Source organism: Brienomyrus brachyistius, chromosome 12 (genome assembly GCF_023856365.1).
Source record: "Brienomyrus brachyistius isolate T26 chromosome 12, BBRACH_0.4, whole genome shotgun sequence".
NCBI classification, from domain to species: Eukaryota; Metazoa; Chordata; class Actinopteri; order Osteoglossiformes; family Mormyridae; genus Brienomyrus; species Brienomyrus brachyistius.
In genome coordinates this window covers 13,065,413-13,291,225 of record NC_064544.1, presented here as the reverse complement: position 1 = coordinate 13,291,225, position 225,813 = coordinate 13,065,413, and the positions used below count along the sequence as shown (strand labels likewise).

Sequence of the window (225,813 nt, the reverse complement as noted above, 5' to 3'; positions counted from 1 at the left end):
GCTGGCCTGCTCTCTTCCTCTGTTAATGTATCATTCATAGCTTGATGGGCCTGCACATCTATATCCATATATTACCGTGCATTTTAACCTCTATACCACAAATGAAGTAGAAATTAGCATATAAAGGTTATAATGCATGATATTTTTTTGTCATATCGGCGCAAATGCACATACAATACATACGCATTTTTGCCGTTACAACAATTGATTACTGCACGTATCACTTTTAAAGGTTAATGTGTACTTGCGTACCAGTTATGTCTATATCTAGGGTTTGTGTTCATCATCATTTACCTCGGCGTCAAACATACCCCGTGCAGGGACAGATTACGGACCGGGCCAGCTTGGCCGCTGCCCAGGGGCCCTTGGGGTGCAGGGGGCCCGTGGGGCCCCTAGCCCAAAACAATTTGCAACGCTTATCAACAATGTATTTTCGTTTGTCTATTTTAGAGGGCCTACATTCTTTGATCCCCTGCCTACAAGGGCCCCTGACCCTATAGGGAGGACGTTTGGCTGCCAAGGGCCCTTGAATTGTGGTGGTGGTGGTGGTGGTGGTGGTGGGGGGGGGGGGGGGTGCCCTCGCGAACGTTTTGCCCAGGGGCCACACAACCCATAATCCGTCCCTGACCCCATGTACTTGTATGGCTGTGGCAGATCCTATCCGGATGTGCTGTCAGTCAGAGTCAAGGCAGATACACATGGAGGTGCAATAAGGGTTTGGCGTGTTTTGCCTCTGAGTTAGACGCTGTTAAGGAAAGGCTGTTAATACTGAGAAGGGGGTAAAAGTTATTAGACGGCCTTTTGCTAAGGAAGGAGGGAACAGCAGCCCTGCAGGCCTGTCTAAGCAGATGGGGGGTCAGCTTAGTGTGATGAATGACTGGAAACTCTCTGCATGCCTCAGCACTGGGCTGGTAGTTCCAAGAGAAATAGCTGTAAGTAATTTGCGAACTGATATAGTTTGTGGTCAGAAGTGAAGCGTATAGTTTATTTTATAGAATTAACAGTGAGATGGGAAGGATCAATAGGTCAATAGAGAAAGCATATGAGGGGAAAAATCCAGATCTGCAGCCTTGGCAGGTGAGGTCACTCAGAGAGAGTGTTCAGCTTCTGCGCTAATCAGGTAAAACAGGTGATGAAAATGCTGGTTAATGGTGCGGAGGAAGCGAGTCGGTGGATGTGGTTCAGGCGACAGGACAGGCAGTGGGGGAGAGACGGTGAGGTGAGCGTTTGCTGGGCTTTTCTCCTCTTTCCTCCCTTCGCTGTTTTATATGTTTCATGGAGATCAGTTGCCGGCTTGAGTCAGTGTGTTTAGCGTGGTTTGGTGGGTTATTGGTGTATAATTATCAGTCTCTTTTAGCAATGTAACTTATCTTACTTATAAAATTATTATCATTATTTAGTTATTTAAAGAAGACTTTGCGTTGGGTTTTGGCCCCTTCTTCTTTCGGCTTGAGTTAGAATTATGGGTAAATTAAAGCAGCTGGTTAACATGCTGGTTAATGCCGAGCGGTAACCAGTCTTTGGATGTGGCGGGTTTATGGGGGTCAGTGTGGCTTAAGCGGCGGGATCGGCTGTGAGGAAAGGACGGGTAGGTGAGCATTTCCCGCCGTTTCTCTCCTTCTCACTGCTGGCCGCGTGTTTTATGGAGGGAAGGATCTGAAAGTGTGAGGCTCAGGCTGGTGCCTGTCAGTGTGGTTTAGTCGGGTTTGGGTAGGCAGGCGTCGGTCCGCTTTGTTATATTTTAGAGTCATTATTACAGTGATTTTACTCTTTTACAGGGATGAGTCAGGGGGGGGGGGGCACCTGATGACCTTGGTGATTTTCCTGCCCTCAGACACTTACCCAGAGCGGCAGCTTTGCTGTAGTACATCTTAGCAGCCTGTCAAAGCGGGACTTTATAGGTAGTGAATACTGGGTATTTAGGGTGTGTTGTGTAGCTAGAGGCTCAGTCTGTGTGACCTGCTGCTGTGTGGGTGTATGACAGCTGAGCCTCATGGTTTATACACGGTTTTTAAACTGGATACGTTTTTCCTTTAAGCTTTCGACAAACTTCCTATTATGCACTGTGTGTTTAAAACACTGGACTCATCCTTGTGATAATGTGCCTGAAGAGGCTGGACTGGCCATCTGCAGTGACCCCCCAGGTCACGTTTCAGCAGGTCCAGTTAATCGCACTGCCCAAACCGGCTCTTCAGCTCCCCCACTAGTGCAGCACAGCTGTGTCTGTCCCCAGGGCTGAGCAGCGGGAGGCAGGACAGCGTCGTCTGTGAGGCACTCAGCCAGCTGCAGGGCCTTTACCTCCAGTACCCACCCCCCCCCTATACAGTAACAGTTCACACTGAGCATGGGACGCTTCCCAGTCCAACCTACCCGAGCACTCAGGGGTTTTGAGTGGTGCTGTGACCTCGCCGATGCAGGAGGTCAACAAGCGGGGATGAATCGGGTGGGGGGGCAGCAAGTGGAGTGTAAGTGGCTCTTCTCCCCCCTCCTCTGCGTCTCGTGAACGTACTCCATACTCCCGAAAGGCTGCACTCTGCCACTGTCATGCAGAATCTCTTCTGTCCTCCAAATTCCTTCCCACTGTGACGTATCACTCAGCTGTCTGGCTGATGATGCAGTTTCATGTTACTCTGTACTGTACGTTTCAAGCATCAGCACCATTCACCATTACCACTGCAGCTGCAGAGTTCACATCAGTAAAACATGTTTACTAGAGATGCACCAATTGTAATTTTCTTGGCAGATTCTGATTTCCCGTTTTTTGCAAGTGTGACCGGCCGATACCAATTTTTGCCAGTTATGATTTCCTTCCTAAAAATTGTAATTGACAGCTTTTCAAAAATCAAACAAACAAAAATCAGCTTTTCTTCGATGCAAAATTTTATTTTCATATAAAAAAAAATTTGTTAAACTTTACAATGTCCCAAAACTGCACTAAGTTACAGGATCTTTAAACAAGTCTCAAAATAAAGTGTGCCTCTGTGACTGGAAAGAGGTACAAATAATTAACTGAAAATGAGTTTATTTTAACTTTATCTGACATGTTTACTTTACCAAACAAGAGCAGGTGCAACAGATTTAAATAAGAAAACAAATGTCAGTTACTTACATCATTTTCCAGCATGTTTAAATTCACTAGATAACACGACATTGACCTTTTTATCTTTTTTTTTACTAGTCTTAAAAAACTCCATAGGTTACAAACCTCCAAATAACACTGAAGTATACTATACTCTTCTGAATAATAATAGGTGCAGGGTAATATTATTAATACCAACATTGCATGTTTTGCACATGCAATTCTTACATTGCTAGTAAGCTAGATTAAGATCAGTTTTTCTCATGCCTTCATACTTCACATAATAGCACAGGGGGGTTAATGTTTTGCTAAAACATTTTTACTCTGTCATAGGAAAAAAATTCATCTTCACTCACAGTGAAGAACTTCCACACTAACGACATATTAGCGTGTGGCTGTGAGTGTACATGCTGTCTATTGCCTGTGCCTCTGTGCGGATGACGGACATTGTGCATGGAGGAATGTTGTGAATATATTACAAGTTTAAGTGTTTGATAAGTACTTATGCATGTAGATTGCTGGTTGTTCTTCAGTTTATCTAGCTGCATTAAAACTAGCCATAAATTGAAAGGTAAATACCTCTTTGTGGTCACTACATTACTTGTTTAACTAAACCTGTCAATGTGGAATGTTCTGGTCACTTAACAACTGCTCACTTAACACCCACTTCTGCAGGGATCACTGGCCAATGAGGAGACTGTTGCATCGTCCCCCCCTGAGCCCAACGGCCGAAACACAGAGGAGGTAAAGAGAGGAACAAGAGCTCTGTGATTCTCAGGGTTCCTGTCATTTACTCCACTTTGGATCCAAGTTCACTGTTACCTGTCAGTTTTTACAGTGTCCTTCACAGGAATGAGGCAGTTAGCATCTTCCCACACTCTCCATGCAGTATAAGTATTTAACTTGGTGTTATACCTGTTGGGATGTAAGCAGTTCTTTAATGTTTGGTTACTTTAACCAAGTCCTGTAAACTGAAAGGTAAATATAACTTCACAGTCACTACATGACTTGTCTGACAAAACCTGTTAATATGAAATGAATCAGCTGACAGTCGCCCTTTTACAGGGATCACATGACAATCTGGAGATGAAGCTATTATCATCTGCTGATCACAATGAACCAAGCACTGAGGTAAATATGCACTAGGGGGCAGTGCTGCCAGATAAAGAATTACTTATAAATATTACATATTTAATCAGCTATATTGTTATTTAACCCTGCTCTGACTGGGTAAGGAAATATTATGAATGGCGATTTATATATGAAGTTCTTATCTGAACAAAGTACTGCTTGATTTTGTGCCACATGACCATAAATTGTGTCCTGGGTTTTATGAAAGATGGTCTGATGATGTCTAGTCCTTACATTTATTTATATAGCAGAGTCTGCAATGGTATGGAACATTCATGGTATTATAACCATACACCCCTCCCTGCCACTCTATAAATAACACAAACATACATGAGAAATGTATTGTATGAACTTAGTTAAGTTAATTCTTATCAATTTGAATAGTTGTATGAACTGCATTTTGTCTTTTTTTTACTTGTCAGTGACATGGTTCATGTGAATATGAGCCTGTGCATTGTTTTAGCTCAAAATATCGGGACCCATGTCAGCTGTTTATCAGATAATCCGCTTATCGTTTAAAAAAACAATCCTGACCAATGGCTTACAGGTAGTTTGAGTGTGAGAGCCCAGTTTTAGCAGGTTACCAGCCTACAGACGGCTCACATTTTTCTCTGCGGCGTAACGTGATGGACGGTGTTCTCTCAGACGATATATAAAGTTTGATGTGTTGCCTGTTTCAGCCATTACACTTTTTCACCCTCTACAGCTCGGCAGGTCGTTCTCCACAATAACTTTGTCTTTTTTCCTGAATCCAAAATGTGTCCACAGATCTGAAGGGGATCTTACTTTGGACGATGCATTTCACTGTTAATGTTACTTACAGCCTCCGTGTCCTCAGAACACGCCAACATACTTAGGACTGTCTTAGCCAGTTACCCAGCTAAACGAGGGGTGTCGTCCACAGTGGGGGGGAAGTGCCACACCTGCCTTATGAAAATTACTGCAGATTGTCACAGTTTTAGGAATGAATTCTGAATTAATGTGAATTGGGAACACTGAACGTAACAGACATTTAATGTTATAATAGCATACAGTGCATTCGTAAGGTATTCACAGCACATCACTTTTTCCATATTTTGTTATGTTACAGCCTTATTCCAAAATGGATTAAAAGTTCTACACACAACACCCCATAATGACAACGTGAAGAAAGTTTGAGATTTTTGCTGATTTATTAAAAATAAAAAAAAACTGAGAAATCACATGTACATACGCGTCAGTATTCACAGCCTTTGCCATGAAGCTCAAAATTGAGCTCAGGTGCATCCTGTTTCCACTGATCATCCTTGAGATGTTTCTGCAGCTGAATTGGAGTCCATCTGTGGTAAATTCAGTTGATTGGACATGATTTGGAAAGGCACACATCTGTCTATATAAGGGCCCACAGTTGACAGTGCATGTCAGAGCACAAACAAAGCATGAAGTCAAAGGAATTGTCTGTAGACCTCTGAGACAGGATTGTCTTGAGGCACGGATCTGGGGAAGGTTACAGAAAAATTTCTGCTGCTTTGATGGTCCCAATGAGCACAGTGGCCTCCATCATCCGTAAGTGGAAGAAGTTCGACACCACCAGGACTCTTCCTAGAGCTGGCCGGCCATTTAAACTGTGTGATCGAGGGACCGAGAACCCGATGTTCACTCTCTGTGGAAAGAGGAGAATCTTCCAGAAGGACAACCATCTCCGCAGAAATCCACCAATCAGGCCTGTATGGTAGAGTGGTCAGACGGAAGCCACTGCTTAGTAAAAGGCACATGGCAGCCTGCCTGGAGTTTGGCAGAAGGCACCTGAAGGATTGTCAGACCACGAGAAACAAAATTCTCTGGTCTGATAGGACAAAGATTGACCTCTGGTGTGAATGCCAGGCATCACATTTGGAGGAAACCAGGCACTGCTCATCACCAGGCCGGTACCATCCGTACAGTGAAGCATGGTGGTGGCAGCATCATGCTGTGGGGATGTTTTTCACTGGAACTGGGAGACTAGTCAAGATAAAGGGAAATATGACTGCAGCAATGCACAGAGACATCCTGGATGAAAACCTGCTCTTGACCTCAGACTGGGGCGACGGTTGATCTTTTAACAGGACAGCGAACCTAAGCACACAGCCAACATGTCAAAGGAGTGGCTTCAGGACAACAATGTGAATGTACTTGAGTGGCCCAGCCAGAGCCCAGACTCGAATCCGATTGGACATCTCTGGAGAGATCTTCAAATGGCTGTGCACCGACGCTTCCCATCCAACCTGATGGAGCTTGAGAGGTGCTGCAAAGAGGAATGGGCGAAACTGGCCAAGGATGGGTGGCCAAGGTTGTGGCATCTTATTCAAAAAGACTCAAGGCTGTAATTGCTGTCAAAGGTGCATCAACAAAGTACCGAGCAAAGGCTGTGAATACTTATGTACATGATGTGATTTCTGTTTTTTTTATTTTTAATAAATTTGAAAAAATCTCAGACTTTTTTCACGTTGTCATTATGGGGTGTTTGTGTGTAGAACTTTGAGGAGACAAATGAATTTAATCCATTTTGGAATAAGGCTGTAACATAACAAAATGTGGAAAAAGTGATGTGCTGTGAGAACTTTCCGGATTCACTGTATATATGCCTGAGAGATATTAACATAAAGTGATGTCATAATTTACACCGCAGTAGAGAATGGCACTAATGATGTAACTTTATATATATATATATACACATTTTTTATCATGGTATACAGCAATACCATCGCACCCCTCACTTTGGATCCATGGATACTGTTACTTGTCAGTTTTTAACAGTATATTTCAGTTGAATAATTGAATAAATGAAATGAATCAGCTGACAGTCGCCCTTTTACAGGGATCACATGACGATCAGGAGATGGAGCTATTATCACCTGCTGATCACAATGAGTCAAACACAGAGGTAAATATACACTAGGGGCAGTCATGCATGTTTAATTATAACAACATATGCTGATTTAATACAGCTATACTGTTAATTAACCAGTTTTGGACTGAGCTTAGGTAGGGATATTGTAGTGTTTTTGTATAAGGAAGGTCATTGACTGTGTCAATGCATCACAAACATTTCCTTGTTGTAATACAGCTTCACCTTCTGCTGTTCACAGGTTACAGAGGAGAGCAGGACTGGAATCTGAAGGATCCTAACCACACTTTGTTGTTGTCAGATTGCCTACAGACTTAAGTTTCCAAGTCCTGTTGTATAACCAAGCTGTTCAGATGAACAGTCACCAGATTATCAATGATCTGCTACAGTTCATTTTATTTGACTTGAAAGACTTTTCTGGGTAGCAGATGGACATTTGCTTGTACAGACTGGCATGGAAAAGTGTATCTGCAAAGACACATACTGGGAAGGACCAGTAACTCAGAACAACCTGCCAGTCTTTTGTAAATATGTGTATGTGATTTTTATACCTTTGTTGTGTTCTTTACAATATTAAAATGTACATTATAATTATCTGTAATTATTCTGAATAAATCCTCACTGTTTTTTATTTGTCTGCGGCTCCGTTATGCTCATTCTGACACTTGATGATTCCTGTAATGACTCTGTTCTCCTCTTTGATTATCGATGGTGTCTTTGCTCAGAACATGGAGAAAACAAGCAAACGGCATGACTTTGTGGTTCCTGCATCATGACTTTGGGTCTTATGAACTGTATATGATTTCATGTAAAGCGTGAAAGTGATAAATCCACAGATTTTCAGAGCACTTGCTGTTAGAGTTTAAAAGTTTAAAAGCATCTTAAGATATTTGGTGCTGCTGTAGCAGATGTGAAATGGCGGAGACAGGAACCAGGCATGAAGGGATCAATTCTTCACTTTATTTTATTCTACCTGCACCATAAATGCAGAATGAGAATTGCACACATGCACAGTCAACTGCAGTTTCTCCCACTGCATGCACAAGTAAAAAGTTACAGACAGGAAAATTACATCCATCCATCCATTTTCCAAACCGCTTATCCTACTGGGTCGCGGGGGGTCCGGAGCCTATCCCGGAAGCAATGGGCACGAGGCAGGGAACAACTCAGGATGGGGGGCCAGCTCATCGCAGGGCAGGAAAATTACATACTGTACAATTTTCCCCCAAAACTAGCGTATAATTAGTGAACGACTGCACACTATCACGTACTCATATTACTTAAAGTAGTACTCATAGTACTCATATGTGGGAGAGCTGACCACACCCTGTTTACTGTAACAGCGCCCACCGTGCCTCTGAAGAGCTGAAGAGTATACTTCTCCTTCATCCTCCCATCACACGCACTAGTGTCGCGCGGGTCGGCTTTTTTTTAACACCCGCCCCAAACCGACACGCCCAACCCGCAAAAATACGCGTGGATAATGACCCAGAACCCGACCCGACCCGAGGAAAAACAAAAAAACACCAGTGAGCCTGTATTGCCATGGAACCTACCAACGAAGTGTCATTTGTGACACTGTAACCCATAGATGACATAGATTTGTGCTAGATTCGCATTGAAGATGATGACACAATTTTATGCAAGAATAACTGTGTACCAAACAACAGCAAAGAAACCGAAAGATTGATTTTTACGTCATTTATTGAAAGGTTGCCGAAAATTGCACGAAAGACATCGCTCTTGCACACACACAAACACACACAAAGGCAAACACACTGGTTGTCAAAACTGTAACATCTGATGTAACATCAGATCTGAGAACTCTATCAGATTTGAATGAGCTTAGTAGAACTTAGGTCTTCTTTTAACTTAATTTTGTCTAAAATGAAGTAGAGCAGAGCACACTTAACCGTGATATTTCATCAAACTAATAGCTTATCCTACAAATTGGAAACTCCAAAACTGAAAAATATATGCAGACTGCATTTATTATAGCTGTTTGGAAGCACTGTGGAGAAAGAGGATGGAATCCACCATGCTGGGGTTTAGCCTATTTCGACGCGCTTCCAGCATGCGACCTGCTGAACTGAACGCGCTCGCTCGATGCGCTGGTTGCAGGAACGCAAAGCACCGCTCTTGCCAGCATCAAGAGGAGAGGGAAATCGTGACTGTGAGCCCTCCAAAGGCCAAGGACGTCTTCACTGCATTCACTGCACATAGCGCTGTACTTCATCTGGCTCTATAAGGTCAGGCGCGTCTTCCCATTCCGGGAACATTCTGCGCCTTTTCAGTAAATGTTCTGTCAAAAAGAACAAGGCTTGTCACCATTTAACTAGAGTTAAGTATAAACATACATTAGATCTGTCAAGGTTTGAAATAAGCTGTGTGAACCGGTTCACATTATGTGGCTGTTCCTTTGCATGTTACTAAACCTTCTGCCTCTTCTCTCTGTGTTGCACTTGTCCCGCTGCTAAAAGGTGAAAGGGATCCCATATTAATAATAATAATAATAATTGTAAGAGCTATATGGAAAGCATAGGTTTTTATTGTTTGTTTAAATTGTGTTATTTATTAGAATATGTGGAACATTATTGTTTGGTTCATTGTTGTGGAGTGCATTTGTTAGTTTAACCACTAGGTGGAAAGCACTTGCGTAAAGGCAGGTAATATGTCACGTTGTCATGACCCGGCTCGTCGGCTCCTCATGTGTGCCACGCCCCCTCATTACCCACGTGTGCTTCCCTGATCGTCTCCAGCTTTGTCCATTTACTTTGATTGGTCCTGTCTTATTTAAGTCCTGGTCTCCCCTGTTGCTGGTGTCTGTCTTTGATGTTACGTGATGTTCGTCTACGTCCGATGTTTCCTGTCCGTAGATCCCCTAATAAATCCCCGTTCACCCTGCTCTTGCCTGCTCGCCTGCTTCTCTGCCCGTCGCCCTGTCCGTGCGCCTCACCCGCTATCGTCGATCGTGACAGAATGACAGACCAAAACAAAGCAGCTTCCGTAACTGTGGAGGACTACAGCAGTTACGTCGACCAGCTGCTATTTTGGATAGCCCAGCCCGGCATTCGGGAGGATTCCCCAGCATGGAGACTGGTGAGCCGGAACTGGGATATCCTGGACCAGCTGTCCCTCGAGGAGGGTGCGCACCTCGCGAAAGAGGTGTACGAAAATTTTCGACAGCTGGCCGAGCTCCGGGAGGAGCGCAATGTTGCGCCCAGCGTCTTTGCGGACGTTACACCGCCTCCCGCCACCACCGTGCGCCAGAGGAGGAGGAAGAGACCGACGATCACCCTGGGGGCGTGCACCCTCGTCCCTGCGTCTCTCCCTGAAAGTGATCGGGAGCGCTTCCTGATCACCGCAAGGGTCCCCAGCGCTGCTAAGCTGCCTCCCCGGGCAGCTTCCCCGGTCCGGAGAACACGCCGGGCCGCTGCGCAGCCTGAGCAGCCGCCTCAGCTGCTTGCTGCGATCGCCTGGTCGGAGGAGCTCCCTCCGCTACTGACTGCGTACCCCGCTCCCGAGCGGCCGCCGCCGCCCGCGGCTCCAGCTCCTGTACAGCCGCCCCTGCCTGCGGCTCCAGAGCCTGAGCAGCCGCCCCCGCTGCCTGCGCAGCCGCTTCCTCTGCCTGCTGCAGCTCCCGAGCAGGCGCTCCCCCTGCCTACGGCTACAGCTTCCGCGCTCACGCCTGAGGCGTGCCCTGGGTCTCCAGTGACTGTGGCCCTTGAGACTCTGAGTCCTGACCCCTCTCCGATCCCTTTGGCCCCAGTTCCCGAGGTGGTCCCCTCCGGCTCCAGCCTCCTGGCCGGCTGCGGCCCCTCCGGCCGCCTCCCGTCGCCCACTGGGGCTCCCTCGGGCTTCCCCCTGTTCCCCCGCCTTCTCTCCCTTCCTCCCTGCCTCTGTCCCTCCTTCCTTTGCTCCCCCTTTCTCGGTTCCTGGTCCTTTTTGTTCTGCCCCGCTCCGCTCCTGGTTTCCCGATGTTCCCTCCACCTGTATGCACCCGTGCGCTACGCAGGCTATCCAAGAATAATTTTTGAGTGCAGCCTTAACGTTGGGGCCCTGGTCACTGACAAAGACAACCTTTGACAGGTTGTCAGGGGATATGCCAATTTCTAGAAGTTCTTTGGTAATATGTTCGTATATGTTTGGTGCCGTTTTTCTGAGTGTATGGTTAAATTCTAACGTAGCAATTACTTGACTCAACAGTTTCCAATCGTCAATAACGAAATGACATGTTAGTACTGTATACGACCTCATATTAAAGCTGTTGGTCCACATGTCTGTTGTGATGCCTATTCCATGTTCCACGGCATTTTTAATCTGCTGGATTAGGCTCTCCTTTTCTTTCTTGGCCTGTTCTTTGGCCCTGTCTCAAATGGTTTGTCTGTGTGGGAGGATTGAGTTTATGTCCACTGGTCCAAAACGTGCACCTATATTTATAAGCCCTTGTGCCACACGAGTAAACCCATTTTAAGAGACAACATCAAACGGACATGGTCCGAGCAACAGACTGCTACAAAGTCATCCACAAGTTTAGATTTTGCTGCGAGTGGCACCTTGCAATTCATGAATGCTGAAAGCGCGTTAGGCCTGCAGCTTCCAGAAGGAGCCTCCATGCAGCTGCAGGATTGCTTCGAAAGGACCAGCTGGGACATCTCTGACTCGTATAATCGATGAGGATTTCAAGGTATACACTACCACATTACTATCCTATTTAAATAACTATACAGCACAGCCAGAGCCAACCTGAAGAGGGGCATTAGAGAGGCCAAAGCAGCTCATAAGAGGAGAATTGAAGAACACTTTAATAACAACGACCAAAGGTCTGCTTGCCGAGGCATCCAGCAGATCACAAACTACATAAGTAACAACAGAATGGTCAACCGTGACTATTCTCTGGCAGAGAGATTAAACTATTTTTTTGCCCGCTTTGAGGCAAGCAGCGTGGTCACGGAGGCAGCCATTGAACCCTCACCTACCTCCATCAATGGGCTAACACTCACTGTGCAGGACTTTGAAGTGAGGCGGGTACTTAGCAAAGTCAACCCAAGGAAGCTGCAGGTCTGGGTGGAGGCACAGGAAGGGTTCTAGGAGACTGTGCTGAACAACTCCCCTCCCTCGCCTGCGCTGTGGCTCGCTCGGCGCCTGCGGGTGCTTGCCCGCTGGGTTGGCAGTCACCTGCGCGTCCCCCTCCGAAGGGGTTTTCACAAGAATCTTTAATCAGTCACTCTGCAAATCTACTCTCACCATGTCTCAAATCTGCTATAATCATTTCCCTACCCAAGAAAACATTCACAAGAAGTCTTAAGGACTATCGCCTTGTGGCACTCACCCCTGGAATAACCAAGTGCTTTGAAAGGTTGGTCCGAAGGCACATTATAGCCAGTCTCCCACCTACCCTTGACTCGCACCAGTTTGCGAACACATCCTGAACACATCAAAAACAAAAGAACTCATCATTGACTTCCATTGAAAGAAGGCAGATATTGATCCATTCCACATTAATGCGGAGTGCGTGGAAAGGGTCCCAGCCTTCAAGTGTCTGGGCACACACATTGAGGAGAATCTCACTTGGACCACCAATATCACCACTATGGTCAAGAAGGCCCAGCAATGACTCCACTGGAATAGGTGCACAGCGGGACAAAAAAACCACCTGGAAGAGAAGCTGTTGGTGTCCTCCTACGCTGCTCCTTTGAGAGTGTGCTGACCTACTGCATATCCACTTGGTACACCAGCTGCTCAATGGCAGATAGGAAGGGCCTCCAGAGGGTCATCAGCACTGCTCAAAAGATCACTGACTGTGCACTATCTTCCCTGGAGGTCCCACTGCAGCACCAGAGCTGCCACATTCTACAACATTCTAAGACACATGTGTCAAACTCAAGGCCCGCGGGCCACATCCGGCGTACAATTATGCCCGGACCGCAAGATCATTTTATATATCTTTCTTTTAGTAGTCCAGCGATATGAAGCGCCGATAACACACAAACTACAAATCCCATAATGCAGCGCAACAGCTACCTGCGATCATTCCCTCGTCAATTACGTCAGATCAATCAAGCGTCTGTTGATGTATACTAGCCCCTAGTCACCTGTCCTTTTCCTTTCCCGCTCATGTCAACTTCGTATGTCCTGTCACTGTGCCGCATTTACGGCTGACTATCTGAAAATTGTTGCATTACTAACATATAAATCATAGTACTGTATTCTGTTATGTACTGTTGTTGCTTTTATTTACAGAAATTGCATTTTTCTAATGTTCAAATCTATGTAATAAAGGTGTTTATGTTTAAGTATGTGGGATAATCCTTTTTTTTTTTACTGAGAATCATGTAATTCTAGTGTTATCAGTACTGACTACTAAATTTGGGGTATCATGACATCCCTACTGTGATGGAGGTTTCCTTAGGACCCGCCTGCATGTGAAAGTACTGTGGGGGTTAAAGGGGGATGCAGTTTCCGCTGCATGGAAAATGATTGCTTGGCGCATGTTAGCTTGGAGCAATTGTTCACTCGCTATATATTGTATATTTAAGCTGAATTACGGAGCATCCAGCTAAGGCGTGTAAGTTTGTTGTTTTGCACATGCAACCTTGTTAGCGATTGTGCTCTGAGAACATTGTAGCCCATCACTCACCTGTAAATACATCAGTGATTTGGTGTTTGCACCCTAAGGTATGTCGTTGGCATACCTTGCTATAACTTGCTAAACCATGCCAGCACTCTGGTTACTCCTGTCTGACTGCAAGTCTATCTGTCCAGTCAGTGTTGCCTAAGCAAAAGCTATGTACTGTATGAAGCTGTAAACTCCTAGTAGAGACCCTGAAAATATGTAACAGTTAAAGGAGCAAATTCACGGTACATGAATCATCTATAGAGTTACAGTGAAGCCCGACGTCAATGGACTGTATTTATCCTGGTTTTAAACCTTGCTTTCCATGTTATCTTGTAGCATTCCGTAGTAGCAGTCGCTTATGATATATATTGTAGCAGTAATGCTAGCCATGTTGGTCGCAACCAGAGCGGTACCAAAAACAGAGTGGTCCATCGTAAAACATGCGGAGAAGTTTCCATTCAACTTCCGGGTCATGTGGACGGTGAATAGTTCCAAAGGTTGACATTCATGGAATAGAATCACATTCAATTGCATTGTTTACCAAGCACTTGTAAGTCTAATGTTGATAAAATAGATTTTTTTTAAACATTTAAAGCATTACCTGTCATTAAACTTAAACGAGCTGTCTTCATAATGAAATTAAATCTTCATAATTAAAGCTTAACATTTCACTAATTTATGATTTATGAAGATAGCTTAAGTGTCTAGGTTTATTAAGATTTATTTGAATCAACTTGTTAACTTTAGTATCTGAACAATTTAAATTTTGTGAATCTTAATATGATGTTAAATTATTAATATTAATTGTATTTATACAATTTGGTTTGATGGAAATTTATTTCTTATAATTTAATTGTACATGTTGAAAAAATGACCCAAATATTTTTTTCTGTGTATAGGGAGTGAATATAATGAATTAGAACTACTCATATTACTGGAATTAAGCAGTGTTTCAGATACTTGCATTTTAAGTATATTTTTAAGTCGTAATTTAACCTGTTTGAGTAATGTAAGTAATCTGCTTCAAAGTTTAGTTAACTTCACTGTTTTAAATAGTAATCTTATAAAAAAATATATATAGTACAATTGAATACTCAAATAAAATCTGGAAACCTGGCTTCTCATTCACACCTTTGTGCACTATAGTATGACATACCTTGTTTACATCTCATTGTTAAAGCAGTAAATCAGTCTGGGCCAGGACAATGCCACCTTTTCTATATAGTGGGGTACATGATCTGTACTGCGAAGTTTATATTTGATTGGGACAGAGAGGTTTATGGTATTAAAATGGTCCCCCCACAAGCACAATCGCATCATTACATTAGACTGCGAAGCATTTAAGGTGGACAGGAAAAAAAAGGACCTGCAATTAGTACCCAACTTCAGCTTCGTGTTCATGCCTGGCCGCATGGTGGCCGTGGGTCACTAACTCCTGACTGCAGCAATGGACATGTCGGGGATCCTGATCCCAGAGGTTGGAGGCAACAATGCTAGCCACTGCGCCACCATGCCCTTCTTTTATATCTAAAACGTTCAAAACGTATGTGATTGCTTTTCTTATCAACTTGACTGGAAATTACCAAAATTTTAATAAAGAGATTTTAATAAACAGTTTCAATAAAAGTAACAGAACAAAGTGCAGCAGCTTGTAGTGCCCTCTTCCCCGCAAGCGACTCTTTGAATCGAACGTTAAATTAACTTAAACGAAGCGTATTGGAAAGCTGACAAACTAATAATACCATGATGCTTAAAAATGAAATATTTCCCAATGTGTCAAACCAAGAAAGAAATAAAAGCGGATTAAACTACACAGATCGTGTATCATGGAAACGTTCACCGTGGAAATATTCACCGTTTAATAACGCATTCGCTACTATCTGCCCATAGGAGAACTTTATAGCGCGAGGTTTGGGCCTGTCGAAGGTGTAACGAACCACGTGATCGCGTGTCGGCGAGATCAGTGTCGCAATACTGTGTCCCAACAGCTCAGGTAGCGACAATCGCGGCTGGGGCGCGGTTGGAACAAAGGGGATGGAATTCATGCATAAGCCTGACGTTGGTATTTCTCAGGTATTACGTCTCAGCACCTGGTGTAAAGCGAAAGTAAAAGTAGTCAATGTTAAGAAAGACGACATTCTGTATAAAGATTGAGCTGATTTAATCAAAGCGTATATATGTTTATACGTTTAAATATGGGGTGAATTTTGCCTGTCGAGAGAAACATGGTTCTTTAGGTAAGATAAAAATAATAAGCAAGCAAAGGATGAAAATGAAGATCAAAAGTCTCACTATTATATTAATTTTTATCAAGGTCGTTGTTCACTCTAATGGTATGTATCGTTTAAAAATATGACCTACATTTTGTGTTTGGTGACTCGTATAATGTTTAAGAAATTCTGATTGAAATGGGTTTGATTTGGGTATACCAAATAATGTAGAAATATTTCCTTACCAAATACTGAAGTACGTATTGATTTGCAATTGTTGATTTGTGTTTATGATGTAATACTTTGTGGCATAAAGTAATTTTATATCTCTTATCCCTGTGGCAGGTTTCCTGCTACACGGCTCTGCTGGTCCTCTAACAGCCCGGCTGGGAGGAGCTGTACTGCTGCCCTGCTTTGTGGACAGACCCCTGCCTTTGGAGGAGCTGGAGGTGGACTGGAGAAGGACTGATTCAGGCACCATCGTGCACCTATTCCAGGGGGGTCAGAGCAGACCTGAATCACAGGGGGACGCCTACAGGGACAGAGCCCACTTCTTCACTCAGGAAATCCCCAAAGGCAACTTCTCTCTGCTGCTTGAGGGTGTGAGGACTGCAGATGTAGGAAGTTACGAGTGTGTGGTTTATACAGAGCAGGAGAACCATGAAACACGGGTGGAAATACAGGAAGTAGGCAAGTCAGCCTTTCTGTTTATGGATTAAGTATTATCATCACTTATTTTGGAGTTTATTCATTCTATTGGTGTGGAATATATAGTATAATTACTTTTGGAGTTGTTTCTAATCTGTCGTTTTCAAAGAAAAAAATCACAAAAATCTTTCAGGTTCCTAATGGCAAAATTTAAAAAGTTATAAATTAAATGTTAAAATGGAAACAGTCCAAACTATCAGAGTGTCTCTAAACAGGAGGGAAAACACAGAATTGTCAGGTTCCCAGGTTGTATGAATCCTCCTGTTCTTGTTCTTTTTTTTTTCCCTTTGTCCTGTCCGGCAGCTTTAGTAGAATCATGGTCTGAATGCACTGCTGTGCCAAACATGTTTGCTTTAAGTTAGAAAATTATAGCTCTGTATAGGCCCCTCATGTTGATCGATTTCTTTTTATTTTAATGTTATTTATTTCATTTTTCACACATGTAAAAACATTGCAGTGGGTGAGCTGGCCGTAGAGGAGGGACATATCAGGAGAGGGAAAAAAAGACGGAAAAAGAAGGAAAAGCAGAAAAAAAAGAGAAAAAAGGAAGAAAAAAAGGAGTGGATAGATTCAGAAAGGAGTAAACAAAATTAAAGCGTGCTTACAGTAACACAACTATACAAGCATATAAAATCTTAGTGTGTGCTTGGATGGGTGCGTGCAAGTATATGTACATGTGTGCTCAATTGTTCCTGTTCCTGCTCCTGTTCTTGTTCCAGAGCGGCTGGTGGTGACGGGTGCAGATGAGCCTGTCTATGCACATGCTGGAGAGGATGTGACTCTCAGCTGCTCTGTGGACACCCATGTTAATGTGGCAGAGCTTCAGGTGGAATGGATAAAGACAGACGGTGACATCTTGGTGCTTCTGTATGCTGATGGAGGGAACAGACCAGAGTCACAGGATGACAGATACTCTGGAAGAGCTGAATTCTTCACTGAGGAAATTTCCAAAGGAAACTTCTCAATGAAACTGAGGAAAGTCAGGCTGGAAGACATAGGAGAGTTCAGGTGTGAAGTCCACTCAGATACTGATTCTAATAGTACAACAGCCAGGATAGCAGCACTGGGTGAGTCACCAGGTCACCTACACAAGGTGTCACATTGGGCAAAGCAGTCTGACTCTCATGTATTTACTTACAGGTGAAGATCCACCTGTATGTCCTACATGTTAAACTCCTTTCGCTGTAAAACACTTTTATTGTATTGTCCATCTTTTAACTGCTACAGCGCCTTTTTTAAAACAATGTTGAAAGCTAATTATAACATCTCATTTAGACTGTTTTAACTGTTTTTAACATTGCATAATTATTTATGAAGTTTTTCCCTCTTTGATAGTTCATTCTGTTCAATATCCATATACTCTCAGCATGAATACAGCCCTAGTTACTGACATGGTGTTAAAAGTCAGCTTAACGTAACACTGTGTGAGTCACTAGAATGACTGGTTTTAACTTGCATCTCCACATAGTTTTGTGTGATAACATCTCTTGTTCGTTCTGCTGAGGATCATTAATTCTGCTGTAGACTGACCTTCATGCACATCCTATAGTCATACTGGGTTTAGTCATTTTTATATACAACATGAATGAATGTGTATTTGCTTCAGGCTTCCACTTTAGAGCATTTTTCAGCTCTAGATAAGATGTATTTTATTAGAGTATTGCAGTATTATCTATGGTTTTATGTTAATTTAATAATAATGTAAGTCAGTTAATTAGGAATCATGCACATAATACATTTGTGCCCCAGTTTTGTAGCGCAATTATTGGGTCAGACATGCTGATTATAGTCTAGTGTATCAAACCTGTTTGCAAAAATAAATTCTGGAACATATTTCTTATTTTTTTTAGGTTATTCATCCCTGCATTGGCTGATTCTGGGCCTGTGCATCACTGTGACACCTGCAGTCCTACTTACTGGTGCTTTATCTGTCAGGCATTTTATAAAGAAAAGTAAGTAATTTTGAAACATTCAGTATTAGTCTAATTATTGTAAAGCACAGGTCAAATGAAAACTGAATCACTGTGAAGTATCTGCTCTTTCACTTCCCATATTTCTGATGACATCAGTCATTGCATGTTTGAAGCCACTTATCCTGTAGAGGGCATCTCAGCAGACATGGGGCATCAGGCAGGACTGTATCTACATGGGTGTCTGTCCATTGCAGGGCTTAACTGTGATGTAATTAACATGCTTTGATCCTGAGTCTCTGGTAATATACTCATAGATGTGAATTGTCACGCATGGATCGGGGAAGCAGCGCAGAAGCCGTGGGGTCGGGTAAACGAGGGATTAATTTGGAGAATATAATCAGGAACACACAGGACTGACGTCAGTGACCGGACTGGGGAAACACTCTAACGCGGACTTAAATACACAACAGCAATTAACAAGACTAGAAACAGCTGGTAACACGGGGATTCCACACGGGGTAAATGAGGGGGTGTGGCACACGGGAGGATAGGCATGATCGGGGCATGACATGAATAGGAAGTATTTCAGAAAGTTTTATCACTGTAAACCCCAGCAAACCAAAACAATGAACCAAAGCTGATGTCCTCATTAAAATAACACTAAAATAATTCAGGACCCGAGTCTGTTGAGCCTGACAGTCTGTACTGGTCGTCTGTAGGTGAGGATGCAGCAGAATGACCATCTGAGGATGGCTGTAGATCATTAAACTTTGCATGAACCATCATCTAATGCTAAAGAGCAGGTGGTTACATTTGGTCCCACTTTCTGTCTATAGGTGAAGGCAGACAGGCTCTGTTGAGTCACTGGTCACTTGTCGCAGTTCCATCAGTTATGGTTTCCTCAGTCTTCATCCTGTGGGGTGTAATTGAAGGTGAGCCCATTAAATATGGTTTATACATACTTCTATTTAGATTTATTTAAAGAACGATTTAAAGCAGATTGATCTTAATTGTTTCTTTCATGTGAGATTTAAAAATTTTTTATGAACAACAGAGCAGTAGTAGTAAATTACATGGATTAATGATGTTTAGTTGGCTGAAGATCCAGGAGAGATCAGGAATTTCACTAGTAAATGGTTGTATGTCTGAATAACAATGAATTAGCGAAATTAGTTAATAGGGTAACAAAATAAGACCAGATTTACCTGGGGTACACTGATGGAGTTAATATAACTGTGAAGAGTTACTTTCATTGGTTATTTGTTTTGATTTGTCTTTAAGATTGAAAACATCTTTAAATCATTTAACATTTAATGTAACTGCTTAAATTTTGGAATGTATCCACCAAAGCATTATTTAAATTGTCAATGTAAATATTGTGTGGCTCTCTGCAGTTCCTGCTTCTTTTGAATCAGTATCTGCTTTTCTTCATTACCTGAATGAATAAAGAGAGGAACAAAAGACTTGATCAGATAAACATGCTATTTCAACAACAGAGGAAGCTCCACTTAGTGACTAATTCTAGAATTTCACATGGAAGCAGTCAGTCGTGTCACCATTAATGCACTAGGAAGTTCAGCAAAGCAAGACCAAGTTGTGACAGGAAAACTGGGATCTGATTTGCAGAACATCCTCTAAACACTGCCAATGTTCCCCGAGTGTTATTTTGTGTTACTGGTGTTTCTCAGGTTCCACAGAAGAGGCTGTTACCTGTACTGTCATCACTCTGCTGAATATCCTGATGTTGTTTAATATGAATCGAAAACGATTATATCCAGGTATGTTTAGTTATTCTGATATGCTTCATTCTGTTTCTAAAATACGCTGTGAAAAGAAGGTGGCAGTTTGAAAAAAGTATAAAATAATAAATATATTAACTATTATAATAAATATGTAATAGTTATATATATATATATATATAATATATATAACTGTACAGTATGTTTCATGCTAAGATATCCATATGATTGCTGGTTCCCTTGCAGCTTAGTCGCCGTTGGTATCATGGTCTAACAGTGCACTGTACAGTTCTTATAAATGTTTTTAATATAAAGGGTGCATGTTGTGATTTGTCAGACCACTTGAAACACTAATTTCGGATCAAAGTTTATGTAAGACACCGATCAAGAAACAATTGTTTGTGTTTAAAGGAATCTGTCTGGGGGGAGATTTATAGGTTAGGAGAAATGAAACAGAAGTTACAGACACAAAGTGAGAGAGAAGCGCAGGGTGAGCAAATCCTCACTGTGCACAGAGTTACAGGCACAAAGTGAGAGAGAAGCGCAGGGCGAGCAAATCCTCAATGTGCACAGAGTTACAGACACAAAGTGAGAGAGAAGCGCTGGGTGAGCAAATCCTCAATGTGCACAGAGTTACAGACACAAAGTGAGAGAGAAGCGCAGGGTGAGCAAATCCTCAATGTGCACAGAGTTACAGACACAAAGTGTGAGAGAAATGCAGGGTGAGCAAATCCTCAATGTGCACAGAGTTACAGACACAAAGTGAGAGAGAAGCGCAGGGTGTGCACATCCTCAATGTGCACAGAGTTACAGACACAAAGTGAGAGAGAAGCGCAGGGTGAGCAAATCCTCAATGTGCACAGAGTTACAGACACAAAGTGAGAGAGAAGCGCAGGGTGAGAAAATCCTCAATGTGCACAGAGTTACAGACACAAAGTGAGAGAGAAGCGCAGGGTGAGAAAATCCTCAATGTGCACAGAGTTACAAACACAAAGTGAGAGAGAAGCCCAGGGTGAGCAAATCCTCAATGTGCACAGAGTTACAGACACAAAGTGAGAGAGAAGCGCAGGGTGTGCAAATCCTCAATGTGCACAGAGTTACAGACACAATGTGAGAGAGAAGCGCAGGGTGAGCAAATCCTCAATGTGCACAGAGTTACAGACACAAAGTGAGAGAGAAGCCCAGGGTGAGCAAATCCTCAATGTGCACAGAGTTACAGACACAACGTGAGAGAGAAGCACAGGGTGAGCAAATCCTCAATGTGCACAGAGTTACAGACACAAACTGAGAGAGAAACGCAGGGTGAGCAAATCCTCACTGTGCACAGAGTTACAGACACAAAGTGAGAGAGAAGCGCAGGGTGAGCAAATCCTCAATGTGCACAGAGTTACAGACACAATGTGAGAGAGAAGCGCAGGGTGAGCAAATCCTCAATGTGCACAGAGTTACAGACACAAAGTGAGAGAGAAGCGCAGGGCGAGCAAATCCTCAATGTGCACAGAGTTACAGTCACAAAGTGAGAGAGAAGCGCAGGGTGAGAAAATCCTCAATGTGCACAGAGTTACAGACACAATGTGAGAGAGAAGCGCCGGGTGAGCAAATCCTCAATGTGCACAGAGTTACAGACACAAAGTGAGAGAGAAGCCCAGGGTGAGCAAATCCTCAATGTGCGCAGAGTTACAGACACAAAGTGAGACAGAAACGCAGGGTGAGCAAATCCTCAATGTGCACAGAGTTACAGACACAAAGTGAGAGAGAAGCTCAGGGCGAGCAAATCCTCAATGTGCACAGAGTTACACAAAGTGAGAGAGAAGCGCAGGGCGAGCAAATCCTCAATGTGCACAGAGTTACAGACACAATGTGAGAGAGAAGCGCAGGGTGAGCAAATCCTCAATGTACACAGAGTTACAGACACAATGTGAGAGAGAAACGCAGGGTGAGCAAATCCTCAATGTGTACAGTGTTACAGACACAAAGTGAGAGAGAAGCGCAGGGTGTGCAAATCCTCAATGTGCACAGAGTTACAGTCACAAAGCGAGAGAGAAGCGCAGGGTGAGCAAATCCTCAATGTGCACAGAGTTACAGTCACAAAGCGAGAGAGAAGCGCAGGGTGAGCAAATCCTCAATGTGCACAGAGTTACAGACAGAAAGTGAGAGAGAAGCGCAGGGTGAGCAAATCCTCAATGTGCACAGAGTTACAGACACAAAGTGACAGAGAAGCGCAGGGTGAGCAAATCCTCACTGTGCACAGAGTTACAGGCACAAAGTGAGAGAGAAGCGCAGGGTGAGCAAATCCTCAATGTGCACAGAGTTACAGACACAAAGTGAGAGAGAAGCACAGGGCGAGCAAATCCTCAATGTGCACAGAGTTACAGACACAAAGTGAGAGAGAAGCGCAGGGTGTGCACATCCTCAATGTGCACAGAGTTACAGACACAAAGTGAGAGAGAAGCGCAGGGTGAGCAAATCCTCAATTTGCACAGAGTTACAGACACAAAGTGAGAGAGAAGCGCAGGGTGAGCAAATCCTCACTGTGCACAGAGTTACAGACACAAAGTGAGACAGAAACGCAGGGTGAGCAAATCCTCACTGTGCACAGAGTTACAGACACAAAGTGAGAGAGAAGCACAGGGTGAGAAAATCCTCAAGGTGCACAGAGTTACAAACACAAAGTGAGAGAGAAGCCCAGGGTGAGCAAATCCTCAATGTGCACAGAGTTACAGACACAAAGTGAGAGTGAAGCGCAGGGTGTGCAAATCCTCAATGTGCACAGAGTTACAGACACAATGTGAGAGAGAAGCGCAGGGTGAGCAAATCCTCAATGTGCACAGAGTTACAGACACAAAGTGAGAGAGAAGCACAGGGCGAGCAAATCCGCAATGTGCACAGAGGTACAGACACAACGTGAGAGAGAAGCACAGGGTGAGCAAATCCTCAATGTGCACAGACTTACAGTCACAAAGCGAGAGAGAAGTGCAGGGTGAGCAAATCCTCAATGTGCACAGAGTTACAGACACGAAGTGAGAGAGAAGCGCAGGGTGAGAAAATCCTCAATGTGCACAGAGTTACAGACACAATGTGAGAGAGAAGCGCTGGGTGAGCAAATCCTCAATGTGCACAGAGTTACAGACACAAAGTGAGAGAGAAGCGCAGGGAGAGCAAATCCTCAATGTGCACAGAGTTACAGTCACAAAGTGAGAGAGAAGCACAGGGTGAGCAAATCCTCAATGTGTACAGTGTTACAGACACAAAGTGAGAGAGAAGCGCAGGGTGTGCAAATCCTCAATGTGCACAGAGTTACAGTCACAATGCGAGAGTGAAGCGCAGGGTGAGAAAATCCTCAATGAGCACAGAGTTACAGACACAAAGAGAGAGAGAAGCGCAGGGTGAGCAAATCCTCAATGTGCACAGAGTTACAGACAGAAAGTGAGAGAGAAGCCCAGGGTGAGCAAATCCTCAATGTGCGCAGAGTTACAGACACAAAGTGAGACAGAAACGCAGGGTGAGCAAATCCTCAATGTGCACAGAGTTACAGACACAAAGTGAGAGAGAAGCGCAGGGTGTGCACATCCTCAATGTGCACAGAGTTACAGACACAAAGTGAGAGAGAAGCGCAGGGTGAGCAAATCCTCAATGTGCACAGAGTTACAGACACAAAGTGAAAGAGAAGCTCAGGGCGAGCAAATCCTCAATGTGCACAGAGTTACACAAAGTGAGAGAGAAGCGCAGGGCGAGCAAATCCTCAATGTGCACAGAGTTACAGACACAATGTGAGAGAGAAGCGCAGGGTGAGCAAATCCTCAATGTACACAGAGTTACAGACACAATGTGAGAGAGAAACGCAGGGTAAGCAAATCCTCAATGTGTACAGTGTTACAGACACAAAGTGAGAGAGAAGCGCAAGGTGTGCAAATCCTCAATGTGCACAGAGTTACAGTCACAAAGCGAGAGAGAAGCGCAGGGTGAGCAAATCCTCAATGTGCACAGAGTTACAGACAGAAAGTGAGAGAGAAGCGCAGGGTGAGCAAATCCTCAATGTGCACAGAGTTACAGACACAAAGTGAGAGAGAAGCGCAGGGCGAGCAAATCCTCAATGTGCACAGAGTTACAGACACAAAGTGAGAGAGAAGCGCAGGGCGAGTAAATCCTCAATGTGCACAGAGTTACAGACACAAAGTGAGAGAGAAGCGCAGGGCGAGCAAATCCTCAATGTGCACAGAGTTACAGACACAAAGTGAGAGAGAAGCGCAGGGTGAGCAAATCCTCAATGTGCACAGAGTTACAGTCACAAAGTGAGAGAGAAGCACAGGGTGAGCAAATCCTCAATGTGCACAGAGTTACAGGCACAAAGTGAGAGAGAAGCGCAGGGTGAGCAAATCCTCAATGTGCACAGAGTTACAGACACAAAGTGAGAGAGAAGCGCAGGGCGAGCAAATCCTCAATGTGCACAGAGTTACAGACACAACGTGAGAGAGAAGCACAGGGTGAGCAAATCCTCAATGTGCACAGAGTTACAGACACAAACTGAGAGAGAAACGCAGGGTGAGCAAATCCTCAATGTGCACAGAGTTACAGACACAAAGTGAGAGAGAAGCCCAGGGTGAGCAAATCCTCAATGTGCACAGAGTTACACACACAAAGTGAGAGAGAAGCGCAGGGTGTGCAAATCCTCAATGTGCACAGAGTTACAGACACAATGTGAGAGAGAAGCGCAGGGTGAGCAAATCCTCAATGTGCACAGAGTTACAGACACAAAGTGAGAGAGAAGCCCAGGGTGAGCAAATCCTCAATGTGCACAGAGTTACAGACACAACGTGAGAGAGAAGCACAGGGTGAGCAAATCCTCAATGTGCACAGAGTTACAGACACAAACTGAGAGAGAAACGCAGGGTGAGCAAATCCTCACTGTGCACAGAGTTACAGACACAAAGTGAGAGAGAAGCGCAGGGTGAGAAAATCCTCAATGTGCACAGAGTTACAGACACAATGTGAGAGAGAAGCGCAGGGTGAGCAAATCCTCAATGTGCACAGAGTTACAGACACAAAGTGAGAGAGAAGCGCAGGGCGAGCAAATCCTCAATGTGCACAGAGTTACAGTCACAAAGTGAGAGAGAAGCGCAGGGTGAGAAAATCCTCAATGTGCACAGAGTTACAGACACAATGTGAGAGAGAAGCGCCGGGTGAGCAAATCCTCAATGTGCACAGAGTTACAGACACAAAGTGAGAGAGAAGCCCAGGGTGAGCAAATCCTCAATGTGCGCAGAGTTACAGACACAAAGTGAGACAGAAACGCAGGGTGAGCAAATCCTCAATGTGCACAGAGTTACAGACACAAAGTGAGAGAGAAGCTCAGGGCGAGCAAATCCTCAATGTGCACAGAGTTACACAAAGTGAGAGAGAAGCGCAGGGCGAGCAAATCCTCAATGTGCACAGAGTTACAGACACAATGTGAGAGAGAAGCGCAGGGTGAGCAAATCCTCAATGTACACAGAGTTACAGACACAATGTGAGAGAGAAACGCAGGGTGAGCAAATCCTCAATGTGTACAGTGTTACAGACACAAAGTGAGAGAGAAGCGCAGGGTGTGCAAATCCTCAATGTGCACAGAGTTACAGTCACAAAGCGAGAGAGAAGCGCAGGGTGAGCAAATCCTCAATGTGCACAGAGTTACAGTCACAAAGCGAGAGAGAAGCGCAGGGTGAGCAAATCCTCAATGTGCACAGAGTTACAGACAGAAAGTGAGAGAGAAGCGCAGGGTGAGCAAATCCTCAATGTGCACAGAGTTACAGTCACAAAGTGAGAGAGAAGCACAGGGTGAGCAAATCCTCAATGTGCACAGAGTTACAGGCACAAAGTGAGAGAGAAGCGCAGGGTGAGCAAATCCTCAATGTGCACAGAGTTACAGACACAAAGTGAGAGAGAAGCGCAGGGCGAGCAAATCCTCAATGTGCACAGAGTTACAGACACAACGTGAGAGAGAAGCACAGGGTGAGCAAATCCTCAATGTGCACAGAGTTACAGACACAAACTGAGAGAGAAACGCAGGGTGAGCAAATCCTCAATGTGCACAGAGTTACAGACACAAAGTGAGAGAGAAGCTCAGGGCGAGCAAATCCTCAATGTGCACAGAGTTACACAAAGTGAGAGAGAAGCGCAGGGCGAGCAAATCCTCAATGTGCACAGAGTTACAGACACAATGTGAGAGAGAAGCGCAGGGTGAGCAAATCCTCAATGTACACAGAGTTACAGACAGAAAGTGAGAGAGAAGCGCAGGGTGAGCAAATCCTCAATGTGCACAGAGTTACAGACACAAAGTGAGAGAGAAGCGCAGGGTGTGCAAATCCTCAATGTGCACAGAGTTACAGACACAACGTGAGAGAGAAGCGCAGGGTGAGCAAATCCTCAATGTGCACAGAGTTACAGACACAAAGTGAGAGAGAAGCACAGGGCGAGCAAATCCGCAATGTGCACAGAGGTACAGACACAACGTGAGAGAGAAGCACAGGGTGAGCAAATCCTCAATGTGCACAGACTTACAGTCACAAAGCGAGAGAGAAGTGCAGGGTGAGCAAATCCTCAATGTGCACAGAGTTATAGACACAAAGTGAGAGAGAAGCCAAGGGTGAGCAAATCCTCAATGTGCGCAGAGTTACAGACACAAAGTGAGACAGAAACGCAGGGTGAGCAAATCCTCAATGTGCACAGAGTTACAGACACAAAGTGAGAGAGAAGCGCAGGGTGTGCACATCCTCAATGTGCACAGAGTTACAGACACAAAGTGAGAGAGAAGCGCAGGGTGAGCAAATCCTCAATGTGCACAGAGTTACAGACACAAAGTGAAAGAGAAGCTCAGGGCGAGCAAATCCTCAATGTACACAGAGTTACACAAAGTGAGAGAGAAGCGCAGGGCGAGCAAATCCTCAATGTGCACAGAGTTACAGACACAATGTGAGAGAGAAGCGCAGGGCGAGCAAATCCTCAATGTACACAGAGTTACAGACACAATGTGAGAGAGAAACGCAGGGTGAGCAAATCCTCAATGTGTACAGTGTTACAGACACAAAGTGAGAGAGAAGCGCAAGGTGTGCAAATCCTCAATGTGCACAGAGTTACAGTCACAAAGCGAGAGAGAAGCGCAGGGTGAGCAAATCCTCAATGTGCACAGAGTTACAGACAGAAAGTGAGAGAGAAGCGCAGGGTGAGCAAATCCTCAATGTGCACAGAGTTACAGAGAGAAAGTGAGAGAGAAGCGCAGGGCGAGCAAATCCTCAATGTGCACAGAGTTACAGACACAAAGTGAGAGAGAAGCGCAGGGCGAGCAAATCCTCAATGTGCACAGAGTTACAGACACAAAGTGAGAGAGAAGCGCAGGGCGAGTAAATCCTCAATGTGCACAGAGTTACAGACACAAAGTGAGAGAGAAGCGCAGGGCGAGCAAATCCTCAATGTGCACAGAGTTACAGACACAAAGTGAGAGAGAAGCGCAGGGTGAGCAAATCCTCAATGTGCACAGAGTTACAGTCACAAAGTGAGAGAGAAGCACAGGGTGAGCAAATCCTCAATGTACACAGAGTTACAGGCACAAAGTGAGAGAGAAGCGCAGGGTGAGCAAATCCTCAATGTGCACAGAGTTACAGACACAAAGTGAGAGAGAAGCGCAGGGCGAGCAAATCCTCAATGTGCACAGAGTTACAGACACGATGTGAGAGAGAAGCACAGGGCGAGCAAATCCTCAATGTGCACAGAGTTACAGACACAAAGTGAGAGACAAGCACAGGGTGAGAAAATCCTCAATGTGCACAGAGTTACAGACACAATGTGAGAGAGAAACGCCGGGTGAGCAAATCCTCAATGTGCACAGAGTTACAGACACAAAGTGAGAGAGAAGCGCAGGGTGAGCAAATCCTCAATGTGTACAGAGTTACAGACACAAAGCGAGAGAGAAGCGCGGGGTGAGCAAATCCTCAATGTGTACAGAGTTACAGACACAAAGCGAGAGAGAAGCCCAGGGTGAGCAAATCCTCAATGTGCACAGAGTTACAGACAGAAAGTGAGAGAGAAGCCCAGGGTGAGCAAATCCTCAATGTGCGCAGAGTTACAGACACAAAGTGAGACAGAAACGCAGGGTGAGCAAATCCTCAATGTGCGCAGAGTTACAGACACAAAGTGAGAGAGAAGCGCAGGGTGAGCAAATCCTCAAAGTGCACAGAGTTACAGACACAAAGTGAGAGAGAAACGCAGGGCGAGCAAATCCTCAAAGTGCACAGAGTTACAGACACAAAGTGAGAGAGAAATGCAGGGTGAGCAAATCCTCAATGTGCACAGAGTTACAGACACAAAGTGAGAGAGAAGCGCAGGGCGAGCAAATCCTCAATGTGCACAGAGTTACAGACACAAAGTGAGAGAGAAGCGCAGGGTGAGCAAATCCTCAATGTGCACAGAGTTACAGACACAAAGTGAGAGAGAAGCGCTGGGCGAGCAAATCCTCAATGTGCACAGAGTTACAGACACAAAGTGAGAGAGAAGCGCAGAGTGAGCAAATCCTCAATATGCACAGAGTTACAGACACAAAGTGAGAGAGAAGCGCTGGGCGAGCAAATCCTCAATGTGCACAGAGTTACAGACACAACGTGAGAGAGAGGCGCAGGGTGAGCAAATCCGCAATGTGCACAGAGTTACAGACACAAAGTGAGAGAGAAGCACAGGGTGAGCAAATCCTCAATGTGCACAGAGTTACAGTCACAAAGCGAGAGAGAAGTGCAGGGTGAGCAAATCCTCAATGTGCACAGAGTTACAGACACAACGTGAGAGAGAAGCGCAGGGAGAGCAAATCCTCAATGTGCACAGAGTTACAGTCACAAAGTGAGAGAGAAGCACAGGGTGAGCAAATCCTCAATGTGCACAGAGTTACAGACACAAAGTGAGAGAGAAGCGCTGGGCGAGCAAATCCTCAATGTGCACAGAGTTACAGACACAACGTGAGAGAGAAGCGCAGGGTGAGCAAATCCGCAATGTGCACAGAGTTACAGACACAAAGTGAGAGAGAAGCACAGGGTGAGCAAATCCTCAATGTGCACAGAGTTACAGTCACAAAGCGAGAGAGAAGTGCAGGGTGAGCAAATCCTCAATGTGCACAGAGTTACAGACACAACGTGAGAGAGAAGCGCAGGGAGAGCAAATCCTCAATGTGCACAGAGTTACAGTCACAAAGTGAGAGAGAAGCACAGGGTGAGCAAATCCTCAATGTGTACAGTGTTACAGACACAAAGTGAGAGAGAAGCGCAGGGTGTGCAAATCCTCAATGTGCACAGAGTTACAGTCACAATGCGAGAGTGAAGCGCAGGGTGAGCAAATCCTCAATGAGCAGAGAGTTACACACACAAAGTGAGAGAGAAGCACAGGGTGAGCAAATCCTCAATGTGCACAGAGTTACAGACACAAAGTGAGACAGAAACGCAGGGTGAGAAAATCCTCAATGTGCACAGAGTTACAGACACAAAGTGAGAGAGAAGCGCAGGGTGAGAAAATCCTCAATGTGCACAGAGTTACAGACACAATGTGAGAGAGAAGCGCAGGGAGAGCAAATCCTCAATGTGCACAGAGTTACAGTCACAAAGTGAGAGAGAAGCACAGGGTGAGCAAATCCTCAATGTGTACAGTGTTACAGACACAAAGTGAGAGAGAAGCGCAGGGTGTGCAAATCCTCAATGTGCACAGAGTTACAGTCACAATGCGAGAGTGAAGCGCAGGGTGAGCAAATCCTCAATGAGCACAGAGTTACAGACACAAAGAGAGAGAGAAGCGCAGGGTGAGCAAATCCTCAATGTGCACAGAGTTACAGACAGAAAATGAGAGAGAAGCCCAGGATGAGCAAATCCTCAATGTGCGCAGAGTTACAGACACAAAGTGAGACAGAAACGCAGGGTGAGCAAATCCTCAATGTGCACAGAGTTACAGACACAAAGTGAGAGAGAAGCGCAGGGTGTGCACATCCTCAATGTGCACAGAGTTACAGACACAAAGTGAGAGAGAAGCGCAGGGTGAGCAAATCCTCAATGTGCACAGAGTTACAGACACAAAGTGAAAGAGAAGCTCAGGGCGAGCAAATCCTCAATGTGCACAGAGTTACACAAAGTGAGAGAGAAGCGCAGGGCGAGCAAATCCTCAATGTGCACAGAGTTACAGACACAATGTGAGAGAGAAGCGCAGGGTGAGCAAATCCTCAATGTACACAGAGTTACAGACACAATGTGAGAGAGAAACGCAGGGTGAGCAAATCCTCAATGTGTACAGTGTTACAGACACAAAGTGAGAGAGAAGTGCAAGGTGTGCAAATCCTTAATGTGCACAGAGTTACAGTCACAAAGCGAGAGAGAAGCGCAGGGTGAGCAAATCCTCAATGTGCACAGAGTTACAGACAGAAAGTGAGAGAGAAGCGCAGGGTGAGCAAATCCTCAATGTGCACAGAGTTACAGACAAAAAGTGAGAGAGAAGCGCAGGGCGAGCAAATCCTCAATGTGCACAGAGTTACAGACACAAAGTGAGAGAGAAGCGCAGGGCGAGCAAATCCTCAATGTGCACAGAGTTACAGACACAAAGTGAGAGAGAAGCGCAGGGCGAGCAAATCCTCAATGTGCACAGAGTTACAGACACAAAGTGAGAGAGAAGCGCAGGGTGAGCAAATCCTCAATGTGCACAAAGTTACAGTCAGAAAGTGAGAGAGAAGCGCAGGGTGAGCAAATCCTCAATGTGCACAGAGTTACAGACACAAAGTGAGAGAGAAGCGCAGGGTGAGCAAATCCTCAATGTGCACAGAGTTACAGACACAAAGTGAGAGAGAAGCGCTGGGCGAGCAAATCCTCAATGTGCACAGAGTTACAGACACAAAGTGAGAGAGAAGCGCAGAGTGAGCAAATCCTCAATATGCACAGAGTTACAGACACAAAGTGAGAGAGAAGCGCTGGGCGAGCAAATCCTCAATGTGCACAGAGTTACAGACACAACGTGAGAGAGAGGCGCAGGGTGAGCAAATCCGCAATGTGCACAGAGTTACAGACACAAAGTGAGAGAGAAGCACAGGGTGAGCAAATCCTCAATGTGCACAGAGTTACAGTCACAAAGCGAGAGAGAAGTGCAGGGTGAGCAAATCCTCAATGTGCACAGAGTTACAGACACAACGTGAGAGAGAAGCGCAGGGAGAGCAAATCCTCAATGTGCACAGAGTTACAGTCACAAAGTGAGAGAGAAGCACAGGGTGAGCAAATCCTCAATGTGCACAGAGTTACAGACACAAAGTGAGAGAGAAGCGCTGGGCGAGCAAATCCTCAATGTGCACAGAGTTACAGACACAACGTGAGAGAGAAGCGCAGGGTGAGCAAATCCGCAATGTGCACAGAGTTACAGACACAAAGTGAGAGAGAAGCACAGGGTGAGCAAATCCTCAATGTGCACAGAGTTACAGTCACAAAGCGAGAGAGAAGTGCAGGGTGAGCAAATCCTCAATGTGCACAGAGTTACAGACACAACGTGAGAGAGAAGCGCAGGGAGAGCAAATCCTCAATGTGCACAGAGTTACAGTCACAAAGTGAGAGAGAAGCACAGGGTGAGCAAATCCTCAATGTGTACAGTGTTACAGACACAAAGTGAGAGAGAAGCGCAGGGTGTGCAAATCCTCAATGTGCACAGAGTTACAGTCACAATGCGAGAGTGAAGCGCAGGGTGAGCAAATCCTCAATGAGCAGAGAGTTACACACACAAAGTGAGAGAGAAGCACAGGGTGAGCAAATCCTCAATGTGCACAGAGTTACAGACACAAAGTGAGACAGAAACGCAGGGTGAGAAAATCCTCAATGTGCACAGAGTTACAGACACAAAGTGAGAGAGAAGCGCAGGGTGAGAAAATCCTCAATGTGCACAGAGTTACAGACACAATGTGAGAGAGAAGCGCAGGGAGAGCAAATCCTCAATGTGCACAGAGTTACAGTCACAAAGTGAGAGAGAAGCACAGGGTGAGCAAATCCTCAATGTGTACAGTGTTACAGACACAAAGTGAGAGAGAAGCGCAGGGTGTGCAAATCCTCAATGTGCACAGAGTTACAGTCACAATGCGAGAGTGAAGCGCAGGGTGAGCAAATCCTCAATGAGCACAGAGTTACAGACACAAAGAGAGAGAGAAGCGCAGGGTGAGCAAATCCTCAATGTGCACAGAGTTACAGACAGAAAGTGAGAGAGAAGCCCAGGATGAGCAAATCCTCAATGTGCGCAGAGTTACAGACACAAAGTGAGACAGAAACGCAGGGTGAGCAAATCCTCAATATGCACAGAGTTACAGACACAAAGTGAGAGAGAAGCGCAGGGTGTGCACATCCTCAATGTGCACAGAGTTACAGACACAAAGTGAGAGAGAAGCGCAGGGTGAGCAAATCCTCAATGTGCACAGAGTTACAGACACAAAGTGAAAGAGAAGCTCAGGGCGAGCAAATCCTCAATGTGCACAGAGTTACACAAAGTGAGAGAGAAGCGCAGGGCGAGCAAATCCTCAATGTGCACAGAGTTACAGACACAATGTGAGAGAGAAGCGCAGGGTGAGCAAATCCTCAATGTACACAGAGTTACAGACACAATGTGAGAGAGAAACGCAGGGTGAGCAAATCCTCAATGTGTACAGTGTTACAGACACAAAGTGAGAGAGAAGTGCAAGGTGTGCAAATCCTCAATGTGCACAGAGTTACAGACAGAAAGTGAGAGAGAAGCGCAGGGTGAGCAAATCCTCAATGTGCACAGAGTTACAGACAAAAAGTGAGAGAGAAGCGCAGGGCGAGCAAATCCTCAATGTGCACAGAGTTACAGACACAAAGTGAGAGAGAAGCGCAGGGCGAGCAAATCCTCAATGTGCACAGAGTTACAGACACAAAGTGAGAGAGAAGCGCAGGGCGAGCAAATCCTCAATGTGCACAGAGTTACAGACACAAAGTGAGAGAGAAGCGCAGGGTGAGCAAATCCTCAATGTGCACAAAGTTACAGTCAGAAAGTGAGAGAGAAGCGCAGGGTGAGCAAATCCTCAATGTGCACAGAGTTACAGGCACAAAGTGAGAGAGAAGCGCAGGGTGAGCAAATCCTCAATGTGCTCAGAGTTACAGACACAAAGTGAGAGAGAAGCGCAGGGCGAGCAAATCCTCAATGTGCACAGAGTTACAGACACAATGTGAGAGAGAAGCACAGGGCGAGCAAATCCTCAATGTGCACAGAGTTACAGACACAAAGTGAGAGACAAGCGCAGGGTGAGAAAATCCTCAATGTGCACAGAGTTACAGACACAATGTGAGAGAGAAGCGCCGGGTGAGCAAATCCTCAATGTGCACAGAGTTACAGACACAAAGTGAGAGAGAAGCGCAGGGTGAGCAAATCCTCAATGTGTACAGAGTTACAGACACAAAGCGAGAGAGAAGCGCGGGGTGAGCAAATCCTCAATGTGTACAGAGTTACAGACACAAAGCGAGAGAGAAGCGCAGGGTGAGCAAATCCTCAATGTGCACAGAGTTACAGACAGAAAGTGAGAGAGAAGCCCAGGGTGAGCAAATCCTCAATGTGCGCAGAGTTACAGACACAAAGTGAGACAGAAACGCAGGGTGAGCAAATCCTCAATGTGCGCAGAGTTACAGACACAAAGTGAGAGAGAAGCGCAGGGTGAGCAAATCCTCAATGTGCACAGAGATACAGACACAAAGTGAGAGAGAAATGCAGGGTGAGCTAATCCTCAATGTGCACAGAGTTACAGACACAAAGTGAGAGAGAAGCGCAGGGCGAGCAAATCCTCAATGTGCACAGAGTTACAGACACAAAGTGAGAGAGAAGCGCTGGGCGAGCAAATCTTCAATGTGCACAGAGTTACAGACACAAAGTGAGAGAGAAGCGCAGGGTGAGCAAATCCTCAATGTGCACAGAGTTACAGACACAAAGTGAGAGAGAAGCGCTGGGCGAGCAAATCCTCAATGTGCACAGAGTTACAGACACAACGTGAGAGAGAAGCGCAGGGTGAGCAAATCCGCAATGTGCACAGAGTTACAGACACAAAGTGAGAGAGAAGCACAGGGTGAGCAAATCCTCAATGTGCACAGAGTTACAGTCACAAAGCGAGAGAGAAGTGCAGTGTGAGCAAATCCTCAATGTGCACAGAGTTACAGACACAAAGTGAGAGAGAAGCGCAGGGTGAGAAAATCCTCAATGTGCACAGAGTTACAGACACAATGTGAGAGAGAAGCGCCGGGTGAGCAAATCCTCAATGTGCACAGAGTTACAGACACAAAGTGAGAGAGAAGCGCAGGGAGAGCAAATCCTCAATGTGCACAGAGTTACAGTCACAAAGTGAGAGAGAAGCACAGGGTGAGCAAATCCTCAATGTGTACAGTGTTACAGACACAAAGTGAGAGAGAAGCGCAGGGTGTGCAAATCCTCAATGTGCACAGAGTTACAGTCACAATGTGAGAGTGAAGCGCAGGGTGAGCAAATCCTCAATGAGCACAGAGTTACAGACACAAAGAGAGAGAGAAGCGCAGGGTGAGCAAATCCTCAATGTGTACAGAGTTACAGACACAAAGTGAGAGAGAAGCCCAGGGTGAGCAAATCCTCAATGTGCGCAGAGTTACAGACACAAAGTGAGACAGAAACGCAGGGTGAGCAAATCCTCAATGTGCACAGAGTTACAGACACAAAGTGAGAGAGAAGCGCAGGGTGTGCACATCCTCAATGTGTACAGAGTTACAGACACAATGTGAGAGAGAAGCGCTGGGTGAGCAAATCCTCAATGTGCACAGAGTTACAGACACAAAGTGAGAGAGAAGCGCAGGGAGAGCAAATCCTCAATGTGCACAGAGTTACAGTCACAAAGTGAGAGAGAAGCACAGGGTGAGCAAATCCTCAATGTGTACAGTGTTACAGACACAAAGTGAGAGAGAAGCGCAGGGTGTGCAAATCCTCAATGTGCACAGAGTTACAGTCACAATGCGAGAGTGAAGCGCAGGGTGAGCAAATCCTCAATGAGCACAGAGTTACAGACACAAAGAGAGAGAGAAGCGCAGGGTGAGCAAATCCTCAATGTGCACAGAGTTACAGACAGAAAGTGAGAGAGAAGCCAAGGGTGAGCAAATCCTCAATGTGCGCAGAGTTACAGACACAAAGTGAGACAGAAACGCAGGGTGAGCAAATCCTCAATGTGCACAGAGTTACAGACACAAAGTGAGAGAGAAGCGCAGGGTGTGCACATCCTCAATGTGCACAGAGTTACAGACACAAAGTGAGAGAGAAGCGCAGGGTGAGCAAATCCTCAATGTGCACAGAGTTACAGACACAAAGTGAAAGAGAAGCTCAGGGCGAGCAAATCCTCAATGTGCACAGAGTTACACAAAGTGAGAGAGAAGCGCAGGGCGAGCAAATCCTCAATGTGCACAGAGTTACAGACACAATGTGAGAGAGAAGCGCAGGGCGAGCAAATCCTCAATGTACACAGAGTTACAGACACAATGTGAGAGAGAAACGCAGGGTGAGCAAATCCTCAATGTGTACAGTGTTACAGACACAAAGTGAGAGAGAAGCGCAAGGTGTGCAAATCCTCAATGTGCACAGAGTTACAGTCACAAAGCGAGAGAGAAGCGCAGGGTGAGCAAATCCTCAATGTGCACAGAGTTACAGACAGAAAGTGAGAGAGAAGCGCAGGGTGAGCAAATCCTCAATGTGCACAGAGTTACAGAGAGAAAGTGAGAGAGAAGCGCAGGGCGAGCAAATCCTCAATGTGCACAGAGTTACAGACACAAAGTGAGAGAGAAGCGCAGGGCGAGCAAATCCTCAATGTGCACAGAGTTACAGACACAAAGTGAGAGAGAAGCGCAGGGCGAGTAAATCCTCAATGTGCACAGAGTTACAGACACAAAGTGAGAGAGAAGCGCAGGGCGAGCAAATCCTCAATGTGCACAGAGTTACAGACACAAAGTGAGAGAGAAGCGCAGGGTGAGCAAATCCTCAATGTGCACAGAGTTACAGTCACAAAGTGAGAGAGAAGCACAGGGTGAGCAAATCCTCAATGTACACAGAGGTACAGGCACAAAGTGAGAGAGAAGCGCAGGGTGAGCAAATCCTCAATGTGCACAGAGTTACAGACACAAAGTGAGAGAGAAGCGCAGGGCGAGCAAATCCTCAATGTGCACAGAGTTACAGACACAATGTGAGAGAGAAGCACAGGGCGAGCAAATCCTCAATGTGCACAGAGTTACAGACACAAAGTGAGAGACAAGCGCAGGCTGAGAAAATCCTCAATGTGCACAGAGTTACAGACACAATGTGAGAGAGAAACGCCGGGTGAGCAAATCCTCAATGTGCACAGAGTTACAGACACAAAGTGAGAGAGAAGCGCAGGGTGAGCAAATCCTCAATGTGTACAGAGTTACAGACACAAAGCGAGAGAGAAGCGCGGGGTGAGCAAATCCTCAATGTGTACAGAGTTACAGACACAAAGCGAGAGAGAAGCCCAGGGTGAGCAAATCCTCAATGTGCACAGAGTTACAGACAGAAAGTGAGAGAGAAGCCCAGGGTGAGCAAATCCTCAATGTGCGCAGAGTTACAGACACAAAGTGAGACAGAAACGCAGGGTGAGCAAATCCTCAATGTGCGCAGAGTTACAGACACAAAGTGAGAGAGAAGCGCAGGGTGAGCAAATCCTCAAAGTGCACAGAGTTACAGACACAAAGTGAGAGAGAAACGCAGGGCGAGCAAATCCTCAAAGTGCACAGAGTTACAGACACAAAGTGAGAGAGAAATGCAGGGTGAGCAAATCCTCAATGTGCACATAGTTACAGACACAAAGTGAGAGAGAAGCGCAGGGCGAGCAAATCCTCAATGTGCACAGAGTTACAGACACAAAGTGAGAGAGAAGCGCAGGGTGAGCAAATCCTCAATGTGCACAGAGTTACAGACACAAAGTGAGAGAGAAGCGCTGGGCGAGCAAATCCTCAATGTGCACAGAGTTACAGACACAAAGTGAGAGAGAAGCGCAGAGTGAGCAAATCCTCAATATGCACAGAGTTACAGACACAAAGTGAGAGAGAAGCGCTGGGCGAGCAAATCCTCAATGTGCACAGAGTTACAGACACAACGTGAGAGAGAGGCGCAGGGTGAGCAAATCCGCAATGTGCACAGAGTTACAGACACAAAGTGAGAGAGAAGCACAGGGTGAGCAAATCCTCAATGTGCACAGAGTTACAGTCACAAAGCGAGAGAGAAGTGCAGGGTGAGCAAATCCTCAATGTGCACAGAGTTACAGACACAACGTGAGAGAGAAGCGCAGGGAGAGCAAATCCTCAATGTGCACAGAGTTACAGTCACAAAGTGAGAGAGAAGCACAGGGTGAGCAAATCCTCAATGTGCACAGAGTTACAGACACAAAGTGAGAGAGAAGCGCTGGGCGAGCAAATCCTCAATGTGCACAGAGTTACAGACACAACGTGAGAGAGAAGCGCAGGGTGAGCAAATCCGCAATGTGCACAGAGTTACAGACACAAAGTGAGAGAGAAGCACAGGGTGAGCAAATCCTCAATGTGCACAGAGTTACAGTCACAAAGCGAGAGAGAAGTGCAGGGTGAGCAAATCCTCAATGTGCACAGAGTTACAGACACAACGTGAGAGAGAAGCGCAGGGAGAGCAAATCCTCAATGTGCACAGAGTTACAGACAGAAAGTGAGAGAGAAGCCAAGGGTGAGCAAATCCTCAATGTGCACAGAGTTACAGACACAAAGTGAGACAGAAACGCAGGGTGAGCAAATCCTCAATGTGCACAGAGTTACAGACACAAAGTGAGAGAGAAGCGCAGGGTGTGCACATCCTCAATGTGCACAGAGTTACAGACACAAAGTGAGAGAGAAGCGCAGGGTGAGCAAATCCTCAATGTGCACAGAGTTACAGACACAAAGTGAAAGAGAAGCTCAGGGCGAGCAAATCCTCAATGTGCACAGAGTTACACAAAGTGAGAGAGAAGCGCAGGGCGAGCAAATCCTCAATGTGCACAGAGTTACAGACACAATGTGAGAGAGAAGCGCAGGGCGAGCAAATCCTCAATGTACACAGAGTTACAGACACAATGTGAGAGAGAAACGCAGGGTGAGCAAATCCTCAATGTGTACAGTGTTACAGACACAAAGTGAGAGAGAAGCGCAAGGTGTGCAAATCCTCAATGTGCACAGAGTTACAGTCACAAAGCGAGAGAGAAGCGCAGGGTGAGCAAATCCTCAATGTGCACAGAGTTACAGACAGAAAGTGAGAGAGAAGCGCAGGGTGAGCAAATCCTCAATGTGCACAGAGTTACAGAGAGAAAGTGAGAGAGAAGCGCAGGGCGAGCAAATCCTCAATGTGCACAGAGTTACAGACACAAAGTGAGAGAGAAGCGCAGGGCGAGCAAATCCTCAATGTGCACAGAGTTACAGACACAAAGTGAGAGAGAAGCGCAGGGCGAGTAAATCCTCAATGTGCACAGAGTTACAGACACAAAGTGAGAGAGAAGCGCAGGGCGAGCAAATCCTCAATGTGCACAGAGTTACAGACACAAAGTGAGAGAGAAGCGCAGGGTGAGCAAATCCTCAATGTGCACAGAGTTACAGTCACAAAGTGAGAGAGAAGCACAGGGTGAGCAAATCCTCAATGTACACAGAGTTACAGGCACAAAGTGAGAGAGAAGCGCAGGGTGAGCAAATCCTCAATGTGCACAGAGTTACAGACACAAAGTGAGAGAGAAGCGCAGGGCGAGCAAATCCTCAATGTGCACAGAGTTACAGACACAATGTGAGAGAGAAGCACAGGGCGAGCAAATCCTCAATGTGCACAGAGTTACAGACACAAAGTGAGAGACAAGCGCAGGGTGAGAAAATCCTCAATGTGCACAGAGTTACAGACACAATGTGAGAGAGAAACGCCGGGTGAGCAAATCCTCAATGTGCACAGAGTTACAGACACAAAGTGAGAGAGAAGCGCAGGGTGAGCAAATCCTCAATGTGTACAGAGTTACAGACACAAAGCGAGAGAGAAGCGCGGGGTGAGCAAATCCTCAATGTGTACAGAGTTACAGACACAAAGCGAGAGAGAAGCCCAGGGTGAGCAAATCCTCAATGTGCACAGAGTTACAGACAGAAAGTGAGAGAGAAGCCCAGGGTGAGCAAATCCTCAATGTGCGCAGAGTTACAGACACAAAGTGAGACAGAAACGCAGGGTGAGCAAATCCTCAATGTGCGCAGAGTTACAGACACAAAGTGAGAGAGAAGCGCAGGGTGAGCAAATCCTCAAAGTGCACAGAGTTACAGACACAAAGTGAGAGAGAAACGCAGGGCGAGCAAATCCTCAAAGTGCACAGAGTTACAGACACAAAGTGAGAGAGAAATGCAGGGTGAGCAAATCCTCAATGTGCACAGAGTTACAGACACAAAGTGAGAGAGAAGCGCAGGGCGAGCAAATCCTCAATGTGCACAGAGTTACAGACACAAAGTGAGAGAGAAGCGCAGGGTGAGCAAATCCTCAATGTGCACAGAGTTACAGACACAAAGTGAGAGAGAAGCGCTGGGCGAGCAAATCCTCAATGTGCACAGAGTTACAGACACAAAGTGAGAGAGAAGCGCAGAGTGAGCAAATCCTCAATATGCACAGAGTTACAGACACAAAGTGAGAGAGAAGCGCTGGGCGAGCAAATCCTCAATGTGCACAGAGTTACAGACACAACGTGAGAGAGAGGCGCAGGGTGAGCAAATCCGCAATGTGCACAGAGTTACAGACACAAAGTGAGAGAGAAGCACAGGGTGAGCAAATCCTCAATGTGCACAGAGTTACAGTCACAAAGCGAGAGAGAAGTGCAGGGTGAGCAAATCCTCAATGTGCACAGAGTTACAGACACAACGTGAGAGAGAAGCGCAGGGAGAGCAAATCCTCAATGTGCACAGAGTTACAGTCACAAAGTGAGAGAGAAGCACAGGGTGAGCAAATCCTCAATGTGCACAGAGTTACAGACACAAAGTGAGAGAGAAGCGCTGGGCGAGCAAATCCTCAATGTGCACAGAGTTACAGACACAACGTGAGAGAGAAGCGCAGGGTGAGCAAATCCGCAATGTGCACAGAGTTACAGACACAAAGTGAGAGAGAAGCACAGGGTGAGCAAATCCTCAATGTGCACAGAGTTACAGTCACAAAGCGAGAGAGAAGTGCAGGGTGAGCAAATCCTCAATGTGCACAGAGTTACAGACACAACGTGAGAGAGAAGCGCAGGGAGAGCAAATCCTCAATGTGCACAGAGTTACAGACAGAAAGTGAGAGAGAAGCCAAGGGTGAGCAAATCCTCAATGTGCGCAGAGTTACAGTCACAATGCGAGAGTGAAGCGCAGGGTGAGCAAATCCTCAATGAGCAGAGAGTTACACACACAAAGTGAGAGAGAAGCACAGGGTGAGCAAATCCTCAATGTGCACAGAGTTACAGACACAAAGTGAGACAGAAACGCAGGGTGAGAAAATCCTCAATGTGCACAGAGTTACAGACACAAAGTGAGAGAGAAGCGCAGGGTGAGAAAATCCTCAATGTGCACAGAGTTACAGACACAATGTGAGAGAGAAGCGCCGGGTGAGCAAATCCTCAATGTGCACAGAGTTACAGACACAAAGTGAGAGAGAAGCGCAAGGAGAGCAAATCCTCAATGTGCACAGAGTTACAGTCACAAAGTGAGAGAGAAGCACAGGGTGAGCAAATCCTCAATGTGTACAGTGTTACAGACACAAAGTGAGAGAGAAGCGCAGGGTGTGCAAATCCTCAATGTGCACAGAGTTACAGTCACAAAGCGAGAGAGAAGTGCAGGGTGAGCAAATCCTCAATGTGCACAGAGTTACAGACACAACGTGAGAGAGAAGCGCAGGGAGAGCAAATCCTCAATGTGCACAGAGTTACAGACACAAAGTGAGAGAGAAGCGCAGGGTGTGCAAATCCTCAATGTGCACAGAGTTACAGTCACAATGCGAGAGTGAAGCGCAGGGTGAGCAAATCCTCAATGAGCAGAGAGTTACACACACAAAGTGAGAGAGAAGCACAGGGTGAGCAAATCCTCAATGTGCACAGAGTTACAGACACAAAGTGAGACAGAAACGCAGGGTGAGAAAATCCTCAATGTGCACAGAGTTACAGACACAAAGTGAGAGAGAAGCGCAGGGTGAGAAAATCCTCAATGTGCACAGAGTTACAGACACAATGTGAGAGAGAAGCGCCGGGTGAGCAAATCCTCAATGTGCACAGAGTTACAGACACAAAGTGAGAGAGAAGCGCAGGGAGAGCAAATCCTCAATGTGCACAGAGTTACAGTCACAAAGTGAGAGAGAAGCACAGGGTGAGCAAATCCTCAATGTGTACAGTGTTACAGACACAAAGTGAGAGAGAAGCGCAGGGTGTGCAAATCCTCAATGTGCACAGAGTTACAGTCACAATGCGAGAGTGAAGCGCAGGGTGAGCAAATCCTCAATGAGCACAGAGTTACAGACACAAAGAGAGAGAGAAGCGCAGGGTGAGCAAATCCTCAATGTGCACAGAGTTACAGACAGAAAGTGAGAGAGAAGCCCAGGATGAGCAAATCCTCAATGTGCGCAGAGTTACAGACACAAAGTGAGACAGAAACGCAGGGTGAGCAAATCCTCAATGTGCACAGAGTTACAGACACAAAGTGAGAGAGAAGCGCAGGGTGTGCACATCCTCAATGTGCACAGAGTTACAGACACAAAGTGAGAGAGAAGCGCAGGGTGAGCAAATCCTCAATGTGCACAGAGTTACAGACACAAAGTGAAAGAGAAGCTCAGGGCGAGCAAATCCTCAATGTGCACAGAGTTACACAAAGTGAGAGAGAAGCGCAGGGCGAGCAAATCCTCAATGTGCACAGAGTTACAGACACAATGTGAGAGAGAAGCGCAGGGTGAGCAAATCCTCAATGTACACAGAGTTACAGACACAATGTGAGAGAGAAACGCAGGGTGAGCAAATCCTCAATGTGTACAGTGTTACAGACACAAAGTGAGAGAGAAGTGCAAGGTGTGCAAATCCTTAATGTGCACAGAGTTACAGTCACAAAGCGAGAGAGAAGCGCAGGGTGAGCAAATCCTCAATGTGCACAGAGTTACAGACAGAAAGTGAGAGAGAAGCGCAGGGTGAGCAAATCCTCAATGTGCACAGAGTTACAGACAAAAAGTGAGAGAGAAGAGGAGGGCGAGCAAATCCTCAATGTGCACAGAGTTACAGACACAAAGTGAGAGAGAAGCGCAGGGCGAGCAAATCCTCAATGTGCACAGAGTTACAGACACAAAGTGAGAGAGAAGCGCAGGGCGAGCAAATCCTCAATGTGCACAGAGTTACAGACACAAAGTGAGAGAGAAGCGCAGGGTGAGCAAATCCTCAATGTGCACAAAGTTACAGTCAGAAAGTGAGAGAGAAGCGCAGGGTGAGCAAATCCTCAATGTGCACAGAGTTACAGGCACAAAGTGAGAGAGAAGCGCAGGGTGAGCAAATCCTCAATGTGCTCAGAGTTACAGACACAAAGTGAGAGAGAAGCGCAGGGCGAGCAAATCCTCAATGTGCACAGAGTTACAGACACAATGTGAGAGAGAAGCACAGGGCGAGCAAATCCTCAATGTGCACAGAGTTACAGACACAAAGTGAGAGACAAGCGCAGGGTGAGAAAATCCTCAATGTGCACAGAGTTACAGACACAATGTGAGAGAGAAGCGCCGGGTGAGCAAATCCTCAATGTGCACAGAGTTACAGACACAAAGTGAGAGAGAAGCGCAGGGTGAGCAAATCCTCAATGTGTACAGAGTTACAGACACAAAGCGAGAGAGAAGCGCGGGGTGAGCAAATCCTCAATGTGTACAGAGTTACAGACACAAAGCGAGAGAGAAGCGCAGGGTGAGCAAATCCTCAATGTGCACAGAGTTACAGACAGAAAGTGAGAGAGAAGCCCAGGGTGAGCAAATCCTCAATGTGCGCAGAGTTACAGACACAAAGTGAGACAGAAACGCAGGGTGAAGAAATCCTCAATGTGCGCAGAGTTACAGACACAAAGTGAGAGAGAAGCGCAGGGTGAGCAAATCCTCAATGTGCACAGAGATACAGACACAAAGTGAGAGAGAAATGCAGGGTGAGCTAATCCTCAATGTGCACAGAGTTACAGACACAAAGTGAGAGAGAAGCGCAGGGCGAGCAAATCCTCAATGTGCACAGAGTTACAGACACAAAGTGAGAGAGAAGCGCAGGGTGAGCAAATCCTCAATGTGCACAGAGTTACAGACACAAAGTGAGAGAGAAGCGCTGGGCGAGCAAATCCTCAATGTGCACAGAGTTACAGACACAAAGTGAGAGAGAAGCGCAGAGTGAGCAAATCCTCAATGTGCACAGAGTTACAGACACAAAGTGAGAGAGAAGCGCTGGGCGAGCAAATCCTCAATGTGCACAGAGTTACAGACACAACGTGAGAGAGAAGCGCAGGGTGAGCAAATCCGCAATGTGCACAGAGTTACAGACACAAAGTGAGAGAGAAGCACAGGGTGAGCAAATCCTCAATGTGCACAGAGTTACAGTCACAAAGCGAGAGAGAAGTGCAGTGTGAGCAAATCCTCAATGTGCACAGAGTTACAGACACAAAGTGAGAGAGAAGCGCAGGGTGAGAAAATCCTCAATGTGCACCGAGTTACAGACACAATGTGAGAGAGAAGCGCCGGGTGAGCAAATCCTCAATGTGCACAGAGTTACAGACACAAAGTGAGAGAGAAGCGCAGGGAGAGCAAATCCTCAATGTGCACAGAGTTACAGTCACAAAGTGAGAGAGAAGCACAGGGTGAGCAAATCCTCAATGTGTACAGTGTTACAGACACAAAGTGAGAGAGAAGCGCAGGGTGTGCAAATCCTCAATGTGCACAGAGTTACAGTCACAATGTGAGAGTGAAGCGCAGGGTGAGCAAATCCTCAATGAGCACAGAGTTACAGACACAAAGAGAGAGAGAAGCGCAGGGTGAGCAAATCCTCAATGTGTACAGAGTTACAGACAGAAAGTGAGAGAGAAGCCCAGGGTGAGCAAATCCTCAATGTGCGCAGAGTTACAGACACAAAGTGAGACAGAAACGCAGGGTGAGCAAATCCTCAATGTGCACAGAGTTACAGACACAAAGTGAGAGAGAAGCGCAGGGTGTGCACATCCTCAATGTGTACAGAGTTACAGACACAAAGTGAGAGAGAAGCGCAGGGTGAGCAAATCCTCAATGTGCACAGAGTTACAGACACAAAGTGAAAGAGAAGCTCAGGGCGAGCAAATCCTCAATGTGCACAGAGTTACACAAAGTGAGAGAGAAGCGCAGGGCGAGCAAATCCTCAATGTGCACAGAGTTACAGACACAATGTGAGAGAGAAGCGCAGGGTGAGCAAATCCTCAATGTACACAGAGTTACAGACACAATGTGAGAGAGAAACGCAGGGTGAGCAAATCCTCAATGTGTACAGTGTTACAGACACAAAGTGAGAGAGAAGCGCAAGGTGTGCAAATCCTCAATGTGCACAGAGTTACAGTCACAAAGCGAGAGAGAAGCGCAGGGTGAGAAAATCCTCAATGTGCACAGAGTTACAGACAGAAAGTGAGAGAGAAGCGCAGGGTGAGCAAATCCTCAATGTGCACAGAGTTACAGACACAAAGTGAGAGAGAAGCGCAGGGCGAGCAAATCCTCAATGTGCACAGAGTTACAGACACAAAGTGAGAGAGAAGCACAGGGAGAGCAAATCCTCAATGTGCACAGAGTTACAGGCACAAAGTGAGAGAGAAGCGCAGGGTGAGCAAATCCTCAATGTGCACAGAGTTACAGACACAAAGTGATAGAGAAGCGCAGGGCGAGCAAATCCTCAATGTGCACAGAGTTACAGACACAAAGTGAGAGAGAAGCGCAGGGTGTGCAAATCCTCAATGTGCACAGAGATACAGTCACAATGCGAGAGTGAAGCGCAGGGTGAGCAAATCCTCAATGAGCACAGAGTTACAGACACAAAGAGAGAGAGAAGCGCAGGGTGAGCAAATCCTCAATGTGCACAGAGTTACAGACAGAAAGTGAGAGAGAAGCCCAGGATGAGCAAATCCTCAATGTGCGCAGAGTTACAGACACAAAGTGAGACAGAAACGCAGGGTGAGCAAATCCTCAATGTGCACAGAGTTACAGACACAAAGTGAGAGAGAAGCGCAGGGTGTGCACATCCTCAATGTGCACAGAGTTACAGACACAAAGTGAGAGAGAAGCGCAGGGTGAGCAAATCCTCAATGTGCACAGAGTTACAGACACAAAGTGAAAGAGAAGCTCAGGGCGAGCAAATCCTCAATGTGCACAGAGTTACACAAAGTGAGAGAGAAGCGCAGGGCGAGCAAATCCTCAATGTGCACAGAGTTACAGACACAATGTGAGAGAGAAGCGCAGGGTGAGCAAATCCTCAATGTACACAGAGTTACAGACAAAATGTGAGAGAGAAACGCAGGGTGAGCAAATCCTCAATGTGTACAGTGTTACAGTCACAAAGCGAGAGAGAAGCGCAGGGTGAGCAAATCCTCAATGTGCACAGAGTTACAGACAGAAAGTGAGAGAGAAGCGCAGGGTGAGCAAATCCTCAATGTGCACAGAGTTACAGACAAAAAGTGAGAGAGAAGCGCAGGGCGAGCAAATCCTCAATGTGCACAGAGTTACAGACACAAAGTGAGAGAGAAGCGCAGGGCGAGCAAATCCTCAATGTGCACAGAGTTACAGACACAAAGTGAGAGAGAAGCGCAGGGCGAGCAAATCCTCAATGTGCACAGAGTTACAGACACAAAGTGAGAGAGAAGCGCAGGGTGAGCAAATCCTCAATGTGCACAAAGTTACAGTCAGAAAGTGAGAGAGAAGCGCAGGGTGAGCAAATCCTCAATGTGCACAGAGTTACAGGCACAAAGTGAGAGAGAAGCGCAGGGTGAGCAAATCCTCAATGTGCTCAGAGTTACAGACACAAAGTGAGAGAGAAGCGCAGGGAGAGCAAATCCTCAATGTGCACAGAGTTACAGACACAATGTGAGAGAGAAGCACAGGGCGAGCAAATCCTCAATGTGCACAGAGTTACAGACACAAAGTGAGAGACAAGCGCAGGGTGAGAAAATCCTCAATGTGCACAGAGTTACAGACACAATGTGAGAGAGAAGCGCCGGGTGAGCAAATCCTCAATGTGCACAGAGTTACAGACACAAAGTGAGAGAGAAGCGCAGGGTGAGCAAATCCTCAATGTGTACAGAGTTACAGACACAAAGCGAGAGAGAAGCGCGGGGTGAGCAAATCCTCAATGTGTACAGAGTTACAGACACAAAGCGAGAGAGAAGCGCAGGGTGAGCAAATCCTCAATGTGCACAGAGTTACAGACAGAAAGTGAGAGAGAAGCCCAGGGTGAGCAAATCCTCAATGTGCGCAGAGTTACAGACACAAAGTGAGACAGAAACGCAGGGTGAGCAAATCCTCAATGTGCGCAGAGTTACAGACACAAAGTGAGAGAGAAGCGCAGGGTGAGCAAATCCTCAATGTGCACAGAGATACAGACACAAAGTGAGAGAGAAATGCAGGGTGAGCTAATCCTCAATGTGCACAGAGTTACAGACACAAAGTGAGAGAGAAGCGCAGGGCGAGCAAATCCTCAATGTGCACAGAGTTACAGACACAAAGTGAGAGAGAAGCGCAGGGTGAGCAAATCCTCAATGTGCACAGAGTTACAGACACAAAGTGAGAGAGAAGCGCTGGGCGAGCAAATCCTCAATGTGCACAGAGTTACAGACACAAAGTGAGAGAGAAGCACAGAGTGAGCAAATCCTCAATGTGCACAGAGTTACAGACACAAAGTGAGAGAGAAGCGCTGGGCGAGCAAATCCTCAATGTGCACAGAGTTACAGACACAACGTGAGAGAGAAGCGCAGGGTGAGCAAATCCGCAATGTGCACAGAGTTACAGACACAAAGTGAGAGAGAAGCACAGGGTGAGCAAATCCTCAATGTGCACAGAGTTACAGTCACAAAGCGAGAGAGAAGTGCAGTGTGAGCAAATCCTCAATGTGCACAGAGTTACAGACACAAAGTGAGAGAGAAGCGCAGGGTGAGAAAATCCTCAATGTGCACAGAGTTACAGACACAATGTGAGAGAGAAGCGCCGGGTGAGCAAATCCTCAATGTGCACAGAGTTACAGACACAAAGTGAGAGAGAAGCGCAGGGAGAGCAAATCCTCAATGTGCACAGAGTTACAGTCACAAAGTGAGAGAGAAGCACAGGGTGAGCAAATCCTCAATGTGTACAGTGTTACAGACACAAAGTGAGAGAGAAGCGCAGGGTGTGCAAATCCTCAATGTGCACAGAGTTACAGTCACAATGTGAGAGTGAAGCGCAGGGTGAGCAAATCCTCAATGAGCACAGAGTTACAGACACAAAGAGAGAGAGAAGCGCAGGGTGAGCAAATCCTCAATGTGTACAGAGTTACAGACAGAAAGTGAGAGAGAAGCCCAGGGTGAGCAAATCCTCAATGTGCGCAGAGTTACAGACACAAAGTGAGACAGAAACGCAGGGTGAGCAAATCCTCAATGTGCACAGAGTTACAGACACAAAGTGAGAGAGAAGCGCAGGGTGTGCACATCCTCAATGTGCACAGAGTTACAGACACAAAGTGAGAGAGAAGCGCAGGGTGAGCAAATCCTCAATGTGCACAGAGTTACAGACACAAAGTGAAAGAGAAGCTCAGGGCGAGCAAATCCTCAATGTGCACAGAGTTACACAAAGTGAGAGAGAAGCGCAGGGCGAGCAAATCCTCAATGTGCACAGAGTTACAGACACAATGTGAGAGAGAAGCGCAGGGTGAGCAAATCCTCAATGTACACAGAGTTACAGACACAATGTGAGAGAGAAACGCAGGGTGAGCAAATCCTCAATGTGTACAGTGTTACAGACACAAAGTGAGAGAGAAGCGCAAGGTGTGCAAATCCTCAATGTGCACAGAGTTACAGTCACAAAGCGAGAGAGAAGCGCAGGGTGAGAAAATCCTCAATATGCACAGAGTTACAGACAGAAAGTGAGAGAGAAGCGCAGGGTGAGCAAATCCTCAATGTGCACAGAGTTACAGACACAAAGTGAGAGAGAAGCGCAGGGCGAGCAAATCCTCAATGTGCACAGAGTAACAGACACAAAGTGAGAGAGAAGCGCAGGGCGAGCAAATCCTCAATGTGCACAGAGTTACAGACACAAAGTGAGAGAGAAGCGCAAGGTGAGCAAATCCTCAATGTGCACAGAGTTACAGACACAAAGTGAGAGAGAAGCGCAGGGAGAGCAAATCCTCAATGTGCACAGAGTTACAGTCACAAAGTGAGAGAGAAGCACAGGGAGAGCAAATCCTCAATGTGCACAGAGTTACAGGCACAAAGTGAGAGAGAAGCGCAGGGTGAGCAAATCCTCAATGTGCACAGAGTTACAGACACAAAGTGAGAGAGAAGCGCAGGGCGAGCAAATCCTCAATGTGCACAGAGTTACAGACACAATGTGAGAGAGAAGCACAGGGCGAGCAAATCCTCAATGTGCACAGAGTTACAGACACAAAGTGAGAGACAAGCGCAGGGTGAGAAAATCCTCAATGTGCACAGAGTTACAGACACAATGTGAGAGAGAAGCGCCGGGTGAGCAAATCCTCAATGTGCACAGAGTTACAGACACAAAGTGAGAGAGAAGCGCAGGGTGAGCAAATCCTCAATGTGTACAGAGTTACAGACACAAAGCGAGAGAGAAGCGCGGGGTGAGCAAATCCTCAATGTGTACAGAGTTACAGACACAAAGCGAAAGAGAAGCGCAGGGCGAGCAAATCCTCAATGTGCACAGAGTTACAGACACAATGTGAGAGAGAAGCACAGGGCGAGCAAATCCTCAATGTGCACAGAGTTACAGACACAAAGTGAGAGACAAGCGCAGGGTGAGAAAATCCTCAATGTGCACAGAGTTACAGACACAAAGTGAGAGAGAAGCGCAGGGTGAGCAAATCCTCAATGTGCACAGAGTTACAGACACAAAGTGAAAGAGAAGCTCAGAGCGAGCAAATCCTCAATGTGCACAGAGTTACACAAAGTGAGAGAGAAGCGCAGGGCGAGCAAATCCTCAATGTGCACAGAGTTACAGACACAATGTGAGAGAGAAGCGCAGGGTGAGCAAATCCTCAATGTGTACAGAGTTACAGACAGAAAGCGAGAGAGAAGCGCAGGGTGAGCAAATCCTCAATGTGCACAGAGTTACAGACAGAAAGTGAGAGAGAAGCGCAGGGTGAGCAAATCCTCAATGTGCACAGAGTTACAGACACAAAGTGAGAGAGAAGCGCAGGGCGAGCAAATCCTCAATGTGCACAGAGTTACAGACACAAAGTGAGAGAGAAGCGCAGGGTGAGAAAATCCTCAATGTGCACAGAGTTACAGACACAATGTGAGAGAGAAGCGCCGGGTGAGCAAATCCTCAATGTGCACAGAGTTACAGACACAAAGTGAGAGAGAAGCGCAGGGAGAGCAAATCCTCAATGTGCACAGAGTTACAGTCACAAAGTGAGAGAGAAGCACAGGGTGAGCAAATCCTCAATGTGTACAGTGTTACAGACACAAAGTGAGAGAGAAGCGCAGGGTGTGCAAATCCTCAATGTGCACAGAGTTACAGTCACAATGTGAGAGTGAAGCGCAGGGTGAGCAAATCCTCAATGAGCACAGAGTTACAGACACAAAGAGAGAGAGAAGCGCAGGGTGAGCAAATCCTCAATGTGTACAGAGTTACAGACAGAAAGTGAGAGAGAAGCCCAGGGTGAGCAAATCCTCAATGTGCGCAGAGTTACAGACACAAAGTGAGACAGAAACGCAGGGTGAGCAAATCCTCAATGTGCACAGAGTTACAGACACAAAGTGAGAGAGAAGCGCAGGGTGTGCACATCCTCAATGTGCACAGAGTTACAGACACAAAGTGAGAGAGAAGCGCAGGGTGAGCAAATCCTCAATGTGCACAGAGTTACAGACACAAAGTGAAAGAGAAGCTCAGGGCGAGCAAATCCTCAATGTGCACAGAGTTACACAAAGTGAGAGAGAAGCGCAGGGCGAGCAAATCCTCAATGTGCACAGAGTTACAGACACAATGTGAGAGAGAAGCGCAGGGTGAGCAAATCCTCAATGTACACAGAGTTACAGACACAATGTGAGAGAGAAACGCAGGGTGAGCAAATCCTCAATGTGTACAGTGTTACAGACACAAAGTGAGAGAGAAGCGCAAGGTGTGCAAATCCTCAATGTGCACAGAGTTACAGTCACAAAGCGAGAGAGAAGCGCAGGGTGAGAAAATCCTCAATGTGCACAGAGTTACAGACAGAAAGTGAGAGAGAAGCGCAGGGAGAGCAAATCCTCAATGTGCACAGAGTTACAGACACAAAGTGAGAGAGAAGCGCCGGGTGAGCAAATCCTCAATGTGCACAGAGTTACAGACACAAAGTGAGAGAGAAGCGCAGGGAGAGCAAATCCTCAATGTGCACAGAGTTACAGACACAAAGTGAGAGAGAAGCGCAAGGTGAGCAAATCCTCAATGTGCACAGAGTTACAGACACAAAGTGAGAGAGAAGCGCAGGGAGAGCAAATCCTCAATGTGCACAGAGTTACAGTCACAAAGTGAGAGAGAAGCACAGGGAGAGCAAATCCTCAATGTGCACAGAGTTACAGGCACAAAGTGAGAGAGAAGCGCAGGGTGAGCAAATCCTCAATGTGCACAGAGTTACAGACACAAAGTGAGAGAGAAGCGCAGGGCGAGCAAATCCTCAATGTGCACAGAGTTACAGACACAATGTGAGAGAGAAGCACAGGGCGAGCAAATCCTCAATGTGCACAGAGTTACAGACACAAAGTGAGAGACAAGCGCAGGGTGAGAAAATCCTCAATGTGCACAGAGTTACAGACACAATGTGAGAGAGAAGCGCCGGGTGAGCAAATCCTCAATGTGCACAGAGTTACAGACACAAAGTGAGAGAGAAGCGCAGGGTGAGCAAATCCTCAATGTGCACATGGTTACAGACACAATGTGAGAGAGAAGCACAGGGCGAGCAAATCCTCAATGTGCACAGAGTTACAGACACAAAGTGAGAGACAAGCGCAGGGTGAGAAAATCCTCAATGTGCACAGAGTTACAGACACAAAGTGAGAGAGAAGCGCAGGGTGAGCAAATCCTCAATGTGCACAGAGTTACAGACACAAAGTGAAAGAGAAGCTCAGAGCGAGCAAATCCTCAATGTGCACAGAGTTACACAAAGTGAGAGAGAAGCGCAGGGCGAGCAAATCCTCAATGTGCACAGAGTTACAGACACAATGTGAGAGAGAAGCGCAGGGTGAGCAAATCCTCAATGTGTACAGAGTTACAGACAGAAAGCGAGAGAGAAGCGCAGGGTGAGCAAATCCTCAATGTGCACAGAGTTACAGACAGAAAGTGAGAGAGAAGCGCAGGGTGAGCAAATCCTCAATGTGCACAGAGTTACAGACACAAAGTGAGAGAGAAGCGCAGGGCGAGCAAATCCTCAATGTGCACAGAGTTACAGACACAAAGTGAGAGAGAAGCGCAGGGCGAGCAAATCCTCAATGTGCACAGAGTTACAGACACAAAGTGAGAGAGAAGCGCAGGGCGAGCAAATCCTCAATGTGCACAGAGTTACAGACACAAAGTGAGAGAGAAGCGCAGGGTGAGCAAATCCTCAATGTGCACAGAGTTACAGTCACAAAGTGAGAGAGAAGCACAGGGTGAGCAAATCCTCAATGTGCACAGAAGTACAGGCACAAAGTGAGAGAGAAGCGCAGGGTGAGCAAATCCTCAATGTGCACAGAGTTACAGACACAAAGTGAGAGAGAAGCGCAGGGCGAGCAAATCCTCAATGTGCACAGAGTTACAGACACAATGTGAGAGAGAAGCACAGGGCGAGCAAATCCTCAATGTGCACAGAGTTACAGACACAAAGTGAGAGACAAGCGCAGGGTGAGAAAATCCTCAATGTGCACAGAGTTACAGACACAATGTGAGAGAGAAGCGCCGGGTGAGCAAATCCTCAATGTGCACAGAGTTACAGACACAAAGTGAGAGAGAAGCGCAGGGTGAGCAAATCCTCAATGTGTTCAGAGTTACAGACACAAAGCGAGAGAGAAGCGCGGGGTGAGCAAATCCTCAATGTGTACAGAGTTACAGACACAAAGCGAAAGAGAAGCGCAGGGCGAGCAAATCCTCAATGTGCACAGAGTTACAGACACAATGTGAGAGAGAAGCACAGGGCGAGCAAATCCTCAATGTGCACAGAGTTACAGACACAAAGTGCGAGACAAGCGCAGGGTGAGAAAATCCTCAATGTGCACAGAGTTACAGACACAAAGTGAGAGAGAAGCGCAGGGTGAGCAAATCCTCAATGTGCACAGAGTTACAGACACAAAGTGAAAGAGAAGCTCAGAGCGAGCAAATCCTCAATGTGCACAGAGTTACACAAAGTGAGAGAGAAGCGCAGGGCGAGCAAATCCTCAATGTGCACAGAGTTACACAAAGTGAGAGAGAAGCGCAGGGCGAGCAAATCCTCAATGTGCACAGAGTTACAGACACAATGTGAGAGAGAAGCGCAGGGTGAGCAAATCCTCAATGTGTACAGAGTTACAGACAGAAAGCGAGAGAGAAGCGCAGGGTGAGCAAATCCTCAATGTGCACAGAGTTACAGACAGAAAGTGAGAGAGAAGCGCAGGGTGAGCAAATCCTCAATGTGCACAGAGTTACAGACACAAAGTGAGAGAGAAGCGCAGGGCGAGCAAATCCTCAATGTGCACAGAGTTACAGACACAAAGTGAGAGAGAAGCGCAGGGCGAGCAAATCCTCAATGTGCACAGAGTTACAGACACAAAGTGAGAGAGAAGCGCAGGGCGAGCAAATCCTCAATGTGCACAGAGTTACAGACACAAAGTGAGAGAGAAGCGCAGGGTGAGCAAATCCTCAATGTGCACAGAGTTACAGTCACAAAGTGAGAGAGAAGCACAGGGTGAGCAAATCCTCAATGTGCACAGAGGTACAGGCACAAAGTGAGAGAGAAGCGCAGGGTGAGCAAATCCTCAATGTGCACAGAGTTACAGACACAAAGTGAGAGAGAAGCGCAGGGCGAGCAAATCCTCAATGTGCACAGAGTTACAGACACAATGTGAGAGAGAAGCACAGGGCGAGCAAATCCTCAATGTGCACAGAGTTACAGACACAAAGTGAGAGACAAGCGCAGGGTGAGAAAATCCTCAATGTGCACAGAGTTACAGACACAATGTGAGAGAGAAGCGCCGGGTGAGCAAATCCTCAATGTGCACAGAGTTACAGACACAAAGTGAGAGAGAAGCGCAGGGTGAGCAAATCCTCAATGTGTTCAGAGTTACAGACACAAAGCGAGAGAGAAGCGCGGGGTGAGCAAATCCTCAATGTGTACAGAGTTACAGACACAAAGCGAAAGAGAAGCGCAGGGCGAGCAAATCCTCAATGTGCACAGAGTTACAGACACAATGTGAGAGAGAAGCACAGGGCGAGCAAATCCTCAATGTGCACAGAGTTACAGACACAAAGTGCGAGACAAGCGCAGGGTGAGAAAATCCTCAATGTGCACAGAGTTACAGACACAAAGTGAGAGAGAAGCGCAGGGTGAGCAAATCCTCAATGTGCACAGAGTTACAGACACAAAGTGAAAGAGAAGCTCAGAGCGAGCAAATCCTCAATGTGCACAGAGTTACACAAAGTGAGAGAGAAGCGCAGGGCGAGCAAATCCTCAATGTGCACAGAGTTACAGACACAATGTGAGAGAGAAGCGCAGGGTGAGCAAATCCTCAATGTGTACAGAGTTACAGACAGAAAGCGAGAGAGAAGCGCAGGGTGAGCAAATCCTCAATGTGCACAGAGTTACAGACAGAAAGTGAGAGAGAAGCGCAGGGTGAGCAAATCCTCAATGTGCACAGAGTTACAGACACAAAGTGAGAGAGAAGCGCAGGGCGAGCAAATCCTCAATGTGCACAGAGTTACAGACACAAAGTGAGAGAGAAGCGCAGGGCGAGCAAATCCTCAATGTGCACAGAGTTACAGACACAAAGTGAGAGAGAAGCGCAGGGCGAGCAAATCCTCAATGTGCACAGAGTTACAGACACAAAGTGAGAGAGAAGCGCAGGGTGAGCAAATCCTCAATGTGCACAGAGTTACAGTCACAAAGTGAGAGAGAAGCACAGGGTGAGCAAATCCTCAATGTGCACAGAGTTACAGGCACAAAGTGAGAGAGAAGCGCAGGGTGAGCAAATCCTCAATGTGCACAGAGTTACAGACACAAAGTGAGAGAGAAGCGCAGGGCGAGCAAATCCTCAATGTGCACAGAGTTACAGACACAATGTGAGAGAGAAGCACAGGGCGAGCAAATCCTCAATGTGCACAGAGTTACAGACACAAAGTGAGAGACAAGCGCAGGGTGAGAAAATCCTCAATGTGCACAGAGTTACAGACACAATGTGAGAGAGAAGCGCCGGGTGAGCAAATCCTCAATGTGCACAGAGTTACAGACACAAAGTGAGAGAGAAGCGCAGGGTGAGCAAATCCTCAATGTGTACAGAGTTACAGACACAAAGCGAGAGAGAAGCGCGGGGTGAGCAAATCCTCAATGTGTACAGAGTTACAGACACAAAGCGAGACAGAAGCGCAGGGTGAGCAAATCCTCAATGTGCACAGTTACAGACAGAAAGTGAGAGAGAAGCCCAGGGTGAGCAAATCCTCAATGTGCGCAGAGTTACAGACACAAAGTGAGACAGAAACGCAGGGTGAGCAAATCCTCAATGTGCGCAGAGTTACAGACACAAAGTGAGAGAGAAGCGCAGGGTGAGCAAATCCTCAATGTGCACAGAGTTACAGACACAAAGTGAGAGAGAAGCGCAGGGCGAGCAAATCCTCAATTTGCACAGAGTTACAGACACAATGTGAGAGAGAAGCACAGGGCGAGCAAATCCTCAATGTGCACAGAGTTACAGACACAAAGTGAGAGACAAGCGCAGGGTGAGAAAATCCTCAATGTGCACAGAGTTACAGACACAATGTGAGAGAGAAGCGCCGGGTGAGCAAATCCTCAATGTGCACAGAGTTACAGACACAAAGTGAGAGAGAAGCGCAGGGTGAGCAAATCCTCAATGTGTACAGAGTTACAGACACAAAGCGAGAGAGAAGCGCGGGGTGAGCAAATCCTCAATGTGTACAGAGTTACAGACACAAAGCGAGAGAGAAGCGCAGGGTGAGCAAATCCTCAATGTGCACAGAGTTACAGACAGAAAGTGAGAGAGAAGCCCAGGGTGAGCAAATCCTCAATGTGCGCAGAGTTACAGACACAAAGTGAGACAGAAACGCAGGGTGAGCAAATCCTCAATGTGCGCAGAGTTACAGACACAAAGTGAGAGAGAAGCGCAGGGTGAGCAAATCCTCAATGTGCACAGAGTTACAGACACAAAGTGAGAGAGAAATGCAGGGTGAGCAAATCCTCAATGTGCACAGAGTTACAGACACAAAGTGAGAGAGAAGCGCAGGGCGAGCAAATCCTCAATGTGCACAGAGTTACAGACACAAAGTGAGAGAGAAGCGCAGGGTGAGCAAATCCTCAATGTGCACAGAGTTACAGACACAAAGTGAGAGAGAAGCGCTGGGCGAGCAAATCCTCAATGTGCACAGAGTTACAGACACAAAGTGAGAGAGAAGCGCAGAGTGAGCAAATCCTCAATGTGCACAGAGTTACAGACACAAAGTGAGAGAGATGCGCTGGGCGAGCAAATCCTCAATGTGCACAGAGTTACAGACACAACGTGAGAGAGAAGCGCAGGGTGAGCAAATCCGCAATGTGCACAGAGTTACAGACACAAAGTGAGAGAGAAGCACAGGGTGAGCAAATCCTCAATGTGCACAGAGTTACTGTCACAAAGCGAGAGAGAAGTGCAGGGTGAGCAAATCCTCAATGTGCACAGAGTTACAGACACAAAGTGAGAGAGAAGCGCAGGGTGAGAAAATCCTCAATGTGCACAGAGTTACAGACACAATGTGAGAGAGAAGCGCCGGGTGAGCAAATTCTCAATGTGCACAGAGTTACAGACACAAAGTGAGAGAGAAGCGCAGGGAGAGCAAATCCTCAATGTGCACAGAGTTACAGTCACAAAGTGAGAGAAAAGCACAGGGTGAGCAAATCCTCAATGTGTACAGTGTTACAGACACAAAGTGAGAGAGAAGCGCAGGGTGTGCAAATCCTCAATGTGCAGAGAGTTACAGTCACAAAGCGAGAGAGAAGCACAGGGTAAGCAAATCCTCAATGTGCACAGAGTTACAGACACAAAGCGAGAGAGAAGCGCAGGGTGAGCAAATCCTCAATGTGCACAGAGTTAGAGACAGAAAGTGAGAGAGAAGCCCAGGGTGAGCAAATCCTCAATGTGCGCAGAGTTACAGACACAAAGTGAGACAGAAACGCAGGGTGAGTAAATCCTCAATGTGCACAGAGTTACAGACACTAAATGAGAGAGAAGCGCTGGGCGAGCAAATCCTCAATGTGCACAGAGTTACAGACACAACGTGAGACAGAAACGCAGGGTGAGCAAATCCTCTCTGTGCACAGAGTTACAGACACATAATGAGAGAGAAGCGCAGGGCGAGCAAATCCTCAATGTGCACAGAGTTACAGACACAACGTGAGACAGAAACGCAGGGTGAGCAAATCCTCTCTGTGCACAGAGTTACAGACACATAATGAGAGAGAAGCGCAGGGCGAGCAAATCCTCAATGTGCACAGAGTTACAGACACAACGTGAGAGAGAACCGCAGGGCGAGCAAGCCCTCAATGTGCACAGAGTTACAGACACAAAGCGAGAGAGAAGCGCAGGGCGAGCAAATCCTCAATGTGCACAGAGTTACAGACACAAAGTGAGAGAGAAGCGCGGGGTGAGCAAATCCTCAATGTGTACAGAGTTACAGACACAAAGCGAGACAGAAGCGCAGGGTGAGCAAATCCTCAATGTGCACAGTTACAGACAGAAAGTGAGAGAGAAGCCCAGGGTGAGCAAATCCTCAATGTGCGCAGAGTTACAGACACAAAGTGAGACAGAAACGCAGGGTGAGCAAATCCTCAATGTGCGCAGAGTTACAGACACAAAGTGAGAGAGAAGCGCAGGGTGAGCAAATCCTCAATGTGCACAGAGTTACAGACACAAAGTGAGAGAGAAGCGCAGGGCGAGCAAATCCTCAATTTGCACAGAGTTACAGACACAATGTGAGAGAGAAGCACAGGGCGAGCAAATCCTCAATGTGCACAGAGTTACAGACACAAAGTGAGAGACAAGCGCAGGGTGAGAAAATCCTCAATGTGCACAGAGTTACAGACACAATGTGAGAGAGAAGCGCCGGGTGAGCAAATCCTCAATGTGCACAGAGTTACAGACACAAAGTGAGAGAGAAGCGCAGGGTGAGCAAATCCTCAATGTGTACAGAGTTACAGACACAAAGCGAGAGAGAAGCGCGGGGTGAGCAAATCCTCAATGTGTACAGAGTTACAGACACAAAGCGAGAGAGAAGCGCAGGGTGAGCAAATCCTCAATGTGCACAGAGTTACAGACAGAAAGTGAGAGAGAAGCCCAGGGTGAGCAAATCCTCAATGTGCGCAGAGTTACAGACACAAAGTGAGACAGAAACGCAGGGTGAGCAAATCCTCAATGTGCGCAGAGTTACAGACACAAAGTGAGAGAGAAGCGCAGGGTGAGCAAATCCTCAATGTGCACAGAGTTACAGACACAAAGTGAGAGAGAAATGCAGGGTGAGCAAATCCTCAATGTGCACAGAGTTACAGACACAAAGTGAGAGAGAAGCGCAGGGCGAGCAAATCCTCAATGTGCACAGAGTTACAGACACAAAGTGAGAGAGAAGCGCAGGGTGAGCAAATCCTCAATGTGCACAGAGTTACAGACACAAAGTGAGAGAGAAGCGCTGGGCGAGCAAATCCTCAATGTGCACAGAGTTACAGACACAAAGTGAGAGAGAAGCGCAGAGTGAGCAAATCCTCAATGTGCACAGAGTTACAGACACAAAGTGAGAGAGATGCGCTGGGCGAGCAAATCCTCAATGTGCACAGAGTTACAGACACAACGTGAGAGAGAAGCGCAGGGTGAGCAAATCCGCAATGTGCACAGAGTTACAGACACAAAGTGAGAGAGAAGCACAGGGTGAGCAAATCCTCAATGTGCACAGAGTTACTGTCACAAAGCGAGAGAGAAGTGCAGGGTGAGCAAATCCTCAATGTGCACAGAGTTACAGACACAAAGTGAGAGAGAAGCGCAGGGTGAGAAAATCCTCAATGTGCACAGAGTTACAGACACAATGTGAGAGAGAAGCGCCGGGTGAGCAAATTCTCAATGTGCACAGAGTTACAGACACAAAGTGAGAGAGAAGCGCAGGGAGAGCAAATCCTCAATGTGCACAGAGTTACAGTCACAAAGTGAGAGAAAAGCACAGGGTGAGCAAATCCTCAATGTGTACAGTGTTACAGACACAAAGTGAGAGAGAAGCGCAGGGTGTGCAAATCCTCAATGTGCAGAGAGTTACAGTCACAAAGCGAGAGAGAAGCACAGGGTAAGCAAATCCTCAATGTGCACAGAGTTACAGACACAAAGCGAGAGAGAAGCGCAGGGTGAGCAAATCCTCAATGTGCACAGAGTTAGAGACAGAAAGTGAGAGAGAAGCCCAGGGTGAGCAAATCCTCAATGTGCGCAGAGTTACAGACACAAAGTGAGACAGAAACGCAGGGTGAGTAAATCCTCAATGTGCACAGAGTTACAGACACTAAATGAGAGAGAAGCGCTGGGCGAGCAAATCCTCAATGTGCACAGAGTTACAGACACAACGTGAGACAGAAACGCAGGGTGAGCAAATCCTCTCTGTGCACAGAGTTACAGACACATAATGAGAGAGAAGCGCAGGGCGAGCAAATCCTCAATGTGCACAGAGTTACAGACACAACGTGAGACAGAAACGCAGGGTGAGCAAATCCTCTCTGTGCACAGAGTTACAGACACATAATGAGAGAGAAGCGCAGGGCGAGCAAATCCTCAATGTGCACAGAGTTACAGACACAACGTGAGAGAGAACCGCAGGGCGAGCAAGCCCTCAATGTGCACAGAGTTACAGACACAAAGCGAGAGAGAAGCGCAGGGCGAGCAAATCCTCAATGTGCACAGAGTTACAGACACAAAGTGAGAGAGAAGCACAGGGTGAGCAAATCCTCAATGTGCACAGAGTTACAGACACAAAGTGAGACAGAAACGCAGGGTGAGAAAATCCTCAATGTGCACAGAGTTACAGACACAAAGTGCGAGAGAAACGCAGGGTGAGCAAATCCTCAATGTGCACAGAGTTACAGACAGAAAGTGAGAGAGAAGCTCAGGGTGAGCAAATCCTCAATGTTCACAGAGTTACAGACACAAAGTGAGAGATAAGCACAGGGTGAGCAAATCCTTAATGTGCACAGAGTTACAGACACAAAGTGAGAGAGAAGCACAGGGTGAGCAAAACCTCAATGTGCACAGAGTTACAGACACAAAGTGAGAGAGAAGCGCAGGGTGAGCAAATCCTCAATGTGCACATAGTTACAGACACAAAGTGAGAGAGAACAGAGGAGCCACGCAGCTCCTTTTAAACCATGTGCACCTCTTCAGCTGTGATAATTGCTATAATGAAACCTCTTTTGGCCACCACTGTCCTCACACTGCCACTGCAAGGCCGGGGGGGGGGGGGGGGTGGGGGTTACACATGTAAATGTTTCCCAATAATTAGGGGTCACTGACGTGACTTGTGCTGCTGATATTCATACACCATGTGTTTTACGATTAAAATTACTCTTCTTGCAGATATGCAATTAAGAACTATGTATCTGATTCAGACAGTAGGAAGCATCATCATCATCTCAACTGTTTGCACAGGTAAGTTTAAATATTATTAATGTATGAAACATCAGCAGTAAATCAGGGGAAAGCAGCAGTTTCTGGTAAAACATTAAATACACTGTTAGGGCTGCCGGCTTTGAGGAATTTTTTGGAGTGAGATTTGGAGTGAGGTGGAGTTTGGGGGGGCATGAGGTAAAAACATAAAATGGTACGGAGCTACATCTGTATTGTATTTACCAACATTACACATCACTTTGCCTTTGATCGCTGGTCCTTTGTACATTAAGTGTTTGTGTGATGAAGCACATTTCAGTGTATAAGTGTCAGTTAGCGCCCCCCCTTGTTGTGTTTGGTCACTGCACTTTTTGCTGCTGTAATGACCCTCATTGGAGGCTCCCCCTAGTGACCATCAGGATTAATGTCGCCCACTTTGACTGTCATAATGTATGACAAGGTGCCATCTAGGTTCAGACTGTTTCCTGTTTTAGTTTTATTGACACCAGTGAGTGTAAAAATGCACTCAGCACCTGCATCGGCGTGCGGTCGGGTGAGAGCAGGTTTGGCGCTTACTGATGATCTGGGGAAGCTGCTCGTTCCAGTGGCATATAAAAACTGGGCGGGGCATAAGTACAGCTTACCACACCATGGCAAACAGCTTAACAGACCATGGTAAACAACTTACCACACCATGGTAAACAACTTACCACTTCTAACACTGACAGGGGACTAAACACAATGCTGTGTTCTACCATAATGAGAAAAGCATTGCAGCACATCAGAAATAGGCACTGGGTGTCTGTCAGAGCACTGCACAGATCTACTCACTGCAGTGAGCAGTGAGGACGAAATGTTCTCAATCTGTCACTGTCACTCGGCCACAAGCACGCAGTGAGGAAATGGCTGCTATTTTTTCAATAGACTCTTTCTACAGACCCGTCATAGATAGAAAAACATAATACATAATAATGTTAATTAAGAGTAGGCTCTGCGGCCAAGCAGAGTGTAGAATACGTAGATAATTAACATGATCCTTTGAGTTTTCCCATCTTTAACACTCCTATGGAAAGAGCCCATTCATAGCATTAGCTAGCTAGCTCTGCCATAACCACCAGGACTGGAACTATTCCTTTGCTAAACTTAGTTAGCTGCTGTATCTTACTAGCTGACGTTGCTGTGTTAGAGTTTTACTTGTTGCACCACTTTCCTCTTCATCTCTGAACTATATCCTGTGTGTTTGGAGTAACGATGGGTTCCAGAGGTCTGTGCTGAAGATGCCCAGCAACACCAACGTGTGGGCAGCCCTTGTCACATGCTAACACACAGAGCGCTCTAAACCGGCATAACCGGCATTTCAGGGAGGTTAATGTAACTAATGGACAGAATTATGAAATTAGGGGAGAAATTACAAGCTTAGCTTGAGAGCATGAGATTGGACCCAGTTGCGGGAATCTCATGGTCAGTGTACACCTAATCATATATAAAAGGTACAATTATAAACAGTGTAGGAACAACAGCTATTAAAATACATACATCAGCGGAAGAGCAGAAACTAGCATGATCCACAGCTCTGCAGGACTGGAGTTTCCGACCCCTGGACCAGAACCAAATAGAAGTGATGGAGGGAAGGAGGCTGAAGTGAGGGAGGAAATTGTGTGGAAGTATGATTTGGGGCCTGCATTAGGATAGTGTCCCTCCAGCAGCCTTGGTGCCTTTTCATAACCCATTTTAAACAGGAGCACTGAGCCCATCTGTTTATGTTCTGTGTGTCTGACATGAATCCCATAATGACTGATGCTGCTCTTACCTCATTTCAGTTCCTATAGTCAAGTTTTCGACAAAATATTCTGCAACCACAGATGGGAATGTAACAAGAGGAGGCTTTGTAGGTGGATTTGTACTTATGATTATCTTTATGGCTTCTATGCAGGGTAAGTATTACAAGTCCAAAATTGTCTAGTATATTTTTGTAATTAGGATTTCTGGAATATTTGACCATAATTAGCCATAGAAGTATTACTTTTTTATATCAGAGACTGAAAATAACCCCGTAAATTGATTTCATGTGTATTAAATCCTTAACATGTGTATATTATAGGATGTGTAATACATTATAGGATGTTTGAGCCTTGCTATCTGTGATGTTCCTGACATGAACATTATGCTGACTGATGCTGTTCTTACCTCATTTCAGTTTTATTGTATTTCATGTATTTTAAATTTTTTTTATTGGCTGCATTGCGAGAGAGACTAAAGAAAACACTATGGGCCATGTCTGTATTTCTGATAATCATGGTTTTAGTCGCAGGTAAGTATGTTTCCAGGTCTATAAATGTAAAATTTTGTTTTGGAATTCTAGACCAGGATTATATTATTAGAGATATTGCTTTTCTGTATAGTAATGTGTTAAACACAAAACTTGAACCATAACATTTTGCTTTACCTGAATTAAAACACTATCAGTAATTATGTACAGTATATGGACAAAAGTACTGGGACACCTGGCCATTACACCTACAGGAACATTTGTGACCCATCACCACGAAATGAGTCCTATGGGTGCAGTTCTTCCAGTGTGACTTAAGACTCATTTCATGGTGACGGGTCACATTTATCGCATCCCATTCTAAATCTATAGGCATCAGTATGGAGTTGGTCCCCCCTTTGCAGATATAACAGCTGCCACTCTTCTGGGAAGGTTTTCCACAAGAGTTTGGAGTGTGTCTGTGGGAATTTTTGTTCATTTATCCAGAAGAGCATTTGTGAGGTCAGGCACTGATATGAAGGCCTGGCTCATAAACTCCATTCTAGTTCATCCCAAAGATGTCTGATGGAGTTGAGGTCAGGGCTCTGTGAGGGCCACAGACTGTGTCTGTAACTCTGTTCTCCCACAGCAAACTCACCCAAATATGTCTTTATGGACCTTGCTTTGTGCACTGGAGTACAATCAGAACAGAAAATGGCCTTCCCAAACTGTTCCCACAAAGTTGGAAACATAGAATTGTCCAAGGTGTCTCAGTATGCTGAAGCATTAAGAGTTCCCTTCACTGGAACTAAGGGGTTTAGCCTAACCCCTGAAAAACAACCCCATACCATTATCCCTCCTCCACCAAACTGTACAGTTGGCACAATGCAGTCAGGCAGGTAATGTTCTCCTGTCATCTGCCAAACCCAGACTCTTCCATCAGACTGCCAGACAGAGAAGCGTGATTCGTCACTCCTCAGAACACGTTTCCAGTGCTCCATATTCCAATTGTGGCGTGTTTTACACTGTCATATGACACTTACATTGCATTTGGTGATGTAAGGTTTGTATGCAGCCGCTCGGCCATGGAATCTCATTCCATGAAGCTCCTGGTGCAACAGTTTTGTGCTGCGGTTAATGCCAGAGGAAGTTTGGAACTCTGCAGTTAGAGAGTCAACTGAGCGTTGGCAACGTTTACGCACCATGTGCTTCAACAATCTGTGACCCCGCCTTGGTACTTTACACTGGCTGCCACTTCATGGCTGAGTTTCTGTTGTTCTTAGACGCTTCCATTTTTAAATAACACCACTTACAGTTGACTGTGCAATATCTAGTAGAGAAGAAATTCCACAAAAATAAATTCCACTTATTCCAAAGGTGGCATCTTATGACAGTATCATGCTTGAATTCACTGAGTTCTTCAGAACGATCCATTCACTCACAAATGTTTGTAAACCCGACTGCATACCTGGGTGCTTGATTTTCTACACCTGTGGAAATGTGTCTGAATGAAACACCTGAATTCAGTGATTAAAAGGTGTGTCCCAGTAATTTTGTCCATATACTGTATATATTATGGCGTATGCATGGCCCAGTGAAACATCGTTATCTTTGCGTAAATGATATTAGCCTGCTTCTTAACCTGGGATGTAGCTTTAGTGCCTCAGTGTCGAATAGGATTCAATCCCAGAACCCCCAGGTTACAGGGCTGTGCTCTTTTAATCACAGGATCGCTGAGTGTGTCTGTCATGAATTTTATAATGACTCAGTATTCTTACCCATTTCAGTTGGTGTTGGTGTGTTTCTTACCAATTATTTTTTTGGAAGAGCAGAAATATCAGACATTGGACCGTTTTTGACTGTTTTCATAGTTCCGATGATTGCGTTCTTAATCCCATGTAAGAATATTAACATATTTTTTATGTACTTTTTTTGGTTTATTTTAGTTTATTACATTTACTTTTGCCATTGATTTATCATAAATAGTGGATGAGAACTGAGTTCATTTCATACTGTATGTAATTAAATGCCAAATGTTGTGAAGCTTGACCATTTTTAAAGATCAGTTCTTCATTACTAATGTATAAATATTATGGGATGTTTTATATCATGTCCCAGCCAAACACCATTAACAGCACATTTTAATCTGCCTCTTAACCTGGGATGTTCTTTCAGTACCGCAATGGGATTCAAACACAGAACCACCTGGTGACAGTGCTGTGCAGGGTTTTAAAGACAGGGCCACTCAGCACATCTTTGTTCTTACGTCTTTGGCACAAATTTCATGGCTAATGATGTTTGTACTTCATTTCAGTTGTTGGGTTTGGGATTCTTATGATTCGATCCCTAATGGCGGGAGCTGGATTTTATACATTATTTTACTTTTTCCGCAGTAAGTATATTCTCTAGGTGATACTCACATCTGTTTGCTGTTCACATCCCTGTTATTTCAGGAATCCTGCACCAGGATTAGTTATAGAGTTATTTCTTATTTACAATGTACTAATTGTAACAAGCTTGTGAACCCTGATCATTTTCCTAACCACATAATCTTACGGAGAAGCTCGGAGCCCCTTCCAGGAAGCACAGGCAGAGGTATCCCAGTGCATCACAGGGAATTTTCTTTGGAAGGAAATTTTGTCCTAGTGAATCCTGTGGATGATGCCAGTCCTCTTTAAAACACATCATGTATGAAGAGACAAATAATTAAGTCCTTTAATTATATTAGGTAAATAATAATATATTTTGTTTAATGACAGTATAATCATTTTGAATGCTTAGCTGCCACACCCCCCTCCCCAAAAAAAAAAAAAAATTCTGGGATTTGAAATCTAGGTCTTGCTTTCAGTTCTCCCAGGTAGTTTGTTTACTAAGTACTGATTACCGAGCTCAGAGGAAAAGATCAAATTAAAATTAAAATTAACCCATTGAGATGGCAAGATGTTTTTACTGAAGTGATTCAGGTCCTACAGCCAGGTTGTCTTTGGACTTCAGCCATAAAATTCTGATTTGCAATTTCAGGAACAGTGTGCTGTGTTTAATTTGGTCTGTTTTACACTTACAGGTCTAACCGTGATGTTTAATATGCAGATCCTGACTCTTCATATCCAGCTTATTGCCTGGGTACAAGACACCTTTTTACTTCGTAAGTTTTCCTTTAATTAAATGCAGGTTGTGTGATACCTCCAGTAAATGTATTTAATTCGTTCTCTAAATTCTCACTATTATGCAAAACTTTACCACTTGGGCAGTGGAACCACACCAAACATAAATGGGAGGTGGGATATATGTAAACTTTTATTCATAAACCACCAGATCACATAATATACCACATATGGAAAAAAGCATTTAAATGACTGTGTTTTTCCCTTGGAGTTTATGTATGTTTCACTTGCAGAGAACGGGGACTGATCCCTGATTGGTCCAGACCCTTTATATCTGACTTCTCTGTGGGTCCTGGACAGCAGGGGGGTGGATGGATAATAATTACCTGTATTCATAGTAGAATAGGGTGTCTGACAGTGTTTCCTTTATTGTTACTAGTCTATGTAATTGTGATGGTCATGTGACTGGGACTGTGTACATTTCAGGAGTTGCCCAGATTAGCCGACAAGTCGACTTTACTGCTCTGCGAAAACTCTAAGCTTAACATCGACTAGTCACTAAACACGTGATTATATATAACAGTAACTACATTAACGGCACAGAGAACACCAGGTACGCGGAAGTGCGGGGAAAAGAGATGGAAGCAGTGGAGCAAAAGCTGAGCTCCTCAGTATTCAGTTCAGTCATGTGTATGTTAACAGAGGGTCAGCGTTACAATGAAAGGCGTTGGACAAGAAAAATAAGAAAACAAGTCTCTCAGCATTGGAGAAAATGAAGACGTTCCCTAACTTATGAATGTGTATGTTTAGCTGGGGGGTGACCTGTGCTCCCATACCATACTGTAATGCCGAGCTCCCATACCATACTGTAATGCTGTGCTCCCATATCATACCGTAATGCCGAGCTCCCATACAGTACTGTAATGCTGTGCTCCCATACCATACTGTAATGCTGTGCTCCCATACCGTACCGTAATGCTGAGCTCCCATACCATACTGTAATGCTGAGCTCCCATACCGTACTGTAATGCTGAGCTCCCATACCGTACTGTAATGGTGAGCTCCCATATCATACCGTAATGCTGAGCTCCCATACCGTACTGTAATGCTGTGCTCCCATATCATACCGTAATGCTGAGCCCCCATACCATACTGTAATGCTGAGCTCCCATACCGTACTGTAATGCTGTGCTCCCATACCGTACTGTAATGCTGAGCTCCCATACCGTACTGTAATGCCGTGCTCCCATATCATACTGTAATGCCGAGCTCCCATACCGTACTGTAATGCTGAGCTCCCATACCGTACTGTAATGCTGAGCTCCCATACCGTACTGTAATGCTGAGCTCCCATACCGCACCGTAATGCTGTGCTCCCATATCATACCATAATGCCGAGCTCCCATACCGTACTGTAATGCCGAGCTCCCATACCGTACTGTAATGCTGTACTCCCATATCGTACTGTAATGCCGAGCTCCCATACCGTACTGTAATGCCGAGCTCCCATACCGTACTGTAATGCTGAGCTCCCATACCGTACTGTAATGCTGTGCTCCCATATCATACCGTAATGCCGAGCCCCCATACCGTACTGTAATGCTGTGCTCCCATATCATACCGTAATGCCGAGCTCCCATACTGTACTGTAATGCTGTGCTCCCATATCATACCGTAATGCAGAGCTCCCATACTGTACTGTAATGCTGTGCTCCCATATCATACCGTAATGCCAAGCTCCCATACTGTACTGTAATGCTGTGCTCCCATATCATACCGTAATGCCAAGCTCCCATACTGTACTGTAATGCTGTGCTCCCATATTATACCGTAATGCCGAGCTCCCATACCGTACTGTAATGCTGAGCTCCCATACCGTACTGTAATGCTGTGCTCCCATATCATACCGTAATGCCGAGCTCCCATACCGTACTGTAATGCTGTGCTCCCATATCATACCGTAATGCCGAGCTCCCATACCGTACTGTAATGCTGTGCTCCCATATCGTACCGTAATGCCGAGCTCCCATACCGTACTGTAATGCTGAGCCCCCATACCGTACTGTAATGCTGAGCCCCCATACCGTACTGTAATGCTGAGCCCCCATATCGTACTGTAATGCCGAGCTCCCATACCATACCGTAATGCCGAGCTCCCATACCGTACTGTAATGCTGAGCTCCCATACTGTACTGTAATGCTGTGCTCCCATACCATACCGTAATGCTGAGCCCCCATACCGTACTGTAATGCTGTGCTCCCATACCGTACCGTAATGCCGAGCTCCCATACCGTACTGTAATGCTGAGCTCCCATACTGTACTGTAATGCTGTGCTCCCATACCATACCGTAATGCTGAGCCCCCATACCGTACTGTAATGCTGTGCTCCCATATCGTACCGTAATGCTGTGCTCCCATACCGTACCGTAATGCTGTGCTCCCATACCGTACTGTAACGCTGTGCTCCCATACCGTACCGTAATGCTGAGCCCCCATTCCATACTGTAACGCTGTGCTCCCATACCGTACTGTAATGCTGAGCTCCCATGCTGAGCTCCTATATCGTACTATAAATCAGCAAGCTCTCAATTGTGCACCTGTAGAAAATGTACAGGTTACTATTACATTTGATGCGTTAATGGATACCTTTTGTGCTTGTTTCTTTACATTTTGACATAAGCAAACAAAGTAAAAGTAAACAATATACTTTTGTATAATATTACCAGTGAAACTCTCCAGCTTTTATTTGGGGAATATCGTTACATGTTGTATTCTATAGAAATGGAAAGATCGATCTGCTGGCCAGATTTTAAAATGAATTATAAACATGTTGCCAGTCCTATAAATAAAATATAATTGAATTAATTATTTTGATGGGGGCGGCATGGTGGTGCAGTGGTTAGCACTGTTGCCTCACACCTGTAGGACCCGGGTTAGAGTCTCTGCCTGGGTCACATGTGTGTGGAGTTTGCATATTCTCCCCATGTCGTCGTGGGGTTTCCTCCGGGTACTCCCGTTTCCCCCCACAGTACAAAAACATGCTGAGGCTAATTGGAGTTGCTAAATTGCCCGTAGGTGTGCCTGTGTGAGTGAATGGTGTGTGAGTGTGCCCTGCGATGGGCTGGCCCCCCATCCTGGGTTGTTCCTTGCCTCGTGCCCATTGCTTCCGGGATAGGCTACGGACCCCCCGCGACCCAGGTGGATAAGCGGTTTGGAAAACGGACGGATGGATTATAATAATTAGTATCAGTTTATTAATGATTAAGGAACAGCCAATAAAAACCGTTCATTCCGCCCTGCACGGTCAAGTACGCGTCATGCACCGCGGGATTTCGGTTTTGCGATTCATTTTGAAATCGGTAATTACTGCTTAACAGGCTACTGCCAATGGGGGAAAGCCCCCCCCCGCGAGTTACTGTCCAGTTATTGCTGTGCCCCCACTCACTCGTCCCCCCCCTTCCCCACGCTGTTGTAACTGGAGCTGAGGCTGTGCAGCTTGTGCACAGACGCGGGGGGAAAGAGAAAACAAACAGGCATGGCGAGCACCAGCGGAGGAGCTCAGAGACAAAGGTTCGAAGAAGAACCGGCTTCATTCAAATCTCCGGTGTGGGATCATTTCGGTTTCTCTGTTGAATACGACAATGAGGGAGTGAAAACGGTTAACAGAAACGTCACTGTCTGCAAACGCTGCTTGAAACATGTTCCATACTCAAAGGGAAACACAAGCAATATGACCGAGCATCTCCAGTGTAAGCATCCTGATGTAACGCTTCCTGAACACAGGACAGTCGAGCTAACCGAGCTAAAGCTAACCGCAGCAAAACAACAACTGTCTATGGAAAATGCCTTTGAACAGACTTACCGTGCCACTTATAATAGATAAATAGATAAACACAAGAAAACATCCCATGCAGTGGTCTCACCTTGGAGCTGACAGTGTTGACAGGTTTCTCTACTTACAGAAGAATCTCACAATAGCAGAGGAATAAATAGCAATGCCCATAATGGCTAATTGATATCACACTTTAAATCCTGAATGTAGCTTAAACAGAACTATTCTTTTAAATGGGCAAAGCACTAACAATTTCTGAATTTATGTTTCCTCCAGATTGCATATGGCAGCACTTTTCCTTTTGAAATTGTTTACTTCTCTTTTTATACTACTGTATTATGTACCAGTAGTCAAGGCTAAGAGGCACTTTAACATTTTTTAAAGTGTTTTTTGTTTACATTTTGTATGGTTTAATTTTATACATATTTTATAAATTAATAAAAGGCTTTTCACCATTTGAAAATATTGTGTTTAGTAACTTAACTTGAAATAAAGGTGATTTATTATTCAGTACAGTAGTGATACTGGAATTTGTTCACTGTGAAATGCAGTTTTTACTGACAAGCAAAATGAAGACATAATTTTGGGAGAAAAAACATTGTTCTCTTAACGCACAAAACATGTACCTAAACAATGACCCAAAAACCAAGGTGTGGACCGTACTGTGGGATACCTGTACCATTGCACCTCTAGTGCATACCCTTTGTAGTAGGAGGAGTATAAGAACATCAGATAAGAGGGTGACGATAACAAATGCAACCTGCATGCTTGTAAAGCAATCTAACAAACACATCTGCAATATGCAATTATTTTACCAGGGTTGCAAATTCTCACGCATCTGGAGTGATAATCATGCTTTCAGACTCTTACACTCACGCAAAAAAATCTTGCAGCAAATCTATATTATTCCATTATAAACCTAAAATTAGCTACATCAAACGCATTGGGCAGTTTGCAAACCCTACAGACCTTTTACAAGATAATAAAACTCTTACATACCTGTGAATGCAACTTTTCTTGAACTGAAAATCTCACACACAGCTGACCAGAGATGGCAACCGTGATTTTATGCTGGAAACAACTAGCAGCACAATGATTTGCAGTCTTTGTAGAAGCAGGTGGAGGTAGTGTTTAGTGAGCTGTTTTGCACACTCGCTATAGCTGGTGATGCAGGAGGGGCTGCTATCGCAATAAAGTGTAAGTGACACTGTTGCCAGTGGGAGAAAATTTGTGGGGCATTTTAAGCATTCAGGACTTGCATATGAAATTGAACTGCAAATTACGGTGGCCCTCAAAGCTCAGAGCACGTCTACATGTAACACGACGCAAAAACATCAAAACAAAAAAATTAAGCAAATTTTTAAATGTGGTTTAATTTGTGATTGAATATACACAGTATTTCATGCTGAAATTGCAGTTCCTTTATTTTTAGTCTTAGTCTTAGTTTTCGCACCCTTGCAGAAAGTTGCACTTTGAACTTCATTTTGAATCTTTCTTTAGATGCTCAGCTTTTGCATAAAGTTGCAAATAGAATTTTAGGATGGATGTTTCAATGGTGCCGACCGGTGAAATGCTGCTAAATGTCATAAAGTTTAAATTAAAAATGCAGTGTTGCTGAACTGAGTCACGTTTTTTGCAATGTTTTTATTCCTTGTTATGAGTATAATGTTTGTTTCATGATTTTATAATTATATTTTTATAGCTGAGTGTTAAAGTTTGCAAATTGCATCCTGATATTTATTTCCAACGTATAATTTTATGTTTTGTTGTTTAAAAATAGAGACAGAAAGTATATCAGATTTGTATCGGTATCGGCAGATATATCCAAATTTACAATATTGGTATCGAACATAAAAAAGTGGTATCATGCCACCCTGTCATGCCCGGCTCGTCGGCTCCTCATGTGTGCCACGCCCCCTGATTACCCACGTGTGCTACCCTGATTGTCTCCAGCGTTGTCTGATTTCCATGCTTCGTCTTGTCTTACTTAAGTCCTTGTCTGACCTGTTTCCCCTGTCCGTCATTGTGGTTATGGTGTGATTTCGTGTTGTTCTATGGTCCCTATTCCCTAATTAAACCCGTAGTTTGCCCGATTTCGCCTGTCTCGCCTAGTCTTTGCACGCCTGCCCGCACGATCGATGCTTCACACGCCCAGGATCGTGACACACCCCTAGGTTGAAGTACTCATAACTTTATAAGCAAGATAACAAAATACTTTAGTTACGAAGGGATTTGAGAAACACTCGCTAATTAATTATCTTAAGTGCTAGATAATGAACTACTTAGTGTTGTGAGAAACCTACCCAGGCTCACAGGCTGTTATGGGTTGAGGTTAGGGACGCCCAAGTATTATTCACGAATTACCATATTCACTGGGATCTTCTGCCCCTAACCCTCGTGAACGTGAAGGGGCACCTCATCTCACAAAGCACACAGAGAAGAGGAACACGGTTCAAAGCAGTTTAAATCCGGCCATATAAATTTCTTCCTTTGTCTGCCTTGTTGAACTGGCCGCACTGACAGCAGCTGCCACATGCTGCCATCCCACTTTTCAGTCACACTGGCAGATGGAGGCTCACTGCCAGATAAAAAGCTTTGCCGTTGCTCTACTTTGGACCCTAAAAAGTCTGCACTTCGCGTTCTGAGAAATTCGTTTTTTCCCTCTTGTTTTTGGCTCCATTGTCTCTGAAATTGCACTGCAAATGTAAAATGTGCATGTTTACATACACGTGGCTAATTTGCATTGCCAGTGTAGGGTGATTAGTGGGTGGGAATGGGACAGTCTCTTAGGTGTGCAAATGTTTCTATGATATGTGGGATTTATAACCCGTAAAATGCATTGTGGTTTATGCAAGGTTTTATAAATTTAACTTCTACTTTACATACGAAGGGTGAGTTTTCATAGAAAGATTATGTCTCCTGCAAGAATTTAGGAATTTTATTTTTAAATGAGGCCCTAGGTTCCTGGGGGGTATTCCACAAAGCCGGATTTCCCAGTTAACTGGATATCTTAATCCAAATGTGAAAACTGTCCAATAGGAAGGGAGGTGAGTGACATCCCCACTGGACAATCCTTACACTTGCCTTACATTAATCCTTCTTTGTGGAATCTCCCCCCTGAACTTCAATGAGAAAGTGTGACAGCAAGGAGCAGGTCTAATGGCTGGATCTCCTGTGAGTTTTATCGTACTGAAATTTCAATCTTTCTTCTTTCGCACTTTAACGGAAGTTATTGCATATGAGTGTTACTGCTGCATAAATTGGTGCTGCTGAATTGCAGCCTGTTGTCAGCATATGCCACAGGGGTCTAGAGCCAGTCCCAGAAACAATGGCAGGGAATAACCCAAGACGATATGCCAAAGGGACTCATGTTATTGGACTGTGGGGGGGAAACCGGAGGACACAGAAAACACCACAAACACATAACCGAACTCTGGTCTTTGTCAATACAGATTTCAGCTTGTTGCAAAGCCTTCCCTTCTCCTGAGGTTTTACTAATGATGTCATCATGCAGCGATTAGTCAATATGGACTCAACTTTAGTTACATAAATCTCGACTTTAAAAGACCTTAAGTCATGCAACCCCTGGTACATGGTGCTTTGATAAAGAGAGCATAAGGAGAGATAATGTGTTGGGTGTAAAACAGCTTTAAACATGTGAAACTCAGACATTAACCATGTTTAAGTTTATATTCATAGCTATAACTGAATGTGTGAATATGGAACCAAGGTGGGGATTAATGTACAGTAACGTTTGTTTTCTCATTTCAGGATATTTAATCCCGATTATAGTCGCTTGTTTGGGAATATGTGCGTGCTTTATTGCCAAGATATTTCTGCGCTCATTCAGACATTTCTGTAAGTATTTGGTATTGACCTGCAATAATGCGATAATTCTGCACAAACACTAAAAAATATCAGAGTTCAGTGTAACTCATTATATTCCCCTCAGTCTGGTGCTTATCTGCTTGTTTGTCTATAACTGGCTTTCAGTGCAGATGTATTATATCTTATTAATCATATAATTTCATCAGTTTGGTTTCTCACGTGTTTTTATGAATGTTTAGTTGTTCTTTTAGGATGCAGTCTAAGGAAAAGTAACATTAGTGGATCATTTCTTTCGTTATCACTCTGCTAATATGTATTTGTTTCCATAGCAATAGATTTCTATGGTACACAGTCTTACCGAATAAGTCTTAATTTGGGGAATATTAATGAAATACAACTCACAGAGTATTAGTAACTTTAATAAATTTTTTTAACTTGACTCATGTTTCCCAATTTTTACTCAGTAGTTTAGTTAAGACATACATGGGGTGGAGAAAATAACAGGAAAACCGATTTGGGCCCCAGAGGAATCAGTCAGCAGTGGATATTACAGATATTATACTTGATATAGTTTTCTGAGCAAAGTGAGGCAACTAACACTGTCCCTAATGGGCCAAATAGCCGGTGCATCAGTCACAGAAACAGCAAAATTAATCATCAAGGGGGACAGTCTGATAAATCACGACAGCACAGGCCAGACACAGGCAGCCTGCATGGGCAAAGAGGAACAGGGGTCACAGGTCAAAGCTCACAGTCAGGGACAGACAGACAGGGTGGCTGCTAAACGTCACAAAAGTACAGCTAATAGTCTCAATAAGATCTGTAAATCATGAACCTCACAAAGCTGGGATTCATGGCAGGGCTGCAATTCAGAAAGCGCTTCTATCCAAGGCCAGTGAACAGAGACACATAACCTGGTGTAAGGAGCACAGAACATGGAGCCCTGAACAATGGGAAAGAGTAACATGGTCTGATGATCCATCTGCCACCCTTTTCCTACATCTGGATGGGTTACATTTGGATAAAGCCAAAGGACGCCATTGGCCCACAGTGCCTGTTGGTGTGGGCAGCCATCTTGTGGGAGTCATTAGGTGTGATGATGCTCTGCATGAGGAACATGAGGGCTTTTTACAAGAGCAGCTGCTCCTTGTGGCTCAGACACTGATCCCTCATGATGTTCCCTTATTCCACGATGATAATGCCCCCATACACCCTGCTAAACACATTCAGGAGAGGTTTCATGAGCACCAGGATGATGTCAGATACCTTCCTTGGCCTCCCAGCCACCAGATCCAAACACCATTAAAGCTTAATGGGAAGTTCTGGAGCACAGTGTGTGAAGTCGATTCCCACCTCCTTAATGCTCCACAGAATTGGGGGCTTTTCTTTCTGAAGAATGGCCCAGTATCCCACTGCACACAGGTCAGGGGGTGTCCAAGGAAGGTCAGAGCTGTTATGGAGCCAATGGCGGGGTGGGGGGGGGGGCTGCTTATTAGGGCCTTAGTATTAATATACTGATATTTCCATTGTTTTCCCATCTCCTCTGAGATCCCGATTCAAAGATGTTTTAGCAAAAAATGGAGAAGATATTTAATAAAGGCCTGTTTTATGTTATATGTATTTAATCTGTTGTTTTTCACATTTTGATGTTTTTTAGATCTGGCTCAGAAAATCCTTTTGGGGATTTTATTCTCACTGCACCTAATATTAGGTCTCCTGTATCTAATTCCGGTTTTAGACAATGACAAAGGTAAGAAAAACTAGTAACACTGTACTTTATGATCTGCTCCTTAACAATTAATAAGCTGTCACTAATCATTTGGTAATATGTTAGTAAATAAAATGATTCACTTACAATCAAATTTATAAATGTATTACATCTTCCAAGATGCCACCGTCCCATAGCTACACGCTACGAACTGCTCTCCCCCCATTGTCTGTTTTTGTTGTTTTTTTTTAGCATATTTATATCAGTGTAGTTTGACGTTTTATTGTCTATGACCTCCACACTCTGCTGGACATTAAGCATGATGTTCCTGCTAACCTACCATTCCTGATTTACCTGACAAAACTGTTCGAAACACTACGAGCAGACCAAACAACACCGACTGTGGTCAGACCCAGTGGAGGAGGGGGCTGTGGGGCGGCGTGCTCACCAGGCTGTGACAGCGTTCATCCCAGCCTCCCACCCCCACTGTTCTCCTGGAGAACCTCCAGCCTCTGAGAAACGAGCTGGAGGAGCTACACTGCAGCATCAGCTCTCAAAGGGACCTTCAGGACTGCAGTGTGTTCTGCTTCACTGAGACCTGGCAGTAACCAAACCCTCTGCACAGTGCTGTACAGCCCCGGCCTTCACTGTATACCACTCAGACTCCACAGACAGCACTGGCAAGACAAAGGGAGGCGCTTTGTGCTTCTTTATCAACAGCAACTGGTGCCCCGATGTGGAAGCGGTTTGCAAGTCCTGCTCATTCCTGAAGATCAAGTGCCACCATTCTACCTGCCCAGAGAGTTTCCCTCAGTGCTGCTCACTGCAGTTTACACTCTACAACACTCTACAACAACCTCCTTCCCTCAGTGAGAGCACTGGATATGGGTTGTGGCTGGGTCTTCCAGCATGACAATGACCCAAAACACACAACCAGGGCAACTAAGGAGTGGCTCCGTAAGAAACATTTTAAGGTCCTGGGGTGGCCTAGCCAGTCTCCAGACCTGAACCCAATAGAAAATCTATGGATGGAACTTGGGGGTGGCATGGTGGTGCAGTGGTTAGCACTGTCGCCTCACACCTCTGGGACCCGGGTTCAAGTCTCCGCCTGGGTCACATGTGTGTGGAGTTTGCATGTTCTCCCCATGTCGTCGTGGGGTTTCCTCTGGGTACTCCGGTTTCCCCTCACAGTCCAAAAATATGCTGAGGCTAGTTGGAGTTACTAAATTGCCCATAGGTGTGCATGTGTGAGTGAATGGTGCGTGAGTGTGCCCTGCGATGGGCTGGCCCCCTATCCAGGGTTGTTCCCTGCCTCGTGCCCATTGCTTCCGGGATAGGCTCCAGACCCCCCGCTACCCAGTAGGATAAGCGGTTTGGAAAATGGATGGATGGATGGAACTTATTTCAGGCTTGTCGGGTCCCAGCTCCTTAATGTGGATTTTTTCCACCATTGTCCTTCTCGCAAAAGGGTAATTCAATAACGATCTCACCGAACTTGCTGGGAGCTGCTCCTCAACTGTCGTCGATGCCATTATCTCTCTCTGACTGACTGACTGACTGACCTGAGAGCGATCCAAAACTTTCCCGCATTTTCTGTAGCAGGGGCGAAATTTCCAGTGCCAAAACCATTTAATTCGGCGATGCTGATAGGCAAAATCTTTATGATATTTGCCCAGCAACCGTACACGATTGGCTATTTCGCTGCACTTCTGGAGCGCTTTGATGAGCGTCCAAGAAGAGAAATGATTGGCGGAAATCTGTCGGTGGAAATTCACTGTTGAATGAGAGTCAGTTTGTGGAAATTAATGTTGTTTAAATAATTCAGATTGCATGTAGGCACACACTAAAGTAAAACTGACATTGATAAAAAAATATATATATATATATTTTTTATTTTTATAAATTTTATATTCCCCCCCACATCTGCCCGAGCGCCCCCTATGGACCAGCCGCCACTGCTAACAAGCCTGTAACTCACTTGCAGCTAAAAAACAACACAGTCAGTCCAAGACTTTTTAATCTCACCTGAGCCTTAATGGTCTGATCCATAGCTGTTAATAAAGTGTTATGAATCATTTGATAAATTAGTAAATAAAAAGATTAACTTAAAATCAAATTTACAAATGTATTATCTTACTCCTTTCTTATGAAGTATTTACTAAAGAGCTTGCAAATGCTCAACTATATCTCAGTTCAGAGTTACTGTTTACTAACCCATTGTTTTATATTTGCAAGTGATTTACAAGCTGTTTTATAAATACCAGGAGCAAGATATGATTCTGATGCATTTATAAATGTTTCTGAATGAATCTTTCTATTCATTAATATATTCCTTAATAATTATAATAATTAGTAACAATTTATTAATGATTAAGGAACAGCCAATAAAAAAATAATTTTAAGTATAAAGCTCATCTGATTCAAATGTTGTGGTTTTGTTATGAATTTTGTTCTGTTTATACATGTCCATGTATTTACTGATGTTAGAGGAACAGCAGCTTGCTCACATCATTAATAACCTCTGTTGTCACCCCATAGTTCAGACCACAGGACGACCTGTAAAGATCTGCGAGTTTGTGTTCATCTACATTCTGATTGTCACAAACAATGATGACTGGAATCGGGACGAGCACCTTGGTACAAACCAGTTGTTTTTTCACACTTTTTTAAGCTTAAACTTTCAGATGTTTTTATGCGTCAAGTCAAAGATTTTATTTTTTTTTCTTGTATTTGATAAATCAGTTGCACTTATAAAATCAATATCAATGAATAAACTAAATGTTTAAATTATGAAAAACCAAATGATATACGCATGGCTGTTTGAATGTATGTATGTAGCCGTGTGACTAATGCTTTTCTCTCTACCTTTCAGCCAAACCCCGTAAATATGTATATTTCTCAGGGGCTTTTGGTCTCCCTCTCCTGAATTCTGCTGCCCTGGCTGTAGCATTAAAGCTCAAAGCAGGTAAATACACTAAAACTTTAAGATGTTTCTCCTGCATATTTAGTGTTACTATGTAAACTTAAGAGTGCAGCTGAATTCCCTGCCCCACACACAAGTCCCAGCTGTCTTTCAGCTTCTGATTGACTGAACACACCTGATCCAGGTAATCAGCAGTGTGTGGGGCAGGGATAGCTGGAAAACAAGCAGGGCAGTGGATCCCGAGGACCGAGTTTGAGAACCACTGCACTAGGGTGACATTCATTCAGATTTCATCCAGACTGTGCGGTTTTCCAGCCCCCCCTATGCACTGCTGTTGGGTGTCCTCCTTTTAGCCCCCTTATCCTCCTTTTACCCCCCTTATCCTCCTTTTCGGCAGCGTGTGGCTCAGTGGACTAAGCCTGAGTGCCTGTAATCACAAGGTCGCCAGTTCAAACCCACCCTCAGCACATCTGCGGGTCCTTGAGCAAGGCTCTTAACCCCCAGCTCCCTGGGTGCTGCCACAGGTGGCTGGCCTTCGCGGACAGCTTACTCCACAAAGAGCAAGTGGAGGGAAGCGTAAAGACAATTTCTCCACAGGGATCAACAAAGTAGCAATTATTATTATCCTCCTGTTAGCGCTCTTGTTCTCTCCCCCCCCTCACCCATCTCCCCATCAACAACTAGCGCCACTCTCCCCTACCCCAGTCACACATAAAGCTTGAAACAACCCCTCACACATACTATGGAAGCCGATCCAATACCCCCCCCCCACTAAACAGCTTTCCATGAGTCTCCTCGTTTTTGAGCCTCAGTCCCCCTTCTTGCACACAGCTGTCCCCCTTTTCAGGGTCACGCCGGTTGTCACCCTGTGTGTCACTTACTGCTCAGTTACTGACCTCAGTAATTTTTGTGATGATGTCATTTCAGAGACAGGAAAACAGCCACTGGATCTACGGCTGATTGTCCTGATTTCTGGGTCTGTCTTCCTCTTTAGCTGGTTTGTTATACAGATGTCTGCATACTGTAAGTATAACAGAGATATGATGCATAACTTTCCATAAAGGCTGAATATGTTACTGGGAGTTTTCCAGCATGTTGGCACCATGATTTACTTTCAACCAACCAGTTGAATACTCTGTGACTGTTACTCTTTATGCCTCGTGCCCATTGATTCCGGGATAGGCTCCGGACCCCCCCTCACGACCCAGTAGGATAAGCGGTTTGGAAAATGGATGGATGGATGGATGGATGGATGGATGTTACTCTTTATGCTCAACTGGTTGGTTGAGAGTAAATCATGGTCTGTATTTTTACTTTCTGGACCTGAAATTGCCACCTCTGAAAATTTTGCAGTACAAAACAAAGAAAAGAAAATACTTCAAGTGAAATTTTATCTGACCTACATACCCGGGATTTAACCTAGATTAATATTTCATTTATAAACATTGTGTTGTTTGGCACATTGTGTGACTCAGGATATAACATTTCATAACACTGCTGATTTAATCCTTTTGAGGATTTTTGGTCTGTCTCTATGATGCTCTTATGATGCTTTATGATGCTCAAAAGCAATCAATTGAATCACTGTTCTTTTGTATTTGTAGATTTGTCAAAAAAAAGAACGTGAGTAGACCTTTTTAAGTGTAATAACATGTATTATTTATAATAAGAATGTAATAAGAATGAAATCTGTCCGTCTGTCCATCCATGGTGAACCTGGCACCCGTCACAGGAAGCACGGGGCACAAGGCAGGGGGCACCCGGGGCAGGATGCCAGTCCATCACAGAGCAAACACAAATTCACATGTGATGGGACATTTAGAGATGCCAGTTGGTCCAACCTCATAATGTGGGACTGGGAGGAAACTGGATTATCTGGGGGAACATGGAGAGAGCATGTAAACTACACAGAGCCCAAGCCGGGGGGTGTGAGGTGCCAGTGTTACCCACTGAGTCACCATGCAAACTACACAGTGCCCAAGCCGGGGGGTGTGAGGTGCCAGTGTTACCCACTGAGTCACCATGCAAACTACACAGTGCCCAAGCCGGGGGGTGTGAGGTGCCAGTGTTACCCACTGAGTCACCATGCAAACTACACAGTGCCCAAGCCGGGGGGTGTGAGGTGCCAGTGTTACCCACTGAGTCACCATGCAAACTACACAGAGCCCAAGCCGGGGGGTGTGAGGTGCCAGTGTTACCCACTGAGTCACCATGCAAACTACACAGTGCCCAAGCCGGGGGGTGTGAGGTGCCAGTGTTACCCACTGAGTCACCATGCAAACTACACAGAGCCCAAGCGGGGGGGTGTGAGGTACCAGTGTTACCCACTGAGTCACCATGCAAACTACACAGAGCCCAAGCCGGGGGGCGTGAGGTGCCAGTGTTACCCACTGAGTCACCATGCAAACTACACAGTGCCCAAGCCGGGGGGCGTGAGGTGCCAGTGTTACCCACTGAGTCACCATGCAAACTACACAGTGCCCAAGCCGGGGGGCGTGAGGTGCCAGTGTTACCCACTGAGTCACCATGTAAACGACACAGAGCCCAAGCCGGGGGGCGTGAGGTGCCAGTGTCACCCACTGAGTCACCATGCAAACTACACAGTGCCCAAGCCGGGGGGCGTGAGGTGCCAGTGTCACCCACTGAGTCACCATGCAAACTACACAGAGCCCAAGCCGGGAGGCGTGAGGTGCCAGTGTCACCCACTGAGTCACCATGCAAACTACACAGAGCCCAAGCCGGGGGGTGTGAGGTGCCAGTGTCACCCACTGAGTCACCATGTAAACTACACAGAGCCCAAGCCGGGGGGTGTGAGGTGCCAGTGTTACCCACTGAGTCACCATGCAAACTACACAGTGCCCAAGCCGGGGGGCGTGAGGTGCCAGTGTTACCCACTGAGTCACCATGCAAACTACACAGTGCCCAAGCCGGGGGGCGTGAGGTGCCAGTGTTACCCACTGAGTCACCATGTAAACGACACAGAGCCCAAGCCGGGGGGCGTGAGGTGCCAGTGTCACCCACTGAGTCACCATGCAAACTACACAGTGCCCAAGCCGGGGGGTGTGAGGTGCCAGTGTCACCCACTGAGTCACCATGTAAACTACACAGAGCCCAAGCCGGGAGGCGTGAGGTGCCAGTGTCACCCACTGAGTCACCATGCAAACTACACAGAGCCCAAGCCGGGGGGTGTGAGGTGCCAGTGTCACCCACTGAGTCACCATGCAAACTACACAGAGCCCAAGCCGGGGGGTGTGAGGTACCAGTGTTACCCACTGGGTCACCATGTAAACTACACAGAGCCCAAGCCGGGGGGTGTGAGGTGCCAGTGTTACCCACTGGGTCACCATGCAAACTACACAGAGCCCAAGCCGGGAGGCGTGAGGTACCAGTGTTACCCACTGGGTCACCATGTAAACTACACAGACCCCAAGCCAGGAGGCGTGAGGTGCCAGTGTTACCCACTGAGTCACCATGCAAACTACACAGAGCCCAAGCCGGGGGGCGTGAGGTGCCAGTGTTACCCACTGGGTCACCATGTAAACTACACAGAGCCCAAGCCGGGAGGCGTGAGGTGCCAGTGTTACCCACTGGGTCACCATGTAAACTACACAGACCCCAAGCCGGGAGGCGTGAGGTGCCAGTGTTACCCACTGGGTCACCATGCAAACTACACAGAGCCCAAGCCGGGGGGTGTGAGGTGCCAGTGTTACCCACTGAGTCACCATGCAAACTACACAGAGCCCAAGCCGGGGGGTGTGAGGTGCCAGTGTTACCCACTGAGTCACCATGCAAACTACACAGAGCCCAAGCCGGGGGGTGTGAGGTGCCAGTGTTACCCACTGAGTCACCATGCAAACTGCACAGAGCCCAAGCCGGGAGGTGTGAGGTGCCAGTGTTACCCACTGAGTCACCATGTAAACTACACAGAGCCCAAGTCAGGAGGTGTGAGGTGCCAGTGTTACCCACTGATTCACCATGCAAACTACGCAGAGCCCAAGCCGGGTTGTGTGAGGTGCCAGTGTTACCCACTGGGTCACCATGTAAACTACACAGAGCCCAAGCCGGGAGGCGTGAGGTGCCAGTGTTACCCACTGGGTCACCATGTAAACTACACAGACCCCAAGCCGGGAGGCGTGAGGTGCCAGTGTTACCCACTGGGTCACCATGCAAACTACACAGAGCCCAAGCCGGGGGGTGTGAGGTGCCAGTGTTACCCACTGAGTCACCATGCAAACTACACAGAGCCCAAGCCGGGGGGTGTGAGGTGCCAGTGTTACCCACTGAGTCACCATGCAAACTACACAGAGCCCAAGCCGGGGGGTGTGAGGTGCCAGTGTTACCCACTGAGTCACCATGCAAACTGCACAGAGCCCAAGCCGGGAGGTGTGAGGTGCCAGTGTTACCCACTGAGTCACCATGTAAACTACACAGAGCCCAAGTCAGGAGGTGTGAGGTGCCAGTGTTACCCACTGATTCACCATGCAAACTACGCAGAGCCCAAGCCGGGTTGTGTGAGGTGCCAGTGTTACCCACTGAGTCACCATGTAAACTACACAGAGCCCAAGTCAGGAGGTGTGAGGTGCCAGTGTTACCCACTGATTCACCATGCAAACTACGCAGAGCCCAAACCGGGGGGTGTGAGGTGTCAGTCTTACCCACTGAGTCACCATGTAAACTACACAGAGCCCAAACCGGGGGGTGTGAGGTGCCAGTGTCACCCACTGAGTCACCATATAAACTACACAGAGCCCAAGCCGGGGGGTGTGAGGTGCCAGTGTTACCCACTGAGTCACCATGCTGCATATATTATGGGAACAAAAGAGACAAACTATTTGTATTGTAATATTGCCAGATGCAGCACTTCTTCTCGATCCAGAAATGTATTTCTGTGTAATATAATGTAATTTATGGCTTTATAGCTCTTCATAGGCTCTATGCTGTCCTCTCCTGAACTCACCATTCCATATCAACTCACACAGCCATCCATCCATCCATCCATTTTCCAAACCGCTTATCCTATTGGGTCGCGGGGGGTCTGGAGCCTATCCCAGAAGCAATGGGCACGAGGCAGGGAACAACCCAGGATGGGGGGCCAGCCCATCGCAGGGCACACTCACACACCATTCACTCACACATGCACACCTATGGGCAATTTAGCGACGCCAAACAGCCTCAGCATGTTTTTGGACTGTGGGGGGAAACCGGAGTACCCGGAGGAAACCCCACGACAACAGGGGGAGAACATGCAAACTCCACACACATGTGACCCAGGCGGAGACTCGAACCCGGGTCCCAGAGGTGTGAGGCAGCAGTGCTAACCACTGCACCACCATGCCGCCCCCTCACGCAGCCATTATTTGTTAATTTATTATGATTCATTATAACATGATTTTAGTTATAACTTAACACTTTAAACACAAAAGTCTGCTTATTGAGGGACAAATGAAGGCAAATTAAGTATCATCACATAAAATGTGACAAAGCTCTGTTGTAATAACTGTATTAGGGCTGCCACTGTTGATTCTCAATAACCAAGTAATCTACCAAGCAACCTCACACAGACACACACCCATGGGCAATCTGGTAACTCCAATTATCCTCAGCATGTTTTTGGACTGTGGGGGGAAACCTGAGGACAACATGGGGAGAACATGCAAACTCCACACACACACACCGGGTGAACATGCAAACTCCACACACACACACAGGGTGAACATGCAAACTCCACACACACACACAGGGAGAACATGCAAACTCCAGACACACAAAGCTGTGGTGTGCAGTGACAGCACTACCCACTGTGCCCCCCCTCCCCCAGGCATACACAATGTGTTAATATCGACATGGTGTTTCATGCACATGCATTTGTCACACAACAAGGACCTCAATATTCTGCTGAGTTCAAACCATTAGCAAGTTGAGCTAAAATGTTTTTACTCAGTCATAGGAAACAAAACTTAAGCTTTGCGATTTTAATGATGATTCCTTTTTAACATTGGGGGGGAGGGGGGGCAGTGTGTGGCTCAGTGGGCTAAGCCTGTGTGTCTGTGATTAAATGGTCATCAGTTTGAACTCAGTACATCTGCGGGTTCTTTAGCACGGTCCTTAACCCCCAGCTCCCTGGGTGCTGTTAAGGGTGGCTGCCCTTCATGGCCAGCTTGCTCTCACCTTGCTCTCCGGAAACCGGAGTACTCGGAGGAAACCCCACGACGACATGGGGAGAACATGCAAACTCCACACACATGTGACCCAGGCGGAGACTCGAACCCGGGTTCCAGAGGTGTGAGGCAACAGTGCTAACCACTGCACCACCATGCCGCCCCCTGTATAGTTAATATTCAACTCCTAAATATCACAAAAACATCAAACAGTACAATGTTAAGCTGAATGTCTTCTTTTAAGATGTATTCTAATTGCAGTTCTGCTGTAGTGATATTTAAGTTCTGCTTTGCAATACTGACAGACAGCTGCTCTTTTCATTCCCTTTTAATGTGAAGAGCTTCCACACACCTGATGCTCTCACCTCCTTCTTTGTTCCCCCATCTGCTGTGTGCCGCCTTCCTTCAGCTATATTTCTGAGTAATAGGGAAGGAAATTTTGAATTAGTGCTTTTTAATAATTGAGTAATCTAGTTTAATCGAGTAAAGTTAAAAGCTGTAAACTGTGTTGTCTTTTCCTTAGAATAAAAGAAGCGCTCGCCCATCTTCAGAGACCCCAAGATCCTGATCCAGACCAGGTAGGTGTCCAGGATACATCTGCCCCTCTGCTTGGTGTCCTGGGGCCTGTTTCTCTACATCAGTCTGACCGGCTTCCCTCAGATTATTATACATAATTGTGTCTGTAGCAGATCTGTGTCCCTTGTGCTCTTCCTCCTTCCCTGTAAGTGTGCATTATGTTGGTCAGGGTATCAGATGGAGACATAAGTGTTGAGCTGAACTAGAGAAACAGTGAGGTACAGTGTAAATCACTCGAGCTCATATATAGGGCATTGTGTGCATGTATCTCTGCCTGGTTTATCAGTGAGTCATTCACTGAACACAGAGCTGTAGGTATGAGTCTCCACTCATACACATACCTAAGGGCAAAGGATCACGTTTCACCAAAGTGAAACTGCCAGGCTCGCTCATGTCCAATTCGCTCAATCTCGTCACTCGCGATCCCACAGGGGTGTGCCAATTTGCACATCAAATCTTGTGCCAATAAATTTATGGGACAGCATTGCGACAGCAGAAATGAGGATTTGAATTTAGTATCCGGATTCAGAACACATCTCAAAGGTTTCTGAACTTTTGTGTTATAATTTGGCCTGAAGCGTCCACAGTGTTCAGGAACCTTCCGCTGAGTTTGGATGGCCAGTCGTACTCAGCCGTCGTCATTGTACAATTTACTGCTCCTGAACCAACCAGAAACTCTACATCTATTCCTTCTACCTTCAGCAACACAGTGCTAAAGCCGTATGTGCATCTGAGTCATACACAACATATTTGGCTTGTGACATCGGCCCTTTCTGTTCTAGATATGTGGTAGCTTGTGTAACGAGAGTCACGGCGGAATTTTGCTGAGCAAGTGATTCTTCATTGCAGTTAGTGGGTTAGTAAGGATCACAGTGTCGGGATGTTGTGACCCAATAATTTATGCCCTTATCTATATTTCATTAGGAAAGAAAAAGATTTAAGTCCAGTAGGGAATATATTCTAATTTAATTGTATTATTTTTATTTTGGAAGTGTTCTAATTGATGCAGTTGCCAAGAGATAATTTTCCAAAGTGGTGTGTGACGTCATCAGTAGGCGCAAGTGGGGGATATCCTAGTTAACATCAGTTCGAGCGTTCTGTACTTCTTGAAAAGTCTGACACTGAACTGGGGATAATAAAGGAGGATGGAATTGTGTCTCTTTGGGAGGGCAATACGGACAGTGAGCATTTGGACTCATCCCTTCCTGTCCCGCCTCCCACATCGCCTCTGCATTATAAGAACATAAGAACATAAGAACTATACAAACGAGAGGAGGCCATTCGGCCCATCAAGCTCGCTTGGGGAGAACTAAACTAATAGCTCAGAGTCGTTAAAATCTTATCTAGCTCTGATTTAAAGGAACCCAAGGATTCAGCTTGCACTACATTATCAGGAAGGCTATTCCATACTCTGACTACACGCTGTATAAAGAAGTGCTTCCTTAAATCCAGCTTGAAATGTTCTCCCGCTAATTTCCACCTATGGCCACGAGTTCGTGTATTTAAACTAATGCTGAAGTAACTATTTGGTTGAACAGCATCCAAACCTGTTAGAATCTTATATACCTGGATCATGTCCCCCCTCAGTCTCCTTTGCTTGAGACTGAATAGATTTAGCTCAAGTAACCTTTTCTCGTATGACATTCCTCTAAGACCAGGAATCATTTTTGTGGCCCTACGCTGCACCTTTTCTAAGGCCACAATGTCCTTTTTAAGATATGGTGACCAAACCTGCACACAATATTCTAGGTGAGGTCTCACCAAGGAATTGTATAATCTTAGCATTACCTCCCTTGACTTAAACTCCACAGACCTGGAGATATACCCCAACATCCTATTGGCCTTTTTTATTACTTCCCCACACTGGCGAGAATGGGACATGGAAGCATCAACATACACACCAAGGTCTTTCTCATGATCAGCTACCTTTATTTCAGTGAGACCCATGAAATACCTGTACTTTATATTTCTGCTCCCTAGATGGAGTACCTTACATTTATCAACGTTAAATTTCATCTGCCAGGTATCGGCCCAGTCACTAATTAAATCAAGATCCCGCTGTAGCTGCTGAGCCGCTAATTCAGTATCTGCTACACCACCCACCTTGGTGTCATCTGCAAATTTCACCAGTTTACTGTATATATTGGTATCCATATTATTTATGTAAATTAGGAACAATAGTGGTCCTAAAATCGAACCCTGCGGTACCCCACTATGAACGCAGGCCCACTGTGACATTGTGCCTCTTATAACTACTCGCTGTTTCCTATCTGTTAACCAGTTATCAATCCAGGTCGCTACGGTACCTAAAATACCTGTCGCTTTGAGTTTAAGTAGGAGCCTCTTGTGGGGGACAACATCAAAAGCCTTTTGGAAATCTAAGTAGATGACATCATAGGCCTTCTTATCATCAACTTCCCGAGTAGCTTCCTCAAAAAACTCCAACAGATTTGTTAAACAGGATCTACCTCTCCTAAATCCATACTGGCTATCCCGCAAAATGTTATTGGAGCCCAGGTAATCTACCATTTTCTCTTTGATTATAGCCTCCATAACTTTACCAGTTATACAAGTTAGACTGATTGGCCTATAGTTAGACAAATTACTTCTATCCCCTTTTTTGAAAATGGGCATTATGAAGGCGTGCTTCCAATCAGAAGGTACCACACCTTCAGATAAGGATTTTTGAAACAGTAAAGTTAGGGGTCGACAAATAATGTCCCTCATCTCTTTCAACACTATAGGTAAGATGCCATCAGGGCCCTGTGATTTATTTATTTTGAGCTTAGCTAGGCTTTGCAAAACATCTGCTTCAGTTATATATATATTAGCTATAGACGATGCTGGATAGGTAATAACTGGTAGATTACTAAGGTCCTCAACAGTGAATACCCGTGCAAAACTATTATTGAATTCATTTACTATATCAATGTCGTTTACTATTATAAGACCCTTACTATCCTGCAGATTAGTAATTTCAGGTTTTAGAGCTCTTTTAGAGTTAAAATACTGAAAGAAACTTTTAATGTCATCCTTAGCTTCCAATGCAACCATCCTTTCGACATTTCTTTTAGCTCGTCTAATACCATTTTTTAACTCAGTCTGTAGACTTAGATATTCCTGCTTAATTCTGTCATCATCAGTTATTTTCCATTGCTGGAACAAAGCCATTTTCCTTCTTACTTTATGCTTTATTTCCCTAGTAAACCACCTAGGTTGCAATTTCCTAGATTTATTATCGCCTTCGGTCGAACATTCTCTTGCCCAATGTCCCTCTTTTCCGCAGATGTAACAGGCATTCGCGTTTCTTCAGCCCCTGTGTCCTCGTCCTCATCCCCGTTACCACCCTTATCCTCTGCTTGATGCAGTTATATTTCCAGTGGTCTGCCTTGTAGAGCGTGTCGTCCTTCTTGTTATGTTTTTTCTGTGCTCTGTCTCTCAATAAATTCTCTGCATGTATTACATGTTGTTCAATTAACTGTAACTTGCCAGAGTCCCGGGTGATGCAGGTCTGGGTCACCCTTTTCAGCTATGTCAGGTTGCAGTCTGTTTAAGAAACAGTTTCTTAACGCTAGAAGCGTCGTGCTGGTTTGACATACTTATAGGGCGGCTAGGCGGTCATGAGACCGCTAAGTCTTTAGAGAGGGACACTGTTACTGACACATAACGATTGCTAGATGGCGCTTCTTGCACAAAGCAAATAGTTTGGTTATAAGATCAGGGTGAGTTCGGCCAATGAGTCATTCATGATAGTCTCTGACGGAGGAAATTATCTGAAAAAGGCTACTTTCATAGTATCTGTTTGTAATCTGTATCTTATGTCTTGTATAATGTGAAGGTTTGTCACAGTTTGGCTTTATTTTGTATTCAGATTCACCCACTTCAGAGAACTTTGAGGAAATTGGATAAAGAAATGTATTTAGGCATTATACTAAATATATTAAATGATACATTACAGAAGCTCATTAAAATCAGTAAAATTTGCACTCTATTTAACAGTATGAGAAAATTACATAGCACAAATCACAATGCTAACCGTTTTAAGCACCTGCAAAAAAAAGACTATGTGATTATATTCCATATACATCAATTTGTTCATTCTGACAACGTTAAATCATTAACATTAAAACATTAAAAGTGCAGAAAGCAAGAAAGTGATGTGTACGGCTGCCCAAGGAAGACAGGACTACATTGTAACTACATTGTAACTACATTGTAACTACTTTGCTTTTGAAATTTGCGTGGTGAATTTGGTAATAAACAGCTGTTTGTGATTAACAATGTCTGATTGTTTCCCACTGAAGACCATTGAAGACTTGTAAGAATTGTAATTCTTTTTTAGTTTATATTTCCTTAACATTTTAAAATTAGAATTTTAAAACAGTACATAAGGTAACATTTTGGTTTCCCAGTGCATGCGCAGTTGGTGGCCTTGTGGCGTAGAAAATAAAAATTAGATTAAAAATGGAGGCCACGTGCACCTTCTGATGAAGTTTATGTCATGAGGGCACTCATGGTCGGGGAAAGTGCAATCAAGACTCAACACTTAGCTGCCAAATAGCCGATTTGTAACACCTCCCAACCCTCTCAACAGTGACATAGTCTGTTGTTCATTTGAATGACTCAAGAACTCAGAAGTTTCCTCAAACGTCAGCTGATGCTTTACAAGTGGCTGTATTGCCTTTCAAAGGCTTACATTTCACTTGGCTGACATTTCTGGCAGACGTCATAAAGTTTTGCTCCCAGAACATCTGTCGTTTTGACACTGTCTCCTTTTCGCAGACAGGGAAGGACTTTCCGGAAAAGGTCGCTTACATGCTATTGCCACTATTGCCTTGGCCGCTTTCTGATGCGCTCGCAGCTCCTTCACCAGCTGGAGAATAAATTTCCTTCTACTTATGGTGACATTCATGCACTGTTTGTACAGAATATGTGCATTAATTGCGGCCAGGTCTAGGAGATTGTAAAACACAGCTACGGGCCACTGCCGGGTGCCTCCCTTTACCGAATACAGCCGTGCCATTTGATCCATAACAGCAACGCCAACTTTAGTACTGCTGTAGTGGGAAATTGTCTTGGGCAGTTTTTTTGTGCCATTATCAGCTTAAACTGTCAGATGCATTGTGCTCTGATCGCATACATTTGTCTTTGGTCTTGCCTGGTAAATTGTGAGTGTGACTTTTCCAGCCTTCAGCACCTTGGTGGAAAACCTTTCAGACTGTGCCTGTGTACATGGGGGCATTTTATTCATTGAGCCAATGATGGTGGTTTTGTTCACCAGAAGATTGTTTGCCAGTGAGGTGAAGAAACTGTCTGTCGTTACATTTCTTCCTTTTCCCAGGAAAGGCTCCATGAGACGCATGACAATATTGTCTGATAACTGTCATCTTTCCCTAGATAGGGAATTGCATTTTGTTTCAATATCAGCAGCAACCCGGAATTTTATGCCAAATTTGCCCGGTTTATTGGCCATGTACTGTGTGAAACAACAACGAGCTTTAGTAGGGAACAGTTGTTCATCTACAGTTATGTTCTCACCGGGGGTGTAAGAAGCAATACTGTTTTTCACAAATTTCTCAAACATCTCAGATATCATGGCAAATTTATCTGTCACAAATCGGGCAGATTTACTGCTCTTGTCATCAAAGCACAGAAAATGCATAATATCTCGGAATTTCTGTCGAGATGATGTCTCTTTGAAAATAAGATTTCCCAAGTCAGCAGACTAGTAGTCATCCAGCTTCATGCTTTTGCCACCAGTAGTACCTCTCAAATAAATGAGACCCATAAATGCCTTTAGCTCATAAGCTGTCAGCTTGAATTTATTGCCATTTTTTCGGTCAGATTCTTCTTTAGTGTATTTGTGAATCTTTTCCCCGATTTCTGTGTCAATCAAACACAAACTGCTCAATGGACTGTCCTTGGCATAACATGTGGGCCCTGGGGTTTCTCTCATTATACTGCATTCTCATGCTCTCTCCCCTGAGAGTTTCCTGTCGGTTGTTCAACCCATACTGTGCCATCTCTTGCCTCTTGAAATGAGTCTGCAGCATAATCAATTTCAGAGTCTGATTCAGAACCTGAATCAGATTCAAGATTCAGATTGAATTTACTCCCATCCTCTCTCCCATCCTATCCATCTGACATCTCACATTGTTCGCCCTCCGATTCCATCTCATCAATATTCCACAGCAAATCCTGCACTTGTTGTGGGGTATATTGCTCTCTCCGAATCATCGGAAATAGTGCAACCGCCCAAACTGTGTAGCTACTACACAGTGAGGTGTAGGCATACCTATGAACTAATTTATAGCTCTCGATGTCCCTGTAATGCCATTGATCATAATGAAATGCTAATGATCATAACAGCTCCGCTCATGCTGCCATCTCCTTTTATCACCTGCCAACTGCCCTCAAAGAATGTTAGAAAATGTTAGATATTAGAAATAACTTAGAACATGTTTTTGAATGAGTGACACTAATGTCGATTTTGGAATATGCTCGCTCTCAGCAAACACAGACGTCTGCTTTTATATCAAATGATTAAAATAATCAGCATATACGTTTCTTGATCGCGTTCTACTGACTGACACGCCCTCAAGCACGACTCGCTATTGATATGCCAATAAGTAATAGCTTTCTATTTATTAAACTGAAAGGAATTTATGAATGACTTTAATACATTCATATAGTTAAAGCTTGTGCCTATAATGGTCTGTGTTCCAAAGTTTGTTTGCTATTGAGCAACTTGTGATGTTTTACATTTTTCTAGCATGTTTTGAAAATTAGTTTTTGCAAAATGTGTTAAGAACATAAGAAATTTACAAACGAGAGGACCCCATTCAAGCCTATTTGGGGAAAACTTAACTAATAACTTAGAGTTATTAAAATCTTATCTAGCTCTGATTTAAAGGAACCCAGGGTTTTAGCTTGCACTACACTAGCAGGAAGACTATTCCATACTCTAACTACACGCTGTGTAAAGAAGTGCTTCCTCAAATTCGTTTTAAAATGTTCTCATGCTAATTTCCACTTATGACCACGAGTTCTGTATGTGTGTGTATATATATGATCCTTGTGCCATCTGCTGAGAGAGAAGAGAATGGCAGCTTGGGAAGGCAGGAAACAGCATCACAGAACGTGCAGCTATCCGCAATTTCGCACAAGTATGAGCAAAATAGCTTTAAATTAGCTTGTACCAGTGTGATGTTGAAAATTTAAGGGTGCTGGGCGATGCAACGCACAAATCTAGGAAAAGTCATGAAAGGAGGGTCCTGGAATTTAACTGAGTGCAAAGTTTGTTTTTTTTGCTTGTTGCTGTTAAATGACTGGCGCTTACCGCTTCTAGTGTTGATTGGGCTTTGAAGGTCGTCACAGCCTGGTCTGCATTCATGTTCCCTGGTCTTGGTTCCACGATGGACCTCAGCCTCTGCAAATACAGCATGACAGTCTCTCCCTCCTGTTGTTTGCAGGAGGAGATCCTGCTCATGTCCATTCGCACAGGGAAAGCCTCCCTTAGTTATTCCTGCAGTCTTTCCAGGAATGTACGATATTCCACATTGTCCTCATGATTGTAATCTGGGTTTTGGGCCGTGATATGCAGCCTTGCGCCAGATAGTGGAGATCTTGGAAAAGTCCAATCCCAAATGCAATAGTTTACAGAGTTTATAATCGGTGGGTTGAAATTCTCTGCAGAACTGTCCCAGTTCTTTTGTAAACCTCACGCCCCCTGTTTGTCGGGGGTCGGTGAAGCTCCGTGCTACATCAGTGAGGTCACCAGCAGTCCAGGGTCGGTGGACTAACATACGGTCACATATGGTCACCATTGGGTCCTGCCATTTTGACCATGGTCAACTGGAGGACGTCGTGTAGTTGGCCGCTACACAGCTTCCTATGCTTTGCAGCCAGGCATTTCTGGAACAAGTTTGACTGGAGACGTCAGGTCAGCCGAGGCACAGGACTGGTCAGCCTGATGTGATGGCAATGCTGTGGGCTGTCATCTAGCAGCGTATGACGGTGCTGACTGCTCGGGGTCGACAGGTCTCTGCGGACAGGAGTCCAGGTCCATTTTTGTCTAACACACTGGAAAGTCTGTGAGTTTCCCTCCTTCCCGAAGGACCTCCAGGTCACATTCAGCCTTTTCTTTGTCTCCTTTTTTCATTTTTCCTGTATCCGACTCTGCAAACTTGCAGGGAAACAATTTTTGGGGATTGGTGGTGGGATTGGCTCTCCAGTCACCATAAAATAACTCACAACAGCTCGAAATAAACAGCCACTATAACCTTCTGTTCTCTGCGGGAGTAGCTCTGCTGCAGCCGCCCACAGGAAGGCTGCAAGCACCATGAAGGGGATGGGGGGGAAAACCTTCGGGAGCTAAAAATGAATTAAAATTGAAACTGAAGGCTGGGTAATGAACTCCCCCCAACCTCAGGTTAGCTGGGTATTATCCTGCACCAAGAAGTGCCCCCTCCCCAGCTAAGGGAAGCATAGCGTGCTCCCAAAGCAAAGTCCTGGTGATGCTCGGCGGTGTCTGGCCATGACTACTGGGGACCTGGGGGCAAGGGAACTGGGGGGGGGGACAGTGGGTGGGTGGGGAACAGGGAGAGGAAATCAGAGGCCCCAGAGCTTGGGTGGTGACGTCTCCCCCATAAGGGGCCAGTCTGTCTCTATGCAGAGCCCCCGCCCACCCCCTAGGCAGCAGGAGCACCCTGTCCACCCCCTCACCCATTAGCTCCTGTACTCTGCAGCCCCCCCTCGGCTGGCCAGCTTGGGACACCGTCCCTTGTTCCTCTGGGGGCAGTTGTGTGTCCCAGTTCCGCTGATGCTCTGCCACAAGGACGGCAGCTGCTGTCCCAGGGTGCAGTGAAACCTCTCCACCAGGCCGTTACTCTAAAGCCGCAGATGGGAGGAGTGGATCTTGTGTTTGTGCAGCCGGCTGCACAGAGAAGGGAAGACAACAGACTGAGAATCCCTCCCCTGGTCACCGGACCAGATGAACACTCCCTCCACCAGGGCATCTGCGACTGTCTCCCCCTCCTGGTCAGGGGTGGTATAGGCTTCTGGCCACCAGGTGACGTAATCCATCCCTGTGAGCATGTACCTGTTACCCTGTCAGAACAGGGAAGGTGGCCCAACCTGTCCACCGCCACTCTGTCCATTGGGCTCCTGTTAGGGGCTGCCAGAGCTGGGTGAGTGACCTGCCCATAGGGTTCTTACATGCCATGCAGAAGGTAGAATTATGGGTAAATTAAAGCAGCTGGTTAACATACTGGTTAATGCAGAGCGGTAACCAGTCTTTGGATGTGGCGGGTTTATGGGGGTCAGTGGGGCTTAAGCGGCGGGATCGGCTGTGAGGAAAGGACGGGTAGGTGAGCATTTCCCGCCGTTTCTCTCCTTCTTACTGCTGGCCGCGTGTTTTATGGAGGGAAGGATCTGAAAGTGTGAGGCTCAGGCTGGTGCCTGTCAGTGTGGTTTAGTCGGGTTTGGGCAGGCAGGCGTCGGTCCGCTTTGTTATATTTTAGAGTCATTATTACAGTGATTTTACTCTTTTACAGGTATGAGTTGGGGGGGGTCACCTGATGACCTTGGTGATTTTCCTGCCCTCAGACACTTACCCAGAGCGGCAGCTTTGCTGTAGTACATCTTAGCAGCCTGTCAAAGCGGGACTTTATAGGTAGTGAATACTGGATATTTAGGGTGTGTTGTGTAGCTAGAGGCTCAGTCTGTGTGACCTGCTGCTGTGTGGGTGTATGACAGCTGAGCCTCATGGTTTATACACGGTTTTTAAACTGGGTAAGTTTTCCCTTTAAGCTTTCGACAAACTTCCTGTTATGCACTGTGTGTTTAAAACACTGGACTCATCCTTGTGATAATGTGCCTGAAGAGGCTGGACTGGCCATCTGCAGTGACCCCCCAGGTCACGTTTCAGCAGGTCCAGTTAATCGCACTGCCCAAACCGGCTCTTCAGCTCCCCCACTAGTGCAGCACAGCTGTGTCTGTCCCCAGGGCTGAGCAGCGGGAGGCAGGACAGCGTCGTCTGTGAGGCACTCAGCCAGCTGCAGGACCTTTACCTCCAGTACCGCCCCCCCTATACAGTAACAGTTCACACTGAGCATGGGACGCTTCCCAGTCCAACCTACCCGAGCACCCAGGGGTTTTGAGTGGTGCTGTGACCTCGCCGATGCAGGAGGTCAACAAGCGGGGGATGAATCGGGTGGGGGGGCAGCAAGTGGAGTGGAAGTGGCTCTTCTCCCCCCTCACCTGTGTCTCGTGAACGTACTCCATACTCCCGAAAGGCTGCACTCTGCCACTGTCATGCAGAATCTCTTCTGTCCTCCAAATTCCTTCCCACTGTGACGTATCGCTCAGCTGTCTGGTTGCAGTTTCATGTTACTCTGTACGTTTCAAGCATCAACACCATTCACCATTACCACTGCAGCTAGAGTTCACATCAATAAAACATGTTTACTAGAGAGGCACCAATTGTAATTTTCTTGGCTGATTCTGATTTCCAGTTTTTTGCAAGTGTGACCAGCCAATACCAATTTTTGCCAGTTATGATTTTCTTCCTAAGAATTATAATCGACAGCTCATGCAAACAAAAATCAGCTTTTCTTCGATGCAAAATTTTATTTTCATAATAAAAAAAATCGTCCCCCAAACTGCACTTTACAGGATCTTTAAACAAGTCTCAAAATAAAGTGCTCTGTGACTGGAAAGAGGTACAAATAATTTACTGAAAATGAGTTCATTTTAACTTTATCTGACATGTTTACTTTACCAAACAAGAGCAGGTGCAACAGATTTAAATAAGAAAACAAATGTCAGTTACTTAAATCATTTTCCAGTATGTATAAATTCACCAGATAACACGACATTGACCTTTTTCTCTATTTTTTACTCGTCTTAAAAAAACTCCATAGGTTACAAACCTCCAAATAACACTAAAGTATACTATACTCTTCAAATAGGTGCAGGGTAATATTATTAATACCAACACTGAATGTTTTGCACATGCAATTCTTACATTGCTAGTAAGCTAGATTAAGATCAGGTTTTTTCATACCTTCATACTTCACATTATAGCACAGGGGGTTAATGTTTTGCTAAAACATTTTTACTCTGTCATAGGAAAAAAATTCATCTTCACTCACAGTGAAGAACTTCCACACTAACGACATATTAGCGTGTGGCTGTGAGTGTACATGCCATCTATTGCTGTGCCTCTGTGCGGATGACGGACATTGTGCATGCAGGAATGTTGTGAATATATTACAAGTTTAAGTGTTTGATAAGTACTTATGCATGTAGACAGCTGGTTGGTCTTCAGTTTATCTAGCTGCATTAAAACTAGCCATAACCTGAAAGTTAAATATCACTTTGTGGTCGCTACATTACCTGTTTAACTAAACCTGTCGATTTGAAATTTATTGACATCTGTTCTGACTGTCTTCGAAATCACATGGCATCAGGAGATGGAAGCTGGGTCTGATTCCTCTGATTCCTGTGGATCAGATGCAGAGGAGGTAAGCAAAGGACGTCCTGTAATCCAGAGCTGCTATAATGCACCCTGTGCCCTTCATCTTTAAACACTGACAGCTGTCATTGATAACTAGTGTGTTTCAGAAGGAAGCTGGCATCTTACAAACTGTCTCCATGCATAAGCATTGTGAATATTTTATGAGTTTGGTCGTTGCAGTAGGTTAACACCTGATCACTTAACACCCACCTCTGCAGGGATCACATGCCAATGAGGAGACTGTTGCATCGTCCCCCCCTGAGCCCAACGGCCGAAACACAGAAGAGGTAAAGAGAGGAACAAGAGCTCTGTGATTCTCAGGGTTCCTGTCATTTACTCCACTTTGGATCCAAGTTCACTGTTACCTGTCAGTTTTTACAGTGTCCTTCACAGGAATGAGGCAGTTAGCATCTTCCCACACTCTCCATGCAGTATAAGTATTTAACTTGGTGTTATACCTGTTGGGATGTAAGCAGTTCTTTAATGTTTGGTTACTTTAACCAAGTCCTGTAAACTGAAAGGTAAATATAGCTTCACAGTCACTACATGACTTGTTTGACAAAACCTGTTAATATGAAATGAATCAGCTGACAGTCGCCCTTTTACAGGGATCACATGACAATCTGGAGATGAAGCTATTATCATCTGCTGATCACAATGAACCAAGCACTGAGGTAAATATGCACTAGGGGGCAGTGCTGCCAGATAAAGAATTACTTATAAATATTACATGTTTAATCAGCTATATTGTTATTTAACCCTGCTCTGACTGTGTAAGGAAATATTATGAATGGCGATTTATATATGAAGTTCTTATCTGAACAAAGTACTGCTTGATTTTGTGTCACATGACCATAAATTGTGTCCTGGGTTTTATGAAAGATAGTCTGATGATGTCTAGTCCTTACATTTATTTATATAGCAGAGTCTGCAATGGTATGAAACATTCATGGTATTATAACCATACACCCCTCCCTGCCACTCTATAAATAACACAAACATACATGAGAAATGTATTGTATGAACTTAGTTAAGTTAATTCTTATCAATTTGAATAGTTGTATGAAGTGAATTTTGTCTTTTTTTAACTTGTCAGTGACATGGTTCATGTGAATATGAGCCTGTGCATTGTTTTAGCTCAAAGTATCGAGACCCATGTCAGCTATTTATCAGATAATCCGCTTATCATTTAAAAAAACAATCCTGACCAATGGCTCGCAGGTAGTTTGAGTCTGAGAGCCCAGGTGTTCTCTCGGCAGGTCGTTCTCCACAATAACTTTGTCTTTTTTCCTGAATCCAAAATGTGTCCACAGATCTGAAGGGGATCTTACTTTGGACGATGCATTTCACTGTTAATGTTACTTACAGCCTCCGTGTCCTCAGAACACGCCAGCATACTTAGGACTGTCTTAGCCAGTTACCCAGCTAAACGAAGGGTGTCGTCCACAGTGTGGGGGAAGTGTCACACCTGCCTTATGAAAATTACTGCAAATTGTCACAGTTTTATGAATGAATTCTGAATTAATGTGAATTGGGATCACTGAATGTAACAGACATTTAATGTTATAATAGCATACAGTGCATTCGTAAAGTATTCACAGCACATCACTTTTTCCATATTTTGTTATGTTACAGCCTTATTCCAAAATGGATTAAAAGTTCTACACACAACACCCCATAATGACAACGTGAAGAAAGTTTGAGATTTTTGCTGATTTACTAAAAATAAAAAAACTGAGAAATCACATGTACATACACGTCAGTATTCACAGCCTTTGCCATGAAGCTCAAAATTGAGCTCAGGTGCATCCTGTTTCCACTGATCATCCTTGAGATGTTTCTGCAGCTGAATTGGAGTCCATCTGTGGTAAATTCAGTTTATTGGACATGATTTGGAAAGGCACACACCTGTCTATATAAGGGCCCACAGTTCACAGTGCATGTCAGAGCACAAACAAAGCATGAAGTCAAAGGAATTGTCTTGAGGCACGGATCTGGGGAAGGTTACAGAAAAATTTCTGCTGCTTTGGTGGTCCCAATGAGCATAGTGGCCTCCATCATCCGTAAGTGGAAGAAGTTCGACACCACCAGGACTCTTCCTAGAGCTGTCCGGCCAGTTAAACTCTGCGATCGAGGGACCGAGAACCCGATGTTCACTCTCTGTGGAGAGAGGAGAATCTCCCAGAAGGACAACCATCTCTGCAGCAATCCACCAATCAGGCCTGTATGGTAGAGTGGTCAGACGGAAGCCACTGCTTAGTAAAAGGCACATGGCAGCCTGCCTGGAGTTTGGCAGAAGGCACCTGAAGGATTGTCAGACCACGAGAAACAAAATTCTCTGGTCTGATAGGACAAAGATTGACCTCTTTGGTGTGAATGCCAGGCGTCACGTTTGGAGGAAACCAGGCACTGCTCATCACCGGGCCGGTACCATCCGTACAGTGAAGCATGGTGGTGGCAGCATCATGCTGTGGGGATGTTTTTCACTGGAACTGGGAGGCTAGTCAAGATAAAGGGAAAGATGACCGCAGAAATGTACAGAGACATCCTGGATGGGAAAACCTCCTCCAGTGCTCTCTTGACCTCAGACTGGGGCGACGGTTCATCTTTCAGCAGGACAGCGAACCTAAGCACACAGCCAACATATCAAAGGAGTGGCTTCAGGACAACTATGTGAATGTGAATGTACTTGAGTGGCCCAGCCAGAGCCCAGACTCGAATCCGATTGGACATCTCTGGAGAGATCTTCAAATGGCTGTGCACCGACGCTTCCCATCCAACCTGATGGAGCTTGAGAGGTGCTGCAAAGAGGAATGGGCGAAACTGGCCAAGGAGAGGTGGCCAAGGTTGTGGCATCATATTCAAAAAGACTCAAGGCTGTATTTGCTGTCAAAGGTGCATCAACAAAGTACTGAGCAAAGGCTGTGAATACTTATGTACATGATGTGATTTCTCAGTTTTTTTTATTTTTAATAAATTTGCAAAAATCTCAAACTTTTTTCACGTTGTCATTATGTGTGTAGAACTTTGAGGAGACAAATGAATTTAATCCATTTTGGAATAAGGCTGTAACATAACAAAATGTGGAAAAAGTGATGTGCTGTGAGAACTTTCCGGATTCACTGTATATATGCATGACAGATATTAACATAAAGTGATGTCATAATTTACACCGCAGTAGAGAATGGCACTAATGATATAACTTTATATATATATATATATATATATATATATATATATATATATATATATATACACATTTTTTATCATGGTATACCGCAATACCATCGCACCCCTCACTTTGGATCCATGGATACTGTTACTCGTCAGTTTTTAACAGTGTATTTCAATTGAATAAGGAGGATAGCTTCTTAAAAATGCCTCCCTGCATGGAGTTTAAGTATTTCATTTGATATTTGTTGGGATGCAAACCGTTCTTTATTGTTTAGTTACATTTAAACTACTCATGCAAACGTAAAGGTAAATACCATTCTGGTTCCTACATGACTTGTTTGACAAAACCTGTTTATATGAAATGAATCAGCTGACAGTCGCCCTTTTACAGGGATCACATGATGATCAGAATATGGAGCTATTATCACATGCTGATCACAATGAGCCAAACACAGAGGTAAATATACACTAGGGGCAGTCATGCATGTTTAATTATAATAACACATGCTGATTTAATACAGCTATACTGTTAAATAACCAGTTTTGGACTGAGCTTAGGGAGGGATATTGTAGTGTTTTTGTATAAGGAAGGTCATTTATATGTGAGGGTCTGTACTTGCATACTGGGTTTTAGATAAAGTACCCAGACTCTCCCATGGTGATTCTAGTCCACACTGGCTTTTACTGACTCAATTCTGTGGCATCACAAACATTCCCTTGTTGTAATACAGCTTCACCTTCTGCTGTTCACAGGTTGCAGAGGAGAGCAGCACTGGAATCTGAAGGATCCTAACCACACTGTGTTGTTGTCAGATTGCCTACAGACTTAAGTTTCCAAGTCCTGTTGTATAACCAAGCTGGTCAGATGAACAGTCACCAGATTATCAATGATCTGTTACAGTTCATTTTATTTGACTTGAAAGACGTTTCTGGGTAGCAGATGGACATTTGCTTGTACAGACTGGCATGGAAAATGGCTTTCTCAATCAGCCTTAATCTGCTAATTGCATTGTATGTGTATGTATGTTCCGTCTCTTCACCATGGTTTTTCAGTTTGTGCAGGCGAGTTCACGTCAGTTAGTGCCACGTTCTCTTGTGGGGTGCCTCAGGGTTCTGTCCTTGGGCCTACTCTTCTCTTCATTGTACATGCTAACGTTAGTTGGCATTATTAACTCCGTTAAGGATATTTGTTATTTTTTTGCTGATGACACCCAGCTTTGCTGTTCTTTTAAGCCTCAACATTTGCACAAGTTTGCCTTCCTTGTAGACCGTCTGACAGAGATTAACATATTGCTTTTAGCTAACAATTTAAAGCTAAATTCTCAGAAAACTGAGCTTTTCATTTTTAGCCTGCCTGACCTGTATCTGCAATTAACTTTAATCATATTCCAGCTTTTATCAGGTCTGTCTGTGTAACTTCGGTGTTTGTCTTCGATCAGTCCTTGAATTCTGATGCTCATGTGAGGTCCCTTAGTCCCTCCTGCTTTTTTCATTTGATGATTTTGTGTAAATTAAGGACTGTTGTCTCTAAGGCTGAAATGCTTATTCCTCTTTTATCTCATCACACATACATTTTTGTAACTCACTTGTCTAAGTAAATCTGGATTAACTCCTCTCCTTGTATTATATTCTATATTTTAACTTCAATGACATTTTATTTATTTCATTTTATTTCACAGCGCTTTGTGACTAACAAAAAAAGTGCTTTATAAATAAACGTTACTTACTAACTACTTACTATACAAAGAAATGTGTTCTTTACAATATTAAAATGTACATTATAATTAGCTGTAATTATTCTGCATAAATCCTCACTGTTTTTTATTTGCCTGCGGCTCCGTTATGCTCATTCTGACTCTTGATGATTCCTGTAATGACTCTGTTCTCCTCTTTGATTATTGATGGTGTCTTTGCTCAGAACATGGACGACTTTGTGGGTCCTGCATCATGATTTTGGGTCTTATGAACTTTATATGATTTCATGTAAAGCTTGAAAGTGATAAATCCAAAGAAATTCAGTGCGTTTGCTGTTAGATTAAGTTTAAAAGCATCTTAAGCTATTTGGTGCTGCCACACTGAGTATATCTGTAAGCCTGTCGGCTGTTGACCCGAATGTCTTCTCTGTAATGGGTGTGATGCTACCCCATGCTGGCCAGGGGTGTGTTTCCCGTACAATGACGGAGGACAGCATTAAACTAACATGGTACGATGCATCATTAGACTATCATCTGAAGTACGACTGTTTCCCAAGGCCATCGTACTTAGTACCACGGTAGTTTGTACCATATTCGTACTACAATGGTTCCAGAGGTGCTTGGTCTGACTTTCACCCTGGGAAGTGAGCAAAAAACTCACAAACTCTAAGATTATTCCTAAACATGACAGTTGTGATGATATTGCATTATTAATTTATATATAGGCGCTGAACAATAATTAATTTCAGCATTCTTATTGCTGGGGGCTCCAGCTTAATCATATCGCATTTGTCGACATTGCTTTGTGTCTGTTGACACGACTGGCAGCAAAACCACCAACTTATTTGATGGACTCTATTGAGGGATGCTCTAAAACACTTAATGTGAAAAAGCTTCCCCACATTTCGGTTTGGATTTTTTGCCAGGTATAGGTGTTTATGACCAGATATGTCTGAGAGAAATTTGGTGACTATTGGTTGCTATTTTACTACATTAAGCGACGTTAAGCTTTTTCCTTATAATGGTAGACAATGGATAGGAATACGATTTTTCACATTAAGCGTTAGAATGGTCCCTTTGGCGAGTGAGGCAAGCACCTCTAACCGGGGGCTTTGTGGGGGGGGGGGGGAATCATTGCAATTGCTTTCACACCGAGCCCTTGCCGGAGTCGGTGCCGGTGCTGATGCCGGAGCTCAACAAATCATCTTGCATTTGTACTCACTTGGTGCGAAAAGGGTAGAATGATGAGGTAAGTGTGTGTGTGCTGCTGTGGGAGGGGCACTGTTTCAGAAGTGAAAACTACAAAGATGGAGGACCATGCCAGATGTGATGAGCACAAAACCTTTTATAATTTAATGCACATACTTACATTTTTTTTAGTTTGGTAGATCAGTTTAAATAATAAGCTGCTGCAGACTGAATCCATGTTTGTGGCACAAGGTCAACATTACTCATAAGTCTTACATTGTCATCGAGTACACGCACGACAACTGGTACGTTAACTATGAAGGGCGACGACAACCGGTACGTTAACTACTGTATGAAGGGCGACGACAACTGGTACGTTAACTACTGTATGAAGGGCGACGACAACTGGTACGTTAGCTATCTAACCTCAGGTTTTCAAGAGCGTATTATATGTGTTTTGATAGATTTTATTTCGCAGATTGCGTTACAAAGGAGGTAAATGTCTCGTATTGTGTGGAGCCATCCATGTTCAATGTACTTGGTGGGATGTTGTTTTTCCTGGGTTTAACCCAACACAGTTTATTCAAAATTTCAGAGTATCTCCAGGTCATTTGAGTACATCTGCTAACGATTTACTCCTGCACTGCAGCAGTCCAACACGAACTACCGTTTGTGTGTTTCAGCAAAATACAGGTTGCAATCGCAATTTGGACATTTGCTACAAACAGTGAATACAGGTCTGTCAGTCACCTTTTATGATAAAGAATAGAAAATGAAAATATATTCACAGCCTTTGTCTTTGCCTGAACACACAATTCTGATCACAGTACTAACTCTTTGAGAGTAATATTTAATTAAGAGACAATTTTATTGAATTTTACAATACTGACAAAACTCCTTTATGATAGCATACTTAATATTCAAGACAGTTTTGAGAAAATAACATTAGACATAATGTTTAAAAACAGTACGAAATTAATTTACCAACATGCCAAGTAAGTCTGGTCAACAAAACGATAATAATTATCACAATACAATTTCCTCGCCATTTCCATATGTCAAATGCATTATATAATTCCGATATAATTAAAAGACCAAACATGTCACCGGTGACACATTTTGCATCACAAATTCACTTCGCTTTCTCTGTGTCTCGTTGTCAGGACCCGCAGTGGAGCACAAGCACAGCCATAAAAACGGGGGAATCATTGAACAAATAGCATAATGCGATGGGGCAGTTAGGCAAAGAACAGACAAAACCGTAAAAACAGAAGGGCGACTCAACGGGAGAGCAAGTAAGTCCAAAGAGTCCAAAGCAAGTCGTTCAATAAGGGAAATCCAGCGAAATCCAAAAGAAAGGTCTACAGTAAAACTCAGCCCATGAGAAATCCTGACAGTAACAATCCAGAGAGAATTAAGAAATGATGAATGTGTCAGGGTTTTTTCAGCAGTGAACAAAACATCCGGTTCATCTTCTGTCTCAGACCCCTGAAATGTGAAATACTGTTTGGTAGTAAGGACCAAAACGACATTCATGAATCATTCATGATCTTTCTTGAGCCCACATGGTGCTTTCGGTTTTCTTTCAGTTTCCCTTTGTTTTGAGCCCTTTTTTGAACAGACAGCTCCGTCTAGTGGGGTCAGACAGTAGAGCAAATTGTTCCCGACGTGTCATTGTGGCCATCACTATTGTTTGGCAAATGTTCGGCACTTTCTGACGATAAAAAATACTTTAGAACTACGAATCACCATCTGGCTCCTTCAGTTTTAGGAGTAAAAATCAGCCTTCAAAATGAAAAGAACTATTGACTTGACGTTTATGACCATAATTATCGATATCGACCAAAATGAAAATTATCGTGATTACATTTTTGGCCATATAGCCCAGCTCTAATACTAACGTTTTTTTCCCCATCATAAACCCATCTTAGATTAGATAAGAAGTTAAAGCAATAAAATGATTATTTGCAATATGTATCTTCCAAGATGGCGCTGGAGTGACGGCGGCCTTTCCAAGTAGCTCTGCAACACCGCACCTATTCGGTGCTGTGCTCTTGGAAACCGAATTTCCCAGAGGAATCTACCCGAGGGATTAATAAAGTTATCTATCTATCTATCTGTCTATCTATCTATCTATCTACATCCACTGTCAACTCAGATCAGTCTCCCTATGATGAACCTCACACACCTATTAAAGTATGTCACTAATAGACAAAGAGTAGTCTTGAGTGACAAAAAAACCTGGATAAAGAGGCTCAGTGAACTTGGTGATGACCTGGTGCACAAGAACAGTACGTTTGTCTATCCTGTAGAAAGCCAGGACCCCAGCCGGCCAGTCCAGGTACACCCCCACCCTGCGGGACCGCGAAGAGTTGGTTTGCATCCTGCTCGACTTACCATCGTGAAAGAAAAGAAAAATATCCCCAGGAGTAGATAATTTCCAGGATTGATTACTGAATCCAAAACCACACCTGTCTCTTCTTCCCTTCCGGGATATTCCTTTGTATGCCACTGCAATGTCCACACCTCCTCCTTCCCATTCAACCTCCCAGTAGCAGCGCCCAGACAACCCCTCCTTGCAGAGCACCTGCACCCAGTCTTCAAATCGCTCTGGGTGGTCAGGATACGAATGGCTGCCTTTGTAGGTCACCTTTTTGTTACCCTCAGACAGGCACAACAGTGGGTTTACTGTGTTGGGATCCAGTGATAGCTGGCAGGCATCTGTGAAGAAGCAAGACAAAAACACATAATGCAGAGTCAAAGCATCACACTCTAAACTGGAATTTCATATTCCATTAAGACATTTCCAGTAGGAAGGATTCTTTCATTGTAGGAGACTGGGCTATATAGCCAAACATAGGTTGCAGGAGAGAGAAGCCCATCCTGGAAACAATGGATGTAAGGCAGGGAATAACCCAGGAAGGGGCACCAACACCATCACAGGGCACATTCACTATTTGCACAAAGGGGCATTTTGACAACTACTATTCACATTGGCATGTTTTGGGACTGTGGTAGGGAAACTGGAGTACCCCTAGGGAACCCCATGGCAGCATGGGGAGAACATGCAAGCTCCACACACGCAGAAACAAGGTGGGTCTCCAGCCTCAGTAACACCATACTGCACTGGTGAAATGAACTCTAGAATTTTAAATGTGCTGTATAGTAGCTGTAGGTTAGCATTGACAAACATTGTGATCAACTGCAAACCAAAAACAATTCATTAATAAAAAAAAGTATGTTTTCAGAAGAATTTCCATTAATTCTTCACCTCTTATTTGAATACATACATTTGAGGAACCCTGGTTGATCTCTGCATGGGCCACAATGGTCTACACTGTAGGAAATACAAAATAATCCAGTGAGTGTGGCATCCAAGAAATCACTTCATTCTAACACCTCAAGAAGCCTGATGGAGTTCACTGAAGAAATGTTCAGACTTCCAATACTCACATCAGTGTCTCCAGTTTGGAGACTTTCTGTGCAGCTGAGAGCAGTTCCAGTCCTAAGTCTCCTGGGTGATTGTAGCTCAGATCCAGCTCTGTCAGGTACAAGCGGTTTGATTGTAGAGCTGAAGCCAGAGAAGCGCAGCCTTTCTCAGTGACTCGACAGCCTGAAAGTCTATAGGAACAGCAGCACGAGGTGTTAGCAACAGTAACCAGGTGGAGACTGTGGCTGCAATATATGTGCAAATAAAAAGTAATATGTAAGCAAGTCTATCTAAATATCTAATAAGAAAATAGTTTATTCTTCAGCAAATACATTACAAAATAGAACATTCTAAACAATCGAAAATGTTCTTCCAGTGGATGCAAAAAATATAAAATAAAAACATCACCTCAAATAGATCATATTTTTACCCTACATTTGTAGTGATTCACAATTGAAATAAGACTACAGTAACAACATGAATAAAATATTGACAATTATTGCTTCATTTTCACTCACAGGTAAAACAAAGCAAATGGTCAACATTTATGTGAGAACCAGTCGTCATATCATGCAGGGTCATTAGTCACTTCCTACCCCAGTCGCTGAAGTTGGCAGCTGGTCTCCTTAAGAGCCCCGCAGAGGAGCTCCACCCCAGAGTCCCCCAGGTCATTCCCTCTGAGCTGCAGCTCCTTCAGCGTGAGGAGGGGATGTATCAGGAGAGAGGCCAGGCCCTCACAACAGCTTCCGGTCAGGTTACAGTCTCCCAGACTGCAGTGGAGAATCACCATAAAAACAACAAAAAATAGATGCTGTTGGAACCACCACCAGTATGATCCCGAACGGAATTGCCCCCCATCTAGTTCCTACTCCTTCTGCACTCCCCAAACTCTACAATCTCTACACCCCCTACACACTTTCCCCAGCAGTTCGTTTTCATTTAGCTACCACTAAGCAGGATTACTTCACTTTTGATGTGATTTGTCTCATAATGAAACAGGTTCCGGATCATCACCTAAACAATGTTCCAAGGTTGAAAAAGATCCATCAAATACTTTTAGAGTTACTCTGTTCAGAAGCTCAAGTGTCTTTTGATGTAGCCCATTCCTCCCTTTTTTCTACCTAAGGCTGTTGCTTCAATTGTTGTGTTATTTGTCTCAAAATGAAGAAAGGTATTCATCTATATGTTTTTTGTGAAATGGTAGTAAGATACACTTCAGTTATAACGGTCACAAGGTCAAATGTCTTTTGTGGTCACCGTTGTCTTTGCTGAGATTAAGTGGCATTGCTTCAGTTTTGATGTGATTTGTCTAAAAACCTGTTCAGTTCCAGTTCTTCATACAATGTGTCTGCGGATGTGTCTGCCCATAAAATACTTTTTGAGTTATCGTGCTATTGAGATAAGTATCTGCAGCAGTGTCTCAAAATCAGGGCCATGCAGAGACTTTTTGAAGGGCAGGTGCTTCGGCTAAATGTGCTGATTTTGGGAGGTCCCTCTTGGTAAAACTTGTGTGATCATATGTGATGGGTACTGGGTGAAATCTGACGACAAAACGGAACACTGAAGGCTCAGAAGGGAGGCACTCAATTGTTTGTGCAAAAGGGGCAAGTGGTCAGGCACTCCCACCAGATCCCTGCCTAAAACCATGCAATAACATTTAAAACACAAACATGAAAACAAAAGCAAGGAAGGGCAGAGTATTAAGACAGACATTTGACATATTTTACATGAAAGTTCTGCACAGGAGTTCCACATATGATTAAAAATAAGGAGAAATGTATGCAGGAGGACCTGCAAAGTTATCCAATTATCTAAAAACTAGACGCATCTGGCGAGTTATGGTCTGATTCCATTTAATGTTTTTCCTTTGCTTTCTTTCAGCAATCCAAACTGAATCAGCTCAGGGGATTCACAGTGTCCTCACCCCAACACCTGCAGGGTCGTTGATGCCTTCAATGAATCGCAGAGCAGCTTCACCCCTGTTTCCCCCAGCTTATTGTAGCTAAGGTCCAGATGAATCAGGAGTGAGTTGGGTGACTGGAGCACCTTGATCACTGGTTCCATCAGGAACTTTGTCATGTTACAGTGGTGCAGGCTGAGAAGGAAAGAGTGTTAGCAGTAGAACTAAGCATTCCATGTTATGCTTTCTACAAATTACTCTGTACGTAGTGTCATGCATATTCCATACACTTTGATCTTCAATCAGTGCTAGTGCGAGTGTTCTGTCAGCAGTGTCAGTGGTATTTCCTGATGACTTTTAGTGAAAAATAGACTTCTGATTTTTGTTGTCTTTTGCTGATGTCAGAATAGCTCGACAGACCAATTAGGGTTGGCATACTATCTGCCAAGGAGGACTGTGGGATATTTGTGAGCGACATGATCTTTTCCAATTTGTCCTGGTGGTGCGATTCCGAAACATGAACATTTTATTATAACTGCCATAAGTTTTCGTACCGAGACGTAATGTAAAACATACCAACAAGCTCGGTGTTGCTCTGGTGACTTACCAGGCTCTTTTGCAGATCTTGAGGACAGGCAGTAGTCGCCTCCGCCCCGCTGCTGTGCTGTTGTATGCAGAAAGGTCAAAGTCCTCCAACACATCCGTGGACATCAGCAGGACGTAGGCCAGTGCTGAACACTGGTCTGGGGACAGCTCAGTGTCCATGGGGGAACCTGAACGTAGATAATTCTGGATTTCCTCCACTAGCGTATTGTCATTCAGCTCATTTAGACAGTGAAAGAGGTTGATGGCTCTTTCTGCAGAGAGGTTCTTTGCGAGCTCTTGCTTGATGAATTTGTTTTCTCACAAGACTGTAAACTGCCACTGTTCTCACTCAGTACACATGGCAGGATCTTCTGATTGGATTCCAGCGTGATGCCCAGCAGAAAACGGAGGAAAAGATCAAAGTGTCCATTCTTACTCTCCAAAGCCATACTCACTGCACTCTTATGCAGCTCATACAAGTCACTGTCCTTCGAAATGCTGGCATTTAAAGAATTTTCACCAGTGTTATTTATGTAGAGGCTCCTACACGATCTCACATGCTTGATTATTCTATCAAGCAGCTTCTTATCATTTGAAAATCTTTCTGTGGATCATCATACACTCGTATTTCTGTCATCGTCTGTGTGTATTGAGGAGGGATCTGATTGACTGAGGTTATCCAGAACAGAGCAGAGGGCAGCAGATTTCTTTGAATGAGATTCAGTCATGGCGGTGGGGCATGACGCAGGCAGGAAGGAAGGTGACGATCCACTTAGCAGCTCCAAGAAAAAAGGGGCTTATTAAAGAAACAAATCGTTAACACAAACCAAGGGGCCAGTACTTCCAGCACATAGGAACACATCACACTTAATAATTAACTAGATAACGCAGAAGGCACTTAAATATAACCAGGTAACCAATTAACGAGAGTGCAGGTGTGGAACATGACAATTAATCAATCAACCGAGAGCAACCGAGCAACAAGCAACAGGTGGAGCGAGTTACAATAACAATACAATGTAATACAGTGTAGACATACACTGGGTATCGTCAGACTGGACAGCCGTGGAGCCTAAACCCCAACTTGGAGAAGTCAGCACAGACCTGAAACACTGACCACACTGGGAATTAGTACATTAGGACAATTTACAGAACAAAATAAGAGAAACAATAAGAGTAGTGAACAGAAAAACAGCAGAGCGACTTATAACTGGGAAAACAGACAAGAAAACAAGAAACACTGGGGAACAAAATTAATAAATATAAATAGACGAGGCTGTCCTGAGGCCAGCATTGAACCCACACAGAGGGTTAACAGTCTCTGAGTCACACACTCTGCCCACAAGCCAGAGAACAATAGTTTGTTATGGGGGGAAGAGGAAAAAGGAGAGGAAAAAAGGGAAAAAGGAGAAAAAAGGATAAGAAAGGGGTTTGTCCTAATTCTCTATCACAGTTTCCAGAATTTGAGTTCTTCATTATTTGCTTTAGCATTTATTTTTTTATTGTTGGAAATAACATGATTTGTTTATGCATTACTGATTATCAACTTTATATTACTTGTGTATTAACAATGCTGAATATACTGAATATTTAAATGTAACATTATATATTTAGCAGTTTTATTTACAACCTTTTTTATGTCCTCCAGCCACTGCTCCTTGGGAAGAGCCTCTACAGAGGAGCAGTACACAATGCCCTTGTATCAGCTGTGCCCAGAGTCCGCTGTCCTGAACTGTCCACATTTTTTGCATGTGTTGTGCACCACTTTCCCTGACAATTTCTGGGCTGGGGCAGGAACAGGAGTGTCAGATGACAGTCTGACAGCCAGGGCCTGAGTAGCAGCAGTCAGGACAGGCACCTGAGAATTCCCTGGAGCCGGAGTCATCAGCCAAGGCCCCGAGGGTGGAACAGGCAGGCGCTGCCTCTGCAGGCGCAGCTTCAAAGCCGGTGGTGTCGCGACTGCGAGCGAGATCCTCCTCTTCATCTGCGTTTGGCTCACAGGGCTGGCAGGCAGATGATACTGGTAAGCCGGGTCTGGTGGGGGGTGTGCAGGTGGGGGGGCGCACATTAGCAGGAGGGTCAGGCGCCACACTTCAGCCCCTGCTTCAACACTGTGGTGTCCTGCCTCTTCACCCTCTTGTTGTGCCACTGTATGAGGGTGGTGTGGCTCACATCCACCAGCTGCAGGGTGGTCTGCTGCATAACTGCCCCACTGGCCAGAATGAGCTGCCTGATTTTCCTGTAGCCGTCCAGGATGAGATCCCATCTGGACACTTTGCCAGCCCCCCTCTTCTCTGGACTGCAGTGGAAGGTACCGAGTTTAAAAAGATGGTCTCAGTCAGGCGGCAGCAATCTGGCCACTGGGCAAGTAATGGTGAGTGTCTGGCAGCAAACACCACCCTCTGCTTGTCCTGTGGGCACCTTGGGCATACTGTGGTGTGTACTGCGGGCACATTGGGCACACTGTGGGGTGTACTGCGGGCACATTGGGCATACTGTGGGGTGTACTGTGGGCACATTGGGCACACTGTGGGGTGTACTGCGGGCACATTGGGCACACTGTGGGGTGTACTGCGGGCACATTGGGCACACTGTGGGGTGTACTGCGGGCACATTGGGCACACTGTGGGGTGTACTGCGGGCACATTGGGCACACTGTGGGGTGTACTGCGGGCACATTGGGCACACTGTGGGGTGTACTGCGGGCACATTGGGCACACTGTGGGGTGTACTGCGGGCACATTGGGCACACTGTGGGGTGTACTGCGGGCACATTGGGCACACTGTGGGGTGTACTGCGGGCACATTGGGCACACTGTGGGGTGTACTGCGGGCACATTGGGCACACTGTGGGGTGTACTGCGGGCACATTGGGCACACTGTGGGGTGTACTGCGGGCACATTGGGCACACTGTGGGGTGTACTGTGGGCACATTGGGCACACTGTGGGGTGTACTGCGGGCACATTGGGCACATTGTGGGGTGTACTGTGGGCACATTGGGCATACTGTGGGCACACTGTGGGGTGTACTGTGGGCACATTGGGCACACTGTGGGGTGTACTGCGGGCACATTGGGCACATTGTGGGGTGTACTGTGGGCACATTGGGCATACTGTGGGCACACTGTGGGGTGTACTGTGGGCACATTGGGCACACTGTGGGGTGTACTGCGGGCACATTGGGAACACTGTGGGGTGTACTGCGGGTACATTGGGCATACTGTGGGCACACTGTGGGGTGAACTGTGGGCACACTGTGGGGTGTATTGCGGGCACTTTGGGCAAACTGTGGGGTGTACTGTGGGCTCATTGGACATACTGTGGGCATACTGTGGGCACACTGTGTGGTGTACTGTGGGCACATTGGACATACTGTGGGGTGTATTGCGGGCACTTTGGGCAAATAGTGGGGTGTACTGTGGGCACATTGGACATACTGTGGGCATACTTTGGGCACACTGTGGGGTGTACTATGGGCGCATTGGACATACTGTGGGCATACTGTGGGCACACTGTGGGGTGAACTGTGGGCACATTGGACATACTGTGGGCATACTGTGGGCACACTGTGGGGTGTACTGTGGGCACATTGGGCATACTGTGGGCACACTGTGGGGTGTACTGTGGGCACATTGGACATACTGTGGGCACACTGTGGGGTGTACTGTGGGCACATTGGACATACTGTGGGCACACTGTGGGGTGTACTGTGGACACATTGGGCACACTGTGGGGTGTACTGCGGGCACATTGGGCATACTGTGGGCACACTGTGGGGTGTACTGCGGGCACATTGGGCATACTGTGGGCACATTGTGGGGTGTACTGTGGGCACATTGGACATACTGTGGGCACACTGTGGGGTGTACTGTGGGCACATTGGGCACACTGTGGGGTGTACTGCGGGCACATTGGGCATACTGTGGGCACACTGTGGGGTGTACTGTGGGCACATTGGACATACTGTGGGCACACTGTGGGGTGTACTGTGGGCACATTGGACATACTGTGGGCACACTGTGGGGTGTACTGTGGGCACATTGGGCACACTGTGGGGTGTACTGTGGGCACATTGGGCACACTGTGGGGTGTACTGCGGGCACATTGGGCACACTGTGGGGTGTACTGTGGGCACATTGGGCACACTGTGGGGTGTACTGTGGGCACATTGGGCACACTGTGGGGTGTACTGTGGGCACATTGGACATACTGTGGACCTACTGGGGGGTCATTGGGAGTGAGGAAAGCTGTGAAGCCACAGTGCTCCAGTGTCCCCGTGGACATGCTCTGTGGGTCTTTAACAAATAACAAAATTAGTTTGGTCCTATACTGCCAGTATACCACAACATTGTTAGTAATACGTATGCAGAATATTTCCACTTATTGAAATTAGCAGTAATAAACTATAAGTAATATGTTTCAAACACATCTGTTCACAGACAGGTTAAAAGATAAAATGAAAACATTGAAAATTGAATACAAAGTATTTGGAGACTAAGTATTTAGAAAATGAATCGTGTCTGTAAGCACCTACATCAATATTGATTTATGTGATACGAAACACTGTAGATAGATGTTATACATATGACCAACACTACATATCAAAAATAAAAAGATAATGTAAAAAAAATTCATAACGATTTACCGGTGAGACAAACTACTTGTGCGGAGATGATTAGTGTCGTTTAATTTTAAACAGTGTCTTTCCAATAAATTTACAGGAACTTCAGGTGAGTGAATGGTGTGTGAATGTGCCCTGCATTGAGCTGGCCCCCCATCCTGGGTTGTTCCCTGCCTCGTGTCCATTGCTTCCGGGATAGGCTCCGGACCCCCCACGACCCAGTAGGATAAGCGGTTTGGAAAATGGATGGATGGATGGATAATAATAACATTATTATTATTATTATTATTATTAATGAATTAATAAATGGCCATCAATAATAATTATTATTATTGATGTTGCTATTGATAATAATAAATTCTTAACAATTAGTTTAATTAATCACTAATAATAATTAATAATAATTACATGCCTTGGTGACTGTGTGCAGTTCTAATTAGAAAGTGGCTCTGAAACAAAACTGCTGTTGGCCCAACTATGGGCTGGCCCACAGAAAACCCACATAGGGGCCCCAGAGGGCAAAATGGCTGCGGGCCCTGCGTGGGGTTAGTGTGGGTTTGCCCTGCCCACACTAACCCACAGTTAACCCACACCTGGCCACGCGGGCCCCAAATGGGCATGTTTGCTGGGGACGTGTCTGATCAAGCGAATGTAGTGTTTTTTTTTATCTAGTTTTCTCTCCCTGTTGGGAGGTTAGCGTCCTGTTCCACACTCCAGTCCAGTCGGTGGCGGTAATGCTCCATTAAAGCTGGCTGCCAACCGCCATAAACATCGAGGAAGGAGAAGGAAGACGAACCGTTATGCTCAGGTCGAAAGTGAAAGTAAATGTAGCGGGTAGGAAGATAAGACTGAGCTGCGTTAATCAAAGCGGATACATGTGTATTCGTTTTAATATGGGGCAGGGGAGTTTCTAGCAGTTAAAAAGATCAGGGGCTAAGTGAAGTTTATATGGGGTTTGAATGTTTTTTTAAGGAAGGAAGATTTGTATCCTGGATAAAATACTCGGGGCTACGCCTAAAATACGCAGGGCTAGAATGATAGGACCTGCCGACGCCCATTATATGTACGATAAGAAGTAATCAAGTAAAGGATGAAAATGAAGACCAAAAGTCTCGCTATTATACTAATATTCTTCAAGTTCATCATTAATTCTGACGGTATGTATCTTTTAAAAAATTACGATGATCTGTCTGTGTGCGTGTGTGTTATATGTATATATGTGTGTATGTTATGTATATAGTCATGTGAAAAAATTGACACCCATTACATATTTAGTTCTTTATTAAGAATTATCAACATATCAAAATGAAATCTTTCAAATTATAACTGTAGATAAAGGTGATGTAATTGTATGACCTAGGCAAAAACAAGTGTTGAGCAGGTTATAGATGAAACGTCCACTTTCATTACATTATCTGATTTATTTTTTATGCCGAACTTTTCCGTCTCTTCGTAGCTTCTTGGTTTACTTTTGAATTGAGTAAGTGTTAATTCCTCGCTGCTCTGCGTCGTATGAATAGCGAAGTTTTTGTACGATTCCGGGAGGCCCTTCAGAATCATGGCTATTATAAGCCTGTCGCTAATTATTTCCTTCGCGTTTCGCAGGGATATTACGGCCTTTTCAGCTCGAATGATATAGTCCGTTATAGATTATTCTGGCTCTTTTTGTAATGAGGTTAGTTCTGTATACAGGGCAATAATTCGGGGCTTACCCTTACTGGTGTAATGACTCCGTAGTATTTGTAAAGCTTTTCTGCCATCATCTGCCGCCTCTCTCATCACTAGCGATAGGCTTCTATCATCGAGCAGTTGGATTAAGTAAGGAATAATTGACGACGGGCCGTTGAATTATTAGAAAATAATGCACACCCGAGGTGGTGATGCGGCCACGACGCGAAGCGGAATTTACTTTCGGAAAATCGTCTGTCATGTTGTTGTTTTTGTTAGTCCTGTGTGCTGTATAGGTACTGTATGCTAATTTCCGTTATTACAGTTAACTACGCGAAGTGATATGGAACTGTAATGCGGTCAAGAGAGCTGCCTGGAACTACGTTCGCTGTGCGTTTCCCTGAAAATAATTGCACACCTCAGAACGTTCGTCAGCCAGTCAGATTCAAGCATTCAACGGTCCCGTAGTATAACTCTGCGTAACATTCGGCGTTCTTTTCTGCATCTGGATCAGCGGTGGACAGGATCGTGTCTTTTAAGCCCATTATTCTCAGGTGGCGAGAAATTTGAGAAGGGTCTGGCTGCAGAATGGAACTGAGAGCGCGTGTCCTTTGCCAGGCCCCTTTCCACGCTCAAGCCCCTACGTCATTTCCGTTCGAACGACAGAATTCTTCTTCATGCAAGCTATAAGAATCCATCTTGTGCGGATAATTCTGAAGTCGTGGAATGTATGGCTTAACTATTTAAAAATTAATTATCACGTCGAAATACGCGTGTGTCGAACTCATCGCCTTCCTACAGGCAACTCATGTTTACCTTAAAGTCCTAACAGTAGTGCTCGGTCACATAAAAAAGTCAGCCAAAGACAAAGTAATCTTTATAGTCATCTCAGCTACTGTATATACAAGTATATAGAGAGACAAGACGACGTGACTCCGACGTGACTTACCGTTGTCAGGAGTGGCAAGATGGACTTCATAACTGAATATTAAACTGAAGAAGAGAAAGATATCGTTGTCTATCCCTTTTTATTTCAATTTTCAAATGTTTCAAAGACATGCATTTGTTTTTAGAAAACACAGCCGACAAGGGCTTAATCGTGTTTCGTGGTTTAGTGTAGTAGGTTCACTGTACAGTACATTGTTATTGTCACAACCGATCGTTCAGACCTCATGTGGACCACGCCCACCTCATTTATCTCGTGTGAATCCCGCTTGTTACCAGCTTTCCTGTTTGATCTTGTTTGTCTTGTGTATTTCAGTTTGTGTTCTAGTTCATTCCCCAGATTTGTCGTTGTTGTTGCTACGTGCCTTGTTCCCTGTGATTCCCTTTTTACCCTGATTAAACCCCGTTTATTCGCATTCACGGCTCCCTTCGCCTGCTTCTCCGCATCAGTCAGTTATTTTATATATTAGTCATATATATGCATCTGTTTTCAGTGAAAAATCCTTAATCACTGATTGCAGTACTGTAAATTATTGTATATTTTCAAAGATCTGTTATTTGTATATAGTATTTGTTGTCATTTTATAAAGTAGTTCATATATTTAAGTGTTTTATACTGTATTCTGTTGACATCCTGTTGGGTGTGAAAAATAAACCTTTTGCTGTTTTGTGAGGATTTTTTTATTATTATTAAAAACGACATAGTTTGTAAATAACTAGAATGGTAGTTTTTCTTGTAGAAATTTAATTCTCCTTAGAAAAAAATTAACATAGTAAAAATATTGTATTATGGCCAGTACCAAAGCACAACTTTTTACTGGCAAACGTTTATTTAAATTACGATTAACAACTTCATACGATTATACAACGATTTCAACTTCACATTATATTATTGTCTTCACAATGTAATTAAAAATATTTTTATTTTTTTTATTAAAAAATGACTGACTTCGTCATATGTTTACATAATATTGAGGTATGTATTAATATATCATATATAGTGTAATACATGGTAAGAAAGTTCTAATTAGCTATTTAGGCACACTAGACTCTAAATCTATGCTGGAACACTGGACTCTAGACATCGTTATTAAAATGATGTTATTACTTCGCACATATCTTGGGTAAAACAAATACGTTTTGTCAATAACCAATAACGCACAAAATATGTTTATTAGATTATGACTTAAAAGTTTCCGTATAAACATTTAAATGCTGACATTATTTGACACCAGTACAATATTTGACGGCATAAATATGGCACAAGAAAATAATGATTGAAAGTACATATTAGCTATAGTCTGATGTCTCACAATAATAACACATACAGTAGCAGTACATTTATTTACACACATATGTACAACTATATTTTTCAGGTTTGAGACGGATTCCATCGTTTAAATAGAAATTACGTATTGGGGGTTGGCAAGACGGATTTGTCCACAGGAGGGGTTGTTTGTTTGTCTCTTGGAAAAAATAATCTCACTCCAAATCTGCTGAAATATAAAGCAACAACACACAACAGCGTGTTCATGGAGGCAGCCATGTTTTAATGGAAGATCGTCACCTCGGAATTTCCGGATAATCTGTCGTTTTAACGGAAATGACGTAGGGGCTTGAGAGTGGAAAGCTTGACAGAGGACACGCGCTGTCAGGCCCCTTCTGCAGCCAGACACTCGTGAGAAATTTTACTTCCCAGAGTTCGTAATTATTTTCATCCCCATCGAAAACTAACCTCTGCCATCTTCCTCCGGTGTCACGCCTGGGCCCATAATCTGTTGCGCTTTCAGCTCTGTTCTCCATACCAAAAAAATATCGCACAGAGGAGCAATTAAAAATAAAAACGCCAATTTCCACTGAGGTAAAAGTTAGGACACCTTCACATCCATTACTGTGTAAAATGCCTAGATATAGATTCATCTGCACCACATCGGGTGAAAATGATTATTTACAGAGCTTCTTGGTGGAGCCTGTCTTATTTAAACCACAGGCATTTAGTTTGGTTTGCTCTTGATTGTTGAAATGAGTGGTATCACCATGGTGAGATCCAAAGAGCTCTCTGAGGTTGGAGTTACTAAAATTGCCCGTAGGAGTGCATGTGTGAGTGACTGGTGTGTAACTGTGCCCTGTGATGGGCTGGCCCCCCATCCTGGGTTGGTCCCTGCCTTGTGCCCGTTGCTTCTGGGATAGGCTCCGGACCCCCGCGACCGAGTAGGATAAGCGGTTTGGAAAATGGATGGATGGATAATAATAATAATTGTTATGACCCGCGCATCCAGTCCTCGTGTGTGCCACGCCCCCCTGATCATCCACGTGTGCTTCCCCGATTGTGCCCAGCTGTTTCTTGTTCATTTTGCTGTGTCTTGTGTATATCAGTCTGCGTCTGAGTTAGTTCCCTAGATCGGTCATTGACGTTTCCCCTTCGTTGTTTTGTGCCTTCCTTCGTTGTGGTGACTGTGTGCAGTTCTAATTAGAAAGCGGCTCTCAAACAAAACTGCTGCAGGCCCAACTGTGGACTGGCCCACAGAAAACCCACATAGGGGCCCCAGAGGGCAAAATGGCTGCGGGCCCTGCGTGGGCTAACCGGCATGGGCCCCACGTGGGGTTAGTGTGGGTTTGCCCTGCCCACACTGACCCACAGTAACCCACACCTGTCATTTTTAGTACACTACATCGTATAGTTCAACAAAAATAATACAGACAATGTAAAAACATTGTGACTGATGAGGACATATAACTTAACAACAAGAAAGAAATCCACTTAATTAACAGAAGAAATTAACTATGATGCCAATTTCCACTGAGGAAAAAGTTAGGACACCTTCACATCCATTACTGTGTAAAATGCCTAGATATACATTCATCTGCACCACATCGGGTGAAAATGATTATTTACAGAGCTTCTTCTATTTAAACCACAGGCATTTAGTTTGTTTTGCCCTTGATTGTTGAAATGAGTGATATCACCATGTAAGATCCAAAGAGCTCTGAGGCCTTCAGAAAGAAGCTTGTAGATGCATATGAGTCTGGGAAGGGAAATAAAAAGATCACAAGAGTTTGGACTCAGACATTCCACTGTCCGGAAAATAATTTTCAAGTGGAGAACATTTAAAACAACAACCAGAATGGCCAGGGCAGGCTGTCCTCTCAAATTCAGCCCAAAAACAGACCTCAAGATGCTGAAAGAAGTCTCCAAAAATTATAAAATGTCATCACGGGTCATACAGGAAGCTCTTGCCACAGTTGATGTCAAGGTGCATGTATCTGCCATCAGAATGAGACAGTGCAGGTTTGATTTTGGAGGTGTGCAAGTATGAAGCCCTTGCTGTCAAAAAATATCAGGGCAAGTTTGCCAGAGACCCACCTTGACAAAGACCTGGGGCCTCATGTATTACGACGTGTGTAGAATTCACACTAAAACATGACGTACGGACAAAACTAGGAGTGTGTGTAACCAAGAAAAAATCCAGATGCATAAAACTGTGCGTAAGCACAGATCGACGCACATTCCCTTTATAAATCCCAATGAGTGTGAAATTTTACGTACGTGAATGAGCCCACAGCCATCCCCCCGACCCGCCCATGATTATGCATATTTGCATATGTAAATTTTGCATATGTTTGTTCTCTGAAGGTTCTTTTATAGTAATGTGAGTGCAGTCAATGACTCCGATTACATTGGGAAAACCGGACATCGCTGTAAATTACACTTTAATGTTTGCCTGTTCGACCACAGTGTAAGAAATTTTTATATATCTGGGTGACAAGCGGATTATGCCGTCGCATACAGCTGGCATGGCGCGACTTGGTGTTGACTAAATCACCTGACTAAACCACTGAATACACGCTCTCTTCCAATTCTTCTATAAGCTACGTCTTCCAATAACGCAAGAACTGCCATGGCAGGTGTAATAGTTCGGTCATTTTCTGCACTGTTTTATTGTTACAAATTGAATAAAAACCAGGTTCCATACATTTGTAAAAAACATACAATTAAAGTCGGTGTATTGGGTAAAGTCAGCGTCATGATTGTGAGTTAAAAAAGGGAAACCACAGTAGCAATGATTTACCACTGGGAGCCGTCCGTGTACAAAACCGAGCAGAAACGTGCGTACGCCATGTGGGGAGCTGCCGTGAGAATGTGCGTAGCGGTACGCCAAGTTTCGTTTTTATACATCTCGACGTGAGCGTGGAAATGGACGTACGCAACATTTTCGTACGTACGCACCGTTTATACATGAGGCCCCAGGACATTTGGAACAATGTGCTTTGGACAGATCAATCTAAAATTGAATTATTTGGACGCAGTAACAGAGGACATGTTTGGTGAGCAAAAGAACCTCATACCAGCTGTGAAGCATGGGGGTGGAAATGTCATGGTTTGGGGCTGCTTTGCTGCAGCAGAACCTGGCCAGCTCACCATCATAGAATCCACTATGAATTCTTCATCGTATCAGCGGGTGCTTCAGGACAATGTGAGATCATCCATCCAGAAGTTGAAGCTGAAGTGGGGGTGGACCATGCAAAATGACAATGACCCAAAACATTCCAGTAAATCTACCAAGAAAAGGCTTAGAAGAGAGAAATGGAGAGTTCTGGAATAGCCAAGTCAAAGTCCGGATCTGAATCTTATTGTGATACTGTGGGGTGATTTGAAACGTGCAAGTGAGATAACTTTCAAGTATCACACAGCTTAAGGAATTCTGCATTGGAGGATTGCGAGCGATTTCAGAGATTGATGTGTGGTTTTGGAAACGTCTCATTGAGCTTATTTCAACCAAAGGGGGTCATACTAGCTATTAGGGCACAGGGTGTCCTAACTTTTTCCTCAGTAGGAATTGGAATCTTAGTTAATTTCTAAGTTAAATAAGTGAATTTGTTTTTTGTTTTTGCATAGGTGATGCAATTTCATCACGTTTATCTACAAATATAATTTGAAACAAAATTTAATATTGATATGTTGATATTTCTTAATTAAGTACTAAATATTTAGTGGGTGTCCTAGTTTTTTCACATGACTGTATGTATGGGTGGATGTGTGTGTGTGTGTGTGTGTGTGTGTGTGTGAGTGTGTGTGTGTAATATATATTTTGCAACCAACATTTTCACATGGGACCCATAGAGCTTAAAAATTAGCAACTTCATGGGCCCCAAATGGGTTTGGCTATGGTCTCCATGGTGACCCCATATGTGTTTGCAAATGTGGCTTCTGGGTTAGAAATGGCGCCCATTTTGGTTATCCTAACTGGGCTCAGATGGGGCCTGTATGGGGACCCAAATGGATTCCATGAGGGATCTAAATGAGTTTCAGCTGGGTCCCATTTGGGAAATTGTGACTGGACTCATATCGGACCCAGACCGTATTTTCACGTGGGCCCATGTGTGTTTTAAATGGGAAATATAACTGATTCAAATCAGGTTTGGCCATGGATTCCATAGAGGACCAGCATGAGTTTGCCCAAGTGGGGTCTGTGTGGAATTCGAATGTTATATCTGCGTCATCTTACACCCATAAATGACACCCAGGAGTGATCGTCCACTTCCAAAGTGATTTCTGAAATGAAATCTGAAATTAAAACACTGCCATGTGATTTTCTAAGAAACAGTTTGCACATTGCGTCTTCTGTAATATTATGATATGAAGCTGTGATGTACAAAATTTGTATAAAATTTAACAAAGCTATTTCCATTTCATTTTGAAGGAGAACCTAAACCAAATGTCATGTAGACCCAGACCGATTTCTTTATTAACAGCGAAAGAATATTAATCTGGGGTTGGAGTTGGGGGCGTACTAAGTAATGAGTCATAATGAGTCATGTTGTCTTAATAATATTATTTATACACCATTTAAATGCAAAATATAGATATACATTTTAATAAACAATGACAGTTCAAATAGCTAAATACAAACCTTTGAAATAAAAAAAAAAACGCTCAATCTCAGTACAAATGCATCAACTCTACTGACACTCATAAATGTGAAACTCGCGACTTTTTTCTTGATCCTCTTTGAGCTCTAACTGCTCGGTTTCCTGCTCTGTCACGGGATCCTGCAAAATATTCTGAGATGCTGAGCTCTGCTTCCTTTTTGTTCATGCTAACCGTCAGTCTGTTCCTCTTCCGTCCATCATCAAACATGAAAAGCACGGTACGCGTAAGGTGCAGTCAAACTTATGTTCATATATGTTCCTATTCTGTTCCAGCATATTGTGACAAAAAGCTCTATTACAAACACACACACACACACGGACCTGTACTCATATCTTTTGTGGCAACCATCCATTAATTTCAGTGGGCAAAACCAAAATACAAAAAGAATGACTTGAACCCGTACCCAGACCTAACCTTAACTATAAGTAACCCAACAAAATACAAGCCTCTTGGAATTTTTAGTTTTTTGATTGCAGAATTTTATAAAGTTGAGGTTATCCAAATGGAGACCGGTTTCAAGATAAATAAAATATCAAAATAACAGGTTTTTGTGCCCCACAACATAAGGTATACCTAGATGCCCCCCCCCCCCCCCCACACACACACACACACACAGACACACACAGACACACAGGGGTTGGACAATGAAACTGAAACACTGGTCACACGTGCAGTGTATATATAGTGTTTGAGGTTTCACACCTATATATGCACGGCCTGGTGGCCCATCTTCACTGACTGCACATTCTATCAGTAAGAGCAGAGTGTGAAGGTTGAATTAGCAGACCAATAGCACAGCTGGACATAAAACACTGCAGTCCACACAAAGGGAGACAGAGTTCAAAAGAGGACAAATTGTTTATGCGTCTCTCAATGGCAAATCTTTGACCAGGACAGCAAATCTTTGTGGTGCATTGAGAGCCAAGGTATCCAGGGTAATGTCAGCATACCACCACAAAGGATGAACCATGTCCAACAGGGGGAGCAAGAGGAATGGTTATCAGCTATCTTATGGTTATCAGATGTTCTTCAACTTTTGCTTTGATTCTGCGCCTTTTACTTCTTGAGCTCCAATAGCAATGTGCCATTTTTCCCTCAGAAATACAACAAAATATCCACAGAATTCAAAAGTTCTTAAATCAATATAAATTTTATTTTCAGCAAAATAACTAAAGCAGGGTCACACTAGGTATCTGCTATATAAAATGTCAAAAAATAAGAACAATGTTGGATCTGACCGATCTTGAGTGTCTGTTCATCCAGTCATTGCTGATCATAGGGCCTTCATTGCAGGTGAATTCAACAAGTGTAAAATTAAATGCAGAAGTAAGAAAGTCTGTTAAAGCAGATTGCATGATCGTCAGGCAAAAAAAAAAGGAAATGGGGTTTATTTTTTCGCCATTCCAACGTATAAGAAAAGAGAAGGGCAGCAGGTGGAAGACAATGCTTATATTCACCAATTTTATAATCAGTCTGATTATGCACAACAGACCAATAAAAATCATAGTAGTACTGATCAGAACTGAATAAATGTGGATCAGCCCATCTCTACAGCTCTCATTTATTTCTGCCTCTGGCTTTTATAATTATAATGAATGACTAAAGACCAGTAGCACTCACTCCAATCATCGCAAAGTGTTTTGAGCAACATCCAGAGCAACATCCCAGACACTCGGGACCCCCTGCAGTATGCCTACCAACCCAGCAGGTCGACATCAGACGCCATCGCTGCTGCCCTTCACTATTCCCTCTCCCACCTGGAAAACAAAGACTCCTACTTCAGGATGCTCTTTGTTGATTACAGCTCGCCTTCGGCACGGTCACCTACAATTGACCACACTCGGCCTGCACCCCACCCTCTGTGACTGACTCCTGGACTTTTTGACTAGCAGACCTCAGTCTGTCAGGATCGGTAACAGGACTTCAGCCAGCATCACCGCAAACACTGGCATCCCACAGGGTTGTGTCCTCAGCCCCATCCTCTACACCCTGTTCACCCACAACTGTGTCGCCCCCCACAAAGACAACATCATCCTGAAGTTTGCGGATGACACCGCAGTGAACGATCGCATCACTGGCCTACGGGATGAAGCGGCCTACAGGAGAGAGGTGACCGGTCTGGTGTCATGGTGTGAGGACAACAACCTCACCCGCAACACAGACAAGACAAAGGAGATGAGAGTGGACATGAGGAAGAGGAAGAGGCCTCATCAGCCACTGTTCATCTGGGAGCTTGAAGTGGAGATGGTGAGCAGCTTTAAGAACCTGGGCGCCCACATCAGTGAGGACCTCAGCTGGACACTGAACACCACACAGCTGGTGAAGAAGGTTCAACAGTGGCTGTACTTCCTGAGGAGGCTGAGGAAGTTTGGTATGTTAAGCAAGATCCTCAGCAACTTCTACAGCTGCATTGTGGAGAGCACACTGACCAACTGCATTCTGGAGAGCACACTGACCAGCTGCATCGTGGAGAGCACACTGACCAGCTGCACTGTGGAGAGCACACTGACCAGCTGCATTGTGGAGAGCACACTGACCAGCTGCACTGTGGAGAGCACACTGACCAGCTGCACTGTGGAGAGCACACTGACCAGCTGCACTGTGGAGAGCACACTGACCAACTGCATCACCACGTGGTACGGCAGCACTACAGCTATGGACTGCAAACGCCTGCAGAGAATAGTGAAGACTGCTGAGAAGATCATCAGGACTCTGCTGCCCTCTTTGCAGAGCAGCTACCACCGCGGAGTCCAGAGGAGAGCTGCCTCCATCCTCAAAGACCCCACACACCCCCAACACAGACTGTTCACACTTCTGCCCTCAGGACGGAGGCACAGAAGTGTGAGATCTAGAACCTCCTGACTTAACAGCTCCTTCTTCCCCACTGCCATCAGACTCCTTAACAGCCGACAGGAGTATGAATAATGGACATCATACTACCATACCATACTACCTCATACTGTAATTTTTTGCACATTAAGCTCTTTTGCACATTACACTTTATTTATTTTTCATTTTCTTTTTTCTATTATATTGTATCTCAGCATTTTTTGTGTGGACAGCAAAGTAAGAATTTCATTGCACAGAGAAATGCACTTTCTACTGTACATATGACAATAAATGCTTTGAATCTTGAATTTTGTCAAATTTAGTAATGTTTTGACCTATGATTTGTATTTGTGCATGTATGTATCACTTAAATCACTCAATGTAATTATATTAAATCTTTTAACTTCCAGAATAGCTAAATTACCCCATCACAACTTTCTTTGAATATGCTTCAAAAAGCATTTTATCCATCAGAAAGCATATTCTAGCCATGCACTGGTATGTTTACTAAAAATAATGTGGAATATCAAAAACTATTACACGTGTATTGAAAGTTTCATGTTGTAAAATGTAAATCACTAAACCTTACACAGACAGTATATATACCTGAGAAGTCAGCTGTACAGTAGTCCCCCGTATCTGCGGTTTACCTCGGTCCGAGAAAAATGTTAAACGTGTTTTTTTCCTTATTCCTCTGTCCTTTGAGGGGTATAAAATGTATGATTTTCATAGCTCTGTCATCCCTCAATACATGATATTTTTCATGGCTCTATCATCTCTCGCTAAAACATCAGAATCTGCTTACCACTTACATCAAAACAAAAACCTTCTGCTCACCTTTCCATCTCGCACCTGCTTTCCTTGCTTGCCTGCTAAACCTTGTATTTTCACAATTTTTGAGGAAACCTGGCAAATGTAACGTGTTATCCGGAAAATCAAAATGTTTCTTATATTTATTTATAATTTCAATGTGAGTCTACTTTAATAATAATAAATATCTAGGCTTATTTTTCGCAGTTGAGGAACCTCTTTGTGTAACTGTGATGATACATGTGTTCAAGTGAATCTGAATAATTTATCCGTTAAATTTTACTGCAGTGTATCATACCATTATAGTTATGGAAGTGTATCATTATTGAATAAGTAAATCGATTAAAATAGTGCATAGTGTATTAAATTCGTTGAAGGGAACGCCGATCGGAATACCACAATAAAAATTGTTTTTGCTTAACAAATTTTGATTAATATGAATGCAAGCTAGAAGCATCTACCTTAAGCATATATTCATTATGTGTTGACAGAAAATGGAATTTTAAATCAATTTGTTTGTATTTTAATTCCTGATTATTCTCTTATCATTGAAGTGTCGGCTACGTGCCTGACTATCCTTTGCTGTGTCCGTTTGCCTGTGATCGTTATTGGCTACCAGGCAGAATCAGAACAGCAGCCTGCTGTCACGTGCAGAACCCATTTGTGACCCAAACAATCCCAGTTACAAAAGCCCAGGTCAGTTTGGAAAATGCTAATATAAACAAAAAGGAGTGATTTGCAAATTCCATATTCACCCTGTAAAATATTAAAAACGCTACAGCACATTATTTGATGTTTTACCATATAAATGTCATTGTTTTATCTGAATGTGCAGTCATGTAAAATCTGATGACTGCAACACACTCCAACAAAGTTGGGACAGTGGAGTGTCACCACTGTGTAGCATCACCACTTCTTTTCATGTCACTTATTAAGCGTTTGGGCACTGAAGACACCAGCTTAGGAAGCAGAATTATTCACCACTCATCCATTATGCCGGTCTTCAGCTGTGGAATTATATGGGGCTTTTAATTATTGTATTTTGCACTTCTTATAATCAGCTACTCTCAGTTGCTGACAGGTCAGGACTGCAGGCAGTCCAGTCTCATACCTACAGTCTGCTTACACAGCCATGCTCTGGTAATCCTGGCAGATCATGGGTTGGCGTTGTCCTGCAGGGTGCATCTGAAAAAGGATCTGGATGGCATTATATGTGGCTCCAAAATCTGTAGATATCTTTGTGCTTAAATGGTGCCGTCACAGATCAGCAAATTCCCGCTGCCATGGGCACAGACCCACCTCATACCATAACAGATGCTGGCTTTGGACCTGACGCTGATAACATTTTGGTCCTTGGCTTTTTCAAAAGTTGACCACAAAACACAATCCACTGTGCTAGTATCCATCTCAGATGAGGCCAATATGTGTTTCACCTGATATGACCCATATGGGCCCAACCCAGGTAACCCACACGGACCTGTCAGTATGTGACCCAGATGTATAACCCTATAGGCTCCCATACTGAATACCCAGTATGGCATTCCTAATGGCAAAATTTGAAAAAGTCATAAATGATAAGATGGAAACGCCTCAAACTATCTGAATGTCATTTCTAATCTGGTGGGGAAAAAAAACGAAATGTCGGGTTGCCAGGTTGTATGAATCCTCCTGTTCTTGTTCCAGAGCGGCTGGTGGTGACGGGTGCAGATGAGCCTGTCTCTGCACATGCTGGAGAGGATGTGACTCTCAGCTGCTCTGTGGACACCCATGTTAATGTGGCAGAGCTTCAGGTGGAATGGAGAAAGACAGACGGTGACATCATCGTGCTTCAGTATGCTGATGGAGAGAACAAACCAGAGTCACAGGATGAGAAATACTCTGGAAGAGCTGAATTCTTCACTGAGGAAACTTCCAAAGGAAACTTCTCAATGAAACTGAGGAAAGTCAGGCTGGAAGACAAAGGAGAGTTCATGTGTGAAGTCCACTCAGATACTGATTCTAATAGTACAACAGCCAGGATAACAGCACTGGGTGAGTCACCAGGTCACCTACACAAGGTGTCACATTGGGCAAAGCAGGCTGACTCATGTTTATACTTACAGGTGAAGATCCACCTGTATGTCCTACATGTTAAACTCCTTTAGCTGTTAAACACTTTTATTGTATTGTCCTTCTTTTAACTGCTACAGCGCCTTTTAAAAAAAAATGTTCAAAGCTAATTGTAAACATCTTATTTAGACTGTTTTAACCCTTTGTAACATTGCATAATTATTTATGAAGTTTTTCCCTCTTTGATAGTTCAGTCTGTTTAATATCCATATACTCTCAGCATGAATACAGCCCTAGTTACTGCCATGATGTTAAAAGTCAGCTTAACATAACACTGGGTGTCACTAGAATGACTGGTTTGAATCTCCATCTCCACATAGTTTTGTGTGATAAAATCACATGTTCGTTCCCCTGAGGGTCAGTGGTTCTGCTGTAGAATGATCTTCATACACATCCCATAGTCAAACTGGGTTTAGTCAGTTTTATATACAAAATGAATGAATGTGTAATTGCTTCAGGCTTCCACTTTAGAGCAATTTTCAGCTCTAGATAAGATGTTTTATTGGTGTCATGACCTGCTCGTTCATCCTCCTGTGTGCCACGCCCCCTCATTAACCATGTGGAATCCTGATTGTCATCAGCATTTCCCCAGTCCCTTATCTTGGATCCCTGTTTCCCCACTCTGATTCCTCACTTCCTGCTCGTTCGACCGGTCATTACAATTAGAGTATTGCGGTATAATCAGTGGTTTTATTTTTACTTAATAATAATGTAAGTCAGTGAACAATTAGGATTCATGCACATATAATACATTTGTGCGTAATTGTTGGGTCAGAGATGCTGATTATAGTCAAATATATAAAGCTTGTTTGGAAAAGTAAATTCTTGAACATATTTCTTATTTTTTTAGGTTATTCACCCCTCCATTGGCTGATTCTGGGCCTGTGCATCACTGTCTCACCTGCAGTCCTACTTACTGGTGCTTTATCTGTCAGGTATTATATAAAGAAAAGTAAGTAATTTTGAAACATTCAGTTCTAATCTAACTTTTGTAGCACAGGTCAAACGAAGAGTGAATCAGTCATTGCATGTTTGAAGCCACTTATCCTGTAGAGGGCATCTCAGCAGACATGGGGCATCAGGCAAGACTGTATCTACATGGGTGTCTGTCCATTGCAGAACTTAACTGTGATGTAATTAACATGCTTTGATCCTGAGCCTCTGGTAACATATGTGTGAATATGAAGTATTTCATAAAGTTTTATCACTGAACCCCAGCAAACCAAAACAATGAACCTGTCACGGGAGACGGCAACGATCGCGAGCAGAGAGCGGCGATCGTGCGGAAGGAGCAGGCAGGTAAGCGGGATACGGGAAAACGGGGGTTTATTCTCAGGAATCGGGGCAAGGGACATCAGACAAAGACTGACATCAGGTAACATCAATGACAGACAAGGCAAACAGGTAAGACCAGGACTTAAATAAGACAGGACCAAGCAAAGTAAATGGACAAAGCTGGAGACGATCAGGGAAGCACACGTGGGTAATCAGGGGGCGTGGCACACACGAGGAGCGGACGGAGCGGGCGTCACAGAACCAAAGCTGATGTCCTTATTAAAATTACACTAAAATAATTAAGGAGTCTGTTGAGCCTGACAGTCTGTACTGGTCGTCTGTAGGTGAGCATGCAGCAGAATGACCATCTGAGGATGGATGTAGGTCATTAAACTTTATATGAATGGTTTTATAAAGCTAAAGGGCAGGTGGTTACATTTGGTCCTACTTTCTGTCTATAGGTGAAGGCAGACAGGCTCTGTTGAGTCACTGGTCACTTGTCGCAGTTCCATCAGTCATGGTTTCCTCAGCCTTCCTCCTGTGGGGTGTAACTGATGGTGAGCCCATTAAATATGGTTTATACATACTTCTATTTAGATTTATTTAAAGAATGCTTTTATAAGCAGATTGATCTTAATTATTTCTGTCATGTGAGTTTTACAATTTAAAAATGTTTTTCGGACAACAGAGCAGCAGTAGTAAATTAAATGGGTGGATGCAGTTTAGTTGGCTAAAGATCCAGGAAAGATCAAGAATTTCACTAGTAAACGTTTGTATGTGTGAATAACAATGAATTATCGATACTAGTTAATAGGGTAACAAAATAAAACCAGATTTACCTGGGGTACACTGATGGAGTTAATATAACTGTGAAGAGTTGCTTTCATTGGTTATTTGTTTTGATTTGTCTTTAAGACTGATAAACATCTTTAAATAATTTGATCATTTAATGTAACTGCTTAACTATTGCTATGTATCCACCAAAGGATAATTTATGTTGCCAGTGTAAATATTTTGTTTGAGTTTGTGCAGTTATGGTTTATGTAGAGTGAGTATCTGCATTTCTTAATTACCTGAAAGCATAAATAGAGCAATAAACACACTTAATCATCCATCCATCCATTTTCCAAACCGCTTATCCTACTGGGTTGCGGGGGGTCCGGAGCCTATCCCGGAAGCAATGGGCATGAGGCAGGGAACAACCCAGGATAGGGGGGCAGCCCATTGCAGGGCACACTCACACACCATTTACTCACACATGCACTCCTACGGGCAATTTAGCATGTCCAATTAGCATGTTTTTGGACTGTGGGGAGAAACCGGAGTACCCGGAGGAAACCTCACGACGACATGGGGAGAACATGCAAACTCCACACACATGTAACCCAGGCGGAGACTCGAACCCGGGACCCAGAGGTGTGAGGCAACAGTGCTAACCACTGCACCACCACACTTAATCAAATAAACATAATATTCAAAACAGCAGAGGAACCGCCTCCTGGTGGCTAATTATAGAATTTCACATGGAAGCAGTCAGTCATGTCACCATTAATGCACTGGGAAGTTCAGCAAAACAAGACCAAGTAGTGACAGGAAGACTGGGATCCGATCTGCAAGACATCAAAACACTGCCAATGTTCCCTGAGTGTTATCTTGTGTTACTGGTGTTTCTCAGGTTCCACAGAAGAGGCTGTTACCTGTACTGTCATCACTCTGCTGAATATCCTGATGTTGTTTAATATGGATGCAAAACAATTATATCCAGGTATGTTTAGTTATTCTGATATGCTTCATTCTGTTTCTAATATACACTGTGAAAAGAAGGTGATAGTTTGAAAAAAATATTAAATATAATTGAGCTATTAGCTGTTATAATACATTAACATATAGTACATTTTTTCATTAGGTGTCTTCATATGATTGTTGGTTCTCCTGCAGCCCAGTTGTTCTTGGTAGCAGCTTCTAACAGTTCACTGTTCAAGCTCTTAGAAATGTATGTTTTTGACAGTATGATAATATCAAGGGTCCATGTTGTGACTTTTCAGACCTTTGAAACACAACATTTGGATTAAAGTTTTTGCAAGATACAGATCAAGAAACAAGAAACAATCATTTATGTTTAAAGGAATCTGTGTAGCGGGAGATCAGTAAATTAGGAGAAACCAGATGGAGAGAGAAGCGCAGGGTGAGCAAATCCTCAATGTGCACAGAGTTACAGACACAAAGTGAGAGAGAAGCGCAGGGTGAGCAAATCCTCAATGTGCACAGAGTTACAGACACAAAGTGAGAGAGAAGCACAGGGCGAGCAAATCCTCAATGTGCACAGAGCTACAGACACAAAGTGAGAGAGAAGCGCAGGGTGAGCAAATCCTCAGTGTGCACAGAGTTACAGACACAAAGTGAGAGAGAAGCGCAGGGTGAGCAAATCCTCAATGTGCACAGAGCTACAGACACAAAGTGAGAGAGAAGCACAGGGCGAGCAAATCCTCAGTGTGCACAGAGTTACAGACACAAAGTGAGAGAGAAGCACAGGGTGAGCAAATCCTCAATGTGCACAGACTTACACAGAGACAAAGTGAGAGAGAAGCGCAGGGTGAGCAAATCCTCAATGTGCACAGAGTTACAGACACAAAGTGAGAGAGAAGCACAGGGTGAGCAAATCCTCAATGTGCACAGAGTTACAGACACAAAGTGAGAGAAAAGCGCAGGGTGAGCAAATCCTCAATGTGCACAGAGTTACAGACACAAAGTGAGAGAGAAGCACAGGGTGAGCAAATCCTCAATGTGCACAGAGTTACAGACACAAAGTGAGAGAGAAGCGCAGGGTGAGCGAATCCTCAATGTGCACAGAGTTACAGACACAAAGTGAGAGAGAAGCGCAGGGTGAGCGAATCCTCAATGTGCACAGTGTTACAGACACAAAGTGAGAGAGAAGCGCAGGGCGAGCGAATCCTCAATGTGCACAGAGTTACAGACACAAAGTGAGAGAGAAGCACAGGGTGAGCAAATCCTCAATGTGCACAGAGTTACAGACACAAAGTGAGAGAGAAGCGCAGGGTGAGCGAATCCTCAATGTGCACGGAGTTACATACACAAAGTGAGAGAGAAGCGCAGAGTGAGCGAATCATCAATGTGCACGGAGTTACAGACACAAAGTGAGAGAGAAGCACAGGGTGAGCAAATCCTCAATGTGCACAGAGTTACAGACACAAAGTGAGAGAGAAGCACAGGGTGAGCAAATCCTCAATGTGCACAGAGTTACAGACACAAAGTGAGAGAGAAGCACAGGGTGAGCAAATCCTCAATGTGCACAGAGTTACAGACACAAAGTGAGAGAGAAGCGCAGGGTGAGCAAATCCTCAATGTGCACAGAGTTACAGACACAAAGTGAGAGAGAAGCGCAGGGTGAGCGAATCCTCAATGTGCACAGAGTTACAGACACAAAGTGAGAGAGAAGCGCAGGGTGAGCGAATCCTCAATGTGCACAGAGTTACAGACACAAAGTGAGAGAGAAGCGCAGGCTGAGCAAATCCTCAATGTGCACAGAGTTACAGACACAAAGTGAGAGAGAACAGAGGAGCCAGGCAGCTCCTTTTAAACCATCCGCACCTCCTCAGCTGTGATAATTCGCATAATGAAACATCTGCTGGCCACCACTGTCCTTATACTGTCACTGCAAGGCCGGGGGGGGGGGGGACATCTAAACATCTAAATGTTTCCCAATAATTAGGTGTCACTGGCATGACCTGTGATGCCGCTGATGTGTTTTAGGATAAATAACTATTTTTACAGGTCTGACATGGAGAATTAGCTTCCTGATTCAGATATTAGGAAGCATCATCATCATCACAGCTGTTTGCACAGGTGAGTTTAAATATCATTGATGTATAGGAAACATCAGCAGTAAATCAGGGGAAAGCAGCAGTTTCTGGTAAAACATTAAACACACTGTTAGGGCTGCAAGCTTTGAGGAATTTGTTTGAGTGAGATTTGGAGTGAGGTGGAGTTTGGGGGGGCATGAGGTGAAAAGGTAAAATGGTACGGAGCTACATCTGTATTTGTATTTACCGACATTACACATCACTTTGCCTTTGAACGCTGGTCCTTTGTACATTAAGTGCTTGTGTGATTAAGCACATTTCAGTGTATAAGTGTCAGTTAGCGCCCCCTTGTGTTTGGTCGCTGCACTTTTTGCTGCTGTAATGACCCTCATTGGTGGCTCCCCCTAGTGACCATCAGGATTAATGTCGCCCACTTTGACTGTCATAATGCATGACGAGGTGCCATCTAGGTTCAGACTGTTTCCTGTTTTAGTTTTATTGACACCAGTGAGTGTAAAGATGCACTCAGCACCTGCATCGGCGTGCGGTCGGGTGAGAGCAGGTTTGGCGCTTGCTGGTGATCTGGGGAAGCTGCTCGTTCCAGTGGCATATAAAAACTGGGCGGGGCATAAGTACAGCTTACCAGACCATGGTAAACAGCTTAACAGACCATGGTAAACAACTTACCACACCATGGTAAACAACTTACCACTTCTAACACTGACAGGGGACTAAACACAATGCTGTATTCTACCATAATGAGAAAAGCATTGCAGCACATCAGAAATAGGCACTGGGTGTCTGTCAGAGCACTGCACAGATCTGCTCACTGCCAGTGAGGACAAAATGTGCTGAGTTTGTTACTGTCACTCGGCCACAAGCATGCAGTGAGGAAATGGCTGCTTTTTTTTTCAATAGACTCTTTCTACAGACCCGTCATAGATAGAAAAACAAAATAATTAATAATGTTAATTAAAAGTAGGTTCTGCGGCCGAGCAGAGTGTAGAATACTTAGGTAATTATTCCTTTGAGTTTTCCCATCTTTGACACGCCTATGGAAAGAGCCCATTGATAGCATTAGCTAGCTAGCTCTGCCATAACCACCAGGACTGGAACTATTCCTTTGCTAAACTTAGTTACCTGCTGTATTTTGTTAGCTGACGTTACTTTGTTAGATCTTTGCTTGTTGCACCACTTTCCTCTTCATCTCCGAACTGTATCCTGCGTCTTTGGAGTAACGAGGTCTGTGCTGAAGACGCCCAGCAACAGCGACGTGTGGGCAGCCCTTGTCACATGCTAACACACACAGCGCTCTAAACCAGCATAACCGGCATTTCAGGGAGGTTAATGTATCTGATGGACAGAATTGTGAGATTAAGGGAGATTGGACCCGATTGCGGGAGTCTCACGGTCAGTGTGAGAGAGCTGGCAGCCCTGCACTGTGGTGCATCTTTGAAGATGCCAAACACACGTCAGTGTTTTAGCATGTATGGCTCATTTTTCATTTCATTACTGTCTAGATGATTTTCTCACTCTCAGGGCTACAGGTTTTAAAATACCTTTAAATCAGAGCTTTATTCACACCTGAATCGCATATAAAAGCTACAATTATAAAAAGTGAAGGAACAACAGCTATTAAAACACATACATCAGTGGTAGAGCACAAACTAGCATGATCCACAGCTCTGCAGGACTGGAGTTTCCGACCCCTGAAACAGAACCAAATAAAAGTGATGGAGGGAAGGAGGCTGAAGTGAGGGAGGAAATTGCCTTTATTTAGGCTGAGTGGCATTTGTTCCTGCTTATGGTCACTCTGTAGCTGTGTGGCTGTATGATTTGGGGCCTGCATTAGGATAGTGTCCCTCCAGCAGCCTTGCTGCCTTTATTTTGGCTGAGGGGCATTTGTTCCTGCTTATGGTCACTCTGTAGCTGTGTGGAAGTATGATTTGGGGCCTGCATTAGGATAGTGTCCCTCCAGCAGCCTTACTGCCTTTATTTTGGCTGAGTTGCATTTGTTCCTGCTTATGTTCGCTCTGTAGCTGTGTGGAAGTATGATTTGGCGCCTGAATTAGGATAGTGTCCCTCCAGCAGCCTTGCTGCCTTTATTTTGGCTGAGGGGCATTTGTTCCTGCTTATGATCACTCTGTAGCTGTGTGGAAGTATGATTTGGGGCCTGCATTAGGATAGTGTCCCTCCAGCAGCCTTACTGCCTTTATTTTGGCTGAGTTGCATTTGTTCCTGCTTATGTTCGCTCTGTAGCTGTGTGGAAGTATGATTTGGTGCCTGAATTAGGATAGTGTCCCTCCAGCAGCCTTGCTGCCTCTATTTTGGCTGAGTGGCATTTGTTCCTGCTCATGGTCACTCTGTAGCTGTGTGGCTGTATGATTTGGGGCCTGCATTAGGATAGTGTCCCTCCAGCCGCCTTGCTGCCTTTATTTTGGCTGAGGGGCATTTGTTCCTGCTTATGGTCACTCTGTAGCTGTGTGGAAGTATGATTTGGGGCCTGCATTAGGATAGTGTCCCTCCAGCAGCCTTACTGCCTTTATTTTGGCTGAGTTGCATTTGTTCCTGCTTATGTTCGCTCTGTAGCTGTGTGGAAGTATGATTTGGGGCCTGAATTAGGATAGTGTCCCTCCAGCAGCCTTGCTGCCTTTATTTTGGCTGAGGGGCATTTGTTCCTGCTTATGGTCACTCTGTAGCTGTGTGGAAGTATGATTTGGGGCCTGCATTAGGATTGTGTCCCTCCAGCAGCCTTGCTGCCTCTATTTTGGCTGAGTGGCATTTGTTCCTGCTTATGGTCACTCTGTAGCTGTGTGGCTGTATGATTTGGGGCCTGCATTAGGATAGTGTCCCTCCAGCCGCCTTGCTGCCTTTATTTTGGCTGAGGGGCATTTGTTCCTGCTTATGGTCACTCTGTAGCTGTGTGGAAGTATGATTTGGGGCCTGTATTAGGATTGTGTCCCTCCAGCAGCCTTGCTGCCTCTATTTTGGCTGAGTGGCATTTGTTCCTGCTTATGGTCACTCTGTAGCTCTGTGGAAGTATGATTTGGGGCCTGTATTAGGATAGTGTCCCTCCAGCAGCCTTGCTGCCTTTATTTTTGCTGAGTGGCATTTGTTCCTGCTTATTTTCACTCTGTAGCTGTGTGGCTGTATGATTTGGGTCTGCATTAGGATAGTGTCCCTCCAGCAGCCTTGCTGCCTTTATTTTGGCTGAGTGGCATTTGTTCCTGCTTATGGTCACTCTGTAGCTGTGTGGCTGTATGATTTGGGGCCTGCATTAGGATAGTGTCCCTCCAGCAGCCTTGCTGCCTTTATTTTGGCTGAGGGGCATTTGTTCCTGCTTATGTTTGCTCTGTAGCTGTGTGGAAGTATGATTTGGGGCCTGAATTAGGATAGTGTCCCTCCAGCAGCCTTGCTGCCTTTATTTTGGCTGAGGGGCATTTGTTCCTGCTTATGTTCGCTCTGTAGCTGTGTGGAAGTATGATTTGGGGCCTGAATTAGGATAGTGTCCCTCCAGCAGCCTTGCTGCCTTTATTTTGGCTGAGTGGCATTTGTTCCTGCTTATGTTCGCTCTGTAGCTGTGTGGAAGTATGATTTGGGGCCTGAATTAGGATAGTGTCCCTCCAGCCGCCTTGCTGCCTTTATTTTGGCTGTGGGGCATTTGTTCCTGCTTATGTTCGCTCTGTAGCTGTGTGGAAGTATGATTTGGGGCCTGAATTAGGATAGTGTCCCTCCAGCAGCCTTGCTGCCTTTATTTTGGCTGAGGGGCATTTGTTCCTGCTTATGGTCACTCTGTAGCTGTGTGGAAGTATGATTTGGGGCCTGTATTAGGATTGTGTCCCTCCAGCAGCCTTGCTGCCTCTATTTTGGCTGAGTGGCATTTGTTCCTGCTTATGGTCACTCTGTAGCTGTGTGGCTGTATGATTTGGGGCCTGAATTAGGATAGTGTCCCTCCAGCAGCCTTGCTGCCTTTATTTTGGCTGAGGGGCATTTGTTCCTGCTTATGGTCAATCTGTAGCTGTGTGTTACTATGATTTGGGGCCTGCATTAGGATAGTGTCCCTCCAGTAGCCTTGCTGCCTCTATTTTGGCTGAGTGGCATTTGTTCCTGCTTATGGTCACTCTGTAGCTGTGTGGCTGTTTGATTTGGGGCCTGCATTAGGATAGTGTCCCTCCAGCAGCCTTGCTGCCTTTATTTTGGCTGAGGGGCATTTGTTCCTGCTTATGGTCACTCTGTAGCTGTGTGGAAGTATGATTTGGGGCCTGCATTAGGATAGTGTCCCTCCAGCAGCCTTACTGCCTTTATTTTGGCTGAGTGGCATTTGTTCCTGCTTATGGTCACTCTGTAGCTGTGTGGAAGTATGATTTGGGGCTTGAATTATGATAGTGTCCCTCCAGCAGCCTTGCTGCCTTTATTTTGGCTGAGGGGCATTTGTTCCTGCGTATGGTCACTCTGTAGCTGTGTGGAAGTATGATTTGGGGCCTGCATTAGGATAGTGTCCCTCCAGCAGCCTTACTGCCTTTATTTTGGCTGAGTGGCATTTGTTCCTGCTTATGGTCACTCTGTAGCTGTGTGGAAGTATGATTTGGGGCTTGAATTATGATAGTGTCCCTCCAGCAGCCTTGCTGGCTTTATTTTGGCTGAGTGGCATTTGTTCCTGCTTATGGTCACTCTGTTGCTATGTGGAAGTATGATTTGGGGCCTGCATTAGGATGGTGTCCCTCCAGCAGCCTTGCTGCCTTTATTTTGGCTGAGTGGCATTTGTTCCTGCTTATGGTCATTCTATAGCTGTGTGGAAGTATGATTTGGGGCCTGTATTAGGATAGTGTCCCTCCAGCAGCCTTGCTGCCTCTATTTTGGCTGAGTGGCATTTGTTCCTGCTTATGGTCACTCTGTAGCTGTGTGGCTGTATGATTTGGGGCCTGCATTAGGATAGTGTCCCTCCAGCCGCCTTGCTGCCTTTATTTTGGATGAGGGGCATTTGTTCCGTCTTATGGTCACTCTGTAGCTGTGTGGAAGTATGATTTGGGGCCTGCATTAGGATAGTGTCCCTCCAGCAGCCTTACTGCCTTTATTTTGGCTGAGTTGCATTTGTTCCTGCTTATGTTCGCTCTGTAGCTGTGTAGAAGTATGATTTGGGGCCTGTATTTGGATTGTGTCCCTCCAGCAGCCTTGCTGCCTCTATTTTGGCTGAGTGGCATTTGTTCCTGCTTATGGTCACTCTGTAGCTGTGTGGCAGTATGATTTGGGGCCTGCATTAGGATAGTGTCCCTCCAGCAGCCTTGCTGTCTTTATTTTGGCTGAGTGGCATTTGTTCCTGCTTATGGTCACTCTGTTGCTGTGTGGAAGTATGATTTGGGGCCTGCATTAGGATAGTGTCCCTCCAGCAGCCTTGCTGCCTTTATTTTGGCTGAGTGGCATTTGTTCCTGCTTATGGTCATTCTATAGCTGTGTGGAAGTATGATTTGGGGCCTGTATTAGGATTGTGTCCCTCCAGTAGCCTTGCTGCCTCTATTTTGGCTGAGTGGCATTTGTTCCTGCTTATGGTCACTCTGTAGCTCTGTGGAAGTATGATTTGGGGCCTGTATTAGGATTGTGTCCCTCCTGCAGCCTTGCTGCCTCTATTTTGGCTGAGTGGCATTTGTTCCTGCTTATGGTCATTCTGTAGCTGTGTGGAAGAATGATTTGGGGCCTGCATTAGGATAGTGTCCCTCCAGCAGCCTTACTGCCTTTATTTTGGCTGAGTTGCATTTGTTCCTGCTTATGTTCGCTCTGTAGCTGTGTGGAAGTATGATTTGGGGCCTGAATTAGGATAGTGTCCCTCCAGCAGCCTTGCTGCCTTTATTTTGGCTGAGTGGCATTTGTTCCTGCTTATGGTCACTCTGTAAGCTGTGTGGAAGTATGATTTGGGGCCTGCATTAGGATAGTGTCCCTCCAGCAGCCTTACTGCCTTTATTTTGGCTGAGTTGCATTTGTTCCTGCTTATGTTCGCTCTGTAGCTGTGTGGAAGTATGATTTGGGGCCTGCATTAGGATAGTGTCCCTCCAGCTACCTTGCTGCCTTTTCATAACCCATTTTAAACAGGAGCACTGAGCCCTTCTGTTTATGTTCTGTGTGTCTGACATAAATCCCATAATGACTGATGCTGCTCTTACCTCATTTCAGGTTCTGTCGTTGGGTGGACAAAAAATTCTGCAACCCCAGCTGGGAAAGTAATACTAGGAATCTTTATAGGTGAATTTGTACTTATGATGATCTTTTTGGCTTCTATGCAGCGTAAGTATATTCACGAGTCTAAAACAATTTTTGTGATTAGGATTTCAGGAATATTTGACCATAATTAGCTATAGAAGCATTACTTTTTATTTTATAGAGGCTGAAAATAACCTTGATTTCATGTGTATTAAATAAAATTGATTTCATATGTATTAAATCTTTAACATGTACATTATAGGATGTTTAATATATTACAGGATGTTTGACCCTTGTTTCTTGTGATGTTCCTGACATGAACATTTTGCTGACTGACCCTGTTCTTACCTCATTTCAGTTATATTGTATTGGTTTAAAATTCGGACACTGAAGAAAACACTATGGGCCCCGTCTGTATTTCTGATAATCTTTTTTTTATTTGCAGGTAAGTATGTTTCCAGGTATATAAATGTAAAATTTTCTTTTGCAATTTTTAGACCAGGATTATATTATAAGAGGTATTCCTTTTCTGCATAGTAATGTGTTAAACACAAAGCTTGAATCATAACATTTTGCTTTACATGAATTAAAACACAATCAGTAATTATGTACAGTATATGGACAAAAGTACTGGGACACCTGGCCATTACACCTACAGGAACATTTGTGACCCATCACCATGAAATGAATGGGTGCAGTTCTTCCAGTGTGACTTAAGACTCATTTCATGGTGACGGGTCACATTTATCGCATCCCATTCTAAATCCATAGGCATCAGTATGGAGTTGGTCCCCCCTTTGCAGATATAACAGCTGCCACTCTTCTGGGAAGGTTTTCCATAAGATTTAGGAGTGTGTCTGTGGGACTTTTTGAGCATTTGTGAGGTCAGGCGCTGATTTTGCACGTGAAGGTCTGGCTCACAGTCTCCTTTCTAGTTAATCTCAAAGGTGTTTTGCAGGGTTGAGGTTAGGGCTCTGTGTGGGCCAGTCAAGTTCTTCTACACCAAACTCACCCAACCATATATTTATGGACCTTGCTTTGTGCACTGGGGCAGAGTCATGCAGGAACAGAAAAGGGCTTTCCTTCCCCTAAACTCTTCCCACAAATTTGGAAACATAGAATTGTCCAAAATGTCTTGGTATGCTGAAGTCTTAAGAGTTTCCTTCACTGGGTCTAAGGAGCCCAAACCCTGAAAAACTGCCCCATACCATTATCCCTTATCCACCAAACTTTACAGTTGGCACAGTGCAGTCAGGCAGGTAATGTTCTCCTGTCATCTGCCAAACCCAGACTCATCCATCAGACTGCCAGACAGAGAAGCGTGATTCGTCACTCCACAGAACATGTTTACACTTCTCTGGAGTCCAGGAGCAGCGTGCTTTACTCCGTGCCATGTGACACTTGACATTGCATTTGGTGATGTGAGGTTTGCAGCCGCTCAGTCATGGAAGCCCATTCCCTGAAGCTCCCAGCACAGCAGTCTTGTGCTGGAGTTAATGCCAGAGGAAGTTTGGAACTCTGCAGTCACTGAGTCAACAGAACGTTGGCGACTTTTACACACTATGTGCCTCAGCACTCGGCAGCCCTGCTCTGTTACTTGGTCTGCAACTTTGTGGCTGACTTTCTTTTGCTGCTTTAAGCTTCCACTTTGCAGTAATACCACTTACAGCTGACTGTGGAATATCTAGCAGGGAAGAAATTTCACAAACCTTTTGCAAAGGTGGGATCCTATCACATTACCACACTTAAATTCACTGAGCTCTTCAGAACGACCCATTCTCTCATAAATGTTTGCACACCTGACTGCATGGCTAGGTGCTTGATTTTATACACCCGTGGCAATGGGTTTCAATGAAACACCTGAATTCAGTAATTAAGAGGTGTGTCCCAGTAATTTTGTCCATATAGTGTATATATTATGGTGTATGCATGTCCCAGTGAAACATCGTTATATTTGTATAAGCAAGGTTAGTCTGCTTCATAACCTGTGATTTTAGTGCCTCAGTGTCCAACATGGGATTCAAACCCAGAACCCCCAGGTGACAGGGCTGTGCTTCTTTAATCACAGGATCGCCGAGTGTGTCTGTCATGAATTTTATAATGACTTCGTATTCTTACCCCATTTCAGTTGGTGTTGTTGTGTTTCTTGCCATATTTTTCTCTGGAAGAGCAGACATTGGACCGTTTTTAACTGTCTTCATAATTCCGGTGATTTTGTTCTTTATCTCATGTAAGTATATTAACATATCTTTTTAATGTACTTTTTAGTTTATTTTAGTTTATTTACTTTGGCCATTGATGTATCATAAATAGTGGATGAGAACTGAACATAGAGCTGTTTCATTACATACTGTATGTAATTAAATGCCAAATGGTGTGAAGCTTGACCATTTTTTAAAGATATGTTCTTCATTACTAATGTATAAATATTATGGGATGTTTTATATCATGTCTCAGCCAAACACCATTAACACAACACATTTTAATCTGCCTCTTAACCTGGGATGTTCTTTCAGTACAACAATGGGATTCAAACCCAGAACCACCAGGTGACAGTGCTTTGCAGGGTTTTAAGCACAGGGCCACTCAGCACATCTTTGTTCTTATGTCTTTCACACAAATTTCATGGCTAATGATGTTTGTACTTCATTTCAGTGTTTGGACCTGGGATTTTTCTGATTTGTTTCCTAAGGTCGGGAGCTGGATTTTATAAATTATTTACTTTATTCCGCAGTAAGTATATTCTCTAGGTAATACTCACATCTGTTTAGTGTTCACATCCCTGTGATTTCGGGAATCCTGCACCAGAATTAGTTATAGAGTTATTTCTTCTTTACCATGTACTAAATTAAACAAAGATATGAGCCCTAATCGTTTTCCTGAGATCCCATAATCTTCTGCCAGGTTATCCAATGGGCCCCTCGCAGGAAGCACAGGCAGGGGTGTCCCAGTCCATCCCAGGGATTTTCATAACATTCTATTGGTTTTTCTTTGGAATGACATTTTATCCTAGTGAATCCTGTGGATGATACCATTCCCCTTTAAAACACATCATGTATAAAGAAACAAGAAATTAAATCCTTTAAATATATTAGGTAAATATAAATATATTTTGTTTAATGACTTGAATGCTTAGCACAACCCCCCCTCCAAAAAAATAATTTGGGACTCCATTCCAAATCCAGACCTTGTTTTCATTTGTTCCAGGTGGTTTGTTTGCTAATTACTGATTACTGAGCTCACAGAATAAGATCAAATTTAAATTAACCCATTGAGATGGCAAGATGTTTTTACTGAAGTGAGTCGGGGCCAACGAACAGATTTTTTTTAGACCTCAGTCATTAAATTCTGATTTACAAGCTCAGGAACACTGTGCTGTGTCTAAGTTGGTCTGTTTTACACTTACAGGTCTAAACATGATGTTGTATATTCATATCATCCTGACTCTTTATATCCAGCTTATTACCTGGATGCAAGGCATCTTTTTACTGGGTAAGTTTTCCTTTAATTAAATGCAGGTTGTGTGATACCTCCAGTAAATATATTTAATTTGTTCTCTAAATTCTCACTATTATGCAAAACTTTACCCCTTGGGCAGTGGAACCACACCAAACATAAATGGGAGGTGGGATATATGTAAACTTTTATTCATAAACCACCAGAATACATAATATACCAGACACTGTATGGAAAAAGCATTTAAATGACTGTGTTTTTCCCCTGGAGTTTATGTATGTTACACTTGCAGAGGACGGGGACTGATCCCTGATTGGTCCAGACCCTTTATATCTGACTTCTGTGTGGGTCCTGGACAGCAGGGGGGTGGATGGATAATAATTGCCTGTATTCATAGTAGAATAGGGTGTCTGACAGTGTTTCCCTTATTGTTACTAGTCCCCATACTGTACTGTAATGCTGTGTCGTCCCCACTCCTCTTGTAGTGATTTCCGGCTGTGGGCAGAGGAGCTTCCAAACCGTACTGTAATGCTGTGTTCCCATACCAGAGATATTACCTGGTACAATGGGCAGAGCTCCAACTCTGACGTCATAAGCGGGATAGTGCATCTCTCTTATTCTGGTTGGTCGAGGGGTTATCTCCGTATATCATACATGCTTATGCCACGTGTTGCCGATAGGGGGCCATATGGTTTGGGAGATAAGGGTTGCCATTAAACTTTAATAGAATAAAAATACATTACATGTGTTTGTGTTATTTTTAATTACGTTTTTAAGGAATAATAAAACATATAGCAGGATGAATGCAAGCTAGTGCATTAACGTCCAGCGGGGGTCCGTCCAGCTGTGGCCACGGGTTGTTAGGATTAGGCACAAGCTCCACGGCGTATTTTAAAAGAAAAAAGCACCAAAATGTTGTGAAGAAGAAAAACTTTTGCATTTTTAAAAAAAAATAAGTTTAAGCAAACACAAGCGAAACCAATTAACAAACCAATTGACCTCTCTAGCGACTTGTTTTCAAAAAAGCGACTAGTGACAAATCTAGCGACTTTTCTAACGTTATTGGAGACTGACGTGAAGCACGTATCGTTCTCTCTTCTCCCCGAGCAGCGTGTGCTGCCGCTGGCTCCCCTCCCGTCCCAAAGCGCTCACAGGCCGCCAGTCCTCACGCAGCAGCCCCACCTAGCTGCAGTCAGAACAGGAGATGTTTACCCCTCCGCGTCTAGACTACAAATGAACCGCGCATGTGCGAAGCCGCCCCTGGCTGATCCTGCCCTGGTTGTCAAAAATAAGTAACTCCGCCAGAGTAATCAAGACATAACTTATAAACTCAAAACACTTTATATTGAAAGATGGATTGGTAATTGTTTTATTTTAATCAATTATTGAATGAAGATCGGGGCGGCATGGTGGTGCAGTGGTTAGCACTGTTGCCTCACACCTCTGGGAGCCGGGTTCAAGTCTCCTCCTGGGTCACATGTGTGTGGAGTTTGCATGTTCTCCCCATGTCCTCCTGCGGTTTTCTGCGGGTACTCCGGTTTCCCCCCACAGTCTAAAAACATGCTGAGGCTAATTGGAGTTGCTAACTTGCCCATTGGTGTGAATGTGTGCGTGAATGGTGTGTGAGTGTGCCCTGCGATGGGCTGGCCTCCCATCCTGGGTTGTTCCCTGCCTCATTCCCATTGCTTCTGGGATAGGCTCTGGACTCCCTGTGACCCAGTAGGACAAGCGGTTTGGAAGATGGATGGATGGATGGATGGATGGATGAATGAAGATCGTCTGTTGTTTACATATGAGAGGTTTTTGTCCGAGTATATTCCTGTTTCTACTAAAGAATATTGTATGGTTTTTGACGCTATACATAGTGGGGCAGTTCTGCTATCATCAGCTGTAAAGGGCAGAAACTGCACTCTTCCTCATCTAGTTCCTGAGCATTTGTTTATAGGCAACATGTGTCCTCTTCTGAGCAAAGAAGTCACCAACAAACGCATTAGAAATATAATTCAGAGGAATATTGTCTCTAAGCCAGCTGCAGTATTTTACTGGAATAATCTGTTCGATGACATAGATTGGGAATCTACTTGGATGTTACCTAGGACTTTCATTATTTCGAATAAGATGCGGGAGGTAACTTTAAAGATTCTTCACCATTGTCATCCAGTGAATTGTAAGATTGCCAAATTTAAAACAGATATAAATGTGTCCTGTTCTTTTGGATGTAATGCTTTTGAAACTATTATTTATTTTGGGATTTTAGATACAGTAAGATATTCTAGTCAGACCTCAATAATTACATAAACACAGTCTTTGTTGTTTTAGTTCTCTCCTACCATTTATATTGTCACAGTGAACTATATCCTAAGATGTGCTTGTAAAATGTTTGTATATGGTATAGCATTAGTAAAAATAATTTTAAAAAAAACTCCGCCAGAGTGGAATTGTGTGTGTGTGTGTGTGTGTGTGTGTGTGTGTGTGTGTATATATATATATATATATATATGGAAAAAAAAGAAACAGAATAAAGTTCATTTCTAGTTCTAAACATATTCATGGTGTTTTTTAACCACTTTTTGTATCTCCCACGACATTATTTCCCTCTCCTACAACATCCATTGAAATTACATGTACTATATGCAAATGAGGCGATGGCATCATTAACGACTTTTGGGACAGGCAATAGAGACTTTCCTTGTTGAGGAGTTGGCAACAGTGGCCTGTGCAGAGACGCGGGAAAAAGGGAAAACAAACAGGCATGGCGAGCACCAGTGGAGGAGCTGAGAGACAAAGGTTCGAAGAAGAACCGGCTTCATTCAAATCTCCGGTGTGGGATCATTTCGGTTTCGCTGTTGAATGCGACGATGAGGGAGTGAAAACAGTTAACAGAAATGTCACTTTCTGCAAACGTTGCTTGAAAAATGTTCCATACTCAAAAGAATTTTTGGGAGAAAAAACATTGTTTACGCACAAAATATGTACCTAAACAATGACCCAAAGACCAAGGTGTGGACCATACCGTGGGATACCTGTACCGCTGTACCCCTAGTTCATACCCTTTGTAGTAGGAGGAGTGTAAGAACATCAGATAAGAGGGTGATGACAACAGATGCAACCTGCATGCTTGTAAAACAATTTAACAAACATATCTGCAATATGCAGTTATTTTACCAGGGTTGCCAATTCTCACGCATCTGGAGTGACACTCATGCTTTCAGACTTTTACATTCATGCAAAAAATCTTGCAGCAAATCTATATTATTCCATTATAAACCTAAAATTAGCTACATCAAAAGTTTTGCGGCAGTTTGCAAACCCTACAGACCTTTTACAAGATAACAAAACTCTTACATACCTGTGAATGCGACTTTTCTTGAATTGAAAATCTCACACACAGCTGACCAGAGATGGCAACCTGGTTTTATGCTTGAAACAACTAGCAGCACAATGATTTGCAGTCTTTGTAAAAGCAGGTGGAGGTAGTGTTTAGTGAGCTGTGCACACTCACTATAGCTGGTGATGCAGGAGGGGCTGCTATCGCAATAAAGTGTAAGTGACACTGTTGCCAGTGGGAGAAAATTTGTGGGGCATTTTAAGCATTCAGCATTTGCATATGAAATTGAACTGCAAATTACGGTGGCCCTCAAAGCTCAGAGCACGTCAACATGTAACACAACGCAAAAGCATCAAGACAAAAAATTAAGCAAATTTTTAAATGTGGTTTAATTTGTGATTGAATATATACAGTATTTCATGCTGAAATTGCAGTTCCTTTGCTTTTCAAAACCAGAGAGTTTTTGCACCTTTGCATAAAGTTGCACTTTGAACTTCATTTTGAATGTTTCTTTAGATGCTCAGCTTTTGCATTAAGTTGCACTTAGAATTTTAGGATGAACGTTTCAATGGTGCCGACCAGTTAAATGCTGCTAAATGTTATAAAGTTTAAATTAAAAACGCAATGTTGCTGAATTGAATCACGTTTTTTTGCAATGTTTTTATTTCTTGTTAGGAGTATAATGTTTGTTTCATGATTTTATAATAATATTTTTATAATTGAGTGTTAAGGTATGCAAAATGCATCCTGATATTTATTTACAAGGTATATTTTTTCTGTTTTGTTGTTTAAAATAAGAGACAGAGAGTGTTTTGGATTTGTATCGGTATCGGCAGATATCCAAATTCACAATTTTGGTATCAGTCTCTTAAGCGTGCAAATGTTTCTACGATATGTGGAATTTATAACCACAGCCGGAAATCACTGCAATGCATTGTGGTTTATGCAAGGTTTTATAAATTTAACTTTTACTTTACATACGAAGGGTGAGTTTTCATACAAAGATTATGCCTCCTGCAAGAATTTAGGAACATTCTTTTTAAATGAGGCCCTATGTTCCTGGGGGGTATTCCACAAAGCAGGATTTCCCAGTTAGCTGGATATCTTAATCCAAATGTGAAAACTGTCCAATAGGAAGGGAGGTGAGTGACATCCCCATTGGACAATCCTTACACTTGCCTTACATTAGTCCTTCTTTGTGGAATCTCCCCCCTGAACTTAAATGAGAAAGTGTGACAGCAAGGAGCAGGTCTAATGGCTGGATCTCCTGGGAGTTTTATCGTACTGAAATTTCAATCTTTCTTCTTTAACAGAAGTTGTCGCATATGAGTGTTACTGCTGCATACATTGGTGCTGCTGAATTGCAGCCTGTTGTCAGCATATGCCACAGGGGTCTAGAGCCAGTCCCAGAAACAATGGCAGGGAATAACCCAAGACGATATGCCAAAGGGACTCATGTTATTGGACTGTGGGGGGAGGGGAACCGGAGGACACAGAAAACACCACAAACACATAACCGAACTCTGGTCTTTGTCAATACAGATTTCAGCTTGTTGCAAAGCCTTCCCCTCTCCTGAGCTTTATTAATGTTGTCATCAGCGATTAGTCAACATGGACTCAACTTTAGTTACATAAATCTCGACTTTAAAAGACCTTAAGTCATGCAGCCCCTGGTACATGGTGCTTTGATAAAGAGAGCATAAGGAGAGATAATGTGTGGGGTGTAAAACAGCTTTAAACATGTGAAACGCAGACATTAACCAAGTTTATATTCATAGCTATAACTAAATGTGTGAATGTGGAATCAGGGTGGGGATTAATGTACAGTAACGTTTGCTTTCTGATTTCAGGATATTTCATCCCGATTATAGTCTTTCCTTTGGTAATATGTACGTGCTTTATTGCCAAGATATTTTTGGAGTCATTCAGACATTTCTGTAAGTATTTGGTATTGACCTGCAATAATGCAACAATTCTGCACAAACACTGAAAAATATCAGAATTCAGTGTAACTCATTATATTCCCCTCAGTCTGGTGCTTATCTGCTTATTTGTCTATAACTGGCTTTCAGTGCAGATGTATTATATCTTATTAATCATATAATTTCATCAGTTTTGTTTCTCACGTGTTTTTATGAATGTTTAGTTGTTCTTTTAGGATGCAGTCTAAGTAACAGTAACATTAGTGCATCATTTCTTTTGTAATCTCTGTGCTAATTATGTATTTGTTTCCATAGTAATAGATTTCTATGGTACACAGTGTTACAGAATAAGTCTTAACTTGGGGAATTTTTGATGAAATAAAACCAACAGAGTCACTTTAGTAAATTTTTTAAACTTGACTCATGTTTCCCATTTTTCACTCAGTAGTTTAGTTAAGACATACAGGGGGTTGAGAAAATAACAGGAAAACCGATTTGGGCCCCAGAGGAATCAGTCAGCAGTGGATATTACAGATATTATACTTGATATAGTTTTCAAAGCAAAGTGAGGCAACTAACACTGTCCCTAATGGGCCAAATAGCCGGTACATCAATCACAGAAACAGCAAAATTAATCATCAAGAGGGACAGTCTGATAAATAACGACAGCACAGGCCAGACACAGGCAGCCTGCATGGGCAAAGAGGAACAGGGGTCACAGGTCAAAGCTCACAGTCAGGGACAGACAGACAGGGTGGCTGGTAAACATCACAAAAGCACAGCTAATAGTCTCAATAAAATCTGTAAATCATGAACCTCACAAAGCTGGGATTCATGGCAGGGCTGCCATTCAGAAAGCGATTCTATCCAAGGCCAGTGACCAGAGACACATAACCTGGTATAAGGAGCACAGAACATGGAGCCCTGAACAATGGGAAAGAGTAACATGGTCTGATGATCCATCTGTCACCCTTTTCCTACATCTGGATGGGTTACATTTGGATAAAGCCAAAGGACGCCATTGGCCCACATTGCCTGTTGGTGTGGGCAGCCATCTTGTGGGAGTCATTAGGTGTGATGATGCTCTGCATGGTCCTATAACAGCCAAGGAACATGAGGGCTTTTTACAAGAGCAGCTGCTCCCTGTGGCTCAGACACTGTTCCCTCATGATGTTCCCTTATTCCACGATGATAATGCCCCCATACACACTGCTAAACACATTCAGGAGAGGTTTCATGAGCACCAGGATGAAGTCAGATGCCTTCCTTGGCCTCCCAGCCACCAGATCCAAACCCCATTAAAGCTTAATGGAAAGTTCTGGAGCACAGTGTGTGAAGTCGATTCCCACCTCCTTAATGCTCCACAGAACTGGGGGCTTTTCTTTCTGAAGAATGGCCCAGTGTCCCACACAGGTCAGGGGGTGTCCAAGGAGGGTCACAGCTGTTATGGAGCCAAAGGGGGGGGGGGGGGCTGCTTATTAAGGCCTTAATGGAAATATCAGTTTATTAATACTGTTTTCTCACCTCCTCTGATAACTCGACTGAAGGATATTTTAGCAAAAAATGGAGAGAGAAAATATTTAATAAAGGCCTGTTTTATGTTATGTGTATTTAATGTATTGTTTTTCACATTTTTATGTTTTATAGATCTGGTTCAGAAAATTCTTTTGGGGATTTTATTCCCGCTGCACCTAATATTAAGTCTCCTGTATCTACGTCTGGTTTTAGAAAATGACAAAGGTAAGAAAACCCAGTAACACTTTATTTTATGATCTGCTCCTTAACCATTAATAAACTGTCACTAATCATTTGGTAATATGTTAGTAAATAAAAGATTCACTTACAATCAAGTTTATAAATCAATTACATCTCCCAAGATGGTACCATCCCATAGCGACACGTTATGAGCTGCTCTCCCCCTACTGTGTGTTTTTGTTGTTTTTTAGCATCTTTATGCATGTAGCTTGACGTTTTATTGTCTATGACCTCCACACTCTGCTGGACATTAAGCATAATGTTCCTGCTAACCTACCATTCCTGATTTACCTGACAAAACTGTTCGAAACACTACGACCAGACCAAGCAACACCGACCGTGGTCAGACCCAGTGGAGGAGGGGGCTGTGGGGCGGCGTGCTCACCAGGCTGTGACAGCGTTCATCCCGGCCTCCCACCCCCACTGTCCTCCTGGGGAACCTCCAGCCTCTGAGAAACGAGCCGGAGGAGCTACACTGCAGCATCGGCCCTCAAAGGGACCTTCGGGACTGCAGTGTGTTCTGCTTCACCGAGACCTGGCAGTAACCAAACCCTCTGCACAGTGCTGTACAGCCCCGAGCTTCACTGTATACCACTCAGACTCCACAGACAGCACTGGCAAGACAAAGGGAGGCGCTTTGTGCTTCTTTATCAACAGCAACTGGTGCCCCGATGTGGAAGCGGTTTGCAAGTCCTGCTCATTCCTGAAGATCAAGTGCCGCCATTCTACCTGCCCAGAGAGTTTCCCTCAGTGCTGCTCACTGCAGTTTACGGCTCACTGGAGGCTCCAGCTGCAGCTGTGCTGGACGAGCTCTCACACTCCCTCACTTACCAGGTGACCTCAGTTAAGCCTGTGAGGGTTCAGGGCTGAGGCCTTAGGGGGGACATTGAGATTGGGCCTGTGTTTCCACTAATGTCCCTTTTTAAGATGGACCACAGAAGCTCCAACACAAAACAGGTGAAACAAACGGATGAGCTTTTATAAACATAATGCAAACTAAGTTTGCACACTTACCTCAGCCACAAAAGTTTAATTAAAAGCCATCAACACTGAAGCCATGTCATGCTGAATTATTGTACATTAATAAATACATGGCTGGGTGAGTCGATAGGCAGCAGTGAGCTGAGGAGAGGACAGCTTTACCCCAGGCCTGCTTGTGCATCATGCCTGGCAGCCGTCACATCACAGACATCTTCAGCCTGTGCCCGTCTTTGTGCACTGTGCCCCTGTGCTTTAAGAAGACCACAGTCATGTCTGTGCCGAAGAAAGCTACTGTTTCCTGCTTAAACAGCTACCGTCCCGTCAGTTTAACCCCCGCAGTCCCTGGAAAGTCTGGTCACGTCCTACATCAACCTCAACATGCCCTCAGTCCTGGACCCACTGCAGTTTGCATTCTGGTGTAACAGATCCGTGGCTGATGCCGTCTGCCTCTCCCTGCACACTGCTCTGGACATTTAGGAAAGAAGAACACCTACGTCAGGATGCTGTCCATCGGCCGCAGCCCGACTTTAACACCACTGTACCATCCAAACTGGTGTTAAGCTGAGATCTCGGTTTGTGCAGCTCCTCCTGTGACTGGATGTTTGGTTTATTAACTAATACAGTGAGGGAGAGTCACGTGACGCTCGTCGCCGATGGCTGTCTAGCTCTGCTCTTCCGCGTGTCCATTTGTCCTTTTTCGCTTCTTTTGGCGAATGGCAGCGTAAATGCAGAGGCCATCTCTCCCCTCCTGGCCCCCTTTCTTGTGGAGATGAAGAACTTTGTCTGCGAGCAGGTGAACCCTCTAAATGGTGAACTCCAGGAACACCATTCAGCGCTTCGAGCCGACCTGAACCGACTTTGTCGATCCAAAAAGTAGTCGCCACTGTAAAGTCTGTTACCGATCGACGTTCCAAGATCCTGTCTGGAGTTAATAGGGGTCTGTTATCTCTGGATAGTAAGATTACTGAGATTGAGGAGCATGGACAGGGTTGTGGAACAACGGGGTGTGGGGGGTACCGCTTTGGGGAAGGGGCCCAGCAATCACTCAGCCCTCCTCCATGTGCGAATGGCATGGGAAATAACTGGACCACCAGAGGCCGAGAGATTTTAATTTAATGGGCGAGAAAGGGAGAGAGGTTAGACAGTGGGGAATGACGTATCCTGCTTCGATGAGGAGCCAGACAGGGGGATGCTGGGGAGGATCGATCCAACTCCAAATAGGCCTGTGGGTGAAAGCATGGTGGTGCAGTTTAAAATCTGGGAGGGCGACACCCCCATCTAACCGTGGATTATAGTGTAATGTTTAACAGACGGCCTCTTACCATCCCAAAGAAATGCCGAAATGACAGACTTATGGAAGCCCAGTGTCTCGGTGGAGGAGGAAGCAGAAGTAAGGAACTTACTTTTTACTGTATTTTAAAAAAAATTACAGTCAAACAATGTATTAAATACAGAAATATTTTGTATTTACATTTACGGTTCTTTTTCTATATTTGAAACAGCATTTTGCTTCATTGTTTTTACGGTATTTTTCCATCGCCATTTAAGGTATGTTTACCGTATTTTTTACGGCCATTTTTTACAGCGAACATAATCAATCAATCAGACTCCAACCTCTTCACTATGGGTAAGACCAAAGAGCCGTCTAGGGACATCAGGGACTAAATTGTAGAGCTGCACAAGGCTGGGATGGGCTACAGGACATCAGGCAAACAGCTGATTGTCAATCTCTCTCGGACTGGGGCTCCCACAGGAGGACCTGGTCAATGACCTGAAGAGAGCTGGGACCACAGTCTCAAAGGTTACCATTAGTAACACACTATGCCGTCATGGATTAAAATCCTGCAGCGCGCGCAAGGTCCCCCTGCTCAAGCCAGCACATGTCCAGGCCATCTGAAGTTTGCCAAAGACCATCCGGATGATCTAGAGGAGGCATGGGAGAAGGTCCTGTGGTCAGATGAGACCAAAATATAACTTTTTGGTATAAACTCCACTCCCCGTGTTTGGAGGAAGAAGAAGGATAAGTACAATCCCAAGAACACCATCCCAATCGTGAATCATGGGGGTGGAAAGATCATGCTTTGGGTGTGCATTTCTGCAAAGGGGACCAGACGACTGCACTGTATTGAGGAGAAGATGGATGGGGCCATGTGATTTTGGGCAACAACCTCCTTCCCTCAGTAAGAGCACTGAATATGGGTCGTGGCTGAGTCTTCCAGTATGACAATGACCCAAAACACACAGCCAGGGCATCTAAGGAGTGGCTCCGTAAGAAGCATGTCAAGGTCCTGGGGTGACCTAGCCAGTCTCCAGACCTGAACCCAATAGAAAATCTATGGAGGGAACTTATTTCGGGCTTGTTGGGTCCCAGCTCCTTAATATGGATTTTTTCCACCATCGTCCTTCTTGCAAAAGGGTAATTCAATAACGATCTCACCGAACTTGCTGGAAGCTGCCCCTCAACTGTCGTCGACGCCATTATCGCTCTCTGACTGACTAACTGACCTGAGAACAATCCAAAACTTTCCCGCATTTTCTGTATCAGGGGCGAAATTTCCAGCACCCCAAAACCATTTAATTCGGCGATGCTGATAGGCGAAATCTTTATTATATTCACCTAGCAACCGTACACGATTGGTTATTTCGCTGCACTTCTGGGGTGCTTTGATGAGCGCCCAAGAAGAGAAATGATTGGTGGAAATCTGTCGATGGAAATTCACTGTTGAATGAGAGTCAGTTGGTGGAAATTAATGTTGTTTAAATAATTCAGATTGCATGTAGGCACACACTAAAGTAAAACTGACATTGATAAAATATATATATATATATATATATATATATATATATATATATATATATATATATATATATATATATATATATATATTTATTTTTATATATTTTATATTTCCCCCCACATCTGGGAGGGCGGCGCCCGAGCGCCCCCTATGGACCAGCCGCCACTGCTAAAAAACCTGCCACTTGCAGCTAAAAAACAGCCCAAGACTTCTTAATAATACCTGAGCCTTAATGGTCTGCTCCTTACCTGTTAATAAAGTGTTATGAATCATTTGATAAATTAGTAAATAAAAAGATTCACTTAAAATCAAATTTACAAATGTATTACAAAGATATATCTTACTCCTTTCTTACAATGTATTTGCTAAAGAGCTTGCAAATGCTCAACTGTATCTCAGTTCAGAGTTACTGTTTACTAACCCATTGTTTTATATTTACAAGTGACTTAAGAGCTGTTTTTTTAAATACCAGGAGCAAGATATGACTGTAGTGCATTTATAAATGTTTGTGAATGAATCTTTCTATTCATTAATATTTTCCTTAATGATTATAATAATTAGTAACAGTTTATTAATGATTAAGGAACAACCAATAAAAAAAACCTTTTTCAAGTTGTATAAAGCTCATCTGATTCAAATGTCGTGGTTTTGTTATGAATTTTGTTCTGTTTATACTTGTCCATGTATTTACTGATGTTAGAGGTACAGCAGCTTGTTCACATAATTAATAACCTCTGTTGTCACCCCATTGTTCTGACCACAGAACGACTTGTAAAGATCTGCGAGTTTGTGTTCATCTACATCCTGATTGTCACAAACAATGATGACTGGAAACGGAAAAAGTGCCTTGGTACAAACCAGTTCTTTTTTCACACTTTTTTAAGCTTAAACTTTCAAATCTGTTAATGTGTCAAAAATACTCTTGTCAAATCAAAGATTTTTATTTTTTTTTGTATTGATAAATCAGTTGCACTTATAAAATTCATATGTTGAACATCAGTGAATAAATTGTACATTTAAATAATGAAAAACCAAATGATATACTCATGGCTGTTTGAATGTATGTATGTAGCTGTGTGACTAATGCTTCTCTCTACCTTTCAGCCAAACCCCGTAAATATGTATATTTCTCAGGGGCTTTTGCTCTCCCTCTCCTGAATTCTGCTGCCCTGGCTGTAGCATTAAAACTCAAAGCAGGTAAATACACTAAAACTTTGAGATGTTTCTCCTGCATATTTAGTGCTTCTATGGAAACTTAAGAGTGCAGCTGAATTATGTTTATATGCATTACTGTAGTTTATTATCTGTCACTAGGGTGACATTCATTCGGATTTCATCCAGACTGTGTGGTTTTCCAGCCCCCCCTCTGCACTGCTGTTGGGTGTCCTCCTTTTAGCCCCTTATCCTCCTTTTAGCTCCCTTATCCTCCTTTTAGCTCCCTTACCCTCCTTTTAGCCCCTTATCCTCCTTTTAGCTCCCTTACCCTCCTTTTAGCCCCCTTATCCTCCTTTTAGCTCCCTTATCCTCCTTTTAGCCCCCATATCCTCCTTTTAGCTCCATTATCCTCCTTTTAGCCCCCATATTCTCCTTTTAGCCCCTTATCCTCCTTTTAGCCCCTTATCCTCCTTTTAGCTCCATTATCCTCCTTTTAGCCCCTTATCCTCCTTTTAGCCCCCATATCCTCCTTTTAGCCCCTTATCCTCCTTTTAGCCCCTTATCCTCCTTTTAGCCCCTTATCCTCCTTTTAGCCCCTTACCCTCCTTTTAGCTCCCTTATCCTCCTTTTAGCTCCCTTATCCTCCTTTTAGCTCCCTTATCCTCCTTTTAGTCCCCTTGTTCTCTCTCCCCCACCCCAGTCACACATGAAGTATGGAACACCCCCACACACATACTATGGAAGCCGACAGCGGCTGTGCTCGATACGATGCATGACATCCCCCCCCCCCCCCCCCCCGGGGTGTCCTCGTTTCTGAGCCTTAGTCCCCCTTCTTGCACACAGCTGTCCCCCTTTTCAGGGTCACGCCGGTTGTCACCCTGTGTGTGACTTACTGCTCAGTTACTGACCTCAGTGATTTTGTGATGATGTCATTTCAGAGACAGGAAAACACTCATGGGATCTACGGCTGATTGTCCTGATTTCTGGGTCTGTCTTCCTCTTTAGCTGGTTTGTTATACAGATGTCTGCATACTGTAAGTATAACAGAGATATGATGCATAACTTTCCATAAAGGCTGAATATGTGTACTGGGAGTTTTTCAGTGTGTTGTCAGCTTTCCAGTCATTGTTTCCCAGTCACTGACAGAATCAAGACAGGCAGTAACCCAGTATAAAAGAAAGTAATCAAACAAAAAACTGAGTAATCACTCAGTAGCTACTGATTAACTGTCCTTAACAATATTCAGAGGTGGCAATTTCAGATCCCAAAAGTAAAAATCCAGACCATGATTAACTTTCAACCAACCAGTTGCGTACTCTGTGACTGTGACTCTTTATGCTCAACTGGTTGGTTGAAAGTAAATCATGGTGTGGATTTTTACTTTCTGGACCTGAAATTGTCACCTCTGAAAATTTTGCAGTACAAAACCATGATAAGAAACCGCTTAAAGTGACATTGTTGACCTACATATCCAGCATTTAATCTAGATTAATATTTCATTTATAACCACATTGTGTTAATTGTTTGGCACATTGTGTGGCTCAGGACGTAACATTTCATAACAGTGCTGATTTAATCCTTTTGAGGATTTTTGCTCTGTCTTTATGATGCTGTTATGATGCTTTATGATGCTCAAAAGCAATTAATTGAATCACTGTTCTTTTGTATTTCTAGATTTGTCCAAAAAAAGAATGTGAGTGTATCTTTTTAAGTGTAATAACATGTATTGGTTATGAAAAGAATGTAATAAGAATGAAATCTGTCCATCCATCTATCCATTCATCCATCCATCCATCCATCCATGGTGAACCTAGAACCCGTTACAGGAAGCACGAGACAGAAGACAGGGGACACCCTGGGAAGGATGCCAGTCCATTACATAGCAAACACACATTCACATGTGATGGAACATCTAGAGATGCCAGTTGATCCAACCTCATGTTTTGGGACTGGGAGGACACTGGAGTATCTGGGGGAAAATGGGGAGAGCAAGTAAACTACACAGAGCCCAAGCCGGGGGGTGTGAGGTGCCAGTGTTACCCACTGAGTCACCAAGCAAACTACACAGAGCCCAAGCCGGGGGGTGTGAGGTGCCAGTGTTACCCACTGAGTCACCAAGCAAACTACACAGAGCCCAAGCCGGGGGGTGTGAGGTGCCAGTGTTACCCACTGAGTCACCATGTAAACTACACAGAGCCCATGCCGGGGGGGTGTGAGGTGCCAGTGTTACCCACTGAGTCACCATGTAAACTACACAGAGCCCAAGCTGGGGGGTGTGAGGTGCCAGTGTTACCCACTGAGTCACCATGCAAACTACACAGAGCCCAAAATGGGGGGTGTGAGGTGCCAGTGTTACCCACTGAGTCACCATGCAAACTGCACAGAGCCCAAGCCGGGGGGTGTAAGGTGCCAGTGTTACCCACTGAGTCACCATGCAAACTACACAGAGCCCAAAATAGGGGGTGTGAGGTGCCAGTGTTACCCACTGAGTCACCATGTAAACTACACAGAGCCCAAGCCGGGGGGTGTGAGGTACCAGTGTTACCCACTGAGTCACAATGCAAACTACACAGAGCCCAAGCTGGGAGGTGTGAGGTGCCAGTGTTACCCACTGAGTCACCATGCAAACTACACAGAGCCCAAGCTGGGGGCTGTGAGGTGCCAGTGTTACCCACTGAGTCACCATGCAAACTACACAGAGCCCAAAATGGGGGGTGTGAGGTGCCAGTGTTACCCACTGAGTCACCATGCAAACTACACAGAGCCCAAAATGGGGGGTGTGAGGTGCCAGTGTTACCCACTGAGTCACCATGCAAACTACACAGAGCCCAAGCCGGGGGGTGTGAGGTGCCAGTGTTACCCACTGAGTCACCATGCAAACTACACAGAGCCCAAGCCGGGGGGTGTGAGGTGCCAGTGTTACCCACTGAGTCACCATGTAAACTACACAGAGCCCAAGCTGGGGGCTGTGAGGTGCCAGTGTTACCCACTGAGTCACCATGCAAACTACACAGAGCCCAAGCCGGGAGGTGTGAGGTGCCAGTGTTACCCACTGAGTCACCATGCAAACTACACAGAGCCCAAAATGGGGGGTGTGAGGTGCCAGTGTTACCCACTGAGTCACCATGCAAACTACACAGAGCCCAAGCCGGGGGGTGTGAGGTGCCAGTGTTACCCACTGAGTCACCATGCAAACTACACAGAGCCCAAGCCGGGGGGTGTGAGGTGCCAGTGTTACCCACTGAGTCACCATGCAAACTGCACAGAGCCCAAGCTGGGGGGTGTGAGGTGCCAGTGTTACCCACTGAGTCACTATGCTGCATATATTATGGTAACAAAAGAGACAAACTGTTTTTAGTATAATATTGCCAGAAGCAGAACTTCTTCTGGATACGCAAATGCATTTCTGTGTAATATAATGTAACTTATGCCTTTAACCTAATTTATTACTGTTCGTGGGTTGGGTGCAGAACTTAAGACTTGAAGCACAAAAGTCTGGTTATTGAGGGATAAATGAAGGCAAATTAAGTATCACATAGAATGTGTCTCGAGCCTGTCCTGGAGGCTAAGGGCAAAAGGCATGAAATTACCCAGGATGGGACTCTATCCCATCACAGGGCACATTCACACACATACACACACACACAAACCTAAGGGCAATCTGGTAACTCCAATTAACCTCAGCATGTTTTTGGACGGGGGCAACATGGTGGTGCAGTGGTTAGCACTGTTGCCTCACACCCCTGGAACACCTGGAGGAAATGTCACAATGACACATTAATATAATATAATATAATATAATATAATATAATATAATATAATATAATATATACTTAAGAGCTTCCACACACCTGATGCTTTCACCTCCTTATTTGTTCCCCATCTGCTGTGTGCCGCCTTCCTTCTGCCATATTGCTGAGTATCAGGGAAAGAAAATTTTGAATTAGTGATCCTTAATGATTGAGTAATCAAGTTTAATCAAATAAAGGTGACTGCTCTAAACTGTGTTGTTTTTTCCTTAGAATAAAAGAAGCGTTCGGCCATCTTCAGAGACTCCAAGATGTTGGTCCAGACCAGGTAGGTGTCCAGGATACATCTGCCCCTCTGCTTGGTGTCCTGGGGCCTGTTTCCCTACATCAGTCTGACCAGCTTCCCTCAGATTATTATACATAATTGTGTCTGTAGCAGATCTGTGTCCCTTGTGCTCTTCCTCCTTCCCTGTAAGTGTGGAGTCTGTTGAGGTAGAGGAAGAGCCCTTATTATGACTCCAGCACTCAGGAACATGTCAGTACATCTCCATGGTCACAGGCCCCTGCTGTTAAACATGGTAGGGAAGGCGCTCATATGATACTGTAACACAGACACAGGCTGATTTAACAAAAGAAACATTTTGGTGGCATTGCTGTGTTCATCCCAGTGAAGCTGTCTGTCAGCCTCAGTCACGCTCTGTACAGCCAAAGAGATCCTGCCATGGGCGTCATCGCTGGCCGGGATGTATGTGCAGCGTTGGTCCCCTATCATAGCACACGCCTCCCTCCTTCGCCAGCAAAATGTCCAGCGGCAGTCTGCCCTGGGGTGGCATGAGTCGTAGTGCTGTGAGCTCTTCGTTGATCCTGGTCATGGCATCAGTGGTGGCATTAACAGACAGTGCTAGACAGTGCATACAGTTTCATGGTTTTGCCACCTGTAATACCTCTCAAATAAACGAGACCCACAAATGCTTTTAGCTCATAAACTGTCAGCTTGAATTTATCGCCATTTTTTTCGATCAGATTCTTCTTCAGTGTATTTCTGAGTATTTTCCCACATTTCTGTGTCAATCAACCACAAACTGCTCAATGGACTGTCCTTGGCATAACATGTGGGCCCTGGGGTTTCTCTCATTATACTGCATTCTCATGCTCTCTCCCCCGAGGGTTTCCAGTCGGTTGTTCAACCCATACTGTGCCATCTCTTGCCTCTTGAAATGAGTCTGCAGCATAATCAATTTCAGAGTCTGATTCAGAAGCTGAATCAGACTTGTGCCTATAATGGTCTGTGTTCCAAAGTTTGCTGGCTATTGACCAACTTGTGATTTTTCACATTATTCTAGCATGTTTTGAAAATCAGTTTTTGCAAAATGTGTTAAGAACATAAGAAATTTACAAACGAGAGGAACCCATTCAAGCCCATTTGGGGAGAACTTAACTAATAGCTCAGAGTTGTTAAAATCTTATCTAGCTCTGATTTAAAGGAACCCAGGGTTTTAGCTTGTGCTACACTAGCAGGAAGACTATTCCATACTCTAACTACACGCTGTGTAAAGAAGTGCTTCCTCAAATTTGTTTTAAAATTTTCTCACGCTAATTTCCACTTATGGCCACGAGTTCTAGTATTTAAACTAATATTTAAGCAGCCATTTGGCTGAACAGCATCCTGTTGCTGATATATACAGAAAAGTCAGAGTATGTCAGGGTTTCCTCAAACATACATGGTGAAATCAGGCCTGTTTGGCTGCATACAGGAAAACGAACGATCAGATGATAGACGGACCGATACTGAGCTTAGCATAGTCTACACACAAACTATCAGAATAATATTAGTTATGTACATAGACGTGAAATATAAATGTGCATATTAATTATCCATTTTTCAAATTGTTTGCATTTCACCATTGTAAATTGTTGCTTCTGTAAAATACTGGCATGTCATGACGTGATCATAATGATTAGTTACATATTTACACATAAATTAGAGACAACAGTTACGCTCTTGTAGAAACAAAAATCCACGGGTCATTGTTCATTAAATTAAGTTAGTAATCATTTGCACACACACACACACACACACACACGTATATATATAATCCTTGTGCCATCTGCTGAGAGAGAAGAGAATGGCAGTTTGGGAAAGCAGGACACAACATGGCCGAACGTGCAGCTATCCGCAATTTCGCACACGTATGAGCAAAATAGCTTTAAACTAGCTTGTACCAGTATGATTTTGAAAATTTAAGGGTGCTGGGCGATGCAACGCACAAATCTAGGAAACGTCCTGGAGGAGGGTCCTGGAATTCGGTCGAGTACAAAGTTTTTTTTTTTTGATTGTTGCTGTTAAATGACCGGCGCTCGTCGCTTCTAGTGTTGATTGGGCTTTGAAGGTCGTCACAGCCTGGTCTGCATTCATGTTCCCTGGTCTTGGTTCCACGATGGACCTCAGCCTCTGCAAATACAGCATGACAGTCTCTCCCTCCTGTTGTTTGCAGGAGGAGATCCTGCTCATGTCCATTTGCACAGGGAAAGCCTCCCTTAGTTGTTCCTGCAGTCTGGTGAGGAATGTACGACATTCCACGTTGTTCTCATGATCGTAATATGGGTTTTCGGCCGTGATATGCAGCCTTGCACCAGACAGTGGAGATCTTGGAAAAGTCCAATCCCAAATGCAATAGTTTACAGAGTTTATAACTGATGGGTTGAAATTCTCTGCAGAACTGTCCCAGTTCTTTTGTAAACCTCACACCCCCTGTTTGTCGGGGGTCGGTGAAGCTCCGTGCTACATCAGTGAGGTCACCAGCAGTCCAGGGTCGGTAGACTAACATACGGTCACCATTGGGTCCTGCCATTTTGACCATGGTCAGCTGGAGGATGTCGTGTAGCCGACCGCTGTCATCTAGGCACAGCTTCTTATGCTTTGTAGCCAGGCATTTCTGGAACAAGTTTGACTGGAGACAGCGGACGTCAGGTCAGCCGGGGCACAGGACTGGTCAGCCTGATGTGATGGTGATGCTGTGGGCTGTCATCTAGCAGCGTATGACGGTGCTGACTGCTCGGGGTCGACAGGCCTCTGCGGACAGGAGTCCAGGTCCATTTTTGTCTAACACACTGGAAAGTCTGTGAGTTTCCCTCCTTCCCGAAGGACCTCCAGGTCACATTCAGCCTTTTCTTTGTCTCCTTTTTTATTTTTCCTGCATGCAGCTCTGCAAACTTGCAGGGAAACAATTTTTGGGGATTGGTGGTGGGATTGGCTCTCCAGTCACCATAAAATAACTCACAGCAGCTCGAAATAAACAGCCACTATACCCTTCTGTTCGCTGTGGGAGTAGCTCTGCTGCAGCCGCCCACAGGAAGGCTGCACGCACCATGAAGGGGATGGGGGGGGAACCTTCGGGAGCTAAAAATGAATTAAAATTGAAAGTGAAGGCTGGGTAATGAACTACCCCCAACCTCAGGTGAGCTGGGTATTATCCTGCACCAAGAAGTGCCCCCTCCCCAGCTAAGGGAAGCATAGCGTGAGTCCTGGTGATGCTCGGCGGTGTCTGGCCATGACTACTGGGGACCTGGGGGCAAGGGAACTGGGGGGGGGGACAGTGGGTGGGTGGGGAACAGGGAGAGGAAATCAGAGGCCCCAGAGCTTGGGTGGTGACGTCTCCCCCATAAGGGGCCAGTCTGTCTCTGCGCAGAGCCCCCGCCCACCCCCTAGGCAGCAGGAGCACCCTGTACACCCCCTCACCCATTAGCTCCTGTACTCTGCAGCCCCCCCCTCGGCTGGCCAGCTTGGGACACCGTCCCATTTTACTCTGGGGACAGTTGTGTGTCCCAGTCGTGCTGATGCTCTGCTACAAGGACGGCAGCTGCAGTCCCAGGATGTGGGGGGGGGGGGCAGTGTGTGTCTTGTGTATGTGCAGTCGGCTGCACAGGGAAGGGAACACAGCAGACTGAGAATCCCTCCCCTGGTCACCCGACCAGATGAACACTCCCTCCACCAGGGCATCTGCGACTGTCTCCCCCTCCTGGTCAGGGGTGGTATAGGCTTCTGGCCACCAGGTGACGTAATCCATCCCCGTGAGCATGTACCTGTTACCCTGTCAGAACAGGGAAGGTGGCCCAACCTGTCCACCGCCACTCTGTCCATTGGGCCCCGCTGGGGGCTGCCGGAGCTGGGTGAGTGACCTGCCCATAGGACCCTTCTGTGCCATGCAGAGGTCACAGCGGTGGCAGAAGTCCTCAGTGTCCCTCCTGTACTGCCTCCTAGACCCTTCTGCAGCTCGCAGTCACAGAGGCACAGGGCCTCGTATTTGGACGGCAGCCCCTCAGTCTCCCGGGAGAATGCTGCCCCTCCTCCCATGAAGGCCTCTGCTGCCCCCCCCCCCCCACTGCAGCACCTCCGCCAGGTCGGTGTCCTGCTCCTGTCGCTGCCTCCAGTCCGACAGCCTGCAGCTCAGGGCGGGTGACGCTTCTCCCTGGCACACTGCTGCACAGGCCTCCCCCTCCAGGAGCAGCTCCTGGTCCCGGACCTCCCTCTGCTCACAGCAGAGGCCCCATCTGCAGCACAAGGGCGGCGCCAAAGGGCATCAGCGCTGGAGAGTCCAAGCGGCCCCACGTCAGGCCTCTCCAGTGGCCCCTGTGTCCACCAGGGCAGAGCAGGGGACTCCCTCCACTGTGACACAAACATGGCAAAAGTCCCAAGTGCAGGTGTGACCCACCGCTACCACTGGGGGGGCGTTGTTATTAGCTTCTAGGGGGGGTGGGGTCACACTGCCCTGTCTGTGCTGCTGGGCCCCTCCTTGCCCTGCAGGATCTCCCTTCACTGCCAGTCCCAGGTCCGCCTGCTGGGGGCGCAGCTGTTCTGGCTGAACATGGACGAGCTGCTTAGGGGAGGGAACCCTGATGAGCTGGTCCTTGGCAGTTCGCTCTGTATGGGGGGGGGGGGGGGGGGGGGCATGTGTGTGTAGGTTTAGTTTAGTTCGGTTTTATTTGTATAGAGCATTTTCACAGTATTGCATTGTCTCAAGGCGCTTTACATTATCACTGCCCAAAGCCCCCAGTGAGACAGTGGCAAGGAAAAACTGCCTAGAAGGAAGAAGCTTTGGGAAGAACCAGACTCAAAGGGGGGGTCCATCCTCCAGGGGGCAGCAGAGGAAGCCCTAACCCTAACCAGACCCAAAGGGGGAGGCCATCCTCCAGGGGGGCGGCAGAGGAAGCCCTAACCCTAACCAGACCCAAAGGGGGAGCCCATCCTCCAGGGGGCAGCAGAGGAAGAACTAACCCTAACCAGACCCAAAGGGGAGCCCATCCTCCAGGGGGCAGCAGAGGAAGAACTAACCCTAACCAGACCCAAAGGGGGAGCCCATCCTCCAGGGGGCAGCAGAGGAAGAACTAACCCTAACCAGACCCAAAGGGGGAGCCCATCCTCCAGGGGGCAGCAGAGGGAGCCCTAACCCTAACCAGACCCAAAGGGGGAGCCCATCCTCCAGGGGGCAGCAGAGGAAGCCCTAACCCTAACCAGACCCAAAGGGGGAGTCCATCCTCTTGGGAATTACAGACGAAGTCTCTAGTAGGCAGCTATCGATCTGGTTTGTTTTATTTTAGTGAGTCATTATTACAGTGATTTTACTGTTTTAGAGAGATGAGTCTCTGCCATCAGGAAAGGGGGGGGGGTGTCTGTGACATCGCACGCACTGTGGAAACCTTCTCAGTGTACTGGGTCTTAAACTCAAGGATACACTTGGGGGGGGCACCTGATGACCTTGGTGATTTTCCTGCCCTCAGACACTTACCCAGAGCGGCAGCTTTGCTGTAGTACATCTTAGCAGCCTGTCAAAGCGGGACTTTATAGGTAGTGAATACTGGGTATTTAGGGTGTGTTGTGTAGCTAGAGGCTCAGTCTGTGTGACCTGCTGCTGTGTGGGTGTATGACAGCTGAGCCTCATGGTTTATACACGGTTTTTAAACTGGATACGTTTTTCCTTTAATCTTTCAATGAGCTTCCTGTTGCACTTTGTGTCTAAATATCCATACTCACCCTCGTGATAATGTGCCGATGCCTATGGACGGTTTCACATCATGATGCATCATTAACAAGCAAAATAAGCAAGAACACAAAATGCCTGAGGAGTGGAAGGGCTTCTAAATTCACGACAGAAATCTAAAAAATTGCTCAGTAAAATATCAAGAGGAGGTATGACAAACAGATTATAATTAGGCTGGGTGACGACTAACAACAGCATGCAATAATGAAGTTGAAAAGTATCAAGATGAATGAAAATATTGAGAAATACATCACCCATGACCCCCCTCCACACACAAGTACACACACACCATCAAGTGGGACCCTTAATTTATGCATTTTTTCCGTTGCTCACAAACGTCTTACATTTTTTACCATCTCACAAAGTACTACCCTCTCTCATGTTTACATACATTAATATCTTCATGCACCATATGAGGTCTGTTTGTTTTTATTAAAAGTTTCAATCAATTTAAATAAATACTTTCTTCCTGAAAAGTCTTGTTGGTGCCCCATCCTGGGTGGTTCCCTGCCTAGAGCCTGCAGCTTCCGGAATCGGCTCCGGACTCCATGACGCTGTATAGGACAAGCGGGTACAGGAAATGGATGGAGGGATGGAAATACTTTCTTCAGAGCATCAGTCAGTCTTTTAACTTTCTATTTTGCAAAAATAAAATAGTGGAATCAGTGAGTTCCAAATACTGAGCACTGGTACTCATACTTTGTATGGAAAAAAAATGGTATCAGTGTATCCCTAGTTATTGTAGTATGAGCGATGCTCAGAACATCGCCCTCTGCAGGATAAAAGCAATACTGCTCTCGACTGTAAAAGCATAAGATCAAGTGAGGCTGGCAATCTGAGAGAGTGGGGGTGGGGCTCTGGGCTCCTGGAGCGGGGGGGGAGGGGGGTTGTAACCAGGGCTTTGTTATTGGCCAGTGCTCTGGGGGGACTCACATCTTTCTGTGCCAGACATTTTTATATTTGACATGTTAGCCTGGGTCTCGTTTTGCCTGTGCAGTGCCGGTGGGTGGGTTTCATAGACAGAGCTCTGTCTCAATGGGCTCCTGTTCCTTAGTTTGTTAGGCCACAGACACAGGATATGTGGCATGTGAGTGTGCGCGCATGTGCACGTTTATCCCTGTTACTCGTTGTATTCCCTGGATGGGGTATGCATTAGGGGTGTAACAATGCATCGATTTGTATCGATGTATCGATTCAACGGCAAACGATCCGATGCATCGACCTGACTGCATAAATGTCGATGCAAGCGTTTTTTTTTTCTCGCCAGTTCCAGTATTGTTTTCATGATCTACTCTGACGTTTACATGGTCCACACCAGCGGTGCCCAATGCGTCAGGTAGAGTGGGTAGATCGCATGGCATAAAAACAGGATGGATGACGCGTTCAACCGCACCAGCTGCTTCAAAACTCTATCAAGCTACCAAGTCCCCTAATAAGCCTCCAATTTATTTCTACGAAACTTAAGAAAGGATATAAAAATGAATGGGGGAGCTGGACCAAGTAAGAAGCCAAAATCATACCAGTTCCATACAGAATGGGAGGAGGAGTTTTATTCTCACAATGTCATATTCAAAGTGTGTTTACCTCATCTGTCAGTCTACCATTGCTATTCCGAAGAAAGGAAATGTGGAGCGGCATTTTCGGACTGTTCATAAAAACGACGACATTAACTGCCCCCTGACACGCGAGCTGAGAAAGAGAAAGGTGAAGGAACTAAAATCCAGGTTCAATTCATAAATGCTTTATTTATCCCAAAGGGAAATTAATAAAAATAGTAATATAATAAATAATAATAATATTAAAGAACACTGTTTTTATCCATAAATATATGTTTTGCACTTTTATAACAGGTAGATCATTCTGACTTGGTCATTTATAAGTAGCAGGCAAGCTAGCGTACCTTCAGAGCGTGTGTTTAGTACGGCGGGGGACATGGGACGCTACGCTCTGAGCACACGATCTCCTGAACACATTGACCATTTCATTTATCTTAAAAAAACCTCTCAAAAAAGATTACTGACATACTGGTTTCACCACAGAAGTCAGTTCATGTTAATCATCCTCATTCTACATGCATGTCCATATCAGTGTTTTTTATTTTTACCTTATCGCACTTTATTTTGCTTGTTTTTTATGGGACATACTTGACTACACTAGATTTTGTTTACAGTTCCCAAATATCGACTCTGAGTACCAAAAGTTCGTTAAACATTTATTATCTCCCATATTTCTTATGTGCCATTTCTATATATATATATTTTTTTTGTGAAAAACAGATGTTATTTGTCTCATGTGGGGGTCATAATCTTTTATGATGACAGCCTGCAGCTCAGGGCAGGTGACGCCTCTCCCCGGCATGCAGCTGCACAGGCCTCCCCCTCCAGGAGCAGCTCCCAGTCCTAGACCTCCCTCCACTCACAGTAAATGCCCCCATTTGCAGCACAAGGGCGGCGGCAAAGGGCATCTGTGCTGGATTATCAGGCACCAGTTCTGTGCGTCACTGTCGGGTGACAGAGTAGTTTCGCTCTGCCTTGTCGAACACGTGGCTGTAGGACGCGACCCCCCCCCTCTCTCCATCCAGCCCCCCCTTGGGAGAGGACCACCCCAGCCCCTACCCCACTGTCATCAGTGTGTAGGATAAAGGGCAGGGAGGGGTCAGCGGGGGCAGCCCTGGGGCCTCACTCTGGGCCTGTTACAGACTACAGAAGGCCTCCTGGCACTGGGGTGACCAGACGAACTCCCCGTCCCTCTGCAGCAGCTGGAACATGCAGGGAAAACCCCCCAGGAACCTCCTGTAATAGGAGGCCAGGCCCAGGGTGGGGGGAGTGGGCCGGCTCACAGTGGGCTATACTGTAGTTTGTCCTCCATGGTGCCAAAGCCCCCCCAGGGTCTCACTGCAGGAAGTGGCACTTCTCCGGCTTGAGGCCACTGCTGTCACCTTCTCCAGCACAAGCTACAGGGATCTGATTGTCCATCTGTGGCTGCCGAGCTACAGCAGAGTGGCTCGTTAGGGGGGCGGGGGATGGGGGTGTGGCTCAGGACGCAGGACAGGCAGGTTTCACAGGGGGCTGTGAGACACATTGAGGGCTGCCAGTCTGAGTTGCAGCCAGGCTGATTGCTTAAGCGCTGTGCGTGGTGGTGGTGGGGGGGAGGGGGGGTGACCACAGGGTCCAGAGTGATTGCCAGGCAGCTCCACGTCAGGCCTCTCCAGTGGCCCCTGTGTCCACTGGGGCGGAGCAGGGGACTCCCTCCACTGTGATGGGGACATGGCAAAAGTCTCAAGCACAGCTGTGACTCACCACCGTCATCGGGGGCGTCGTCATCGGCTTCTGGGGGAGGGGGGTCAGACTCCAGCAGCACATGCAGACGGGGTGAGTGTGTTTGGGGTGCGTTCAGCCCCCTCTACGCAGACCCTACCTCATTTCCCCGCACTTGGCCCTGCATGGATTGTTCCCTGACGAGTCAGCCAGACTGGCCACACCCCCAGCATTCTCTGGGGCCCCAATGAGGGGGGGGCATCTTGCCTGGAGCCACATGGCCCATAACAGCTCAGCCACTTTGTTCGCCCACACGGGCCTCCCCAGGTCTGAGCTGTCACCGTACCCGATCCATGCAGCAGGCACATCCACTCTGGGGGGGTCCCAGCCGACTCTCACTCTCCATTGCCAGTCCCAGGTCCACCTGCAGGGGGCGCAGCTGCTCCGGCTGAACATGGACGAGCTGCTTAGGGGAGAGAGTCATGAGGACCTGGTCCTCGGCATCTCGCTCTGTACGGCGGGGCGGGGGGGCATGTGCATAAAGGCCTGCCTCTCCAGGTGCTGGGTGTGATTAACTGATGCCCAAAGAGTCTTAGGCCTTAAGCAAGAAGACTGTGTATGTGTGTGTCTTGCACTGACCCTGAACCTGGAAGCTGAAACCACCTGTGTGTGAAGATAATCGGAGGCTCCTTTGCCTTGCTGAGAGAACGAGGCGTATTACACAGGCTGGTCAATGTCACAGAGGAAGATAACGGGGGAGCAGCCGGAAATAGAGAAACAGGCGTATATTCATATGTAGCCTTATATGTGTGCTGTGTTTAAACTGATTTGCTTGATTGCATGGAATGGATTAAATAGAAAAGTGTGAAGGGCCAGTGTGGGGGGGGGGGCACAGCTGATGGTGACTGGCTGTCTGTCCCTGGGCCTGGAGGTATGTGGAGGTGCATGAGGTCATCACCTATGAGGTCATCACCTCTAAGGTCATCACGCTTTCCATCTTAACCAATGGGGTAGAAGATTCCCTTTTAGGGGAGTCTCATACAGAAATGTATAAGAGCTGAGCCTTTCTATTGTTTGCGGGGGGGTCACATCTTTGGAACAGGAATACTTGGTTTCTCTGATGTCGACACCAAGCTTGCCCTGCTTTAATAAAGAAATTTTAAGTCATGTCAGATAAATTTACTTCTTACCTGGTGCTGAACAGAATTTAGAGATAGAAAAGTGAGTAGATGTTTTCTTTACTTCCACCCCGGTGTGTCCTGTCTTGGTCCTGCCTTCACACCCTTATTCGCTGGCTGTGGTGCTGATCACTTTGGGACATCATCCGCTCAACTCGGCCCTACAGTTGCAACTTTATCATTTTTATTACACTGGAAAGGCACTGCCACCCCATCAAATGGGCCTCAGAGGGAACAGTGCCCCCTTCTGGCAGCCCCATGGACAGGGCACAGGACAGCAGCTGGGGGTACAAGGGTCACTGGTGTGGGAGGGGTTGGCACTCAGCTCCAGACCAAGTCCCCCCTCCTTAACAGACTGTCCCCCCTCTCAGCTGACCTCCTGGGTGCCCCCAAGATGGCAAACCTGGTGAGAGCTGCCCCCCCCAAACCAGCAGGGGCCCCAGACCACGTTCAGATGGGGACTCGAGGGAAAGGGCTCTGAGTGGCGCTTCAGATATCGAGCTTTTCCAGCCGCACAGAAACCGCTCTGATTATGATGGAGAAACACAGCTGAGGTTTACAGGCCCAGGATGCAGAGCATAGAGCATGAAGGCTGTTCTGGTGACTGTAACAAACATACAGTGACCCCTGCTGATGAGACTGTTGTTCTGTCCCTCCCCCCCCCGGGGACCTTGACTGACCCGGAGAAGCCTGAGTTGATCAAGGAGCGGCTGGAACTCCTGAAACACTCCGACTGGTGCCAGTGGGTGAAGCAGGATTCCAGCTGGTGGTCGTGCTCCAGGCCCCACTGTCACACCATGAGGAAGGTCCTGGAGCACATAACTGAATGCCAGGCCGACGCGTCCTGCCAGGGTGAGTACAGGACCGCACTGCCGCCTCCACTCTTCTGGGTGGATTCAGGATGGAGGAGGATTAATTTACCTTTGGTCACACGTTCGCCATCACTCCAGTGCCAGGTCTGTTTCTGTCACCTAACAGTCTGAACCCCTCTTTATGCCCCTGCAGTGCAGCACTGCGCTTCTTCCCGCCGGATCATCTCAGAAAACCAGGATTACGAATGGCATTACAAGGTAAGTCCCCCTCCGTCAGCCCCCCCTGTGGTCAGCTGTGCCCAGGCTGGCCTGCTCTCTTCCTTGGTTCATGTATCTCTGATAGTTTGACAGACCTGCACATCTATATCTGGGGTTTGTGTTTATCATCATTTACCTCGGGGTCAAACATACCCCGTGTACTTGTATGGCTGTGGCAGATCCTATCAGGATGTGCTGTCAGTCAAGGCAGATACACATGGAGGCACAGTAAGGGTTTGGCGCGTTTTGCCTCTGAGTTAGAGGCTGTTAAGGAAAGACTGTTAATACTGAGAAGGAGGTAAAAGTTATTAGACAGACTTTAGTTAAGAAAAGAGAGTTTGGCTTCTGCGCTAATCAGGTAAAACAGGTGGTTAAAATGCTGGTTAATGGTGCGGAGGAAGCGAGTCGGTGGATGTGGTTCAGGCGACAGGACAGGCAGTGGGGGAGAGACGGTGAGGTGAGCGTTTGCTGGGCTTTTCTCCTCTTTCCTCCCTTCGCTGTTTTATACGTTTCATGTAGATCAGTCGCCGGCTTGAGTCAGTGTGTTTAGTGTGGTTTGGTGGGTTATTGGTGTATAATTATCAGTCTCTTTTAGCAATGTAACTTATCTTATTTATAAAATTATTATTATTATTTAATTTTTTTATTTAGTTGCTGGTTGATGGGTTAGTTACGTGTCAGACGACTTTGCTTTGGGTTTTGGCCCCTTTTTCTTTCGACTTGAGTTAGAATTTTGGGTAAATTAAAGCAGCTGGTTAACATGCTGGTTAATGCCGAGCGGTAACCAGTCTTTGGATGTGGCAGGTTTATGGGGGTCAGTGGGGCTTAAGCGGTGGGATCTGCTGTGAGGAAAGGACGGGTAGGTGAGCATTTCCCGCCGTTTCTCTTCTTCTTACTGCTGGCCGCGTGTTTTATGGAGGGAAGGATCTGAAAGTGTGAGGCTCAGGCTGGTGCCTGTCAGTGTGGTTTAGTCGGGTTTGGGCAGATAGGCGTCGGTCCGATTTGTTATATTTTAGAGTCATTATTACAGTGATTTTACTCTTTTACAGGGATGAGGCGGGGGGGGGGGGCACCTGATGACCTTGGTGATTTTCCTGCCCTCAGACACTTACCCAGAGCGGCAGCTTTGCTGTAGTACATCTTAGCAGCCTGTCAAAGCGGGACTTCATAGGTAGTGAATACTGGGTATTTAGGGTGTGTTGTGTAGCTAGAGGCTCAGTCTGTGTGACCTGCTGCTGTGTGGGTGTATGACAGCTGAGCCTCATGGTTTATACACGGTTTTTAAACTGGGTAAGTTTTCCCTTTAAGCTTTCGACAAACTTCCTGTTATGCACTGTGTGTTTAAAACACTGGACTCATCCTTGTGATAATGTGCCTGAAGAGGCTGGACTGGCCATCTGCAGTGACCCCCCAGGTCACATTTCAGCAGGTCCAGTTAATCGCACTGTCCAAACCAGCTCTTCAGCTCCCCCACTAGTGCAGCACAGCTGTGTCTGTCCCCAGGGCTGAGCAGCGGGAGGCAGGACAGCGTCGTCTGTGAGGCACTCAGCCAGCTGCAGGACCTTTACCTCCAGTACCCACCCCCCCTATACACTAACAGCTCACACTGAGCATAGGACGCTTCCCAGTCGAACCTACCTGAGCACCCAGGGGTTTTGAGTGGTGCTGTGATCTCGTGGATGCAGGGGGTCTTTGTGCTGGAGATGAACCAGGGTGGGGGGGCAGCATGTGTTGTTAAAGCAGCTCTTCTTCCCCCATCACCCACGTCTCGTGAATGTACTCCATTCCCCCGAAAGGTTGCCCTCTGGCACTGTCATGCAGAATCTCTTCCCCCTGTGACGTATCGCTCAACTGCTTGGCTGATGATGCAGTTTCAAGTTCCTCGTACGCTTCAAGCTCACCCTTAGTACTGCAGCAAGAGTTTACAGCCATAACATATGTTTACAAATGTGCATTTTTATTAATTTTTATCCATTATTATTAAGAAATCATTTATGTTTAGTTTGATAGTACATCTGATGTTTTTTTAGATTATAATTGTATATTCAGCTCGATAGTGATATCTTGACTGGTGTGATTTTATTATCTCAGTGTCACCCAGTTTGACACATTAAACAACATTTGTAAACGTATTTTATTGCAGTGAACTCTGGCTGCAGCATTAAGGGTGAAGTGGAGACTTTACAGGGTCACTGGAAGCTTACGGGGAACCTGAAACTGCATCATGGGCCTAAGAGCTGAGTGATACGTCACGGAGGGGAAGGATTTTGGACGAGGGAAGAGATTTTCCATGGCAGCACCACTAGTAAACTTCCAGAACTTTGTCAATAGACACCTAGTGTAATGCTGACAAAAGTTTACTATACAATAGAGAGGTATATTGCCGATAATCAGCTTGGATAATCTGCACATAGACTCATCACATCAGGGTCAGTCACCCCCCCCAAACCCCCCAGTCACAGCAATGCCCAGCCTGATGGACATGCCATCCTGTGATTGGCAGCTGCATTCGATGCTACGATGCTACTAAGCTAAATGAACTTTCTGTTTCTTAGTTACTGTAATGAATTACACTGTCATGGTCACTGTATCAGGCATCTGTCAAATCCTGGCTGGAGGGAAGCTAATGTCTCACATTGTACATGGAGGAATAATGTGAACATTTTACAGGTTTAAGTGTTTGATAAGTACTTATGTATGTAATCTGGTTACATTAAAACTAGCCATAAACTGAACGGTAAATACCTCTTTGTGGTCATTACATTACTTGTTTAACTAAACCTGTCAATGTGGAATGTTCTGGTCACTTAACAACTGCTCACTTAACACCCACTTCTGCAGGGATCACCGGCCAATGAGGAGACTGTTGCATCGTCCCCCCCTGACCCCAACGGCCCAAACACAGAGGAGGTAAAGAGAGGAACAAGAGCTCTGTGATTCTCAGGGTTCCTGTCATTTACTCCACTTTGGATACAAGTTCACTGTTACCTGTCAGTTTTTACAGTGTCCTTCACAGGAATGAGGCAGTTAGCATCTTCCCACACTCTCCATGCAGTATAAGTATTTAACTTGGTGTTATGTAAGCAGTTCTTTAATGTTTGGTTACTTTACTTAGAAATAAATATATCTTCACAGTCACTACATGCCTTGTTTGACAGAACCTGTTAATATGAAATGAATCAGCTGACAGTCGCCCTTTTACAGGGATCACATGATGATCAGAAGATGGAGCTATTATCACATGCTGATCACAATGTGCCAAACACAGAGGTAAATATGCACTAGCGGCAGTCATGCATGTTTAATTATAACAACACATGCTGATTTAATACAACTATACTGTTAAATAACCAGTTTTGGACTGAGCTTAGGGAGGGATATTGTAGTGTTTTTGTATAAGGAAGGTCATTTATATGTGAGGTTCTGTACTTGCATACTGGGTTTTAGATAAAGTACCCAGACTCTCCCATGGTGATTCCAGTCCACATTGGCTTTTACTGACTCAATTCTGTGGCATCACAAACATTCCCTTGTTGTAATACAGCTTCACCTTCTGCTGTTCACAGGTTACAGAGGAGAGCAGCACTGGAATCTGAAGGATCCTAACCACACTTTGCTGTCGTCAGATTGCCTACAGACTTAAGTTTCCAAGTCCTGTTGTATAACCAAGCTGGTCAGATGAACAGTCACCAAATTATCAATGATCTGCTACAGTTCATTTTATTTGACTTGAAAGACGTTTCTGGGTAGCAGATGGACATTTGCTTGTACAGACTGGCATGGAAAATGGCTTTCTCAATCAGCCTTAATCTGCTAATCGGGGAACATTGTATGTGTATATATGTTCCGTCTCTTCACCATGGTTTATCAGTTTGTGCGGGCGAGTTCACATCAATTAGTGCCTCGTTCTCTTGTGGGGTGCCTCAGGGTTCTGTCCTTGGGCCTACTCTTCTCTTCATTGTACATGCTAACGTTAGTTGGCGCTATTAACTCCGTTAAGGATATTTGTTATTTTTACATTTACATTTACATTTACAGGATTTGGCAGACGCCCTTAGCCAGAGCGACTTACATAAGTGCTTTGAGACTCTGCAATGAATTTCCGATGCTAGCTCAATAAGGACCCAAGCTATGAATACTATCTCTGAGAACTCCATTGAGTAGTGCAGAATTTTTTTTTTTTTTTTTTTTTTAAAACACACACCAGAATAAGAGTCGAGAAAGAATATAGAAGTTCTACGTCAAGTATTTCTGAAAAAGAAAAGTTTTGAGTCGTCGCTTGAAGACAGTCAAGGATTCAGCTGTTCGGACATCTAGGGGGAGTTCATTCCACCAATTAGGTGCCAGGACAGAGAAGAGCCGAGATGCGTGTCTTCCTTGTGCCTTGAGGGGAGGAGGGACCAGTCGAGCAGTGCTGGAGGATCGGAGAGATCGTGGTGCAGAGCGGGGTGTGATGAGGTCCTTTAGGTAGGATGGTGCCAGAGAATTTTTGGCTTTGTATGCCAGCATCAGTGTTTTGAATCTGATGCGTGCAGCTACAGGAAGCCAGTGGAGGGAGCGCAGCAAAGGAGTGGTGTGGGAGAACTTGGGAAGGTTGAAAACAAGACGAGCAGCTGCATTCTGAATCTGAATTTTATGCTGATGACACCCAGCTTTGCTGTTCTTTTAAGCCTCAACATTTGCACAAGTTTGCCTTCCTTGTAGACCGTCTGACAGAGATTAACATATTGCTTTTAGCTAACAATTTAAAGCTAAATTCTCAGAAAAGTGAGCTTTTCATTTTTAGCCTGCCTGACCTGTATCTGGCAATTAACTTTAATCATATTCCAGCTTTTATCAGGTCTGTCTGTGTAACATCGGTGTTTGTCTTCGATCAGTCCTTGAATTCTGATGCTCATGTGAGGTCCCTTAGTCCCTCCTGCATTTTACATTTGACGATTTTGTGTAAGTTAAGGACTGTTGTCTCTTAGGCTGAAATGCTTATTCCTCTTTTATCTCATCATACATTTTTGTAACTCACTTTTTACCTGTCTAAGTAAATCTGGATTCCTCTCCTTGTATTATATTCTATATTTTAACTTCAATGACATTTTATTTATTTCATTTTATTTCACAGCGCTTTGTGACTAACAAAAAAAGTGCTTTATAAATAAGCTTTACTTACTAACTACTTACTATACAAAGGAATGTGTTCTTTACAATATTAAAATGTACATTATAATTATCTGTAATTATTCTGAATAAATCCTCACTGTTTTTTGTCTGCGTCTCCATTATGCTCATTCTGACTCTTGACGATTCCTGTAATGACTCTGTTCTCCTCTTTGATTATTGATGGTGTCTTTGCTCAGAACATGGAGCAAACAAGCCAGACGGCATGACTTTGTGGGTCCTGCATCATGATTTTGGGTCTTATGAACTTTATATGATTTCATGTAAAGCTTGAAAGAGATAAATCCAAAGAAATTCAGTGCGTTTGCTGTTAGATTAAGTTTAAAAGCATCTTAAGCTATTTGGTGCTGCCACACTGAGTATATCTGTAAGCCTGTCGGCTGTTGACCCGAATGTCTTCTCTGTAATGGGTGTGATGCTACCCCATACTGGCCAGGGGTGTGTTTCCCGTACAATGACGGAGGATAGCATTAAACTAACATGGTACGATGCATCATTAGACTAACTATCATCTGAAGTACAACTGTTTCCCAAGGCCATCGTACTTAGTACCACGGTAGTTTGTACCATATTCGTACTACAATGGTCCCAGAGGTGCTTGGTCTGACTTTCACCCTGGGAAGTGAGCAAAAAACTCACAAACTCTAAGATTATTCCTAAACATGACAGTTGTGATGATATTGCATTATTAATTTATATATAGGCGCTGAACAATAATTCATTTCAGAATTCTTATTGCTGTGGGCTCCAGCTTAATCATATCGCATTTGTCGGCAAGGCTTTGTGTCTGTTGACACGACTGGCAGCAAAACCACCAACTTATTTGATGGACTCTATTGTAGGATGCTCTAAAACACTTAACGTGAAAAAGCTTCCCTGCATTTCGGTTTGGATTTTTTGCCAGGTATAGGTGTTTATGACCAGATATGTCTGAGAGAAATTTGGTGACTATTGGTTGCTATTTTACTACATTAAGCGAGGTTAAGCTTTTTCCTTATAATGGTAGACAATGGATAGAAATACGCTTTTTCACATTAAGCGTTAGAATGTCCTCAGAAAATTTTTGGTCCCTTTGGCGAGTGAGGCAAGCACCTCTAACTGGGGGCTTTGTGGGGGGGGGGGGAATCATTGCAATTGCTTTCACACCGAGCCCTTGCCGGAGTCGGTGCCGGTGCTGATGCCGGAGCTCAACAAGTCATCTTGCATTTGCACTCACTTGGTGCGAAAAGGGTAGAATGATGAGGTCAGTGTGTGTGTGCTGCTGTGGGAGGGGCACTGTTTCAGAAGTAAAAACTACAAAGATGGAGGACCATGCCAGATGTGATGAGCACAAAACCTTTTTTAACTATGAAGGGCGACGACAACCGGTATGTTAACTATCTAAACTCAAGTTTTCAAGAGCGTATTATATGTGTTTTGATAGATTTTATTTTGCAGATTGCGTTACAAAGGAGGTAAATGTCTCGTATTGTGTGGAGCCATCCATGTTCAATGTACTTGGTGGGATGTTGTTTTTCCTGGGTTTAACCCAACACAGTTTATTCAAAATTTCAGAGTATCTCCAGGTCATTTGAGTACATCTGCTAACGATTTACTCCTGCACTGCAGCAGTCCAACACGAACTACCGTTTGTGTGTTTCAGCAAAATACAGGTTGCAATCGCAATTTGGACTTTTGCTACAATCAGTGAATACAGGTCTGTCAGTCACCTTTTATGATAAAGAATAGAAAATGAAAATATATACACAGCCTGTCTTTGCGTGAACACACAATTCTGATCACAGTACTAACTCTTTGAGAGTAATATTTAATTAAGAGACAATTTTATTGAATTTTACAATACTGACAAAACTCCTTTATGATAGCATACTTAATATCCAAGACAGTTTTGAGAAAATAACATTAGACATAATGTTTAAAAACAGTACGAAATTAATTTACCAACATACGAAGTAGGTCTGGTCAACAAAATAATTTACATTTACATTACATTTACAGGATTTGGCAGACGCCCTTAGCCAGAGCGACTTACATTGTGATAATAATTATCACAATATAATTTCCTCGCCATTTCCATATGTCAAATGCACTATATAATTCCGATATAATTAAAAGACCAAACATGTCGCCGGTGACACGTTTTGCATCACAAATTCACTTCGCTTTCTCTGTATCTCGTTGTCAGGACCCGCAGTGGAGCACAAGCACAGCCATAAAAACGGGGGATTCATTGAACAAATAGCATAATGCGACAGGGCAGTTAGGCAAAGAACAGACAAAACCGTGAAAACAGAAGGGCGACTCAACGGGAGAGCAAGTAAGTCCAAAGAGTCCAAAGCAAGTCGTTCAATAAGGGAAATCCAGCGGAATCCAAAAGAAAGGTCTACAGTAAAACTCAGCCCATGAGAAATCCTGACAGTAACAATATAGAGAGAATTAAGAAATGATGAATGTGTCAGGGTTTTTTCAGCAGTGAACAAAACATCCGGTTCATCTTCTGTCTCAGACCCCTGAAATGTGAAATACTGCTTGGTAGTAAGGACCAAAACGACATTCATGAATCATTCATGATCTTTCTTGAGCCCACATGGTACTTTCGGTTTTCTTTCAGTTTCCCTTTGTTTTGAGCCCTTTTTTGAACAGACAGCTCCGTCTAGTGGGGTCAGACAGTAGAGAAAATTGTTCCCGACGTGTCATTGTGGCCATCACTATTGTTTGACAAGAGTTCGGCACTTTCTGATGATAAAAAATACTTTAGAACTACGATTCACCATCTGGCTCCTTCAGTTTTAGGAGTAAAAATCAGCCTTCAAAATGAAAAGAAATAATGACTTGATGTTTATGACCATAATTATCGATATCGACCAAAATGAAAATTATCGTGATTACATTTTTGGCCATATAGCCCAGCTCTAATACTAACGTTTTTTCCCCATCATAAACCCATTTTAGATTAGATAAGAAGTTAAAGCAATAAAATGATTATTTGCAATATGTATCTATTCACATCCACTGTCAACTCAGATCAGTCTCCCTATGATGAACCTCACACACCTATGAAAGTATGTCACTAATAGACAAAGAGTAGTCTTGAGAGACAGAAAAACCTGGATGAAGAGGCTCAGTGAACTTGGTGATGACCTGGTGCACAAGAACAGTATGTTTGTCTATCCTGTAGAAAGCCAGGACCCCAGCCGGCCAGTCCAGGTACACCCCCACCCTGCGGGACCGCGAAGAGTTGGTTTCCCTCCCGCTCGACTTACCATCGTGAAAGAAAAGAAAAATATCCCCAGGAGTAGATAATTTCCAGGATTGATTACTGAATCCAAAACCACAACTGTCTCTTCTTCCCTTCCGGGATATTCCTTTGTATGCCACTGCAATGTCCACACCTCCTCCTTCCCATTCAACCTCCCAGTAGCAGCGCCCAGACAACCCCTCCTTGCAGAGCACCTGCACCCAGTCTTCAAATCGCTCTGGGTGGTCAGGATACGAATGGCTGCCTTTGTAGGTCACCTTTTTGTTACCCTCAGACAGGTACAACAGTGGGTTTACTGTGTTGGGATCCAGTGATAGCTGGCAGGCATCTGTGAAGAAGCAAGACAAAAACACATAATGCAGAGTCAAAGCATCACACTCTAAACTGGAATTTCATATTCCATTAAGACATTTCCAGTAGGAAGGATTCTTTCATTGTAGGAGACTGGGCTATATGGCCAAACATAGGTTGCAGGAGAGAGAAGCCCATCGTGGAAACAATGGATGTAAGGCAGGGAATAACCCAGGAAGGGGCACCAACACCATCACAGGGCACATTCACTATTTGCACAAAGGGGCATTTTGACAACTACTATTCACATTGGCATGTTTTGGGACTGTGGTAGGGAAACTGGAGTACCCCTAGGGAACCCCATGGCAGCATGGGGAGAACATGCAAACTCCACACACGCAGAAACAAGGTGGGTCTCCAGCGGTGGGTCTCCAGCCTCAGTAACACCATACTGCACTGGTGAAATGAACTCTAGAATTTTAAATGTGCTGTATAGTAGCTGTAGGTTAGCATTGACAAACATTGTGATCAACTGCAAACCAAAAACAATTCATTAATAAAAAAAAAGTATGTTTTCAGAAGAATTTCCATTAATTCTTCACCTCTTATTTGAATACATACATTTGAGGAACCCTGGTTGATCTCTGCATGGGCCACAATGGTCTACACTGTAGGAAATACAAAATAATCCAGTGAATGTGGCATCCAAGAAATCACTTCATTCTAACACCTCAAGAAGCCTGATGGAGTTCACTGAAGAAATGTTCAGACTTCCAATACTCACATCAGTGTCTCCAGTTTGGAGACTTTCTGTGCAGCTGAGAGCAGTTCCAGTCCTAAGTCTCCTGGGTGATTGTAGCTCAGATCCAGCTCTGTCAGGTACAAGCGGTTTGATTGTAGAGCTGAAGCCAGAGAAGCGCAGCCTTTCTCAGTGACTCGACAGCCTGAAAGTCTATAGAAACAGCAGCACGAGGTGTTAGCAACAGTAACCAGGTGGAGACTGTGGCTGCAATATATGTGCAAATAAATGTAATATGTAAGCAAGTCTATTTAAATATCTAATACAGAAAATAGTTTATTCTTCAGCAAATACATTACAAAATAGAACATTCTAAACAATCGAAAATGTTCTTCCAGTGGATGCAAAAAATATAAAAGAAAAACATTACCTCAAATAGATCATATTTTTACCCTACATTTGTAGTGATTCACAATTGAAATAAGACTACAGTAACAACATGAATAAAATATTGACAATTATTGCTTCATTTTCACTCACAGGTAAAACAAAGCAAATGGTCAACATTTATGTAAGAACCAGTCGTCATATCATGCAGGGTCATTAGTCACTTCCTACCCCAGTCGCTGAAGTTGGCAGCTGGTCTCCTTAAGAGCCCCGCAGAGGAGCTCCACCCCAGAGTCCCCCAGGTCATTCCCTCTGAGCTGCAGCTCCTTCAGCGTGAGGAGGGGATGTATCAGGAGAGAGGCCAGGCCCTCACAACAGCTTCCTGTCAGGTTACAGTCTCCCAGACTGCAGTGGAGAATCACCATAAAAACAACAAAAAATAGATGCTGTTGGAACCACCACCAGTATGATCCCGAACGGAATTGCCCCCCCATCTAGTTCCTACTCCTTCTGCACTCCCCAAACTCTACAATCTCTATACCCCCTACACACTTTCCCCAGCAGTTCGTTTTCATTTAGCTACCACTAAGCAGGATTACTTCACTTTTGATGTGATTTGTCTCATAATGAAACAGGTTCCGGATCATCACCTAAACAATGTTCCAAGGTTGAAAAAGATCCATCAAATACTTTTAGAGTTACTCTGTTCAGAAGCTCAAGTGTCTTTTGATGTAGCCCATTCCTCCCTTTTTTCTACCTAAGGCTGTTGCTTCAATTGTTGTGTGATTTGTCTCAAAATGAAGAAAGGTATTCATCTATATGTTTTTGTGAAATGGTAGTAAGATACACTTCAGTTATAACGGTCACAAGGTCAAATGTCTTTTGTGATCACCGTTGTCTTTGCTGAGATTAAGTGGCATTGCTTCAGTTTTGATGTGATTTGTCTAAAAACCTGTTCAGTTCCAGTTCTTCATACAATGTGTCTGTGGATGTGTCTGCCCATAAAATACTTTTTGAGTTATCGTGCTATTGAGATAGGTCCATTGCTACCACTGCTGCAGATACTTGTCTCAAAAATCAGGGCCATGCAGAGACTTTTTGAAGGGCAGGTGCTTTGGCTAAATGTGCTGATTTTGGGAGGTCCCTCTTGGTAAAACTTGTGATTGTCTTTGAACTCAGTAAAATTTGCTGACCAGGGGCTCCTCTTGGTAAAATTTGTGTGATCATATGTGATGGGTACTGGGTGAAATCTGACGACAAAACGGAACACTGAAGGCTCAGAAGGGAGGCACTCAATTGTTTGTGCAAAAGGGGCAAGTGGTCAGACACTCCCACCAGATCCCCGCCTAAAACCATGCAATAACATTTAAAACACAAACATGAAAACAAAAGCAAGGAAGGGCAGAGTATTAAGACAGACATTTGACATATTTTACATGAAAGTTCTGCACAGGAGTTCCACATATGATTAAAAATAAGGAGAAATGTATGCAGGAGGACCTGCAAAGTTATCCAATTATCTAAAAACTAGACGCATCTGGCGAGTTATGGTCTGATTCCATTTAATGTTTTTCCTTTGCTTTCTTTCAGCAATCCAAACTGAATCAGCTCAGGGGATTCACAGTGTCCTCACCCCAACACCTGCAGGGTCGTTGATGCCTTCAATGAATCGCAGAGCAGCTTCACCCCTGTTTCCCCCAGCTTATTGTAGCTAAGGTCCAGATGAATCAGGAGTGAGTTGGGTGACTGGAGCACCTGGATCACTGGTTCCATCAGGAACTTTGTCATGTTACAGTGGTGCAGGCTGAGAAGGAAAGAGTGTTAGCATTAGAACTAAGCATTCCATGTTATGCTATCTACAAATTACTCTGTACGTAGTGTCATGCATATTCCATACACTTTGATCTTCAATCAGTGCTAGTGCGAGTGTTCTGTCAGCAGTGTCAGTGGTATTTCCTGATGACTTTTAGTGAAAAATAGACTTCGGATTTTTGTTGTCTTTTGCTGATGTCAGAATAGCTCGACAGACCAATTAGGGTTGGCATACTATCTGCCAAGGAGGACTGTGGGATATTTGTGAGTGACATGACCTTTTCCAGTTTGTCCTGGTGGTGTGATTCCTAAACATGAACATTTTATTATAACTGCCATACGTTTTCGTACCGAGACGTAATGTAAAACATACCAACAAGCTCGGTGCTGCTCTGGTGACTTACCAGGCTCTTTTGCAGATCTTGAGGACAGGCAGTAGTCGCCTCCGCCCGGCTGCTGTGCTGTTGTATGCAGAAAGGTCAAAGTCCTCCAACACATCAGTGGACATCAGCAGGACGTAGGCCAGTGCTGAACACTGGTCTGGGGACAGCTCAGTGTCCATGGGGGAACCTGAACGTAGATAATTCTGGATTTCCTCCACTAGGGTATTGTCATTCAGCTCATTTAGACAGTGAAAGAGGTTGATGGCTCTTTCTGCAGAGAGGTTCTTTGCAAGCTCTTGCTTGATGAATTTGATTGTTTTCTCACAAGACTGTAAACTGCCACTGTTCTCACTCAGTACACATGGCAGGATCTTCTGATTGGATTCCAGCGAGATGCCCAGCAGAAAACGGAGGAAAAGATCAAAGTGTCCATTCTTACTCTCCAAAGCCATACTCACTGCACTCTTATGCAGCTCATACAAGTCACTGTTCTTCGAAATGCTGGCATTTAAAGAATTTTCACCAGTGTTAATGTACCGAAAATGTACAAACAAAGCAGCAAGGTACTCCTGAATGCTCAGATGGACGAAGCAATAAACTGTTTGCTCATCGAATTCAAACTCCTCTTTGAATATTTCTGTGAACATACCAGAGTACATAGACGCTGCCTTGGCATCAATGCCACATTCTCTTAAATCTTCTTCATAAAAAATTATATTGCCTTTTATCAACTGTTGAAAAGCCAACTGGCCCAAACTGATGATCATTGTTTTATCTAACTTAGAGATTTCATTTTTGTTCAACAAGCTTTCCTGGGTATATTTCTGATTCTTTATTTTTGTTTGAATCAGCAATAAATTTGTGTACATTTGAGTCAGTGATTTAGGCATTTCCTGGCTATCTTCTTTAGTCAACATTTTTCCAAGGAAGGTGGCTGAAATCCAACAGAAGACAGGCATGTGGCACATGATATAGAGGCTCCTACACGATCTCACATGGCTGATCACTCTTTCAGCAAGCTTCTCATCATTTGAAAATTTCTTCCTAAAGTATTCATCCTTCTGTGGATCATTGAACCCCCTTATTTCTGTCATCGTCTGGATGTACTGGGGAGGGATCTGATTGACCGCTGCTGGTCGAGAGGTTATCCAGAGCAGAGCAGAGGGAAGCAGATTTCCTTGAATGAGATTCATTAACAAGATATTCAGTGAGACTGACTCCTTTACGCTACACCAGCACTGACAATTATCATTTAAAGGCAAACGACACTCATCCAGACCATCGAAGATGAACAAAACTTTGTAGTCCTCAAAATGAATATTTTCAATGTCGGCTATTGGAGGGAAGAAATGGTGAATTAAACCCATCAGACTAAATTCTTTGTCATGAAAATGATTCAGTTGTCGGAAAGGGAGAGGAAAAACGAACGTGATGTCAGTATTTGCCCGTCCTTCCGCCCAGTCAAGAATGAACTTCTGTATCAAGACGGTTTTTCCAATGCCTGCGATCCCTTTGGTCAGCACAGTCTTCACTGGTGTTTCTTGGTCAGGTAAAGGTTTAAAAATGTCATTGCACTTCACAGTGATCTCCTCTGTGTCTGTCCTCTTGGCCGCTGCCTCCACATACCACACCTCATGCTCGGCATTAACCTGCTCGCTTTCTCCCTTTGTCATGTAGAGCTCTGTGTAGATGCTGACCAGACTGGATGGATTCCCCCGCTTTGGTATCCCTTCAAATATACATTCGTACTTCGTCTTCAGCATGGATTTTATTTTGTTGCGTATTTCCTCCAGAGAAACACCTGATTAGATTCAAATAAAGGTTACATTACTTATGCCATTAAGATCCTTTAAGATTATGGTATGTGGCAATTTTCTTTATATATATATATATATATATATATATATATATATATATATATATATATATATATATATATATATATATATATATATATATATATATATATATGAACTAGCTGCATAGAAGTACTCATCTTTTTGTCAAATCTTTAAAATTTTCAACAATTAAAACTAACGAATTATAGAACTCCAGTTCTCTCTGGTTACCTCAGTTATTTACTTGGTTTTTTTTTTATATATTTAAAGCTTTTTTTCTTGTACTACTTTAGGAAGAGGTGAACACTGCCACATGTATTAGAGAACTTCATCCGAATCTTGAATAATTTCAATCACCAAGTTAGTCTTAAAGCCAGTAATCAAAGTATTATATCGTAACAACAAAAATATCTTTTTAAATACCTTTTTTATATAATTGTTATATTTTATTTTAAATAAAAATACCTTTGGCAGATGAGTTGGGGTCCGCATTCGTTCCAAATGTGGTATGGATGTTTACAGAGTTGACGTTACAGTTATTCATAACATTAGACACCACATTGCTTTGGGACTGGGCAGAGATGGAGAACTGCACCCCACCATTTTGGGCATCTCTGCTCCCATCACAGGACATCCCTGGGAAAAGGGAGAGAGAAATTCATATCAAACTTCAATCCCAGTCACCCAGCCATGCTTATATTTCATGACTCTGTTGGAGCTCACTGTGGGGTCACACGACTTGATGATACAGAGCTGGTCAAGCAGAAGTTTTTCCTGTTTCAGCACGTTCTGCCAGGCATGGCACACATACCATGTGTTTGTGGTCCAGGATCAGGGAACCGCTGTGCCTGATGGGCATCCGGCTGCTCGGGGGCGATGGATACAGGGGTCTCCTTTGAAGACGGGGCATCTTCCTCACCTCTTCCCATCTCAGTAGGACCAGCTGATGATGAGGGTGCCCCAGCTGATCCGGGGTCCCCCACGGTTAGGCCAGAAGAGCATAGTGGGGGGGCTGGATCCTAGTTGAGACGGAAGCAAGCAATCTGTAAAAAAGACTAATATCTCTCAAAAACAGCAAAAGCCTAAGAACAAATCCAGGCATTACACTCAGATGGGACAGATTCTGTCCATTAACCACTTCCAGGGCTGTACAAGTACAGCGTGTAATTGTAGTTCCTGGACAAGACTTGCGTTATATATTAATAATTTGGCACATGGATATAGAGAGTGATTTGTTCCTTCATGTTCCTTTTCCAGCGATGAAGAACAAAATGACAGTTTACATAAGTATTTCACTATCGCTTCTGTCTATGTAACATTTCCATTCTGTTCTTTTTTGAAACCAGTGGAAACGTGGGTCGGTTCTCAAAAGGCACCAATCGAGAACCAGCCCAGCACCAGCTCTGCAATCTTGGAAACACAGTAATAGTCTTTCTCTAAAAAATTTGCTGGACTTTTTTAGAGGCAGCATCAACATGGGATTTACTATCAGGAACAAGACCCAAATATTTACAGCTATCCATTTGGTCAAGAGCAGCAACCTTAATAACAGCAGGCAGAATGCTAGGCTGCGATTTCCTAAATCAATGTTAATGTCCACTGTTTTTGACACATTTAAACGCTACAAACCAAGCTACAGAATCACCCACCACTAGCCCACACTCATGTACTTCACCTTCACGGAGGCTAACAAGATCCGTATCATCTGCAAACATTAAAATATGGCCGTTCTTATGGTTGCTGTGACGTTCATTAGTATTCAATTCATCATTCACCCAGTCAGGTTAGGAGCGAGTTCAAAATTACTGATAAGCTGCACTGCAAGCAGGTGGGGCTGGATGGTGTTAAATGCCAAAGTGAACTCAATCAATAAAAGTCACACTTTGTCCATTAGGACAGCTCCTCACATTCTCACACATGGGCAGACACCCTACACAGCACTGCATGACGTTTTACCCATTTGAGGGGCACCGGTCTGGGCACTTCTTCATGTTCTCTCACTGCTTAGGAGTAGCCTTTACAGCACTGCGTCCCAATGTTTCTGTGTGACAAGGCACTCTTTGGGACACTTAATCATGTAAACGTGGCATATAACGGCACCATTTTCCTTTAGAAGGTTACCCACAGGGACCGTTTAGACCAATGTTAGAGCATAGTTCACATTAAAACACTTCACCACATTTTCATGCACTAGGGGGCACATCATCCCACATGAAGGGGGCACCCTAGACCAGGGGTCACCAACATGGTGCCCGTGGGCACTACATGAGTCACCCACAGACCTGTTCTAAAAATAGCACAACTCACCAGTGAGCAGCGTCTAAAATTTTATTTTATCCTATTGCTATTCTTCTTTAATCACATTTGCATTTATATAGATTTGAAAATGACAATATTTAAAAAATATAAAAAATCATTTAAAACATGTTTATTATACATGAAGTTTAGATACGTTTAGGCGTTTCAAACTGGTAGCCCTTCGTATGGCTCAGTACCAGAGAAGAAGCTCTCAGTTTCAAAAAGGTTGGTGACCCTTGCCCTAGACATCACTAAACCATGGGGAGGGCAGTCAGTAGCGTTTTCGCCTCTCTATAGGGCACTTTAGACATAGTTTTTCAGCTATAGGGGCACCAATGTTCCCTGTTGAGTACACCAATGCTATGTATGTACCATTAGTGTCAGGATCCCTACCAGCCGTGTCTGTCGGTTCCGTTCCCTTCTGTGTTGCCCAAGTGCCTCTTAGCTCATAATTTGTTCGCCTGTATCCCGTGCCACAGGTCAGTATTTATGTATGTATGTAGCTATTATTATTATTGCTGTTCTTTTTGCTTAAAACACTTCTTTTACAGAAACCACAAAAGCAGACGACACAGTTTTAGGATAAACACAGAAAAACGCAGGGCCATTCTTTAACTTACACGGCGTGATTTTCCATGACGGCAAAATGAGAAACAACCAGTGCGGCTCTTCTTTCCCATTCTGAAGTAGCTGCAACATCAACAAAGCAAAACTCAAGTCGGAGATTACATCAAACCCATGGCGTAGACAGTACTTAGCTCGCATAAGCCTAGCATTTCCTGTGAAACACTGAGATCAAACGGCTTCAAAATACTACATGGTCTTTATTTAAAGTGTCATAAGAATGTAGAATCGAGAGCTGCGATTTCCGTTCTGAAGTATGCAAACGAGTAGTATTTGATTATACAATTATATGTACAATGAACGATAAAGAGTGCAAGTGTCTATGACGGGCATATACGGCTATTTATTGAGCAATGAACATTCGTTTTAAAATATTTAAAAAACACGGCAAAGCTTACCCGTATATACATCTGCAGGTTGATTTTATGGTTAGATGCGCTTTCCGATTTGGGTAATTTGAACAAAGACAGCCTATGGACACCTGGAAAGTTTTCTGGAAAGTACCGCCCGGCTTTGGCATGAACGATCACAAGGAAACGGAAAGTGACCTTCGCCGCCCGTCTTATCGTATTATCTAGAAGCAACTTAAACTTTACTTTTAAATGCCAAAATGATTACACAAATTAGTACGCAATCGTAAACGTATTGACCGTATTTTGATCGGCGAAAAATGAGGACGTGAAGAGAGGCGTCCCAGCAACGCGAACATGCTCACAGAAAGTATTCTGACTGTTGAAAGCAAATGTCAAGATGAAACGAAGCGACACTTCAGACATTTTAGAATCCAGTGAGAGGACAAAGTCCTGTAAAAAGTGGAAGTCTGGCGACCGTAATTTATATTTACTTGGAAGAAGAATCGTACTGAGTGTGGGTCATTTTTAAATGGAAACGACAGTTCTTATAAAGTGGGGGGTTTGTCTCATCTCTAATGAGCTCAGCTCATCACTAATCTGAAACAAGGCAGCAATTTACACGACACGCTCAGGGTGGACGCTCCAGTAAACACGCGCACTCCCTGGTAAAGCATTAAACCATTACAACACTTACTGTTTACAAAGTAAATGCACAAATACCACACGGATTGTCTTTTGCTAGGATAAGGCTAATTACTCGCCGCGAAATTAATTCTTACTAGTAAAAATATGAATTCAAGACGGTCACAAGGTGATTCCTATTAGTAAGAAAGATCATTTTTACAAGTAAGGATTCGTATTGCAGAGCTGTATAATTCGACTTTTACAAACTGCCGAAGGCACTTGATGATGGGAGCTATAGAAATGCAAAACCTTTCTCGGCAACCACCTGCCGGAAAAGGCATCCCCTTTGGCTTTGATTTTGCATTTCTGCAGCTCCCATCATCAAGTACATAATAATAATAATAGATAATACTTTGATCCCCATGGGGAAATTATCTTCACACCTTATTTTTAGACTAAGTTGTTTGGAAAGGAAAACCACTCAAGAACCACAAGCAGTCAAGAACCTGCAGGCATGCTGAGGCTGGGTTTGAACTAGTGACCTTCTGATTACATGAACACAGGCTTAGCCGATCAAGCCACATGCTGCCCCTTACCAACTTCATCATTATATTTGCAGTGATCCCAGCACCATGCACGTTTAGTTAATACAGTTTGGAGATAGATCAGTGTCATCTGAGCTACGTGGCGCAACATTATTTTAGCCAGTGATTAAAACGATTCCCAGGCATTTTTAAAAGACTGAGTAACAAATTAATTTTTTTCGTAAAAATAACAACAGTGTTACAGTGCATCTGATACACACTTATAATGTAACAAGCTTTATATTTCCACGTTCATGTCTGCTGTTTTGAATCGATATTAACATGCACGTGACAGCCCATTAAGTAACAAACCGTTTTCAGATCAGCGACCTATTTTATGTGTTTTGTGCTATATATCTGTATCTTAACAAAATTCAATGTCATATGATGTGTTACGTGAGTTTTATGAGTTTAAACAGAAACGATCATTTCTACGCGTTACAAGAGCTTTCCTTTTGCTGTTTTCAGTGGCGCAAGAGAGCTTGCCTGACAGCCTAACAAACCGTTTTCAGATCAGCGACCTATTTTATTTGTTTTATGTTATATATCTGTATTTTAACAAAATACAATGTCATATGATGTGTTACATGCATTTTATGAGTTTACATAAACAGAAACGATCAATTCCACGAGTTACAAAAGAGAGCTTTCCTTTCGCTGTTTTCAGTGGAGCGCGCTCCCGCGACAGGCATGCATTCTAGCGGGGCGCTATGTAGACGAACATGGCGGCGCCTATGCGGGGGATCCCCCCTCCCGCATATAGACACCGATGTATTCGGGTAAGGCGAACTGGACATTGGAGCTGGCGATGTGTTTGGTGGACGATGCTCTGTCTTGCCTGTTATTGCTATATATGGTGCGTTAGTCAGGGCGCTGCGGAGACGTAACGGAGAATGCGCGCCCCCAGGGCTCCTACCTTCAGAGCTGTGTAACAGGCTTCGTTCCTGTAACAACCAAGAGAAGTTCCGTCTGATGAGGAAGGAGGAAACATTCCTGGGTTACAAGCTGGGGGGGGGGCATTGGCACTATGGAAGATGAGGCGCAGGCTGTGAGGGACTGGCCCACTCCAACCATGCAGCCGCAGCTTAAAGCCTTCCAAGGGCTAGCCTCCTACTACAGGCGGTTTGTGCAAGGCCTACCCCTTTGTGTGGTCTGAGGAATGCTAGGCTGCCTTTTCCTCACTTAAGCAGGCTCTGATCGAGGTCCCTGTGTTGCCCCCTCAACCCCAGCCTGCCTTTCATTCTGGCTACTGATGCCAGTAATGTGAGGTTGGGCGTGGTGCTCTCTCAGGTGGAGCAAGGAGGGAGAATGGGTGGTGGCTTATTACAGCAGGGTGTTCAAAAAGGTGGAGCGACGTTATTGTGTCACCCGGCAAGAGCTTGTGGCTGTGCTATGCGCTACTCCAGGTACTCGGGCACTACCTCTGCGGCTCGCCCTTCATCCGAACTGATCATTCAGTCCTTCGGTGGCTAATGTCCATAAAAGAGCCAGAGGGTCAAGTCGCATGCTGGATTGAGGAGCTGCAGCCTTATGACATCACGATCGTGCACAGGGCGGGGCTGCAGCATGCACACGCAGATGCTCTGTCCAGGCAGCCGTGTGCAGCTCACCTAACATGAAAGACTTGTGGGCTAAGATTGGGGCCTTACGCCTGTGCGATTGGGTGCTACAGCGTGCCAGGGATCGAGCCTGCCATGTGCTTTCAAATGCGGAGGTGCCCTGTTATCGTGGAACTGCGACTCCCTCTACTGCCTGGCACTGGAAGTGCAGTGCTCCAGCTCCGTTAGATCAGCCAGGGAAAGCACAATGCTCAGTTCCAGGGGTCCCCTTCTGGTGGGTCGCTACTTCCTCCCTGCGCCGTCTTGAAGTACTGAGCCGCCAAAGTTTTCGGATCAAATCATTAATAATGGATCATTTTCAAACTGCACAGATATGTTGTGGAAGTCAGTGATCTTCAAATAATTGGGAGAGATTGCGAGGGGATTTTCTGAATATTGTAGAAGTGTTTTTTTTTTTTCATTGCAGTCCAAAAAAATGTATGTTAAATGTATGTATCTGAGTGGTGGTGGTTCGAGCTTATATGGTGCCCAGGGCAAACCCCCCCCCCCCCCCCCCCCCCCCCCCCCCCCGAACGCCAACAAGAAAAACAACTTCTATATACAAAATAAGATAAAATAAAGATCAAATAGAAGTAACAGACAAATAGAAGCATTGTAATATATAAATAAAAAATAAAAACAAAATCAAATTATATATAACTAACAATTGAGTGCTATACTAGACTATTTTATTACATGCATACTAATATACTCATAAGATGATGAAATAGCTGCATATGTTTATCTTTTGTATGTTTCTTCGCTTCTCTCTGCAAGTCACACAACGTGGCAAAAATTCACAAAAATAGTGTATAGGGTTGGCTTGAGTGGTTTGTGGTATGTGAACCTCACCTGGAGCTGTAATAAGCTACTGAGGAAACTGCAATACAATAAGTACTGCAGTATTTAAGTTCAGTGAATTTTATAGCAGAAGACCCCCCCCCCCCCCCATGCTACGATATTAATAGTATGGAAGTGCCTGTCACGTTTATTTTTCACAGACCTGTTCACTATAGTGTATGACAGGTGTTGCAGTTTTTTGTCAGTCGGTTTGGAGGTCTAATGTTTATCAGGGCTGCAAGCAACTTATATACAAAGTTCCCATGTACTATGTGAAGCAGTCCAGGCACATGGCAGCCCGTCACAGGGCACCGACACCATTCACACCGCTCGGCATTCTGGGAAGGCTAATTCTCCTCAGCATGTTTCTGGACTGGAGGAAACACCACGATGACACGGGGAGAACATGCAGACTCCACACACACAGAGCTAACCCCAGCACCGCCATGCCCCCCGCTGTTAAAATCCAATTCCCATATAATAGTGTTCATTGAATAATTCTGATGTGTTTTCCTATGAGCTGTGACTGTTTTTACTATTACAATTTTGTGGTTAGATTGCAAATAGATACATCCACTGTCAAGTCAGATCAGTCTCCCTATGATGAACCTCACACGCCTATTAAAGTATGTCACTAATAGACAAAGAATAGTCTTGAGAGACAGAAAAACCTGGATAAAGAGGCTCAGTGAACTTGGTGATGACGTGGTGCACAAGAACAGTACGTTTGTCTATCCTGTAGAAAGCCAGGACCCCAGCCGGCCAGTCCAGGTACACCCCCACCCTGCGGGACCGCGAAGAGGAAGTATGTATCCTGGTCACATTATTGTTGTGACGGAAGGAGAAAATATCCCCAGAAATATGTAATGTCCACGACTGATTACTGAATCCAAAACCACAGCTCTCTCTTCTTCCCTTCCTGGATATTCCTTTGTATGCCACTGCAATGTCCACATTTCCTCCTTCCCATTCAACCTCCCAGTAGCAGCGCCCAGACAACCCCTCCTTGCAGAGCACCTGCACCCAGTCTTCAAATCGCTCTGGGTGGTCAGGATACAAATGGCTGCCTTTGTAGGTCACCTTTTTGTTACCCTCAGACAGGCACAACAGTGGGTTTACTGTGTTGGGATCCAGTGATGGTTGGCAGGCATCTGTAAAGTCAAAATATATTATCCAGAGTCAAAGCATCAGACTCTTTAAACTGAAATTTTGTATGACACAGGCGAAAAATAATCGCTGACATCGACATTTCCAGTATGAAGAACTGTCTGGCTTCTAACATCCTGTTTCAAACAATCAGGCTATTGTAAAACTTCCTTCTAAGTGACTTCACTGCTCATTATCTGTGAAATAATCCACAAATTTTCATCACAGTTAAGAATTAGTGGGAAAATGTACAACATGTATATTTAAAGATTAAAATGCATTCAGAATGTCAGGGCAAAATGGCTACATGGTCAGCTGAACCTGTGAGAGCTTTTCTGTGGTATTTTCAATATGCAGAATGGCAGCTATAGGTTAGCATGGACGGGCATTCTGATTAACTCCAAGAACAATTCAATGATTAAAAAGGCAAACTTCCCGATTTTTCCATTAATTCTTCACCTATTAATTGAATACATACATCTGAGGAGCCCTGGTTGATTTCTGCATGGGCCACAATGGTCTACACTGTAGGAAATACAAAATAATCCAGTGAGTGTGGCATCCAAGAGATCACTTCATTCTAACACCTCAAGAAGCCTGATGGAGTTCACTGAAGAAATGTTCAGACTTCCAATACTCACATCAGTGTCTCCAGTTTGGAGACTTTCTGTGCAGCTGAGAGCAGTTCCAGTCCTAAGTCTCCTGGGTGATTGTAGCTCAGATCCAGCTCTGTCAGGTACAAGCGGTTTGATTGTAGAGCTGAAGCCAGAGAAGCGCAGCCTTTCTCAGTGACTCAACAGCCTGAAAGTCTATAGGAACAGCAGCACGAGGTGTTAGCAACAGTAACCAGGTGGAGACTGTGGCTGCAATATATGTGCAAATAAAAAGTAATATGTAAGCAAGTGTATTTAGGCTTCTGATAGGGAATACTGTCCTGCACACAGATGTAAATGTAACGTACAGTTATATAAAGATACCATGTCAGAATTCAAACTGCAACAGGAATTCTGCTGGTGCAAGCACACAATTCTTCAACAAGTATATCATTTAACAGAATATTAATTAGCCTTATAACAATTAAAAATAAGTTTCAGTTTGTAAAAGAAAAACTTCATATAAACTTCCTGCATCAAATATTTCATAATTTTTTAATCCCACATTTTAGTCATAGTCCTACTACAAATATTTGTGATACAACATGAATAAAATATTGACAATTAATCTTTCATTTTCACTCACAGGTAAAACAAAGCAACCGGTCGTCATGTCATGCAGGGTCATTAGTCACTTCCTACCCCAGTCGCTGAAGTTGGCAGCTGGTCTCCTTAAGAGCCCCGCAGAGGAGCTCCACCCCAGAGTCCCCCAGGTCATTCCCTCTGAGCTGCAGCTCCTTCAGCGTGAGGAGGGGATGTATCAGGAGAGAGGCCAGGCCCTCACAACAGCTTCCTGTCAGGTTACAGTCTCCCAGACTGCAGTTGCGAATCACCATAAAAACAACAAAAAATATAACAACCAGAAAAGCAAGCAAATATGAGAAAGGCAGGCAGACAAGTAGAATGAGAGACGTTCAACATGTACATTTTTAAATATGTGAAAGTTGTGTTTAGTTCTGCATAGAGGTAAACTGAATCAGCTCAGGGGATTCACAGTGTCCTCACCCCAACACCTGCAGGGTCGTTGATGCCTTCAATGAATCGCAGAGCAGCTTCACCCCTGTTTCCCCCAGCTTATTGTAGCTGAGGTCCAGATGAGTCAGGAGTGAGTTGGGTGACTGGAGCACCTGGATCACTGGTTCCATCAGGAACTTCGTCATGTTACAGTGGTGCAGGCTGAGAAGGAGGGAGTGTAGGGGTGGGACGATATGCTTCTTCTCAATATGATTCGATACAACATATTAAAAGAAAGGTAAATAATACATAATATTACATAATAGGCACATAAAACTTTTTAAATGTAAACAATTTGTCATAATAATAACCAAAAATTACAATCAAAAACCAAAGCTGGTACTCTCCACGAGACATTGGAAAAAGCCTTAGTAAGTTTTCTTTTTAACTACATGTCACGCCCAGCTCATCCGATCCTCGTGTGTGCCACGCTCCCTCCTCGTGTGTGCCACGCTCCCTCCTCGTGTGTGCCACGCGCCCTCCTCGTGTGTGCCACGCTCCCTCCTCGTGTGTGCCACGCTCCCTCCTCGTGTGTGCCACGCTCCCTCCTCGTGTGTGCCACGCTCCCTCCTCGTGTGTGCCACGCTCCCTCCTCGTGTGTGCCACACCCCCTCATCATCCACGTGTGCTTCCCCGATTGTGCCCAGCTGTTCCCTGTTATTTCGGCTTGCCTCATGTGCATCAGTCCACGTCTTCCTCTGTTGGTTGTCCGTCATTGATGTATTGATGTGATGTCTGCCCTGTCTTCCCCGATCTCTCCCCAAATAAACCCTGGCTATCCCGTATTCCGCCTGCCGGCCTCATCCTTCGCCGCTTCCTGCCTGCCCACTCACCGCGATCATAACACTACAGTGGTTGTACAGATAGCATGATGTATATTGCCAGACCACACAATACGAATACTTACATTTTTGTACCGCTATAAAGCCTCAATATATTCTCCCATCCCTAAAAATATTACTGTTACAAAATAGTATTCCTTACTATGCTATCTACAAATCACTCTGTTCTACAAAGTGCTCCATATTTCATACTCCATGCTATCCATGCTATATTGTGAGTGTTTTGTCTCAAGTATCAGTGGTTTTTTGTGAAGACTTTTGGTGAAAATTACAAGTACAGATGCTTCTCTACTTACGAACTTTCAACTTACGAGCTTTCAGACATACGAACGAAGAGGACTGTAAGTCCAAATTGTGTTCGTTGGGCTCCCATTTCCTGTCCACAACATAATTTTTTTTTTCTGCGCACCAATTCCGGGTAGTTCGACTTCTGGCCACTACTCCCACCGCACAGCAGCGTAACGTGTGTACTGCCAGAATCCTAGTTCTTTGTACTTGCGTATAACCTTAAAATGATGTTGAATAAGGGCTTACAAACATTTCAATTTACGAACGCCCGTTCGGAATGTATTTCATTTGTAAGTAGAGGAGCGTCTGTAGTTAGTTTTTGTTGTCCTTGATATCAAAAAAGGTCTAGACAGAATAATAACTATTTAGCTTGAGATACTGCCAAGTAGTACTGTGGGATATTTTTAAATCACATATCTATTGCTGGACAGTCGTGGAGGTATATTTCCTAGTGAAAACTAGACCTAAAAATGAATATTATACCTGCCATAAGTTTTCGTACCGAGACGTAATGTAAAACATACCAACAAGCTTGGTGTTGCTATGGTGACTTACCAGGCTCTTTTGCAGATCTTGAGGACAGGCAGTAGTCGCCTCCGCCCGGCTGCTGTGCTGTTGTATGCAGAAAGGTCAAAGTCCTCCAACACATCCGTGGACATCAGCAGGACGTAGGCCAGTGCTGAACACTGGTCTGGGGACAGCTCAGTGTCCATGGGGGAACCTGAACGTAGATAATTCTGGATTTCCTCCACTAGCGTATTGTCATTCAGCTCATTTAGACAGTGAAAGAGGTTGATGGCTCTTTCTGCAGAGAGGTTCTTTGCAAGCTCTTGCTTGATGAATTTGATTGTTTTCTCACAAGACTGTAAACTGCCACTGTTCTCACTCAGTACACATGGCAGGATCTTCTGATTGGATTCCAGCGAGATGCCCAGCAGAAAACGGAGAAAAAGATCTAAGTGCCCATTCTTACTCTCCAAAGCCATACTCACTGCACTCTTATGCAGCTCATACAAGTCACTGTTCTTCGAAATGCTGGCATTTAAAGAATTTTCACCAGTGTTAATGTACCGAAAATGTACAAACAAAGCAGCAAGGTACTCCTGAATGCTCAGATGGACGAAGCAATAAACTGTTTGCTCATCGAATTCAAACTCCTCTTTGAAAATTTCTGTGAACATACCAGAGTACGTAGACGCTGCCTTGGCATCAATGCAACATTCTCTTAAGTCTTCTTCATAAAAAATTATATTGCCTTTTATCAACTGTTGAAAAGCCAACTGGCCCAACCTGATGATCATTGTTTTATCTAACTTAGAGATTTCATTTTTGTTCAACAAGCTTTCCTGGGTATATTTCTGATTTTTTATTTTTGTCTGAATCCGCAATAAATTTGTGTACATTTGAGTCAGTGATTTAGGCATTTCCTGGCTATCTTCTTTAGTCAACATTTTTCCAAGGACGGTGGCTGAAATCCAACAGAAGACAGGCATGTGGCACATGATATAGAGGCTCCTACACGATCTCACATGGCTGATCACTCTTTCAGCAAGCTTCTCATCATTTGAAAATTTCTTCCTAAAGTATTCATCCTTCTGTGGATCATTGAACCCCCTTATTTCTGTCATCGTCTGGATGTACTGGGGAGGGACCTGATTGACCGCTGCTGGTCGAGAGGTTATCCAGAGCAGAGCAGAGGGAAGCAGATTTCCTTGAATGAGATTCATTAACAAGATATTCAGTGAGACTGACTCCTTTACGCTACACCAGCACTGACAATTTTCATTTAAAGGCAAACGACACTCATCCAGACCATCGAAGATGAACAGAACTTTGTAGTCCTCAAAATGAATATTTTCAATGTCGGCTATTGGAGGGAAGAAATGGTGAATTAAACCCATCAGACTAAATTCTTTGTCATGAAAATGATTCAGTTGTCGGAAAGGGAGAGGAAAAACGAACGTGATGTCAGCGTTTGCCCGTCCTTCCGCCCAGTCAAGAATGAACTTCTGTATCAAGACGGTTTTTCCAATGCCTGCGATCCCTTTGGTCAGCACAGTCTTCACTGGTGTTTCTTGGTCAGGTAAAGGTTTAAAAATGTCATTGCACTTCACAGTGATCTCCTCTGTGTCTGTCTTCTTGGCCGCTGCCTCCACATACCACACCTCATGCTCGGCATTAACCTGCTCGCTTTCTCCCTTTGTCATGTAGAGCTCTGTGTAGATGCTGACCAGACTGGATGGATTCCCCCGCTTTGGTATCCCTTCAAATATACATTCGTACTTCGTCTTCAGCATGGATTTTATTTTGTTGCGTATTTCCTCCAGAGAAACACTTGATTAGATTCAAATAAAGGTTACATTACTTATGCCATTAAGATCCTTTAAGATTATGGTATGTGGCAATTTTCTTTTTTTATATATATATGAACTAGCTGCATAGAAGTACTCATCTTTTTGTCAAATCTTTAAAATTTTCAACAATTAAAACTAACGAATTATAGAACTCCAGTTTTCTCTGGTTACCTCAGTTATTTACTTGTTTTTTTTTTAATACATTTAAAGCTTTTTTTCTTCTACTACTTTAGGAAGAGGTGAACACTGCCACATGTATTAGAGAACTTCATCCGAAACATGAATAATTTCAAATCACGAAGTTAGTCTTAAAGCCAGTAATCAAAGTATTATATCGTAACAACAAAAATATCTTTTTAAATACCTTTTTTATATAATTGTTATATTTTATCTTAAATAAAAATACCTTTGGCAGATGAGTTGGGATCCGCATTCGTTCCAAATGTGGTATGGATGTTTACAGAGTTGACGTTACAGTTATTCATAACATTAGACACCACATTGCTTTGGGACTGGGCAGAGATGGAGAACTGCACCCCACCATTTTGGGCATCTCTGCTCCCATCACAATACATCCCTGGGAAAAGGGAGAGAGAAATTCATATCAAACTTCAATCCCAGTCACCCAGCCTTAAGAACGTTCAGTATGTTTCATGAAATGTGCCAAAGCAATTAAGAAAAACTCACCACCACTGGTACAGAATATAAAAATTCCTTAAAAATGTATATTAATAATAAATGTTCAACGTATTTGGCATCTTTCTCATATTAATGATCACCTTGCATACAAGGAGAAGAATAAAAGATTAATTTTAAAAATAAATTAATGGAAAACATAGTCATGGAATGAATGAGAGAATGTTATATGCTATATGAGAAATATGCTAAATCAAATTAAATGTTTTAAGGTCAAGTGCCAAGACTTTTTAAAGTATGATTAAAATCTCATCTTTGGTTCAGACTGCTTTAATTCACAAATAAAAAAGTCAACTTAAGTTCTCACGCGCAGCTTTGACAGAAGCTCTCAGGTACCCCTGCAGTGAGGGTTGACTCGAAACTTGTTCTGTAGTGATTAGGTGGGAGGAGTGTTCTTTGCGATCTGCCTGGCCAATAACAGCTGGCACACCTATAAGCCAACCCACCTCCAGTCAAACGGAATACCAGGCGTTTTTTTTAACTTTAAACAGGCACAAATAAACGCAAAACAAACACTTTTCCAATTTACCTTTTACGATTCGTCTAGTCAAATTCTTTCGTTTCTGTTTTTTTTCCGTCTTAAATCGGAAAATGAATTATGTACATGGACCGTCTTCCGCATTAGAGGTCAATAAGACTCAATTAATCGTCAAAAAGCAACTATGTACATTACCTATTCAGGTAATTGTTGCAAACATGAGTGTCAAACCCTGCCTCATGCCCATTGCTTCTGGGATAGGCTCCGGACCCCCCGCGACCCAGTAGGATAAGCGGTTTGGAAAATGGATGGATGGATGGATGGATGGATGAGTGTCAAAATTTACTTCTGGCATGTTCTAGCAAATGAATCCCATAGTAACTATTCAAACTATTTCATCTTACATAAAGCTAAATTAAGGTGGAATAAAAGAAAGTTAAAGTCCACATTAAAAGTGTCTTTTATATTGTAACAATCAGGCCTACCAAGACCCCAAATCCAGGCTGCAAACTGTGCTATTGTGTCTTAAACAGAGTACCTGGTCAAAATGCTTGTGAGATGGTTGCGTTTAGGTGTGATGATATTCCCCCGGCGGTCTTTCTTCAGGGGCACTAATGAGTAAAGGATTATGTTAAATCTAATGAACAACCACTCAGACATCTGAGATCTTTCTCAGTGCTTTCAAGATACCTGTTGTGGAGGTGCAAAGGTCTTTCTACAGAGTAGTTAAGGACATTGAATTAATTCTGGGTTGTTCCCTGCATTGCACCGGTAGCCCCCAGGGTAGAATCCAACCCCCCCTCCACAAGCAGTGTTAGGATGGATTTTTGTTTATGTAGGCTAATTAAAAATCTTTAAAATAGTGATTCTTAAAAAAGTAAATTATCTGAAAAGGTATTTTTAAATATACTGCACTTTAATTTTCATGGACGGGGGCATGGTGCAGGCAAAGAAAGGAAGGTAGTGATGACGCACTTGAGGCTCCAAGAGACGACAGGAGTTTAATGGGGAGACTATAGACGTACAAAAGGAGACCAGGCAGAGTAGTGCAGAGTAACATCTAACAGTAACAATGCACAGAGCAACCTTAACTGATCAACATGCAATGACTGACCAGAACAGGAGCTGCTACTTAAGTACAGAAGGCTAACAGGACAATGCAGGACAGGTGAGAACAATCATGAGGCACAGAGAAACCGGAAAGTGGTGAATCTAATAAACTAAATTACAGAACTAAGATACTAACAGAGAAATTAGGAAACGGAATCTAACACTAGGAATATAACAAAGACAGGTAAAACACAACCCAGGCCACAAACTCAAAACAAAACGGAACGCACACCACAAACCAGGAACAAGAAAAGTAATGCAGAAGAAACACTAGGGAACAAAATCCACTAATTACAAATAAAGAGGAAGCTGGTCTCAAACTCGTGAGCAAAGGACTTGTAGGCGCATGCTTAGCCCACACAGCTATGCAACAATCTGGGGAGGTGGGAAACACACTAAGGACTTGAAGGACAACAGGGAGAACAGGATGGCCAGCGACACCTGCTGGCCAAACGGAGAAGGGGAGACACGAAAGGTTGGGGAGAACGAGCGCTGACCCTGACACCCTGACCCGAACTATAATGAGAGCTAGGCCTACTTTCACAAAGAAAATAATCTGGGCGGTTACCGGATCATCCCCCTCAGTAGATTGGGGGGGGGGATATACAGTGCTTACCTTAAAAAAAGATATAGTGCCTTTCACAATAAAGGTCCCAGAGTTGAGCTACAACACAAATTAAGCACTGGAGATTATGTTACCCTGCCCTTGGCTTGTGTTGCATATATATATATATATATATATATATATATATATATATATATATATATATAATAGTATATATACACCCATACAGACCGTGGGGACAATATCTGTGCACACACACACACACACACACACACATATATATATATATATATATATATATATATATATATATATATATATATATATATATATATACATACATACATACATACATCCAACTGGGGAAAAAATGAAGAGACCACAGCACAGTTTTTTTTCTCTCATTTCTCAATTTATGGGTGTGCATCTGTGAATAATGGTGAATAATGTTTCTTATTATTATTTCCCAAACTGCAGCCTGTTTCTTCCCTGTTCCTCATTAATGAAGGGCTTCTTCCTTGCTTTATGGGACTTCAGTCCTGCTTCTAGGAGCCTGATGCACACTGTCCTAGCAGTGCACCTCACACCTGCACTTAATGCTTCCCGTTCCTTTCAAAGGTCATCTCTGGCATTAGAAAGTCACTTCCACCCTCTACCTGCCTGGTTCATGGTTGTTCTCTGTGTCTCCTGCTTCACCTTATTCTTCTGTACTGCAGTCAGAAATTTTGAATGTGGAAGCAACCTGCTGCTCAGCGTAGCCGTCTGCCAGCAGAACCAGAATTAAACCAAGATTTAAGAATGCAAATTTATTTTAATATATATAATGGTCTCTATATATCATAGGGATAAATATCAGTGTTCAGGCCTAGTGCTTCACAAAGTCCTGTGTTTGTGCTTGCACTTCAATTAAGTATTGTGAAATCCTCCTCTTGTTACTTGCAGTTTGTCTAAGGCATCGTGGTCCTGGGCCAACGATATTTTGTGCTGCTCTATGCCTTTATATGGATGGAATGACAAAAAAGCGCTCTTGACTTGCCTTGACCTGACTAGATGCCGTCTCCCGCACTCCGAAGGGGAGGGGGCGCCCACGTGAGGCTGTGCCATTGGAGCGCGCTGAGTCACCGAGGCAAAAAACAACGGCGCGCGTATCCTGTTGTGGGCGGAAGTGTTGGACGTGAGCTGCCTCTATAGCTGTCATTCCAGCACTCAGTATAAGCGATATAATAATTCATAAAAAGGACTGTCTGTGCAGATATGCGTTTCCTTTTCTGGCCCATTCCTCGTTGATTGTCGTGTCGCTTTTCCCGCGTTTCTTTTCTCATTAATCCACACGATCGTTCCCATTTACGTCCATTCGCTTCCTCGTATTTTATCCACGCCTGTAAGCTGTCCTGCGTTGGGATCCAGCTTTACCTGTAAATATTTATATCCCGGCTGTTATCGCGACTTTCTCCTGTTTCCACTTCTGCATTTTCGAGTAAGTACGTGGCTTCCGGACGACCACCGATCAAGACCCGCGTCCCGGATTAGATTTCCCACGGCGGCGGATCATTTTTGTTCTCTTTTTGTTCTCTTTTTTTACGTTTTGCAGCATCTTCCGGGTATATAATCTGCCTTTCATTTCATAATAATAAGGGAAATCCAAGTTCTCCAACAACCAGGTACAGTAAATAGTATCGTTAAATTCCTTAAAGCCGTCGTTTTTTTATTAATTTACTTGTCCCAGTTTTTTTTTTATTTTTATCGGTCACCTACTTAATGAGCTAAATAAGCCCTGCATCTGCAAACTGCTGTCTTGGTTGTTGCCCTATTAAGGTGTTGGTTTTCTCGAAATCTTGTTTTTTAAACCTGATGATTTTGTTATTATTTCATTGCATATGCACGCGTCTGGTCAGTGCAAAAAAAAAATAATTTATGTGTTATTTGGAAGAGTACAGTGAGAAACCATTGTCCGTCTCTTTATTGTGTGAAGTTAACATTTCAGTGAGTCTGGATTTTCAGCGGACTCTCCACATACTTTCTCTCTTGCCTTAGCAAAAGGTGTGACCCCTTCCAGCAATGGAATCCCGAAAATGTGAAGTATGCAGGAACGGTCCTGCTGTATAACTGGTACAGCACCAGTGGTCGTTTCCCAGCTCGTTCGTAGGTGCCTGTCGATTTGAGTGTGGTCCTAGTAGATGACACCTCATGCTATTCCAGTTATCTTAGGTACCAGGCAATGTGGTGGGTTTGTGTCTTTTCACACGCTGTCTGTAGTCTTTGATATTTGGTAGTTTTTAATTTAATAGTTGATCATCGGTTTGTTTTTGGGGTGTTGTCCTTAACCATCCATCCATCAATTTTCCAAACCGCTTATCCTACTGGGTCGCGGGGGGTCCGGAGCCTATCCCGGAAGCAATGGGCATGAGGCAGGGAACGACCCAGGATGGGGGGGCAGCCCATCGCAGTGTTCTTAACTAAAGCCATTAATTCTGTAATTTTCTTATCAAATGTGTTCACCCGATTGTTCTTCTGTAAAGTATCTATATAAACGGATACAAGCTTGCAGTCTTTTGCTTACCTTAAGAAGTCTGAGATGTCATGGTGATGTTTGCTTCAACAAAGATTAGAAATGGACTTCAACAGAGGTCATCTGGAGAACTGTAGAGAGAAAAAACCAAACACATTAAGTTAACATTACCGGATTGACTGCTTTCACGTAGGCTCACCAGTGGTCGTTTTTTTTTTTTTTTTTTTTTTTTTTGGGGGGGGGGGGGTGCAAAAAATAAATTGTAAACATTGTGGGTCAGTACTGTGAGAGGATGAATAAGCCAATGAGACCCCTGGTTTTCTACTACGGAAAGCACATATTTATCCAATGCGATCATCTTTCTTTTATTTTACTGATTGTGTCTTTAGCTCTAGTTCCACTACCTTATACTTAAAATATTGATAAAGTTTAAATATTGGCTGATATCAACAAGACTGACACATTGATTAATGTGATGTCTTGATTTTTACTGAAAATATTCTGCTACCAACGTGTTAACTCATATTTTGTGTATTTCTTATGCAGACATTATTTTTCACTTAGCCAGTTAGCCACCGCAGAAAAGAACAAATTTTTTTTGCGCTACAACACAGTGCCACCCTATATAATTTGTGCCATCCTATATTTCTGAAAGCGCACAGTCCCCTGACAATAAAATTCACTGGGCGGGGGGAGGGGGGATCGATTGTGCGGTCTGGATTGAATTGTATTTCAGTCTGGATGCAGAGCTGAGTCCACCAGTTGGCGACCACTGAAATGTTGTTTAATCAGAAGATGAATGCATGAACTCCAGGCTAAACAGTCTTCCCCCGCTTCTCCCTTTCCAGCCATGTCTTTCAGGAGAGGCATCGTTAGGCAGAGTAAGTTCCGACATGTCTTCGCCCAGGCCTGGAAGCCAGAAAACTGCCTCGATGATGTCAGAGTGACACGCGTTACGTGGGAGGGACCACTCTGTGACGCCAACCCTAAGTTCATCGCTGTCATCGTCGAGGCAGGAGGAGGGGGTGCCTTTCTTGTTTTGCCACTCAGCAAGGTGTGCACATCAGTATGGTTTGGGGGTGGGGGGGGGAGATCATTCTTTAGTCTTTTTATTGAGTGTATGAGGAACTTTTAAAAGAGCTTTTTAATGGTATGAACTTTACATTTAATGTTAGATCCTGCCCTTCTCCTCAACAGAGCGGCCGTGTTGACCAGAATACCCCTCTGGTATGTGGTCACACGGCCCCGGTGTTGGACGTCCAATGGTGTCCCCATGATGACAGTATCATTGCTAGTGCCTCAGAGGACACCACCGTTAAGGTAAAGTGTTAGTGTATGTGCTTGCCTGTCTGCATCTTTGTGGTATATGTACATGTATGGCTGCAGCAATCACTGACATGTACCTTCTCTACTGAAAAGGTGTGGCAGATCCCAGATGGGGGTCTCACGAGCCCCATGACAGAAGCAGCCGTGACACTGGAGGGACACAGCAAGAGGGTCGGCATCCTGGCCTGGCATCCCTCCACCCTAAACATCTTGTTGAGTGCAGGTACCCCCCTGCCACTGACTGTATTTTACTCAGATGGCTGCGGATGGTGCACTTGTAGCCCAGATTTTTACAGATCCAGTCAAAAGAATTCAGCATACTTGTGTCTGTAACCTTAGGCAGCCGGAATTCAGAACAGTGCATCTGTAACCTTAGGCAGCCTGAATTCAGAACAGAACATCTGTAACCTTAGGCAGCCGGAATTCAGAACAGTGCATCTGTAACCTTAGGCAGCCTGAATTCAGTACACGTGCATCTGTAACCTTAGGCAGCCTGAATTCAGAACAGTGCATCTGTAACCTTAGACAGCCTGAATTCAGAACAGTGCATCTGTAACCTTAGACAGCCTGAATTCAGAACAGTGCATCTGTAACCTTAGGCAGCCTGAATTCAGTACACGTGCATCTGTAACCTTAGGCAGCCTGAATTCAGTACACGTGCATCTGTAACCTTAGGCAGCCTGAATTCAGTACACGTGCATCTGTAACCTTAGGCAGCCTGAATTCAGAACAGTGCATCTGTAACCTTAGGCAGCCTGAATTCAGAACAGTGCATCTGTAACCTTAGGCAGCCGGAATTCAGAACAGTGCATCTGTAACCTTAGGCAGCCGGAATTCAGAACAGTGCATCTGTAACCTTAGACAGCCTGAATTCAGAACAGTGCATCTGTAACCTTAGGCAGCCTAAATTCAGCACGCTTGCGTCTGTAACCTTAGGCAGCTTGAATTCAATACAGTGCGTCTGTAACCTTATGCAGCCTGAATTCAGTGCATGTTCGTCTTAGTGTCACTTGCATTTGTTTCACAGGCTGTGACAACGTGATCTGCCTGTGGGATGTCGGCACTGGAGAGCAGCTATATCGTCTCGATGACATGCACCCCGACTTGATCTACAGCGTGTGCTGGAACAGAGAGGGTAGTGCCATCTGCACCACGTGCAAAGACAAGGCCCTACGCGTCATTGACCCCCGACGTGGAACCGTGCTCCAGGTCCCGCTGTCCACACCGTTATCGTGTCTATAGTGTTTGTTCTAGCACGTGTCATAGTCCCCGCGTTGCATATAAGACAAAGCATTGGCCATACTGGGAACTTTGATGCTAAGTTTCCAATTTCTCATTTTTGTTTTTTCTGCAGAGATGCTTCTAACCTGGAAAAATAAATTATCGTCATTCTGTATCTGAACTAATTGTTGCGTGACTCCCCCCTGCTGGTAGGTGAGAGAAAAGGCGCACGACGGCACCCGGCCAATGAGAGCTGTGTTTCTCTCTGATGGGAAAATCCTGACCACGGGCTTCAGTCGCATGAGCGAGAGGCAACTCGCCTTGTGGGACACGGTGAGCAACCCGAGATCACAGGGTAGTGAGAATGGAGGAGTCAGAGGAGGTAGTGTAATGATTATGTGGCGGACGATGGAAAACACTCATATTCAGATCCAGCTGCACTTAGGCTGGCAGTGAAATACTGATAGCAGACCCGCCCCTTCGCCATTTTCAGAGGTCATGTTCCACTGTAGGCCACCCTAAGAAGGAACAGGAAATAGATTGTGAGAGCTGTGCTCTCCCAGCCAATCACGATGCTTCCCACAGCGGGAACCAGCAGTAGACGCGTTTTAATATACATATATTTAATATATATATTAGCCTTTGGTTAATTCAGGAATTGCATTGTACTTTTACTGTATTTTCACCATATTACCTATTATTATAAACCACAGTTTGCACTTTGCATGTAGCCAGCAAGCCCACTGTGTCTTTAGCGTGCCTGCGGGGGGGGGGGGGCAGCCAGTTGGCCTTGGACCCGCAGAGGTTTTCTTTTTCCTCTTCTCTCTCGTCATCTGTCTCTCTCTTTCAGTTCTTTATCCTTCTTCCTTTTTGATGTTTTTTTATATAAAAGATACAGGAATGTATTACAGCACACCCATATCAAGTGCTTTGGGGCAGCATAGTTGTGAAAGGCGTTATATAGAAATAAGTAGATTTTTTTTTTTTACTGTATTTAACTATAATTGTATAACTATAATTTGTGTTATTTTTTTTCTCTGTAACTGAACTGCCTATGTGTAATTTACACCGATTACTATATATGCCCTATGAATAAGCTGGCCTCGCCCTTGTTATGTCCACCCTGCCCTGTCTTTGCCTGTCCAGGATGACTTCTCTGAGCCAATGGTCATGCAGGAGATGGACAGCAGCAATGGCGTGCTCCTGCCCTTTTATGACCCTGACACCAACATGGTCTACCTGTGCGGCAAGGTAAGAGAACCCGGTGCATGCTGGTCTGTCCATTGTGCATGACATTGTTCGAAAGAGACCCAGGTGGAGTCGTTTGTATCGCACTGATGGGCGGTTGCTGTGTTCTGCCGCCGTCGGCCCTGCGCGGCTAATGGACTAGGGCGACTGCACCATCCGCTACTTTGAGGTGACGGAGGAGCCCCCCCACGTGCACTTCCTTAGCCTTTACAGCAGCAAGGAGCCACAAAGAGGAGCTGGCTTCCTAAGCAAGAGAGGCGTGGACGTCAACAAGTGCGAGATCGCGAGGTACTCCCTCACCGCGTCACGGCACGAATGCTCCTGTCTTCCCATTCAGCTCGAGGGACATGATATACTTCTCCTCAGGTTCTACAAACTACACGAGCGGAAGGTGGAGCCCATCTCCATGACTGTCCCCAGGAAGGTGAGACGGTTGTGAAATATAAGTTGCAATTTCCACTCATTGCCACCTGAGGTCAGCGCAGTTGCTTTTTCACATGTGGTGCCCTAAATGTAAATTTTATTTTTTCTAGTTCGTGGACATGTAAAATGTTAGGATTTTAGCATATTTTTTTCAAGTAAAAATTAAAAAACGAAAATAATTTAAATGTCTTAATTTCGTTGATTAAAAATGATTAATTTAGTTCTTCATTTTAAAATTTTTTAGTTCTTGGTTCTTGCTTAATTTCTTAGTTCAAAGTTCTTATTTTCTTAGTTTTTGATTCCTGTATCCTTGTTAGAATCATCCCTTATCTTTTGGAAGATTACAATTCTAATCACTTTGATTGGCCAAGCACATTGACAGAAATACACAAGTAATTTACTTGACGTTGGTGCTAACCCCTTTGTTGGTTGGCACCTCTGATAATAGTTAATGTGTTTCTTGACACTAGATGTGTTGTGTGGTTTGCCTGCGATGGCTTTTTTCCATGGGTGGAGAGTTTCTGCAGCAGCAGGCTGCCGATGTTCCCCCCTCTGCATATCATTGGTCTTTGACTGTGTTGTCATAGCGATACCGGCACTGCATCTTCTGAGATGATTTGACCCTGTCTACTTGGTATCCCTACACACAGCACGCATGACACACGCCCCGGCACTGTGACACCTACAGCTGTAGCGAATCAAATTTCTGCCATTGCAGGATAGTTTAACTGATTAACATTAATCGGGTCTTACTCTCAGGGAGGGAACATAGACAATCGCCTAGGGCGTCATTTGATTAGAGGGAGCAAAAGAGCAACTGAGAATAACCAGAAGAAATATTTCACTACTTTTCTTGTGAAACGGAGGCAAGCTAGTTAGCTAGAAGCTAGATACCCTTTGCTGCTGAAATGTCTTTAATATAAATTAATTGGTGAAATTTTGTATTCTGCTGGGGAGTTGGGGCAGGGGGGGCTGAACTTTCCACTGCACTCACTGGAATGTGCCTGAGATATGTTGTGCCCCCCCCCCCCTTCCCCACAGTCGGATCTCTTCCAGGGAGACCTGTACCCGGATACGGCAGGCTTGGAACCAGCCCTGCTGGCTGAAGACTGGGTCGCAGGTCAGGACGCCCCCCCATTGCTGGTGTCCTTGAGCGGGGGATACGAAGCACCTCCCTCCAGGCAGGGAGTCGCCGTCAGGGCCAGACACAGGCCCTCATCTGCAGGGGAGCCTGAGGAATCCAGTCCAGCCCAAACCCCGGTCGACACGGTCCTCTCTGCGGCCAGCCCGGACACAGAGGCAGGGGGGGTCTGTGCGGCGGCACCAGCACTGGCAGGAGAGGACACTCAAGAAAGGGAGGGGGCAGGAGGGGAGGTGAGCATACAGGAGGGCCTGGGATCTGTACTGCGGGTCACACAGAGGCGCTGTGAATCTGCATAGCAGGATTGAGTCACCTCTATGGTATCCGAGAATATACAGTATACAGACCTAAACTCACCCTGGCTTTGCTCCTCCCCCACTCCTCAGGAGGAGCAGCTCTGTGAGATCCTACTGGAGCTGAAGGCGCTGAGAGCCCTGGTTCTTTCCCAGGGTCAGAGAATCGAGCAACTGGAGCAGCAACTGGCCCGATTTGAGGAGGGAGAGGTGTGACCTCAATTACACACCACAACACGCCTGGAGAATGACCACACTCTTATTACGCACTGCAACACGCCTGGAGAATGACCACACTTTTATTACGCACTGCAACACGCCTGGAGAATGACCACACTTTTATTACGCACTGCAGCACACCTGGAGAATGACCACACTCTTATTACGCACTGCAACACATCTGGAGAATGACCACACTTTTATTACGCACTGCAGCACACCTGGAGAATGACCACACCCTGATTACACACAAACCTGGAGAATAACCACACTCTTATTACACACACTGCAACACTCCTGGAGAATGACCACACTCATATTGCACAGTACAACATGGCTAGAAAACAACCACACTCTTAATACACACTGCAGCCTGCTTGGAAAATGACTGAACTCTTATTGCACACTACAACAGGAAGACCACACTATGCACTACATCATTTGAGGAGGATGAACATGCTGTTATTACATACTACACCATTACAGGAGGATGATGACAGCACTGGTACATGCTACATCACACCCAGAACATGACCAGGCTAATATTATACGGTACGTCACACCCGGAGGATGACCACGCTACCATTACATGCTACATCACACCCGGAGGATTACCACGCTACCATTACATGCTACATCACACCCGGAGGATTACCACGCTACCATTACATGCTACATCACACCCGGAGGATGACCACGCTACCATTACATGCTACATCACATCCGGAGAATGACCACACTACCATTACATGCTACATCACACCCGGAGGATTACCACGCTACCATTACATGCTACATCACACCCGGAGGATTACCACGCTACCATTACATGCTACATCACACCCGGAGGATGACCACGCTACCATTACATGCTACATCACACCCGGAGGATGACCACGCTACCATTACATGCTACATCACACCCGGAGGATGACCACGCTACCATTACATGCTACATCACATCCGGAGAATGACCACGCTACCATTACATGCTACATCACATCCGGAGGATTACCACGCTACCATTACATGCTACATCACACCCCGGAGGATGACCACGCTACCATTACATGCTACATCACACCCGGAGGATGACCACGCTACCATTACATGCTACATCACATCCGGAGAATGACCACACTACCATTACATGCTACATCACACCCGGAGGATGACCACGCTACCATTACATGCTACATCACATCCGGAGAATGACCACACTACCATTACATGCTACATCACACCCGGAGGATGACCACGCTACCATTACATGCTACATCACACCCGGAGGATGACCACGCTACCATTACATGCTACATCACACCCGGAGGATGACCACGCTACCATTACATGCTACATCACATCCGGAGAATGACCACGCTACCATTACATGCTACATCACATCCGGAGGATTACCACGCTACCATTACATGCTACATCACACCCCGGAGGATGACCACGCTACCATTACATGCTACATCACACCCGGAGGATGACCACGCTAACATTACATGCTACATCACACCCGGAGGATGACCACGCTAACATTACATGCTACATCACACCCGGAGGATTACCACGCTACCATTACATGCTACATCACACCCGGAGGATGACCACGCTACCATTACATGCTACATCACATCCGGAGAATGACCACGCTACCATTACATGCTACATCACACCTGGAGGATAACCACGCTACCATTACATGCTACATCACACCCCGGAGGATAACCACGCTACCATTACATGCTACATCACATCCGGAGAATGACCACGCTACCATTACATGCTACATCACATCCGGAGGATTACCACGCTACCATTACATGCTACATCACACCCCGGAGGATAACCACGCTACCATTACATGCTACATCACATCCGGAGAATGACCACGCTACCATTACATGCTACATCACATCCGGAGGATTACCACGCTACCATTACATGCTACATCACATCCGGAGGATTACCACGCTACCATTACATGCTACATCACACCCCGGAGGATGACCACGCTACCATTACATGCTACATCACACCCGGAGCATTACCACGCTACCATTACATGCTACATCACACCCGGAGGATGACCATGCTGCCATTACATGCTACATGGCGACCTGCTGCCGATCCCATTGTTACTACCTGGCAGACAACAGCATTGCTACATGTTATCCCGTAATGCACAGCAGGCTGTGTTGCTACTACACACAGACACGCTGCAGGATACAGTACATCTTGCTACATAGTGCACAGTACAACCACACAACACAGCTAGCAAACACTGAGTAACTGAAAAAAAGACCTACGCGATGAACACACTTATTTTGTTAACCAACCAAAGGGAGGCTTTTGTAGTCGCGTTGGTATGTTGCTGGCTAGGGAATACATTCAGAATAACACAAAACTTTCTTTTGGCAAAGCAAAATACAGTTTAAGGGCTGTTTTATCAGGTAGCGTTACCAGCTAATACTTTGTAGCATTAAGAGCCACTTATTTAATAGACCATGAACAGCTGCTTAAGTAGGCATGAATGTTCCGTTGGCTCAGTGATCACGTATCTTTGTCCTAAGTACGTGTATCGTCTCATTCAGGTCATATTGTATGTATGTCAAAGTTGAGTTTACAGTGCAGTGGTGGGAAGCTAGCTGTCGAGCTGTGGCGAGTTTGGGTCTTGTTACTTTCTCAGAGTCAATGGGTCAGATGCCGTAATATCGGTTTATTACTGAGAAGAAACTGGGTTTTTGTTTGAAACAGATTTCGTAGATGTGAATGCTGAGTTTTAATACTTACAGTGGCTTAAATTTTGTCTGTGTTAGTGTTTTGCTATGTACAGTACTGTGCAAAAGTCTTAGGCAGTCAAAAGAAATGTTAAAGCTATTTAACTTAACTAATCAATATCTCATTGACTATTTTATTTGAGGTGTGCTAGTGGTCAAGACAAAAAATCCATGGGTGCACTGTAAGGCTGCTGGAAACAACAGGGTGATTTTAGCAGAGGGTTTGAAATGACTAAGCTGACACACTTTGACAGGCACCACATCATAGCTTTGCAGTGACATCAAGATCATTTGCACATCATTTTCTTTGGCTGCCCAAGACTTTTGCACCGTACTGTATGTCTATGTGTTGTATTGTTAATCTTTTCACTATTACCTTTTTACTGTTAAAATTAGACCAGTTCAGTTTATAGCCTTGTGTGTATTTGGGGGGGGTGGCACTGCTTTACAGTGACCAAAGCAGATAAGTCTGTTGTCTGAGCTGTTTTCTATCCCTTCTTGGTTTTTTTGATGACCTTCTTGGTCAAATTATTTTTATTTTTTCTGGGGGGGGGGGGCAACACAGAGGTAAAGCCCATAAGAGAGCTGTAGCCACCTCCATACAGGAGGACATGTCCCTCCGATGGCAGTGGGGGGGTGGGGGGGGGGAGCATCCTGCCGTGCGAGGATGGCGGAAGTGCTAATGTGCATGTCTAACCTCAGCGGTGGGGGGGGGGGGGGGGTGCGGCTCACAATCAGGGGGACGTTTTACAGCGTTCAGAAAAATGGTGGGTGCAAAATATTAAAGTGTGTGTTTATCAGATGTCTTACTGATTTTATTGGAATAAATCGTTTTTTTTTTTCCGTAAACCTGGGCTTGTGTGTCATGATGTGCCGTCGCGGATTGTGCCACGCCCAATTGCCAGGTGGATGTGTGTTCTAGTCACCGTCGTGGTTTTGGAACAACGGTACCCGAATTCACAAGCTTCACTATGGTAAAACCCAGATGAGTTGCTCTGAAATCACTCGTAGGGCTTGAAATGGAGGCAAGCTGAAACATAGGAGGTTCCAATTTTTTTTTCTCTGCTTCCAAGTTTGCTCCTCAGCAAACTTTTTTGAAGTTTAACTGGGGTTGGGGGGCGTTGTTTCACGTATTTCTTCAGGGGGCTGAACCCCCCTATGGGTAAGATCCTAAAATGGCCCCTGACATACAGTGAAATGCAGCAGTGAGATTAATGCCGCATTCGGTGCCCTTTGCAGCTTCATGCAACCTGCATTTGCTGTGAAAACAGGATGTGGTGCGAAACTGAAATTAATTTTTTTTTTACCCTCCCCCCCCCTCAATCTCGATTTTCTCTCCCGCGCCTACTTCCGGCCCCCTTCCTGTCACTGCGCTCATGCGTCTGAGCATCCGTGCAGAGGCATGGCGTCGGCTTCATGCTCGCCGAGCTGCCTGCACAGAAGCTCTCCCGCTTCGTGGCAACGCAGCCCACGCTTGTGGGGGGGCTGTTTCCGTCGTGGCGTCACTTCCGCACACAGAGCAGCATCCCGTCTGCCACCTTCAGCAAGGAGACCCCCCCATGTGGACAGCTGGCAAGCTTTGAGCTCCTTGTGCAACAATGCAGACAGATGCTTGTGGTATTATCTGTTATGAAAAGAGAGCGAAAGAGCAATGCTACACACAAACCAAACCAACAAGCACTGAAAGGCCCCTGAATGTGTCCAAAATGAGTGTGATTGTGATCCACCGAGTCGTTATAAAAGCAAACGGACTGCAGCCCATGATCCTCCGCTGAGAGGAGGTGCCACAAGCGAGGCTCCCCACTGTCATCCACTTCAACCACCGACAAACCAAACCCTGGTCTTTCACACTTTCTCATAGCTGGAAAATGTAGTCAACAAGCAATTGACAGCAATGTAGAAGGTGGTAAAAATACTGAAGTTAGTACTTCAGCTAGTTTCGAGCATGTGGTCCCCCTGAAAGCCATCTGCGATCTACATTACATGCCATGTAGAACATTTCACGCTTTTGCAGTTTCCTTATTCTGTTCAGTCTACCGTTAAGTTTATTTGCTTATTTAAGTCCCTCTCTGTGTTTCTGTTTCGAGCTCCTCCCCCCTGCAGTCACCCCACCCCACCCCCGCCCTTCTCACTCATTACCCACCCTAGTTTTTTTCTTGCCTCTCTATCCTTGGTAGCCCGAATTGCAGCATATCTGTATTTTCAGTGAATACTTATTTGTTCTGTGTGTATTTTCCCAAACCCGGAAAGTCAGTGCGGCTCAGAAGGAGCAGAAGGTGAGTTCCACAGGTGTGTGTCGTCTTTTCAGCGCAACGTGATTCACGTTTTGCGTCCAATGCAGCCCTCAGCTCTCTTCCTCTCACGATGTCTTTTTTCCATCCGGTCTTATTCCACCTCCACCACTCCCCATCCTCAATGCTCTCTCTTCTTATCTATGGAAAAAAATCCATCAGCCTTCCTTAAACTAGCGAACACCAATCTCTTTTGTCAGAGAGGATGTTGGGAGACTTAAAGCGGCATTTGAAAAATGAGCTTTCCTTTTTAATAACTCTTTGTGTAAGAGTTTTCTCTTCTCTTTACGAATGCCATGCTTGCATTAATATGTTACATGGTGATTTCGGGTGAAATTAAAGTTATCGTTAAGTGCTGAGTTCCATTGCCAGTGTAATTTTGTGACGCGATGTATATTTTGCATAAGATACTTGTCTATAAATTGATTGTGTAAAGCGTACTTTGATATTGAGAGATTAAATATGACATGTCACATAAGATGCATATTTTGGTTTTTAAAAATTCGAGAGTTTAATGTTGCATGTGATTGCACTCATGCACTTTGATTCACCATTTAACTTGATATTCTAAATATTTTTCTTTTTTGTTTTTAAATTAAATTTTTATCTTTTACAATGCAGCATTGGTGGGAAAGCACGCAGAGTTCATTGTACGATAAAGATTTTCTATTCTGCGTGTAACGTGATATATATGACATGTCTATGGACTATTAAGTGCAAACAATGTATGATATACGTTCCAGTCTTTATAATGCATTGTGGGTGTATTCTGCCATATAGACGTTTATATATAGAAAATGGGAAATTTATACAACAATCTTCTAAAGTCTGTATGAGTGCACTGAGCAGCCATTTCCTCTTAGTGTTTGATTACAAATTTTAGCAGGTAAGATGCATTGGGTTTTAGATTTAAAAGGTGGCATGAAATCCAGTCAATTCAGAGTGTAAATGTCTCTCTCCTTTTTTGATGATGACTTATTTGAATGTTGTTTTTAATTTTGAGTTTTAGACAATAAGCCAAAAAATATATATTTTTATATAATTTATCCTGAAATACAGCACACACATGCACGCCTTTCACAGAGATAGAAAATCAATCTGCCTGCAAGCCTTTTTTGTGCAATTTGTATTTGCTCCACAATATATCCAGTAATTCATATGGAAGTGCCGTTCTGCACAGCTGTAACATTTTTCTTTCTCCTACATAGGCATAATGAATGACTCAAAACATCCTACGTTCACTGTGATATTCCTGATTTTCCTGCTGGTCATTCTCATTGTGGCTCTGATATACCTGTATAAGAAGCTGAACCGGGAAGCAGATGGCAAGTACACGGTGCATGAGCTCATCTATGGTGAGGATGGGGCCAGGCAACGCCTGCAGAGTGGCGTCCAGGCCCTCGAAAACTTCCTGGGAATCCAGATTTGGCCCCGCAAAAGAGAAGACGCAGATGGAGAAGACGTAGAGGAACAGAGAGAGGAACATCAGGAGGACAGAGTGGAGGTTCCTGACATTGAGAAGTGTCAAGAGCATGATGCAAAGAGCCTGGACGAAAAGGCAGAAGAGGACTCTGATGACTATTCCAGCATGGAAGGGGTCGACCTGCAAGAAAGGGCAAAGCTGAAGGAGAACAAGGAGGAGGGAGAGAAAGAGGAAGAGGAGGGTGAAGGAGGTGGTACTGCCTCGGGGGTTGGTGGTGGACTTTTGGTGGACTTGAAGCAGTTTTCAGGTAGCGTAATCTGGCAGGAGGAGGCGAAGACTGAAGTGACGGTAGACAGCTGTGACATGACTGCCCTGTGAAACATGGAGCCTACAGATTGATAGCGACGCCAACACACATAGGTTGGTGATTATGTGTAGATATAGGTGTGTCTGTAAGGAATACAGAGAAACAGCAGAGGGAGGAACAGAGAAACATGATGTTGTAAGGTAACAGTGGTCAATGTTGTTTTGTATAGGATAGGATATTTTTGCTTTGTACAGTTTTCTAGTTAATTTACATGTGTTTTATACCAAATTAATGTATTTTAACAATAAAAAAATTTTTTAAAGGAATGTTTGCTTGTGCCAGTATTATGGTAAAAAGGAATGATGACGAAAGTTAACATATACTGACATGAAATCCAATAAGTGAAATGCAATCTCATGAAATATCTCATAAACTGATACAGGCTGCCGTGGTCAACAGTGAGAGGGAGTTCTAGCCTGTACATATTATTACACAATCCTGATGTGATTCAGAAATCATCCTTCCGTCCAGAGATATAATTCTCAGTGCCTGGGAAAACTCCTGGGAAAGCCACTCTGGAAGTATATGATGGATGGATGAAATAATGTCTGTTTCTTTGTTATCTCAGTCGAATGTTACATTGTTAATTTCATAATGTGGCTCACTGGGAAGGCCTTAGGCCTCGGTGCCTGTGATTACAAGGTTGCCGGTTCGAAATCCCATGCTTGCCAGAATAGTCGCATCTCCTTTGGATCCTTGAGCAAGGTCTTTGAGCAAAGACCTTAACTGTTATTTATCCAGGACTGCTGGATAAATTGCTGATACTGTTCTTAGACCCCAAGCTTCATTCTCAATTTTGTGTGTGTGTGTGTGTGTGTGTGTGTGAAAGGGATAAACCATGATAAGCTACGCGGTTCCATGAAAATAATGACAATTTGGTGTAATGAAATGGGAGGGGGGGGGGACGCCGCTAACCAAGTTGGATCTGATTATAACCTCAAAGTGGTTCACACAGCATATACCATGCTTAACGAACAAAACAATAATAACTCTTAATTTTTCAGAAGAAAATTGTTTCAGTTAGCATTTAATAGTGTTCCTATAAAGACAGATCTCTGTCAAGACAGATATCTGGTCAGGCTACTCATTGGAAGCGGCAAGTCCGTTACGTTACCATAAAACTGTCGGCAGGTATCGTCCTCGTAAAGTAGGAGAAAATCAGGAAAGATTCCAAGGGCCCCTGAGTGACTGTGGCCCTAAAACATTTGGAACTTAATCCGATTGATCTGGGTTGGGACCCAAAACCTTTAGCAGCATCCTTGGTTGTGAGGTGTATATGTACATATACACAGTATATGTGTCCGTGGTATATATATGTACATATACACAGTATATGTGTCCGTGGTATATATATGTACATATACACAGTATATATGTGTCTGTGGTATATATATGTACATATACACAGTATATGTGTCCGTGGTATATATATGTACATATACACAGTATATGTGTCCGTGGTATATATATGTACATATACACAGTATATATGTGTCTGTGGTATATATATGTACATATACACAGTATATGTGTGTCCGTGGTATACATATATGTACGTATATGCAGTATATGTGTGCCCGTGGTATATATATGCACGTATACACAGTATGTGTGTGTGTACGTCTCATCCCGGTGTACTTGTGCAAATGGGCAAAAAAATATTTCATTTATATAAAAATTTCTTGCTAGTAAGTCATTAGCAAAGCAATACAAATAAGAAATACTGAAGTGCGTGCTGTGCTATAACAAGTACATAACAAATTTGCTAGATATGTGCATGTAAGATACTGCTGGTAGGTCAGGATAACCTGTCAAAGGTACACTAGTGGGAAACAGGTGTTTGGTATCCCTACAGAAACAAAACAAATGAACCATGGTAAAAATAATTTGTTTGTGCTTGAACATTAGCTATTCCATAAAACGGTAGGTGCGTGACCGAAAAGGAAATGTTCAGCAGAACGGTTAGCGCAGAGCTAAATATGCTAGCATAGGAGGGTCTCACATTCCTCGATCTACGGCCATATGAGCACCCGGTTTCACACGTGCATATTACGTGTAACAGTTTACGGCGCTGTCTGACCTTTACTGCACGTGCTCCAACAGTTCACAGTGTGTAAAAAAATTTGCCCAAAATTTGTTTCAAGCCGATACGGATACTCTGGCCCAGTCCCAAAAAAACCCTGAAGCCTAAGCCTTGAAACCCCACAGACTCAATTGACATCACCCCGTGATTGAGTGTGAGGCTGCAAGGGCTTAAAATTGCGACATATCACGTTACCTTGGTAACACCAAAACATGTACCTTACATGGTTTTGAGACTTTCTATTTTAAGACTTGCAGTTTCATCAAAGCATTTAAGGACCCCACAGCCTACTGTGAACGTGTTCCAGGCTCTTGCATCGCAGAGTGGACGAGAGGTAATCGTTAAATAATCCATTTACTTGTTTTTGTCAAAAACATCATTAAGCAAAAACTAACAAAAAAAAAAACAGTTTGCCATTTACGCTTCTGGGCATCCCTTAGTTACCTCGTGTTTTACATCATAACACTATGAAATGTGAGTAATTCCCCTCAGGCAAAGTCTGCAAAAATCCAGAGCTATGGAACGTGTGGATGAAGGGCTCATAACGTCTGTGAGAGCCCTCATGTACGTGACGATTTGACAGTGGGACAGCCCTAAGACCTCAAGGACTTAGCAGGATCACGTCTCAGTATGTCTGTAAGTGAGTATTTATGATTGTTAGGAAGAATATACATGCAAATTATAGGTTGTTAGGTATCCCGTATGTCATGAGTTTTAAGCAGTTAACATACCTAACAACCTATAATTTGCATATATATTCTTCTTAAAAATCATAAACACTCACTTACAGACTGTAATATGTATGCCTGTAGATGCACAATCAAAATAAATATAATGAAACTACAACAGAAATACAAGTAAAATAAATCATGCAAGTATATGTACGGTATACAGCTCATGGCCTGCTGCCAGGGTAGCAGCGGCGACTCAGACTGTCTCTTATCCTGGTTTGTGTTTCTTCACCTGGTATCACTGCTGCAGCTCTCCTTTGCTCAGTCTCAGTATGCTGCTTTGGCTGGCTATTTCACAAGTGTTTAAAAACGTTAGTGGTATTAGCAGCATACAGTAGGCCTACTTTTTTTGTCATAAACATTGCAGGTCGCCATGTTTAATTCTATTTTATTTTATTGTATTTTATTTTATTTTATTTTATTTTATTTTCAATTGCCCCTCGGGGACAAATAAAGTTTCTTGAATTTGAATTTGATAGTATAGTTTGATCTCTCACTCCCCATACTGGCACCGCACACACTGACAAACATAGCGAGGATTTAAGTGCCGGGATTACTTCCGTCTGCGTGGTCCTACCTGATGTAGGTGGAAGAATACAATATGTAGGTGAGAGCATGTAGGCTACATTCCCAGAAAGATTTCCTTTTCTTAGCACAACTGGCATAGACAAAAGCACACAAACAAACAAAAAGTATCGACAGAACTGGTGCTGGTATCGCTGCTGTAAATAATCTGCAGTGGTAATAAAGTATTGATACTTTTTTGTATCGATCCGCCCACCACTAGCAGTCAAAAATCAGGCAGTGAGTGATAGGACTGCAATATACACACTATATGGACAAAAATGTTGGGGCACATCTTTTAATTGTTGAATTCAAGTGTTTCATTCATTGCCATAGGTATATAAAATCAAGCACCTAGCCTTGCAGTCAGGTTTACAAACATTTGTGACAGAATGGGTCGTTCTGAAGGGCTCAGTGAATTCAAGCGTGGTAACTGTCATAGGATGCCACATTTGCGGTAAATCGGTTTGTGAAATCTCTTCCCTGCTAGATAGATAGGTCAGCAGTAAGTGGTAGTATTGCAAAGTGAAAGCATTTAGGAACAAAACAAAACTCAGCAGTAAAGTGGCAGACCACGTAAAATAATAGGGTGGCATTGCAGGGTGTCTGGATTTGCTGGATGCAAGTCTGACTGCACTGTGCCAAATGTAAGGTTTGGTGGAGGAGGGATAATGTTATGGGGTAAGTTTGAGTGAAGGTAACTCTTAATGCTTCAGCATACCAAGATATTGTGGGCATTTCTATGCCTCCAACTTTGTGGGAACAGTTTGGGGAAGGCCCAGTGCACAAAGCAAGGCCCTGACCTCAACCCCACTGAACACATTCAGAATGAACTAGGACAGAAACTGTGAACCAGGCCTTCACGTCCGACAACAGTGCATGACATCAGAAATGGTCTTATGGATGATTGGGCAAAGATTCCCAAAGACTCACTCCAGAATCTTGTGGAAAACCTTCCAAGAAGAGTGGGAGGTGCAAAGGGAGGACCATCTCCGTTTACGGCCTATGGATTTAGAATGGGATGCCATAAAAGTTCCGGTAGGTGTAATGGCCAAGTATCGCAGTACTTTTCTCCATATAGTGTACAAAACAGTATCCAATTTTCTTGTACTCCATCTTCTTATCATTCTCTGGAAGTTGTTAATCTCAATCTGTTGGACAAAAAAATGTGACAACGAACTAGTATGGTTTTCAAACAAAATACGTTTGGAAGATAAAGATCTCTTTTTGAGGAGACGCGCCTTTATGTCATGTCCTAAGGTCAAAGGAACCCACTTTAAAATCACATAAGGTATATATCCTATCACATTTCTTTGACCTTTTTTTCATTGAATATTTAAAGTTGAAATGGGCCATTGTGACTTTTGCTCTGAGCTACGGGAGGTATTTCCTGCCAAAAAGAAAACGAAAATAACGATAAAATAAAAACACAATCTTCACTTGCTGTTTAGTTTTGGCAGTCAATGCCAAAATTAAAAAATAAAATGAAATGACGCCATTTGCATTTTAAATTTTCCACTCATGTATGGAGTCATTCGTTCAACCATCCATCCATCCATCCATCATCTACCGCTGAATCCGGGGTCGGGTCGCGGGGGCAGCAGTCTCAGCAGGGAGACCCAGACTTCCCTCTCCCCGGCCACTTCATCCAGCTCCTCTGGGGGGACCCCGAGGTGTTCCCAGGCCAACCGAGAGACATAGTCTCTCCAGCGTGTCCTGGGTCTTCCCCGGGGCCTCCTCCCAGTGGGACATGCCCAGAACACCTCACCAGGGAGGCGTCCAGGAGGCATCCTAATCAGATGCCCGAGCCACCTCATCTGGCTCCTCTCGATGCGGAGGAGCAGCGGCTCTACTCTGAGTCCCTCCCGAATGACTGAGCTCCTCACCCTATCTCTAAGGGAGAGCTCATCCACCCTGTGGAGGAAACTCATTTCGGCCGTTTGTACCCGCGATCTCATTCTTCCGGTTACTACCCATAGCTCATGACCATAGGTGAGGGTAGGAACGTAGATCGACTGGTAAATCGATCGATTGTACCCAGAGATACTTAAACTCCTCCACTTGGGGAAGGACCTCATCCCCAACCCGGAGAGAGCATTCTACCCTTTTCCGGCTGAGAACCATGGTCTCGGATTTGGAGGTGCTGATCCTCATCCCAGCCGCTTCACACTCGGCTGCGAACCGTCCCAATGAGAGTCGAAGGTCACGGTCCGATGAGGCCAACAGAACCACATCATCTGCAAAAAGCAGAGACCTAATCCTGAGGCCACCAAACCAGACACCCTCAACACCCTGGCTGCGCCTAGAAATTCTGTCCATAAAAACTATGAACAGAATCGGTGAAAAAGGGCAGCCCTGACGGAGTCCAACCCTCACCGGAAACAAGTCCGACTTATTGCCGCCCATGCGGACCAGGCTCTGGCACCGGTCATACAGGGACCGAACCGCCCTTAAAAGGAAGCCCGGTACCCCATACTCCCGGAGCACCCACCACAGGACTCCCCGAGGGACACGGTCGAATGCCTTCTCCAAGTCCACAAAACACATGTAGACTGGTCGGGCAAACTCCCATGAGCCCTCCAAAACCCTGCTGAGAGTATAGAGCTGGTCCACTGTTCCACGGCCAGGGCGAAAACCACACTGCTCCTCCTGAATCCAAGGTTCAACAATCCGGCGGACCCTCCTCTCCAGGACCCCCGAATAGACTTTACCAGGGAGGCTGAGGAGTGTGATCCCCCTATAGTTGGAGCACACCCTCCGGTCCCCCTTCTTAAAGACGGGGACCACCACCCCGGTCTGCCAGTCCAGAGGCACTGCCCCCGATGTCCACGCGATGCCGCAGATGCGTGTCAACCAGGACAGCCCCGCAACATCCAGAGCCTTGAGGAACTCCGGGCGGATCTCATCCACCCCCGGGGCCCGGCCACCGAGGAGCTTTTTAACCACCTCAGCGACCTCCGCCCCAGAGATAGGCGAGTCCACTCCCAAGTCCCCACACCCTGCTTCCATTACGGAAGGCGCGTCGGTGGGATTGAGAAGGTCTTCGAAGTATTCCCTCCAACGACCCAGAACGTCCCAAGTTGAGGTCAGCAGCACACCATCCCCACCATAAACAGTGTTGATGTTGCACCGCTTCCCCGGCCTGAGCCGCCGGATGGTGGACCAGAACCTCCTCGAAGCCGTCCGGAAGTCGTTTTCCATGGCCTCGCCAAACTCCTCCCACACCCGAGTTTTTGCCTCAGCAACCACCAAAGCCGCATCCCGCTTGGCCTGCCGGTAGCCGTCAGCTGCATCTGGAGTCCCACAGGCCAAAAAGGCCCTGTAGGACTCCTTCTTCAGCTTGACGGCATCCCTCACCACTGGTGTCCACCAGCGGGTTCGAGGATTGCCGCCGCGACAGGCACCGACCACCTTACGGCCACAGCTCCGGTCAGCCGCCTCCACAATGGAGGCGCGGAACATGGTCCATTCGGACTCAATGTCCCTTGCCTCCCCCGGGATATGGGAGAAGTTCTGCCGGAGGTAGGAGTTGAAACTCCTCCTGACAGGGGGTTCCGCCAGACGTTCCCAGCAGACCCTCACTATACGCTTGGGCCTGCCAGGCCTGGCCGGCTTCCTCCCCCACCAGCGGAGCCAACCCACCACCAGGTAGTGATCAGTTGACAGCTCCGCCCCTCTCTTCACCCGAGTGTCCAAGACATGCGGCCGCAAGTCCGACGACACGACTACAAAGTCGATCATTGAACTGCGGCCTAGGGTATCCTGGTGCCAAGTGCACATGTGGACACCCTTATGTTTGAACATGGTGTTCATTATGGACAATCCATGACGAGCACAGAAGTCCAACAACAAAGCACCGCTCGGGTTCAGGTCGGGGGGGCCGTTCCTCCCAATCACGCCCCACCAGGTCTCACTGTCATTGCCCACGTGAGCATTGAAGTCCCCCAGCAGAACAAGAGAGTCCCCAGGAGGAGCGCTTTCCAACACCCCTTCCAAAGACTCCAAAAAGGATGGGTATTCTGAACTGCCATCTGGCGCATAAGCGCAAACAACAGTCAGGACCCGTCCCCCCACCCGAAGGCGAAGGGAGGCTACCCTCTCGTCCACTGCGGTAAACCCCAACGTACAGGCACCCAGCCAGGGGGCAATAAGTATGCCCACCCCCGCTCGGCGCCTCTCCCCGTGGGCAACTCCAGAGTGGAAAAGGGTCCAACCCCCCTCAAGGAGACTGGTTCCAGAGCTCAAGCTGTGCGTCGAGGTGAGTCCGACTATATCTAGCCGGAACTTCGCAACCTCACGCACCAGCTCAGGCTCCTTCCCCATCAGAGTGGTGACATTCCATGTCCCTAGAGCTAGCTTCTGCAGCCGAGGATCGGACCGCCAAGGTCCCCGCCTTTGGCTGCCGCCCAGCTTGCATCGCACCTGACGCCTATGGCCCCTCCCATGGGTGGTGAGCCCATTGGAGGGGGGACCCACGTGCCTTGTTCGGAGGCACGTGGAAAAGGAGGAGTCACTGAAGAAGTCAGGGAGATCCCCGAGGGGTTCCACTCAAGCTCCTCCTCCATATCCACCAAGGGAGGAGAAGCGATGGTCCAACAGTCAGGGACATCCTTGGGGACAGGGGCCACGGGAGCATTGTCAGTGGTCACGGGAACAGGGTCAGGAGCTGGGGGAACCGGAGTCACCGGGTCCTGAGCAAGCATCACGGGGGCTGGAGCTGAGGCTTGCACCTTAGAAGCAGGTGCGGCCCTTTTTAGGGATCTCGGGGACCCGCCAGGTAGCATCCCCCACAGACCTGGCCCCTTTAAGAACCAGGTGTGTCATTGAAAATAGGTGAGCTGCCGGCGCTGGCAGCGTAGTGACAGCATCTGGCGCAGGTGAAGCAACAGGCAGGCGAACTCCAGGCCCCTAAGACGTGCTGTGAGTTTTTGTGGTGCAATTGAGTGTTATGGTAAGGCACCATCCTTGCATTCATTTGGTCCTTCCTAACTCACTGGCTATGCTTACTGCATGGATATTTTACACTATAGGGACATTTGCAAAATGTGAAAACATTTATAGGTTTATAACGTCAACGCGATATCCACAAATTCTGTGCGATTCTGGGTTCATAAGTAAATACTTTGATGCTTTGATGCTTCCATGCTTTGATTCCATGATTCCTTCTGCATTTTTCACATCAAAGAAATCATAGGACCCTCTCTGTTTCCTGTTCTTAGCTGACAGGAGTGGCACCCAGTGTGCCCATTAGCTTCAAGGCTTGATGTGTCGTGCATTCAGAGATGCTCTTCTGCATGGCTTAGTTGTAACATGGTTGAGTTACCCTTGCCTTTCTATCAGCAGTCTGGCCATACTTCTCTGACCTCTGCCATCAACATGGCATTTTCGCCTGCAGAAGCTCCTCTGGCTGGATATTTTTCCTTTTTTGGCCCATTCTCCATAAACCCTAGAGATGCTTATGTATGAAAATCCCAGTAGATCAGTCATTTCTGCAATACCAGCCCATCTGGCACCAACAACTATGCAATATTCAAAGTAACTTAAATGACATTTCTTCCTCGTTCTGGTGTTTGGTGTTAACACTACGTGAAGCTCCTGACCTTTATTTGCATGATTGTACACTACGCTATGCTGCTGATATGTGATTGATTTAGATATTTCCTTGAATGAGCAGTTGAACAGGTGTACCTAATAAAGTGGCCTGCGTGTGTGTCTGCGTGTGTGTGTTTATAAAAGCACCCTAAATTGCCGTTTCTTAAAATGTCAGTGTCACAGATGACTTGCACATTGATGGAAAATAACTGTTTTCTGTTCACCAAAGTTAGTTTTGTTCTATGATGGTGCTTTCATTACAATTTGTGCGCAGTCAATAGCACAGACAACATTTGGAAAGCCAGACATTGCACATTAAACATTAATTTAAACGTGGGTCACTGAAATTATGTTCACATTTGGAACTGCTAATATATTTGCCAAGTTGCGCACAGCCTGATTTTAAGAGACTGACGCGCAGGAGTTTGGCGCAGTGCTTTCGCGAATGAGTATGCATTTGCAAAGACTTATCCTGCAGCATATCAATTTAAAGCCACGATTAACTGCAAGTTTGTGAAATATAAACTTTCATTGAAACTTTCATTACCTCCAAAGAAAATGGAACCCAGCAAATTTACATCTTTTTGAACTCCTCCTCACGCCATACCTTGCACTTTCATTGGCTGTTGCTAGTCGCAACACTTTCACACTACAGAATTCGGAGTTGCTGACAGGTTCAAATTTTGCCTGCTAGATATCTGAAGGGTACAAACGACGCTGTCTGGTCTTTGAACTAATAGCAATCGAGCACTTATTCGCCTCCGATCTGGGGCTTTTGTTGGCCATCATCAAAAACTTTTGGCATGCAGAAAATCAGGGCTGAAATGAGGTAGTGTAAGCTTAGTATTAGTAAAAAAAATTTGCCCATTTGACATTCTTAGTCTAATCAACTATTCTCTCTCTTACAGGTTTTGGCGTAGTTTATTGAGAATCCAAAATGTTTCCAAACTACTGACTTCAGTGATGTGGGAGGGTCTTTGAGCTCTCTAGCATTAGCTGTAACCAACTCAAGGCCACAGTTAGCATACTGTTTTCCATGACGAACATCTACTTGTGAATTTAAGTTTCACTGGAAAAGTAGTAATTCATTTCATTGCACGTTTCCAACTAAAAACTGAAAGGCATGATGAATATGTGTACCGTTACAGCCCTTGTCTTTACTTTAAATATAGACCTGAAATACTCTTCAGCAAAATCTATTTAAATGAAATGTGAAATTAGCAAACATGTATCGATGTCACTCTGGATTCCCACCCCTGCTGTCCTGCTGTCTTTATTAAAATGAGTTGACCAAAAATAAGTTTTCATTCTGCCCCCTTTATGTGGGTTTGCTAAATCAAAATCATTATGTGCTGTCTTGGGTTGTGGAGTTTGCCATTTTGATTATCTATCTATCTACACTTACTGTGCTGTGATCGCCTGCGGTTGCTTTGTAACAGTGATATATATTTCATGTATGTCCTTGTCAAATAAAATTATTTTTTTCAAATAAAGTAAACTTTTGGAATAACAAATCTTTTCTTTCAAAAATAGCCATTGACATTTTTTTAAGTATATTTAAAACAAAGAAAGCCAAGAAGCACTTTCACTTTTGATGTTTTCCTCTCCATGATTTCATGTAGTGGAAACATAAACTAGGCCTTATCAGTCATGCTGCCTTTCTTCTGAACGGAGAGTTGTTATATGTAGAAATAGAGTTCATTGTTTAATTCAAGGATGATGTGTTTTTATTTTCTTCTTCAATATTCATAGCAAATGTGCCAGTCTTACATGAACACTGCATGGTGTTTATATGTTTCTCATCAATCAGAGTTAGTGTTACATTTAAACACTTTCCAGAGTACACTGAGTGTTGTTTTATAGTGTTACATTTTATTATCCCTTATTAGCTGTTAGTGTTCAATTGACACCATTGATTGTCAATCATTGTGACTTCACCTCTTCCTGTATGGGTGACACACAGATACAAAATTGCGTGGCACATATCTGCCCCGTTTTAATGTGCACTCATTTGAAATCTTTTGGGCAGCCTGCTGCTGTGTTTGATTGACCCATCATTACGAGAAAGACGCTGACCGACAAGGGAATTTCTCTTTTTACGTAAACTTTATGTCAGCTCAGCTGATTGTTCTTGAAGACCAGAAACTTGTATTCGTGTAAACTGAACAGACAAGTGTTTTTCCTGAATCTTACCTTACTCGTGCATTAAAATTGAGTTAGAGGAAGAATATTGAAAACTTTGATTATTAGTTTCTTTTTTAAAGCATTAATAAAAGCATGAATAAAATAGTCCACTGGAGCTCCCTCGCATGTATGGTACTAGTCTTGGGGAAAACCGGTCACTGTGAAACAGCAGTATGCTGTATTTTTAACAAGGCCAAGGTTGGTATTCTAACTATTCTCACAGCAAAAGTGTCAGTGTAAAGGCAGTGCTCATTGACAAAGATTATAAAGCTTACTAGACTGCATAACAATTATTTAACAGGACTGCGAGAAGGTGAGCTCTCCCCCTAGTGGCTAAAGGAGTGTGTTTTCCCTAAAGTAGATGCAATGAGTGGTGGTCTCATATG

At 44.6% G+C, this 225,813-nt stretch overlaps 7 protein-coding genes and 1 long non-coding RNA gene across 36 annotated transcripts; 5 read left to right on the top strand and 3 right to left on the bottom strand.

Annotated features, from left to right (window-relative positions):
- Window positions 1-15,681: 15,681 nt before the first annotated feature.
- On the top strand, window positions 15,682-79,595 carry LOC125704421 (uncharacterized). 3 transcript variants are annotated; one of them, XM_048969959.1, is made up of 18 exons: window positions 15,682-16,028; window positions 16,251-16,595; window positions 17,333-17,680; window positions 18,464-18,565; window positions 19,363-19,458; window positions 20,215-20,304; window positions 60,288-60,359; window positions 62,138-62,251; window positions 62,515-62,628; window positions 64,353-64,463; window positions 64,880-64,957; window positions 65,630-65,710; window positions 73,275-73,361; window positions 74,989-75,081; window positions 77,590-77,676; window positions 77,912-78,004; window positions 78,890-78,985; window positions 79,567-79,595. In XM_048969959.1, the coding sequence occupies exons 1-18, from the start codon at window positions 15,962-15,964 to the stop codon at window positions 79,587-79,589; spliced, it is 2,097 nt and encodes a 698-aa protein (XP_048825916.1). In that variant the 5' UTR covers window positions 15,682-15,961; the 3' UTR covers window positions 79,590-79,595. The 3 variants fall into 3 exon arrangements, with proteins under 3 accessions (XP_048825916.1, XP_048825915.1, XP_048825917.1); XM_048969958.1 differs by having other exon boundaries at window positions 77,578-77,676; XM_048969960.1 differs by lacking the exon at window positions 62,515-62,628 and having other exon boundaries at window positions 15,683-16,028; window positions 64,398-64,463; window positions 77,578-77,676.
- A 24,819-nt stretch (window positions 79,596-104,414) lies between these two features.
- LOC125704417 (NACHT, LRR and PYD domains-containing protein 5-like) lies at window positions 104,415-201,642 on the bottom strand. Of its 14 annotated transcripts, none has more exons than XM_048969942.1 (11): window positions 186,277-188,323; window positions 185,875-185,944; window positions 183,768-183,975; window positions 183,422-183,592; window positions 181,306-182,919; window positions 108,208-108,373; window positions 107,625-107,795; window positions 106,297-106,470; window positions 105,724-105,891; window positions 105,561-105,607; window positions 104,415-104,991 (listed from the first exon to the last, which is right to left on the bottom strand). In XM_048969942.1, exons 1-11 carry the CDS (start codon window positions 186,396-186,398, stop codon window positions 104,462-104,464), a joined length of 3,441 nt encoding a protein of 1,146 aa, XP_048825899.1. In that variant the 5' UTR covers window positions 186,399-188,323; the 3' UTR covers window positions 104,415-104,461. The 14 variants fall into 14 exon arrangements, with proteins under 14 accessions (XP_048825899.1, XP_048825895.1, XP_048825898.1 ...); XM_048969938.1 differs by having other exon boundaries at window positions 108,208-108,467; window positions 181,400-182,919; XM_048969946.1 differs by lacking the exons at window positions 104,415-104,991; window positions 105,561-105,607; window positions 105,724-105,891; ... (1 more) ...; window positions 107,625-107,795; window positions 108,208-108,373 and adding exons at window positions 175,756-176,757; window positions 177,511-177,834; window positions 178,419-178,465; ... (1 more) ...; window positions 179,155-179,328; window positions 180,557-180,727 and having other exon boundaries at window positions 181,140-182,919.
- LOC125704420 (protein NLRC3-like) lies at window positions 104,837-196,705 on the bottom strand. 3 transcript variants are annotated; one of them, XM_048969956.1, is made up of 8 exons: window positions 196,581-196,705; window positions 194,376-196,141; window positions 192,682-192,852; window positions 192,319-192,492; window positions 191,665-191,832; window positions 191,502-191,548; window positions 190,958-191,028; window positions 104,837-104,920 (listed from the first exon to the last, which is right to left on the bottom strand). In XM_048969956.1, exons 1-5 carry the CDS (start codon window positions 196,605-196,607, stop codon window positions 191,817-191,819), a joined length of 2,154 nt encoding a protein of 717 aa, XP_048825913.1. In that variant the 5' UTR covers window positions 196,608-196,705; the 3' UTR covers window positions 104,837-104,920; window positions 190,958-191,028; window positions 191,502-191,548; window positions 191,665-191,816. The 3 variants fall into 3 exon arrangements, with proteins under 3 accessions (XP_048825913.1, XP_048825912.1, XP_048825914.1); XM_048969955.1 differs by lacking the exon at window positions 104,837-104,920 and adding an exon at window positions 175,756-177,388 and having other exon boundaries at window positions 190,583-191,028; XM_048969957.1 differs by lacking the exons at window positions 104,837-104,920; window positions 190,958-191,028; window positions 191,502-191,548; ... (1 more) ...; window positions 192,319-192,492; window positions 192,682-192,852 and adding an exon at window positions 193,243-193,536.
- LOC125704423 (uncharacterized) lies at window positions 113,433-156,715 on the top strand. 10 transcript variants are annotated; one of them, XM_048969965.1, is made up of 19 exons: window positions 113,433-113,964; window positions 125,546-125,687; window positions 126,675-127,022; window positions 127,951-128,052; window positions 128,319-128,399; window positions 128,837-128,932; window positions 130,051-130,140; window positions 132,168-132,239; window positions 138,362-138,472; window positions 138,747-138,833; window positions 140,517-140,618; window positions 141,044-141,121; window positions 141,797-141,880; window positions 147,023-147,109; window positions 148,742-148,834; window positions 153,392-153,478; window positions 153,733-153,825; window positions 154,722-154,817; window positions 155,458-155,937. In XM_048969965.1, exons 3-19 carry the CDS (start codon window positions 126,920-126,922, stop codon window positions 155,478-155,480), a joined length of 1,485 nt encoding a protein of 494 aa, XP_048825922.1. In that variant the 5' UTR covers window positions 113,433-113,964; window positions 125,546-125,687; window positions 126,675-126,919; the 3' UTR covers window positions 155,481-155,937. The 10 variants fall into 10 exon arrangements, 5 of the variants coding, with proteins under 5 accessions (XP_048825922.1, XP_048825921.1, XP_048825918.1 ...); XR_007381124.1 differs by lacking the exon at window positions 125,546-125,687 and adding an exon at window positions 156,631-156,715 and having other exon boundaries at window positions 113,447-113,964; window positions 155,458-155,810; XR_007381123.1 differs by lacking the exon at window positions 125,546-125,687 and adding an exon at window positions 156,253-156,313 and having other exon boundaries at window positions 113,447-113,964; window positions 155,458-155,873.
- LOC125704429 (histone lysine acetyltransferase CREBBP-like) lies at window positions 157,147-174,340 on the top strand. The gene is made up of 6 exons (XM_048969977.1): window positions 157,147-157,860; window positions 168,695-168,857; window positions 169,011-169,075; window positions 171,917-171,985; window positions 172,280-172,345; window positions 172,642-174,340. Exons 2-6 carry the CDS (start codon window positions 168,803-168,805, stop codon window positions 172,669-172,671), a joined length of 285 nt encoding a protein of 94 aa, XP_048825934.1. The 5' UTR covers window positions 157,147-157,860; window positions 168,695-168,802; the 3' UTR covers window positions 172,672-174,340.
- coro1b (coronin, actin binding protein, 1B) lies at window positions 200,157-208,060 on the top strand. Its single transcript, XM_048969967.1, has 11 exons — window positions 200,157-200,684; window positions 202,381-202,586; window positions 202,730-202,852; window positions 202,952-203,081; window positions 203,886-204,067; window positions 204,293-204,412; window positions 205,226-205,330; window positions 205,470-205,615; window positions 205,694-205,751; window positions 206,792-207,124; window positions 207,278-208,060. The coding sequence occupies exons 2-11, from the start codon at window positions 202,383-202,385 to the stop codon at window positions 207,398-207,400; spliced, it is 1,524 nt and encodes a 507-aa protein (XP_048825924.1). The 5' UTR covers window positions 200,157-200,684; window positions 202,381-202,382; the 3' UTR covers window positions 207,401-208,060.
- Window positions 203,318-203,756, bottom strand: LOC125704432 (uncharacterized). 2 transcript variants are annotated; one of them, XR_007381131.1, is made up of 3 exons: window positions 203,641-203,756; window positions 203,453-203,490; window positions 203,318-203,378 (listed from the first exon to the last, which is right to left on the bottom strand). It is a non-coding gene; the product is annotated as an uncharacterized LOC125704432 (long non-coding RNA). The 2 variants fall into 2 exon arrangements; XR_007381132.1 differs by lacking the exons at window positions 203,318-203,378; window positions 203,453-203,490 and adding exons at window positions 203,380-203,415; window positions 203,491-203,566.
- A 4,253-nt stretch (window positions 208,061-212,313) lies between the features above and the next one.
- Window positions 212,314-214,539, top strand: si:ch211-119e14.1 (myelin transcription factor 1-like protein). 2 transcript variants are annotated; one of them, XM_048969975.1, is made up of 2 exons: window positions 212,314-212,468; window positions 213,692-214,539. In XM_048969975.1, exon 2 carries the CDS (start codon window positions 213,697-213,699, stop codon window positions 214,282-214,284), a length of 588 nt encoding a protein of 195 aa, XP_048825932.1. In that variant the 5' UTR covers window positions 212,314-212,468; window positions 213,692-213,696; the 3' UTR covers window positions 214,285-214,539. The 2 variants fall into 2 exon arrangements, with proteins under 2 accessions (XP_048825932.1, XP_048825933.1); XM_048969976.1 differs by having other exon boundaries at window positions 212,325-212,481.
- The last annotated feature ends 11,274 nt before the right edge of the window (window positions 214,540-225,813 follow it).

What these genes read in the sequence shown, in the direction of transcription:
- si:ch211-119e14.1 (XM_048969975.1), top strand. Translation starts at nt 213,697, where the DNA reads ATGAATGACTCAAAACATCCTACGTTCACTGTGATATTCCTGATTTTC.
- coro1b (XM_048969967.1), top strand. Translation starts at nt 202,383, where the DNA reads ATGTCTTTCAGGAGAGGCATCGTTAGGCAGAGTAAGTTCCGACATGTC. An exon ending in CAGAGGACACCACCGTTAAG is followed by an intron (nt 202,853 to 202,951) that starts GTAAAGTGTTAG and finishes TCTACTGAAAAG; the next exon opens with GTGTGGCAGATCCCAGATGG. An exon ending in TGGTCTACCTGTGCGGCAAG is followed by an intron (nt 205,331 to 205,469) that starts GTAAGAGAACCC and finishes CTAATGGACTAG; the next exon opens with GGCGACTGCACCATCCGCTA.
- LOC125704417 (XM_048969937.1), bottom strand. Translation starts at nt 186,398, where the DNA reads ATGCCAAAGCCGGGCGGTACTTTCCAGAAAACTTTCCAGGTGTCCATA. An exon ending in CCCCAACTCATCTGCCAAAG is followed by an intron (nt 182,920 to 183,421) that starts GTATTTTTATTT and finishes GAATCTAATCAG; the next exon opens with GTGTTTCTCTGGAGGAAATA. An exon ending in TCAACCAGGGTTCCTCAAAT is followed by an intron (nt 177,835 to 178,418) that starts GTATGTATTCAA and finishes GCTTCTTCACAG; the next exon opens with ATGCCTGCCAGCTATCACTG.
- LOC125704429 (XM_048969977.1), top strand. Translation starts at nt 168,803, where the DNA reads ATGAGGAAGGTCCTGGAGCACATAACTGAATGCCAGGCCGACGCGTCC. An exon ending in GGCCGACGCGTCCTGCCAGG is followed by an intron (nt 168,858 to 169,010) that starts GTGAGTACAGGA and finishes ATGCCCCTGCAG; the next exon opens with TGCAGCACTGCGCTTCTTCC. An exon ending in ACGGCCCAAACACAGAGGAG is followed by an intron (nt 171,986 to 172,279) that starts GTAAAGAGAGGA and finishes GCCCTTTTACAG; the next exon opens with GGATCACATGATGATCAGAA.
- LOC125704423 (XM_048969961.1), top strand. Translation starts at nt 113,898, where the DNA reads ATGAAAATGAAGACCAAAAGTCTCGCTATTATACTAATATTCTTCAAG. An exon ending in CATCACAGCTGTTTGCACAG is followed by an intron (nt 132,240 to 138,361) that starts GTGAGTTTAAAT and finishes ACCTCATTTCAG; the next exon opens with GTTCTGTCGTTGGGTGGACA. An exon ending in ATTATTTACTTTATTCCGCA is followed by an intron (nt 141,122 to 141,796) that starts GTAAGTATATTC and finishes TTACACTTACAG; the next exon opens with GTCTAAACATGATGTTGTAT.
- LOC125704421 (XM_048969958.1), top strand. Translation starts at nt 15,962, where the DNA reads ATGAAAATGAAGATCAAAAGTCTCACTATTATATTAATTTTTATCAAG. An exon ending in GGTCGTTGTTCACTCTAATG is followed by an intron (nt 16,029 to 16,250) that starts GTATGTATCGTT and finishes TCCCTGTGGCAG; the next exon opens with GTTTCCTGCTACACGGCTCT. An exon ending in GCGCTCATTCAGACATTTCT is followed by an intron (nt 73,362 to 74,988) that starts GTAAGTATTTGG and finishes GATGTTTTTTAG; the next exon opens with ATCTGGCTCAGAAAATCCTT.
- LOC125704420 (XM_048969956.1), bottom strand. Translation starts at nt 196,607, where the DNA reads ATGCGGATCCCAACTCATCTGCCAAAG. An exon ending in TCCCAACTCATCTGCCAAAG is followed by an intron (nt 196,142 to 196,580) that starts GTATTTTTATTT and finishes GTTTCTCTGGAG; the next exon opens with GAAATACGCAACAAAATAAA. An exon ending in AAGATCTGCAAAAGAGCCTG is followed by an intron (nt 192,853 to 194,375) that starts GTAAGTCACCAT and finishes CCTCCTTCTCAG; the next exon opens with CCTGCACCACTGTAACATGA.